The sequence below is a fragment of the Sus scrofa genome, chromosome 1 (genome assembly GCF_000003025.6).
Source record: "Sus scrofa isolate TJ Tabasco breed Duroc chromosome 1, Sscrofa11.1, whole genome shotgun sequence".
Taxonomy (NCBI): domain Eukaryota; kingdom Metazoa; phylum Chordata; class Mammalia; order Artiodactyla; family Suidae; genus Sus; species Sus scrofa.
Genome location: NC_010443.5, coordinates 109,919,360 through 110,207,717, shown reverse-complemented (window position 1 = coordinate 110,207,717; position 288,358 = coordinate 109,919,360). Strand labels below are relative to the sequence as shown.

At 38.8% G+C, this 288,358-nt stretch overlaps 2 protein-coding genes across 5 annotated transcripts; one reads left to right on the top strand and one right to left on the bottom strand.

Moving 5' to 3' along the window:
• On the bottom strand, nucleotides 102,199-276,449 carry VPS13C (vacuolar protein sorting 13 homolog C). Of its 4 annotated transcripts, XM_021094362.1 has the most exons (85): nucleotides 276,230-276,428; nucleotides 262,719-262,762; nucleotides 260,320-260,362; nucleotides 256,253-256,348; nucleotides 254,467-254,568; nucleotides 250,414-250,476; nucleotides 244,914-244,979; nucleotides 244,556-244,665; nucleotides 240,935-240,994; nucleotides 237,073-237,132; nucleotides 236,174-236,254; nucleotides 234,975-235,032; nucleotides 232,026-232,153; nucleotides 229,528-229,634; nucleotides 228,823-228,994; nucleotides 227,567-227,629; nucleotides 222,933-223,062; nucleotides 222,277-222,371; nucleotides 221,002-221,144; nucleotides 219,657-219,849; nucleotides 216,482-216,596; nucleotides 215,236-215,372; nucleotides 213,245-213,368; nucleotides 211,764-211,881; nucleotides 208,510-208,645; nucleotides 207,620-207,698; nucleotides 206,814-206,953; nucleotides 202,810-202,963; nucleotides 200,807-200,886; nucleotides 199,456-199,515; nucleotides 197,317-197,479; nucleotides 196,478-196,594; nucleotides 195,101-195,204; nucleotides 194,728-194,895; nucleotides 193,927-194,231; nucleotides 191,581-191,728; nucleotides 190,073-190,181; nucleotides 185,813-185,949; nucleotides 184,538-184,694; nucleotides 183,045-183,124; nucleotides 182,494-182,553; nucleotides 181,397-181,553; nucleotides 178,804-178,920; nucleotides 177,128-177,231; nucleotides 176,624-176,791; nucleotides 174,589-174,890; nucleotides 173,356-173,512; nucleotides 170,770-170,920; nucleotides 168,377-168,489; nucleotides 165,564-165,733; nucleotides 163,657-163,904; nucleotides 161,845-162,074; nucleotides 159,159-159,251; nucleotides 157,561-157,926; nucleotides 157,086-157,172; nucleotides 155,643-155,798; nucleotides 155,188-155,452; nucleotides 154,403-154,563; nucleotides 153,272-153,393; nucleotides 152,479-152,773; nucleotides 150,537-150,926; nucleotides 147,924-148,028; nucleotides 146,888-147,052; nucleotides 144,655-144,783; nucleotides 144,244-144,377; nucleotides 142,070-142,196; nucleotides 140,086-140,321; nucleotides 134,866-135,007; nucleotides 133,435-133,575; nucleotides 132,324-132,405; nucleotides 132,140-132,209; nucleotides 130,517-130,628; nucleotides 130,289-130,402; nucleotides 128,228-128,367; nucleotides 125,355-125,436; nucleotides 123,998-124,111; nucleotides 123,110-123,185; nucleotides 122,524-122,687; nucleotides 121,157-121,202; nucleotides 118,857-118,980; nucleotides 118,233-118,347; nucleotides 112,731-112,819; nucleotides 105,906-106,029; nucleotides 104,494-104,577; nucleotides 102,199-104,172 (listed from the first exon to the last, which is right to left on the bottom strand). In XM_021094362.1, the coding sequence occupies exons 1-85, from the start codon at nucleotides 276,327-276,329 to the stop codon at nucleotides 104,071-104,073; spliced, it is 11,274 nt and encodes a 3,757-aa protein (XP_020950021.1). In that variant the 5' UTR covers nucleotides 276,330-276,428; the 3' UTR covers nucleotides 102,199-104,070. The 4 variants fall into 4 exon arrangements, with proteins under 4 accessions (XP_020950021.1, XP_020950024.1, XP_020950029.1 ...); XM_021094365.1 differs by lacking the exons at nucleotides 244,914-244,979; nucleotides 250,414-250,476 and having other exon boundaries at nucleotides 276,230-276,449; XM_021094370.1 differs by lacking the exons at nucleotides 102,199-104,172; nucleotides 104,494-104,577; nucleotides 105,906-106,029; nucleotides 112,731-112,819 and adding an exon at nucleotides 113,352-117,241.
• On the top strand, nucleotides 279,958-287,576 carry LOC100152206 (C2 calcium-dependent domain-containing protein 4A). Its single transcript, XM_013992909.2, is given in 4 exon segments — nucleotides 279,958-281,117; nucleotides 284,360-284,647; nucleotides 285,106-286,031; nucleotides 286,034-287,576. Coding segments are annotated over 2 exon segments (1,134 nt in total). The 5' UTR covers nucleotides 279,958-281,117; nucleotides 284,360-284,647; nucleotides 285,106-285,155; the 3' UTR covers nucleotides 286,292-287,576.

Here is a 288,358-nt window from a genome sequence, read left to right as displayed (position 1 = left end):
CGGTTCCCACCTGAGTATTTCCTCCACGCATTGGCTGCTGGAGTGATCTTCCTACAGCAGGAACCCAGGCCTGTCCTTTCCTGTCTAACACCTTTAACTGAGTCCACCCCTTGTCCCCATACTTCTCTCTGGATCAGATTCAAACTCCCAAACCAAGCTTCCTAAAGGCCCTTTATCCTGCAGTCTCCAAACCACGGTCCCAGCCTCAGACCCTCACCCTTTTCCCCACGTCTTCTTCTCCTGGTCATTCTCTAACCACACCTGTTCCAGGACCACTACTGTGCACACGCAGTGCTCCTTCTGCCAAAGAAGATTCTTGTAGCTTCTCCAGCCGATGAGAACCACGTTCCTCCAAAGTCCAATTTATGTTACATAATTTATGAAACATTCTGCACACCTCATGCTGATTTCATCTTCCTCCCTCCTGGCTCCCACCGCACACCTCGTACCTGCACACCTTGTACCTGCCCTTTGCCACTGCATCACAGTCATACGTCTATTGTGACTTCTTTTCAAATAAGAGGTAGGTATCTTTATACCCCCAGAGTCTGGCCCAGAACAGCCCAGTGAATGAATGCATGAATTAATGAAAGGTGGCTTTTCTACCCAGCTTTCGGTTTATTATTTTTTGTTTGTTTTTTAGGGGCTCACCTGCAGCAAATGGAAATTCCCAGGCTAGGGGTTGAATCAGAGCTACAGCTGCCAGTCTTTACACCAGATCCATAGCAATGCTAGATCCAAGCTGTATCTGCGACCTACACCGCAGCTCATAGCAATGCTGGATCTTTAACTCACTGAGGAAGGCCAGGGATCAAACCCACTTCCTCACAGATACAAGTCGGGTTTGTTACCACTGAGCCACAATGGACACTCCCAGCTTTCTGTTTAATTCTAAGTTAGAGCCTGCTGACTCCACTTGAGGCACCACTAACCATTTCCTTGCAGTGGAAAATCCTCCCCTTATCCCAGGGCAATGCCAGGAACTGAAACCTTATGTGGAGACCTTGGTCCTGCTTGCCTGGGTCTCTCATGTTAGTCCAATGTGTGACACTACTCATTTCCAACAGTGGGGTTGGGATAGAGAGGACAGAGAATTTTCTGGGCAAGAATTCAACATAGAAAAATTGGATGTTTCCAACCCCCTCAAATCAAGTGTTTGTAATTTCAAAATGGGTGAGCAAAGAGATCCCACTATATAAGCACTGGGATCTGTATCTAGTCACTTGCGATGGAGCATGATGGAGGAAAATGTGAGAAAAAGAATGTGTGTGTGTGTGTGTGTGTGTGTGTGTGTGACTGGGTCACTTTACTGTACAGTAGAAAACTCACAGAACACTGTAAACCAGCTATAATGGAAAAAATAAAAATAATTTTTAAAAATGCTGTGAATGAATTCCCAGGACACAAAAGAATAAAAGAACTACAAGTCCAGGTAAATGTGATTAGCACTGTCTGCACGGTACATATTAGGTCGCTAATACTGATGTCAACACAATCCAGTGCTGTCATGATGTGTGTCATGACTTCCTAACCAAACTGTAAGCTCATGAGCAAATGCTATATTTTTACCTACATTGGGTAACTGTCTGGGCCAAATGCTGTCCTTTTAACACAGGAGAATTCCAATAAATACTTAATGATCAAGGGCTGGCTGTATACATGCGTGACTATATATACTAAATAATTTTTTCTCTTATACTTCGCCTACAGCTTTCACTGAAAAAATGGAAAAAGATGGAACCAATCAGGTTTTGCAAACAAAACAGGCATAGAGACCTGTGCTGATACCTAAATGGGTTTTGCTTTTGGTCCTGCCGGAGGCAGGGGGATACATTAGTTAACTCCTTCAGGGGCCTTCCAGCCCTGTGGTTTCACTCTGCATCTTTCTCCTGAGAAAGTCTATACAGTCAACTATAAAACTGAATGCCGAAGCGTCACTGTGGATTGGGTCTGGCATCTAGAAACCGCACTGGTGAATCTTAAGTATGTTAATACGGATAATTTAAACCTTATAAATAGCTCTCCATAATGTGTTTCTTGCCTGAGGGAGTCTTTTGGTTGGAATGCAGTACAATCAAGCTGGAGTTTGCAACTTAAAAAGAAAAACAGAATTTGAGAAGTATAAAATTTTATGTAGCTTTTCCTTTCCCAAGCTCATGTTTATTGAAAGGGCTGGTGGGAAGGCCAGGGAAAATGGAGCTGTGAAAGGGACATAGTGAGGCTGCTTCAGCTCTCTCTGGGTTCTTCCTTATTAAACTGGTGTGGTTGCAAAATCAAAAGCTAATTATTCCAGTATTCTCACCTGAGATGGGCAGCCTGCCTGTGCCGTGACGGTTCAGGCTGAATCTTTAACAATAAGCAGGTAAATTTTTGGTGATGACACCAAGAGAATGAATAAAACAGGAATATACATATGTTCATTATTAGGAATAAAACAGGAATAAGTACAGGTTTTTTTATTCCTGTTTTAGATATATATGTGTGTGTGTATATATATACATATATATTCCTGTTTTATATATATATAAAACTTTATTACCCTATTCCTAGCTTAGAAACAAATAAATGCAAACATAAATTGAGCTTTAAGACCTAGCATAATAATTATTTCCACACTGCTTATCTTGTTGAGTACATGCCTTCATAATTTTCTAAAACAAGTGTCCAGACTGTAGAAGAGATTCTTATACAGACTGCTCCTTATGTATATGTAGACATTTCTTTAGCAGGACAGAACTTGCTAGAGAAGTTTCATATCCAGGAGTCCTTCTAAAAGGTGCTCGTGGGTAGTCAGCATCCTCAGAGAGCCGTCTTGAACTAATTCAGGAGGGCGTCTGTCCTGGTATCACCTGGTTATTACCAAACCTAGAAGTCCTCAGCAAAAAATGTTGAGTGACTTCATATATGTTTAATTTGCAGTTCATTTTGTAGTTAGAGAAATCAAACAGCATGACAAGTTCATGAAATTCTTTCTGAAATACGACAAAGTTGGCTGAATAGCAATTTTGAAAATGTCATGTTTCAGAGTCAGGCCATGTTGACCTCAATCAAAGCTCCACCATTTAGAGAGGGTGGAGTCTCAGCCTCCTAATCTAAAAAAAAAATGAGAACATAAATATCAGCTTCACAGGCTACTTGACAGAAATTAAATGGTAAAATGTAATCAAACTGCTTGTATAGGGAATGTTCTCATTACATATTTGCTATCATTATCTTAAACATGTGATATCTGTGGATCCAGTATCCTAACCAATAAAGTAAATAGTGTATGATCTTAACTTCTAGTGGATTTACCAATTATTAAACATGCCTCAATATAGAGAAGTTGAACAAGAATATTTTGTTGCATCTATAATTAATATTTCAATAATAAATTGTTTCTCTACATCCCATGCTTTTTAAACAAACTATAATTAACTATACACTGATTTTATCTGTACACATGATCACCTCAAGAGGGATCAAGGTCTCTGTGGGAAGGCATCTGCTGCATTTGGTGAGATGGGGTGATCAGATCCATGTTTGCTGTTGTTAAACTGCATGAGACTGGATCAGCCCTCTTCACTTCCCTGAGCCTTGATTTTCTCATCCTTAAAATGAAAAGACACAGCTAGGGAGATTCCATCATGGCTCAGTGGTTAACGAATCCAACTAGGAACCATGAGGTCGAGGGTTTGATCCCTGGCCTTGATCAGTGGGTTAAGATCTGGCATTGCCCTGAACTATGGTGTAGGTCGCAGATGTGGCTTAGCTCTGGCATTGCTGTGGCTGTGGTGTAGGCCGGCGGCTGCAGCTCCAATTCAACCCCTAGCCTGGGAACATCCATATGCCATGGGTGTGGCCCTATAAAAGACGAAAAGACAATAAATAAATAAATAAATAAATAAATAAATAAATAAATAAAGATCAGACACAGCTAGATGGCTCTCCTGTCCCTGTCAACTCCCACTAACAACAAAACACTTGCTGTTCTGAATAACTGAATGTTCCCTTTAGTTGACACAAGCACTAAGTCCCATATATGACATGTGTGTAACTGAATTGACTTGTTGTACAGCAGAAATTATCACAACTTTTTAAGTCAACCATAACTCAATACAACTTTGTTTTTAAAAAAGTACCACACGAACTCTTTTTTAAAACTTTTTTTTTACTCGTATTGAAATATAGTTGATTTACAATGTATTAGTTTCAGGTATACAGAAAAGTGGTTCAGTTATACACGCATATTTTTTTCCTGCATTTTCCCCCATTATATAAGATACTGGGTATAGTTCCCTGTGCTACACAGTAGGTCTTTATGGATTAGAGAAATGCTTGATTTGATGACACGAGTGGCACTTGAGGATCTGGTGAAGCCAGAGGTTAGTCATTAGAGGTAAAAAAAATCATAAACTTGTACCACAACGTGTACCTAAGGATGTGAACTTTGCTATGTGGGGTAAGAGGTCTACACAAGCTTAAGTTGTCTGCCCCTGTGTGCTAGCTTTTTAGAAGTTCACAGCACACTTTTTAAGGAATATGTGCAGTGAAAATGTTTCACTGTCATAGGAGTCACGATGCTAAGCACATAATTCTGTATCTGATACTAACTAGTTATAGAACCTTAGCCCTTAGCCAAGAGAAGTAAACCACATCTCCGTTTTCTACATGTAAAATGATGGGAGGATCCAAAGCGCAATAGATGTAAGAACACACTGGAAAGTAAAAACCACCCTACAAATGCCATAAACAATTACTCTGCTCTGTCGAAGAAATGGAATGATCGGTTAATTTGAATGGGGTGAATTCAACAGGTCAGTTCTTTGAGGCAAAAGAGACCTGCCAAATGGATAGATTGTCAGAATTTTCCATCCAGATGCTTGTTGCTGTCAATTTAGCCTGAGTCAACCTGAAAACATCCCTTATGCTACATACACTCCATGCTACATACACTCCTTATCAATTAAGCTCTCATTTAGATACTTGGGTTTTAATTACATGCCAAATCTTGGCTTGTTGCAAAGTAAAAAATAGGAAAAGACAGAGAGTGATCCATCTTTAAAACCCAAAAGCTTGACATCCTGAAGAAATGGAAAGGTAGCTAGGCATTCCCACACAGTGGCCACCCATGAACAGTTACATGAATGAGCAGGTGTCGGGCACATGCTAGATCATCAGCATGGCAGAGAATCACATTCATTTTACTGCAAAACTTATTGTAACCACAACTGAGTCCATTCTTTCTGACCAGCCTATTGCTACAACTTTATGGCATGATTATTTCACATTCTTGGTTTTCAACTGGAGGTAAGAAATAATGTTTTTGGAGCTTTTTACACCTTCAATAAAAAGGGGGAAACACTGGAGTTCCCGTCGTGACTCAGTGGTAATGAACCTGACTAATCACCATGAGGATGTGGGTTCGATCCCTGCTCTCGCTCAGTGGGTTATGGATCCGGCATTGCTGTAAGCTGTGGTGTAGGTCGCAGACATGGCTCGGATCCTGCATTGCTGTGGCTGTGGCGTAGACTGGCAGCTACAGCTCCAATTCAACCCCTAGCCTGGGAACTTTCACATACTGTGGATGTGGCCCTAAAAATCACACACACACACGCACACACACCAGGACAACAAGTAAATGGACCAAGGGACTCTTCTCTAGTCCAGGAAACCTAAATAAAAGTCTCAATTCAAACATCAAACCTACATAAAAGCCTCAACCCAAACACCACTGAAAGAGTTGCAGCATTTAGAAAAGTCAATCACATGCACCTAGGGATAATCTAGACTCCACAAGAATGCCCTCTTAGAAACAAAGTTCCTTTCCTTTCTTCTTACATTCATATCTGATTTTTTGTGATCATTGTCAAACATTAAACTGGATTGATTCAACTGACTGGCTGTATTTTGACAGCTCAAAGTACCAAGTTATTTAATTAACTCATTTTCAATTAACTCTGTTGCTGCTAACCTGGTGTAAATGAAGTCTCCTCAGACTCTAGAAAAAGAGAGAAAGGAGGCCAATGGGACTGAGACTTCTATTGCATATCTCATTCTGTTGGAAGTTTCCAGTTCAGGTCAGACCCATAAAATAATGTCTTTTTTTGTGGTTAAGTGTTAACTCGCAGCCAGGTACTGAAAGAGTGTTGAATCAGCCCAGAGGATGGGGGTTGGGAGCGAGGATGGAAAGAAGAAGAAAGTTTGGTTTATAGGCTGAAGTGAGCAAAGGAAACAGAACCTGGCGAGAGTTATAGATTGCTCGAGGCGGGCACAGGTGGATGGAACTGCAGGCCAGGTCAGAAAAAGAGAAAGATTTATGTTCTGTGCAAACAAAAGGCCAGAAGAAAAATCACCAATCCGGTTGGGCAGCTCTGAAGTGAAGGAAACAGCTGTTCATACAGTGAGGAGATGGTCAGGTAAGACAGGCTGGAAATAGTCATCAGAAGGCCATCTGCTGACCTGGGATGGCATGCCCTCGGGGCATGGAACAAATCCTGGCCTCCAGGAGGCCACGCAGAGGGGCCAGTACCGGCTGGGGAAACAATGCCAGGACAAGGCATTAAAGTTACATGAGCTTCATGGAAGATGTTGCCCTGGTGAGTTTACTTCCGAATGTGAAGTCGAGTGGAAACACAGTGTTTTCTTATTTGAGAACTTGGCAGACCCACTCCTCCGGGCCTCTCTGCGGAGCAAGAATGCGGAGGGGCAGTTCATCAAATGTCAGTGCCCACTACCCAGCAGCTTGTCCCAAGGCTGCTCCTCCGCCTGTCCTGACGGTGGAGGGTGGGGTGGGGGAAGCCATCAGACTCGCACTTGGGACAGCTGCTGGCTTGGGGATAGTGCCACAGCACCCCAAGAACTTGCAGCCCAAGTGAGGAGAGTAGATGGAGATGGTCTTTGACCAAGGAAGGCAGCCCACAGGGCAAGGGGACGGGCCAACCAGAAGGGGCACAAAAAGGCAGGGGAAATGAAAGCAGGAACTGGCAATGACCTTGCATTAATGGGCAGCACACCCCACTGAAATAAAGGACACAGGAGAGGGGCTTTGCTCAGAGGAAGCTGGCAGCAGCTGGCCCCTACCAATACTAATGTGCGTCATTATATCCCCTGTACAAAGGAGCCAACTTTCAGACAAAAGGTGGGAGGGAGAAGAGATGTATGTCCTAAGACAACATACAAAATGTATGACCACATGTCATTACGGGACCAAGTGATCACTGGTGGGGCAGCAAAGGCAATCAGAAGAAGACATCGATTGTCAAAAGCACTAAGACTAATATGAAGGAGGGCGTGTTGTGGCATGATTAGTCAGTGACCAAATACAAAGCTCAGGTCAGATCCCTTGACCACTCTCTCTGCCCTCTCCCTTACCTCATAGTTCTATATCTATGTCCTCATGGTGTTATAATTATACACATACAATATATATTCATGTACATGAAAAGAGTGAAAGTAGTAACATCTGTTGAATTATGATACACACAACACCCTTGTATGTCCTTTAGAGATATTAACTCATTTAATATCCACAACATGCCTATGAGGGAGAAACTATTTCATACCCATTTCACAGGTAAGGAAAATCAAGGACAGATAGTGTGCCAGATAATAGCAGCTGAAGTACCTGAACTGAGATGTGAATTAGGCATTCTAAGTCCAGAGCTAGCATCTTCAACCACAGGGCCATTTCTTCATTGGAGTTCCTAAAACCTCAGACCAAGGACTTTGGTGGGAAGTGATTCATTTTCCACTCTGAGCTCCTCACTGCCAGCCCTCCCCACATACCAGTCCTCAAGCCTACTGCCATCTGGGGTGCCACCCCCTCATCGCCATCCATTCAGATCTTTCTTTTTCTGCCTGCTCTGGCTCATGACTCAAAAAGTTGGCCAGCTGCCCACTGAACGATTTCCTCTTCCTCCTTTGTCCACAGGGAGACTACACTTGCCCATCTCTTGCATTTAAGGGTGGCCTCACAGCACCTTCTAAACAATGAAATTGAGCAGGAGTGAGAAGTGCCACTTCCAGGCTGAGCTTGAGAAATTCTGCACGTGGACTCCTCCTTCTAGTTTGAGGCAGATAAGCCTGGAGAACTGGGAAGCCACCTGTTGAACCCAGTGGAGCCACTGGATAGATGGTCCAAATCCCTGCTTGGAGGGCTACGCACTAATCAGGAACTCCCACGGGGGTCTTTATGGAAGTGGGAAAACAAAGACCATCATATCGGAGTCCTTGTAACCGGGGGTCTGTTTACTACAACAGCCATCAACACCCTAACCAATATGAACTCTGACTGACCTACTTCTACACAAGGTTTTGTGTTTAGAGGCTGTTCCTGACTTTAAAGAATCCACAGGAAAGGCAGAGAAGAGACAGAGAGATAAATAACATAAATGGAATATAAAAAGTTTGCAATAACAGAATGTGTAATAGTTGATGGAAACACTGCTAAAAATCATGAAGTCAGGAAAAGCCACTAGAAACACAGTGACAGCAAAGGAAGAGTTAGGTGGAGTTAGCATCTCCCCCTGATAAACCCCACCCAGTGAGTCCATCCCAGTGAGGATCCTGGGCCTTGATTTATGTTATGTTGTGAAAACTGTCCTAGAAAAGTCAGTCGTGGTGCCTCCCATGCTCACGAGCTCTGTTCAAGGGACATGCCCCCTTTGTGTCTTACACAAAGGGGAGAAGATGCCTCAAGCTCTGCCTTGAGCACATCTGTGCCCCTAATTAGACCAAGGGTGGCCCAAACTCCAGGTTGACTTCAGTCCACTGGGGTGGTCTGGTGTCACACTGTGCCCAGCAGTAATTAACTAGGCCATTCAGATTGTAGCACTCTGGAAGATGAATGAGGCCAGAGGAATCAGCCTGTTGGAGCAGGATGAATGAGAAGAAGGCAGGCAGAGAGGATTGGAGACACAGACTGTGCCATAGCCTCAGAATGCAGATCCCAGCACCGAGGGACTCACTGGTCAGCTTCTTAGTAGCAAGCAGCAGATGGTCTCTTGCTGATTGAAGCAGAAAAGGGATTTGTTAAAAGGATGGCAGAGAGCGCACAGAAGCCCTCTGTCTTGGTCAGCCTGGCTGCTGTAACAAAATTCCATAGACTGAGTGGCTTAGACAAGAGGCATTCACTTCTCACAGTTCTAGAGAATCAAAGTCCACGACCCTGGTGCCAGCAGATCCGGCTTACATAGTTAGCCACCTTCTTGTTTTCCCTTTCACGGCGGGGATGGGGGAGCTCCTCATCTCTTCCTCTTCTCACAAAGGTACTGATGCCATCAGAGGGGCCTCACTCTCATGACTTTATCTAAACCTAATGACCTGCAATGAGCCCACCTCCAAATTACTGACAGATTGGAGATTGGGGCTTCAACATATGAATGTGGTGGGTCGGAATACAAATATTCATCCCATGACAGCCTCACAGAGCAAGCTAGACTTGGGGTTCTGCTGCTAGGAACTGCAGTCACAATCACCCTGTAGTCTGTCCCATAATCCTCTGCCACCAACCACTTGATGAAGCGACTTGTCCCACCAGCATCTGGGTACCAGACACTGCCCAGTTCATCTTCGGTGGCCGTTGCCACCACCCACATTCTGACCACATCTGATCCTCCTCCAAGTACAGTAGATGCATCTCTCTATGCCTCTCATGGCCCCACAGGGAGTCTTCAGCATAGTGCTTAAGTGAATGCATTAATATCTGATGAATAAAAAAGAATTTCCATTTCTTATGACAGCTGCCTAAAGTAATAAAGCCGCAATAACAGTAGCTACAATGTATTGGGTATTTACTAAGTGCCAGTAAATTCATAAGTGCTTTATGTGCAGTCTCTCATTTAATCTTTACAGTAATCTTATAAGGAAGGCATTGTTATTATCTCCATTTTGCAGAAGCAGAGCAGGGACTTAGGGAGGTAAGTGACTTGTCCAGTTTTACTCACCAAGTAAATCAGAGGAACAGGCTTTAAGCTGTTGATCATGTCTCCATAGCTCATGCTCATGACACTTTTAGATCATCTAAAATAGACCCCACCTCCCCCACCACCACCACATGCTCATGTTAAATGCCACCAAGAGAAGAAAAAAATTCCCACAGTCCATGTCTTTTCCTACTCACTCTTCCCTCCTCTCAAAAAACTTAATAATGGAAAGACACATGACATATCCACCACAGATTACTGTGTCAGTCCATTCAGCTAATTTCAAAAAAGATGATGCTAATTATTGGAGATAATGAAAACTTATTCTTCAACCGCAATCCAAGGGGAATAGTCCAATTGATTAACAGGGATTTCAACGCACACATTCAATTTCTCCTGTTTCTTAATGGATGGGAAAAAATTGGTTTGTAGACAGAGATTTTTGAAAGCTAAGTGTCTAAGACACTGAAGGGAGCCACCTCATTAAGTCCTAGGCCTGGTTAGGCAGGCTCTCAAAACCAGAGGCAAAGCCAACGGCAGGTAAAGCCACTACAGGCATTATTTAATGAAAGTCTGCACTTTATCAGAGCCTTCTTCCTGAGTCCTAGATTTTTGTGCATGTTTTTTCGTTCTCTTTTTTAACCATTCATGAGTCTTTTTAAAAATGCAGCATTGAAGCAGTTAAAAATAAATCTAGGCTTTGCAGAACAGTAAGAACTTAATCATGGTAGCACACTAAACCCCAGGGACAATTTTAGTCTCCAAGTTAAAATATGGTGTATCTGACTCCACGTAAATTGACTTTTCACAGAATACTCTAACATGATGCATAATAGGCACTCGAAGAGAAGCTCCTGGGTATTGGTCCAGCTCCCACAACCAGCAGGAAGATCATAGTCTATGTTGAATAAAATTACCCATTCTAAAGGTCATCAGCTATCTTGAATATTTTATTAGAAACCTTTTTGTGTGGAGACCAACTGGGACTTCTTTCTCCTAGGAGTGAGCTGTCAACAGTAGGAGAATTGAAAACCAGACCAAGTCAAGCTTAATTAGATCCCCCCACTCTCAACCTCGCATTTCTGGTATATTCTTTCCTGACCATGAAACTTGATAAAAATAATAATGCAGTAGAGGACTGAGTCCCCCAAACCTTTCAAAAAAGAAGAGCACAGTCGTGGACAGGTGGAAAGAGAAGATTAAAATGTGGCAAGAGATTTCAAGACTCTAGACAAAATATTAGCTGAATGCTACTAATAATGTAATCATAATAATGTGATCAGAAAACTCACAGTGGTGTCTCAAGGGGGTCACTGGGCAAGGAGTGAGGTGTGATTCAGATCCATGAGTAAACTGTTCCTGAGTCTCTGCTGTAAGGCCACTACTTGCTAGGCAACACAGGAAAAGTGACCTTATGTTCCCGATTTTATGAGAAAACCTTCAATGTCACATCTCCTCTTCCCTCATTGCTGCACATCCACATGGTCTCATTAAAGCCCAAGTCCCATCTCTGGGTTCAGAAAATAGGATTGCTGAAAGGAGAGCAGACATAACTCATTGCACATGAGGAGTTAGAGCTATGGTTGCAGTAGTAAAGGACTAAAATCAAAAGCACTGAGTGTGGACAGGTAATCATCATTCGTTACACCAAGCTCACTTTTAAGGATTGCTATCTTCCGTTTGGTAGCTTTACATTTTTCTAAACCCTCAAGTATGATAACTTCCCTTCTTTCTCACTTGGCAAAGTATAGGAATTCATATAACATTTCGCTTGCCTCATTTTTAAGATGACTTTCCATTGTTTGCGATATAGCCTCCTTTTAGGACATCCCTTCTCCTCTTTGCAAAGATTTTTACAGTGTTGCATTTCACAAACAATTTAATAGGAGCCTGGTTTCTTTTGAAAAACGTGTGCATATCCAATTTTCCCTTAGTTTCACAATACACAACACATCTGTTAGTTCAATGATAACAGATGTTACACTGAAATTGTAATAACTTGTGAGTTAACTATATTCAAAACTTTATAGTTACACATGTCCCAATAACTTAATCCTCTACCATTATCTCTTCAAATTGATTTAGCCCTGCAGAAGTTGGAGAAAATCAAATATTCATTGTGTTTGCTTTGTGCATATATACAAAAATCATATCATGATTTATCTCTCCTGGTATTAATCCTGTCTTTGGAAAGATGTGGTAAAAATCATAACAGGATCCACAATCCCTCTTCTCTCCACTCATGAAGATAAATTTCATAGCCAATTTGGGATTAATATGCATGCATCTGTGTGCAAGCTTTTTTTTGTATGGATTTGTAGGTACCCTATAAATCCGACCTGCCTTTATAGCCATTTACCATTTAAATAAATGAACTTTCCTCTTATTTCAAGGGCACAAGCCTACCCCCATTTGGCCATTTTATCTTTTTTATGGCCACTCCCAATACATATGGAAGTTCCAGGGATTAAACCTGAGCTGCAGCTGTGGCAGTGCCAGATCCTTTAACTCACTGCACTGGGCTGGGGATCAAACCCGAGCCTCTGCAGTGACCAGAGCCACAGCTTCTTAACCCACTATGCCAGAGCAAGAACTCCCCATTTTATCTTTTATTACGGAAGCACCTTTCTTCTCCCAAAGCAAACTACCTTTTATCCTCTCAAGCTTCCCTTTGTCCTTTTTCCCCTAAATCTAGAGATTACAAACCCTGAGCTGAAATGCAGGGGTTACAATAAAACAAGCACCAGCAGACAGTGGGCTAGCATGGTGGGGGATCTGAAGGAGCATGTTAAAGTCAGGATAGTTTCCTTCTAGTACTTTCCATACTGGTACAGAGCAGAGGACACGTGCAACAACCTTGAGTAAAACTACTACTCTCACACCAAAGGATATTGTGTGTGCTGAGGGTTCTTGGTGCTGCTCCCAGGGGGCAGCCAAGCCAAGGACCACAGCTCTGCTCCTCCTCTGCCCTGAGCCAAGCTCTGCCACCCCTTCTCTGCCTGCTCAGAACCCCAGGTCTCCACTCCTGCAACATGAAGTCTCTCAGAGGTACACATTCTTCAGGCAGTGTATTCACAGCTATGTTTATGGTTACAAAACCAGCTTTCTCCAATTTTACACAGGTTGGTTTTTTATTGCTTCACCTTACATCTATCTCCCTCAGGTCAGCTAAGCTCTCTCTGTATTAAAGAAAGCAAGCTGCCCCCTGGCTCTGTGCTCAGGGAGGGTCCTTGTTTTAGATCTTCACTCTCTCAAGTTGGGTGTTCATCCTCCCAGGGCTCCGGCCCAGAACCTATCCAGGTGGATGGCTTCCCAAGTGCAGATCATGCCTACTGAGCTTCTATCCCTGCTCTTGTTCTGATTTCTGGTTCATCATGATGATGTTTTCCTGCTTCAGACCCACAGCCTTGTGCAACTCAAGTTGTCCCTTACACCATCATCCCATCTCCTGCCACTGATACCTGGTTCATCACAACAGTATTCTCAAAACCCACATGCAGGGGTCTTTATTCTGTCTAGCAAAGAAGCGGATAATGATGGCACACACACATGGAGAAACTCACATGGGTCAGGCACTCTTCCAAAGATGGAAAAAGCAATCATCATCCCCTAGGGGCTACAATCCAGTGGGAGAGATAGAGGATTAATAGAAAATCATAACTCAGTGGTGAAAAATGCTAAGATGGCAGTAGAAACAGAGTGTGACGTTTGCTCAGAGAAGGGTAGCTAAGCCAGCACTGAGGAACCGAGGAAGTCTCACATGAGAAGGAAGGAAGAAAGGCCTTAAGGAGGACAGGGAGTTAGCTGGATGAGGGAAAGGGAGAAGAGAGAAAGGGACTGTTCTAAGAAAAGGATTAGCACTTATGGTGACCAAAGGGGAGATGGGAGGGATGGGGGAGCTGGGGGTTTGGGATGGAAATGATCTAAAAATTAGGTTGTGATGATGGTTGTATAACTATAAATATAATAAAAATTCCAAAAAAAAAGACAAAAAAAGATTAGCATGTGTAAGGGGCAGGGAAGAAGAGAGCAGGATTCTGTGACCTGTAAGTAATGCAGTAAAGAATGTAGGAAAACTGGAGTTCCCATCATGGCTCAGTGGTAACAAATCTGACTAGTATCCATGAGGTTGCAGGTTTGATCCCTGGCCTCGCTCAGCGGATTAAGGATTCAGCGTTGCCATGAGCTGTGGCATAGGTCAAAGATGCTGCCCAGATCTGGTGTTGCTGTGGCTGTGGTGTAGGCTGACAGCTGTTGTCCTGATTCAAACCCTAGCCCTAAAAAAAATCAAAAGAAGAAGAAGAAGAGAGCAAGATGGGAAGTGCGAGTGGTCAAAATTGAGACTCTAGGTATAGCCAGAGGTAGACCATGAAAAGTCAAGGATTTGAGACTTTATCCAAGGGACATTAGGAAGTCACTCAACTTGTTTTAACTTTATATCAAATTTGTATTAGAAGGGTCCCTTTGACTACAATATGGACCTAAGCTGGAGGAGAGACAGGTTTGAGCCAAGGAAGTTAGGTAAATAGCCGTTTGCAGAAGTGCTGACGACCTGAACTACTGCAGAGGCAAAGGAGATGGACAGGAATCCCGGATAGATTCAGGAAATATTAAGGACTTGATGAGGGACAGGCAGAAGTGAGGGTCATTGCCATTCCAATTTAGGCAACAGGGACGACTATGGCTCTTTTAGCTGGCACAGGGACCCCAAGAGGAGAAATTTGGAACGTGAGTTCGAGGAGCTTATGAAACATACAAGCAGAAGCATCAATCAGCAAGACATGCATGGACTTAGCAAGTGGGAGCACCACTTCAGCACAACCTGTGTTACCTCCCGGGATAATGAATTCTATAAGTTGCCACTCTCCCTTTCTGAAATAGACTCTCCCCCTTCAAGCATCACAGTCTCACATAAAACAATCCAAAGAAGGAAGAAAAATAACTCCTCTCCTTGTCCTTTCCCCTCTTTTTATAAGAATGGGAAATCTTTTTCAAAGGCTCTTCCATCCAAGACCACCAAAATCTCATCGACCAGAACCTGGCTACAGGGCCAGCCATGAGTGGGTTTGCTTTTATTTGTTTGTTTGTTTTGCTGAAAAAGAGAAATGAAATTGCCAGGACTGGCTGTGCCATCACCATCCAATTCTGAGGCTGGGGAAGAAATCGGCCTTCCTGAGCTTACTGCTGCCCAGGGAAAAATGGAACAAAATCTGTGTTCAGGATGAGCTAAGTTATGTCCCAGGGGCCTAAAACCACAACGTTTAGGAGTTCCTGCTGTGGCTCAGCGGAAATGAATCTGACCATTGTCCATGAAGATGAAGGGTCAATCCTTGGCCTCCATCAGTGAGTTAAGGATCCAGCATTGCCGAGAGCTATAGTGTAGGTCACAGGTGTGGCTCAGATCCCGCGTTGCTTCGGCTGTGGTGTTGGCCAGCAGCTGTAGCTCCGATTTGACCCCTAGGCTGGGAACTTCCATATGCCTCGGGTGTGGCTCTAAAAAGACAAAAACAAACAAACAAACAAACAAACAAAAAACATTAACTCCCCTTCTTGCTATATGTCCAGTGCAGGATAACAAGGGCAATGGTCTGTTATGGTCACCCCACCAGGAGTCAGGCTGATGGATGCTCAACCTAAGTCTGTGACTTCTAGATTACCCTGGCAGGAGAGGAGAACTCCTGAAGTCTCACACTAGCAGTTGCATTTTATGAGCTGGACCTACCACCAGAAGTAGTCATATGGCTGCCCTGGACCACACGTGAGCCAGGAATTTCAGTTTTCTACGTGACAGGAATGAGAGGCAAGTCAGATATTGCAAAGCAGCATTAATGTCCATTGGACCTGCAACCTCTGACAAATCCACAGACTACCCTGGTGTGGGAAACCTACTACCTCCCACGATAACCCATTTCCTTTTTGCTCATCCTTGACTGACCAACAATCCATCTTTCTAATGAATTAAAACTCTCTGTAGCATCTGTCCCTTATTCTGCACACTTTGGGAACAGTGCTTTCCATCTTTCCCATGACAGACCTTCAACTATTCGAAGATAATTATCATGCCCTCCCAGGTCCTCATTTTTACAAATTGAATCAAAATTTCAATTAGTAATTCAAAAGTTCAAGTATCTGAAAATATGGTGACATGGAATTGCAAGTTTGGAAAAAGACAGGAATTTGGACTAACTTCACAGAAAGAGAAACAAGCTGACATGCTGGATCAGATGAAAAGATAATGGATAGGAAAGCAAGCTCCTATCTGAAACTGTGGACAGAGAACCAAATAATATGAGACGTCTTTTCTTCCTTTGACTCAATTCAGCTGTGAAATTCTCATTCCTTGGTTGCCACTGTGCTTCCAGTCTGATAAAATAAGGATATTGTATTACCTTCCTTGACTGCTGGAGGTAGTACCAATGCAAACTTTCCAAAAAAAAACTTGATATCCCTCCAGCTCTACTAACTGACTCATTATGTGTTTAGACAAGTGTTTGGGGAAGCTAAATTACAAGGTCTTAATTCAGAGAGAGACTCTTAGAATCTGCGACTCATGAGTCTTTCTTTTTCAGAAGTGTTTAGCATCCAGACACTTCACTCAAAAGCCTTAAGAGATGGCAAATACAACTCCCCTACTTTCTTGGTGTACTTGTGAATTGTGGGTTAATTGCATAACGAATCGGCCCGTTAACACCTGCCTGTGAATTTACATACTTCCAGCCATATATCATTCCCCACCTGATACAGATTTTGTTGAAACCAGAATGTTTTACCAGGACTGGAAGGTCAGTCCCATTTGTCAAAGCAGGGACAGTCCCTTTGTCTTAGACAGCCTTATCTGGGTTGTGGAGTCGCTCAAGGACATCATCTGCCTTCTGATCAGCAGAGCCTTGAGAAAGAAGAGCTGTGGGAACAGCAGGTCTTTTACTCGTTTATTTCTAGCATCTACTTTTGTCCTTATTAGTAGGCCAGAATCTACAGGCTGATAAGACCCATCATTTGCAAGGACCCAACAGTATAGTTCTCTGAGACACTTGCTAACTATACCAAAACTAATTTCAATGGGTTTTCATAGTGCTCATTGCATGGAAGAGTCTTGTGAGGTCAGTGAATGGGGTGTCCTGTCATGAATAAAGGGGAATACTGACTAATGTCCAATAGGAGACAATAAATAGCAAATTTATTTGGGAAATAGTTATTGAGCACTTACTGTGTGGCAGGCACTGGTGGGCACTAAGAACTACAATGAGAGGGCAAACAAGCCTGTCCCTAGTTTTCCTAAAACTCATATCCTGGAGGGGTAGCCAGGCATTAACCACATAGACACATCAATCATAACACTTAGCTCTGTTCCACACACTTTACATCTAATCATTAGCAAAATCCTTACAACAATCCTATGAAACAGTTATGATCCTTATCCCCCATTTTACAGATGAGCAAACTGAATTATAAAGAGACAAACTTGCCTTAGGTCATGCAGCCAGTAAGTAGCAGAGCTGGGAATGAAACTCCATCAGACAGTCCAGGTTCTAATGCCACACTGTCCGTCAACTGACCTGGAAGCCTTTAGAAAGGCTTTCAACCACACCCTTCCCAGGGGTCCCTGTCCTGTACCTCCCCCTGCACCTGTTCTACTAATCACACACTGCACTTAATAGTTATACAGTCATCCTCAGGTACACATTTCATCTTTTTTTTTTTGAACGTTTCTGAATTCAGGATGCATCCCACAATTGATAGCTAGAGTTTAATAGAGTTGTCGGTCATGTGGCTTTTTTCTAATAAAAGGTAACATAACGGTGCAGAGTACAAAGGAATGTGAGTTAGACTCATTGGAAGATGGTGTTTGTTGCTGATTTGCCTACCCCACTGAGAAAACACAGGGCCAGACCAGAGCAGGGCTCCATTGTGGGAGAAAAGGAGTTACTCTCGTGTCTCATGACAAAAGGAGAAGCATGGAAAGTGACAAGTACATAGTCACACTCTTAGAGGGGGCCTTAGAGGGGGCATCACTTCATATGAGAAACGCCACTCATAGGAGCAGAAATTGAGGCTAGAAACAGTAACTTTGGCTAAAGGTCAAACTCAAGAGCCAGTTCTTAACAGAGACAAACCAGACCAGGTCTCCTGACCTCTACTCAGCTCAAGGCTCCTGCTACCCTTTGTTCTTCCAGCCAAAATTCTCCTGCAAGAAGCCAGACCACAAGAAACCCAAAGACAGCAGCAGCCAGCAAAGAATGTCCTGTTTATATTTCTGTTGTTTAAGTAAACTCCTTTGTTCTAACAACAGTAAAAAAAAAAAAAAAAAAAAAAAAACCTTTCCTTCAACAAAGGCATTCATAACAATAAATGCATTATTTCCTCCAAGAAAACTTTAAATTTTATTTATAGGGACTCAGGTTTACTCAGTATTTTCTTCAATTATATTTTGTGTAAGATTTGATGTCTGTCATAGGGAACCCTCCTACACTGGTACTGGGAATGTAAATTGGTGCAGCCACTATGGAGAACAGTATGAAGATTTCTTAAAAAAACAAAAATAGAGTTTACCATATGCTACAGCAATCCCACCCCTAGGCATTTATCCTGAGGAAACTCTAACTTGGAAAGACAAATGCACCCCAATGTTCATAGCAGCACTATTTACAAGAGCCAAAACACAGAAGTAACCTAAATGTCTATCAAAATGAATGGATAAAGAAGATGTAGTACATATATACAGTGGAATATTACTCAGCCATAAAAAAGAATGAAATGCCATTTGGAGCAACATGGATAACCTAGACCTTTTCACCCTAAGTGAAGTAAGACAAAAACAAATATCATGTGATATCACCTATATATGGAGTCCAAAAAAATGATACAAACTGACTTATCTACAAAACAGAAATAGAATTGCAGACATAGAAAACAAATTTATAATTACCAAAGAGGAAAAAGGAGAGTGAAGGATAAATAGGAGTTTGGGATTAACATACACACACCACTATATATATAAAACAGACAACAAACGAGGACCCACTATATAGCACAGGAAACTATATTCAATATCCAGTAATAACCTATAATGGAAAAGAATCTTAAAAAGAATAAATATATATATATATATATACACACAGACATACACATATATGCATATATATATGTGTATATATATATCTGAATCACTTTGCTATACACCTAAAACAGTATGTATCAACTACAATAAAAAATAATTTTTAATTAAAAAAAATTTTTTAAAGATTTTGTTTCACAATGCAACCCTCCTTGAGCCAAGAAGTGATCATTCTTCACAAATCCAGCAATCAATTAAGCCATGGTTTTGCAAATGGCATCTTTTTTCCCCTCCATGGAACTTAGCAGTGGTTGAACTACATGGAATATGTGCAAACACATAAAAATCTCTGAACTCAGGAAAAAGTGATTGTACAAGTGGCCTTCTCTCCAGTCAAGGTTGGACGGAGCGGGAAGGCATTTAGGCTACTTCTTTTGCACCCGTCATTAGAATGCTGCCTACCGGCAGTCTCCCTAAAAATAGTTGTCACGCCAGTGGGGTCCTCACTCTGGCAGACTGTTCTGCACTAAGATCCTTTTGAGCTGGTTCTTAAGTTACAAGAATTTTAACTAAATTAGAAAGTTTGCCACTTTGTTCCTTGTAGAATAACAGCTTTTCAAGCCAGAGCTCCTGAAACATAGGTTCAGCTCAGTTTTGAGAAAAAGGAAAATGTCCCCTCCACATCTGGGCATAAAAAATGTTGAAGCTGGAGGGGGTTTAGAACAAATGTAACCTCCTACTTATTAATGCTTAGGTAGTCAATTTCTTCACCCAGCTATTTCCTTTACCACGTGCCTTTTTGCTAATGTTTTATCAGCGCTGGGCCATAAAATGATAAATGCTACCCTATATAAAAAGGTGAAGATGCCTTAAAAACTCGTTCGGGTGTTTCAAAACACAGCTCCCCTTTCTAAAGTGTTTTTATTTTCCCATAGATAAGGCTTGAAGGATTCTAGAACAGAAAGTAGGAATGCCAAGTAAATAAACAATTCAAAATCTGCTCAGTCAGATCTGAAAAGGATTTCCACAGCATTGGTGCCAAGTTGCTCATCTTACTTTTTAAGCTTCTCCTCTGAGCCTTTAACACAGTCCCTGATTTCCAAGAATCTAGCATCAGCTGTTGGGCAGTTTTAAAGTCAAATTCTGTTTGCATCTTTTGGCATGCTCTTAATTTATTTTACATCTTGAGGGTACTTGCATTATCTTACTTTGGCTTTCCATATAAACCAGACTGGCTGGGGTGCTCAAGAGCTGGTGGGAATGTGGCTCATTTTGTGCTTCCAGCTATGGTCCCCACAATTACTCTTCCCAGCAACTGCGGTCATTGTGATACTGTCTTATTCAAAAAGGGTCATTTCACTCTTCCCAATAAAAGCAATTTTGAGATATAGATACATGCTTGTGTGTATTCCTGTCTTACTATGAAAATATACTACCATATTATAAAACATTAACAAAAAATTAATTTGAAAGAAGAGGTTTACAAATCCGAATGTAGCTTCTAGTATTATTTTACTGTGCCTAAACAGATTGCCTAGCATACGCCTCAAAGGATTTGGTTCTATCCTGGAAAAACCAGTTTCAGAAAAGCCCTAACTGTTGAGTGGCATTCAAGACTCTCCTCAAGGGAATCCCAAAGTCTCCAGCATACACTTATTACTGTTCCTCCACCCAGACTGAACCACTGATTGTCTGGATACTCCAAGCTACCCAATGGGCTTTGGAGCCAGGTAGTAAGTCTAGGCTTTTCCATGAATCGGATCACAGGTAGGTCACTCATTCTCCCTCATTTCCTCTTCTGAGAAATAGAGACATCCATGCCCACATTCCTGCTGTAAAATCAAATGAAGATGCACAATGAGATTACATTTGGTAATGGCTAAGTGTGACAGAAATCTTATGAATATATGAATCTTTATAAAACACAGGTTATGTTGAAAGTCATGGGTACAAATAAGAAAAGTTCTGAGTGAACTGTCTTACAAACATCATCTTCCATCAGATTTTTTATTTCAATACTAAGGAGTCCTTTTTAGCTATTTATCAGTCTCATTAACACATCAAAACTCTTAAGTTATGCACAACAATCATCTACTGAATACATAAAAATGAGAGGGGTAGCTTTAGGAGTAGAGAAAAGCCCTGACCAATTGGAAGAATGGAGATGAGTAAGACGGGAAAAGCCAGTTTGGGGTGGTAAAATCAGAAGTCTAATTATAGACATGTCAGGTATGAGATGCCTGTTTGATACTTGCCTGAGGATGTGGACAGAGGAGCTGCCCATAGGAGTCTGGACTCTGGGGAGACTTGTGGCACGAAGATGTGAATTGGGAGTTCCCTTCATGGCTCAGTGGTAATGAACCTGACTAGTATCCATGAGGACGTGGGTTCAATCCCTAGCCTCGCTCAGTGGGTTAAGGACCCCGTGAGCTGTGGTATAGGTCAAAGATGCAGCTTGGATCTGGCGTTGCTGTGGCTGTGGGGTAGGCTGGCAGCTGCAGCTCCAATTTGACCCCTAGCCTGGGAACCTCCATATGCCACAGGTGCCGCCCCGAAATTAAAAACAAAACAAACAAACAAAAAGATGTGAACTGGGGAAAGACATTCTTCTCAACCTTCAAGGACTTGTTTCAAATGCCGCCTCCTCTATGGACCTTTCTCTCACCATCCTAAGCTGCACAAAAGTTCCCCGTCCCTGGATTTTACAATGCTTTCAATACATTTCCTTGAGTACTTCTGCTTCCCTTTTCCCCACATTGTACTTATTTGTGTACTAGACTGTCGACTCCTGGAAGACAAGAACTATGTCACTTTCATCTTTGTGCTGTGTCTAGCAAGCACTATGCCTCTCTCTTTATTTGGAACACAAGAATGTGACACTGGCTTAATTAATTAATTAATCTCCTCTAACTATAATCAGCTCAGCAAAATTCCTTGGAAAAAAAAGTAAGCCCAGAATGCTTTGGCTTCTGAACAAATGACCGATCAATCCTTAAAGTCACACTGAAAGAGCTGGCAAGAATTGGCCCTGTGCAGGACTGAGTGAAGCCTGGTGCCCTCCCAGCCTGACAAAAGGAGTTGCCTGAGGCCCACTGAACTCTCTAGGACTGTCCATCGTGGTGCCCCACTGAGGCTCACCTCCAATTCTGTGCATCGTGGCCTTTCATTTCCTTTCTTACCAAATAAAAATGTGCCAGCCCAGCCAGTGTCAACTTAGAAGTCAGACTCAAGGTGACAGCAAGTCAATTGGACCAGCTAATTCATGCTAGTGGGATCATGGAGCCTAATGCCTAGATATCTTTCTCCTCCTACCCCACAGAGTTGCTTTTTAACCGGAGACTTGAGAGTCTCTACACTTTACAGAAAAGGTGACTTTGGGGCAGGATATACTTGCCTGTACAGCATCCTCAACAAGCTAGGCCTTCGTCCTATGTTTAGTCTGGACATAAGTGCTTAGAAATGATTGAGAGTGTTGGAGTTGGGAACTCCAGTCTGCTCTGGGGTGGCTGTTCTTTTAGCCAGGGTGCCTGTTCCAGCTCTGAGACCAGGGAGTCCTCTGACCCGTGGCAAGTCCCTAGCTCCCTGGGTCCAAGTTTCTACATATAAGAAAATAAGCCTACAGAGCTGGACTTCACAGATCCCTTCTGGTCCCTTAGTTCAATCAAAAACAAAGTTTAATGTTCAAAATGTCAAAACTCATTTATCAAGCTATTCCCCTTTTTGCATTCTGTGACATCCTTGGATAACATGGTTCTAAACCACCATCTCTTCCTCTATACAATGGGGATGATAAAAATGCTGCTTGCCTCCCCAGGTTGTTATGAGGATTTTATCGGAAAGTCCTTTGTAAATTCTGACTTACACCACATTTAGTTGTTATTATTTTGTTATTAAAGAGTCTCCTTCTCTCTTTCCTTTGCAGGTGAGAAGATAAAGATTGCTAACAGTTCCAGGTTAGATTTAAAAAACAAAACAAAACAAAACTAGATAACCTTTTGTCTGAAGCAAGAGTCCTAACTAAACTGTATAGTAGAAATGGAGGAAATGTATGAGGACATTAGGGTTTGAGGAAATCTCAACTCCCTTCAGAGGCCAGGTCATTCTGAGATCCCAGGACAGTAAATTAAGGGCACCACAAAATAAAGGCCTGAAATTCTCATGTTTATGGATTTCTCATGTTTATGGGTTACTCATACATGGGATTAGGAAACACTGGATTACTCATACATGGGATTAGGAAACACTGAATGCTAAAAACAAACACATTATATCAATGGATTCTGAACATTAAGAGCATTTTTAACATTAAATGAATAATACAGTTTCTTTGCACAACTACTGAACAAATCTAAAATTGCACTGAAAATTGAAAGGGAAAAAAATGCTGATTGTGAATCCTGATAGAAAATACACAAAAATGTCATCAATTTAAACAGATTAACTAGGGAAAAGATCTGAAATGGGAACTACTCTTTATTTTTTTTTAATTAATTTATTTATTTTTGTCTTTTTAAGGCCACAACTGTGGCATATGTAAGTTCCCAGGCTAGGGGTTGAATCCAAGCTGCAGCTGCCAGCGTGCACCACAGCCACAGCAATGCCAGATCCAAGCCACAACTCAACCTACACCAGAGCTCACAGCAACACCAGATCCTGAACCCACTGAGCAAGGCCAGGGACTAAACTCATGGATACTACTCAGGTTCATTACTGCTGCACCACCATAGCAACTCCAGGAACCACTCTTTAAAGAAATGTGGCTTGCTTTAGTAATCTCCAGAATTACCGAGAAAACAGGAAACCTGACCAAACATGGCAGGTCAATAATTTTAGGAACTATTTTAAAAGTATAGTAAATATTGTAATTTATACATTTCCACATGTCTCCCTAGTTCCTACTACAAGAGAATAAAAACTGAGATTCTATGAGATGCTCTGTATATTAGGCCTCAGAAATACCCAGTCTTAGATGAGTGGCTAATAAGAGGCCGAGGAAGTAATCCTCATCTCTGAACACAGGAAACTAATGTTTGGCAGAAACAAAGTAGAACTAGAGCATATGGGTGGGGACACCTACAAGTTTTCTGTCTCTGTCATCTTTGAGTTCAGGCTATCTTCAGCTTGCTCTTGTTCCACTTTGTTGGTATACTAATGAGAAGCAATGATCTGTGACGCAGTGAACCCTGAATGCCTCTGCATGCAAGTTTGACCTCGGGAAAAGGAAGGCGTTCTCTGCTTCCTAAAAACTTTTTACCTCTATAAGAACAAAGAGATACCTAAGAAAGATTAACTTCTGTTGGCATTTGCCTAAAGAACTCCAAATCACAAACTGCAGGGATCTGAATAAATTGTCACAAAGTCACCACTTTAAAGCAGGGTCTGAAAAAATAATAGACCCTCTCCTTCATTTCACTCTGAGGTTAAATTTTAAAACAAAACAACACATCACAATGTTGAGGACAACACTACAATCAATCAATGACTCTAAGGCCTGAATCAAGATGTTTGGAGAAGATAAAAAATGAAATGCAATGGACTTACCATCCTAAGGTAGCCATGTCAATCAGTGCATCATAAAAACAAACAAACAAACAAACAAACAAAAAACCATGCAGGGAAGAAATCAATGCTTCCAAATGGGAAAAAAAAAAAAAAAAAAACTTCCAATATTCACTGTATAGAAAGCTGTTGGCTTGCCTTTTAAAAATTCTTCCTTGAAAGAATTTTAAAATTATCATGCCAAACTCAGAATTTAAGCTTAAATGCCAGTATATGCTTTCACAGTAGAATCTATTAGTGTAGTAGCATTAATTACATATATTTCATGATATTAGCCCTTGAAAGCTTAGTTGCTCACATATGGTTTTGACTTGTTTTAGAGTGTGAGAAGAAACAGCAGTTGGATTTAGTTAACTCCCAGCTACTTTAAATAATAGGTTGAACTTAATCAAAAACAACTGAGACTTCTGTTTGTAATCACAAGGGAGTTCTTTGTACCAGACTAGTCCTGCTGTTGTAAACAACTCTCAAACTAGACAAAATATATGAATAAGTTATTTTCAGTCACTGGAAAACAGGAGGCACATGACTGTCATCCCTGAGAGAAAGAAGATACATGTGATGATCACCACATCCACCCCCACATTTCTGCTCAGTTAGTTTCTGGAATCCATATAGGGATCCCCTAAGTCTTTGGCAAAACAATAATTTGTATATACTCAGAACATGTACTAGGCTGTACATGCTCTGGCAAGATGAGCTAAATGGAGATTCCAGAAGTCACACAGTGCTGTAAAACATAGGGGTTTTGAACAGCCAGAGTTGAGAGAGCTTGCTGAATACTCCCAGTCACTCAGTTGGTACTCTAGCCAACTATAGTTAGATCTCATCTAGATTTGCTCTAACTAACCTTACAAATAAATCTCAAATGTATCAAACCAATCTGACCATAAATTCACTGTCTGTAAAAAGGAAATTCTTTAAAGAAAGACAAATCCAATCCCACAACAATATACAGCACATCATCTAAAAATATTACATGCATAAAGAAGGAAAATTTAACCCATAACTAGGAGGAAAATCAACAGAAATAGACCCAAGTATGGAAAAGATTTTAAAGTTAGCAGACAATTCAAAATAGCTGTTCTGTTTAATAATTTTTTGGGAAAATGGACATAATGAACAAACATATCTCAGTAAATAAAGGGAAACTAATTTTTTTTAATTTGGAAGTTTTCGACCTAAACAATCTAATAACCAAAAGAAAAATTCACTGGATGAGCTTACAAAAAATTTGCCAGTCCAGAATAAAGTGAACATGAAGATAAGGTATTAGAAATCATCATAACTGAAACAAAGAAAAAGAAGGTCAAAAAGAAATGAACACTCTTGTGAAATGTGGGAAAACATCAAAACAATATATACACATAATTTGAGCCCCACAAGTAAAGGAGAGGAAAAATAGGGCAAAAAAATATTTGGAGAAATACTGGCTTAAATTTCTCTAAATTTGATGAAAAGTATCAACCAATATATACAAAAAGCTCAACAAACCCTACAGTAAAAAGACCCCCAAAAAAATCATACCTATGTATATCAGGGTGAAACAGGTAAAAACCAGAGATGAGGAGACAATCCTAAAAACAGCCAAAGTAAAGCACGCATTTTCTAAAAAGAGCAATGATAAAAATAACTAATGACTTCCTAAAAGAAATGATGCAAGCCAGAAGACAATGGAATGATATATTTAACATGCTAACATAAAGTTCTTGCCAATGTAGAATACTATATCCAGTAAAAAGTATTCTTCAAAAATAGAAGTGAAGAAAATGATAGACCTATAATATAGTAAATGTTAAAGGAAATTCTTTAGATTAATAGAAAACTACGCCAGATGGAAACATGGATCTCCATAAAGAAATGAAAAGCAATGGAGTTCCTGTTGTGGCTCAATGGTTAACGAATCCAACTAGGAACCATGAGGTTGTGGGTTCAATCCCTAGCCTTGCTCAGTGGGTTAAGGATCCGGCATTGCCATGAGCTGTAGTATAGGTCACACATGCAACTCGGATCAAGAATTGCTGTGGCTATGGCATAGGCTGGTGGCTATAACTCCAATTAGACCCTAACCTGGGAACCACCATATGCCAGTGCAGCCCTAGAAAAGACAAAAAAAAAAAAAAAGCAATGGAAATGTAAATATGTGGGTTAAACATAAAAGATTTTGAAAGATAATTAAAGTGTATTATGAGTTGAAAATATGAGTAAAATGTGACAGTAATAGCATAAAGAATGAAATGGGGTAAATGGGAGTACACTATCATAAGTTAATCACATTATAGGTGAAATGGCATAATATTAATTTGTGGTAGTTGTAATATGTTAAGAACAAATATTGTAATCCCTCAAGCAACAATGAAAAAAAGTCAAAGTGGTATAAATAAAATCTAATCAAGGAAGTAAAATGTAATGTAGTCAAGTAATAAAAACAAACAGCAAAATGACAGACTTAATCATGTCAATAACTCATTAACTGAAAGTTGATTAAGACTTTACTCCAAAGTTAGAGGACATCAGGAGTTCCCACTGTGGTGCAACAGAAATGAATCCAACTAGGATCCATGTGGATGTGGGTTCAATCCCCCACCTTGCTCAGTGGATCAGGGATTCGGCACTGCTCTGAGCTGTGGTGTAGGTCACAGATGTGGCTCCGAGCCTGTGTTGCTGTGGCTGTGGTGTAGGCTGACAGCTGTAGCTCCGATTTGACCTCCAGCCTGGGAACTTCCTTATGCCACTGGTGTGACCCTAAAGCAAAAGTAAATAAATAAATAAATATAAAAGCAAAGCTAGAGAATATCAAACTAGATAAAAAAATAAAGATCAACTATATGCTGCTTATATCTTTAAATAATATCTCTGAGTATAAAGATACATAAAAGTTCCAAGTAAAAGATGAGAAGTATTACACATGCAGAAACTAATTGTATGGCTTTATAGACAACAAAGCAGTCTTCAAAACAAGGACTAGAGATAAAAGGGACACTTTATAATGATAAAGGGGTCAATTCAGGGAGAAGACATAACAGTCTTAAATACGTAAACATATAATAAGAGGTTCAAGGTATATGAAGCAAAAACTGACAGAATTGAATATACTAGTTCAAATTCATATTAACAGGTTTTAATACATCTCTCTCAGTAATTAATAGAAATAGACAAAAATTAGTGAGAAAAGAAATTTGAGCAACATTATCAAGTAACTTAATTGATATTTATAGAACATGATACCCACACAACAGTACAACACACGTTCTTTACATGTCAATGCATAAAGAATCCACTGAAGTAGACTAGACCTTGAGCTATAAAACATGGCTTTATAAATTTAGAAAAGTAAAATCATATGAGTATGGCCTCTGAACATAATGGACTTAAACTAGAAAATAGTAATGACATATAGAAAGCCCTCAAATATTTGGAAATTAAGCCAAACACTCCTAAATAACCCATAGGTCAGAGAAGAAATCATGAATAAAATTGTAAAATATTTAAAACTGAATGATAATGAAAATATACCACTTGAAAATTTGTGGGATATAAATAAAGCAGTGCTTAGAGGTAAACATATTGTTTTAAATGCTTCTCTAAGGAGGGGGGGGAGTATAAAACCACATATATGAACCTTCCTTAAGGAGCTAAGCAGAGATGGGCAATTTTATTTATTTATTTATTTGTTTATTTATTTTATTTTATTTATTTTGTCTTTTCTAGAGCCACTCCCACGGCATATGTAGGTTACCAGGCTAGGGGTCTAATCAGAGCTGTAGCCACCGGCCTAAGCCACAGCCACAACAATGCGGGATCCAAGCCGCATCTGCAACCTACACCACAGCTCATGGCAACGCCAGATCCTTAACCCACTGAGCGAGGCCAGGGATTGAACCCGCAACCTCATGATTCCTAGTTGGATTCGTTAACCACTGCGCCACAATGGGAACTCCAAGAGATGGGCAAGTTTAAACCCGCCTAAGTAAAATGATGAAAAAAAGAGTAGAGTAGAAGTCAATGAAATAGGAAATGGACAAATACTACAAATAAATATAAAGAAATACTAGTTCTTTGAAAATACAAAAAAAATGTTATAACCCCTTTAACTAGATTGATCAAGAATAAAACAATAAAGCATAAGGTACCAATATCTAGAATGTAAGAGATGACATCATAGAGATACCATTTTAAAAAAAACAGAATTTTAGGAGTTTCTGCTGTGGCACAGCGGGTTAAGGATCCAGCGTTGTCTCTGCTGTGGCTCAGGTTGCTGCTGAGGCACAGGTTCAATCCTCAGCCCAGTTTTAACATTTTTTACATTCTATAAGTTTTCTATTAGACAATCATGTCATCCACTAAGAGCAACAGTTTTGCTTGTTTTTTTCCAATTTCACCCATTTTATTTTTTTTTCCTTGCCTTTTGCACTGGAAATAAAAAATTAAAAAGCCATCTGCAAGGTTCCAAACTAACTCTTATAATTGGGCCTGAAATTTAACTCATACAACCGTGCCTGCATGAGCGCCAAGCAGTGGGACTACACAGAGGGGAAAAAAAAAAACAGTGCAAAGTCACTTCACACTCTTGGGACCAAGTTCTGGTCAGAAATAAGGATTTCCTCCCTTAGAATTTTAGGCACCTGGAGTCCTGGCTGTGGTGCAATGGGTCAGTGACTCAGCTTGTCTCTGTTATAGTGTGGGTTCAATCCCCAGCCTGGTGCATTGGGTTAAGGATCCAGCTTTGCTGCAGCTGTGGCATGGTTCATGGCTCTGGCTTGAATTTGACCCCTGCCCGGGAATTTCCATATGCTGCAGGGGTGGCCAAAGGAGAAAAAAAAAAAAAGAATTTTAGGCACCTGTCTGGTCCCCACTGTTTTCACTGTGATACCTAGAGACCGAGTGTGGAAGAAGAGGGGAAATCCCAGACTTCTCCCACTTTCTCCAACATGCAGTCACCCTTCCCCTGCTTCTCAGACTAAGTAGAGAGGAGTTCTCTACAGTGTTTGGTTCCACACCTAGTGTGCATTTCCAGGTTTGGGGCTGCCTTCGAGATCAGACCTGAAGATATCCGAGAAAAAGAAAAAGAGGAACTCCCTCACCAACAAACAGTTCGGTAGGACTTCCAATTTTGGTCTCCTTTCACAATCTGTCTACTACCATTTAGTTTTCAAAGTCTTCCAACAGCTGTTTCGTGCACTGTGCTGAGGATTTCTCATTGCTTTTAGTGGCAGAGACAGGCTAAGTGTGTTTACTCCATATGCCATAACTCCGGAACACTCCAATCTCATTTTTTAAAACATGTTTTTATTTATCAAACTGTCGAAAGCATGTTGACATGCAAACATGTCATATCCCAAATTTTAACATAAAGAAAAATACCAACATGTTCATTGGAGCTTCTAGGTAATTTCATTTTTATTGCGCCTTCAGAATAAAGCTTTTTGGGCCTTTTCTTTTAATAGAAGAGTATTCTGAGATTTCGAGGTAAATTGTTAGAAAGTGTAGAACTTGTAATTACTGACTTATGTAAATATGGATTTTCCTGATACCGTTCAATCTAAATATGAAAAACAAAAATAGGAGTTCCCGTCGTGGCACAGTACTTAACAAATCCTACTGGGAGCCATGGAGTTGGGGGTTCGATCCATGGCCTCGGTCAGTGGATTAAGTATCCGGCATTGCCCTGAGCTGTGGTGTAGGTCGCAGACGCAGCTCGGATCTGGTGTTGCTGTGACTGTGGTGTAGGTGGGAGGCTACAGCTCCAATGTGACTCCTAGCCTGGGAACCTCCATATGCCGCAAGTAAGGCCCTAGAAAAGACGAAAAGACAAAAAATAAATAAATAAAATGGATACTGAAAGTAATAAAAAAATTCCAACTGTCATCAATCACTAACAGATTCAAATTTCTGTGTTCCTCAAACGCTTCCCTCCTTCCATTGATTAACTATATATCAAGTACCGATCTTATAAAATACATTCTGCTGCTAAAATCCTACTAATCTGTCTGTTAAATATGCTAGTTTCTTATGAGATTTTTGTATGGCCACACCCATGGCACATGGAAGTTCCCAGGCCAGGGATTGAACATAGGTCACAACTGTAGCAATGCCAGATCCTTAACCCACTGTGCTGGGCTGGAGATCAGACCAGGGATAGAACCAGGGCCATCACAGAGACAAGCAGGATCATTAACCTGTGGGAACCTTCTCTTACGAGATTTTTGACAAAGGATTCTGCTACTTAAACAAGCAAAACCTTGGAAAGGCATGACCCTACAATGGGACATAATTTTGTTCAGGCTGAGAGTACCCATCCTCCATCTGACAAGAGCACATGGTCCCTCACACAGGTGCAGACAGACACAGAGAGGGTCAAGATTCTCAAGAACAAAACGCATTTTATCAGTCTCTATCTCAAAAAATCACCTCCTCTGAGTTGAAACCAAGTAGCTCTGTTTTCTTGAGCTGAACTGAACCCATCATTCCTTTCAGCAAGGACCCTGGCTTAACAAACTTGTACCCCAGGGGGACTCAGAGTTCACAGGAATGACAATGTTATAAACAAACTACTTGCAAACCTAGGTGACTAGGTCTATAAAAGATTAATTGTGTGCTTCCTATAGGAACTCCTAAGGTAGGAACTTGATAGAAACTACCAGGCAGTATGGTGGGAAGAAAAATGACAGTCAAGTCGCAGTACCAAAAAAAACCGACATGAGATGCAGGTATTATACTTGACACAGATGAAGGTCATGGAATTGGCTTTTCTTAATGTATCTCGGTTCAGGTTGTTTCCTTATCTCTGTTTAAATGCTGAGGCCATGTGCTCTGGAAACACTCTCCTGTGGATTTAGACTTGAAATATGCCCAGTAGCTCTCAGAAGGACAGGGTCAAATATCTGGGAGGTAAATGCAAGCTCTTTCTTCAAGTGTCACATGGCCATGTCCCCTTTGCTGGAAAATAAACAGGTTGACTATCACTCTATTCACAGGTGTAAAGTATGGACACAGAGGGAGCATTTATCTTCCCAAACGACCTTTATTCAGGACGAAGCCCTGTTCTTGCCTTGTTTCAAAGTCACCCACTTACACACACATTTGCTTGGGAGTCAGAGCCTTTTGCTTAATGGGGGAGAAATGAGTTGACTCTGGAAGGAAAAAACCAGGAAGCTGACTTGCAGGAGACTCTGTTAGCATTTCCCAGAGCTACCACACACACACACACACATTCTGGGCTTCACTTCTCTCCTTCACAAGGGCACAAAATCCCTAATAGTCTTAATGGAGGTTTTTCGCAGGCAGTAAGTGCTTAAAAGTAGACCCTTTATAGGCTACCCTTCAAGCTAAAATTTGGTGTCGGTCAGGCTGGCAGATAGTAAACACTCCTCTGTATTTATAAGAGAATCAAATTGTTCACCACCTTCCTACCAGCTATTTTAAAAAACCCTATTTATTGTGTTTTCTCTAATAATCGTCTTCAAAGAACTTTGCACAAATGCAAGTTTCACTCCATGATATATGGACCATTGGCCATGAAATAACCTGGGTCAGAGAAAAATCCATATTTGGGAATGGCTTGGGAGTTGCTTGGTAGAATACTGAGTGAGGTCCCGGGAGCCTGTGGTTGTGGAGAGTACCAACACCATGGAATCTACAACATCAAGTATTCTCACTCCATCCTCCTAACACCCCATTTCAGGAGGGTTCCTTCATGCTGTATGTCCAGGAATTTTGTTTAGTAGACATTTCTACTATAGATTTTTCCAACAAAAATTTAGTTCAACTATGAAATAGGAACTTATGCTGAGTTCTTGTTATAAGTGAGTGAAAAAGACATAGGATCTGCATTCAAAAGCTTCAACTTATAAGTTAATATTTAGCAAGTTCTGTGTTCACAGGCATGCATGGGGTGCCATGAGATCACAGAAGGAAGTGCCACCCAAACAGAGATTTCAGGAAAGCCTTTCCAGAGTGATGATTCGCTTGACTGTAATCTATAAGAATGACTGTGTTGACCAAGCAGAGAGTAGTGCAAGAGAACACCTGATACAGTGGAGACTTGCATTAACTCATGCTGACAACTGCACATTCTTCACGCAAACTGAAGAAGTATTGTGAGGTTACAGTGCACAGTGTGTTTATGGGAGAGTGATGGTAAATGAGAATAAAAAATTAAGCAAGGGCCAGATTATGAAGAGAGGGTGGTAACCCTATAGGCAAATGAGCAGAGAATAGTGAACAGTTCTAAGCAGGAGAATGCCATGAGGAAGTGTACATTTCTGACATATCCACTCAGCAGCAGTGGAAGGGGCAGTGCCAGCATCAGAGAAGCTCGTCAGAGCTATCACAATAATCCAGGCAAGTGAAGGCATTCCTATTGTGGCTCAGTGGGTTAAGGATCCAACTAGTCTCCATGAGGATGCAGGTTCGATCCCTGGCCTCACTCAGTGGGGTAAGGATCCTGCATTGCCACAAGCTCTGGCACAGGTGGCAGATGCAGCTTGGATGTGGTATTGCTGTGGCTGTGGCATTGCTGTGGCTGTGGCATAGGCTTGCAGCTGTAGCTCTGACTCAACCCCTGTCCCAGGAACTTGTTTGCTACAGGTGTGGCTCTAAAAAGAAAAAAAAAAAAAATCCAGGCAAGTGGAGATAATAGTGTGCATAAAAGAGAAACAGAGGGAATGAAGAGGTAAAGAGAAATTTAGGAATTTTAAAGAAGGAACAACATGTTTGACTTTGCAACTGCTTATAATTGGTGTTGTAGAAAAGGAAGCTATCAATTACAATCCAGATATCAGGGTCAGAGTCCTGGTTGGAGGGTGAAACCAGTTCCTGAAGTAGAGAACCCTGAAGGAGAAGCCATTTGGGGAGGGGGTGGAGACTTTAAGAAAAAAAAAAATTTAATGTGAGATTTATTGAGGTATAATTTACATGTAGTAGATTCACCCATTTTAGATGTTCAGTTCTAATATTTGACAAACATATGTAGTGACATAACTTCCTCCAATGTCAGTATATAGAACCCCTTCCCTCACCTTTGTTTGAAGTCACTCTCTTTCCTTTACCCCAAATCTCACAACCACTGATCTGATTTCTATCCTTACAGTTATTTGCCTTTCCAGAATTTCACACAGTGGAATTATACAATTTGTAGTCTTTTGCTTGACTTGTACACTTAACATCTTTGGAATTCATTTATGTTGTTGCTCAAATCCATAGTTTGTCCGTTTATATGGCTGCACAGCGAGCCATTGTATATATCACAACTTTGTTAATCTGTTCACCAGTTGATGGGCATTTGGGTTGTTTCCAGTTTGGGACTACTACAGATAAATTTGCTATGAATACTCAGGTACAAGTCTATATGTACATTTGTTTTCATTTCTTTTGAATAAAGACCTAGGGGTGGGATTTCTTGGTTGTATAGGAAGTGCGTATTTAACACTAGAAGATGTTGCCAAACTTTCCCACGGTGCCTGTGACACTGCATTCTCATCAGCAATGTAAGAGGGGTTCAGTTGCTCTGCACCTTTATCTGCACTTGGTACTGTCAGTTTTTTTGGGTTTTTATGTTAGCTATTCTAATAGATGTATAGTGGTGTCTCACTATGGTTTCAACTTGAATTTCTGTAATGAATAATGGTATTGAACAACTTTTTGTTTGCTTATAATATCATACCTCCAGCTCTCTGGTAAAGATTGATTCAAATTATTGGCCAATTATTTTGGGGGTTGTTTGTTTTAGCAATGAGTTGTAAGAGCTGTTTATATATTTTGAATACAAGTCCTGTATCATATGTTATTTGCAAATATTTTCTCTCATTTGGTGGCTTGTATTTTTATACTTCTAATGATGCTTTCAAAGAGTAGAAGTACTTTGTTTTGATAAAGTTCAATTTATCAAACTTTTATCATTAGTGCTTTTCGTGTCTTGTCAAGGAAATCACTGCCTTGTCCTTGGCTTTAAATTTTTAATCCTATGTTTTATTCTAGAAGTTTAAGATTTAGCTTTTATATTTTAGGTCTTTGATCCATGTTGATTTTATTTTTGTATCTAGTATGAGTTAAGGATCCATTTATTTACCTGTATATGCACAAATATTCCAGTACCGTTTCTTGAGAGGTTAAAAAGCCAGTTTCAAGAGGGAACAAGATGAATTCTCTTTGGTCCTGCTGTGTTTGAGATGCTCTTGTCCAGTTATTCACATGGTGACCTGCAGTAGGCAGTGAGTTTGAAACTAAGGAAGAGAGATATTAAAGATTTAGGAATCAAGTCTATATGGTATTTGAATCCAGAGGACTTGGTGAATCCTCCAAATGGATCTAGCCAGCAAAGAGAGAGACTAGAGATGTGGCAGGGAGGAACAAAATATAACTTCTTTGATCGAAAAAGCGTCAACTACACTCTAAGGACTTGGAATGGGATTTTAGCATCTAAATTCTATCCGTATTTTCCACGGGGTAGGAAGAAATGAGAGACAGGGCAATAACCTAGGGGGCTACCGAAAAAGACAAAGACAGTTGTGAGGTCCTAAATTAGGGCAGTGGTCATGTTTGAGGGGAAACAAAAGTAAATAATATATACTAGATGTTCATGTAACTTTGATAGGGCGATAGAGACAAGAAAACATTAAGCCTTACAAAGAAGAAAACCTGCTAAGCTTAGACTTATAAACTTTCCTATAGATAGGTCTTATATTATTTACAGACCTACAGTACTCATGATAAATGTTTAAACTTGAACTTCCATTTTTTGTGATAGCCTGTGGTCCAAAAATAAAGTTGTCACCCACATGGTGCATCTAACAACAGCGAACACATGTGTGTTCACATGTTCCAAGACTGCTTTTATTTCTCTCGCATTGTTGAGAATCTTTGTCTCCTTACCTGCATAATTTGATGACAAAGAAAGAAGGATAGTGTAGGCAAAAGTGCGGGACCAGATCATCCTGCATTGGGTCCCCTCTGTCATTGGCTAACTGTGTGACCAGGCTTGCTTTCCCTGTAAAATGGAGATACTCATGTACACTTTTCAAGTATTAAGCAAGATAAAATGTAGAGAAAGCCAGGATTCTAGTAAGTGCTAAAAAATGTTCGCTAGGTAGAACTAAACTGAAATAATTCAAGTACTGCTGCTGTGACAGAGGGATACAGAGCGTGGTGGCGTGATACAGCACACGGAGGAAGAAAAGAGAAAGCTTCTGGGTATCTCCCATTGCCCATTCCAGATTCACCTTTCACTCCCTCCACCCCATTTCCTGCCCATGTGGGGTAACCTCTATCAACATACCAAATGTCTCCCTTGACCATGGTTTCTAGGGGGTTCAGAAAATAAGGGACGTAAGAAAAAATCAAGAGAGGATGAGTTCAGTAGCTATTTATTCCCCAACTGGCTCCCACTCAGTGAGCACAACTTTGGTTGGTATTGCAGTTAGGACAAGGCTTCTTAATTTTTTCCTCTAGTCCACTTTGGTGAGCTGGTGAAGTACATAAACACCTTTGCAGATTAATAGTTTTTTGTTTGCTTGCTTTTTAGGGCCATACCTGCAGCATATGAAAGTTCCCAGGCTAGGGGTTGAATTGGAGCTATAGTTGGTGGCCTACACCACAGCCACAGCAATGTGGGATTCAAGCTGAATCTGCGACCTACACCACAGCTCACGGCAACGCCGGATCGCCCACCGAGTGAGGCAAGGGATCGAACCCACATCCTCATGGATACTAGTTGGATTCGTTTCCTCTGCACCACAACAGGATTGATATTTTAAATGCATAAAATAAAATCAAAGACTACATAGGATGCCAATCATATTGGAATATAGTTCAATATATATTTAGTTACATACTGTGTGAACTTATATATGTATGCACATACAACATATATACTTATTAATACATTGAATACCAAGACAATAATACAAGCAAGTTGAGGTTAAATTTATTTTTTAAGAGGAATGGCAATGCAAGTCCCTTTTTTGAGCATGCAAAATAACATTAAACCCTGGAGAGATCAATGACTGGCAACACATACAAAAAGTTGGATGTGCAATTAGTTTTCACTTTTCATTTTAATGATTATGTATGTTTAAGATTTTCATTCACAAAGACACATTACAAGTAGAATTAGTGCTTGCTCACTTCACAAGAGCAAGGTTAGCTTCTCCCAAGGAACACCAAAGTTTGTCAAGGCCTATTTTAAACTTCCACTGTGGTGCAAAGGGACTGGTGATGTCTTGGGAGTGCTGGGTCACAGGTTCGATCCCTGGCCCAGCACAGTGGGTTAAGGATCTGGCATTGCTGCAACTGCGGCTTTGGTCACAACTACATTTTGGGTCTGATTCCTGGCCTGGGAACTCCATATGCTGCCGGGCATCCAAAAATGAAAATAAATAAATAAGTAGAAATAAACTCCCACTGTAGTGAGTCTTTATCCTATGATCAGCATGTCTCTTTTGGTTCAATCTTCAATATAGTCTATATCAGAAAGAGGAGGACTGTGGATCCCTAATTCAACTTCAGTGCCATCGAGACAGAGATACATTTTGAAAAAATATGAAGAATTTCCATGTGTTTTATGATTTATCTTTTCAAAGAAATTGACAGAATTTTGTATCACAACTTCACCTTGGAAAAGCAACTCTTAAAAGCAGTTGAAAGTGTGTTAGCTCATTAACCTTCACTTGTTTCTTCTCTATCAGTAGCCAAGGCAAGAAAGTTTTTCCAATTTTTTAGTAGCATCCACAATGATAACTTCAAGACCCTGAATTTGAAGATTTATCTAATTTCTGTAGTTAAAAACATCTGCAGGGTAAACCACCTCGTAGATACAATTCTTTCAGGAAGGTTCAAGAATGGGCTTTTTTTTTTTTTTTTTTTGAGAAGTGGTTAAGTTCTGTCTTTAGTTTGTGAGCAGTAGCTAGCAGGCTCTCTCTTGCCAGAGGACCCCTGTGTGGGAGAAAAGTTCCTCATATTCTGCTATTTCTGAACATAGTCTTTTTTAAATACTATGATTCAGAGACCTGCTCCTGATAACATTAATGACTTTATGGCTATTTACCAAACTTCTTTCAGGGTTGCTGGCAGAATCCAGACATGATATAAACACACGTCTGTGTGAAAAGGAGTTAAGTGACACAAAAGTAAGGAGCTTCCAGCTTCGCTATATACCAGAAGCAGATGCTTCATCAGGTATTATAGAAGCGCCATCTGTGCAGAGTCTGAAGCTTTTATTTCCCGGCAAAGTTTTATTGGGGGGAAGGGGGGACTTTTGCCATTTCCAAAAATACTAGAGGGCTTCGTAATTTACAAAAGGGACTCACAGAATAAGAACTCTTCAACAGCATCAGCATGCACACAGGGAGCACAAGCAAGGAGCTGGCTACTGTGTGAGATGTCTGTTTGCATCTGGCCATATACTGAATGCAAACAGCAAAGTTGCCAGTTCTCAATGACAAGCTTCAGATTTTTTTTAAATCATTTTAACTCCAGGCAGTATCTCACCATTTAACAAGGGTGTTTCTATCAGTGTCTCCCTTATGCACCAGTCCACAAACCAGCCCATCTTTATCTAGTGTACCCAGCTTTACCACCATCCCTCTGATAGCTTGGGGCTTCTCTATTTAGTAAATCCAAATTTGGAAGTATCCTACACACAATTAAGAAATTTCATTTGAACCATCCAGTATTCCAAATACTTAGCAACTCTGAAAACTATTATTTTCACAAACTTGTCAAACTATTGTAGACAGGCAACACTGAGAAGCATCATAGGTATCTGCATTACCAAAATGAGAACAAGTCTGCCTTGACCACACCACCACATAAGCATACGTATATAGTAAAGATTATGATCTTATTTCCCCTACCAATATGTCTAAGAGCTGCTATATTTTCAAAGTAGTGATGCATAGATGAAATTTTAAGATATCCACAAACTGTACTGTGTTATTAAAAACTGTGATTTTTCATCCATTACAAAATCACAGGTACTACTAACACTAATATGGATTATTAACCACATTCATGATCAAAAGAAATTCTAAATTTCAGTTAGATGTTAGTGAAAATGGAGGTTTAAATTTTTTTTCAACCAAGTTCATGAACTCCCTGACGTTATATCTCTATGCTAAGATTAAGCAACCTGCAGAAGGATAAATGGCCTTATGTTCAACTCAGTCTCATGGGCAGTAGGTAGGATGGCTAGTCAGAACCAAATTAGGAAAGTGGGAATAGGAAGCCTGAAAGAGAAGTATGGTGACAAATCCTTCACAGAGGGTAAGTAATAGAAAGACATGCATACATTTACACACTCACCAGAGGCATCCACAGTGAAGGCAGCCCTCAATAATAAGGTAGACAAGATGACCAATCCTGTAGATGTCAGATAGCCCCTTTCCCTAGGCATTGTACTCAATGGGTACAATGCCTGCTCACATACAAAGTGGCTTTATTTGCAGGAATGAGCACTATGCATATTTTGAACACCATGGTCATACCCTTATCAAGGCTCTCCAGTTACTTATAATTGAGTATCCAACATGCCATCAGCAAAGACCAATACTCAATAACACTTATTCCCAGGGAGACCAGCTAGCTACCAGGTGGCAAGTTGACGACGTTAGAGCCTCCTGATCATAAAGTGACCAATGATTTCTCACCACAGGATTAGACAAACACATTAGGTATATATTTGCCATTCCTACCCAAACTGCTTCTGTAAAAGCTGGGCTTACAGAATATCTTATCCAAAATTGTGGCATTCCATTAAATGTTGACTCCAACCAGGAGGTGTATTTTATTTAAAAAAAAAAAAAAGAGGGTCAGACATGGGCTCACACTGAGAAATTAAGTGGATTTATACAATTGGATGCAATTAGCTAGATAGACGTGGAATAGCTTGCTAAGGGTTTAGTCAAGTACCAGCTGGAGAAACACCCTGTGAAATTAGGCTACACCCCTGCATGATGTGTAGCATACCTTGAACCAGCAGCCTCTCTATGGTCTTATCTTTCTTAAAGTCAGGAATCCTGGGTTCAAGAAACTAGGAGCAGAGTTGGAATTGGTTCTCCTGACTATTTCTAATAGCTCACTTAAAGAATTTCTGCTTCCCATCCACATAGCTTTGGGCTCAGTGGGTTTGGAAGTCATGGTTCCAATGAATTGGAAGTTGAGACTCCCCCAGTCATTTTGGGGTTCTCATACTATTGAACAAAAAGGAATTTAAAGGGGTTATTCTAAGGGCTGGTATGCATATGCATGATCTCAACTGCTGGGTGGAAAATAAATTGCTGACAATCAATAGGAACAAAAAAGAATTTGGTTTGAAATCCAAAATGCCCACTGGAGTGCCTTTTGGTCCTCCCTTGTCCAAGGCCCTTAATCAACAGAACATAACAAAATCAAGACTGCCAAGAAAAGATACTCACCATCACTAATTATTAGAGAAATGCAAATCAAAACCACAATAAGGTATCATCTCATACCAATCAGGATGGCCATCATCAAAAAGTCTACACAGAACAAATGCTGGAGAGGGTGTGGAGAAAAGGGAACCCTCCTATGCTGTTGGTGGGAATGTAAATTGGTACAGCCACTATGGAGAACAGTATGGAAGTTTCTTAAAAAACTAAAAAGAGAATTACCATATGATCCACCAATTCCATTCCTGGGCATCTACCTGGAAAAAATCATAATTCAAAAAGATACATGCACCCCAACATTCACTGCAGCACTATTAACATTTCTCAAGACATAGAAACAACCCAACAGAGGAATGGATGAAGACATAGAAGCAACCCAACAGAGGAATGGATAAAGACATAGAAGCAACCCAACAGAGGAATGGATAAAGAAGACGTGGTACCCTTACACAATGGAATACTACTCAGCCATAAAAAAGAACAAAATAATGTCATTTGCAACAACATGGATGGACCTAGAGATTATCATACTAAGTGAATTAAGTCAGACATAAAAAGATAAATATCATATGCTATCACTTATATATGGAATCTAACTTTAAAATGACACAAAATAACTTATTTATAAACAGAAAGAGATTCAAAGATTTCAAAATCAAACTTATGGTTCCCAAATTGGAAACCACTGTTGGAAGGAATAAATTAGGGGGATGGGATTAACATATACACACTACTATATATAAAATAGGCAAGTAACAAAGATCTACTATATAGTACAGGGAAATCTACTCAATATTCTATAATAACCTATATAGGAAAAAAGAATGTATATATGTATACATATGTGTGTGTGTGTATATATACATATAAAACTGATTCACTTCACTATACACCTGAAGCTAATTTTATTGTAAGTCAACTATACTCCAATAAAATTAGAAAAAAAAAAAAGATTGCCAAGCTTTCTGATCTTACAGGAATAAAGGTTTGGGTATCCTCAGCAATAAAGTAAGTTAGAATCCCATCCAATCCAAGGGTCTGGAGAAGCCTAAAAGGATGTGGAATGGCGATGAGAGAAAACAGTTGTGATTACTGATGTGGACCTCAAGACTAGCTTAGAAGTAAGGATGGAAACATCTGCGTTTCGGGTTGCTTAATATTTAGTGCCCCCCCCCACAACTACCTGTACAAAGAACATCAGTAGTAGTTAATGGGTCAGGATTTTCATGTGAGTGCAGAGTCTGAATTGATGGAATGTTTGCATTTGTTGCTTAGAGAGTACAAAATTTTCAAATGGGCAGAGAACAAGAATGGATTCTGCAGGACAAAAGGGGTGGACTGTGTTTAGTAATTTCTATTTCTGCTCCAGATCCGCTCTCTCTCCTCCTTTATCTGCCCTGTTCTCTGCCCCCAGACTGATCCACTTGGATCTCAACTATCAGACTCCTATGCCCTCTGGCATCTCGTTGGGTTTGGCTAGTGGGAGCTCCAGTAGCAAATCAAAGGAAGGCAAGGAAGGGAAGAGAGGGAACCCAGAATATTCATTTGCTTAGCTGGGGCTGATTCTCTCCAGGTGGCCTTTTATTCATAACACTCTGCCTCTGAGTTTGAAGTCTTGGAACTATCTCCCTTTTCCCATCCTTTTGGACTTAGAGATGCTGATGGCTCTACATGCTATCCAGTCTTTCCATAACACCTCTACTTTTTCTAATGTTAACTTTATTAAACCCTCTGGGAATTACCCTAATGTGACTATACCCTTGGTTCCCTTTGGAGTCTTGTCTGATATAGAGATTCCCTGGGGAGCTTAACAAGTTGGATCTCTCGGGACACATGGAAGATCATCAGGGCAAAGCACCTATGGCAGAGAAAAGCATCTAGTTCATCAACATTTCAGGACCTACATGATGGACAGAGCCGGAAATTCTAGAAACCACAAGGTTAGCTGGGGCAGGATCTTGGCAGAAACTTGATAGAAGATGAAGCTAGAAAATGCATAGATCATAGACAGCCTCAGTGCCCAAGTGTGGGGTGCCATCCTGGGAGGGGCAGCAAACAGAATCTAAAACTGTTCACTTAATTTTTGTCACTAGGATGTATTACCTTTCCCCTTGGAAAACCATTGCCTTTCTGGAAATAAATTCATATAATGAATATTGCCTCGAATGGGTTAAAAAAAATAGACATTTTAGAAAGGGCAATGACATCCCCTGTACATTTGGCTCAGAAATAACTCTTACCCAGTCAGATGCCAACATGGAACAGTCTGCACCAAAAGAACAATTTCCCCTCTTTCATCTTTCCTTCTCCATTGAGCAGCTGAGCAGGCCCCTGAGACAATCCCTACACTCTTGACTTGGCAGGGTCTGTGGACGTGTGCAGAATAGCATTTTTGCTTTGTTTAGAAACATCTGTGGGAAATCATGGGCATCAACGTGGCATATATGGCAAGAGCTGAGGCTTCCAATACAAAGCCCTTTCTTTGGGCTGAGTGGCAGCCCCTATAATCCTCAGGATTCCTCTGCTAGATGGGTGACTATCTCTGATACCAGCTTGCCTCAAAGCATTTAGCTGGCTTTTACAGAGTTCCTGAGCCAACGTGTCTTAAGTTCCCATTGTGCTTTCCACGACAAGCATTGCTGGACTTTTTGAATGTCACCAATACCCTTCAAAGTACGTGGTCTGCTTAGGAGGCAAGATGTCCACAAGATCCTATTAACTGAATAATCCCCTCTCTTAGTAAAGAAGTGTTTGTTTTTCCAAATACCTAAATGACCATCTGCATTCCATTACCTTAGGCAAATCTGCCCTCCATATCACTCACATTACTAATTAGCACAATCACTCTTTAAGATGCTGGACCACAGGAGCAGTGTGGCATCCACAGACACTGGAAGCCAAGGCTCTCATCTCTAATGCGTCTTCAGCCTCCTCTGCTGCTGAGTGGGCTTCAGCACATTAACGACCCTGTTTCTCAGCTGTCCAAGGACTTGATTTAATTACGCTGCAAGTCTCTGTCTTCATTGGAAGTCTCCACACATGCTGTTTGCTCCATTATTATGGATGGCATTTCCTCTCTGCTCCAATGTCTCATTCTTGTCCTTCCTTGGGCTTTAGTGGCTAATAGAGATTTACATTAATTTTCATTTCTCCTGGTGCTTAATAAATATCCTCTTCGGCACTCATGCTAGAAGTAGGAAATCATCTAGTTCGACCAAAAAATGCTGAGCTCCAGACCCTTCCTAGAACTCAAACTTGTCTCTCTATTGTGACTGCCTGCCTACCTCTCACAGCCTCCAAAGAATGACTCCAGGGACATAGCAGACTCTGACCTTGCCTAAAGTACTTACACCTATCTGAGGCTTTCTGGTTGCCCTTCCTAAGTGCACCTTGTAGAAGTCAGATTTACACACACACACACACACACGCATGCATGCAAACACACATACTCCATGAATAAAGTCCATGGGTGCATCCAGTATTCCAGGAATGGTTAAGTAAACTATGATATTCATTCAACAGAAGATTGTGTAGTTACCAATATGATATATACATAAAGATTACAGAAAATGCTGTATGAAAATATTCACGTTGTGCTGTTAGCAGGAAACAAAATGGTATACACAATATTATCACCACTATGTTTTAAAATATACAAGCATATTTACATTCCCATGTGTAAGAAAAAGATGGAAAGGAGATATACCAAAATATTTACAATGGTTAGGTTAGGATTAGAATTTCTTGGAAAGAATTTTCTTTTCCTTTCACATTTTGAAGAAAGAATATTTCTCTTTAGGACAGAAAATAATAACCTAAAAAATAAAAGACAGTAAGAAAATATATTTTCTCATCATTGAAGATCCCATATAATTAAGCTCAACTGATACAGAGGATAAAACACAGAAAGAGATATAAATTGGGATCACCAGGCAAATAACCAGAAAACTTAGGAGCGAGTCTTCGAGTCAGGATGATTCCAAGAACTTTATTTAACTACTGAGTCTGTCTCTTTTGCAGACACACCACTCTGTTAAAACTGTCAGTGGAAAAGTTCCCATTGCAGCTAAGCAGTAACAAACCCAGCTAGTACCCATGAGGGCGAGGGTTCCATCCCTGGCCTCAGTCAGTGGGTTAAGGATCTGGTATTGTCATGCACTGCGGTGTAGGTCACAGATGTGGCTCAGATCCCACGTTGCTGTGGCTCTGGCATAGGCCAGTGGCTACAGCTCTGATTAGACCCCTAGCCTGGGAACTTGCACATGCCATGGGTGCAGCCCTTTAAAAAAACAAAAACAAAAATAAATACATAAATACATAAATAAAACTATCAGTGGAGAGAGCTGGGAGGTGGGTGACCTCGCCATTATGTAGAGGAGAATGGGGTGAAGCTATGGAGAAAACAGTCACTTTCCTAGTCACCAGGCCAGGAGAGATGAAAAGAATAGGACAGGAAACCAATGTGGATAACAGACACCCCTCTGTGCCTGACTCTGACTGCAAGATTAAAAATATAAATTTAAGAACAAATGTGAATATTTATTCAAAATAAGAGAAGTCACCACAAATTACAAGTCTAAGTAGACGACAAATAGAACATACCACAAAATCCATAATAATAATGTTTTTCATACTTAACCGCTGTACACACCTATATAATGTTGTTTCCCTACAGTTTTGACTGCATGCTTTGTCGTTACCACTTCATGTGACAATTATTCTATAATATTTCCTAACTAAAAATTATAAAGGTAATTCAATCTTTCCTCTGGTGTGGTTAATTGAAAACTTCAAAAAAAATTATTTTAGACTTACAGAAGAGTAACAAAAATAGCAGAGTTCATCAAGCTTCCCCTAATATTAATGTATTAATGTAGCTCTAGGACAACCACTAAATTTAAGAAATTAATATTTGTACAACACTATGGACAAAACTATGGACTTTATCTGGATTTCATTAGTTTTTCTACTTATGCCCTTCCTCTGTCCCAGGATTCGAACCACATTGCATTTTGTTTCTGGTCTTTTAGTCTCCTGCCATCCATGGCAGTTCCTCAGCTTTTCCTTATCTTTCATGGCCTTAACCTTTTTGGAGGGCACTGATCAGGTACCTAGCAAAAGGTCCCTCAGTTGGAATTTTCTGGGGTTTTCTCATGATTAAATTGAACTTATACATCACTGGAAAGAATTCCACAGAGGCAACTCTCCTTGGACCAAGGAAGAAAGCATATGCATGTACATTAACTTTTGTCCATCTATATTTCTATATCTGTGTATTTGCATATTTGTGTGTGTGCATGTGTATACTATGTAAATACTAAGAGTTCCTACTAATTTTCTGAGTCACAATATTCATTTTATACTTTCCTTTATTCGTCCATGTAACTTCTTCCTCTTATGGTAAGAAAGCTGGCTCTTATTATCTACAATACATGGATTTATTTGTTCAACCCTAGTATATATCGAAAGCAGTTATAGGATTGCCAACCCAAATCCTCACAGGAAAAGTGTGTATGTGTAGTACTTTTTCCCTTCAGTTTTATGGTATCAAGTCAAAACACAGATTTCAGTGGGATGGACTGGGAGTCTGGGGTTAACAGATGAAAACTACTGCACTTGCAGTGGATAAGCAATGAGACCTTGATGTATAGCACAGGGAACTCTGTCTAGTCACTTGTGATCGAACATGATACAAGATAATGTAAGAATGTATAGGGAGTTCCCGTTGTGGCTCAGTGGTTAATGAATCTGACTAGGAACTGTGAGGTTGAGGGTTTGATCCCCGGCCTTGCTCAGTGGGTCAAGGATCCAGTGTTGCCGTGAGCCGTGGTGTAGGTTGCAGCCATCTGGTGCTGCTGTGGCTGTGGCATAGGCCAGCAGCTACAGCTCGGATTAGACCCCTAGCCTGGGAACCTCCATATGCCATGGGTGCAGCCCTAAAAAGACCAAAAAAATAATAATAATAATAAGGAAATGTATATATGTGTGTGACTGGGTCACTTTGCTGTATGGTAGAAGTTGACAGAACACTGTAAACTAACTATAATGGAGAAAATAAAAATTATTAAAAATAAAACAAACACAGATTTCCAAAGTAGTTAGCTCCTTTCTTCTCCCAGCTCCCTTCAGTGTAGTCATGTCAGTGGTTCTCAAAAGGAGCTATTGGGAGTTCCCCTCGTGGTGCAGTGGTTAACGAATCCGTCTAGGAACCATGAGGTTGCGGGTTCAATCCCTGCCCTTGTTCAGTGGGTTAACAATCCGGCGTTGCCATGAGCTGTGGTGTAGGTCGCAGACACGGCTCGGATCCCGCGTTGCTGTGGCTCTGGTGTAGGCTGGCAGCTACGGCTCCGATTGGACCCCTAGCCTGGGAACTTCCGTATGCCATGGGAGCGGCCAAAGAACTGGCAAGAAGACAAAAAAAAAAAAAAAAAAAAAAAAGGAGCTATTATGTCCCCAGGGCACATGCGGGAATGTCTGGAGATATTTTAGGTCATCACAAAGGGGGAAGTAACACTAACATCTAGTGAACACAGGCAATGAATGCCCAGGACAGCTACAGATAAAAATTAAATGGCCTTAAGTGTCATTAAATTTAAAAATGTATCTCTTTCTTAAAGATATCCTTTTAATAGAATCTAAATTTTTTGTTAATAATTGTAACATCGGGAAGCGAAAATTTTTATTGATTCAATCATGTATCTTATTGCTTTCATTTCACAGCCTATTAATCTTCATCTGAGTTTTCTCATAGTTCTTTAATAAATGAAAACAATGATAAAAGGTACTCTTCTTCTAGATCCAAATCAGGAATCTACAAAGTCTTACTGGTTTTAGTGAGATGTTCCAAATGATCTTTGCAAATTAGAGTCAAATTCACCTATTTCCAAAAAACCTTCTTTTAGCAAAGTCCCAAAAGTGTCGGAGGCCACCCCATACTACCTGGACACAAAGGGAAAGAGGAGGAGGAGATGTGACGGAGAAGAGGGTGGATGGAAAGAGACTGGTATTAACTGATTGTTGTTCAAATGTCTTACTTTTGTGAATTTACAGAATCATGAACATGTTGCTCGGGCTCCTCCTGGGACCTTGGATGAGCTCTGAGATGAAGGACCTTAAAAGCTTACACTCTATTAGCTTCAAATAATTCTTTTGTTCCCACACAATAGAGACTGCTGCACAAACTTCATGCACTCATGGAGCTTGTGGTCTAGGAAAGAAGGTGTCTCAGGAGACAGAAACAGCCAAATATTTAGACCAGAACCTCAGACAGCTCTTCTCACACACCCATGAAACTAAATACCCTCCCCCACCCCATGAAACCTTTGCTTCTGCGTGTCCACCCCTCCTCACCATCCACCAGATGATGGCCTCCTTACTCTGACCCCTAGGTGGCTCCGGGGGGCGAGGGGGGGGCGGACAAGGCACGGCTGACTTGTGAATTTTTCTTTGCCCTTTTCTTTGTGCATGGGAGTGGGGAGTAGAGCAAGAGCTTGAAAGAGGATAGAGTACATCAAAAATATCATCATCCTAAATACTGTGATTTGAAGTCATTTTTCACTGCCAAGAAAAAAAAAAATAGTAGTCAAGCCTCTGAAGGCAATGTTTATTCTTCTAGGGAGAGGGCATATGGGAGAGCTTCTGACAAGACTGTCAAAGTGTTTTCAGCAATTTAACTAGTAATAATAGTGAAAAACAACAAATAAAGCTTTGAATTAATCCAGCATCTTTCATCTCCAAATATCAAAGAGTGTTGCCAATGTTCCTGATAACGACATGTCTGTGAAACATGGAAGTGGCAGGCAATTGTTGTTCCTCAGTGACAGACAAAAGAACAGAGAAGCTCAGAAACTCTCCCCCTGTGCATCAGCCAGGGACCTGCAGGCACAGATCAGCCTCTCACCAAGCTATCAACACCCCCCTGGGCTGTTGAAGCCCTTGCTCTAAGGTCTTGGTTTCAAGGAGTACCTGGACCTGAGCTACACAGAGCACCTGTGGAAGGCATCGAACCTCCGTTCTCCAGAAATCTGTCCATAAAATGCATCCACCAAGAGAGTTCTGCATCTATGCAGGGGGATCAGCAAGACTCTTTAGAGGTCAATTGTTCATGAACCTTGCTGGATATGCTCTGAGAAAGCACTGGCTCCTGGGAACCTCCCTTTGCCAAGTTCATAATACACAGGGTCAAGCGCCTGCAGGTTCCCCAAGTGCAGAAGCATAGGCCTCTCTGCCTTTGTCCATGCTGTTCCTTCTCCTTTGCTTGTCCCCCTTCATTGACATTATGGAAGCATTGCCAACTCTATCAAGCCACACACACCTCTCCTTCCTTTATGTACCTTTCAGATTCTACATAGATTTCTGTCATTGGCCCAGTAAGTCTATTGCATATATTTGTTTACACATTTGTATTCCCTACCAAATTCTCAGCTCTTTGTCAAGGGATGGTATTTTAATTATCTTTCTATGTCTGTTGCCCAGCACAGTGTCAAGCTCATACAAGATGCTCAGTAATTATTTCTAAAAAGAAGGAAGGAAGGAGGGAAGGAAGAAAGGGGAGAGGAGAAGAGGAGCAGAGGAGAAGGGAAGGAAGGGGAGGGGAGGAGGGGAACAAAGGGAAATAATATCTACTGTATAGCTACTATTTGTTTGCCTGGCCCTGTGCTAGACATCAGCATTTAGTGTGTGCATCTCATCTGAGGACTCGTGTCTTTTTTCAACCTCAAAAATCTTCTCAGGTATTATTTTGTTGAAAACTGCTTTACTCCTATTCCTTCAATTCCCTATTTCTGGAAGCCCATCTGTTGGAGACTCTTGGTCTATCCTCCATGTCTCTTTTCTTTCCAGTTTCTCTCTCTCTATCTCTGGGCAACATCAGGTGACCCCTCCAGTATTACCTCCCAAATTACTGATGCTCACTTAGGCACATTCAGTCCAGAGTCAATCTGGTGTCCTGATCATAGTTTTATTTCAATTACTTGACTTTTTCATTTCCAGTGCCTAATTAGTTTTTCATACACACCTGTTCTTAATTTCTACCTGCCTGTTTTTGTTTCATGATTTCATGCTCTTTAGGTCTTATTTCTTCCTTTGCATCTTTAAAAATCTCAAATGTGCTAATTTAAAAATAATTTTCAGATTGCTCTATTATTCACTTTCAATGGGAGTGAATTCTACTGATTTTTGAGCTTGTTGGCTGTCTTTCTTGGTATCAGTTTTCTTCATGTGCTTTGGAACTTTCCTTGGCAAGTTCATTTGGAATGTTTCCCTCTCAGCACCCCTCTCTCTGCTCTCATCCCTTCCTGTCTGGGAGTTGATCAGTTTCCTGCCTCAGGATTCTGAGCCCAGAATCAGCTCTGACAACAGAAGCTTGGGTTCCTCTCCCAACATGATCTCAGGGATATCAGAGATCTTGCCGCTGAGCCAGCGTTGACTCCTTGAGGTCCTCGTGGCTGCTTCTGCTTCTTCCCTCCACTCAGGCATCCACCTGTACAACATGCTACATCTCCAAGCAGTGACTGTAATTTCTTCTAGCCTTTTTCTTTTTAGGGCTGCAGGTGTTGGCATATGGAAGTCTTCAGGCAAGGGGTCAAATCGGAGCCATAGCCGCTGGCCTACACCACAGCCACAGCAATGAAGGATCTGAGCTGTGTCTGCAACCTACATGACAACTCACGGCAATGCCAGATTCTTAACCCACTGAGTAAGGCCAGGGATCAAACCCGCATCTTCATGAATCCTAGTTGGGAATTCCTAGCCCTTTCTGAAGAGCTGGCAGTGTGCTCTTCAGGTTCACCCAGTGAGCTTGGGTTCAGTCCCCAATCATGAGTCCAAAACTTTTTGTTTCCTGTCATCTCATGGCATCTGTATTTCAAGGCGCCTCTGCATATTTCCAAGTCTAAGAGCCCAGAAAGTCTATTGTGTTTCTGGCCGCCAGACATTTATCTTACTGAACATGGCTATGTTTTAGTTCTTTTTGACGTATTTAATCTAATATTGCAATATATTTGAAATCAAGGGAAATTTAATGTGTGTATTCCTTAAAGTCCCAGCCTAAATCTTTTCACAGCATCACTGAGTCCATGAGCAAGGATGCCCAGATGCCCAGAAAGTACTGTATCACCTGCAGGCTCAACAATCCAGGTCTCAGTCCTGAGCCAATGTGGGCCAGATGTGAGAATATACAGAGCCCTGCCCATGAGCTAGCACAGCCTGCAGATAGTCGCCAGCTTTCATGCTTATGAAGCTCAGGGTGCAGCCAACCCTGAGTAAGCACAGGGAACTAAGCTGTGGCTCCCATAAAGCAAGCACCCACTGTTGGAGCCCACATTGCCAAAGACTGCCTAGAAGTCTCCCTAGCCTTGTCTGGATTTTGTCAGACTCTCACTGAAAAGAAAAAAAAAAAAAAAAACAGACTCCCACCTAATGCTATCACTTCTCAGACCTCTCAGATCAGGCTCCAAAAGCACTGAACTTTAATATTCCCAGACTTGGTCCAGACTCCAGGTCTTTCTCAAGCCCACACCACACTCCTCCAGGCCTGATCCCAGCTGACCCTTCTCCCTGGCAGTTCTCATCCCCACTAAGGGCTCTAATCCCAATTGCAATGTGTATGTGTAGAAGGAAGGGAGTTCCCACATATCCAAACAACACTCCATACCAGCTGGGTGTCCTACCATTCAACTCAGTTCTGACACTATCTCCCTGGACATGGGATCAGATTCCACAGGTCAGGGGCCAGTCCTACCAGACCACCCCCACCCCCACGTCAGATGCCAATCTCAAGTCCAGGTCATCACCTGTGTTTCTGGCTGACTTTCTGACAGACTCGGATAATTAAAAAAACAAAACTATATTTTAATTTTAAAAAACTTAAAGAGTTCCACAGACCCCTGTTAAAGGCTACAAGAGGGCTCATTGTTAAAATGGCTCATTGTACTGACCTTGTAGACAAAGTATGAGGTCACAGTGACCCATGAGACTGATCACCTTGCTCAAGTGACATCCTATTTTTGCTGCTACTTTCCCACAACTACGAAACCCCGCTAGTAGTGCGACACCTCCGGCTTTCTCAAGACTGCGTGAGCACCAGAGTCCAGCTGCAGGCTAAAGATAAACTAACCCCGCTTCGGGGGATCCAGTTTTCCTTCTGCAGGATATAGGAAGGACCCACCATAAGGGCAGCAGGCTAGCTCTTCTGAAGGGTCAGTCATCCCCTCATTTCCCTTTAATAAATTTCCTTCTCTTTGCTTGACCATCCAGCTAGTTCTCTTTTTCTCCACACTTGCCTTAACCCCCTTTTTGGGTTTGACTATTCCACAAGAGCAGCTCACAGAACTCAGAGAAATATTTTACTTAGATTACTGGTTTATTTTACAAGGAGGTAACTTAGGATCAACCAGTTAGAAGAGATGTATAGAGCAGAGTATCAAGAAGGGTCACAGAGCTTTTCATGCCCTCTCCAGGGGCATCACTCTGATCCCCATCTTTGGGGTTTTGGTGGAGACTTTATTACACAGGAATGATTAAGTCACTGGCCTTTAGCAACTGAACCCAATCTCCAGCCCCTCTTCCCTCCCCAAAGGGTGGGGGTGGGACTGAAAGTTCTTGCCCTCTAATCACCTTGGTTGGTTCCCCTGGCAACCAGCTCCCACCCTTAGGCACTTTCTAAAAGTCACCTCATTAACATAACAAAAAGAAACCTTTATGGGTCTCATCACAGGAAATTCCAAGGGTTTTGTGAGATGTGTGCCAGGAAAGGCAACACAGACCAAACATACATATTTCTTATTATAAATTACAATATCACACCCACCCATCTGGAACAGGACAAGAGACACGGCATTCATGCATGCTCTCATATAATTCTTACCATGGTTTTCTAAACAGATCTTGTTACCACTTTTATCTATCATAACTACAATAGTCATATTTATTGTCTACTCAAGGATCTCTGCCTTGTACTTTGCCTGCTATAATCCACCTAATCCTTGCAACAACTCTCGAAGTGTCTACTATTATCATCTCTTCCTTTTATAGATGCAGAAGCTCAAGTTAAGCAACATCTCTAAGACCCTAGAGATACTAGTGAGGCAGAAGAAAGATGGGTCCCAGTCTGAGCAACTAGAATCTGTCCCCTGTGAACAGATGCTTCAAGACAAAGGTTCTGACAGAAGCAAGGAGGAGCTGTGTCCTGCTTGGATGAAAGATAGAGGCCACACATTTCTCATGCTTGAGGTTAAGGAGACCTTTGGAACTACACAGAAAGCTTCCTCAGGGGTCAAAGAAGGGAGGGACACCAGACCATAGTCCATCCAGTCAACTTCCCAGAGACCCCTGCATTAGAATCTATCTTGGATAAAAGACGCAGGTGCCCCCACACAGGGGAGGGCCCTGAGTCAGGCCAGATGTAGGCCCAAGGCTAGACAAAAGCCAGAGGAAACCCAGAAGGACCACCCCCATGCAAGTGATTTAAATCACCTCCAAAGCACTGTGGCTCTCTTCCTCTCTTATTCTTTCTGTCCCTCTCTCTCTGCCCGCCCCCCCAACATGAGCCTGCCTGTGCTTTCTCCACACCTATCTTCTCTCAGTAAACACTTTATTTGCCTCACTACTCTCAGTCTCTTTCTCCAAGGGGACAAGTACCCGGGACCTACATCAAGTGGTTAGGCTTAGCGTGCTCACCCCACAGCCACCTGAGATCACTAGGTGCTGGAACCAGAATGTGAACCCAGGTTCACCTCAAGCCAAAGCCCGTGCATGCCCTTAGCCCAGCGCCTCACAGTCCAATCCACCTTAGCATTGATCTCTGCGGTATGTGGCACTATCCCCAGTGCCTCTTCCTTTATTGGGTTCCAGAAACTGACCTGGAGAGAGCTTCCTCTCACCCCAAACTCTCACACAGGGGCTCCTTGTTCTGCCCATGAATCTTGGGCTCCCCAAATGTCTATGTGCTTCGACACAGAGTGCTCAATTTCAACATTTCAGCATGTTCAATTCTGAACTTATTACTTAAATCCCCTCTCTTGGGGATGTTCCTATAAATACCACATACCCAGGCTTCCAAACCAGAGACCAGAGTCAGCCCTACATGGCCCTGTCAATCTCATAGGCTATCAATGGCCATGGCAGCAGACTCTCCCTCCTGAGTGCTGTGAGGCTGTCCCACCTGACGTTTCCCCCACCTATAGAGCCCCAAGCCTCCCTGGATGCCTAGGGACCACATTTTCATCCTCATCCTTCACTCCCACCATCCATACCCAGAGCCCTGGAGCCCGAGTCATCTCTGTCACCTGCCACTTCCCACATGTGCAGCTCTTGTGGCCCTCGGCCTTTGCCCTCCTGTCCCCACCACCCACTTTTAGTCCAAATACCCCCTGCTCTGTGAAGCCATTCACAAAAACTTTTTCTTGGATCGTGAGCAAGGACAGGATGCTAATACCTCTGCCTTCAGCTTCCCGGGGACTCACCAGCATGGCCTAGTTGGGCTTTCCTCTGACCATCCTGCCCCAACAGCCCACACCAGGCATCAGGAGTTCTCCAACTGGCCAGTGAACACAGGTATTCCCTCCTCCCTTCTGCCTCCAGCCCCATCTCACTTCTAGCCTTCATCCAACATTTAGGTAATTAACTGGCAACTGGTAACAGATACAGAAAAGCAATTTCTCACCCCAACAGGGGCTTGTAAAGTGGAATTCTATTTTTCTAAGGGAAGCAATCAGAAACCCATGCACACATAAGAAACACTTTGACAAAGTCACCAACATAACAGAAACACATCTCAGCTGCAGCTCTACGCAGAAGGCTATAATGCTAAAATTTGCATTTAACAGGGACCACATGTCAGAACCATCCTATCATGACTTAGAGTGCCACAGAATGACGCCAGTGTTGTCTCCAGTTCCCTCAGGCTGTGATCCCACCTACAAACACACACCCCACCATACAACCTGCCCACTTCACACAAAGCCCAACACGTACCCATATGGAGCCAACTCAAAACTTTTGACTCATTGGCCCCCAACAAGTTGTTGAACTACATCTCCTGCTAATCACCAGTCTACTCCTTACCAGGTTAAATCCATATCTTGAAATAGTTCAGGTGGAAAAGTTAACCAAAAAAGAAACATAAAAGGCTAATAAGCATATTAAAAAATTCAACTTTAAATGTACCTTAAGGAGTTCTCTCTGTGGCACCACAGGATCGGCGGCATCTTAGGAGCTCTGGGATGCAGGTTCAATCCCTGTCCCAGCACAGTGGGTTAAGGATCCAGCATTGCCACAGTTGCAACTTAGTTCGTGGCTGTGGCTTGGATCTGATCCCTGGCCTGGGAACTCAGGGCAGCAAAAAAAGGGGGGGGGGCTTAAGACAATACTCTTCTTCATCTATTAATCTGGCAAAACCGAAAGCAATGCTCAAACTCCTCCCTGCTGAAAAGGATGCTATTTGCCTCCCAGCTGTGCCAGGTGTGGATGATGAAGGGAGCAGCCACATCCTAGGACAGAAGAAACCTTGGTAGCCCTTTGCTGGTCTTTAAGAGTCAACTCATCTGTGTCCTTAAACATTTCACTATTAGCAGAACCTTGTTGAGCATGAGGTAGGTGAAGTGTGTGTCTGGGGAGGATGGAGAGGAATGCAGGGAATGACGACACACACACACACACACACAGTCTGACCATGAATGGGGCCATACTTCATCCAGCCCTACAAAACTGATCTGTTAAGGAGGGCATGACCAATTCTGCATTTATAGGCTTACAATTTAAAAGACTCATACCCAAATCTGTAGAAAATAGGTAAACAGAATTAGATGCTGTCAGAGAAGAAAAAGTGCTGGGTGTATTCAGAAAAGAGAAAATTACTTCCAACTAGGCCATCAGGGTGGAAGAGAATTTTGTCAAAGTTATAGACAGAAAAGTATTCCAGGGTCAAAGGAAAGATTAAAGTCACAAAGATATTTAAATATGGATTAATTTAATTACTGAGGTCCTTTCTAGCCTTGACATTTTTATAATCTGATACTTACCTTCCTGTTAGTTGTGTGAGTTGCAATGATGCTGGAAAATGGATGGACACTGCAATTATGTACCAGGCGCTGATCTTATACCCTGTACAGGTAAGCTTGTTTAAGTCTCAAAACACCTTTAGAGTAAGTATCCTTAGGCCTTTTTTACAAACGAGGAATCTCAGACTCAAAGAAGAAGACTTGAGTTGCCCATGATCACAAAGCTAGTCAGTGCTGGAAGGTCAAACGTGAACTGATGTCCACCTGCCTTTGAAGCCTCCATCCATTCTTTCTTCTACACTGTATGGCCTTACTTCAAGATCACTTTCTTTTTAAAAAGAAATGCTTCCAAATTTATCTATAAATTAGATGAAATCTTCATCAAATCCCAGTAAGATTTTTTGATCAAAATGACAAGTTGATCCTAAAATTTGTTTAATAATTCAAAGGATCCAGAAGAACCAAAATAATCCTTAAAAAGAACAAAGTTGAAAAACTTACACTTCAAAACTTCAAAAATTATTACAAAGCTACAGGAATCAAAACTGTGTGGCATAGGAGTTCCCAATGTGTCTCAGTGGGTTAAGAATTCAATGTTTTCTCCATGAGGATGTATGTTCGATCCCTGGCCTTCTCCATGGCTTGAAGATCTGGCATGGCCCCAAGCTTAGGTGTAGGTTGCAGATTCAGCTCGGAGCCAGTGTTGCTCTGGCTGTGGCATAATCCAGCAGCCGCAGCTCCAGTTCTACCCCTAGCCTGGGAACTTCCATGTGCCATAGGTACAGCCATAAAAAGAAAAAAGAAAAAAACAATGTGGCATAAAGTACTGACTCAAGGACAGACAGATGGACCAATGGAATAGAATTAAGAATCCATACATAAACTATTAAGGGCAATTGATTTTTGACAAGGGTGCCAAGACAATTCAATGGGATAAAGAATAGACTTTTGAACAAATGGCAATGGACCAACTAGATCTCCACATGTGAAAGAATGAAGTTGGAACCCTAGCTTATAGCAAATAAAAAAGTGACTCAAAACAAATAAAAGATCTAAACATAAGAGCTGAAACTATGAAACTCTTAGAAGAAAATATAGAGGTTACTCTCTGTGACTCTAGATTAGGCCAAGGCTTCTTAGTACTTGAAGAACAAGCAACAAAAGAAAAACAAAAATAAATAAATAAAAATCAAAAACTTCTGTGTTTCAAAAGAAATTGCCAAGAAAGAATTCTTCTTTATAAATTTTAGTTGCATAATATACACAATTTTAATATAATGGTAATTTTTAAAGAAAAATTGAAATGTAATAGATAATACTAAATAGTAAAGATGAAGGCCATACAAAATGGGATAAAGTATAGAATAAATTTCCTATTTGTCTCAGCATATTTTCCATTCCACTTCTCCAGAGGGAGTCACTTAATCTCTTTCTTAAGATCAATGATCTGTGTGAATGTAATTGTGTTTAAATATATGTATTTTATTCTGTAAAAAAAATAAAAATAAAATTTCAAAAAAAAAAAAGAAAGAAATTGCCAAGAAAGTGAAAAGGAGAATTTACAGCACCTGAGAAAATATTTGCAAATCATGTATATCTGATAAGGGTTTAGTCTCCAGACTACATAAAAAAACCTCTTATAGCACAATAATAGAAAGACAAATAACCAACCTAAAAATGGGCAAGACAACTGAAAACATATATTCACACAAAAACTTGTACATCAATTTTCACAGAAGTATATTCATCACAGTCAGAATGCAGAAACAACTGTCAACTAATGATGGACAGGTGAAAGTGGTATATCCATTCAATGGAACTTTATTCAGCTATAAAAAGGAATGGCATACCAGTAAATGCTACAACTTGATCCTTGAAAACATGATTCCAAAAAAAAAAAAAAAAGCCAGTCAAGAAGACTGCATATCAAAGGATTCTGTTTTTATGAAATGTCCAGGATAAACAAATTTAGGGATACAAAATAGGAGAGAAGGTAGATGGAAAAAATGGGGAAGGACTACTAATGGGTATAGGGCCTGTTTGGGGAGGTAACACAAATATTCTAAAACTGATTATGATGGTGACTACACAACTCTGTGAATATACTAAACAACACTGATTTGTACACTTTAAATGGGTGAATTACATGCATGTGAGTTATAGCTCATAAAGCTGTTCAAATATAAATAGATCAAAAATTAAAACGGTAAAGTACGCATGCTTACTGACAGCTGGAATTTATAGGAAAATCTAAGAAGTCACTCATGATCTCCAGAGCTAAGCATTGCTCACAATTTAGTTTCTTTCCTTCCCAATTTTATTTTCAATGGTTATTTTTATGGGTGAATCATATGTGAACACTATCTTATCTGAATTCGTGTCTTGCCTCAAAATAACCCCTGGTGCTCCAGTCCCTAGACACAACCTCTTTCTACCCCTCTGCCCACCCTCCCCCTTACCCTCCACCCAGCCAGCTCTCCAAGACCATGCTCTCACCCAGACATTGTCCTCCAACTGGAAGGTCCTTCCCCTGATCTCCTGGCTGGAAACCCTACCTCTCCGCCCCCACCCCCAGCCCCACACCATCTGTGCAGATGTCTCATCTGGGCAGCTTCCCCAGAGCCCTCAGCACTGGCTTCTATTGATACTCCTCTCACCCACCACCTATGTTCTGACTGGCTTCTGCTCCCACACTGGGCACCCTAGGCACAAATGCAGTTATTTATTTCTGTCAGGAAAAAGGGGTGAAGGGAAGGAGAGCATTTGTGGGAGGGCATGGAGTGGGGAAGTTAAACCTCCTCTCCCCAAGAGCCACTCCTTCCTCCTGGCTGATGTCCCTTTCAGCACACACAAGGGCCAGGGCCAGGCAGCCTTAGCCTAGGACCTCCCTTTCCACCTTCAAGCTCTTCTTGGATTTCCTGCCCCACGCCACCCCACCTGGGCCCTGTAGCCAGTGGCTTCCAGTCCCTCTGCCCAGGCTGGCCTCCCCCTCGCCTTCACCCTCTCTCTCAGGCAGATGCTCATCACTGATCCTAGAGGACTGGTGTGAGGAGTCCATGAAGAATCCAGGGTAACCCCAATGATGCCTCAGGTTCCAGACTGAGCCTGTCATGTGTCTGCTTGGTCACAAAAATCTGGGTCCAGGGTATTACAACGGACACAAAAAGATCAGTCTCCCCTTCTGTCTCAACAGAGATGGACTTGCTCTCAGATTGCAGAACTCAGGAAATGGAGCCCATCTCCTTGTTATCAATGTAAAAACTGAGCTGAGCTATTTGTGATCTAAATCAAAATAGAACTGTGTCTGGCAAACTCATTTTTCTCAGGCCCCGGCAGCTCCCCAAGATACATTGTCTACTGATGGGGGGGGGGGGACAGACAATGGCAACTGCCAGGAGCCATTGATCACTTGTTTTATGTGCAGAATGAATCCTTAATCACTGTCGCTTCAGAAAGAAAGGGGAAATTGAGATGGATTCGCAAGTGCCAAAGGCAGGGAGCTTGGTAATTGTAGCTCTTTCATTAAAACTTTGGGGCATAGTAAGTTAGCCAGGGGCTGTGCATCTTCGCTTTGGCATCCATAAACCCCATCCTGGCTCATTAATAAGGGGCAACAATGAGGAGTCCTGAGAGCCACAGGTCCTCTCCTGTGAGCTGAGGGTGGGGAGGGTGTCAGAATCCCTTATGTCACCTGGATATGGGACATCAGGTCAGGCTGGCATATGCAGACCTAACAATATGCCAACTTACCCCTCCAACCTGACTTGTCCCTTCAACTCTATCACTTACTACTACTCTCTGAGCCTCGGTTGCTTATTTGTAAACAGGAGCAAAGCCCTGCACTGCCTCAGTCACCTGGCTCTTCTATCCTTCTGCCTCACTTCCTGCAGTAGTTGTTTCTACCAGCAGTGAGACTCATTTTTATATTCATTCATTCTGCAAATCATGACCAACCGATTACTATGGGCTCAATGGTTAGCAAGAAGAGCCTCAACAAGGCATAATATTGTCCCCTTGGTTCTAGGGAACAGAAAAACTCTCTTTTTATGTATGAAGCCCAAATATCCATGCAGTACATAAACAGATATGCAGAATATTTTTAAATTTCATGAAGGGAAGTCAGAATGATTAGGGTAAAGATGTCTGAAAAGGCTCCTCCAGGGCACAATAATGAAAAGAAAGTTACTTGGCGACACTGGCCTGGAGTGACTTTGTCCCTTCTTCATCGATCCCATGTTGCAGAACTCACTAAACGTCTCTTTCTCCAAGAAACCTTCCTGGATTGATCCCACATTCCTCACTGGTCTGCCTCTTTGCTGTCCTCATGACCTCTATACAGCTAGTTCACAGCACTAACCTTGGAGCTCTGAGCCATGACTCTGACCCATGGCTCTGTCTCCCACACTGGTCTGGAGTATGCACTCAGGCAAGACTCTTGTCTTAGTCTATTTTAAACCTTTAGGGCCTTGGTGGGTAGTGTACATAGTAGGTTCTCAGTAAATGTTGAAAAAATAAATCAATGAGTGAGTGACAATACATATCTCACTTTGCTATTCTCAAGGTGCAGAAAAGAGGAGTTAAGGGAAGCAACGTTTATTAAGACCCTCCTGTGTGCTAGGCATCATGATAATCCATGAGACAGCCTACCTCATGCCCATATTTACCACAGCCCTAGAGATCTGGGGGCAGAAATCACTACCTATGCGGAAATGAAGATTAAACAGTGTTCCTTGCAGCAATAAACAAAAGCCAGTCACTGTGGCTCACCAGAGCCTATTAAATTTTCTGAAAATTTTCAAATCAGTTTTTAAACTGTTGACAGCTTGAAATCAGCCATGACAGGGGTATTTACACCATGGCAATAGGAAAACATTACAAATCAAGATTTTTTTCCTTCTCCTCTGAAAGCCAGGTTACCAGCCTCTCACTGGGTCCAGGCCTGGCAAGTGGCCACCAAGAAGAAGTACAGAGTTTTTCCACTGTACCATCCTGCCTGCCTCCTAGTTGAAGATGGAAGGGGCGGGCAGAGGCAGTCAAAGAGGAGACATCCCTCTTTGCATCCTAAGACTTCATCTGGGAGCTCACCTGATACCACTTACCTTTCATTGACATGCCTTTCCTTGCCCTTCAGGTAATTATTGTGAAGAAATGAACAAAGAGGACCCTTGAAAAGTGGCCTTTTGAAAACTTAGAGTCACCACTGCTTTCTAGGAGGCAGAGGTCAGAGGGGAAATTTCAAGAATCCTTCTTCATAAATGATGCCCCAGAGCCAAAGTCCATTTACCCTCACAGGGAGACTTGCAGAAGCCTCACTAGATATTGTGGTCATTTTTTTGCCCATCTCTCTTGAGAGTAGAGGTTCTTTAGGGCACAGACCAAGGGCTTTTGACCTCTGCATCCATCTCTAGATTGCAGCCCAGTGCCTGGCACAACATTGGCACTCAGTAGATGAGTGTCTTATGTAACATCCACCTGATTGAGATGCAGCTCATCAGGGGACCGTCCCATACTAAACCCAGGTATTCTAAGCAACACCTGGGGGAATTTAACCCACTGAGTCAACCTCAAATCTCAAATGTCTCTTTTAATTCCCTAACCCCTGTATTTCCCCTAAGACTAAAATGAAATTTTAAATGCCTTGAGTTGGCACGCCAGCTGTACGTTCTAAATGCTAAATGTCTTATTAGACAAAGAAGTTGGGGTCCAACTCCTCGCTAGAATACAGATCTGCTCAGAGTAGCACTGGCAATAGCTGGTGTTTCACCACATCACAGGATCATTAGCAACCAGACAGAGTTATTCAGCATGTACCTTTTAATGTCGAGTCTCCGTTTGCTGACTGCCTGACAAGCCAGGGAGGATAAATAAAGCGGGCGCCTGGCCCATCAGGTTTTCTCTCACATTAGGTTCTGTGATGGGATCCTTGATTTAAGACCAGGATCCAATTGAGAAGCTGTGCTGATAACACGATAAATAATAGGGAAACATCAGGCCAGAATTGGTGTTCTCCGGTAGTCCAGGACTATGCACTGTGTCATTATTTATATCAAGCAAACCCTTACTTTGGTCTCTAGAAAAGGGCATCATGGAGAGAATTAATATTGAAAATGGAAGGAAAAAGGCATTCATGGGAGGAAGAGTGTTTGTCTTTGTTGAGGAATAAGAGTCAACAGATAAAAAATATTTTCCATGGACATGTCCGAAATAGTTATAAGGGATAGAGAAGGTTCTGTTTGTCCTGGCTGCTTTTGTTGTGATCGCTGCCTATGTCTTCTTGCAACTGACACAAGTAACAAAAAGAATTAAGAGGATTCCTTATCAACTGTGATCAAACAGCCTCGTTTGTTTGATTTTTTTTTTGTTTTTTTGGGTTTTTTTTCTTTTTGCGGAATTCCAAAGTGCTATGAGTCTTTGAAACAAAGATTATTCATTAAATGATACCAAAGTACAGGTTAATTCTGTCCCTTTCCACCACAATAAATTCACAAGCCAGGAAAAAATTATGATAAACCAGTTTTTTTAAAAAAAACTACATGGCCTCAGTATTTTTATTCCCCCCTTGGCCTCCCCTCCTTTTTAAATCTGTGTAACAACCTGTGGGGTACACGGGTCATTGATGCAGGGACTAGGGTTCAGAGGGGTTGTGTTAACTGCACAAAGCTCACAGCCAGCAAGTGCTAGCGGGGGGCTTCCATCCAAGCATGTCCCCCCCACCCCCACCCCATCCTCACTTCCACCTGCATGCCCCAGCCCCTAAGGCCTTTCAAGGAACAGAAGTACCCCACTGAGGGAGGACCAAAGGATGCCCTGGAGATGCCCCTCGCCTCTTCCTCCTACAGTGGTCCTGTCACTTACAGGGAAGCCTGGGGGCACATGCTTGTTACCCTAGTTCCTCCTCACAGATTCCTACAGTAAGTGGAATCGCCCCCATTTTACAGATTAGGCAAATGAAGCTCACTTCCCAGTGTCACACTGCAAACAGCAGAGCCACGACTCCAACTCACATCTTGGATGGCAAGTGCACTAGATTTTTCCACAATAGTAAAAAGTCCCAGTGTGAGCGGCCTGCAGGTGGGAAGGGCTGATTCTCTATATCCGTCCGTTAGACTACAGGTTCTGGAGCCAAGAGCCTTGAGGTAAATACTAGCTGCGAGACCTAGGCAAGCTCCCCCACCTCCCTGCACCCGATTCCCTTTTCTCAAGGGAGGGGGAAAACACCCCCTGCTGGGACTGTTGTCAAGCCCCCAGACAACATCCCAGCAGGGTGAGCAGGAGGTGGGGCGCTCACATGGTCCCCCCTCAGGCGCCCACCTCCTGCTAGGACTTGGAGAGTGTTTAAAGCAGCAGCCAAGGAGCCTCAGCCTGTTAGAGGCGGGAGTGGACACACAATGGCCCCACTCACCTGCACAGGGATCCTTCTGAGAGACCTTGTACAGCTCTGATAAGGGCACAATCCGTGGCAGGAAGTTCACAGCCAGCAGCTGCCTCTCTCTAACCAAGAAGAGAAAACGAGGGCGCCAAAGCCAAGATGACATGGGACACAGGGGCCGGGGATATAGCCAGCCGTCACTTGGGGCCTAATTATCCAGCAGTCAAAGCCCTGGTGACATCGGAGATGCCTATCAACCCCGAAATACTCTCCGATGCCTTCCAAGTTTGAGTTCTCTCTCCAGGCGTCCAAATTAAGCATGGCTCACGGTGGCTACGGCGGCCTCCAGGGGCCATTTCTAGCAGGTGCCCTGTAAATCTCAGGCTCCTAAAAGACCTGCAGGTTTGGGTCTGCAACAGAGAGGGGCCATCAAGCAGGAAAGAACCAGAAACATAAAACAGGTGCTCAGAGCATATCAAATTAAACCTCCTAAATTAACAGGTGAAGAAACTAGGGATGGGAGAGGGAGGTACCTAATAAATAAAACACAGCTAAAAAGTGGCACAGCTGGTGCCTAAACCCCCAGCCCAGCCTCTCTAGCTGGCCTCCTCCCCTTCTCTATACTGCCTCTCGGTCTTTAGATCCTGCCCTTGGCAGAGGTCTATCCCCCTCCACTCTCCTGGAAGCCATCGCCCAGTTTGCCATCACAAAGACTCACTTTTACCCTGTCATCTTCTGCCCAACACTTCCAAAATCTCTTCCACAAACTACTCAATTAAGAACAAAATGCCTAAGCCAGGGTTCAGGGGTCTCTTTTGGCGCAGCTTGATACAATGTTTCTAGCCTTATATATTGTCCCAATTCATTCATTCATTAGTTCATTCATTCCACAAGTATTGAGTACCAAATTGAAGTAGACACCAAGGGTAAAGTAATCAAGAACAAAAATGCCTCTGTCCTTTAAAAGCTCCTAATTTAGTACAAGAAACGGTCATATAAACAAAAAATTATCATATATTGTATCAAGGGCAGGGAGATAGATATTTGCAGATACACAAACCCCAAGAAGGAATCCAATCTGAAGACAGAGGTTACATTTAGGAGAATCTTCCAGGAAGAAAGATGCCCGAGTAGACTTTTGAGTATGTGTCTTTTTAGGGCCAAACCTGCAGCATATGGAGGTTCCCAGACTAGGGGTCAGATTGGAACTGCAGCCTCCAGCCCATGTCATAGCCACAGCAAGGCCAGATCCAAGTCACGTCTGCAACCTACACCACAGCTCATGGCAACACCAAACCCTTAATCCACAGAGCAAGTGAGGCCAGTGATAGAACCTGCATCCTCACAGATACTAGCTGGACTCATTTCTGCTGCACCACAGCAGGAACTCCCCTAAGTGGGATTTTAAAATGGGCAATGGCCAGCTCCCAGAGAAGACTAGAGATGGACCACAAGAGGGTACAGCCGAAGCAAGAGAAAGGCACAGAATTAGAATGTCAAGCCCACGTCACATTCTTTTTCATCTCTCTACTTTTGGCGACTCAGAATAGGTTCTTCCCCCCCCCCCATTTTTTACATTAAAACAGTTCCAAACTTATAAGAAAGATTTAGGAACAGTGTATCCCTTTCACCCAAATTTTCCAGTTGTTAACCTTTTATCCTATTTGTCTCATTATCCTTGTTTGTCTTTTTTTTTTTAATTTTTTCATTGAACTATAGTTGATTCACAACATTGTATTAGTTTCTGGTGTATAGCAAAGTGATTCAGTTATACACACACACACACACACACACACACACACATATACACTTAGGAAACAGGTTCCTAATAAATGGTAGGGACTTCCCGTCGTGGCTCAGCAGTAACGAAACCGACTAGCACCCATGAGGACTCGGGTCTGATCGCTAGCCTCACTCAGCGGGTTAAGGATCCGGTGTTGCTGTGGGGTAGGTCGCAAACGCGGCACGGATCTAGTGTTTTTCTGGCTGTGATGTGGGCCGGCAGCTTCAGCTCTGATTTGATCCCCTAGCCTGGGATCTTTCCGTATGTTCTAGGTGTGGCCCTAAAAAAAATAAAATAAAAAAAAAAAAAAACGGTTCACCAGATGAGTGGATGATACATGTGAGGAGCTTCAGGAAGGTCCACGTTGTTTCGACACCAAAGAGTGAGACAGGCGGACGTGATTACAGGCAAGACTAGAAGAAGAGTCATAGATCAGGCCATTGAGGGCCTTGTGTATTTTTCGAAAAGACTTACACCTGGGAGTTCCCATTGTAACGCAGTGGAAACGGATCCGACTAGGAACCATGAGATCGCAGGTTTGATCCCTCAGTGGGTTAAGGATCTGGCGTTGCCGTGAGCTGTGGTGTAGGTCGCAGATGCAGCTTGGATCCCACATTGCTGTGGCTGTGTGTAGGCTGGCAGCTGAAGCTCCAATTGGATCTCTAGCCTGGGAACCTCCATACGCTGCAGGTGCAGCCCCAAAAAGCAGAAAAAAAAAAAAAAAAAAAAAAAAAAAGCTTATGCTTGGAGTGCCCGCTAAGGAATTCCGAGTTAAAACCTCAGCTAAAATGAAAATGTGTTATCTGAGACAAGCAGCAAATGCAATAGGCTATCATCCTTTGTTAACAGCTGAGTGTAAATTAGCCGGTGAGATTAGCTGTTCACAAATCAAAGATTCAAGGAGCACTAGGAAAGGAGGGGTGGGATGATTGGGGAAAGCCAGGACAATTCCAGATAGGAAGTTAGCACCCAGGGGTCAGAGAACCTGGGCAAAAATACCCTAAACATAATCACTCAGGCCACAGAGCTGTTTGCCATTTTCTATTTGATTTTCCCCTCACAATCAAGGATGGTGCGAGTTATAATTATTCTCCAAAAGGACCAGCGCACATGATAGACCCAGACTGGATCTCAAAGCCCAGCTCTGCCACTCGACCACACAGCTGTGTTATTTGGGCAAGTTATTTAACTTCTCTGTGTCTCCTACTCCTTATCCAAAATATGGAGATAATTCTAGTACCGATCTTGGAGGGCTGCTGTGAAAATTAGATGAGCTAAGTCATGAGACACTCAGGACATGCTTGACACATAGTAAGCACTCAATAAATGTTAGCTGTTACTTAGAAATGAGGATACAGAGCATCAGGAGGTGAAGCTCTTTTGCCAAGGTCACCAGCAACAAAATGGCAAAACCTAGATAATGAAGAGGCTTCGCCTTTCCTGGAAAAAGAATCATCTGGGTGGAGTTTCCCCGTGGCCTAGTGGGTTAAGGTGCTATCATTGCTGAGGCTCTGGTCACTGCTATGGTGAGCGTTCTATCCCTGGCCCGGAAATTTATAAGTGATGCTGGTGTAGCCATAATAAAACCAAAAAAATCATGTGGGAACCTAATTATAAGATAGATATAGATTCCCGGCCCCACCCTGAACAAAAATGTTCAGGTGGGGCAGGTGGAACAGGCAGGCTATGCCACAGGAGGGCAAGAATCTTCACTTCCTTGGAACAGGTACTGCCCACATAATTTCGAGAGAGGGGATCTGCCAAGGACAGACTGGGGAACACTGGTGGGGATTTGGAGACTCCTCCCATAGCCGGTGCCACCGTCCAAGAGAACAAACTGTGGGTCCAAGGCCACCACCTCCACCCAACCCCCAGCCTCACTCTTTCTGACTTACTGTGCATTTTTCTTCCTGTTTCTAAGGGGGAAAGTCCTCTATGACGACCGTCAGAAAGATCAAGAGTGTTTTCTCCAAGACCAAGAGCTTTAAAACCAAACTCCACTTCGGAGTGGGTTTTACCACCGGGTTCTGTAATGGAAATGCTGACATAATCTTAATTATGAGAGAGAATTTCTCTCGGATGGAAATGCAGTGACCTAGAAGACTCCATTTGCAAGTCCTCCTGACCTGTAAGAGAGGATGCCAGGTGGAATATTTGGGGTAATATATTATGCATCTACTTATCCTATGATCCCCATCTGTGGGCTCAGTAACGCGGTATTCTGAGGAAAGGGAGAAAAAAAATACATGAACACCAGGCTTGAGAACACTCGCCTGGATCACAGACCAGGGTGAGCTTTCTACTCTGCAGTGTTTTGCATTTCATATGAAGTGAAATCTATTTCAGGTGCTGCTGAAAATGCAGGAAAAGTACCAGTGACTAGAGCCCTAGGAATTAAACTGGCCTCAGTTCAGAGACAAGGACCGGTCTCACACCATCTTTTCTGCATATTCATAAGTCGCCAATGTTAAGAGGTCTTTGTTACCAAAAAGACAGGAAGGAAGGAAAAAAAGAAAAAGTTCCTTGGGAAGTCTCATCTCATATGAATGAGGCGGTCCCCTCACCCCAGCCCTGGAGGCTCACGCGTGTTACCAGCATCCTCCTCTAGCCTTTGACTTTGTGCTCTTCCTGCCAGTTACTTCCTTGCCGAGGCAAGAGGGATGGTGTGAGCTGCCAGGTGAATGTACTTCTCTGAGAGCAAGGCTGCCTCCCCAAAGATGGAGCAGTGTTTGAAATTTAGCTCAGGCTAGAATAAAAGGGCAGACCCTACTCCCCCGACCCCACTCCCAGTAGGCAGGAATGGATATGGCCATGGTGACTCTATTTCTTTTTTCTTTTTCTTTTTGGCTACACCCATAGCATGCAGAAGTTCCCAGGTCAGGGATCAAAACCTGTGTCACAGCAGTGACAATGCCAGATCCTTAACCTGCTGAGCCACCAGGGAATTCTGTCTTAACAGAACATGTAAACCTGTGAAGCCGTGCCCTCCTGAGAGAGTGGAATAATCAGTAGGCTTCTAGGGTGGGCTATCTGCCTGAAAGCCTCTATCTACATCATCTAAGTACTATTAAGTTGTGGCAAGACTTTTTTTTAAGCATTTCTTTTCAGTGAACTTGTGAAAATCTATACATTCATATAACAACACCCCAGTTGGGAGAGAGAACTTTCCCATCAGAATGTTCCCTTGTGCTCCTTTGCATTCAGTCTCCTCTCCAGAGGCAGCACCATTCTGATGGCTTCTCCCATGGATATGTTTTGCCTATTCTAGAATAATGCTATCAACGGAATCACGTAGGCTGTGTCCTTTGTGTTTGCTTCTCTCAGGCAACATGACATTCTGCAGATTCTTGCCATGTGCCACCAATTCACTATGGACCACCTTTTTTTTTTTTTTGGAGGGGGGCCCACATCCATAGACAATGGAAATTCCCAGGCCAGGGACAGACTGCAAGCCACAGCTGCAACCTATGCCACAGCTACAGGGACGCCGGATCCTTAACCAACCACACTGGGCGACCAAGCCACCACAGAGACAACTTGGAATCCTTAACCTGCTGCAGCACAGAAGGAACTCCTGGACCACTTTTTAAACACTGGGAGCTTATTCCACAGTCCCACTGCCCACGGAGGCAACCATGTTCCCTAGCAAAGAAAGCCTCGGCTTCCCAGGAGCTCCAGGATCTGTAGCAGCAATTCTGGTTGTGGAGCTCCTGAGAGGGATGCTGGCTTTCAAGGAGTCCTTAACTTCCTGCCTCTTCTCCATCCCTCCCCAGAGCTGTTCCCTGGTTCAGATGTGGAGCAGGGGTATCCTGGCAGCCCCTTGCAGTCCCCAGGTAATGCATGACCTTGACCCATGCACCATGAGGGAGGAGGGCAGGAGAAACTGGAGGTGCTGACAGTGAAAGGTTTTATTAGCTGTGCTAAGAAGCCAGCATGGGGACTAGGAAGGGCGTGCTTTCTGAGGCCTCCAGAGTCTGTGCTCATTTATCCTTCCTCTCAAATTGCCTCCAAACTTCGGTAATAAGCACGCTCATAGTTCACTGATGAAATATATTCTTCCAAAGCAATTTTAAAATAATCGTAGTGTGTGCTAAACCCCCAAAAAAAGAAAGGAAGAAAGAGAAAACCCTGCAGCCAAGTCATCCTAGACTGAGCGGCAACGACAGAATTTCATAATTAGGAAATGCAGTGTCATTTCTGAACGTTATTGCACCTTTGAAAAACGGTATCAAACTGAGGCCTGCATACTTGATACCCGATTGATTTCAGATTTCAAGTCAACTGCAGCAAAATAATGAGCTGCCTCTGTCACGAGGGGCTGAGCTCTAGCTCAGACGGCCTGGGGAGGAAGGCGCGAAGGGGTATGAAGCCCCAGGGCCCCACAGCCTCGAAACAAAGCTGAGGGGCCACTGGGCTGGTGGGCTTTCAGGACCGCCCACTGCCTCCTGCCTTAATGTTTTTGCCTGAGGGGCTGATTCTGAACTCTTCAATTGTGCTTCAATTTTGCTCCCCGGTGCAGAGGCTAGGGATGGGGGATCAAAGCCCTGGGCTAGAAATGGCTTGTGGTTCCCTTGCCTCTTATCCAGGGCTGGCCCCAGCCAGGGAGCATGGGAGACAGAGTGCTCAGCAGGATTCCACTGACCTGCAACCCTTCTGCATTACCACCAGCCTCGTCACCCCCAAGCGGGTGCTCCAGTGTCCTTTAGAATTTCATTCATAAAATGAGAGCATCTTGGACCCAGAAGAGGACAGAATGTCATTCTTTTCAACACTTGGCTCAGAGTCAGAAAGCCTCCACAGCATCTCCTAGATCTGACCCTTCAAGCCCTGCTTCTGGGAGCTGCCTGGCCTGTGACGTCACGGAGTCAGGGCACTCCGACTACTAGAAGAGTTCTCTCCTTTCACCACGAATTTGTTCCCAGTAATTCTCACCCATGTCACAGCCCTTCAAACATCTCAGGATGGTTCTGATGCCCGTGGCACATGTGCTGGTGCCTCCTCCATCAAGCCTTCCCACTGCTGGTGTCCTGTCTCTGAGTCAGGGGCTCTCTCTAAAGCCCGGGATAGACCCCTGGGCACAGCCCTCACCCTTTGGGTGGGAGCAGGAGATGCAGATGCATGCTCCATGCCATTTCCCGAGTTTCTCTGCAGCGTTAAGCCCTAGGGACCCACAGTGGGAGCTGGCTAGATCACACCCTTTACTGGGTGCCTTCCCTTCACTGTCTTCCTTCCCCACTGCCCACCCTGGCCAAGCTTCTCCCTGGCCATTTCTCTTGCAGATGTCTCTCCTAAGTGCACAGATGGAACAGGACACCATGCTCCCAGCGCATCCATCCAATGCCATGCAAGCCCCGGGGTGTCTCTCCCTCTTCCCTTCTTAGTCTTTTATGATATCTTCCTTGGTGATGCTCTGGGAGCATCATGTCCTGTTCCACCTCCGCACTGTAGGAGAGAAGTCTGCAAGAGACATGGCCAGGGAGAAGCCTGGCCAGAGTGGTTACAGGTCTGGGAACAACATCACAGGAGGGATAGAAGGCACAAAGGCTATTTGATTTGAGGAAGAGAACTTAAATAGAGCATCATCTTTTTTGATGTGAAACTCCCAGCTTTCCAACTTGAACTGCTAACACACCCAGGCTTATTTTACTTTGGACTGTATAACCGTGCTCTGTGTCTCTACTGCATGGGTTGATGTAAATGCTAGCTAAGACAGGCCCCAAGACATGAGCCCAGAGCATAGTACCAGGACCTCGGGACAGCAGCAATTCATTAACCAAATGCTGCGGGAACAGTTGATCAGCCCATGACACAAACATCTAATCTTTATCATCTAAACCACATTTGCAATATTAGATCCACAGAATATCACGAAAGACTTTGCAAAGGCCCTACTGAAAGCCAAGCCCATAGTCTAAAATATGAGACTAAATTCCAGACGATTCCACCATACTGCCTGTCCCATCTCCCCTTTTCTTCCCATGCTCCTTGGTATCACCTCCTTTGAGCTACGCCACTATCAAAAAACGCCTCTTATATTTGGTTCCCGGGTTCTGACATGCCTTCATCATGCTCTGGTAGGACAGTAACCATTAACGTAGGAGCCCTAGAAAAACTGACCAACAGGCTGGAGAACAGAGGTCAGCACACTTTTCCTGTAAAGGACCAGAGGATAAATATTTCAGGCTTTGCAGGTCAGACAATCTCTGTCACAGCGTCTCAACTCCATTTTTTCTCACCCCAAAGCAGCCACAGACGGTGTATAAACAAAGGGCATGGCTGTGTTCCAACAAAACTTTATTTATGGGCACCACCATTTGAATTTCATATCATTTTCACATGTCGCAAAATATAATTTTTTTGTTTTTTTTTTTCCCCAACCATTTAACAAATCCATTCTTAGCTCACAGAGCAGACAAAAATAGCCAGGGGGCTGGATTCAGCCCATGGCCATAATTTGCAGCCCTGCTGTAGAGTAAGGGAAAGAACACAAGCTCCATTAATGTCCTGGGTCCCATTATTTGCAGCTATGGGAACTTGGACTCTGACCGTGCATTTGCCCTCTGTGCTCAACTTTCAGAAGAGATGCTAAGGGGGATGAAGGCAGGCAACTCCATGCCCAGGGCTGGGAGGAGGGCATCCATATACACAGGTGCTGATACATCTCAAACCTATTGCCCCAGACTGGCTCCTCTCTTTGCACCTTTTATTTATGAATGCTCAGAATTTAGATTCTGAGCAATCTGGGTTGTAATTGATTTTAACAATCAGCCCACGATTTATACCCAGGATGTTTCCTGCATGAAAAGCCGAATGCCGGCCTGCATCTCTCGCACCACTTTGGCTATCTGTCATCTCTCTAAATTCTCAACAGGAGCTCAAAACACATCTCCAGGGAGCTCTAGCACCCCAAGTTGTATCTGGTCTCAGCCTCAAGGCTGCTAGATTTTGAGGCGCGTGGGTCTCTCTTACACACTGAAGCTTTCACTATCCAGGTTACAGAGATTCTTCCTCAGCAAAAAGAGAGACAAGTGGGAGTTCCATCATGGCTCGGGGGTTAAGAATCCGTCTAGTATCCATGAGGACTCAGGTTCAATCCCTGGCCTTGCTCAGTGGGTTAAGGATCCAGCATCTCTGTGAGCTGTGGTGTTGGTTGCAGGTGCGGCCTGGATCCCATGTTGCCATGGCTTTGGTGTAGCCCAGCAGCTGAAACTCTGATTTGAACCCTAGCTTGGGAACCTCCATATGCCACGACTGTGGGCCTAAAAAGCCAAAAAAAAAAAAAAAAAAAAAAGGGAGAGAGAGAGAGAGAAAGAAGACAAGTGACCTGCCCCCTGCTATCCTTGGTGTCCCCACCATTGTGTCTAAATGGCCCTTCAGCCACTTCCCATCTTGGCTTTCCAGGGATTCATGGTTACTTAGGTGTCAACAGCCGCAGGCTAGAGTGCCCAGGGGTTTGTTCAAACACCTGTCTTGATGTCCCTGTGGCTAAGAAAGTCTTTTTAGATGGTTAATATTTCCATGGGTAAACTGAGTACAGCAGATTCCCCTCCTTTATGTATGAGGGCCTCATCCAGGTATTTGAAGACTTTATGGACAAAGACTGAGCTTTCCCAAAGTAGGAGGACATCTCAAGACTGCAGCCTGGGAACCTTGCCTGCTGCTCTGCAGAATTTGGACTCAAGATGGCAAAATCCACTCGTACCTGAATTTCCAATCTGCTGGCTTGCCCTATGGATGTCAGACTTTCCAGCCCCACAATCACGTGTGCCAATTCCTTAAAAGAACTGTGTGTATGTGGGTAGATAGGTGTGTGTGTGTGTGTGTGAATGCCTGCGTGCACACACATCTGTCCCACGTGGATACCCTGACTAAGACACTCCTCTTTGGTGCAGCTTCATCAGTTTCTTTACACACCTCTCCACCTCTTCCTCTCTGGGTCACATACAACTGCATAAGCAGAATGGCCGTGTCAGGCTCCCCGCCCTTGTCACCAGGATGACCTTTTAAGGCTTTCGGGGGAAGAATCACCCCTCTTCTTTCTGACCCCTTTGCACTGGGTCCTGCTCACCTACGGCTGATATGCCCACTCCCTTCTCAGGTCCTCTTCCCTCCTCAAGGGACTCTCAGCCTGGGGCCAGTCTCCTGCGGGCTCATCTTCTCCTACCCCAACCAGACACCTTCTGGTCCCTATTACCAGTGTTCCTCTGGCTTCCCCTCCCTTTGGAGATGAAATTGTCAGCAAGGCAAGACGAGACATTATCTGTTTTTAGCTGCCTGAGTCTCCGGCTGACGCCCAGATGGCTGAAGTCTTCCTTCACTCCTGGGTCCTGCCTCCATGCCAGCTTCATGTTAGGCCCTCAGTGAGTATTATCCACAGGCTCCTAAAATAGGACCCCTCTGCGGCACCTCCCTCCAGGTTGGGATTTGCACTCCCAGGAAAATATGCTGGATCCCCACTCCTCTTCTATGATTTCCACTTCTATTGCGTTAAACACATTATATGGTGTTCCCTCCCATTCACACAGTCCATCGCTGAGTCCCAGAATCAGAGAACCTCAGGGTTAGAAAGGGCTTGCAGTCATCAGACCCCGGGATCCCATCTTGCTGATAAAAACCCCAAGATGTCTGAGTACCTTCAGTGACTAGAAACTCACTTTCTGCCACCCAGGTAGCCCATTTTTTAATAGCTTTTTTTCACCAGGGCTTGACCACGATGACACAGCCTGGAGAAGAGCAGACAGGGTGCTCGTAGTTGAAACGGTCAAACCAGGATTTCCAAAATTAGTCTTTTCAAACCCAAAGATCAATAGAGAAGGTAAGAAAAGACTGGAGGGCTTTTTTGCATTAACTTCCCCATATCAAAATCTGGCCAGGCTTCTACTTGGCAACACCTATGAAATTTATGCTCCTCTTTTGCTACATTTTTTTTTCATTTTGTCACTCAAGCCCTATTTACTGGTATCTCTGAGGTCTTACAGACTTTTTCTAGCTTTCCGCAGCATTAATTTAAATATAAGAATATGGGCAAAGAATTCAGCAGGGATGGTACCATCATATAAAATCACAGGAACAGAGAAAACTGAAATGAATTAACAGATTTTACCAAGTCAAAATGAAACCTTATTTGAAAAGTAAAAAGCATAGTGAAATAGGTTGTAATGCTCAAAGTGTTTATATGTCTTAGACGCAAAAATCTATAATAAATGTATAATAAAAGTACTTTACAGAAAAAAAAAAAAAAAACCTAGGTACATTTGGAGTTCCCATTGCGGTTCAGTGGTTAGCAAACTCGACTAGTATCCATGAGGATGCGGGTTTGATCCCTGGCCCTGCTCAGTGGGTTGGGGAATCTGGCATTGCTGTGAGCTGTGGTGTAGGTTGCAGATGCGGTTCAGGTCCATGGCTGTGGCATAGGCTGGCAGCGGAAGCTCCGAGTGGACCCCTAGCCTTGGAACCTCCCCATGCCATGGGTGCAGCCTTAAACACTCCCCCCCCCCAAAAAAAACCCCACTAGGTAGAGTAGATGAACAGAAGAAGAAATTAAAATGGCCAACAGAGTTCCCGCTGTGGCACAGCAGAAATGAATCCGACTAGGCATCATGAGGTTTCGGGTTCAATCCCTGGCCTCACTCAGTGGGATAAAGATCCAGAGTTGCCATGAGCTGTGGTATAGGTTGCAGATGCAGCTCAGATCCCCCACTGCTGTGGCGTAGGCCGGCAGCTGTAGCTCCGATTGGACCTCTAGCCTGGGAACCTCCATGTGCCGCGAGTGCGGCCCTGAAAAGATGAAAAAATTTTTAAAAATAAAAAATTTAAAAAAAAAAATGGCCAACAGACAAATGAGAAAATGCTCCAATTTACTTCAAAAAGTGATTAAAAGCAGTGTGAAGGAGTTTCCATGGTGGCTCAGTGTGTTAAGAACCCAAGGGAGTATGTGTGAGAATACAGGTTTGATCCTTGGCCTCATTCAGTGGGTTAAGGGTCCAGCATTGCCACAAGCTGCAGTGTAGGTCACAGATGCAGCTCAGATTCTGTGTTGCAGTGGCTGTGGTGTGGACCACAGCTGTGGCTCCAATTTGACCCCTTCCTGGTAACTTCCAGTTGGGGTTGTACAAATAAAAATACAAAAACAAAAAAATAGGCAGTTCCTTAAAAAATGAAAAATAGAGTTACCATATATCCAGCAATCCCAATAAAAATGAAATACTGCCATTTGTAACAACATGGATGAATTTAGAAATTATTATACTAAGTGAAGTAAGTCAGAGAAAGACAAGTACCATATGATATCACTTATAGATGAAATCTAAAAAAGGCAAATGAATCCATATACAAAAAAGAAATAGGTTCACAGACATAGAAAACAAAATTATTGTTACCAAGGAGGAAAGGAAGGGGGGAGGGATAAATTAGGAGTATAGGCATACCAGATACGAACTACTATACATAAAATAGAAAGATGTATAGCACAGAGAGCTATATACAGTATCTTATAACAACCTCCAGTGGAAAACAATCTGAAAGTATATATATATTTTTTTTTGTTTCTTTGCCATACATCTAAAATTAGCAGAATATTGTAAATCAAGTACATTTCAATTTTTAAAAAAACGATCAATGAAGTGCATATTCAACGAAATACCACTTTTCTCTCATAAGGCCAGAAAATTTTCTTTTTGAAAACTATAAGAACTAATAACAACAGGATCATGGAGAAATACAGTTGGAAATAGAAATTGGTACCATCTTTTTGAATGCTAATTTTGCAGTATTTATAAAGATCAAAATGTAGATGAATCCTGGTCCAAACACCCCACTTATAAGTATGTACTCAACAGAAAGATATGTAAAATTTTTTTACCTATAGAAAGATATGTAAGAAACATTTAATGAGCCATTGTAATAGCAAAATAATAATAATAATAATATCTGAAAAAAGTAAATTACCAACAAGGGAGAGGTAGAAAAACTATATTGCATTCACACACTGAAATGCTAAGCAGAAGTTAAAAGAAACAAGAAGACTGGCCTTACTGTTGTGGCTCAGCAGTTAATGCATCTGACTAGCATCCGTGAGGACTCAGGTTCAATCCCTGGCCTTGCTCAGTGGGTTAAGAATCCGGCATTGCCATGAGCTGTGGTGTAGTTTGCAGACACGGCTCGGATCCTGCGTGGTTGTTGCTGTGGCTGTGGCATAGGCCAGCAGCTACAGCTCTGATTGGACCCCTAGCCTGGGAACCTCCATATGCCATAGGTGTGACCCGTAAAAGGAAAAAAAAAAAAAAGGAAAGAAAAAAACAAGAAGATCAATATCCAACCATCTGGAAAGAAGGATGTCTATATGTTCTAAAAATAAAATAAGACGAAAATAGTTGCAGACCAAATATATGTTTGTAAAGATATGCCTGTTATTGACATAAATTCATCTGTATTATATGGGGGGAAAGTCAGGGAGGACTTAGCAGTGTCCCAAAGGCTACCTGAGATCCCTTTGGACCAAGAGACTGGATGGCCCAGGGGAGGCAGGGGAGCTTTCCTATCTAACTTCACTGATTCATGCTCACCATCCCAGAAGAGCACAGGATTATAGGACATTTAATAGGTGTGTGTTTTTCTGTAGTTTTCAAACAAAGGTTAAAAAATTTTACTCCAGTACCTGACACAAAACAAGTGTTCAAAAGAGAGTAGCCATTATTTTGACCATTATTGTGGTCTGTACCCTGTACAATTCCATCCCTCTACACCTTCGTGTGGCCTGTTGCTATTTTCCAAACATATCTGTCTTCTTAGTGAATTTCCCATCTCCCCCAAAAGACACTCAGTCTCTGACTTAAAGCTTTGCTTCCCCTTCTCCATTCCCCCCAGCTGTAGAGTTGATGCATTTCTTTTCCACATATCAGAAAAAATGAGAAAAAATTGGTAGGATCAATGACTCTGATAGGGTCTTCCTGCCATGTCCCCAACAACCATTAGGAAGACAGCCAAACTCCAGAATATGTCAGTATGCCCCCTCCACATAAGCTCTGACACTTGGAGCCTTGCAGCAGCCACCTACCCGCTATGGGCTCTTGCTTCTGAGGTTTCATGGGGTAGTAGGGTGACCAACACATTTAGGCTGCCCAAGACTTTCTCCATTTTAGCCGTGAAGGTTCCACAACCCAGGTACCCCTTCAGTCCCTTACAAACATGGACAAGTGGTCATCTTCCTGGACGCCCATCACACCTGGCTCTGTATGAAGCACGGGAAGTGACTACAAAAATGTGGTACACATATACAATGGAATACTACTCAGCCATAAAAAGGAATGAAATAATGCCATTTGCAACAATGTGGATGGACCTGCGGATTCTCATACTTAAGTGAAGTCAGAAAGAGAAAGACAAATACCATATGACATCATTTATATGTAGAATCTAAAATAGGGCACAAATGAACCTATCTATAGAACAGAAACAGACTCACAGACCTAGAGAACAGACATGTGGTTGCTGGGAGAAGGTAGGGGTGGGGAGTGGGATGGACTAGGAGTTTGGGGTTAGTAGATGCAAACTATAACATTCAGAATGGATAAACACTAAGGTCCTACTGTATAGCTCAAGGAATTATATCTAGTCTGCTGGGATAGACCATGATGGAAAATATTAGAAAAGAATGTGTGTATGTGCGTGTGTGTGTGTGACAGAGTCACTTTGCTATACAGCAGAAATTGGCACAACATTGTAAATCAACTATACTTTGATTTTAAAAGAAAAAAAGAACAATCTCAAACCACCAGGTCCCCTGGACAGCCAGTCCTTTCCAGATGGGCTTCACCCAGTGAAAGCACGCAGGACATGTGCTGGAGAGAAAAGCACAGGGGGCTAACTCCACCTTCTGAGACCTGGGCCTAACGCTCTCCACCCTCCGGGAAGACCCTTGTGCTGGGGGCACAATTCCAAAGTTCAAATTCTCTTTCCCTGGTCTCTCCCATTTCTAACCCCCCTCCCACAATTACCTCCTCCTCGTGCGGCTCAACTCCCCGGGCCTTCCTCCTGTGGCACCGCAGGATCTTGGAGAACAGCTTCTGTTCTGCCTGTTGGAAAAAAAGGGGGTCGGGCCCCAGGGTCACTGCAATAGTTCCAAATTTCTAGGAATCTTTTGAGGGCCACCCTCAAGATGATGTCTTGGTAAACCGGTCCCTGGGCTCCAGATTTTCAACTGGCCCAGCCATATCCTACCTTCAAGGAAGCACAATTAATTCATTGGCATCACCTCCCAGGACTCAAGAACAAATCTCTTTAGTAGGCACCCTCCCCTCCTGGCGACAAATTTCCCAAACGTGCCCCCCACTTCCCTGTGTTTGCTGCCCTCCCCCGACCTACTCAGCAGGCTTTCTTAGCCCCTAGGGGCCCAGAGAAGTCACAGGTGGAGTGTTTTAAATATACCAACGCTGCTCTTCCTCTGCAGCCAGACAAATTAAATCCCAGTCTCAGGAAAGGGGCCCAATTACTGGTTTGGTTGAAATCCCAGGTGATTTTAATGTCCATCCAGGGCTGAACTCACTGGCCTAAAGAGCTCTTCTGCTTTGTTAAAAGGTACACTGCCCAGGTGTGGTACCTATAAAGCTACAGGTCAGTGGTTATGCACCTGGGCTCCTCCTACCTGCTAACCACATGACTTTGAATGCTGTTCCTCCTCCTCTGTAAAATGTAGCCAATGCCAACATTTGCCACAAAGGGTGGCTGGGAGTATTAAACCAAAAAAATGGAGGTAAAAATACCCAGCATGGTGTCAAACATGCACTAAGCACTATGATGTTAGCTATCAGTCACTTACTCTTTAGTATGAATGAGTGTGTGATTGCTTCCTGGCAGGTGGTCTCGAAAGGGGAAGGAGAATGAAGAACCTGTGTGTCTTGGGGAGGGAGCATCCCAACCAGAGAAAAGGAGAGGGAAGGACTGAAGCGCAGCTTTGCTAATATTATAGGTTTGGCTCATGGATGCCATTTACCCCGATTTGCTTCATCACCTTTTCAGATTACCATTGCTCTCTGGTTCTCCCATTCTTGAGGGTAACAGTATTCTTGAGGCCAGGAAGCAATGAGGTGCAGTGCCTTTTCAAAGGAGCACCATCGGGGGCTTCTCCTTTCTGGTCTGTGAGGTCATTCTTAAGGACAAAGGAAGAAACCAGAACTTTGCCTGCCAGAGACCTGGAGGCACCAGGCCAGATCTGAGCTCAGTTGAATTTGACCAGCCACGAGTCTTTTTCAATGTCATCCAACACATTACAGGCACTTGATGAATATTAAACAATAACAATAACAAATCATTGTCTCCACCCGCAGAGCCCCCTCTGGGTACCAAAGCCAGAGCTCGGACGAGCATTTTTGGAAGGAGATCCAGCTCATCTCCTTGTCCTCCCAGCACCCCTCCTAGGGACAGAGCTTCCAGAGATTAGGGACACTGGGCAGGGTCCAGCTGCTGCCCAAGTGGACAGGCCCCAGGGAGGCAGGAAAGAGGGGCTCAGAAATGGCCCCAAGGGCCACTCCCCATGACCAGAGCCCCTGATTCCCGCCATCGTCCACCAGCCCCACCAGCACAATGGCCAGTTCATTTCACCTCACCTGCCAGTTCTGATCTGTCACTCATGGTTGCCTGGAGAACTGAATCCCAAAAGACTTGGGAAGAAGTTGGTGGTGGTGACTTCCTTGGGGAAGGGAGCGGGGCAGCTTAGGAAGCCCAGAGGGCTGATGACCCTCTTCCAGACATGGCTTTCAGCGTTTCCGTTGAGGTTTGGGTCATGCGCACCTATCATCTATCAAAAAAAGCTAAAATTCAAACATACTAAAGGAAGGATGGAGAAGTTGCCTTTAAGAGAGATGGGACACGGAGTTCCCATTGTGTCTCACCAGTAACAAACCCAATTAGTATCCCTGAGGATGCAGGTTTGATCCCTGGCTTCACTCAGTGGGTTAAAGATCCAGCATTACCACGAGCTGTAGTGTAGATCACAGATGTGGATCAGATTCTTCGTTGCTGTGGCTGTGGTGTAGGCCAGCAGCTGCAGCTCTGATTTGACCCCTAGCCTGGGAACATCCATATGCCACAGGTGCAACCCTGAAAAAAGAAAAAGAGAGAGACATACATATTGAGAGAGAGAGATGGAACAGAGAATTGTGTTCTGTTACAAGGTCAGAGGTTGTGGGGGAGGGGCATGACTGCAGAGATGCACTGAACTTAATTTTCTTCCTAATGGCTAACCTGAAAAAAAAAAAAACAAAACCTGGTTGAGTTACAGATGGCAATGTGTGTTTTATCTTAGATCCCACTCCCTCCGTGTGCAGACTTTTTTTTTTTTTTTGGTCTTTTTGCCATTTCTAGGGCCGCTCCCGTGGCACATGGAGGTTCCCAGGCTAGGGGTCGAATCAGAGCTGTAGCTGCCAGCCTACGCCAGAGCCACAGCAACACGGGATCCGAGCCGCATCTGCAACCTACGCCACAGCTCACGGCAACGCCAGATTCTTAACCCACTGAGCAAGGGCAGGGACTGAACCCTCAACCTCATGGTTCCTAGTTGGATTCGTTAACCACTGCGCCACGACGGGAACTCGTCTTTTGAATCAAGCAGAATCATCACCCATCACTAGTGAAAATACTCCACCTCTGCCCCATGTTTCTGCTTCTCCCTCCCTGCTCAGGAGGATAAAGGATGGAAAAAATAATCCAAGAAGAGAGATTTAAAACAAAAATAAAAGATTCAGAAGAGGTAGGAAGCAGGGGAAACCACTGTTCAGCGTTAGAAAGTGGAAGAACATGTCACAAAGGGGCAAAGGAAAAAAAAAGAAAATCCCAGTGCTCCAAGGCATTCACTGCATGGAGTGAATGTGCTTCTCTCCTCTGCACCCAGAATGGTTCTAGTTACGAACGATCCTGGGCAGAGTTGAGAAAACTGTCCCTCCAATCAGGTTCTATGTGCTGTGGTTCCCAGTGAAGAAGGGCTGCATGGGAACATCCAAGTCAGCAAAGGGGCTCGTGCACACAAGGCAGACGCAGACCTGCCTGGGAAGCAGCAGAGTCACGGGCAGAAGCAAGGATAAAAATTATGGAATTGTCACCATTTTAATGTATATACTGATTTATGTCATTTTTAGGTTTCCTCTGTTTTGCCACTAGACCAGATGCTCCATGGGGACATGGTATAGGTCACTGTGGGTGTGCCCAGGACCAGGACCACAGCAAGGGCTATGTGAATATTCGTTAAAGGGGATGCATGACGGTCCAGCATCAGCAGATCAGAGGAACACAAGAATGGTTGGTCCGCAGAGGGACCCAGAGAAACGCCTTTTATCAACTTGAGAATGAGGCCAGATGTGAACAAGTCTCTCCTCGCCAACCAGCCAATGAGCTCCTTACAGACAGTGGCTCATCTGGGTCATGGCTGCAACCTCTGAACCTAGCCAGTACCTGATATCTACCTGTGTTAACAAGACCTGCAGGACATGGGGTTGAGGGAGCAATCCAGGGAGAGGGCGGCCACCCGGAACCTCACCGTGAGCTCAGATGGAGGTGATGGGTGGAGCCACAGGCAGCACAGCCGAAGCCAGGGCAGAGCCTCCTGAAGAGGCAAGGGGTCAGAGGAATTTCAGGGCCCCTAAGCCCTGCCTTGAGACCACATATTTCCCTTTATGTGGATCTTAAATTTCAGGCAGAAAATGTGCTTTGGGCTGGGAGTAGGTGGAAGAGGCCCCAGGCTCAGGGGCTTCTCCCCAGGAGGCCAAGGTCACCCAATCAGTTAGCTGATCAGTGCAGGAAACCATTGGGCCTGCAGATTTGGTTGAAAGGAAAGGTGACAGGGAAGGCGAGACCCCTATTGGCCCCCCAGTCTGAGGGAGCAGGACACTGGGGGAGGGTTTGCAGAGATTCATGTCTGGGCTGTGATGAGGATGGACAACCTGGGGAATGGCCTGGTGCTCTCATCTGGGGAGACTGGGACCTAGAGGTAGGCAGAGGACATAGTGGGAAGGCCTGGCTGGACCCTGAAGATGGGCCAGCCCCATGGGAGAAGGGTCAGGGCAGCCCAGGCACCAGCGGGACTCACTGACACTGGCCAAGTGCAGTGACAGAGGCAGCGTGACAGTTTTTCTCCCTGTTTTACAGATTTGAAAACTGAGGCCCCGCAGGGCGAGATAATCTGTTTGAGGCTGCCTGGCCAGCAAAGAGTAACCAGGAACTCAGGATCCCTAGTCCCTGCTCCTCTGGGCCTCTCCTCTCCCCTCTCTCCAGCAGGCACAGGGCACCCTTTGATGCACGGCAACCTCTGGCCACAGGGTCACCCACTGCTCATCAGCCACCACAGGTCTGGGCTTAGGGCACAGGAAGCCTGGGTTGCAGCTCACAGCCCTTTGGAGCTATCCTGATAGGCCCTCCCTCAGCAGAGATGAGAGCCTGGGGTCCTTCATTTGTGACCATGGGGAGTCGGGCTCAGGGCACAAGGTCACGGCTCCTCCCTACACACCTTCAGCTTCTGGGGCAGGTGTGGCTCCAGGAAGCCCCAGCTCAAACCCCCAGGCAATGCCCTATCAGGTCACCTTTGCCCCATGGGTGCCAGCAGGGATCTGTGTCCTGATTCCCTGAAAAGTCACCTGGGGCTCCCTGACCTGACTCTCTGAGAAACAGGAGCCCAAGGACATCCCCTGAGGCCCTGCCATCCTGTTATCCTTCTGTTCCTGCAGGTCATGCTCTCCTCGAGGGATGACAGTTTCTGACACAAAAACAATGCCTCAGGAGGATGCAGGCTCCCAGCCAGGCCACCCAGTCACAGGCCAGGGCAGGAGCTGTGGTGTAGGTTGCAGCTTGGATCTGGTGTTGCTGTGGCTGGTGGCATAGGCTGGCAGCTGCAGCTCTGATTCAACCCCTAGGCCAGAGAACTTCCATATGCTGCAGGTGTGACCCTAAAAAGACTGACTAATTAATTAATTAATTAAAGAAGCACTGTGTCCAGCTGCCCTCTGGTCCCCACCCTAGCTGGCCCATGAGCACATGAGGATACCTGTCAGATAGGATGCTGAGAAGCTTCAGGTGACAAAGAGAAAGGAGGAATTGTAAAGGCTAGGTAGCCATTGCATTCTTCCTATGCACACCACGAAAAGCCCTTTATCCTCATCCATCTGTGCTGACAACAATTTCCTGATGTGGGGACTGCTATTGTCCATGGACTGGGTGAGAGGACCAAGTAACGACACCCAGTCAGGAAGAAACGGGCTCAGAACCCCACCCCCGACATCCCCGCCTTTCCTCCCACATAAAGGATGGATTCCCCCCAGGTCTGTCTTTTTCTAAAAATAAGCATGACTCAGATTCATTATAATTTGCCTGGCACACAGTAGGTGTCCTTCGAATATCTATAAAAGATTAATAAATGAACGCTATAAACACGGACACAGAAGCAGATACTGGAGGAGAGAAGAAGCTAAATACACAAGCCTGTGTTCTGAATCTTGAGCAGCAACACCTCCCCCGTTTCATGCTCTGTGTGTGTGTGTGTGTGTGTGTGTGTTTTATATGTGTGTGTCTCATAAACAAACACAAGTAAGCCTGTGCTCACACACACACACACACACACACACACAGAGAAGTCTACGATCTCAAAATTGGAGAAAATGACTGTTGATCACTTCTACAAAAAATGTTAGAGGCTCTTCCATCCATCAAGTTTTGCTTGAAAAACATTTCCACGTTGAAATTCCACGTTGTTCTGCTAACCTTGCTAAGAGGACTGGATTGAATGGCACCAAATCTCTGTCTTTATACACTGATGTCCAGGGCTTGGCAGAAGGGCAGGAGGTGAGAGCCCAGAGCCTCTGCACGGGCACCTGGGGGATCTATCGGGCTCTTGCTGTCCCCAGCTACCCTCAGGAGCTTGGTACCCGGCCCTCTGGGTCCGACCATGACTCACACCTGCGCTGTGAGGCTCACCAAAAGCCTGCAGGAAATGCCCTTTCAGGTCTTGCGGCCTCTGTGCTGCCATGGTGTGTGAGCAGTGCCTGCGTGTCCCCAGGAGTCTGAATTAGCCCCGTGCTGAAAGATGCCGCACCATCCCCCTACATGCAGCTAGGCCTGTCAGAAACACATATCCAAGTCTGGGGTTCAGAAACGGACTGTTTTGTTACCCCCCTCACTTTATACACACTTAAACAATCCCTTTAATAAGTAATGGGTTTTTTAATGGGGACCAGCAATCTCTAAAAGCAGAGCCACAGGAAAGACAGTTCAGACAGAGAGGGGAGGCAGCAGTTCTGGAATTCTGCAGGACGGAGCTCCCTCAACATCACCAGCTCAAGGGCCAGTGGGCGGATCTGACTTGGCTGCCTGGAGCTGCTTCCAAGGGCCTCTTCTACTGCTTCAGAATCAAGCACGCTCTTTCCTCACTTACCTCCCAACACCGATGTTCTGCAAACTGAGATCTTTATGCTCCCTTTTTAAAAACTTTATAAACATGAAGTCCATGTCACACTGAACTACCTCGTGGTTGCTCCATTTTGCTCCCTTTGACTAAAGCCCTGCTTCCTGTCCTGCGACTGAAAGACAAGAAGCTGAAGTCACTCCGCCACCCTGTGGCCACTTGGAGAACTACACTGTCCACTCGCGGGTAGGAAGAACAATGAAGTCTCAAAGCGGAAAACAATTTTTTAATCTATCACAGAGATGAGCACCTCATAAAAAGCTCCATGGTCGTTATTAATTGGACTTGAAATTGCCTGTTTTCATACAATTATCCATAAACGTTCTGTGTCAAAAGGGACCCATCTGTCTATTTCGGAGGGCTTTCTTCCTGAAGCCACCTCCAGGGTTTGTCCAGTTCATCCTCCTGCCTCAAGGAAGGTCGTCCTTCAACCTGTCCAGGAAAAGGCCATCAATGCCATTTTCTGAAGGGTATCTGGAGGGAATGTCACAATCTCCTGCTAACACACACACAGGCGAAGGTCAGGGAGTCAGAGGTTTTCTCTAAAGTCAAACCCAAGCATGGGTAATCCCTTTCAAATCGGATGTTGTGAGTCCAAGTCAGGGTGTCCACACTTATTTGCTCTGTGCCTTATTCTTCTCGTCTGTGAAATGGGAGGAGTAAGAGATGCATGATCTTTGTATCAAATGACACGTGTACAAAAGGATGTTGGAAGACAGAAATTGGAGACTAGGCTTCTGGTTATTCCCATCAAATGGGTTTTTTTTTTTTTTTTTTTTTTTTTTTGTCTTTTCTAGGTCCGCTCCAGTGGCATATGGAGGTTCCCAGGCTAGGGATTTAATCGGAGCTGTAGCCACCAGCCTACACCAGAGCCGCAGCGACACGGGATCTGAGCCATGTCTGTGACCTACACCACAGCTCACAGCCTCACCAGATCCTTAAGCCATTGAGCAAGGCCAGGAATCAAACCCGCAACCTCATGGTCCCTAGTCGGATTCATTAACCACTGCAACATGACGGGAACTCCTCCCATCAAATGTTTTCAAAGTGGCAGAAGTAATTCATAGAGGGGCAGGCTGCTCAAAATTAGATCCTCAAACACAGAGCCAGGAGAAACAAAGAATGAGACAGACATTTATCACATCCTCCTGCTTATAGAGCACGCTGAGAGGGAGCCCACCTGTGAACCAGCGACCCATTAATAAGAATCAAGAGTAATCACCCTCATCCACAAGATGCCAATGCAGAAGCAACTCTAGAGGGCAGAGAGACCTAGGGGCTCTGTGACAGAGAGCTTGCCCTGATCAGGGAAACATCTGTTCTGGATTTTCTGGAGTTCTGGTTTCAAATATTCCAGTCTATTGCTCCCATAAGGACATATGTGTTTGGAGCTGTCCGGCAACTGGGGTGCAGGAAAAATAGTTCCCAAAGCCCTGGGACCTATCATAATTGATCCCAGCAGTGCCCTTTTGAAACAAAGAGAGACCTGATAGAAAATGAAAAGCCCTCCTTAGGGCTTCTGAAATTCCAGTCCTGAAGTGTAGGGCTCTCATAGTCCTGGAAGTCAGAGGGTCACCTCTTGAAGGAGCTCTGATCCCCAAGCTGGACCCAGAATCCTTCTGAGTCTGCAGCCGGCCTCCACTGTCCCCTGAGACTAGAATGGGAAAAGACCCCTGCTGGGAGCCCAGGCACAGCTGGTAGGTGGGCGCCCTCTAGTGGATTAAAAGGGAAAGACAGTCTGGAGAGACGCGAAATCAAACCTAACTAACTCAGCAAGCCAAGGGAGTTTTTTTCGCCCAGATTTTCTTTCCTCTCCTACAGAACTGCCAGCTCACATCTGCTTCCACGTTGACTGGCAGGCAGATTCCAGTGCTTCCTACGATCCAGTCCAGGAAACGACCTTCAATTCATAACAAATCACAGAAACCTTGGAAATTTTTCTAAACAGCAGCTCTCTCCACCTCCAAGAAAAACAATGAAGTTGGGTTTGGGGGAAGCCTGATTCCCTTGATGTGTTTCACACATGGTTCTCCCAGTTTAGGGAACTTTCAAGTCTGGGCATCAAATCCAGGCACAGCCCTTTCAAATTGGAGTTCTGAAAACTGAGACAAATAGTGGCTGTTCTTTTAAAAACGCACCACTTCATTTGCAAAGCGTTTCAGTCTTTTTATTAGTTCCGTTAAAGCAGAAAATCTACTCTGCAGAGCCACCCATTCCTGTGAACTAGATTCCAGTAATGCCTCAAGCAGATGCACTCTTTGTATTTGGTGAGCAAGCACAGAGGTGGGCCCACGTTTTCATGTAAGTTTAAAACTCATCAAAATGGAATTATTTAAGCAGTATAGAAGGGTTATTAATCTTTATATTTTTGCAGTTGATTTTTGCGTGGTTTTTGATATTGATAGATCCTATTAAATGTAATAACAGTATTTTAATAAGGATATTTAACATGAATATTGGACCAAATAATAAAATCAAAGATCACTAGGATTTGGGGGGCGGGGGGATGGGTTGGGGGTTTGGGATGGAAATGCTATAAAGTTGGGTGGTGATGTTTGGTGTACAACTATAAATGTAATAAAATTCATTTTCTTAAAAGGTACTTAAAAAAAAAAAGACCACTAGGATTTAATTATTAGCCTTCTTTTACATGGCTGCTCCCAGCATTGACCGCCTTGCCAGGCATATTACATACACAGTCTCGTTTAATCTTCCCAACAACCCCGTGAAGCAGGTATTATTATCTCTATTTTATTGTTAAACAGAGCCACTGAAAAGACTGTGCAGGGATTCACTGCACACCTGTCTGGTAGAAAAGCCTAGGATCTCCCTGCTCTGCTTTACTGCCTCCTGTGTAAATGCCATCAATGCCAGCGAGTATAGCCTACTTCCAAAGTACCTTAAACCAGAGGATGCTGACTGAATGGAAAACGTTTTTTAAGATAAACAGAAATTCAGATCAGAAAAGTCAAATTAAAGTAAACACTTAAAAGAAAAATCGATGTCGTGGCAACAGCAAAAGATTTTCATACCAGGATGTCTTTAGAAACATCCTAAATAGTGTCTCTAATGCACATGACACAAATACACGTGGAACCTTGAAGACCAAAATCAAACTGTACACAAAACGGTGGAACATATTCCCAGGAGGATGCAATAGCCACATGTCCCAAAAGCACAGCTTTCAGAGAACAGACTGGAAAATACAACTAGATGCTCTTTGCAAAAAGAAGAACTTTGGCACACGTACTGAAACATCATTAAATCATGTAAAAAATAACTGAAAATGATTAATTAATCTTAAACTTCACCTTTCCTAAAATTAAATGCCTCCAGTCTAAGGGCCTGGCTGCTTGGTCTGGAAGGAATTTCGTTAGCATTTATAAACTGTCAGTGTAAATATCTTTTCAAGAGACACATATGATTATTTTAATCCAAGAAGCCAATTCAGCGTTTATAAAAGGTAACTAAATCCGTCAGCATGTACATCCATTTTCTTTTTAGCATTAATAAGTCTATGCTTCCTAATTTAATTCTGAGATATACAATTCAAGTGTGTTTAGATTAGTAATAATTATGCACATATTAATATACAGATTTACTTAATGGCAAGAGAATTAAAATAAGGAAACTTTATTCTCAAAATTTCAAGAGCAGTGAAAAGGATGACATTTCATTAGACCCGTTTCTTCCTTACCTTGACACCTCCCAGGCCACATGGCCCAGATAAGCCAGGACTGGTTCCTCCTGCATCTGCAGCCAGCCCTAGGTTTGACATAAGGTTAGTAGTCACTGGCTGCTCCCTTAATTGTAAGAAGTGCTAACAACTTCTGGGTCTTAGGATTGATCCCTAGAAATTTCTCTGAATGTCACCAAAGACTGCCATTCTGTACAACTCCGAGCTCATTGAAGCCAGGGATTTTCATTCTTGGGTCAAAGCACCAAACCCGCCCACGGGCTAGGAGGGCTTTCAGAACCAGTCCCCACCCAGTACACAGGCTCAAGAGGAGAGGGCACCCTGGGAGCCCCAGCCCTAGGCCTCCCCACTGCTAACTGGGGATCCTCTCTCTCCTGTGCAGTCGGAGCCTCAGGATGTGCCCATGTCGCAAAAAAGTAGCATCTTCAAGAGCAGTCCCAACCTCTCTGCCCTCGCACAGTGGAACCAGCTCTCACATTCTCTGAGTCCAGCAGTCCAGGCAAACCTGAGGAGCAGTGTGACCGGCCTTGCTTGATGCCAAGATAGCTGAGTGCAGTCTTCTCGGCAGCTGGGCCTGGGAAAGGGGGCAGATAAAAGGGGGATTTGAGGGGCCAGACAGGAAATCAAAATGTGGAATCAAATGACAGTGGGGGAGATAATCACACACCCCACTAGGGTCCTGTGTTGTGCTGGGTCTCCCACCTGGATGGTCAGCCCCAGGAACCTTTCTGGAAGTAGTCATACAGCATTTCTCTTTTTATTATTATTTTTATTATTATTTGTCTTTTCAGGGCTGTAACCTCAGCATATGGAAGTTCCCAGGCCAGGGGTGGAATCACAGATACAGCTGCCAGCCACAGCCACAGCCACAGCTACGCATGATCCCAGCCGCGTATTTCTGTCCCAGGAGGAATACACAGCACGTATTTCTGTCCCAGGAGGAATACACAGCAAGGAATCAGAGACCAAATGAGGGGAAGATTATTTTCCTACAGGAGGCCGTGTTATCCGCATTTATCTCTGTTTTGACAAAGAAGTTGAATCAAAAGCAAATGTTTCTAGAAGCAACCAGCTGACTTCCCAAAGCCATGGTTTCTTAATTAATTAATCGGATCAGCCCAAAGACATGTCTGTTTCAAATATGTGGGTTCTGCTTTGGAAGAGGGAGGTTTCCAATGGAAGTATATGATCAGTGGCTGAAGGAGGTTAGGCTTAGGGCTGGGCTGCCCCTGTCAATGCTGCATGAGGGCCCTAGATCAGAAGCTTTCTGAATTTGAACCAAATTTCTGTCAGGCCAGACAAGAACCAGAAACATTTTCTTACCCAGAAAACTTCCTTAGCCTGGATTGCTGAAGAAAGTCAAGCCAGGCCTCTGCTCTATCAATGAAATTAAAAAGTTAGGTAGAGCTAATGAAGAGAGTAAAATATCACTTAAATTACCTTTCAAGCATTCTCAATTACCTCAGAAGCAGCAATTGACAATTGTTCAGTATATGAGATATGAATCAACTTTAATTCATTAAAGCGGGTCCCCCGAGCCCTGGCCAGACCATACGTTGATAGCCTAGTTTAAGTGACTGAACCATCTGTACCTGCGAGAAAGAGAATTGCCTTCTGCTAGAAATTCCCTTCCTCAGAGTCAACCTGGTGTGTTTTCACTTCACTCTATGGCATTTCTATCTTCCAGGAAAACAAATACCTGTATTAGCTGTAGTAGTAGGTGTTCGACTTCTCTGTGTTCTCCTGGGCAGACCCCGCCTTCCCCGATGGGACTCCTTACTGTGAAATGAGGGGCTTCCTCTCCCAAGTTCATGGGTCCCCTATGTGGCGGCTGCGGTCCCATGTCAGAATAGGACCCAGCCACTGTGCCAGGAGACCCTCAGTGGTCGGAAATCTCTAACACCAACATTTCAACATGTCAGCAAGCTCTTGGGAAAATCAGTTTCTCCAGCAGAAAAGGATATCCACTTTCCTGTCGGGTTCTGAGCCTAAATGCCAGGGTTTGGGGAACACAAAGAAACAAGATAGGGTGGGCAGGGGTCTGCTTAACTGAGATGTTGGTCCTTCCTTAACTGCTCCCCCTTTTCAGCAGCTCGCCTCCAGGGGACACCCATTTCTGCAGGACCCTGACTCCCGCACCCAGTCTCTCCTCACTCTCTGCACACCTGCCTCCTTCAAAGCCCAAAGCTGCCTGCACAAAGCTAGACTGGATGGGTGGGGATCTAATTACTCATTTTAAGACTTCTAGTCCAGCCTCCTGTGCTCAGTTCCTCCTACAAAAACATGGCCTTCTTTACTAAGGCTCCCCAGTGTTCTCAGGCACTCATGACCCTTTGGCGTTCCCCCAATCTCACGGAATCATCCAAGTGTCTGTTCTATCCAGTTTGCTGAACCAGTTATGGTCAAATCTGTCTGTCACTCTTTGTCACTGTCCTCCCCTTGAAGGTCTGCTCCGTTTCTTTCTTTTGCTGTTTTCTGGGTGGGGTGAGGGGGGGTGGAGGGCTGCAGACACAGTTCCACCTCGCCTGGTTTAAGCAGACATCCCCAGCGGGGGTTCCATCCTGTATTTGATACTCGACCTCCCAGCTTTCCTTTCTTGACATTTGCCAAGACCCAGAATCACTCCCACATCTGCTGTCTCCCTCGCAGCCTCCACCCTCACCAGGAGCCCCCCACCCCACCCCTTGCAGGTCAGTCTTTTGTTTAGAGAGTGTGTGGGGTCCGGCCAGAGAGAGAGCCCTTCCGCACTCTGGGCTCCCTGCCTCCGGGGACAAGGGCGTCCAACTCCCCCAGCTGTGCTAACATCTTCAGTCCAGATATATCACCTCCACCAGGCCATGCTTTGCGTCTGTCTCTCTTTCCGGCCTTCCTCCCTTTCTTTTAAATAAGGAATGCTTTGTGTATATAAAGTGTGAGAAATAATTTTATCAACACTCCTGTCCTTACCACCTGGATTGAACAGATATCACATCTTGCCATCGCTGCTAACCACCTGTCTTTTACTTGTAATGAACAAAATCACCCAAAGCCCATCCCTCTCCTAGCCCCCTCCTCCTCTCACACCCTCTTTCCAGAAAGAATCACTGCCCTGAAGCTGACAGGTACAAATTGCATGTGCCTTAAATTTCTTGCAACTTATTTTCACTCACTGTTTTGTTTTAGATTGTGTGTGTATACAGAGAAAGAAAGCAAGAGTTCACTTCTTATAGCAGCTACTTTAGTATTTTTTGCATGATTTAAATCTACCACCGATAGTTGTTTCCCTATTTTTGTTTTCAAGGGTTGCAGTGAACATCCTTGTATTTGCTTATTTCCTTTTGGCTTGTTTGAGAGGGTTTCCAGGCTGGACATCTAGAGCAGAACCACTGTTTTCTTTTGTATCCATGTGTTCACCTGTGGCGGGTGCTGCCAAAGTGTGCTCTATAGTGATTTTACATCCATCAGCAATGTTTCACTCTGTGCATGTCTCTGTGTCCTGGGAAACATCAGCTGTTTGAGAAATTCCTTTTTTTTTGGCCAATCTGACAGATGTAGAAGAGACTCTCATTGTTTCAATTTGCATGTTCCTGATTACTTTTCAGGTTTCCTTTTCTGTGAATTATCTGTTCATGAACTTTGCCCATTTTTCTATTGGATTGTTTTCCTTTCTTACTGAGATAGAAAGGGGTCATCATATATTCTCGGTAACAACCCTGTCAGTTGTACTAGTTGCAGATATTCCCTCCTGGTTTGTGCCTTGTCATTTAACTTTTTGATGGTCTTTTCTCTCAGAGAATTCTAGCTTCTCAAAGACCATAAAGGTATTCTCCTAGGAGTTCATGCTGCACTGCAGCAGATTAAGGACCTGACATCTCTCTGTGGGAGCTCAGGTTGCTGCTGAGGCTCAGGTTTGATCCGTGGCCTGGGAACTCCCTTGTGCCATGGGTGTGGCCAAAAAAAAAAAAAGATATTCTCCCATATTTTCTTAAAGTTTCAAAGCACTGCATTGCATTTAGCTTTTTAATATACTTGCTATTTTGTATGTGGTATGAAGGAGAAACTCAATTTTACTGTTAGCCATATGAATAAATCAATTACCCAAGCAATGTTTTTTGGTTTATTTTTGCTGACTAAAATTTTTTTGAGGTGAAATTCACATTAACAACCAATTTCAAGTGTGAAATTCAGTGGCATTTAGTGAATTCAGAGTATTGTACAACTCTTAGGTAGACACCGGAAGCATACAGGGTGGGGGGTCCCTGGAGGAAAAGAACTACACATAGCTTTTTGCCATTTTTGCCTTAAGCCATTTGGGGATCTGGCCACAATGTTTGTCCTTGAACAGGTTTCAGGAATAATGATCTTAAGGAAACAAAAGAAGGACTGTTACCAAGCAAGAAAAGTAACAAAAGCAAAGATAATAAATCATTTGTAAAGACTCCCAGCTCTGTCTCAATGGTAAAGATTAGCCTGAAGCACCTTCTTGAGCTGTTTTGCAGAATTTAAACCCTCTTCAACCACCAGATCAACTGGAACCTAAGGGATGATGCTGCTGACCTTTTCTGACCCTCCTGACTTCAGTCAACTAAAGCTTGGACTCTATCGACCTTTGCCCACTTCTGTGCAGACTTCTCCTCTGCTCAAGCCCATTTATGGATATGCACGTACCTTTAGTTAAAGCTTCCCCAATTTTGCTGTTTGGGGAGACACTGCTTTGGGGAAGATCCTAGGTGATCTCCTTACTCCCTGCAAGTAGTAAGTCCTTCCTTCTGATCTTTGGCTTGATTGTGTCTTTTGGCTCAACCTCCACCAAGAGGAGACCCCAGTTTTAGGGTAACACAACTACAGCCTCTCTCTAGTTTGACAACTTTTTCATCACACCAGAACAACAACCCATAATCTTGTAATCACATCCTTTCTCCCCACCCACCCCCCCAGCCCCAGAAACCACTACTCTGCTTTCTGTCTCTGTGAGTTTGCCCTTTCTGGATATTCCAGGTAAAAGGAATCATACAGAATGTGACGACTTGTGTCTGAATTCTTTCACTCACTGTAATGCTTGTGAGGTTCATCCATCTCGTCGCCTGTATCTGTACTTCATTTCTCTTTGTGGTTGAATATATTCCACCGAATGTGTATACCACAATTTGTTTATCTATGGATCCCTCAAGAGACACTTGGTTTGTTTCCACCTTCGGCTGTTAATGAGTAATGCTGCCGTGTTTGATGGAAATTTAATGTTACTTTTGAGGATGAATGAATGGGAATGTGTAAGGCACCTAGAACAGAGCCTGGAATATAGTAAGAACCAATAGGTTTTATTTACTATTCTTATTATATTACATAGTTCCATATATACATGAGTCTGTTATTAGTCTATATTTTTTCATTTTCCTATGGGTCTATTTCTCAAATAAATATTACCTTCCTTTCATTACCAGGGTTTTTTACTAATCTTTAAAATCTGAAAGAACAAAACATACCTTCCATTTGATCTTATTCCTCAAACTGATTTGGTAATTCTTGGCCTTTCACTTTTCCACATGAATGTTTGGAACAGCCTTTCAAATTGAACAAAAAATGAGTGGAATGTTGATTACAATTGCATTGAATTTGATGAGTTTGAACAATACTCTTGAACAAGTCTTACTCCCCATAAACATTGCATAACTTCACATTTAAGAATATTTAGAATACTACTCAGCCATAAAAAAGGATGACATAATGCCATTTGCAGCAACATGGATGGAACTAGAGAATCTCATCCTGAGTGAAATGAGCCAGAAAGACAAAGACAAATACCATATGATATCACTTATAACTGGAATCTAATATCCAGCACAAATGAACATCTCCTCAGAAAAGAAAATCATGGACTTGGAGAAGAGACTTGTGGTTGCCTGATGGGAGGGGGAGGGAGTGGGAGGGATCAGGAGCTTGGGCTTATCAGATACAACCTAGAATAGATTTACAAGGAGATCCTGCTGAATAGCATTGAGAACTATGTCTAGATACTCATGTTGCAACAGAAGAAAGGGTGGGGGAAAAACTGTAATTGCAATGTATACATGTAAGGATAACCTGACCCCCTTGCTGTACAGTGGGAAAATTTAAAAAAAAAAAACATTTAAACTGTTTCAGTAGTTTTATAATTTTCTCCACTAAGGTCTTAAAAAGTTTTGATAACATTCTTATGCACCTTGGTTGTTATTTAAAATGGTAATTAAAGCTTGCCAATTTCTTTGTTCCCATTGCCTATGATATTTTATTCCTTCTTTCTGGGTTCAACTTCTTTTTTCCTGAAGATCATCCTTTAGTAATTTTTGAAGAAAGGATCTGAAAGTGGAAAAATTTTCCTGAAAATGGACTGACTTATTAACTTTCATTCTTGACTGATAATGTAGCTGATTAAAGATAAATTAGGCAGACAGGTGGTTTTCTCTCAATTTATAGATAAGCCATTGCCTCCAAGGCACTGTTGTTAACAGTTCAGCTATTGTTGATCCTTTGTCTGGTTGTTCTTCAGTTTTTCTCTTTGTGTTTTCGCTGCTGTAGCTTCAATCCATTATGTATTAGGTTTGGATTTATTTTCATTATCAGCTCAATTTGTTTCCTGCATATATAAAATCTTTCTTAAATTCTGGAACATATCAACCATTTTATTCTTTCCTTCTAAAATTTAGATTAGAAATATGTTCAATATCCTCTATGTTGCTTAATTTCTGTTTTATATTCCCATCTATTTTTCTCTGCTGCACTCCAGGAAATTTATTAAGTTCAATCTTCTAGTTCACTAATTTTTACTTTAGCTCTGTTTAATTTACTACTGTGGCTATCCACTGACTTTTCATTTCAATGATATTTTTCATTTCTAGAAAATTTATTTGTTCTCATTCTAGTTGGCCTCTTCTTTCTTTTTTTTTTTTTTTTTTTAGTAGTATCTTGGGATTGTTTATTTCGGCTGCACCCATGGCATGCAGAAATTCCCAGGCCAGGGATTAAACCCACACCACAGCAGTGACCCAAGCCACAGCAGTGAAAATGCTGGATCCTTAACCTGCTGAGCCACCAGGGAACTCCAACATATCTTGTTTTTAACCTTTCTTTTTAAGCATATCCATTTAATATTTTTATTGAGTATTTCATTTTCTAATTTCTCGGTAATTTAATCCTACCCTTTTGCTGATTTGATAAATTAACTCATGCAAATTAATCCACATGGGTAATATTTGCAATCCTTTATCCAAACCAAGGACTCCAACAAAATTTCAGATGACAGGGCTGGGCAACAGGAGAGTCTTCTGAGTGTGTGATTGTCTTAGTCCATTACATTGCTATAACAAAAATACCATAAACTGGGTGGCTTATAAGCAAAAAGCTTTTTCTCATAGTTTTAGAGTCTGGAAAGTCCAAGATCATAGTGTCAGCAGATTTGTTTCTGGTGAGAGCCCACTTCCTCACAGAGACGATAGTACCTTCTTGCGGGTCCTTGAGTGGAAGAAGCAGGCAAGGAATCTCTTGGGGTCTCTTTCATAAGGGTACAAATCTCATTTGTGAAAGCCTCACCCTCATAACCTAATTACTTTCCAAAGGTCCCAACTCCTAAGACCATCACCTTAGGGGTTACAATTTCAATATTTGAGTTTTGAAGATTGAACTTAAACATTCAGTCCATTGCAGTGTCATCTTACAGAGAGCCTCAGTTTGTTGGTGGGAGCAATGACTGCATTATACAGTGTGGTCCTCAGACAGCTCAATGGCACTGCTAAGGGTATACCTGTGAGAAATAAGGTCAGGATTCCCCTTTTGGAGCAACATCCTGGCTTGAGACTAGGCCATTCCTCTTCACAGACCATCCCAGGGGCTCTCTGTTACCACTCCATTACCTGCCCTCTCCACATCCAGACTGTTCTCACACACAAGGACTAGAGCAACATGATCTCTCACCTCCTCTTGTTCTGGTAAAAGCTTTGTAGTTTGGCAGTTCCCGTCATGGCTCAGTGATTAACAAATCCAACTAGGAACCATGAGGTCTCGGGTTCGATCCCTGGCCTTGCTCAGTGGGTTAAGGATCTGGTGTTTCCATGAGCTGTGGTGTAGGTCACAGACGCAGCTTGGATCCCGCATTGCTGTGGCTCTGGCGTAGGCTGGCGGCTGCAGCTCGGATTAGACCCCTAGCCTGGGAACCTGCATATGCCACAGGTGCAGCTCTAGAAAAGGCAAAAAGACAGAAAAACAAAAACAAAAAAACAAAAACAAACAAACAAAAAATAAATTTAAAAGCTTTGTGGTTAAAAAAAAATTCACTGATCATTAAAAATATGTATTTAGGAATTCGTGGCTCAGTGGTTAACAAACCTGACTAGTATCCATGAGGACATGGGTTTGATTCCTGGCCTTACTCAGTGTGTTAAGGGTCTGGCATTGCTGTTAACTGTGGTGTATGTCACCAATGCAGCTCGGATCCCAGGTTGCTGTGGTATAGGCTGGCAGCTACAGCTCCGATTTGACTCCTGGCTGGGAACCTCCATATGTTGCGGGTACAGCCCTAAAAAGACACACCTCACACTTCAAACTAACAACAATAAAACCCATCACTTTGTCAATATCTGTAAAATCCATACAGAGAACAAATAAAGGCATATCTGGCCCATAGGTCATATTTTCAAATGAAGAAACTGAGGCTGAGAGACATAAAGGGATTTTTTTTTCCACTGGGTCTTTTGATTTTTAGACTTACAGTACCACACAAATTCACTCTCATTTTTAGTAAAAGAAATAAAACAGATAACTCAGCACTGTTCTTGTGTGATAAAGGTTATTAACAAGATTAATCATTTATAATCATGAGGAAAAGTAATATAATACTGGAGACATTTTATTTTATATAAGTAATTAATAGTCTGGGATACTTATTACTATTAGAAAGGTAGTAGAGGTGTTTCCAATTGGCTCAGCAGGTTAAGAACCCGACTAGCATCCATGAGGACGCAGGTTCGATCCCTGGCCTTGCTCAGTGGGTTAAAGATCCAGCGTTACCATGTGCTGCATTGTAGGTGGAAGATACTGCTCGGATACAGCATTGCTCCAGCTGTGGCATAGGCTCAGCTCCAATTCTACCCCTAGCCTGGGAACTACCAGATGCAATAGATGTGGCTGTAAAAGGGGGAAAACAAAAAACAAAAGACAAGAAAGGTAATAGAAAGTATGGGATTACCTAAGTACCACTCTGCCTAAGTTGTCTCTGGAAACACTCACTCAGATGATGTACCATATCTGAGGGGGACATGGATGAATTATTGTGTTTCGTGGAGGGCCATCAAGATTACCTGAACTTATATGTCCAATCAAGGACGGTTTAGGTGGAAAGAGATGAGAACTTGAAGACTTACATCCTTTCCTGAATGAATGGTAGGAGATGAAGCCAGCCTTCAATTCTGTTACTCAGTGTTTCCACACATAGGCTTTCATTTACATTAAGTCATTTTTTAAAAAGAATCATGGTTTTATCCAAGGTCAAAAAGATGGTATATATAATTTCTTAAAGATTCTATGGTTCCATCATGAAAGGCTTAAAATATCTGTGACAGAAGAGACTTCTAAATACTTTTAACATATAAATGGAGTTACTGGGTAAGCTCAGTATCTAGTATTTAAATTAAAGCCACTGGATTTATAGCTAGAATTATGTCTTTAATTTTGAATGTACATAGTTGAAGGTTTTCATCTACTTATGTGTGACTGGACAGAGTAAAGGCTTTCCAAGTCTTCAACTGGAAAAACAGAAGTTCCCACTGTTTAATGAATATTCTCTCATGGGAAACAAAAATCTACATTTCTTCTGTCTGAACTATTATTAATAGTTTGACATTAATATTATAATGTGCTGCTGGGGGAAGTGCATCTCATGAGGACATCAGCCAGGAAATAAAAGAGTAGTAATAACTGGGCCTTATCTATATAAAAAGTCATCCTTATGTGGATGGCCCCAAGGATTGGGACTAAGTTCAATGGATGGAAGCTACAGGAAACAGATTTATGCTCAATATAAGGACCTTCCAACCATGGACTACTGTAATTCTATGAATTTACGGCTAAAACAAAGGCCCCCAAGGGAATTATTTTCTCCCAAAACTGAGTGATAATACTAATTAAAATTAATCCATTTTACATAAAAGTAAGCATTGTTGGTGTTTCCAAAAGAGCTGCATTATAACTCAACATTAATTGATTGAGTCAGTAATTTTAAATATAATAGGCAATATATTCTTATTCACCAGCCTGAGTCGTTATGGCCCTTACAAAACAATGTTTTCAATAGTATCTATTCACCATCTGGATTGCAATAATAGTCATGCAAGATTTCCACTCTGCTCATTTGCAGTCAGCTCCAAAGGGGAGTTTTCTAGGTCTCTAAACTTTAACCATACAAATCTTTTACATGGGCAAGCGATTATTTCCTGCAATGTATCTGTGGCCAATAATTCCAGATATATAATAATCCCAGGTATACTAAAATGTCACACAGACTTTACAGCTATTCCAGAATCTCTCAGGAGTATGACTTCCCTTATCTTGGTTTAAGGAAAAAAAAAAAAATCCACTACTTCTATTACACAGATACTGATATTCAAATGACTGCAGAATCCAGGATGTCTTCAATGAAAAAGTTAACTCTGTTAATCCTCTAACTGAGGCCCCCCCTTTTTTTTTTTCCATTACTTTTGAAATGTGAATCACCCAGAACTGAAAGTAGAAAGAAAGATTTGATCAGAAGCGTCAAAGTAGGTTAAGAATCTAAGTTTCATAGGGAAGGGAAATGTACCTGTTCGAGTATGGCTTCTTAATTTAAACCATCAATAAGTGCTTGCTTAACTGATGTGCAGCAGCATCCTCTGGTGAAGCTCAAATGTTACAGCTTTTCTGAAGTCTTTTTCAGCCCAAAGAGATTCTCGATGTTGAATATTTGAAATGATATAGTCTTGTAAGTGAAGCATAAATTCAAGAACAATAAGCCTAAATTCTACTATAGGAACAATTACTAAGAAAAATGTGCTCCCTCTTTTCTAGGGAGTCTTAATTTCTCCTCAGAGCCAACACACACATAGCCCAGAACTCACTCTCATCAGTATTAGTCGTCATTCTCACAGTGATTTGCAACCAAAAGGGCTTTCCCTCAAGGACAAATTGTAATTCTGATGAGTAACCTCTGATTCCTATTCTTTTTATCCCCAGTAAAAAGACAGTTCTTGGCATTCCCATTGTGGCTCAGTGGAAATGAATACAAGTAGTATCCATGAGAATGCAGTTTTGATCCCTGGCCTTGCTCAGTGGGTCAGGGATCCAGCATTGCCCTGAGGTGTGGTGTAGGCTGCAGATATCGGCTTGGATCCCACATTGCTGTGGCTGTGGTGGAGGCAGGCAGCTACAGCTCTGATTCGACTCCTAGCCTGGAAACTTTCATATGCCATGGGTGAGGCTATAAAAAGGAAAATGGAAAAAAAAAAAAAAAAAAGATGGTTCTTTTTTTCACAATTGTAACCACAATTTCATATTTTAACCTCCATTGATATTTGCAAAGCTCTTTAAGCTACTTTAAATCCAGAGCATTCACTGTTTAGTCCTAACTGTACCTTAGAAATATGTGAGACTTCCTATTGTGGCTCAGCGGAAACAAATCTGACTAGGATCCATGAGGACGCAGGTTTGATCCCTCGCTTCGCTCAGTGGGTTAAGGATCTGGCGTTGCCATGAGCTGCAGTATAGGTCACAGATGCAGCTCGGATCTAGCATGGCTATGGCTGTGGTGTAGGCCAGCAGCTCCAATTCGACCCTAGCCTGGAAACCTCCATATGCTGAGGGTGGGGCCCTAAAAAGACCAATAAATAAATAAGTAAATAAATATATTTATACACAGAGCACTGGTTTGGAAGAATTAATATTGTCAAAATGACTATACTACCCAAGACACACAGAGCACTGGTTTGGAAGAATTAATATTGTCAAAATGACTATATTACCCAAGACACACAGAGCACTGGTTTGGAAGAATTAATATTGTCAAAATGACTATACTACCCAAGACAATCTACAGATTCGGTGCAATCCCTATTAAATTACCAATGGCATTTTTCACAGAACTAGAAAAAATTTCTAAATTTGTATGGAAACACAAAAGATCCCAGATAGCCAAAGCAATCTTGAGAAAGAAAAGCAGAGCTGGAGGAATCACACTTCCAAACCTCAGACTATACTACAAAGCTACAGTCATTAAAACAGCACAGTAATGGCACAAAGACAGAAACGTAGATCAGTGGAACAGGATAGAAAGCCCAGCTATAAACTCACCCACATATGGCCAACTAAACTATGACAAAAGAAGCAAGAATATACAATGGAGATAAGATAATCTCTTCAATAATTGGTGCTGGGAAAACTGAACAGCTACATGAAGAAAGAAGAATGAAGTTAGAACATTTTCTTATACCATACACAAAAATAAACTCAAAATTGATCAAAGACCTAAACATAAGGCTGGATGCTGTAAAACTCTCAGAGGAAAACATGAGTAGCCAAAAATTTTTAAATGGGCTCTAATTAAACTTAGAAACTTTTCCACAGCAAAGGAAACCATAAAAAAAGAAACACAACCCACAGAAAGGGAGAAAATCTTTGCAAATTATGTGATTGACAAGGGATTAATCTCCAAAATATATGAATATCCCATGCAGCTTTATATCAGAAAACCAAACAACCCAATCAAAAATGGTCAGATGATGTAAACAGACATTTCTCCAAAGAAAACATGCAGACAGCCAAAAAGCACATGAAAAGATGCTCAACATCACTAATTAGAGAAATGCAAATCCAAACTACAATGAAGTATCACCTCATACCAGTCAGAATGGACATGACCAAAAAGTCTATAAACAATAAAAGCTGGAGAGAGTGTGGAGGAAAGGAAACCCTCCTACACTGTTGGTGGGAATGTAAATTGGTACAACCACTGTGGAGAACAGTATGGAAGCTCCTTAAAAAACTGCATATAGAACTATCATATGACCTAGCAATCCTAGTCCTGGGCATATATCTAGAGAAAACTATAATTTGAAAAGATAGGAGTTCCCATCATGGCACAGCAGAAATAAATCCGACTAGGAACCATGAGGTTGCAGGTTCGATCCCTGACCTCACTTAGTAGGTTAAGGATCCAGCATTACCATGAGCCATGGTGTAGGTCGCAGACTCTGCTTGGATCCCATGTTGCTGTGGTTGTGGCATAGGCCAGCAGCTACACCTCAGATTAGACTCCTAGCCTGGAAACCTCTATATGCCATGGGTGCGGCCCTAAAAAGACAAAAACAAAAACAAAAACAAAAAAGAGAAAGAAAGAAAGAAAAGAAAAGATATGTGCACCCCAATGTTCACTGTAGCACTATTTACAATAGCCAAGACATGGAAGCAACCTACATGTCCATTAACAAAGGAATGGATAAAGAAGATGTGGTGCATATATACAATGGAATATTACTCAGCCATTAAAAGAACAAAATAATGCCATTTGCAGGAACATGATGGACCTAGATATTGTCATATTAAGTGAAGTCAGACAGAGCAACACAAATATGAGATCACTAATATGTGCAATCTAACAAAAAAGGATATAAAAGAATTTATTCACAAAATAGAAAGAGACTCAAAGATTTTAAAGCCAAACTTATGGTTACAAAAGAGGAAGTGGCAGGGGGAGTGACATATTAAGAGGCTGGCATTAACATATGCACACTACTATACAAGAACCTACTTAGGAGTTCCTGTCGTGGCGCAGTGGTTAACGAATCCGACTAGGAACCATGAGGTTGCGGGTTCAATCCCTGCCCTGCTCAGTGGGTTAACGATCCGGCGTTGCCATGAGCTGTGGTGTAGGTTGCAGACGCGGCTCGGATCTCGCGTTGCTGTGGCTCTGGCGTAGGCCAGTGGCTACAGCTCCGATTCAACCCCTAGCCTGGGAACCTCCATATGCCGCGGGAGCGGCCCAAGAAATAGCAACAATAACAACAACAACAACAACAAAAAAGACAAAAGACAAAAAAAAAAAAAAAAAGAACCTACTTATAGCATAGGGAAAATGACTCAATACTCTGTAATAACCTAAATGGGAAAGAAATCTGAAAATGAATGGATATACATGTGTAACTGATTCACTTTGCTGTACACCTGAAACGAACACAACATTGTAAGTTAACAAATAAAACTTTAAAAAAATACAGATTTCCAGGTAGCACCAGATAAATATACTTAGAGGCCCAAAGCACCAAAATGGTGACAGTGTCCTTCCTCATACTATTTCAAAATGTAAACAATACCAAATCCTGAAACTAAGAAACTGCTCCCAGATCAAATTTTTATGAATCTTTGAATCTTTTGTTCTTTTTAAAATTTCGCTATATTATTCAGCAAGCACCTGTGCTTCCTATTGGATAACCCAGTACCAGGAGAGCCTTCAAACTTGTAGTCCGAGCACCCAGTGGGAGGCGAGGGAGGGTAGAGACAGAAAAATGGAGAAAGAGAGACAGATTGGGTGTGATGCAGTCTAAGAAAGGTTCTACAGGGCCTTTGAGGAGTCTTCAAGCCAAAGCTACCTCCCAGGAGTGGGCCTGCTCCAGTATCCTTGCCACACAGTCAGTGAGTCATAAAAAGTGTGGAAGCTATACCCTCAACACAAACACACCCATAAAATTAAAGCGCAGCTGTGGGCCCCCGTTCACATCTATTCTCTGTATCCTCTCAGTACTGAAGATCTGTACCCCTGATCTCCAGTGTGGTAAAGGGGCTCCACACCCCAGGAAAAACCTTTTCCTGCCTAGTATCTTTTAAAGCTCTCCATAACTATTAATCTAACTCCTCACTGTTATAGGAGTGGAAGAGGAAAAAAGAAAAACATAAAAGGTAAAGAGCAAATGCTACTGAATATTTAACACAAACCCACAAAGTTTTCACACCTATAAACAATGCACCAAATGTTTTATTTCTCTCAGTTCATATGTAAGCAATTGACTCTCAGAACATTTAAAAAAACACAAATGACATTATTACACTTTACTAATGAAGTACCTCTGTCCCAGGGGATTAAATCAAATGAAAATGGTACAAATATCTGGAAGGTTATTTCTAAGGCAAATGAGATAAATTTATGTTTCTACAAATTAGTTTTTCTAACGTCAATGTTTTGTACATGCCATCAGTACAATATAATTTCTTCAATATTTGGGATATTGTCAGTAGCTGTGATTCATATGAAAACTATAATAGCTCAAACTCCTGATTAAGTCAGTTTTAAGGACACAAAATACTAGTACACTTGAATAAACTGCAATAAAACACTGATAAAGAAATTCTCCTTAAAGCTAGAAGTTTTGAATATAATACTTTTCTTCACAGAAAAAAAAAAGTGATGTTGAAAAGGCAAACACTACCATACTGTATCAAATATTTAGGGCATTAGTTATTATACACCCCCATTTTTGACACTAAATAATAACTAGGAATTTTTTTAAGTTTTAAGGCCAGTCTTTAAAAACCTGAATAAAGAGAGTAGAAACATTACCACACATCAACATAAGCAGAGCAAACCAAGTTTGTCTACACCTTCATTTTATCATTCATTCCATGATCTGAAGAAAAATGCCGTGTTAAAAACGATGAGCAAATTTAAAGGTTAATCCAAGGAAATTAAGCACTTCTGAGCATTTAAAAAAAAAAAAAAAAAAAAAAAAAAAAAAAAAAAAAAACCTTTAATAGGCACTGTTTCTCTGTATCTCTGACCAGCATAAATAAGATGCAGAAAGGACAATAATATTGAGCTGATTCTCACAGGTCTACTCGCTCAAAGCACACAATCTACCAATTATTTGCCACAGTGTTGTTAGATGCCTTATTTTATTTATATGTAAAGCTACTAGACTTTTCATTCTTTCTACTATTTAAAAATACATATTTCTAAGTATGCATTAGAATTCTTAATTTACGATGCCCTTAAAAATCTTTCAATCTATAAAAAACAATTGCTGGAAACATAAAAATACTGAATTTTTGATATTTCTGAGTCCTGAAAAACTTTAAAGTGCAATATTTTCATGCATCATCGCATTATAATCATATTAGTTCATCTTGAAAGAACATGTAAATAATTTCTAAAATTTCTACAAAACAGAGTATAAATATTTCAAGGTTTGCTTTTCCATTTGTCTTTATATTACAGTGCAAGAAGGAAAAGTAAGCACCAAAGCAAAGCATGTTTTTATTAGGAGAAAATAATGTTTTCATGACAAAAAGTAGGAAACAGGTCATTTCCCCCTTTAGTGGTTTTTCTTAAGTCAATTATCTAGTCTACCAAAAATGTTACATCAGTTCAATTATTGAACAAATAATTCAAGTATTTGTTCAATTATTATACTTAAACAAAATATCCAGCATTTGTCCAAAGACTTGTCCAAAGCCTCTCAGAGAACACTAGTCATTCTCCTTTCTTGTTCTTCAGTAAAGACTTTAATTAAAAACAAGCCTATTGACCTCTGTGTCACAATTTTAACATTAATGGAACTTTCACTCTGAGTTTAGAGTGGTTTCTCTTTGATGGTCTGACCCAGCTAAGTGGCGGCGTAGAAGTGGACTACTAACACACACACACACAGCTACAAAATCAGAGTCAAAACTAAGGAGGGAGGGAGAATGAAAACCCAGTAATAACCACTCTAGAAAAAGATTCCAGCACTAAAGGATTCCTTGAGAAATGCTCTTTAGCAAGATAAAGAAGTGTGGTTTACAGACAAGACCCTGGTTGGTTTTTCTCCCAGGAGCAGCCCCCTGGGGTCTGTGATTAGGACAGTATCTGGGGCCTGAGAAGTTTCAGTGATGATTGCTTCATCAGTTTTTGCTGGTGTCTCACTGACTGTGCATCCACGATGGCATGACATGCTCTCTGGAAGACAAAATATTTGCCATGAATGGTAAAGACCAGTATACAGGCTCATGTGGTGGAGGATAAAAGTACAAAAGCCAGAGTTTGTGCACTCCACACAGGTCCAAAGACAAGAAAACACAGTCAATACATGTCATGCTGAGACCCTTCTGCCCTACTAAGCCCATAGCATAGTATTTTAAGCTCATATATCCACGCAAAGCTATGACTGGAAGATCTTTGGGGGAAAAGAATGAGTAATGATAATTATAACAGATTTTTTTTTTCATCTTTCAGCTAAAAAACTGGGGGGAGGGGTGTTCTTTAAAATAAAACATTTACCTCTGCTGTGGTGGCATCCTGCAGGTAAATTTTCTGAACATAGCCTTGATTGGCACTGTCCTTTTTTTGGAACAGACCTTGTTTCTGTTTCAAAAGAAACAATGACAGAAAAGAAATTGTTAAGGGAAAGAAAAAAAATCATAACACCTTTAATTGAATGCTTAAATGTCAACTCTATTTTATAACCAGTAGACTAACCAAATACACATATTCAGGTATGATAAGAAACAAATCATTTTGGTACAAGGAGAGTAGTTCCATATGTGAGCTGTTAGAATTTATAAAATTGGATGAGTATATATCTATCTGCATAAAATAATGGCTTTCTGCAGGCGATGGTAAATAGCCTACAGAAACACCACTTGATAACTCATCACATCTGACAAATCAGAAAACCCTTCCTTCATTTCCTTGGCTGATAGATAAAATTCTTACATAATGTAAAATACACTGAGTCAATTCTCACCACTGATGTGAAAGAAAAGCGATAACTGAGGAAACTGTAATATATATGCAGAGTGACACAGTCTGAAAAGTATCTTTCATACACCAAGGCACTCTTTAAATGCTGATACTCTACAATGAGGTAAGGCTGAAATGCAAATTGCTATGGTTTCATGGCAGTTTCTTTTTTATCCTGTAAACTTCTAGGAAAAGGAAGTAAATGTGAATTAAAAGATAACAGTACGCACATCTCTTAAATTTTATGATCAACGTTTTTCAGATAGTTTTAATAATAGAGATAACATCATTATTGTTTAGAAAATACATTACGGAAATTACCATCTTTGGAATAATCCTTTATAGTTTTTAGGGGGTGAAAAGATTTATATCATATATAATAAATTACACATTTCAAAGTAAAGTGAGTCTGAGAACTAAGCAAAAGATGGGGTATCAGTTTTGCTAATTACTTGTGACATAATTTAAAAGCTCTTTAGAAAATGATGGGGAGGAAAAGCATCAAAGTATTTGTTATATACTTAAATGCATTAGCATTCTATAAATGCTGAATGTTACTAAACATGAGTGTTTTAGACATGATAGTTATAATCTCCTAAAAGCCTAAAAAGGAGAATCTTTCCATAAGTATCTAAAATTATAGCAAAACAGTATCCATATAAAACAACAACAAAAGCTTCTATTCTCTATGCTTTATTCTACCAAAAAGGAAATATCAGCCTCCTAATTCTTTCAGTGGATAGATCTGATATTTCACTCAATGCAATCAAGGACTGTCAGAAAGTAAAGTACAGAACACGAAGAGATAACATTTTTTCCTTACATGCAATAATAATAATCCTTCAAACATTTTATGCACTCAACTGTAAATAGTTAGAAAGCATTGGTTTCTTTGGTTTCTATTCTTCTAACAAGTTCTTGGCTCTAAAGGTGTGATTCAGGTTTCTTACCTCAACTGAAATTTTGAGCAGATTGCCATCGACACCAGGAGACTGCACAAAATCTTCAAATGGATATTGCCAGTCAATGGACATATGGCCCAGGATTTCCACTTCCTTTATACACAACACGCGCCTTTTTTGCAAGAGGAAACAAAAACAAACAGGTAGAGACAAAGACAGTGAATTATTCCAATATTCCCCTCTGTTGCATGGCACAGGTATGACCTGCTCTGTAAGCAATATAACCTGGCACACTAAAAAATGAATGCTTCACATTAAAAAAAAAAGTGTAGATAACTGTCAAATAAAAGCAAACATGACACAACTAACAAAGCAGACTTTCAAAAACTTCCCTTCTGCCAATCTTGTAGAAGTTAGAATAGTATCATTTTTAAAAAAAGCTGACCAAAAAACTAAAATCATTCTCTTTAAAACACATAGGAACAGGATGTACTCTCCTCTGGGAAGCAATAAAGGCAGAAGCCCCTGAAAATGTTTTACTTGGAAAATTATTAATTGCTCTTTATTGTCAATCAAGTATGCCTTCTAATCTAATCAAGAAAGAACATTCAGGAAATGTCACAAGCCTCAAGTGTCAGCAAAGATTCATGTTAGGCCTACTAATAAATATCAGGTTGGAACACTTTAATACTGATATACCATATCACACAGTGAGTATCCCATTTTATTCAACAGCAGTAAAAAAAAAAAAAAAAATTCACAGAATCCTTAAAGGGCATCCACACTGATTTCCCAGAGTGTGATTCAGATTAGTTGCTGATATAACTATACTTGATTCTAAAGTTTCTACTACAGAAAGCAAAACTAGGAAAGTAGAACTGTTCATTCTACAAATATCTAGGGTGCTAGGAAACAAAGAAGACAGGCTTTCTACTTGAGAGGTACTCACAGGCTAGAGGGGGAAGTAAATAAATGCTACAGCACAGGTAGATATGTACAATAACAGAGGGTACAGAAAATTCTTTTGGTGCACAGGAGAAAGGGACTGACCTAGTCGGTAACATAAGTGGCGTAAGAGCTGATTCTTGAAAAGAAGAAGTTCTTTTAGTAGGAAAAGGAAATTATACCATAAACAAAGGGCAGTGCTTTAGCATACACAGGCGTACAAAAAAGGGAAGATATGAGGAATGTGGAGGTCTGCAGCTGGAATACTGGATACACAGAGGTAAGAAAATTAGCTTAGTGCTAGATCTTAAAGGGCTTTTTGTGGGAAGAGGAGATGACCGTTAAGAAATTTGACTTGGTGTTCCCACCTTAGCTCAGCGGAAATGAATCTGACTAGTATCCATGAGGTTGCCGGTTCGATCCCTGTTCTTGCTCAGTGGGTTAAGGATCCGGCGTTGCCGTGAGCTGTGGGTAGGATGGTAGCTGCAGCTCTCATTCCAGGGAACCTCCATATGCCCCGGGTATGGGCCTAAAAAGAAAAAAAAAAAAAAAGGAAGAGTCCGATGAAGGAGAGATGGAGCAGATGATCAAGGTAGGAAGGGACTATGATAGTCCAGTCAGGAAACAGTGAGAGCCTCGCTTAAGGCAATGGCTGTGGGAAGAGCTAGATTCTAGATGTTTAGAAGGTAGAGGTCAATGACTTGGTAGCCAATGGCATGGGGACCAATAAAGACCCCTGGCACTGTACTTTTCAGCACAAGTGCTACTGAAATTGTGGGCATGTTTGGGACTGTGCTGTGCCCTGTAGCATCCTACAAGTGCTTGTGGTGCCCTTCAATCACTGCAATGACCTCCAATACCCCTCACATCCCAAGCAGTCTCTAGGAAGTGGACTCCACCTGCTTCCTCCCACCTCCTGCCTTATAGAGAACCAAATGATAGAGCTAAGAGTTAAAGGTAACTATTACAAATCACGGCTCTAATATAATTCACCACTCTGATTGTCTTCATTTCTACTCCGGAGCGCTCCAACAACATTACTGTCCCACCACCTTCAGTCTTCTTCACTTTCTTCCTCCTGCATCAAGATTGCCAGAGCTCAAATCTTGGTCTTCTCCTAGTTAACACATTCTCTCAGGGTGGTCTCTAAGATCTCAACCCCAGATCTTTACCCAAACTCCAGTTGCCTAGACCTACACCTATATCTACATGTCTCCCTGACTACCAAGGCACCTCTACCATCTCGAAGCTGTGTCAAACTCATAAAGTTCAGAACAAAAATAAAGTCATCATCTTTTCCCTCAAATTACTGTAAATGGTACTCAAGCCAAAACCTAGAAAGTCACCTTGTATTCCCTTCTCTTCCATAGTCAGCCACCGAGCCCTGGTCTCTTAAGGCTGCCCCCTTATATCTATCCTCATTCTTTTAGTTTAGGCCCTCACTGCTTCCTGTCAGGATAACTGCCACCATCTCTGTGGTGGACAAATTCTAAGATAGTCCTTAAGACCTCCCATCCCCTGGTACATAGCTCTGCATAAGCCCCAAGACTATGAACATGATAGATTTCATGGCCAGGATGTGTTTATGTTTGGCCCCACTCATGGCAGGCAGAAGTTAGTTCCCGGGCCAGGAATTGAACCCGTGCCACAGCAATAACCCACTAGGCCAGTAGGAAACTCCACGATGAGGCTTTGTGATAAGCCACGAGTGACTTTAGGAAGAAAGTTTATCTGAGTGGACCCTTTAAATCTGCATCAGAGACCAATAAGCCAGAGATTCAGAGTGCAGTTGCTGGTTTGAAGATGGAGAGAGCCACGTGGCAACGAACGCAGGCAGGCTCTAGTTGCTGAGGACAGCTGCCAAGTGGACAGATCAAGGAAACAGGGATCTTGGTCCTACAACTGCAACAAACTGAATACTGCCAACAACACTAAATGGGCTTGGAAAGGGATTCTTCCCAAGAGCTTCCAGGAAGGAAGCTGACACCCTGATCTCAACCTTATGAGACCCTGAGGAGAGAACTCAGTCATGCTGTCCCTGAATCCAGATGCACAGAAACTGTGAGATAATGAATTTGCTGTTTTAAGCTGCTAATTGTATGGCAATTTGTTGTGCAGCAATAGAAAACTAACAGTCTCTAACTGGTTTCCCTGCCTCCATTCTGATCCTCCTCTAACCCAGTATCCAAACTGCTGCCAGAGACCTTTCTAAACTACAAAACTCATCATATTACTCCTTGTTTACAAGCCTTCAGTGGGAAAGAAAAGGAGACATATGTGTGTACAGTATGCATATATCTCTGTGTGAAAAGCTGCAATGCTGAACAGTAATGAAGTCTACATTTTTTTTAAATTAGTGATTTTCCATCACATTAATGATAAAACCTAAACCCTGCAGATGGCATGAGCAGACACCAAGGACTCTTGCTTCATCTCCCAATACTTCCTCACTAACATCCTAGTCCAGCCATTCCAAACTGCACTTACTGTTCAGAGCACCACACTGTTTTATGCTCTGCTTGCCTTCAGTTTGCCAATATGACAGCTCTATATGCTACAAAGCTCAGTTCAAGAACCTCCTTATCTAGAAAGCCACCCTAACACTTTCCTTGGTTTCCTCCTTACTAGACCAAGAGTTTTTCCTGTCTTCAGTCTCCAAACATTGTTTTATTATAACACCTATCAGGCTGTGATGTCACTTATAATTTGGAGGTCCCCACTTTAGATGGGGATGGGCTGGAAGATGTAGCTTTCATTCCTGTGTCCCTGAACCTGTCATGCATTGACAGTGCAACGGACAGAAAGTTTATGCCCCTCAGGATTCATATGCTGATGTGAGGGTAATGGAGGTGGGGCCTTTGGGAAGTGAACAGATCACCAGGGTGGAGTCTTCACGAGTGGCCTTGTAAAAGAAGCCATAGGAAGCTCCCTTGCCCCATCTGCCATGAGAGGACACAGCTCAAAGATGGCCATCTACGAAGCAGGAAGTGCACCCTTATCACACTCACCATCTGCCAGCACCTTGGACTCCAGAGCTTTGACAATTTAATGTGTGGCCACCCATCTGTGGTATTTTTGTTACAGCAGCCCAAACAAAGACAGATGCTTAAAAAAAAAGTCTGCTCAGAGAACAATTTCCTAATGAAGATTACTACAATAAAATGCTACATAAGATTTAGGACTAACTAGTGGAGTCACAGCTTCATAAATCTAGGTCATGAGAACTTGTATTTTTTAAAATGATAAAAAAAAAAAACTGGGACCACATATTTTCATCTTTTTAATTATTATCCATATCGGGGGTGGGCAAACTCTGACCCATGAGCCAAATCAAGCCCAGTAAATACAATTTTACTGGAATACAGCCATTCCTGTTCATTTACATATTGTTCATGGATATTTTCTTATTAAAAGAGTAAGGTTTAGTAGTTGGGAAAAAAAAGGATGGCCCCAGAAGTCTAAATGTTTACTATGTGTTCTTTAAAGAAGTTTGACTCCTGACCTGTGTTATATGCAATGAATAAGCATAATTTTAGCAATAAAATACAAGAATTATTTTTTTTAAATATTGATTTTGGAAGAAATGCTATTTTTATGTAATCATTAACAGTCAAGCAGATCAGCATAATGATAACTATCTCATAATCAAAAAGAATTTCATTTAGAGTTTGCTACAAGGAAACTAAGTCTTGCACTGGTCAGGAATATTATTTTTCTTTTTTCTTTTTGTCTTTTTTTTTTTTTTTTTTTGTCTTTTAGGGCCGCACTGGCGGCATATGGAAGTTCCCAGGCTAGGGGTTGAATTGGAGCTGTAACTGCCAGCCTACGCCAGAGCCACAGCAACACGGGATCCAAGCTGCATCTGTAACCTACACCACAGCTCATGGCAACGCCAGATCCTTAACCCACTGAGCGAGGCCAGGGATCGAACCCATGTTCTCACAGACGCTAGTCGGGTTTGTTAACCACTAACGGGAACTCCTAGGAATATTATTTTCCTAATTGCCTCCTGAAAAGCTCTATAAGTGATTCAATTTCAAATTACTATGATTTTTCAATTTACTTGAAGAAAGACAAATGTATCATGTTCACAATAATATTCCTACAAAATGTTTAAATCAAAAAAGAACTACATTATTACATATTAACAAACAAAAAAACCATTCTGATTTCCACTGCACCTAGTGAGGTGAGTTACATAAAACGACGTGTACAATTTTATTTTATTTTATTATTTATTTATTTTTACTTTTTAGGGCCACACCTGTGGCATATGGAGGTTCCCAGGCTAGTGGTCTAATTGAAGCTACAGCTGCCAGCCTACACCACAGCCACAGCAACACCAGATCCTACACCACAGATCACAGCAACGTCGAATCTTTAACCAACTGAGCGAGGCTAGGGATTGAACCTGCAACCTCGAGGTTCCTAGTCAGATTCGTTTCCACTGTGCCATGATGGGAACTCCAAGGCACACAATTTTAAAATGAATTAATACATTGCCATTGAAGCCAACTATAATACATAATACAAATAAACACTATTTTTGGTCTAATCTAATGGAGATGATATAAAATCATAAAAATATGTGATTACTTGTCAAATCTGTAAAAACTACTTCTTAGACTGTTTTGTGAATATTTTTACTTCTGAATTGAAGGACAAATCAAAAAACTAACTTTCTCTTAGAAACAGATTGTAGGCTTAATCATGAATCCTATCATTTTAGTTTTCTTTTCTCTCCTTCCCATATAAATATATTTCACTACACTGGTAAGGAATCAAATGCAGATTTTGCCTACCGTAAGTGCTTTGCCTTAGTCCCACCAAATACATAATTTCAAATGTTTTGAAAATTATTAATCTATAATTTTCATTTTAGAACAAGTGATATAGGGTAAATCTCAGGAAAGTAAACTTAGTCATTTAGTCCAAGCTTTTTATTGGGAAAAATTATCTACCACTACCAAAATACCTAAAAAAACTGAACACAAATAGGTAATAATACCATCCTTTCAAAAAGGTATGCTAGGAGCCCCCATTGTAGCTTAGCGGGTTAAGAATCCCACTAATATCCAACAGGATGCAGGTTCGATCCCTAGCCTCATTCAGTGGGTTAAGCATCCAGTGTTGTTGCAAGCTGCAGTATAGATTATAGAGGTGGCTTGAATATAGGAGGCTGTGGCTGTGGTGTAGGCCAGCGGCTGCAGCTCCAATTCAACTCCTAGCCTGGGAACTTCCATATGCCACCGGTGAGGCCCTTAAAAAAAAAAAAAAAGTATGCTAATCATCCAAAATAAAACCTAGTGAAAAAAATGATTCATAAGGAGTTCCCATCATGGCTCAGTGCTTAGCGAACTCAACTAGCATCCATGAGGACGCAGGTTCAATCCCTGGCCTCACTCAGTGGGTTAAGATTGGACGTTGCCGTGAGCTGTGGTGTAGGCTGCATACACTGCTCGGATCCCGCATTGCTGTGGTTGTGGCCTAGACCAGCAGCTACATCTCCAATTAGACCCCTGGCCTGGGAGCCTCCATATGCCATGTGTGCGGCCCTAAAAAGACGAAACGACCAAAAAAAAAAAAAAAAATTATTCATGAATTCATTCTCCATTACTGGATTTATATTTCATATATAAAAGCAGCACTACTGCACTTACAAAGTCTATTCTAGACTTTATCCCTCAGAAGTTGTGTCACTTGGTTAAGCCCCTAAACAATGCTGAGTCTCAGTTTCAGCATCTCCAAAATGAGAGGGTCAGAACAGATGATCTGAGGACCTATCTATATCTGTATTTTTGTGATTCTGTGACAATGAATATTTTGCAGTTGAAACACAATCCTCTAGATTTTCTGTCATTTTAATCTTCAAAACTCTTATAATCTGTATAGTTAACATTTGAAAAAAATGTCACTTGAAGTCAATACCTATTTGTAACCATGAGGGTTGTCTTCCTGCTGCTGGGAATAGCACAGTGGTATCGGTAAGTCTCTTCTTTTAACTTTTTGATATGATTCTGAAAAGAAAAGAAAACTCAAGATTTGTGTTGTATATGCATCCAAATAGTATTTACAATACTGTATAGTAGGTTATTATAATAACAGTGCCAGTCACGAAAAAATTATTAGAAACAAAAGCACAATTTTACAGACTGGCACTCGGAGCTAGAAAAATATTCATTGCCTATTCATAAATTAATTTCCACTATATTAAATGCTTACTAAATGATCTTCTAGTAAAATACATCTTGTTGCATGATAACTCAAATTTTTAAATATCTGCTAGAAATAATCACATATTTTCATTAATAAGAACATATACTAAATATAAAACTGGACATTAACATTAAAGGGATCCCCAACCTGGGGTACATGGAAGGACTTTGGAAGGTCTATGAATTATCATAGTAGACTATAAAATTATGAAAATATGTTTCTGAACTTTTTTGAGAGGACAGTTCATATATTTCATCAAATTTTTTAAGGGGTTTCTGGCCCTTCTCAAAGGTTAAAAACTACTGATGTACAGAGAGGTAGATATACACATAATAAAATTCCAAGATAACTGATATTTAATGTTTTTGAGTATTTGGCCTTATACATTAAATACACATAAGAAGTACAAGTATGTATTGAATTATATTGCTGGTAGAAAAGAAAACAACGATCTTAATATGAACATGAAGAATTTCTAAAGTTTCAAATAGCTAGCACAATTTATTACTAAAGACAATAACAAGCATAAAATAATTCAAGTATAAATAGTAGCACATTAAAATACATCTTTTTTTCAACTATCTCAAAACTATTGTGACTTTAGTCAATATACATTAAAAATAAAAATTTATAATTAATGCTAAATATTATTGACATTATATATAATGCATAATTAAAAGTCAGATAATATATATGAAAATACAAAACACAAACATACCTGCTAAATAGGATATTAACATTTTATAATAAAGAATACATTAATATTATCAAAAGGATAACATAATCAAAAATAATCACAAGCAGAGAAAGCACATTTGTTATCATTTCCATACTAAAATACACACTTTTTAAAGACTGTTGGTTCCCAGTCTTTCCTTGACAATTACAAAAAGCCATGAACAAGGAAGATGATTCCCAAAGAACGGGGTCTCATCTTCAGAATGAGTCTCAGAGAAAAGCAGAGTTTAACAGTCACTTGTTTCATATCTTGCCTGTGTGAATTAGCTAAAATCTCGTAACATTTATATCTTAATTCCTTTAAAGAGAATTTGGGAAATAAATATAATAATTTAGTACATTTGTCTTCAGGTTTGAAATTTAAATGTGTTAAAATACTTAGAGTGCAATGTACAAGATACACTACCTACTTTCCACTTGTATGCATTTTCATTAGTTATCAGGTTTTGTGCTTTAAATAACTGAAGCTTTTAAAGTATATTTTATCACCATAAAATATTATAGGAACCTTGCCTTCAACACTTCTAAAACCCACTACATTCTGAGATTCAGATTAAGATGTTTTGCCACTGTGGTGGATTAGCTGATAAAAAACTTACCCTCCCTTCCTAAAATGCAACTTGAAGAATTTACAATATTTAGCAAAAGCATTCAGTTTTTTTCAAGTAAATTCTAAGGAAATAATACAAGTTATGAAAATGCAACACATATAATGATGTTTATCACAGTATTATTACTGTTAGTAAAATAACAACTTTAATGTCAAAAAATGGGAATGGTCAAACATACAATGTAAGGCTACCTCAACAGATAGTAAGGCAAGAATTAAGAATGAAGCATTTCTAAGAACATGGAAAAATGTAATTAAAATGAAAGAGCAAGGGACACCATTTTAAATATTATATACTCATAACTATGTGAATCAAGATGAATACTAAATTAAAACTGGCAATATATATATTATACATATATATATCATAAATATACGTGTGTGTGTGTGTAAATGGTAATTATCCTAGGAGAACAGAGAATAAGTGGAAAACACACTATATGGTTCAGTAACTTTCAAAGCTAAGTATTAAATTAAAAAATACAGAGCAGTATTCAGGAGGGAAAAAAAAGATAAATCAAAAGATTCTCAAATAAATCATTTATAATGTACCCATATTACAACAAGCACTAGAAAGACATAATTTTATCCTCTAATGCTCTTTACTCTTTCCACATTTTTGTTATACTTGGTCCCTTAAAGACAGAAGTCTCATTTCTTTTGTATATCCAGCACAGCCTGGATAATCAAATACTTTGTACCCATCTGATTACAGCAAGATGGACAAGGGATGAAACAGCCTAAATTTCTCCATTATCCATGCCTACCCTGGCTACCATGGAAAAAAAATTCCAAGTTCCCTAGTTAATGTTCATTCTATTTCTTCCAGTTCTGATATCTTAACAAAAACAAATAAATCAGACAGGATGACTATATTTAAATAAAATAATAAAGTTTCTTGAAATGTTGTGCTTATTGACATATAACTGCAAAAAAGGGAAAACACAAGGAAAAGATTAATAACATAAACAGCTAAACAATCAAAAAGGAAATTAATAGGTAAAGAAAAAATTTAACAAGGTGGAAGATTCCACACAAGTCAAGTCTAATTAAAATTGCAATAGATCCAGGAAAATTAAAAACCATTACTTTTACCTAAGAAGGAAGAATAACTATTAGTGATGATTTAAGACAGAATCTTGAATTAGTTATTGTGCTTGATTCTCATAGAAACTGTACATGCGGTGACATGTTTGCCAACTCTCAATTATCTAGGCACAAGAAAAGTTTGTCAGCTGCAGTTTCAGACTGATCTTTGGATGTCATTCTTGCTTCTTTAAAGTGCTTGTCTTAAATATGAAGCATTCAGTGTGTTCTTTTGATAACTACAGTTTAAAATATGTAATCCAACTATCATACTGAGTAAAGTAAGTCAGAAATAGAAAGATTAATACCATACGATATCACTTATATCTGGAATCTAATATACGGCACAAATGAACCTTTCCACAGAAAAGAAAATCATGGACTTGGAGAATAGACTTGTGGTGGCCAAGGGGGAGGGAGTGGGATGGATTGGGAGCTTGGGGTTTACAGATGCAGATTATTGCCTTTGAAATGGATTGGCAATGAGATCCTGCTGTGTAGCACTGGGAACTATGTCTAGTCACTTATGTTGGAGCATGATAATGTGAGAAAAAAGAATATACACATGCATGTGTAACTGGGTCACCATGCTGTACAGTAGGAAAAAAAAAAATAAAAATAAAAGGTAAAAACTCAAAAATAAAATAAAATAAAATATGTAATCCAACTGAACAGTTTTATGTTAACAGTTTCATTCTTTTCAAATGTACAACACGTTAAATCTAAGTTTATACTTTGGTTTCAATTTTGGTAGGTATCATGAAAGTTGCTAGATAAGACCCTTCTAAATCAAACATTTCCATCATTTATAAAAAGAGAAATCAAAATATAACTTACACTGAAAATTAACTATGGGGCCACTAATTTCAGAATGATAATTTATAATGTTTTTGTTTTCATTAAGACAATGAATCCTCTCTCTCAGAACTTAAAAACAAAAAGGGTTTGTTTTTAAAAATAAAAATATCTATACACTGAAAACCCACATAATTGCTTAATTATATGTTCAACTTCTATTTACATTAATTAAACCAATAATTGTGAAATAAGCATAACCAACAAGGAGACTTAATCCTTAAAAAGTATAAATACTAATGGCTAAGAATGCATAAAACATAATTAGAAAATAATTTCCATTTATCTAGCAAGATTACCAAGGAGTTAAAAAAAGAAAAAGACATTAAGGGAACATATTCTTAAAATTCATGTGCCAACACTTATTTGAGGTCTAGGGAGAGACCCAGAGCAAATGATACATCATTTACTAAAACATACGCCCAGTCAATGTTCCATAACTTGAGTAAATTTAGGGTGATATGTGAAAATATCTATGTAATTCTGCTCTCAGGATTCAAATACATAAACAACACATGATGGAGTGAACATAAGAACAGTTCTTTTTTTTCCAACTTTACTCAAAATGCATATGAATATCATAAGATGAAATTTTCAAAATGATAGTAAAAGTATCTGTTTGTGAGCTCAATTAAGTGTTCCAACTACTAAATGTAAAAAAGAGTTGATTTCCTGCATCCTTTCATCTTTTATATTGATCTCTTATTACTGTAGAGTATTATCAGGAGTATTGCCATTTTTTGTCTGTAGTCAAGCCACTACAATAAAAAGTTCAGAGAGAAGTGAGAAATGTAAAGAAAATTTCATTAAAATGGACTCTCACTCTAAGTAAATCATGTCACAGTTTGTTAATACCACAGTTTGTTTTGATTTTTTTAAGGATGAAATCAAGTAGTAGTATAGGAAACATTTACTCCTGTACTTCCAGTTCTTGCTGTGTAGGCAGAAGAAAGAAAGAAAATAAAGTTAGAGGTATGCAGAAAGATAAAATGTAATCACATAATATAAAATCCAAAGCTAAAAACAATGAACATTTTATTTTAAAATCAAAGTATTAAATACTGATAATTTTGGAAGAAAGCTAGTTGTGGAAAATTAGCAATTTATATAGGTGTTTATTATTTAAATACAGTAAAATTAAAACTAAAATAAAAGCAAAAAATTCTTTAAAAATTTTTTAAGATTTAAAAAGATTATAATTGTATATAACCTTTTTTTCTTTCCTCCAACTTCTGTGTGTGTCTGTTGTTTTTTTCTTTTTTTAGGGCTGCACCCTTGGCATATGAAAGTTCCCAGGATAGGGGTCAAATCAGAGCTGCAGCTGCCAGCCTACACCACAGCCATAGCCCAGCAGGATCTGAGCCACATCTGCGACCTCATCACAGTTCAAGGCAACATCAGATACTTAACCCACTGAGTAAGGCCAGGGAATGAACCTGCATCTTCATGGATATTAGTCAGGTTCGTTACCACTGAGCCACAACGGTCCCTCTTTCCTCCAACTCCTATTTACCTGAATAAATCTAGATTTACAGTGTAGTCCAAATAAATTAATTTGGTTGGGAGAAAAGGAAGCAGTGAAATTCCAGTAATTGGCTAGCAAGCAGGAGATTGACATTAACAACGCAAACTAAAAGAGCTACCATACAAAGAGTGATAAAGTCTATGACTTCTTTTAACATTATCTTTTCTGCACTAAAAAGCTTCGATCCTGTGTAGCAAAAAAAAGACCAGTTATTCCTTTTTAACATATTATGCTAATATAATTAAACATAAATAATCAAATTCTACTCTACAAACCATGTTTCCTGTGTAATCTTTAAATAAGTTGATGTCAGGAATTTTAGGAACCTCCCATGAAATCCTGATCCTAGAAATATTTAAAATTAAATTTCACTTGTGACCACTAAGAATAGAGTTCATACCTCAAATAAATCATAGCCCTCAGATTCCTGTCTATCATAAGGGCGGATGATACCATCTTCATGAATCAGACGAGGGGAACGGAGCCTGGACACTTCCTCGGTTGACTCTGCAGCCCTGGGTAAGGCAGTGTATAAGAAAAACACATGAGAATTTTTCAGAGTAATACAAATATATGTGTTGATTAAACACTATACTACATAACATGGTATATCTATATTTGATAAGCACAGAGTGATTTTTAAAACTTGCCCAAAATAATGTGACAAGTGTTAAAAAACAAGTCAGTTTGACTCCAAGTTCCCCCATTTTTTCTTAAAGAAAATGTCAAAATTATGAAGGCAGGGAGTAGGTCATCCACTCTTGTATCCATGGTGTCTAACTAGTGCCAGGCATATGGGAGGGACCAATAAACATGTGTTGAGAGAAACTGAGCCATAAACAAAAAACATGTCTCTTCTTACTCCTTTTTGCAGGCACTCTACCTTGTGAATCTGTCATAGCTTTCAATTAATTAGACTATAAGGTCCTTAAGAGCAGGCAGAGTATTTAATCAACTTATGTATTCCTAACAACAGTTTGCACACAGACGCACACCCTGCACATAGTATGTGCTTTTTAATTACCTCTGAATTCCCTGGAAGGTGCTGCTGGCCATATCAATGATTCCACCAGTTGGACGAGCCACAGCACCCACAAGCCCTTTACCAATTCCTTTAAAGAATCCAGCAGCTCCTTCCTTTTTGGCACCTTTATAAAACCAAAGACAACGAAAGCATAAAGATTTTAAAATAAGCACCTCTGAACTCAACAAACACCTAAGCCAAATACTGAACTATTTTACCAAGGAGGCTTGTAGAATTTGGCTTTCTAAGGAAGTTAAATTTAATGCTAACAGGTAATAAATCAGTGGTTCTCAACACACTATCACTTATATCTGGAATCCAATAAACGGCACAAATGAATCCATCTACAGAAAAGAAACAAACACATGGACTTGGAAAACAGGCTTGTGGTTGCCAAGAGGGAGGGGGAGGGAGTGGAGTTTGGGGTCAGTAGAGCAAACTATTGCATGTGGAGTGGATAAGCAATGAGATCCTGCTGTATAGCACAGGGAACTATAACTAGTCACTTGTGATGGAACATGATGGGAGGATAATGTGAGAAAAAGAATAAATGTATATGTATGACTGGGTCACTTTGCTGTACAGCAGAAATTGACAGAATATTCTAAATCAATTATAATAAAAAAATTAAAATCTTAATAAAATAAAAAGCATATTATTAGGCCCTACTCCTAGCCAGCAATCTATGCTTTAATAAGCCCCCAAGGTAACCCGGAGGCACTTTCAAGTTTTACAACTATTGATCCAGGAGTTTAATCTGAGCCTATGACTGGAAAGTCGAAGAGCTGACCAGAAAATATTCTCTTTTTATTATGCCAGCCATCAGGAAAGTTCTCAAGCAGCATACTTTTCTTTTTTAATTATAAGAATTTTATTGAAATATAATTCACATATCATATAACTCACCCATTAAAATATACAAATTAAATGTTTTTAATATATTCAGAATTGTGCAACCATCACTATAATCCATTTAAGAAAATGTGTATTATCTCAAAAATAAACCCCATACCTATTAATCATCATTCCCAATTTCCCCCTAAACCCTCCTTCTAATCTTTTTTTTACATATATATATGATTTTTATTTTTTTCCATTATTATGCAATTTACCTCCTTCTTCCCTGCAGACCTAGACAACCACTAAACTACTTTCTATCTGTATGGATTTGCCATTTCTGGTCATTTCCTACCAATGGAATCATATAATATGTGGCCTTTTGTGATTGGCTTTTTTCACTTAGAATCACGTTTTCAAGGCTCATCCTTCTTGCACTTATACCAATACTTGATTTTTTTAAAATAGATAATATCCCATTATACAGATACAGTACATTTTGTTTATCCATGTATTAGTTGATGGACATTTGAGTTGCTGTTACATTCTGGCTATTATGAATAATGTTTCTATATATATGTGTGCACAAGTTTTTGAGCAAACATAGGTTTTCAGTCCCCTTGAGTACATAACTACAAGTAGAACTATTGGGTCATATAAATAAACTATGCTTACATCCAGTTGTCTGAGCACCATTTGTTTTTGTTTTTTAATTTATTTTCATGGCTATACCCAGGCATGTGGAAGTTCCCATGCCAGGGACGGAATCCATGCCACATCAGTGACAATGCCAAATCCTTAACCACTAGGCCACTAAGGAATTCCCCAGCACCATTTGTTGTAAAGACTATTCTTTCTTTATGGAATTATCTTGGCACCCTTGTCAGAGATCAAGTGACCGTAAATGTAAGGATGCATTTCTGGAATCTAAATTCTATTCCACTTCTCTAGGTGTACCTGTATGCCAGTACCACCTGTCTTAGCTATTTTAACTTTATACTAACTTTTAAAATTGGATAGTGTTAAGTCCTCCAACTTTGTTCTTTTTTTCCAAGATTTTTTTGGCTATTTGGGGTTCCCCTGAATTCCCACATAAATTTTAGAATCAGCTTGTCAATTTCTGTAAAAAAGCTAACTGGGATTGTGATAGGGATTGAACTGAATAAAGTAATGTGCTTTTCTAGATAGGCATTTTAAAAAAAAAAAAAAGAGCCAACTGCTATTGAGAACCTAAAGGAATATAGTCTAACTACGACCCTGCTGAAAATATCCTCTTAAGTCTGAAATAGTCTACAACTTAGCCTTTCCACATTTTGAGGAAAGAATGTTCATTAAACAATTTAAGACTATAAACACAGAATTACTCAGAAATTCTCTCAAATACCTAGTAGGATTAACACCTATCATGTTTACCATGTATCAACTCTTCTTGACTTTGTAAGAAGGAAACAGTCTCAACCTACCTTCTACAGGTTTTGTTATTATGCCGGTCACTCCACCAACAACTCCCTGAGAGAGAAATCAATCATCAGGTCAAGCCTGAATGGAAGGTGCTTAATTTTACACCAACCACTAGAGGTCTCTATAGACATACTAGAAATAACTTTTTTTAAAATGAGGACTTGACAGAGAGAACAATATGCACATTTAAGCAAGTACTATGACTTTAAAATATTATATCATAGCAAATTGTAAACGAAGCCCTTGTAGAAACAGAATTTTATAACAAAAAGAGCAGTAAAGCAGGTGAAAATTTTCTACATCTGAGTCTGACACCAATCAGCAGTTGGTCCAGTTTCTAAATCAGTAAAATGAGTTGAGAAAATTACAAATCTAATTATATTCTAGTGAGATGTCTCTGTCATTTAGTGAAAATGCAGAAAATTGAAAAATAAGGGACCTCTGAAGGATAGCAAATAACCTGACAAATAAAGCACCTTAGAAGAAATAACACACATTACAGATCACTGGCACAAACACAGGAAATTCTCTCTCACATTTAAAAAATAACATGTTTGTACATTCTTTAAATAACTGTCAAGTAATGGTAGTAACTAAAGACACCTGCGTACTATACAAATGTATAGAAAAAGAACTGAAGGATATATACTATATTGAAAAGATTAGATACTTCTCAGAAAATGAGGAGTAATCAGAATACTTTATAGCCTTACCTACATTTCCATTACTTGTTAAAAAAAAAAAAAAAGGAACTTACAAGTTCCTTTTTTTTTTTTTTTTTTTTTTTTTAATTTGGCCGCACCTGGGGCATGTGGAAGTTCCCGGGCCAGGAATTGAACCTGTGCCACAGCAGCAACCTGAGCCACTGCAGTGACAATGCTGGATCCTGTAAGTTCTTATAATCACTTATAAGGAGAATCATCATTTATTACCTGTATAATTAAACAGTATTCATATGTTACCTGTATAATTTTTAAAGTCCTAAAAAGTAGTGGAAGGCAGTTCCTGATTTATAACTCATAAGCTGTAACCTCCTTTCCTTGGGTACAGGTGACCTGAAGAACTGAAGAGCTCCTCCCCACAGCTACCACCATTTACCACATCTCTTTGCCTTACTCCTCCCTCCACCAGTGCTAACCTGCCATCACTGGAGTTTTCCTTCCAGCCCAAGGGCCAAACTAAGTCTAGGATTTGGGGGAGAAAGCTGGTGGCCATAAAGGGGAAAGAGAACAAAAAGAAAACAGAAAGGCCACAATTTATCACTACTGCTACTCTGATAGACCTTTACTGACAGGTTTTAGACAACCAGTACATAATCTGAAGAGCATATAAAACTTAGCGTTTCTTGAAGCTTCAGCAGGAAACTCACCCGCAGTAAGCCCTTTCCCCCTCTGGCCAAGCTGTCACCAAAATCTTTAGGCTGCCGACCCATCTCTTCTCTTCTTTTTTGTTGATATTCTTTGTCCATTGTAATTGCTGCCAAACCTTTTCCAACAGAACCAGTGATTCGAGATACAACCCCTGCTGCTCCACCTATCGAAAGGCCCAGAGAGGTCAATCACACTGTCTCTTGGGAGAACATCGCCACAGTACACAGCATGTGATTGCTTTAAACTAGCAGGGGCTTAAAAATTCAGTCTCATACACAAAAATGCATAGATTTATTTTTCCCATTTCCCACTTAGCAAGAAGAGGAATAAAACTATTTAAAGTGCATCAAATCAACACTACAAGGACATATAAAAAACCCCCAGCAGGTTGGTATTAAATTATTTTCCATTTAGGATCATGGGAGCATTTTTTACAGGAATTATTAGAAAACTGATCCCTCTTTTATTAACCACAACCATTTTTTCATGAACAATGCATTTTGTAATAACTATAATTAATCTATACATACATAAATACACACACACACACACACACACACACACACACAAATATGTGATACATACCTACTGTGTGTCCAAAGAGACTTCTTACTCCAATTACTAACCCCTCAGCAAATTCTTCAGGGCCTTGAACAGCACCCTGGCAAAAAAAAAAAAAGAAAAAAAAAGTACATATACATATAGATATGGCTACTTAAAATTTACATAAGTTTAAGACTTTTCATCAAGTATTTCAGGGTTTCTGTGAAGATACAGAATCTGTAAAGATCCATAAACATTCTCACTCTATAATCCAAATACTGATGAAACACCTACTGTGAAGATACTTTCAACCCACATGACCTCAGCAACCCATGATAAAAATTGGAGAAGAGTAATGACTGGCTTCAGTCACAACCTGAAGTGGGCCTCCCTATACCAAGTCCCATCACGCTGCTAAAACTACACCAATAACAAGACTAAGAACCCATGGAGTTTTAGCTCTCTTTTCCCCCCACTTATTCTCTTTGCTTTGTACTTCTAAAATCCCTAAAGTCTACACCACGCTGAGCCCCTAGATCCTTTCAATGGAGGTAAACAGGTTAGAGGAAAGCTTGACTATGAAACAAAGTCAGTTTTTAATGCCCCATTAGTCCTTCCTTTCCACCGTGGTAGAAACAGCCTTGAAATGGTCTCAATCTACCTAGCACTTTTCCTTACAACTACATTAAATCCTAGAAAACGTGGGCAAGTTTTATCACCCAGACATTAGAAGTGCTTAATGAATACTAAAACAATCTTTTAATGTCATCTCAAGTCATCTTTAATGTCATCTCAATGACATTTTTGTTATTGCAACATTATTCAGTTCCGAGATACAATTAAAATACAAATTATGTGCCATACATAAAAAGTGAAAGTGAACATCCATTTTTTTACACTACTCTTAAAAAAATAAGTAAAATATACTACCTGGAAGGGTTCATAGAATAAAGCTTCGAATCCTTCAGACAAGCCTCTAATCAATCCAAATGGGTTTCCAAGCACATCTAAGCCCAATACAAGGACATACATCTGCTTCAAGAACTGAAGGGGGAAAAAAAGAAATAAATGAAGACATTTGCAACTGTTGTAGGAAACAACATCATGATGCAATAAGAAAAAAGTGGAATATTGACTAAATTAGGTCATTAAAGCTAGGCAGAATAGCCACCATTATGACCATTAATTGATCTTTCACTATGTACCAGACATTATGCTAGTACTTTACATGAGTCTTTAAAATTGGAGGAAACTAAGTTTGAGGCAAGTCTACCATTTAGCAATTATGTAAACTTGGACAAGTCAGTCTCTACAGGCTTCACTCTTCATATCTATAAAACTGGAGGTCTATTATACTGACTTGTGTGGTTGAGTATACATATTAAATGAATATATACTTCAACAATTGTTCCTCATTTCTGTTATGCTATTATCACTACTGCTATGAAGACAGGTAATAATTAATAACCCAAACAAAAAACAATTGAAAATACATCCTTATTTGAACATGTGAAAAACATAATGTCTATACACACACACCAAAAGACAAAAGACCTCCCGCAAAGGAAGGAAAGGGGAATGTCATCATGGAGTTCCACAGTATAGGAGTGGTACCCTACTGCCCCCAAACAACTACTATGTCTTGTGCATAGAACTCGAATCATGGAGTAACTGCCACAGGGAGGAGCTTGGCTTCCTTACAATTCTACTAGCTACGCTTAGAAACTGTAGTCATGAAGGAATAAAATGTAATGACTCCTAAATCACTATTCTTTCCCAAAGTGGTGAATTTGTAACTTCAAGGGAAAAAACATTAAAGGAAACTTTAAAAATGTTTATAACAGAGGGGAACGAACTAAAATAAAAATTAATCATTCAAGAAAACCACTGAGTGGAATTCCCTTTGTGGAGCAGCAGAAACGAATCCGACTAGGAACCACAAAGTGGCAGGTTCCATCCCTGGCCTCACTCAAGGTTAAGATCCAGAGTTGCCATGAGCTGTGGTGTAGGTCGCAGACGCAGCTCGGATCCCACATTGCTGTGGCTGTGGCGAAGGCTGGCGGCTACAGCTCCAATTAGACCCCTAGCCTGGGAACCTCCATATGCTGTGGGTGCAGCCCTAAAAAGACACATACTCGCACACACACAAAGAGAAAACCACTGAGTAATAGGATTGCGAATTGTGATAATTTAGGTAAATGTCACACACTGTACAGTCACATATAAATGTTTTGCTTTGATATTTTGGGAAGTATATTCCTTATGAGCTACTATGATAGGAAGTTACCTGTTCACTGTAATGTCTAACAACACTCCACATGAGTTGATCTCTGTTGTAAAACTGATATCGAATTTCATAATAAGCCAATCTAGGAGGAGAAAGAATTAATGGTACTAAGATTATTTTTTGGAAAAAAAAAAGACAAAATTTCAATGATTAATTAATCATTGCTAATTCACAATTAGGTTTGTACATGTGCTGCATATAATTTATATTTGAGATAGACAATATTGGAACAAAACTATTATAAAAATATGTAAATCTTTCATAAACACATAAAGAGCAAAAAGGCTTAAAAAAGTTGACTGTAATTCCATTCATTACAGTCAATTTTTAAGTTTTTCTTCTTCTCATTTTCCACTTTGAATTTTTTCTCTTTTCTGTACAACTGAAAAATATTAAAGCATTCTGGGGAGTTCCCATCATGGCTCAGCAGAAACAAATCTGACTAGTATCCATGAGGATGCTGGTTCAATCCCTGGCCTCACTAAGTAGGTTAAGGATCTGGTGTTGCCATGCGCAGTGGTGTAGGTCGAAAACATGGATCAGATCTGGCATTGCTGTGGCTGTGGAACAGGCCAGCAGCTGCAGCTCTGATTTAACCCCTAGCCTGGGAACCTCCATATGCCACAGGTGTGGCCCTAAAAAGACAGAAAGAAAAAAAAATTGTAATTAAAAAAAAATTTTGTATGCATTTTTACACTCAACATTATGGATAAGTATTACTCTATGTTTTAAAATTTCTATGTAACCATTTTTAACAGACACAGCATTCCATCATGTGGAAGTATCATAAATAATTCTTACACAGACAGACATTTCTAAATTTTGACATAATTAGCATTGCCATGTGAATCTTGAATATAACTCTGGTTGCATTTCAAGATTATTTTTTGGACTGAATTCTCCCTCAAAATATTTACTGAGTAAAAGGTTACAGTAACATTTAAGGCTGTTTACGTTCCCATCTCTTGGCGCAGTGGTTAACGAACCCAACTAGGAATCATGAGGTTGCGGGTTCGATCCCTGGCATCACTCAGTGGGTTAAGGATCCTGTGTTACCAAGAACTGCCAGTCGCAGATGCGGCTTGGATCCCACATTTCTGTGGCTCTGGCGTAGGCTGGCGGCTACAGCTCCGACTAGAAGCTTAGCCTTGGAACTTTCATATGCCATGGGTGTGGTCCTAGAAAAGACCAAAAAAAAAAAAAAGGTCATTAGGAATTCCCGTGGTGGCTCAGTGACTAACAATCCAACTAGGAACCATGAGGTTGCGGGTTCATTCCCTGGCCTTGCTCAGTGGTAAAGGATCCAGCATTGCCCTGTGAGCTGCAGTGTAGGTTGCAGATGCGGCTCGGATCCGCATTGCTGTGTCTGTGCCGTAGGCCGGCAGCAACAGCTCCGATTGGACCCCTAGCCTGGGAACCTCCATATGGCGTGGGAGCGGCCCTAGAAAAGGCAAAAAGACAAAAAAAAAAAAAAAAAAAAGGCTGTTTTCACTCATACAAATAGTTTTTTTAAAAAAGTGCCCATTTTTTAGAGTCCTCCCCTCTAGTACTAGGATTTCTCCTATTTTGAAATCTTTGATAATTTGTTTTGCATATATTCTTTGATAATTAATAAAGCTAAACATTTCTGATATCTATTCGCCACTGCAGCTATTCTTTTGTGAATTATCTCATATTGTCCTCTGGTAACCATGGTACTGGAATTTTTAGATTAAAAATTAAGACTATTAACCTTTTGTTATATTTAACATATTTTTCCAGTTGGTTCTTAATTGTTTTCATTAATCTTGTTGTATTTAATTTTTATGTAATGAAATCAATTATTTTTTTATTTTTAATTTTTTTTTTCTGGCTGCACCTATGGCACATGGAAGTTCTGAGGCCAGGGATCAAACCGGTACCACAGCAGTAACCAGAGCCACAGCAGTGACAACACCGGATCCCTAACCCACTGAGCTACCGGGGATATCCTATTGCTTTTAAATGGAGAAAGACTTCCTTTTTTTTTTTGGAGATTTTTACAGCATTAACTTCTATTTTTCCTAAGTTTTTGCTTTCTATTTGAGTTTTGTGTTTAGGCCTTCGATTCCTATGAAATTCTATAGTATGTAAGTGAGGTGAAAATGATATAAATTGATTTTTTTTCCTCCAAGATAACTACTTGTCCCAATACCATTGTTGATTATTCAATAAACATTCATTGAATTTATATTATGTCCGGCATACATATTCTAATATTAAATGTAGCAAGGAATTATTATCTATACTTTGCCATATGATTATACCAAAACCTAACCCTATTGCTATATATTCCTGAATATATTTCCATTTAAAACATAGTAAATTTATAAAATACTACTAAAACAATTCAATGTTTATTCTATATTCATGTATTATCTAGATATTGATAATAAGGAAATATTAAGACTCTTTATTTTTATGAATAAACTAGGTATAAAGAACATAATTAGAAAGTAACCACACTCTTCAAGTTTAAATAGTAAGAAGAATCTTTTTTCCTGAGCTAACATTCTAGCAAAAAAATGGAGAGGATTAGAGTTCCCATTGTGGCTCAGTGGTTAACAAATCCGACTAGGGACCATGAGGTTGCGGGCTTGATCCCTGGCCTCGCTCAGTGGGTTAAGGATCCAGCGTTGCCATGAACTGTGGTATAGGTCGCAGACGTGGTTCGGATCCTGCACTGCTGTGGCTCTGGCGCAGGCCGGCAGCTACACTTCCCATTAGGCCCATAGCCTGGGAATCTCCATATGCTGCGGGTGTGGCCCTAGAAAAAAAAAAAATGGAGAGGATTAATATCCAGAAACATGATTCTGGTATGAAAGCCTCCCAGTACACTTTAACATAAATCTTACTTGAATATAAGGTCATCCACATCAGTCAGAGTAGCACCTATGCTTTTCAATAGCAGGTTGATGGAATGAATTGGAATCATTTCCTGTTCTTCTTTGTCTGATTCTTCACCACCAGAACCCAAAGATAAACTCAAATGCAACTGAAAGAAAAATAATTTCAATAAATGAAAAAAGCAAAAAGTTTATACACATAGAAATCAGACTGTCCAGATACAAACTAATATTGTATCTTTCAATAAGAGTCCTAAAGAATATTATTTGCTACTCTGTATATGACATAGAATAACTCACACTATCTGATTCTCATATTTACTTTTTGATAAAATATAAATCAGTTTGTTCCGAAAATCAAACTGTAATTTTATTCAAAGTATATAAATACCACTGTGTTTATAGGAGGAGCCTAAAACACTTTGCAAAAATTGCAGGGCCATTTGAAGGAAGAAAAAAAAAAAGTCAACTGACTCCACAAGTAGTCTAAAACTCAAAATAATGGATAATCATTTATTTTAATCCAATAAGATAAATAACTTCTGGTAACAATTAACAATAATTACTGTGGTATAGTGATACAATAATAAAAAGTAACAATAACACGACAATTACGGCAACAAACAGCAAGTTCTAAAGAATTTTTTTAAAGGGTAACAAAAATTTTCAGCTTCCACAGACCCCTTAACTCAGTATTTAAACAGAGATTTTCACTTTCTCAATTAGCTTCTTGTACGTTGTGCTGCATCATCATTAGTGCAACAGTGCCAGAAGACACAGGCAGAAGGTAATTCAACATGTCTAAGTAAAGCAGGTAACTCTCCCTTCTCATTCTGCCCTTCTTTTAGGCATTTTCCCTAATCAACAGAGGGCTCAATAGAGGGGGACCTGAGGCAAGGCCAGGAAGGCCCAGTTGCTGGTTATTTTCTTTGACATGGACTTTTGCCCATCTGCAGACTCAGAGATGCTGGGGTCCAGAAAATATAACTCAAGTGAAAAGAGATCCAACCTTTTCCTACAGCAAAGCCACCATGGAATAAGAAAATGACTATGGCTCATGATCTTAAATATTCAACTTCATGGCACAACCCCATGCCTAAAAATATGTATAAGTAAACCACCAAACTTTAATATCCCTGAGATTATACACTCCATGAAGTCATTTTATATCTTCCATAGCAGGCCTTCCTTCAGTACATATTTATTGAAGGTACTGGTCAATCTCAAAAATAACCAATTTTCATTTATAATGAAAAAGAAATTGTGTATAACCTACCACATAAAATCGTATCAATTTTATACCTAACACTATGGGTATATACTACCAAACTAATGTATTGATTTATAATAATAACTGCAGTTTATAAATCTATTCTCTTAGGTGAATGGACTGATGAATACAATTGAAAATAATGTGCTGTACACAGTTTTTGAGAATGTAAAGGATCATCAATATTTTCAGAGTTCCTTAATTGTAAATTTGGCCCATTACACAAGTTTAGAGCTTAACGGTTGAGAGCACTTGTGAATCCACTAAGCAATCACCTTCCCCTATAAAAGCTAAAAAGAACAACAAAAGGAGATAAGGAAATGGGTTCATAAAGAACAAAATCAGGCAAGTGAAAGGTATCCAATTTTCCACTCCTTTGGTTACAATCAAATTTTGAAAGGGTGAAAAACACCACATCAACAGTATAATACCTACTTCAGCGTTTTCACATTCTGGTTAGGGCACCCATTATAGCTTTCTATTCAGACAGTGACAGTAGTTACAAAGTGCAACCAAAACATTAAACATCGGTGAGCACTTTGCTTAATTAAGAAATGCTTCTGTCAGCTTCTTCCTGAATAAAGGGGTTGTTAATTCAAGACTAGAGATCATGCTCTGGTGGTTTCTCTGTGGGAATTATGGATGTACATATGTTACAGAGAATTGTCCTAATTATTTCAGTAAATCAAACAAAATTCCCACCAAATATTTGATACCACACATTAAAACCAACATTTGTACACAGATCCTTTAAAAGTTCTACAATAATTCTGTCAAATTCGCAAAGAATTATGACAAACCTTAATAGGAGAAATATGGAAGTGCTCAAAGAAACTAAGAATGGATGTATCAGTCACTGAAGTCTCCACTAATTCTGTGTTTAGAGCATCAGATTCTTTCTGGATTAACTCTGTCTGAAAAAAATTAATCAAGAATTTGTATTTTAAATTTTTTTCTACTACAATCAGTTCAAATAATGGTTGATTTAATTTTATTTTGTAACTTTCTCCCCAAGTAAAAATTATTACCCGTTTTCTTTCAGCTTCAGGATCAGCTGTTGGAGTAAACAGTGCAGTAATAGCTCCTAGAAACCCCTGATCAACTTTTAAGGCCATTTCCTGAATGAGAACCATAAAATACCTAAGGAAAAAGAAATTTTTTTAAGAGGAAGAATTTTTTTTTTAAAGATAGAAAAGGCTTTCTAACAAATCTTATAATTTTCCCTGTTAAAACTTTGATTTTGGCCAAAAACCACAGCAAGATCTTGATCTCTAAAAAAGTGTTAGTTAACAAGATCAAAGTCTACTTAGATTGAGATCTTTTTTTTTTTTTTTATTAAAGTGAAGGCTTCACTAGAGGTAATACTACTATATCAACATTTAGCACATAAAGTCCCAAATTTCACATTTATCATGTTATGGAGAGACAAAAACGACTAGACGAAGTGGCATAGTATTATCTAATCTTTTAATTTCACAGAAATTGTTTTAAACGACACACAAACATAGTTATCATTTATAGTTCACTATTTTATATTCTAGTGGGAATTACAAAGGGGAGAAAGCAGTTGAAAGAATTTTACGCCCTGGGAGTTTCAGTTGTGGCTCAGTGGTTAACGAGTCCAACTAGGAACCATAGGTTGCAGGTTCGATCCCTGGCCTCGCTCAGTGGGTTAAGGATCCGGCGTTGCCATGAACTGTGGTGTAGACTGCAGACGCGGCTCGGATCCCATGTTGCTGTGGCTCTGGTGTAGGCTGGTGGCTACAGCTCTGATTGGACCCCTAGCCTGGGAATCTCCATATGCCACAGGAGCAGCCCTAGAAAAGAGAGAAAAAAAAAAAGAATTTTACACTTCGAAATGTACAGAGGCTATTAATTTTTTTTCAATTTATTTTATTGAAGTACAGTTGATTTACAACGTTGTGTGTGTGTGTGGGGGGGTGTGTTTAGGGCCGCACCCACAGCATATAGAAATTCCCAGGCTGGGGGTCGAGTCAGAGCTGTAGCTGCTGCCCTACACCACAGCCATAGCAACTCAAGATCTGAGCTGTGTCTTCAACCTATACCACAGCTCATAGCAACGAGAGATTGTTAACCCAACGACGGGAACTCCTACAATGTTGCATTAATTTCTACTGTACAGCAAAGTGATTCAGTTATACATATATATTCTCTTTCATATTCTTTTCCGTTATGGTTTATCACAATATATTGAATATAGTTCCCTATGCTATACAGTAGGACCTTGTTTATCCATCTACAGATAGGAAATCACTTGACCAAAAGTGGATCGGTATGTTCAGGTGGAAAACAATTTTTATATAGAAGTCACTTTCGAAGGCTCAACAGAAATGAATCTGACTGCTATCCACAAGGACACAGGTTCAATCCCTGGCCTCACTCAGTGGGATCCGGGGTTGCTGTGAGCTGTGGTATAGGCTGCAGGTGCAGCTCAGATCTGGCATTGCTGTGGCTGTGGTGCAGGCCAACAGCTACAGCTCCAATTCGACCCCTAGCCTGGGAACCTCCATATGCTGCAAGTGCAGCCCTAAAAAGACCAAAAAAAGAAGTCATTTTCAAAAGAGTAAAATTTATTTTCAAAGTAGATTCTTATTTTAAATTCCTTTAGAAAAAGGGGAATATTTACTTACTTGAACTGTAAGACTTTACTGTACTCATTAAATCTCGTGATGATACTCACATCAATGAAAGGTTTGGGCTCTAAAAGGGAGAAAGGAAACAGGAAAAAGACAATTAAGCTTTATAGTCTATCAAAATAATGTCTACTCAACTTTCATATGTAGGGTGTATTTCATTTTTTTCTTTTTTTTTTACCTGAATCCAAGGCAATAGATTTTGGAGGGGCCACAGGATGAAATACAACAGGGAACACTGTACCTGGTAACTGACTATCGACCTGAATAAAAAGGAAACTAATTCAGTAGGACTTAAAATAATTTAAACTTTTAAACATGCCACCAATTATATCATAAGTATCTATACATATACATGCTGCTATTAGAAGTTTTCCTTTAAATCTACAATTCCTATATATCTCACCAAGGGCAAGCTTTTGCATAAAGGAATACGTAAACATCCTCATAATTGCATTAAATTGTGCAGGATCAACACTATTAATGGAAACATTTGTACCTACAGATCATGTGAGATTTCAACAGTGTGTAATTTAAACAAAACTTAAGTGGAGACTGGCTATTAAATTAGACGTTAGGTATTAAGAAAAAAAAGAATAAAAATGTCCTACACGGTATTAGTAGATAAAAGGGAGAGATGGAGGGAGGCAGGAAGGGAATAAGCAAACAAGCAGCCAAAACCAAGCTCCAACACAGCCCTGCTCATTCCCATAGAGAATGACAAAAGAAAATCTTATTTGGGGATTTCATGAAAATTCAAAGGAATATTTAAAAATAACAATTTCAGGAGTTCCCATCGTGGCTCAGCATAATCAAATCCGACCAGCATCCATGAGGTTGCAGGTTCAGTCCCTGGCCTCGCTCAGTGGGTTAAGGATCCAGTGTTGCCATAAACTGTGATGTAGGTTGCAGATGTGGCTCGGATCTGGCGTGGCCGTGGCTGTGGTGTAGGCTGGCACTGCAGCTCTGATTCAACCCCTAGCCTGGGAACCTCTATATGTCACAGGTGCGACCTTAAAGAGGAAAAAAAAAAAAAAAAAAAAAATTCAGTATAAGAAAATATTCTGGCAGGTTAACTAGTCAAATTAAAGTCTCAACAGTCACAAAGTCTTTAGTCTTGGCTAATAAGTGTGCTGAATCTGCAGGATCCAAGGGAGGAGGAGAATAAACATATAAGCAAAAAGAAAAATACCAATTACGATGTATGATAGAAACTTGTAAATAAAAAAAGATTCAGACCCAAGATCCCCAAACTGATTAGATATATCTATTGAATAGGAAGACAATGTTACCTGAAGCCAGTACAACCTGGCTCTTAAACTTCTTTGGTGAGGAGACTGCTTAAATTCAACCTGAATTCCTGATAAAAAATCTCGCTTTATAGGGCACCGAAATGGGAGGCGCATTTCCATTAGGTCTTTGCCAAAATTCACCTAGAATAAAAGCACATGTATTTGTGATGAACTGGCCATTAGCAGAGTTGCTCATTTTAAATATCCATTTAGAGAGTTCCTGTCGTGGCTCAGCAGTGTACAAACCTGACTACGATCGATGAGGATGCGGGTTTGATCCCTGGCCTCGCTCAGTGGGTCAAGGATCAGGCATTGCTATGGCTGTGGTGTAGACTGGCAGCTGTAGCTCCAATTTTACCCCTAGCCTGGGAACTTCCATATGCTGCAGATGCAGCCCTTAGAAGCAAAAAATAAATAACTAAATATCCATTTACTCACAAACTTAAAAGGGAAAATATCTTATCTCTAGGTAGCATCAAAAGATCTACCATAGGATGATCTACAGTTGAGATATTTGAAGCAAAATCATCACTTTTCTACCAACGTTACAAGGAAAACAAGAAAACAACTGAGAACTTTTCTATTACATAAACTGTACTGAAGGAAAATGAGCCATGCTGTTTATTTTTAAAAATCCGTAATAGTAATGAGTAATGCCAGATAATACTGAAACTTTACTTTGCTTTAACAAAGTTAAACAATGCATAGTTAATAGCTTGGGTTTGATACTAATTACGTAGATTTTTTTTTTTTCATTTGAGAATGATCAACATTTATAGGGATGGGGGGTAGGGAGCACATCTGGTGACAACAACAAACTCAACTGTCAGTCATCAAAGACAGGACAAGACGGAGAGTAATCTCAGCTGTATGAATGAACCTGCAGCCAAGCTTCTGGAGTCTTCTTGGAGCACAAGTGACTTTCACTTTCAACTGAGGAGGGGCTTGTGTAGAGAACACCTTTATTTGTGGACATCTACTCATGCCCAAAAATCATTCACACTAAATCAATTAAATTGAGCAGGTTTTCTATAGGATTATCATCACTGAAACATACAATTCCGTATAACCTTTATTTAGCAATATATATGCGTATCATTTAAAGTAAAGGAGGAAAAAGTTTCAATAAGCAATTTTAATTTCTCCAAGATTTTCCTAAAAAGTTATATGAAACTATCAACTTTGTAAATAGATGAAATTATAAAAATGCAGACAAGAAACATTTGAAATGTTACACAGTATATGATTTAATGATACTAATTAAAAATGTAGTAAAGAATTTTATTAGTCATACCAATTCCACTAATAAGTTAGTTTCTGCATACACATTTTTACTTGGATAGTAAAATTTCACTATCCAAATTTTTACTTGGATAGTAAAACCAGCAATAACAAAATACATACATAGGAAACAAAACAATTTTGGTATACCTCAAAATTATCATCTACTTTAATCCAGCCATGTTCTCTTGATTCTAGATATTTCTTGTAGGACTTTTCCAACAAAATTATTTGCTTCTGACTAAAGGGCTTCCATTTCTGCTTTGGTTTCATCTCCCAAACAACACCGGAACTAAAATAATTCACAAAGAAAATTAATTAAATTAAATACACATTTAGCCTGTGGAACTATCATTACTCCAAATTATCACAACTGTCAGAGTCCTATGAAAATCACATTTATACAAGAGATTTTTTGTGTGTGTCTTTTTAGGGCTGCGCCCGCGGCATATAAAGCTTCCAGTCCAATCGCAGCTGAAGCCACTGGCCTACGCCACAGCCACAGCCACATGGGATCTGAACCTCGTCTGTGACCTACACCACAGCTCACGGCAACGCCAGACCCTTAACCCACTGAGCAAGGCCAGAGATCAAACCCGTGTCCTCATGGATGCTAGTCCAGTTTGCTAACCTCTGAGCCTTGATGGGAACTCCAAGAGAATTTTTTTAAATGCAAAATACGTGAAATGTAAGTGCATAAAGAAAATAGGCAGGAGAACGTGTTTTTCCATCACACAGTGACATAAATGAAATAAGGGACTGGCAAACTTTTTTTCATAAAAAGCCACAAAGTAAATATTTTAGGCTTTGTGGGCTGAGACAAAAATCGAAGTTACTATGTAGGCACTTTAAAAAATGAAAGAAAAAAACAGTACCACATTTTTTTTTTTTTTTTTTAGGGCCTCACCCATTGCATATGGAAGTTCCCATATGGAAGGCTAGGGGTCGAATCTGAGCTGTAGTGACCGACCTACACCACAGCTACAGCAACACAGGATCTGAGGCATATCTGCGACCTACACCACAGCTCAGAGCAACTCAGGATCCTTAACCCACTGAGCAAGGCCAGGGATCGAACCCGCATCCTCATGGATACTAATTGGATTCGTTTCCGCTGAGCCGCGATGGGAATTCCGACACCACCACAAAATTTTTAATTGATGAATTTCAAAACATAAAAATAACAACTGGGTACAATTTTTAAAAACCCAAGTCTGTTAATGAGAAAAACACCCTTGCTCCCTCCCTTCCTCTGTCCATTTTTCCTTCTTTCTGTTCTTCCATCCTTCGTTTTTACTGAGGCAGAACTGACATATTATTTAGTTTCAGATATACAACATAATGATTCAGTATTTGTATATACTGTAAAATGATCACTACAATAATATTTAACATTTGTTACCATAAATGGTTACAAAAAAAAATTTATATTTCTTTTGTAGGGGCGACAACTTTTTCTTCATCAGGGTTCAAAGTTGGTGCTCCCTCAGAGTTCCTGTCGTGGTGCAGTGGTTAACGAATCCGACTAGGAACCATGAGGTTGCGGGTTCGGTCCCTGCCCTTGCTCAGTGGGTTAACGATCCAGCGTTGCCATGAGCTGTGGTGTAGGCTGCAGACGCGGCTCGGATCCCAAGTTGCTGTGGCTCTGGCATAGGCTGGCAGCTACAGCTCCGATTGGACCCCTAGCCTGGGAACCTCCATATGCCGCAGGAGCGGCCCAAGAAATAGCAAAAAGACAAAAAAAAAAAAATCCTGTCATGGCTCAGCAGAAACAAATCTGACTAGTATCCTTGAGGATGCAGGTTCCATCCCTGGCCTCTCTCAGTAGGTTAAGGATCCAGCATTGCCGTGAGCTGTGGTATATGTAGGTCACAGATGCGGCTTGGATCTCATGTCGCTGTGGCTGTGGCACAGGCCAGCAGCTACAGCTCCAATTTGACCCCTAGCCTGGGAACCTCTATATGTCGTGGGTGCGGCCCTAAAAAGACAAATATATACATATATTCTCACCTGTAGTTGTTCTCTGACAACTATTTATAGAGGCTTCATTCACTTTCAAACTCAGAACTGGCTTCTCAAATATGCAACTGAACAGTATTGGTAACATCAGTTAACTCATCAAGAGCCAAGGAAAACAACTCAACTATTTGTCTTGTTTTTTAATTAACTACTGATGTTGCTCTGAATGCCCTCAAATCCTCAAGCAACTGCTCTCACCAAAAGGCTAATGCTCCTAAGTTTATTTTCTCTAGACATATTTCTTTAGCTACTACACTCGGACATGATTCAATTAATTCACCATAGGTAAAAGGCTTTCTTTGTGCAGCTAACAAATAGATCACTCAGAAACTAACTTCAGTTGCAGCTTCATTTCAGTTTTTGTTTTATCTTAAGAAATTCTTCTTTGATGAGATATCTTGTCTTAAGTTTTCTTATTTTTCTGGCCATTGCTTTCCTGTGAATTGGATATATCCTAATATGCGCTTAGTTTGGAAATGTAAAATATATTCAGTATAACTAAAATAGTATTCTTTTACTACATACATAGTGTTGTTACATAATAATGCTATGCCATTTTCTTTGATAACTGTGTCTCATAAGAGACATTCAAAATCTATTTTTCTCTTGTTTTGACATGATGAATATGCATTAATAAAAAATAAATAAAAGTTGCAGTATTTCCAGTTACAACTACATTACTGTCATTTGTTGCATACTGAGCAGCAGTGCAAAAGCAGCCATAGGCATGTAAAAGAATAAGCAAGGCTGTTTTCTGATGAAACTTTACTTATGGGCAACAAACTCTAAATTTCATATACTTTTCATGTGTTAAAATGTTATTTTTCTTTTGGTTTTTCAACCATTTAAAAATGTAAAAAAAATCATTCTTAGATAAAGGCTATACAAAAACAGGCAGCAGATGAGGCAAAAACAGGCAAGGTCATACTCTTGTTTGCCTAATGATGAAATATAACTCCATAATGCTTTACATAGCTTATTGACATTAATCATGACAGTATTAGCAATTTCCTCACTACATAAAGTGTTTAAGGGACACCAGTCAATGAACATAAGGAATAAACTATCTGCTATAAATTATACAGGTTCAGCAGAAATTCACGATTAAAAACTTCAGCAAACTAGGAAGAAAAACTTCTTCAATTTAATAAAGAATGTCTACAAAAAGCTACAGTGAACATCATACCTAATGGTGAGAAACTAGGTATTTTCTAAGATCAGGAAGATGAGAAAATATAAGCAAGAAGGTCCACCCTCACCACTCCTAGTCAACACTGTACAGGAAATACTAGGTAAGGTAAATGAGGAGAAAATGAAATAAAAGGTACAGAGATTGAGAAGAAAGAAAGAAAGACCTGATAACTTTGTTCTTAGATGACTGAAGTCTATGTAAGAAAATCCTAAAGACCAACCAACAAACACCTGCAACTAATAAGTTTCAGGATACAGGTTAATAGAAAAAAGCCAAGTACTTTCTTATACACCACAAAACATGAACTCTAAAACACAATAATGTTTACAATAGTACCAAAGAAATTAAATACTTAGGTATAATAAACAAAATCTAACAAATCTGTACAAGATCTATATGAGTCTGATGAAAGAAATCAAAGGTTTAAATAAATCCACATAATATATGTACATGTATATGAAGACTCAATACTGTCAAGATATTGTTCTTCCTGGGTCAATTTATAGATTATATCTGATTCCAATCAAAATTACAGCTAATTATTTCATGGATGTTGGAAAACTGATTCTAAAGTTTATATAGAAAGGCAAAAAAACTCAAAATAGATAATGCAATATAGAAGGAGGGAAAAAAGTCCTAAAGGACTTGCCATAAAACCGGAGAAATCAAGACAGTGTGATATTGATGAAAGAATAGAGAACAAATCAAGAGAACAGAATTGAGAGCCCAGAAATAGATCCAAACAAACACAGTTAACTGGTTTTTGAAAAGGATCAAAAGCAATTCAATGGAGAAAGAATAGTCTTTTCAACATATGGTGATGGAACAACTGGACATCCACATGCCCAAAAAAATGAAACTAGACAAAGAGCTTACATATTTCACACACTAAAAAAAAAAACCCTCAGTTCCCTCTGGGACTCAGCAGTAACAAATCCAACTAGTGTTCCTGAGAATGTGGGTTCGATCCCTGGCCTCGCTTAGTGGGTTAAACATCTGGTGTTGCCATGAGCTCTGCTGTAGGTCACAGACTTGGCTCAGATCCTGCATTGCTATGGGAGCTGGGAGCTTCCACATGCTGCAGTTGCGGCCCTAAACAAAAGCAATAAATAATATGCTGTGGGTGTGGCCATAAAAAAAAAGATTTTCACTTTTAAAAATATTATACAATAATGAAATATATAGCCAAGAGACTATACTACTCATATATACATAAATATATTAATATTACATTAATGGTATACATGATACCATTTATTGAACCCTTAATCTGTTAGGTGTGCAAAGAGCATTACATACATGATCTCTATATTTACCTAATTTTCTACTTTGTTAAGCACATGATTATCAATAGACCCAATGCTAGTTATAGCTGATGACCATTCCCCCCAACAGCTTCCAAAAAAGAACGAATCTTTTACCAAAGTTAGTTTGATTAAAAAAACAAATAGACAAAAGCAAGTATTTTTCTTATGCAGAACCAGAGAAAACAACTGGTCCCATTACTATTAAAAAGTTCTAAATAACCACATAGTAAAGATTATGTACTCATATCAAATACCACCTCCTCTATGAACCTTTCTTCAAATTTATGTCACCCATTCTTATTGGCTTTTCCAACACTTCCCAGTTTCTCCAGCCTCTATAACATAAAAGTTGCTTCTACTTCTGCTTTCCACGGCAAGAGTATATACTTTATAGCTTTTCTTGATGTTTTTATAATTCCACTTTTTTTTTCCTTTTTTGGCCACCCCCACAGCATATGAATGTTCCCAGGCCAGGTCCAGGGATTAAATCTGAGCTGCACCTGTGACCTACACCGGAGCTGTGGCAATGCTGGATCCTTAACCCACTGTGCCACAGCAGGAACTCTCTATAATTCATTTTTTAAAATATACACAAACAACAAAGAAAGACGCAAACCTCTTTCTTTCCCACCAACAGATGAGTACTGTAAGGGCAAAGACATGATCTTAGTCATCTTTCTATCTTAAGGGCACTTCAACTAGCAGTGAAAACAACTGTTCAGTAAGTTTTGCTGAAAAAAATATACAGTATATCAAATTCAGAAGAGGCATTTGTTTATACTCATCAAACTTGATATTATGAACTTAATGCCTGTTAAATATTCCTGATACCTTATCTTCCTTCTTCCATACCTGGTTATTCCAATGTATGAAACTTCTTGCTTGTTTTCATTGTTAACCAGTGAAAGGCCAAGACTATGGAGAGAAAAATTTATTTCATGGTTGGCTTGCTCCATTTCTTCTGCCTGCAGTGCTTTGGAAACCAAGGCAACATCATCAGTGAAAAGCAAAACTCTCTGGCGCCCATCTAGAAATGATACCCAGTGTATCTGGATGTTTGCGTCATATGGAAACTGTCCACATTCATCCTAGGAGAAAGAGAGATTTTACATTAAAACCACAAAAGCTTTTATTTGTGTAAGTTGTTATTATTACCTAAAGTTGAACTACAGTAAAAGTATGACTACATCAGAAAACTATCAAAGTGACATACATTAACTAAAGTTATAATCTGTTTTAAAACACATTCATCAATTTTTTTCAAACAGTGACAATGGGTATACTTAATTTTTTTTATACCTTAGCTTGAGTTACCTAGTTAGTGCTCAAAGGGCACTGAGCAGGAACAAGAGTGTCCTTCAACAGCACCAATTCCATAAGATGCTTGTCTCTCAGATGGAGAACAGAATCATTTAGAAGTTTATTAGAAAAGTAACCTCAGGTAAAACCAACCTAGTTCATTTTTAGGTTTTAATAATTTATAATACTGCAAACACTTATATAAGTCACACTGATAATTACACTATGGTGATAAGTTTATATTAAGAAGAGCCTTCTTGGCTGACAGTCTCATTTAATACTTAAAAATATGAGGCCTGATTTGGTGATCTTTTTCAGAGATTTAAATAACGATTTCTCTTTACTCTGGACTTTATGTAAACGTCACTACAGTTTATTTCAACAGGCAGTGTAAATACCTACTATGTGCTTTGTGCTTTTCACCTCATGCTTTCTTGGAAAACAAAAACAAAAGCAAACAAATAAAGGATGTTACCAGGAGCATAGGAATAGCAGGCTTTTGCTGCTGTTTAAAATTTATCTAATGCTTTTAATATATGTCAAAACACACAATTTTTTTTTACTCTAACGTGATCAAATTGTATGTTTCAGAGGGACCTATTAAGAAGATAAATTGTTTCTTTGTAAACTACAAAATATGGTATGTATCTTGGTTCAACTTTAGCTGTGGTGTAAGTTGCAGACACGGCTTGGATCCCGAGTTGCTGCAGGCCGGCAGCTACAACTCCGATTGGACCCCTAGCCTCAGAACCTCCGTACGCCATGGGTGCAGCCCTAAAAACACACACAAAAAAATGCACAAATACTCTCTAATCCTATTTGTTTTTCATCTATTTAATCTGTTAAAAATTAGATGAGGTGTGTTAAAATATCCTCAGGCAACTGTGTTTCAGTTGACTTTCAGCACTGTAAGTTTTCCTTGACATTTTAAAAATGCTTTGTGAAGTTCCCATTGTGGCACAGCAGAAACGAATCCAACTAGGAACCACGAGGTTGTGCGCTCGATCCCTGGCCTCACTCAGTGGGTTAAGGATCCACTGCTGCTATGAACTGTGGTGTAGGTCGCAGACGAGGCTCAGATCTGGCATTGCTATGGCTCTAGCGTAGGCCAGCAGCTACAGCTCTGATTAGACCCCTAGGCCGGGAACCTCCATATGCCACAGGTGCGGCCCTAAAAAGACAAAAGACAAAAATGAATAAATAAAAATAAAAACACTTTGTTAGAAGATGCTCATGTTTTTTTTTGTTTTTTTTAGGGCTGCACCTACAGCATATGGAAAGTTTCCTAGACTAGGGGTCAAATCAGAGCTGCAGTTGCTGGCCTACATGAAAGCCACAGGAACTCGGGATCCAAGCCCGGTCTGCAACCTATAATGGCATGAATTATCTGCAATCTAAGACCCAAAAGCAACTTATTTTGAAAACACTTTCAATTCATTTTTAGTTAGTAAAGACAAAGATGACTGTGTGAAGCTAGCTTGTCTATTTCCTTTGCTATCAGGTAATTCCAATAGTGCCCGTTCACATCAAATGATACCTTTAACAGATCGTGTTCCCCAATGTTTGCTGCATAACTCCATGTAAGTTTTCTGGTACCAGTAGGGTCTGCCCAGGCAAAGAGTCGACCTTGCCTTGGCAGCAGTACCATTTCTTCCTGTGACCCCCTGAAACATAAACAACAGATGGAAAATTCAAATATCCTGGTCTTGAGAAACCTGGATCTGTGGTTTACTGAGGAGAAGACTGGCACAAACATTTTATAAAATTGTCTTTGTTAGCAAAACACACTTCTGCCTAAAAATAAGTACCCTAAAATGTTAAAAAAAAAAAAAAACACTAGTGATTTTGAAGCTTGCAGGACTAAACTATTGATTGCCCTTTCTGCTATATACTCTCAAACAGTCCAAACAAGATCATACTAATGGAATTCATTAAGGTAAAAAGATGCTATCTCAGAATTCGCCTACAGAAAAGGTTGTGAATAGTACATTTTTTAGTAGCAGAGGAACTTTACTTGGTGCTCAAATTTAAGAATTTTTTTTTTTTTTGTGTGTCTTTTTGCTATTTCTTGGGCCACTCCCGCAGCATATGGAGGTTCCCAGGCTAGGGGTCCAATCGGAGCTTTAGCCACCGGCCTACACCAGAGCCACAGCAATGCAGGATCCAAGCCGCATCTGCAACCTACACTACAGCTCACGGCAATGCTGGATCCTTAACCCACTGAGCAAGGCCTGAGATCGAACCGTAACCTCATGATTCCTACTCAGATTCGTTAACCACTGAGCCACGACGGGAACTTTTCAAATTTAAGATTTTTAATCAAATGCAATGCACAAAAAATATGGGTCTCAGAGGAAAAATAATTGGGTCCATAACTTTGCTACTCTAAGTATGGTCTATGCACCAGCAGCGTCAGCATTACCTGGAGGCTTGCTGGAAAGTGCAAAATTCTGGGCCCACCTAAAACCTACTAAATCAGAATTTGCATCTTAACAAGATTTCTAAGAGATTTTAATATTGATACTTAAGAAGCATTGCTCTAGGAAGTACAAAAAACTTTTCAGAGGACTAAAATAAAAAATAACCCAATCAGGTTTTCATTTCAATCTATGCTTTATATCTCTCAGCAGATTCAAGGCATGAGCGTTAAGAATAGGTAAATTTAAAAAAAAAGAATAGGTAAATAAAAAAAAAGTATAAGTAAATCTGCAAGGCACTATATTATATATGTAATTCCATATACATATATATATACCTTACAGATTTATAATAATAATTCTTTGCAAATAAGTATTACATATTTTAAGGATTTAAAGTTATCTGCTATATCATTATTTAATCGCATCATCCAAGCCAAATGATGGCACAGTCAAGAACAACAAAATTCCTATCAGCCTGTACATTCAACATCACTACCTAACCTTCTCCTTTAATCTTTCTTTTTTATTTATTTATTTTTTCCACTGTACATCATGGGGACCAAGTTACACATACATGTATACATTCTTTTTCCTCCCATTGTTCTGTTGCAATGTAAGTACCTAGACATAGTTCTCAATGCTACACAGCAGGATCTCATTGTAAACCCATTCCAAGAGCAATAGTTTGCATCTGATAATCCCAAGCTCCTGATCCCTCCCACTCCCTCCCTCTCCCCCCAGCAGCCACAAGTCTATTCTCCAAGTCTATTATTTTTAATCTTTCTTTAATTATCTGCCTTATTTAATCTACTATTCCAAAAAAAAGAAAAAAAAAAACAACTAGATACAGATTTATAGGGAGAGGTTCACTGAGCATCACCAGATTACAAAAGATGATAATATTTAAACAGGTTCATGATTCCTTACTTGCATTTCTGAAATTTAAAAAGCTCAAAAGTCCAAATATTTTCTCTAAGTTTAGTGTTAAAAGTTATTTGGCAACAAAACTTGATCTGAACTGAGGTGAAACTATTAATAGTTTCATTTATTCCATTTGTTATGAATATTCACAGGTTGTTTTGCTGAAGGAATATTAACGTGCTGGATTACAGAATACTGTCTCAAAATCCGCTGAGAGAATTAGTAATAAATAGCATGTATTCCCCATTAGTTTTCTAAAATTTGAAAACACGTGCAATGTAAAACACATGTAGCTCCAAGTATCTCCTAGAAAGGGACTGTGGACCAGTAAAAGCAAATCAGACTTCCCAAGAACATTTGTTTTTCATACCTCTGTTTATATGTGAGAACGTCCCATGGTGTATGGTTTATTATAAGGGCAGGTGCAGATCCCTCATGGTAATCAGAAAAGCTTATGACAGTTGAATGTGTAGCAGTCTCGACATCCACCAAGAGACCCCCATTCTATTGTAGGAAAAAAAAGTATGTTTGAGGTGTTGGTAAACTGAACATGTTACATTTAGAATCTCAATCAGTTACACAGATAGAGAAAGACTATTTTTTTAAGTTCTTCCTAAAAAGTACACTGCCTCTGATTTCTTACAAATATACAAACAGCATTATATATTTATATACTACACCTTCAGATGATTATCAGTATTTTTTATAGTACGGTTTAATAAAATATTTAAAGCAAACTGTAAAAATCAAAGTCACTTTATTTTAAAACAGGAAAACTTACCAGATCTTCTAGGCTCAATAAAGTGCCATTATCCCGCTGGTTATAAAAGAACGGCTTGGAGGATTCCTCATAGCCCACCACTCTCACACAAAGTTTGCCTGAAAATTTTTCAGGCCAAAATGGAAGGCACTAAAAATATAAAAGCTAACATCAGTCTTAAAAACAATACTAGAGTATGAATAAGAGAGCAGCTAATAAAGTTTTCAATTCTCAATTGGTCATGATTCAATTATTACTAAGTTTCTTTTTTAGGTTTTTATTTTTTCTATTATAGTTGATTTTCACTTTTCTTAAAACAGTGCTTCTACATCTCATATTAAGATCATTTACAGTACAACTATTTATGAAGCCAAAGAAACTCCATCAGAAGAAAAGATACATAGGTGTTTACATACTTCTGGACTAATTACAAAATGAGAAACTGAAGCACTATTAAGATTGGCTCAAATAGGAGTTCCCACTGTGGTGCAGCGGAAATGAATCTGACTAGGAACCATGGGGTTGCAGGTTTGATCCCTGGCCTCGCTCAGTGGGTTAGGGATCTGGCGTTGCCATGAGCTGTGGTGTAGGCTGGCAGCTAAAGTTCCGATTGGATCCTAGCCTGGGAACCTCCATATGCCACAGGTTCGGTCCTAAAAAGACAAAAGACAAAAAAAAAAAAAAAAAAAAAAAAAAAAGACTCAAATATCTTGAATATTTAAAAATTATAATCTGAATAACATTTGCTTTTATTCATTCCATCTTAAGATGCACTATGAGTGGAGTTCCCGTCATGGCGCAGTGGTTAATGAATCCGACTAGGAACCATGAGGTTTCGGGTTCGGTCCCTGGCCTTGCTCAGTGGGTTAAGGATCCGGCGTTGCCATGAGCTATGGTACAGGTTGCAGACTTTGCAGCTTGGATGCCACATTGCTGTGGCTCTGGTGTAGGTCGGCGGCTACAGCTCTGTTTGGACCCCTAGCCTGGGAACCTCCATATGCCATGGGAGCAGCCCTAGAAAAGGCAAAAAGACCAAAAAAAAAAAAAAAAAAAAAAAAGATGCACTATGAGTGCACTACAAGTTCTTTCACAGAGTAGCTTATCCTAGATAAGCCAGAAGACAAGTGAAGGCAGAGGACCTTCCTGGAAGTCCTGACACTATCTTCCTAGCTGTTTGCTCTTAATCAAATCATGCTCCTGTTTGAGCCTCAGGTTTCTTATTTGTAAAATTGAGATTTTAGCTCCTAAAACAAAAGTTCCCCTGTTACAGAATACTGGAAAAATTCTATTTCTGAATAAAAAGGCTACTGCTGTCCAACTCACATCAAAGATAAAAACCTAAGAAGCATTTATTTGTTACCAAGTCTACAGAGATCATTCCAAGTGCCTTGGAAAGTCTGTGTCTCTTAAGAGGTTTAACCTCTTAGAAGTTGTTTATATTGTAATTGGAATCCCTCTTAAGTTTTTTTACTAAGTGTTTTAAAAATTTTTAGTTTTCTTTCTTTTTTTTTTTTTTTTTTTTTGGAGATGTACAGAAGAATGGTCCTATCCTTAATTCAGCGGATTTGGTGAAAAATTTGGGCATATCAAGCACTAATGCTTATTTTTTATGCCTGTTCTCTCCTCCACACTTAATCTTTTCATCTTAAATCTTATCAAGTCTTCTTTTTAATTTAAAGGGCAGCTCTTCTAGGAAACTTTCCGTTTTGATCTAGACCACAATGACGTCAACCTCCAATAACTTTACTGACCTAAAAAAGTATGAGATTCAATTTCCTTCCATGTAAAGTACGGGGGTTGAATTTTTGGAAATTGTCAAGGAGACTTCCAGCTCATCTATTCCAAGATTCTACAATCACCTCTCCCTTACTATATATTATTTTCTTCTCCATGTATTAATTTACATGGGTCTTAAGCCCTTCAACAAGTTTAGAAGCTTCTTGAATATAAGGACATTATCTTGACTATTGAGACAATACACAGTACACTATCTTTGTGTACTTTCTACAGTACATACCCATGCTTATACACATAGGAAGAACTAGAGGATAATTTTAACAGTCTAGATTGGGCTAGCAAATGGTATCAATAATTTTTTTCTTTTAACATACTCTTACAGTATGAAAGAAAAGTCTTCCAAAGCTGGCTGTCATATTTTAACACACAAATATGGTAGCAAAGTGAGTATGACAAAGATATATATAATTCTTATTTACATGTCTATACCTATTTGTATATTATAGAAAAACATTACCTCTGAAGAAGCAATATAGTTCCATTTATTAGTTGGCATTGAGCCATCAGATGCAATTTCACCAACTTCTATTTCTAAGGATGACTTGTTCTCAATGGTATAAAAAGGAGTCAAAGTAACTATTCGTGTAAGATTAAAGCTGCTCATTTTGATGCTAACACCAACCTATGGAAAGGAAACAAAAAGCTTAGCATTTCCCAGTACTTTACATAGCTTGAAATATGTACATACACACACACACACACACACACACACACACACACACACAGACCATTCACATACAGATTTCTCAAAATACTGTAAAATAAGATTTCTTAAAATGGTAACTATAAGCCATATTACACGACTGATTATCCTCTCCCTAAGCAGAAAAATTTTGTTTCCTTAGTTTAGCTCCTTCAGAAATCAATTCAAAAAATATCAATCAGTAATTTAAGGAGGACTTGTAATTACAAACAATTTTTTAAAATCCTGTACTTTTTTACATTGCAAAACAAGTTATTTTAAAATTAGTATATGATCACATTTTGCTGCTTTATTATCTGGTGTCAATAAAATAAAATAAAAATTTCAAAGTGGTAATAAAACAAGTCAATTAACATCAGATTATTCAAATTCTCACAGTTAAATTTAAGAAAAGCCTGGCAGAGTGTGGTATGGAGTGATTCTGGTCTATTTTCAAAATTTACCAAGATGCCTGAACAGTGCAACTCACTATCCTTTCTCTCCCTCCTCAGCCATGGCGTGCAGCAACATGATGTGGGATCTCAGTTCCCAGACCAGGGACTGAACCCTGGCTGCAGTGGTGAAAGCACCAGGCCCTAACCACTAGAGCACCAGGAAACTCCTTCAACTCACCATCTTACACTTTGACAACTTTAGGTTTTGCCTTGATACCAGCAGACACAGACAGATGTAACAGTCCTCCACATACTACTTTGAGTTCACATTTCTATACCCCTTGGGATCTTGCTCTTTTACTGAACTGAAGAAAATGTGAATGAAATCAAAGGTAAATAAGCAAACAAAATCTTACCAGGTATTCCATATTGTTGGCAGGACACTTCACACACCCATAATTTCCCACTGTATCCAATGAAAAACTATTAGACCAGGAACTAGTTGAAATTTTTAATTGTACCTACATCAGGGAACACAAATCATCATAAAAAAATCTAAAATACTACATTAATTTTATTTGATAGACACCTGCTAAACCACTAAAAGTTTATTTAGTAACATGAGACACAAGAAAAATATAATCCAAGCCATACTGCAAATGGATAACAGAACCACAGAAACTGTAGGGTCTAGTATAATAAAAGCAGAACTCTGACCTTCCCATTCACCTACGCAATGAGCATAGTGAATTTAAAGATGTATACCAATGATACAGCCACTATGGAGAACAGTTTGGAGATACCTTAGAAATCTATACATAGAACTTCCATATGACCCCGCAATCCCACTCTTGGGCATCTATCCAGACAAAACTCTCCTTAAAAGAGACACGTGCACCCGCATGTTCATTGCAGCACTATTCACAATAGCCAAGACATGGAAACAACCCAAATGTCCATCGATAGATGATTGGATTTGGAAGAGGTGGTATATATACACAATGGCATACTACTCAGCCATAAAAAAGAATGACATAATGCCATTTGAGCAACATGGATGGAACTCGAGAATCTCATCCTGAGTGAAATGAGCCAGAAAGACAAAGACACATACCATATGATATCACTTATAACTGGAATCTAATATCCAGCACAAATGAACATCTCCTCAGAAAAGAAAATCATAGACTTGGAGAAGAGACTTGTGGCTGCCTGATGGGAGGGGGAGGGGTGGGAGGGATTGGGAGCTTGGGCTTATCAGACACAACTTAGATTAGATTTACAAGGAGATCCTGCTGAATAGCATTGAGAACTTTGTCTAGATACTCATGTTGCAACAGAACAAATGGTGGGGGAAAAAATGTAATTGTAATGTATATATGTAAGGATAACCTGACCCCCTTGCTGTACAGTGGGAAAATAAAAAAATTATTAAAAAAAAAGATGTATACCAATGAGACCCTCTGTTATTTAAAAAGGAACTGTAATGTAAAACAATATTTTCCAGTGTTAAGACTTTTAATATAGAGCTATCAAGTTTTTAAAGTCTGAGAATATACAAATCCATGCCTTTAACATTATCCTGCAAACAACAAATGAAAATTTCTTGTGGTGAGCAGACTGCAAGACACAGTTCCTATCTTCAATGAGCGTCCAACTAAACAGAGAGACAGGAAATACATACTACATAACTACGTACATACTAATGATCCAAGATGTACTCAATGTGGTAAGAGCCAGATAAGAGAAATAAAATGATATCAAGGTAAGAGGCTAAAAGGTTTACTTCTGGCTACGGGATTTAGATAGACCAGATCTAATTGTGCCTCTCTATTAACCTCCATCTATTCAACTAGATGATAAATAAAACCTGAGGACAACTAGAGGTCAGACACATAAACAGGTAATTACAGTATCAAGTACTAATCAACACTCTAAGACAGAGGTTCTCAAAGTGTGGTCCCTGGGCCAGCAGCATCAGCATCACCTGGCAATCTGTGAGAAATGCAAACTCTCAGATCCTACTGGATGCACTGAATCAAACTATGGGGCATGACCCAGAAATGTGTTCTCAAAGTCCTCTAGGTGATTCTAATGTACACTGACACTTGAGAAGCACTGCTCTAGGGGAACACAGATGGGCTATCTACCCCAACGTTAGAGGGTCAGAAAATCCTCACACATGTCAGGCCAGAGCAGAATGCCAAGGTATGAACAGCAGATAATGAGGAAACATGAGACAGACGGGGAAACCTTAAGGGAGGAGGCATTCTAGGCAGAGGGTACAGCTATACAAAGGCCCAGACATAAACAGTACCAAGATATGAGTCTGATAAGGAAAGAAGGGACCAGAGCATAAAGGATCAGACCTTAGGCACGAGGCTTCTCTCTTGAAGGCCGACCTTGGTGCTTCACACATAAGAGGGCTCAGTTAAAACAAACCACATTCAACTGCTTTATCTTTTGAAATGCCATTTCATCACTGGTAACCTACATAAAATCAAGCTTTCTACTAGACACTACTTCAAGAACAGAAGTAATTCTAGGGTCACTGGAGAAAAGGGTACATCACTCTTAGGAAACCACTGTTGTTAGTTCCTAATATCTCACTTGATCATGTATTTCTTTTTTCTTTCTTTCTCCCTCTTTTTTTTTTTTTTTGCTTTTTAGGGCTGTACCCGCAGCATATAGAGGTTTCCAGGCTAGGGGTCCAATCAGAGCTACAACTGTTGGCCTAGCAACACAGGATCCGAGTTGCGTCTTAGACCTATACCACAGCCCACGGCAACACTGGATCCTTAACCCACTGTGTGAAGCCAGGGATCAAACCCACATCCTCATCAATCCTAGTCGGGTTTGTTAACTGCTGAGCCATGACGTAAACTCCTTCATCATGTGTTTCTTAAGAGTCCTCTTGGACCTAATTCATACTAGTGGCACTTAGCAAACAAGGAATTATGGCTTTAGATTAATAATAAATAGATAATAAACATAATTTATCTTAATTTGTTATATCAACAAAAACACACCTTGTTTTTACTAAAAATGTTCTTCTTCTTGAAAGAGAATAAAATAATATCCCTAAAATCAGCTGGATGCTTCACATGAATATCTTCCGAACGATATTGGAGAACCCGAGAAGTCTTGTTGATTAGCCAGTAGGGACTAAAGATGGACAGCTCCATCTGGCTGCCAATTCGCTTGACATGTATTGACAAGTCAACTGTTAACGTTTCTGCGGAGTCAGAAGAAAAACACACAAGGAAGAATTCGGGAAGTGTATCACAGATACGGAAATGTCCATTCCAGTTTTTGCCCTGATATTTCATCAGAACTAATTCCATTATTTCTCCACTGATTCTTGAGTGTAGAACATCAGAAGCACAGCCTTCTGCTAGTTCATGAGTTTCTGCTGTTCCCTATAAACAAACAAATAAGAACTAAATTTGCTTACCAATTTTTTAAAGGTCTCTACAATAGCTTCCATATTTTATACAAATCCTAAATAACATACCAGATTCAGATAAACTGACAAGTCTTTAAGGCACCATGTTTACATATTATGAATGTCCAATAATTAGAAAGGACTAAAAAGAAAACACTGTATCACAGCCAAAGGCAGAAACTGTCTTTTGCCAACTAGCAGGCCAATGGCTATAATTTCTGAGAAAAAGTCAGACCATCCAAGAATCAAAGGCTGGATTCAGGAACACTGGCTATTTTCCATTAAGAGCTATGTCATTAGATAAGTCACTTTGCTGTCTTCACTTCAGCTTCATCCTCTATTCACACACTACACCTAATGGTTCTCATATAAACAGAATAAGGAAAGTGTTATCAAACTATTCTGACAAGTGATCTAAAGTGGAAGTACTTTATTTTAGTTTATTTTTTGTCTTTTCTAGGGCCACACCCACAGCACATGGAGGTTCCCAGGCTAGGGGTCTAATCGGAGCTGTAGCCGTTGGCCTATGCCAGAGCCACAGCAATTTGGGATCTGAGCCACATCTGCGACCTACACCACAGTTCATGGCAACACTGGATCCTACCCACTGAGCGAAGCCAGGGATTGAACCTGCAATCTCATGGTTCCTAGTCGGATTCCTTAACCACTGAGCCATAAAGGGAACTCCCTAAGGTGGAAGTACTTTAAAATGAATTACAGCAACATAATAAATCAGGCTTCCTTACTGAAAGCTTTTCTTGTATAAATACTGCTTAGTTCACCTAATTAATTTTATTCTTCATGACTCAGGAGTGGCTCGCTGTCAGATAAAGAAAATTAATTTAGGATCCAGACACTTTCTGGATTTTTATATTTCGAAATGTTGTGGCATGTAGAAATTTAAAAGTATTTATCATACTTCATTACTAGAAAATGTTCCTTAATGTTTCTTTAGACTCATTATTTTTTAGCTCAACAGAAACATGAACCAAATAATTATTTTCAAATAAGAAACTTTAAAATTAACTTTATAATAAATTAAGATGAAGTCTTTTCTCACTAGTGTTTTACTATACTTCAGCTGAGAGAATTTCACTATCTTAAAAAACAGATTATTATAATTATTAATTAATAGCAGATGCAGCGGGGTTCAGTGGTGGAGAACAAGGAGCCAAACTGCTTAAGTTCAAATCCCAGCTCTATGATTTATGAGCCGTGGGATCCCAAGCCTGTCACTTAGCCCCTCTGTGGCTCAGCTTCCTCATCTGTAAAGTGGGTCTAATACCGTTCTTCAGGAAGTTACTATAAGGATTAAATGTGTTAATACATGTAAAACATATGATACAGTGGCTGTCACAAAGCAGATGCTATACCAATTTTTACTATTATTAATATTATTAAAACATTATAAGTATGCGATGTAAAACAATGACTTCAACTGAAAATACCATTAAAAAACAAACAAAAAAAACCTAGAGTTCATGGCCTGCAATAATAAAAGTCAAACAAAAATGCAAGACGTATACCTCGAGTAAATATCTTAGAGAATATGGGAGAAAATTCCTCAAAGTGACAGTAGGATAAAGATGAATGATGTAAGCTGGATCCCAGTCTTCCCCATGTGCACATATATAGCTTAGTTCATCAGGCACAGCAACTGTATTGACTATGAGAGGTAAGAAGTTGATTTCTGTTGATGGACACTGAAGTATACATTTGACTTCCCTGCTTCTATGAAGCTCTTCCTTCCAGGAAATATAGGTGGTGGATACTTTGTATTGACTCTCTAATATACCAGCTGGCTGAATAAACAACTGACATCTACAGAAGAAGAAAAGAATGCGGGGAAAAATTTTCTTAATGAGAACTTAAGGAACAGAATCACATTAGCTCTTCTTGGTAACTCTACAAGATAAGTACTATTATTTCTATTTTCACAGATGAGAAAAACAAGGTTAAGAAAGGTTAGGAAACCTGCTCAACAGCACATAGCTAACTAGTGGAGGTAAGTTGTGGGAGAAAATAGTCTGTAAAAAGTAACTTTTTCAAAAAAATCATTTCAAATACAAAGATAATCAAATAAAACTTGTCTCAGAAAATTCTAAAACATCAAATTTACAACAAGAAATTTTCATCTGGTAAATTCAATAACATAAACGTATTTTTTTTCTAACACTGTGTCTTAAAACTGGTTTACATAAATCTTAAGATAATAAGGATATGAAGTTATTTTTTCTAGATTATAGATCTTAATCCACAGAATTAAAAAGATATCTTCTATAACTTTTCACAGCTTAATGCACTCAAGGACATATCTACCTATATGAATCTAAAGGAACATGGAACTCCTCTTCAGGTCTGGCTACTCCAATGCGTTCCAACAGCTTAACATTCTTAACATACTTATAGATGATGAATGCAATCGAGAAATGGTTTTTAATCTGTTGGACAAAAAGACATACACGTTGTTTAAAAAGATGCAGACATTCAAAAGAAAAATGTCAACTGCACCTGATTACTGTTAGATCTAAAAAGTCTCAAGCCCAATATTGGAAGATATTTTTATGGTAACTGAAAATTTTTAAGATACTGAAGTGCTACATATACAAAACTTGATGTTCACATGGCAGTTATAAATTATTAGGATATTCACATATTCTATTTATTACATATATATTTATTGTTAGTGTATGTTATTATCTTTCAAGTTTGTATTAATCTTTGAATACTTCAGCCATAATATTTTCTTCACTACAACCTTTTCTCATTGCACCATGTGACTACACAGAAAACGATAGTAAAATAAATATGAGGTAAATAAATATGGTATTTTTTTTCTTGACTCCAGTGTAACATAGGCTGGAATTAATAGCAAATGGAGAGACAATAATGGCCAAAATTTGAAATCCTTTTATTTTCATCTGATGCTATAGGTAGGAAGAAATGTTCTTTTGTGGACCATACACTGAAATTTGTAATAATGCACAGAAAAAGAAAAATCGATAAAGCCTTAAAGGTAGAAAAAAATTTACACAGATTAACATGCTAAAAATTTTTTTCTGAGGAGGTCTTTTTTCTGGGATGGTCTGTGTATTCTTTCACACATACTTGAAAAATGCAATATAAGCAGAATGGAATGTTATCCTATTTGACAATCAGTTATTACTATAATATTCCTATAATTTTTAAAGGAATAGACAAAAAGTTTCATTAATTTTAAACCCAGGAGACAACAAAAAACAGTCTTTAACAAGAATGTTTTATGAGATATTTTAAATGAAAAATATTACAAATGTCAGTTGAACAGAAAATAGCAGCCAGTTCAATCTATTATTTATTTCTGAACAATCAATATTGACTAATGAAGTTTTACTATATTCCTATATTTGGCCAAACAATTTAATATTTCTTGATATACTTAAAGAAACACAATTTGCTTTAATGCATTACCTGCAGGGGAGAACGAAGGGTAATTACTTTATTCCCTTCAGTTGCATCAATTTGTACCACGAGTGAGTTGGAATGACTGGCATTAGGATTCGACACATTATATAGCCGCCGTCCAGGTCTGGCCACAGGGACTTTTGCAACTTCTGTATATCCATGAGGTGCTAAGGCAGAGCATAAGTGAGAAGCAGTCCAAATATTAATTTACATATATGTTTATCAGAGAGAATCAGCAGCAGCATCTCAAAATTATGACAAGAGTGTTCTTCCTCATGAGTACAAATGATGACTACACAAAATCCTTTCCTAAGACACAGGAACTAACAAAGAAAGGAAACTAGATACTATTAGAAATTGACCTAAAATAATTTCTCTTGGGATTTTAAATGTATTAAAAAAATCCAACTTGTTCCTCATTGTCTCAACTATATAGCAATAAAAATCACCCTTTTTTGAAATGGTGATACTCTGTCAACATTTTAGGACTTTCAAACATAGTTATTTCCTCTCCTTACTGGACCCCCATCTTTTTTGACACATGCTACATATTGCACTATTTAAGTGCCTAAAAATAATCGAGTTTTCTGTGGTAATCTTTAAATTAATCAAGTTTAATTTTCTCAAGTTTGGAGGAAGAAAATAGAAGACAAAAATTTATCACCTATGTGGTTCAAGCCTTTAGAAATGTTGTCCCTCAAAGTATTTGCAGCAAAATATTTTCCCATACTTTATCAAAAATAAGCTGACAATAATTCCAAAGATGCCCTTAAAAATAAAATACTGCATACCAAATGTCAGAGTGAAGAGGGAGCTTTCCTGACGGCTCAGGATAGAGAGTTTCCCTTGATGTGAAGGCTCCACGTTGGCATATTCCAATTCCAGACTCTGACCAGCACCAACATCACATACATCACTTTTCTCAAGGGAGCCCATCACTTTGAGATTATGACTAGGCTGCACTTTAATGGGAACACCTACAGAATTTGTTACTGTAAAAGGAGCCCGGTCTTTTAAAGAATAGTCAAAAGTAGAAGCAGTGCCCTCCGAAAAGCCCTGTAAAGGAACACAACATCACAGTGAAATTTCTACAAAATTCAAAATTTTCCAAAAACTAAGTTAAGGCTACACCTTTTTTTTTTTTTTTTTTTGGAAACTAACTTTGATGACAACAAACAAACAAACAAAAATTCACAAATCAATTTAAAACTCTATTTGAACTATTCCAAGCAAGAACCAAACATACTTTTGCTAAATTGTTGAAAACGTTGAGACAACTTTTGGATACTGTTATGTTCATTGTATCTCCTGAAGAAATGTTAACTTCTGTTTGAGGCTCAGGAAGTACCATAAAATCATCTCCTGGCATCAAACTTTTATCCTGGACTGGATTCTTCTTTACCTATGAGTAAAAATATGTAACAAATTTATTAGCCAATTAATAATAAAATCAAAATACTGTCAAAAGAGTTAAATTCTCCTAGATTTGTCCCTTTATATTAAGGCTCCATAGTAGAAGTCTCATTTTCAAAGATATTCAATGCTTCACCCTAACTTAGCACAGACCAGCATTCCTTCTTTCAGGGTGTGGCCCCCACACAGGAAAACATTTTGAATTGTGCCAGGAAAGCACTCCAAGTGAGTTACCGTATTTGTCTCCTGCGCATTCCCCAGAGAAAGCTGTTTCGCCAGTGTCACCTGACTAATTGGTCATTTATATGTTGATAGACACTCTAAGATGACCCTGAAGTCTAAATTGAGCCTTACGGGAATAACATCTGGAATTCCTTCTACTTTTTACCAGTAACACCTATAAATAAATAATATGGTAAGCTTTGAACCAGCCATCATATTCCATCACAGCTTCTGTTCTAAAAGCATTTCAAAAGCCTTGGAAAGCATTCTTTGTTAGCCTGCCTATTCCACAGAGAGGTAGGTCAGAGATAGTGCTTCTACTGAAAAGAAACTGGGACACAGGATAAGCGACTGCTCATCTTTAAAATAAGAATTTGCTGAGTCAATTTCAGTGCCTCACACTGGAGTCAGGCCGCCTCAAAGAGGTGTGCTGTGATAATCTGTGAACATGAATGTATGTTCCTGTTAATCTAGAAAGATGTGCTTCAGTACCTAGAATTCTGAAGTTTTCTCAAGAAGTCCATAAAGAGATAACAAAAGAATTCATGAACCAGAAGAGCAACTCTTAGGTTTTCTGGTCTCTTAAAATGAGTGACGATCCCAAAGAGCTTCATTTATGTGGTTATACTTATCAATGTGTACTCTATGAGAAACTAAAACTGAAAAAAATTTAAATATTCATTTAAAATCAATTACAAAGATAACATAAATAATATTTTAATGAAAACTACCTATTAAAAATGCACAGTGAGAAGAGGAGCATTTACAAATCTCTTTGGTGCAAGCCTTAAGAGAAGATAGGTGGTCTCTGCTTCTGTATTCATTCTGTTACAAAATTACATAGTCTGGAAATACCACCATATGCTCATGAGAGAATGAAAATAATATATAATGTCTGGATATTATTTTGAAAAGAATTCTGATCGCATGATCCTCTGAAAGGGCTTCAAGGATCCTGAATGACATCTTGAGAATCTCTGAACTAAAAAATACATACATAGAAATGAAGGTGCCTAGTGTCAGTCTATACAATGATATTTTACGATTTCCTTACAGCAAGCCTTAAATTCCATGGTCTCTTCCCCTCCACTCTCTCAATCAGTGGCTCCCAAACAGCATGGGTCTCATTGTAATAATGAACCTGAAAAGGCACATAATTATAATAAGAATCTTTCAAGTTTAACTACATATTTCCATAATTAATAGGAAAAAATATTAATTGATTGTTGTGCGTCAATAACCATTATAACAATACACCTAAAGACATGAAGAATATATACAACAAAGAAGGTGCATTTTCTTTTACTCTCTTACTTTGCTGCCATTAACAATTTATTTTACAAAAGAACCTTTAAAAGATGATGACCAAATAAATAATACTATACATCCACAAATTAAATATTATAGTGTATTATCTATTCATATATACACTTGCTACGGTCACACACACACACACACACAGCTCATTCCTGAATTCAATTGTACGTTTGAGAAGTTGCCTCTGGAGGTACGAAATGATGTGGTCATACCTCTAATGTCATGTCAGCAGCAGCAGTCATTAGGGAAGTCCAATTTTTAATATTTCCTGAGAATTTAGACTCTGCCAATAATAAAGGCACAGTTCGATGCCCAAGGCCACATTCTAAGGTAACTTGAACTGACTCTATAACAACAGTACAATTTTCCTCTATCAATGGATTTTCAATGTCTTTGAAATTTTCTGTTATTTCTGTTGCCATATCAACTCCAAGAAACCAAGAGTTATAATCACTAATAGATTTGACCCCCCAGAGATTTTCCATTTCCTTAGATGTATCTTTGGATTCATCATCTTTTGTCTTCGGAGACAGAGCAGCCATTATTGTCATCACAGTATTAAGAATTATGGGTGAAATCTTAAAAAAAAAGAAGAAAAAATTTAGAATAAATTATTTCCCATACGAGAAGAATTAATACATAATACAAAAAATTTTAAGTAACTAATTAAAATTTTAAGTATTTCAAATTCATGGCTAAAGAAAACACAAGAGAACACACAAAATCATGTGCCGACTAACCTCCTAACAGTGATTTCTTCCCAGGTTATTTTATTTTTTAATTTTTTTTTGTCTTTTTATCTTTTTACGGCTGCATCAGTGGCATATGAAGGTTCCCAGGCTAGGGGTCTAATTGGAGCTGTTGCTTCTGGCCTATGCTGCAGCCACAGCAATGCCAGATCCAAGCCACATCTGCGACCTATACCACAGCTCACGGCAATGTCAGATTCTTAACCCACTGAGTGAGGCCAGGGATCGAACCTGCAACCTCATGGTTCCCAGTCAGATTCGTTTCTGCTGCGCCATGCCTGGGTATTTTAGAATTAAGTAATTAATGTGTTTGTCATCTGTTGAAACCTAAAGTTAAATTACTTTAGAGTAAAATAATGTTAATGTGAACAAAAAAAATGTAGAAGTGCTACTGAATTTCTCATTTTTGCATTAAATATAACCAAAGTTTGTGATCCTGATTAAGACATAAACACATGGTTTTCCTTTGTCTCACTGAAACAGGAACCCACAGAATCACCAGGGACCCTTTTCACCCTAAGATCTGAAAAGTCTACCTCCTGTTATCTTTGGAGTACCTTTGTTCATCTCTTCACTCCAATCACTGTAACTCAGCTTTACAGAAAGTTGATGTCTTCTAAGTCCACTCAGCACCGTCTCAGTTCACCCATCACATGAATTTTCTAAAACCCAAATCTGAGCACATCATTCCTAGGCCCAACATCCTCAACAACTTCCCATAACTTTTAGCATAAGATTCAAACTCTCTTTAGTTCAGGACACAAACCTCTCTCTATGTGACCTGATGCCTAATCAAATAGCTACCCATGGTTTCCCAAAGTTTAAGCAATATAATGTTTGAGCTGATGATAAAGTTAAATACACTCCTTATCTCAAAATGTCCAAGGGTCAACTGCACTTTTTCAAAGAAAAGAGCAAATATTGGTATTAAAGAAAAATGTATTTTAATGTCAGAGGTATTTATTATTAAATATATGACTAGCATAATGCTGTAGATATGAGAGACATCAAAAGAAAAAGTAAAAATTAATTTTCACCCAAATAATATGACAGGCACTAACCTTAATCGTAAATTCTTCAACTTTAACATTTATATTTTCTTTTCCTGAAGCCCATGTACATTTTTCCATAAATAAAGTACAGGGTTGTAAGACCTAGAAATAAATAAAATTGACTTATGAATATGTCTTATTAATTTGATATCTTTAACAATGGCCTACTACTCAAAATGAAAAGGCAAATTTAATTCTCTGAGAATCTCTGGTGAGAGCTCCTCCAAATTATGACATCATATTATGTGATGATAGTTAAAGGACTTTAAGCAGTTCTGATCACTTCTTTTATGCCAAATTCTTAAGTAATGATGCACATTTACTAGCAGAAGTTTAAAATGTTTCCTTTTGCACCTGAATAGACATTTCTCCAGAGAAGATATACAGATGGTCAACAGGCACATGAAAAAATGCTCAAAATCACTAATTACTAGAGAAATGAAAATCAAAACTACTATGAAGTACCACCACACACCTGTCAGAAAGGCCATCATTAACAAGTCAACAAATAACAAATGCTGGAGAGGATATGGAGAAAACGGAACCCTCCCCTGCACTGTCGGTGGGAATGTAAACTGGTACAAGCACTATGGAAGACAGTATGGAGGTACCTCAGAAAACTAAATATAGAACTACCATATGACCCAGCAATCTCACTCTTGGGCATATATCCGGACAAAACTTTCCTTGAAAAACATACATGCACCCATATGTTCATTGCAGCACTCTTCACAATAGCCAAGACATGGAAACAACCCAAATGTCCACTGACAGATGAATGGATTAAGAAGACATGGTATATATACACAATGGAATACTACTCAGCCATAAAAAGAACAAAATAATGCCATTAGCAGCAACATGGATGGAACGAGAGACTCGTACTAAGTCAAATAAGTCAGAAGAAATACCATATGGTATCACTTATATCTGGAATGTAATATATGGCACAAACGAACCTTTCCACAGAAAAGAAACTCATAGACTTGGAGAACAGATTTGTGGTTGCCAAGGGGAAGGGCGAGGGAGTGGGATGTAACTGGGAGTCTGGGATTAATAGATGCAAACTATCGCATTTGGAGTAGATAAGCAATGAGATCCTGCTGTATAGCTCAGGGAACTATATCTAGTCACTTGTGATAGAGCATGAAGGAGGATAATGTGAGAAAAAGAATGTGTATATATATTTATGTGTGGCTGCGTCACTTTGCTGTACGTAGAAAATTGACAGAACACTGTAAACCAACTAAAATGGAAAAAATAAAAATCATTAAAAAAATGTTTCCTTTTGCTAAAATATCTTTTAAATGATTCCTTGTGTAAAACACATTTTAAAGCTATCTATAAAACTGAGCTAAAGACTATGGTAACGTCTTATATTTGCAAAGAGGTAAATGAGGAAATGAATTCATATTTCATTATAATTTTTAACGATCACTAAATCACTTGAAATTATTATTCTAAATAAATAGTTCTGTTAACACTTTAAAAAAAATGACTATACTAAGGGAGATAAATGAATAGTTTCCAGATGATTAACAACCAGACAGTCCTGAATTTCCCTGTAAGGTTCTTATTTGAGAAAATTTCAAATCTTCAAACTTGATTTACTGAAACCATGAAGACTATATTTCCAAATATCATTAAATAAGTAAATAAAATAATCTTAGACCTGAAACTGAATGGAGGGATTAGCATTGCATAATTTTCATTTAAAAAAATTAGGATGAGTCAGCAGAAATTGACATTATAAATCAACTATAATTTTTAAAAAATTAGGATGAGCTTTAAATGCAATGATTAATATAAGCTTTCTGTGGCAAAAGAAGATGATCCCACTAAAGAATGTTTCATGATAAAGATTAAACTTAGCACTGCATTTCTTTATGCAAGTCACTCTTCCACAATGTTTTTTTTTTTTTTTAACAGCTGTACCTGCAGCATAGGAAAGTTCCCACAATAGGGGTCCATATGGAGCTGCAGCTGAGGGCTTTACCACAGCCACTGCAACAGAATATGAGCCACATTTGTGACCTACACTATGGCTGCAGCAATGCCAGATACTCAACCTACTGAGAGAGGTCAGGGATTGAAATGGCCTCCTCACCGAGACCATGTAGGGTCCTTAACCCACTGAACCATAACAGAAACTCGCTGTCCACAAATTTTTGTAATTTAAAATAACACTGCAAATGAGTCACATTATGTAATGATGCTCTTCAACATAAAATTATCAATTTAACATTAAAAAACAATTGGCATGGTAATTAATGTTACTAAAATCATATTTTTCAACAGTAATGTCAAAGCGTAACTGAAGTTAACTTATAATACAGCAAAACATAATATCTTTTGGTCACATGACTCCAATTAACATTTTGGTTCGTGCACTCATTCACTAGATATACAGTGGTAAACAAAAGCAACAGCTGAAAAGGAATGGTAATTTGTACTAAGATTCAAATACTGTTCTGCACAATATGGTATAAAGAAAAGAAAACAAGTGTAGTCCACAGTTCTGTCACTACGGACAGGGCTAAATCATTTAATATCTTTGGAATTCAATAACCCTCATCTGTAAAATCTCAAGCTGGAGTAAATACTCTCTCAAGTTCTACAGAGCTCTCACAATCTAGGATTCTATGAAGCAACAATTTCTGCCATACTTCAATCCAACTTTTAAGGCAATTCTTACTGTAGTAATGTTTTTTCCTCTCCTTTCTCTGAGAAAAGGGCAGGCAAGCACTTTAAGATCTCTCACAGAAGCTTCCATCATCTGCTCAAGTTTCGATGTTGACAGAGAGAGATTACACTGGAATGAGGCTGTCAGAGCAGGAGCATCAGCCTTGGTCAGGTTGGCAACAAATACCACCTCTGGATCTGTGATCTTGGCCTTTAAGGTCATATTTGGTCTTACAGAATCATCTGAAGAAACAAAAATAGGAACCATGAAAGCTCTAGTAAAGTAAATCTTGTCACTTGGATACATGTTATCTCTATGTTACTAAGTTGCCTCTAGTATCCTGCTATTATGGATACAGTGAAATTAACAGTATTAATACCTGATTGGTTAATACTAATGATAAATGATTATTAACAAATGCTGATTATGTGGGATAATGCGACCTTGATCCCTGCTGTAAGAAGACCATTTGCACTCTGACCTAGCAGAAAAAATCTTGTTTTGAAGTTCTTTTTGTCAGAATTAACGTATATATACAATGCATGTATATACATTCAAGTGTGCATTATGTTATGCTGCAGAAGCAATGAAGGGAAAACAGGAGAGGGGATACCAGGAAGAGGATAGGAGACCCTGCAAAGTACACAGACCATTACTACTTGTTTACTTTGATTTCACTCTTAACTATATAGTCAGTGTCCCACAGTCTATGGTATAAATATATTACATTATATATTAATACAGAGACATGATTACTATTTAAGAAAGGTAAATGGAAAAATGAAATTCTGACCTTGCCAGTAAATGGCAGTTTTCCAATCTTGCTGAGTTACACATTATAGAGAAAAAATGTCTGATCTTAGACAATGATAATTTAACAGAGAAAAATCACTGATCTGCCTGGCAATGCTGGAATAAATCTTTGTAGGTGGAGTAGGATCCGCATACATGGATATCAGACATTTGCAAGCCCTTTGCTAACTGTAAGGAGTCTGAGGTGGTGACCAGAGGCATCAGAGTGGGTCTTCCCAATACCCCGCCCCCCTGCTTGTACGTTTAATTGCTCTTCAGTATGCAATAATTCTTTCAAATATTTTCTTTGTATAAAAAGATTCTCTTTCAGAGTTTCCTGGTGGTCTAGTGGTTAGGACTTGGCGCTTTCATTGCTGTGGGCCAGGTACATTCTCTGGTTTGGGAACTGAGATTCCACATCAAGCTGCTGCACATTGGCAAAAACAAAAATCAAAAAAAAAGGAATTCAAAAAAAAATTTAAAAAGAAGAGTTCCTATCATGGCTCAGCAGTAAAGAATCTGACTAGTATCGACTAGCATCCATGAGGCTATGGGTTAAGGATCCGGTATTGCCATGAGCTATGGTATAGGTCACAGACATGGCTCGCATCCGGCATTGCTATGGCTGCGGCAAAGGCCGGCAGCTGCAGCTCTGATTCAACCCCTAGCCTGGGAACTTCCATATGCCGCAAGTGTGCCCCACACCCCCGAAAAAAAAGCAAAAAAAAAAAAAATTCTCTTTCTATAAAAAAGGCTGCCAACTACAGACCTAGATTAAATCCCTCTATAAAGGAAGAGTAAAGAAATGTTAACGGCAGAGTTGGAACTAGAGTGGGGGTTTCTCGACCCTTCATCAAATACATATTTCTACTTCACCTCTCTCTTAAAAATCTATGCTTAGTGAAGTTTTCCAGTAAAACTTTTGAAAAGTAATGTTACATTCTTAAATTCTCCATTTCTCTTTTTTCCTGTTTTGCAATTTTGGTAAAATAAATGACAAATTGTCATCTATGACAGATAAATCCTGCTAACCTTTCTCCATCTTGATTTTTGCTAAGGCAGTCTGTCGCAGTGGAATCTGTGACTCTTTTGTTGTATTTTCTGGACTCTGAGGTACAGCTTTGATGAAGAAATCTGCCACAGTCATCAGAAATTCCACACTGGCACATACATACAGCTTGTCAAGAACGGCATCAACATGACTTCCATTTTTGCCTTGTTTGTAACTTATGTCAATCATAGAACTATTGTCATTTTGGCCATTTTTTTTATCAATCATTCTGAAAAAAATATATACATATATATACACATTATTTTATTCCTGCTAAAACAATTAAAAAAATGAAGAATTTCCTATACATCTTAATTTTTCCTCCACCTTTTAGTTTCCAATCTGAATAGAAAACAGATCACTGTTAAGTGGAGTCTAATTCGCTAACTGGCAACGAAGACATGGTCTCCTGGTTTCCACAGCAAAGTTTCATGTTAATATGCAATTACAGAGTATTTTATGATTGTAATTCAATACTAGAAAAGCAAATCATTGACTGCTGAAAGCAAGTTTGGCAATTAACAAAACACATTAATGTGGTCCCACAAAATTTCAAAGACAACCTCTTTAAGTTGTTTTATGAAATAAAACCACCCAAAGGAATTTCTCTCCAAAGATCATCCTATACAACTGAGTCCCAAAATATTCAACGTAATTCAAATCAGCCTGTGTTCATCAAGCGCCAGCCATGATAGTTCCCACACTATCATGTGGGAAAGACCAGGCTACAAAATAGAAGAATGGCCTTTATCACCCTTGCATAGACATCTATGAAGGCTACCCCAAGACATGAAATTTGCAAATTAGAAAAGCTGTTGCATGACAGCACTCTATCCTCAGTTATTCTTCTTGTAGAAAAATAAAGGGCTCTGAAGTATCTGACAAGTATTCAATGGAGTCCAACTTTAGGTAGCAGCACAATTTTTCTCCAAAAAACATCAAGGACAAAAATATTATACATCTCATTATTTGAGAAAGGAATAAAAATATTATTAGGCTACTGAAGTTACATATTTCTCACTATACAGTAAGATGATAGAAATTAATCTTTCGAAAATGGGTTGGTAACACAAAAATTAGGGATTCCATTTTACTAAAACTTCTTTTAAAATCCTGTGGGGTCCTTTTTAATTAAATTTAAGTATGGTTGACCTATTAAAACTTTTAAAGAAACCTCACAGAACTGTTTTAAAATATGTAAACAAAATAAATAAGACAAAAGAAAGATCTGTAACTTTAAGGCTTTTATGAAAAAAGATTCTGCCAACTGGGAACAATTTAGAAAAACCTATTACCAACAAACCACTCTATGCGTATTTAACTATTAAAATTCTTATATTTTCAAAGGTCCTAATTTTAAGGCAGTACTCTATTTTATTAAACTTCCCTTTAATTCAAACTTCAAAGCAAATGAACCTAAAATTAGTACTACTTCTTGATGCACTTCAAACTAAAAATTATGACCAAAGGCCTCTTTTGATAATACCAAGGAACAGAATCCCAGAAAGGATGATCAAAAGACCCCTTTTGGGAGTTCCCATCGTGGCTCAGTGGTTAACAAACCCAACTAGCATCCATGAGGACATGAGTTCAATCCCTGGCCTCTTTCACTGGGTTAAGGATCCAGCATTGCCATGAGCTATAGTGTAGGTTGCAGACGAGGCTCAGATCCTGCATTGCTGTGGCTCTGGCGTAGGCTGGAGGCCATAGCTCCAACTGGACCCCTAGCCTGGGAACCTCCATATGCCATGAGTGTAGCCCTAAAAAGACAAAGAAAAAAAAAAAAGACCCCTTTTGACAATCTCAAGCCAAGTAATCAATGCCTGGTAGCGATATCAAGTACAATATCAATCTTGTATAATGTCCAGCAAATTCAGAGATGACAAACCTTGATGTTGCTCTCTCAATTCCTTCTCTGAGATCATCAAGGGTGCATGTCTTAAGTTTAACACTGATATCCATTGAGCCATCCTTAAACATCTTCCCCGCAGAGGCCATAAGATGTAGTCTGAGTTCACCAAGCCGGAAATTGTCATTATGAAATGAAAGTTTGGATTCCTGTGGTATATTTTTCAAGCAAAAGAATCAGTTATCTTTAATTGTTATATAATTACTTTAAAACATATTTTTTAACTCAGAGATTATAAGAAAATTCATACCACAAATTTTTAAAGTATGGGTAAAGTATACAAAACTGGAACAAAGATGAACATGCATGTTTATGATTGCATAAGTACATAAAAATAAATACATAAGTGTGTGTGCTGATATTCAGCCATGGTTAATACATTAAAATTTCTTATTTACAGGTCAATACAAATAAAAATAATCAGGAAACTCTCAACCAGTCATTATAACTTATAAATACATAATAAGCTCTTCTATAAAAATTCCAAAAGGAACTATGGGTTTTATGAGAAAGGACAAGGCAGGCAGGTGATCTCAATGAGCTATACTCTAATCAAAAACACAAAATAGAAATACATTACAAGGAACATCACAAGGGGATGCCAGAAGTTGTAAATAATTTAAAAATAAAAATAACATGCAGTCACTTATTTATTCACACTTATATCCTCCCATGTTCCTCAAAGGATTTTAAGCAATTAGGCAAAGAATATAAATGACAAAAACTCACAGGGTCAAAGAGATCACTGGGGGCTGGGAAAAATTCACAAAGAAGGTGAGAACTAATTAAGGTTCAGAGACTAAGTTGAATCAGATAGGCTAAGAGAGACATTCTAGATGGGGATAAAACATAAGCAAACAACTCAAGATGCTCTGAGGGTACAAGGTACAGGCTGGCATCTTAGACTTAAATATTCCAATTTTTAAAAAAACACAGAGAAGGAGTCTGGAAAGAAATACAGAAGCCTAATCAAGGTCCTAAACTAAGATTTAAGCTTTCAGTTGTAGGAAAAAGAAGCTCTATCTTTATTCCACCATAACACATAGTTCCAAATTCTGTTAGTATTCCTAGACATTAAGAGAACAAAACCCAGTCAACCAATCAACCAAAAAAAAAAAAAAAAAAAAAAAAAAAGAATCTTCAGGGAAACAAAGGTTATCAGTTAAGACATAATTGCTCACTACAGACCACAGCATTGATATAAGGGGTACTGATGATGGACAATTCTTGGCACACTGGTTATAATCCCTCTCATTCATAGCTTCTCTCACTCAAAAGAATACATTGCATGTAAGTGGGTCAGAATGAAACTATTAGTGGAAAACTTGGAATGCCCTTAAATTACAAAAAATGTAATTCATAAACTTGTGATTTGTAACTGTAAAGAGGAATGCCTGTGATCTGTAACCATTAATAGAAATGACTGGGGACATCTACTGATTACAAAATGGTATGTGTTTGTGGTATGGTTACTGATGTAGACACTTTGGAGCCACTGAATATCTGTCTTTAATAAGCTAAAATTCACATAATATAACATGAAGTTATGAGCTTAGAAATTTCAAATAAAACAGCAGGGAAAACTGCCAGGAAAGAACAATGTTCACTCAAAGAAAAACTGACAGTACTCCATATCTAAATGAATACAGAAGGTCAACAAAGAAGGAAGTAAAAGAAGACACTGAGACCTAAGACTGGGGATCCAGTAGAAGGATGGTACCATAAGTAAAATTAAGAATACATTTAACTGTTAATTTTTTCATTTTTGGTCTTCTCATTAACATTAGAAATTAAAGCAGTAAATTGCTCAAGTGACAGATACTAGACCAAGGCTCAATAGTAACAATGTATGAAAACTGTATAACTTTTAGAAAACTATATGAAACATAAGATAACATACAAATGGACATTAACAACAGATATAATACCTATAATCATGCATGTTATGGGTATTATCATATGACAGTGTATTATGAGTATTATGATATAACTAATCAATTGATGTAATCAAGAATACTTATACTATCTGTATAATAAAAGTAGTTTTATAAAATATTAATAATACATTATGGCACTAAACCTTGGTTTCCCAATTCACTATTACTCTTAATATCTATCTACTACATATAAAATTTATTCAAGAGAAAAATAAATAATGGTTATAAATCATGGATAATCATGAATTTAAAAATAATCCTTTAGAGAGTTCCCATTGTGGCTCAGTAGAAATGAATCTGACTAGACTCCATGAGGATGCAGATTCAATCCCTAGCCTTGTTCAATGGGTCAGGGATCTGGCATTGCTGTGAGCTGTGGTGTAGGTTACAGACACAGCTCAGATATGGTATTGCTGTGGCTGTGGCGTAGGCCAGCAGCTGTAGCTCCAATTCGACCCCTAGCCTGGGAACTTTTGCCCTAAAAAGCAAAAAAAAAAAAAAAATCTTCTAAGGTTCCAAAGCCACTACTAAATTATTTCCTTTAAATAGTTAAATATACATATATATCTAGCTATGTTAAAATTGTACATAGAATTAATTACTTATATATAAAATTCTTTGCCTAGAGTTAGGTCTAAGTGTTTTAACCCTAATGTTACTTGGAAAGAAGTAAAAATTTTCCTTGGCCTAGTAAGATCAGAAACACTAATAAAATAAAGAGAGAGAGCATGACCAATGCATATTCTATAGGGCAATATAAATTAATAAACATATAAATTTTAAATGAAGAACAGCATCAATATTGAATATCAAAAGTTAAGGACTTAATGCTAGATATAGATGTTAACTACATACCTGGCTGGTATCACTGTTATAAAGTACAACAGAAAGAGATTCAAAGTGAAAGTCAAACTGGAGAGTAACATTCTGGTCCAAAGAAAGCTTTGAGTCTGTCAAATCTTCTTGTTCTGATAGTGCAAACATAAATATGAAAATTAAAATGCTTTTAGTAGGTATATGATTTTATAGATATTGACAAATATGTACATATCTATATCTATACACAGTATATATACATGTTCAGTATGGGACAAAGTGACAGAGGTAGACCATCTACATTAAAAAGAGGGCATATCAAAGAGTAACAAGACAACTTTTTTTAAAAAGCCCTTCCAGATTATTACAATTATCAAAATATTCATTTAACTGGTTACAAGCCATTGTAATTGAAGGCATATTGAAACTGGAGGCACAAAGAAGTAAAATACTTTGTCCTAGAACACACAGCCTGTCAGTAAAAGACACTCAGTTAATGCAGTGCACTTCTTACCACCTTTACCTTTATCACCCAACCTATTGCCTTTACAAGAACAGAATATAATTCAAAAGCAGAGTCAAAGAGAACTCTGATACAATGTGGGAAAGGAAGCCTTTGGAATTCTGAGCTGAAAGAGACTTCAAGAAATAATTCACTCTTTTCCCTCATCTTTAGGCACAAACTTTTTAGACAAAGAAGAATAGATATTGCTTTCAATCAACATTACAGAGTAATTCTATAATCTCTTCTGGAGATGGAGCCTATTCTTTCGGTCATTTATAGGAAAGGCTATTCTTACAAGTTATTGGAAGAGCAAACACTGCATAACTTTAACCACATAAAGGCTTTTCCAAATTGGAAAACTCTAGGATTTTTTCCTTTACTTTTCCTGAAAACTGTTAACATTCCAATATTTATCATTTTCGTAGTTTTTTCATCTGAAGTCACAGATTTTTCCAGGGACCACATTAAGCATACAGCCTGAACCAGAAACACGAATTGACCATGGCTGAACATAATGAGATCATTAATCACATAAACCTTGCCTGCTATTCTTCTATACATACTTCCCATCTAAACAGGGCAACAGCCTACACATCTAGCATTTGTCCATACAGTGGCATAAACTGAAACTGGGAAGAAGATACTGGCTTCACTAAACTCATGCAGCTGTCCTAACTATCCTGGACCAAGAACCTTATTTTGCACACTGCTCTCATCATTCGTTTTGTGATTTCAAAACACACCAGATCTAACTACAGAAGAAGAAGTGCTGGTACAGTATTATTAACAGGTAGTCTTACCAACTGCTGTCATAAGTAATAGCTGGTGAACTGAGCATCATAAAAGCACAGCAGTCTGGGGTCACTTATTATAAGGACAATGAACATATCTCTTTTTAGTCATGGAAATAGGAATCTATTCTCAGTCCAACAAAACATATGATATTCACATAATTACTTTAAATGATGAAAAATAAGTGAGATTATATTCCATATAATTGTTCAAGAAAGCAAAAAGGAACTCTATATTTTAGAAAAGCTATCTTTTTCAAAAGGGCTGAATTTAAAAGGTTCAGTGCTTTTGAAAGATTCAACGTTAATAATCCAGAAAACTCCCTTATGTATCTGCCAATATCATTCCCCAGTGAAGCCAGGTAAGTAAAGCTGTTACTAAACAAGAATATCTTCCCTTTGCATGGACCAGTCATCTGAGTGTGACACCAAGGTCCTTTTCTCTCTTAACTGTTTTGAGACCTTTTACCATGCTGCATGTCTACTTCGCTTTTTCTCTCAAAATATATCACCTCGGAGTTCCCGTCGTGGCACAGTGGTTAACGAATCCGACTAGGAACCATGAGGTTGCGGGTTCGGTCCCTGCCCTTGCTCAGTGGGTTAACGATCCGGCGTTGCCGTGAGCTGTGGTGTAGGTTGCAGACGCGGCTCAGATCCCGCGTTGCTGTGGCTCTGGCGTAGGCCAGTGGCTACAGCTCCAATTGGACCCCTAGCCTGGGAACCTCCATATGCCGCGGGAGCGGCCCAAGAAATACCAACAACAACAAAAAGACAAAAGACAAAAAAAATATATATATATATATATATATATATATATCACCTCGATGCCCCTTGATTTGGGAAAATTCAGCTTTCACAAATAAAGAGCAAATACACATCATACAGGTAACAAGAGGTGGCCTATGAGCCAAGAGAAGGTAGCGATGAGCCTACCTCCTCCCGGGCTTTTCAAGGCAGCTCCAGCCCCAGCTTTCCACAGTAAATAATACTATTTTTATTTCCACAGTAAATACTACTTCTTTGAATCAGATCATAGCATATTACGCTGAACAACTAAAAAACCAGTAAATATAAATACGGCATTAACATTAATTTTTCTTTATAATCAAAGCAAAAAAATCTCCATCAGTTTGTACCTTTGAGGTGGTCAAGTTTACTTGAAACATCTTTTATTACTCTTACAGCCTCCTGGGTCGGCTGTGTAGGGCTTGGCTGTGAGGAAGCTTCTCCAAGATTCTCTAGCAAAATTCTCATTAAAACTGTTAAGTCATCTTTACTGAGAGCAACCTAGAAACCAACAATAGGTTGTTGTTCACATAAAGTAATAAAAAATGCAAAATGTGTTATATATGCCATAATTTATGGCTCCTCAAATTAACTAATTGTTCATCTAATTAAAAAGAAAGAAATAAAAAAGCAAATTAAGAACAAAAATACCAGGACAGAAGTGTTTATTTTGTATAGTATTAGACACTACTCCTGGTGTGAACACACTTCTGCCTCCACCCATATCCAAGTCTCTGCTTCTGGAACTCTACCCCTCTTGCTGCCTTAACTGTTACTGTCTATCTGCTCCTGTTCCTGGACCTGTGCCTCTTCCCTCCTCTCTCTAGCTCATCTCCATTCTGCCTCTCTTTCTTCTCATTCAGTACCAGCTTCCTCCTCCACATTATTTACTCTCCACATTATTTGAGTTTATTTCTGGACTCAATCCAGGAAGAGTACTGTTGAGGTTCTGGTCTCCACCAAGAAGGAAAAAGATGTTCTCTTGCAATGTAGCTCTTACTCTCAGCACATATGCATCTGGACATACATAAATCATTTGTTTAACTTACCAAGATAATGCCTCTTAGAACGGTAACAAATGCATCTACAAAGAATTTTTAAAAACCAAGACAAAGACCAGCAAATGAGTATCTTGGTAATCTCTAACCTTTACAAAAGGGGATATATGACAAAAAGAAAAGAAAAAAAAACGCAAGAGCTTTTGAGTCAGATCTGTATCGAGAATACCATTTTCAGGCTGTGCTGCTGGCTAATTTTCTTAGCCTCCTAAACTCAAGCTTCTTAATCTTTAAAATAGGAATAATATCATCTTCTTCACAGGTGGCTGCAGAACAACATAAAGATGCTAGAACAAATGAAGATGGTATAGGCTGCTAAGATCCATTAAATCTCTGAATTCTTCCATCTTCTGTACATTTCCCCTACATATACAGTAGTTCAAAAGGCCTTTTTCAAGTACTTAAACACAAATTCATACAAAGTGCATTCATAACACCTTCCCCCCTTAATACCATGCTGCCCACTGTTCCCCGAGTTGGACCCGTAGCCCCAAGGAAATTGCCTGTATCCCAGCCTAAATGAAAATGGGGAGATATTTTAGCATGAGATAATGACCAGGGATTTCTTGCTTTCTCCAAGCCCCAGTACTCAGATAATAAATGTCACTTTAACTCCCTAGTACTTCGAGTATTCATTCCCATTTGCGATATAACCAAGATTATCACAGCTGTCTGAAGAACAGCTAACTTCATCACCTACTAAGAGCTGAAAAGGGTCAAATAGTAAGTCTGGGATCTAATCTTAGCAAGGGCAAATTTAAAAGAGCAGACTCATATTCTGGAACAGAAAAGGCCTCTATCAATACCCTGAAGAGATTCTCTTCTCACATAATGTATCTACTCAGACTTTTAACAGGGACCTTCCATTCCCACAACAAATTCAATTTTAATGTCTTCCTCGTAGAACTCTGCTCCTTTGACCCTTCCTGGGTTTTTTCACAGAACTAACTCTAAAATAATCACAAATATCAAAAACCTCCAAACTGGAGTTCCCATCACAGCTCAGTGGTTAACGAATCCAACTAGGAAACATGAAGATGCGGATTCGATACCTGGCCTTGCTCAGTGGGTTAAGGATCCGGCATTGCCATGAGCTGTGGATACGGCTCAGATCCCGCATTGCTGTGGCTCTGGCTAGGCCGGTGGCGACAGCTCTGATCAGAACCCTAGCCTGGGAACCTCCATATGCCGCAGGAGCAGCCCTAGAAAAGACAAAAAGACAAAAAGACAAAAAAAAAAAAAAAAAAAAAAAAAACCTCCAAACTACTCAATCTTCGTCTTTTACACATTCTGTTCAGTCACTCCCTCCCCTTTCCCTATCCCCTATTATTTGGCTTCAACAGTTTCACACAGGCACATAAGAATTGTAAGACTCCTACACTTTTATGACCATCTTCAACTAGTAACATCTCTTCCTGTGAGCCTACATGTGACCTGCTGACTACAGTACTAAAATATTGCTGTCTATATGCTTAGCAAATAAACACATTCGCCCATTTTAAATGTCCACTTTTTTAATTAAAAGAGTGCTTCTATATATTAAAAATACTACTAAGTTCCTCTGAATTTATATCTAAATATCACTTAATGGTGTCTTATAGTTTAACTGCCTTAAAACTTTAATAGAATTTTCTAAAATTATGAATAATATCTTCAGTAGATTCCAGCGGGTTTTAACCTGAGACTTCTTGCTGGCTTTACCAAATATCTGACCAATATGAAATGACGAAAAGTGCAGGAAGCTAAGATAATGTTCACTTTCAGTTAACAACCACTCCCTTTCAATCTATCATTACTTCTGGTGCACATGAGAACTGCACTGTGATCAATCATAAAAGTCTATCTAGCAATTTTCACATATTTTATACATATACTTACCTGCATAGGTTTTAGTTTTCCTTTTATCTCCATCCCTGGAATTTGCCCATACCATGTTGCTGCTAAATTTCTCCGTATGGATAAAAGCATGTTGACTGGTTTTAAAATTTCAATATCATGTTGTGGATGTTGTGGCAAGCCCGCCTGCAAAATTGTTCTAAAATATAAACAAGAATTATTTTTATAGTTTTAAAAGTTACTCTTTTTTTTAGCCATGCCCACAGCATGTGGAAGTTCCCAGGCCAGGGATCAAACCAGCCACTGCAGTGACAATGCCAGATCCTTAACCTGCTGTGCTATAAGAGAACTCCTAAAATCTACATTTTAAAATGAAGACTATCATGTTGTGTAACAGTTCCACACAGCATTTTCCGATAAAGGCTACTATCAGCATTCTTTTAGAACATGTTTCTTTTCATAAATCAATCCAAATAAGAATAAGTCAAGTTTATATGTAGAGCTATATAAAATGAAGCCTACATAATGCTGATTTCAAAGACACAAATTTCACGAAGTATGACTCTCACACTATTTACTATCTCTCACAAGGACTATTTAGTAAGAGGAACTAGTCCAATACATACAAACAAATGTTTCATCCTCCTAAAACTGGAGGGAAAAAGAAAGTGATAGTCTATTCAGCCCTTAGTTTTATGTTATTAGCACTTGTCCAAACTCAAAGGGAAAAGCTCACCAAACCTAGATGTTAAACAAGCATGCTCTAATAGTCATTTCTAGCCTGCCTGCCAACAAATATCTGAACAACCAAATAAGTCACTCTTGTCATTCAAGAGAGCCAACATTTTCCCACTTGGATTCGATAATCTGTTAAATACCTTATTGAGAATTACTAAATGTGACACAGTTTGGAAATGAGCAATGAATCTTAAAATTTATTACATTTTAAGGAGTCTTTTTTCATGTAGAGAGAAGAAAATAGCTATATGCAGAGTAAATTTTTAAAAATCTAAATTGAGTATCATTGAGTAAATTATAATTTTATAATAGGAGAATTTTATAGAATGAAAAAATGGTAAATTTAGTAAGACAAAATGCAGATTGTATGAGGTACACCATTATCAACCACTGACCAAAGACCGATGGTCAAGTTTACAAAATTAGAAGAAACAAGAAATAAGAATGATAAATCATGACAGTATTTTATCCCTGGCAAAGACTCTATGAAAATTCTATTTCAAGTAAGTAATACACAATCAGATTATATATTTATACCTGGACAGCTTCAGCTGAGTGAGTTGGATGTCCATTTTGTCAATGACAGGGGGAAGAGAAGTGTCCATAGAAACTATGCTAAATTTGTTTTCAACTTTGATTAAACCCAAATCTGCTATAACAGCATTAGGTGATACTGAAGACTGAGGAATGATAATGACTGGTGCTTTCAAATTTATATCCATCAAAAGGCGGAAACTCTTTTCAGCCAAGTCTTTCATGCTGGAAGCAGCTCTTTCTGCAGCCTGGACTGTAGCTGTGCTCAAAGCTTCTTTGGCAGTTTGAAAATTGTTGAGGAAGTTCTGTTGAAAGAGACTGATATTTAGAGTTCCCCTCAAAACAGGATTTATTTTTAAAAGGAAAAACTTTTGGAATTCCCATCTTGGCTCAGTGGAAACAAATCTGACTAGCATCCATGAGGATGCAGGTTCGATCCCTGGCCTTTCTCAGTGGGTTAAGGATCCCGCGTTGCCATAAGCTGTAGTGTAGGTCACAGACACGGCTCAGATCTGGCATTGCTGTAGCTGTGATGTAGGCCAGCAGCTACAGCTCCAATTAGACCCCTAGCCTGGGAACCTCCATATGCCACAGGGGCAGCCCTAAAAAGACAATCAATCAATCTTCAGAAAAACCTTTAAAATGAAAAACTAAATAAAAGAAGTGATATAAGAGAGACATTATTTATGATTATATACATGAAGAGAGTCAAGTCTAGAAAGATACACTCTGAAATAATTAACAAGTGGGAGAAAAAGTCCTTTAACTTTCACTTTATATATTTCAGAATTATTGGTTTTCCGACAAGTTTTGGTAACAACTCTTTTTTAAATCTCCCTAATAAGTGCTGGTCATTTTAATTCAAATTTAAATGAGAAATTGGAGGAGAATGCTTTATTTCTCCCAAAGTAGATTCAATTCTTCTTCTAAGTCACAGGAATAAAGTCTATACTTGGACACTAAAGTTTTACCCACTTACTTCTTTAGATTCTTTTCTTACCGGTGGGTATTCCACATGAGCAAAGGTGCTTAAGTGTTTACAATGTTGCAACCATGAATAAGTGTCAACAATTCTTTATTTAGAGTAAAATGACTTTCATCTCAATTTCAAAAAAAGATTTTTCCCAATGAAGAAAAGAACGGCAAGCAATATTCTTGATACACATTCATTAATAACACAAAGTAACTTAAACTAACCTCCCTCCAAAACAATTACTTTCCAGAAAAATGAAACCCGATGTCTTAGGCAGAAATCCATGACTTATAAGATTTGATTAACAGCCCTGCTCACAGGCATAGACAAATTAAACTCTTCAGTCCACATGGAAATAAATAATTAAAAGAAAAGAATTTTATGGCTTTGCTGATCATAATTATAATCAAAAATTGTAAGTTTCAACATTGATTCTTCAAATGCCTGACGAGCTCCTTAAAAGATTCTTTTAGCTAAACACCTTTTAGCTCATAAAACAAATTAATACTGAAAGCCTTAAAATTACTTCCAAAATACGTAACTATGGAAATGTCAAAGAATGGTCATTCATAGGTTCAAAACAATGATAACAAAAATTCATTTAGTTATCCATCATGTGGAAGATTTCCTTAACTATAATATTCCATTCAGGATTTGGGAGTTTATCACACAGTCCTTTTAGTAAAGATTTTTACTATCTAGGAGTTCCCATCGTGGCGCAGTGGTTAACAAATCCGACTAGGAACCATGAGGTTGCAGGTTCGGTCCCTGGCCTTGCTCAGTGGGTTAAGGATCTGGCGTTGCCGTGAGCTGTGGTGTAGGTTGCAGATGCGGCTTGGATCCTGCATTGCTGTGGCTCTGGCGTAGGCTGGTGGCTACAGCTCCGATTCGACCCCTAGCCCGGGAACCTCCATGTGCCGCGGGAACGGCCCAAAGAAATAGCAAAAAAGACAAAAAAAAAAAAAAAAAAAAAAAAAAAGATTTTTACTATCTAGATTCAGTAATGTATAGACAAAGATATTTAGGCCTCAATGAGAAATAAACATATTTTAAAAATAAACTTACCAAAAGAGACATGAAGAATTTATGAACATACACAATCTGAATACAACCCACTTTGAGACTAAGTCTGCCATCTACTTTAGACATATCAGCATAGGCCTTTCCTTCTGTGGCGTCTGGATAAAGAGTCATTTGGAACCTAAAGACTTCATCTCCCAAAATAGAGACAGCCTAAAAGTATTAAATTAAATACTTAAATTAAAATTCAATATTCAACAAATTATTAGTCAAAAAGATTTAACTTGACAATAACTTTTTCCTAAATCTATTCAAAAAAAAAAATTCTGCCAGTGCTATATCAATCACTTAACTGCTGAGAATAACTTTTACAAATCACTTAGTCTTATATACAATGTGAAAATAGACTATGACCATATTTATGACCAATCCCTAATAAAATCCTGACACATAAGAGACAATAAATATATACTGAACAAATGAGTAAAAGGCATCTCAAGCCCAAATAACAAAAATGAATTTCAATATAGAAATATATTTGTAAATTACCTTTTTGTGAATGGACAGCAAATCAACATTTGTAACTATAATATCCTTAAGTCTGGCAAACACGTCAGTCTGCTTTGGCCTCACAGAAACAGAGGCATCCATTCCTATGGGAAACATGACACTGTTCACCTAATCCAAGTGAAGTAATTCAGTGGTATTTAAATTCAACAATAAACTACCAAGATATATGGTGGACAAAAATTACTCACCACTAGATACACTAAAGGTTTCAACATCTACGTAAGAGATACCTAAGAAAGACTATAATATATTTAAAGTGCCAGAGGCACCTTATACATAAGACTTGTGGAAACTTTATTTTTTGTCTTTTTAGAGCCATACCTGCGGCATATGGAAGTTCCCAGGCTAGGGGTCAAACGGGAGCTACAGCTGCCGGCCTACACCACAGCCACAGCAATGGGGATCCAGGCCGCGTCTGTGACCTACACCACAGCTCACGGTAACACTGGATCCTTAACCCACTGAATGAGGTCAGGGATTGAACCCGCATCCCCATTGATACTAGTCGGGTCCAGTTACTGCTGAGCCATGACAGAAACTCCAGATTTATGAAAATCTTAAAACAAAATTTCAAAAAAAATTAATTGCAGGTGTTCAAACACAAATATCCTGTGCAATGGCAAGATCAGAACTGGTCACTGAGGAAGACACCTGACATTTGTAAAACAGCCATCTGACAAACATTATATAATGAAAGCTGCTTCTCCAAAAACTAAGCATAAATGAATACAATTTGATGAATAACTACTATTTTTCCTATAATAAACTGTATCTAAAACACAGTCTTTTAAGATTTCTCTCCCAAAAATGTTTGTCATTCTCATAATTTCTAAAGGCAAAGAAATTGCCTCAGTACAAAGAGAATGCCTACAGCTAAGCCTCCCAAATGAGCCCAAATCATACCATGCTACCCATAAAATAGTTACTTAGGAATATTTTTTGAATAGAACCAATTTTCTAACCTCTTTGTAACTGCTTACTATGTACATTCCAGGCACTTTTCTAAATTAATGTAAATTTGTAAACTCTTAACAAGCCTATGTATAATTATTATAACTATCTTCATTTTACGGAAGAAGGAACTCAGGCAGAGAAACATTTATTAATTTGCTCAAGGTCAGCCAGTAACTCTTATAACCAAAATCTGAACCGTGGCAGGCTGGCTTCAGAACCCACTGTATACTTGAACTCATCCTTACATCAGGCTAACGAGGAAAGCTTACAAAATTTCTTTTAGAAACTTCTTTTCCAAGTGCTATATATGCATGAAAGACAAGGGAAGTAAGTTTAATGAAATTTTCTTTACTCAGTGCGATGTTATAAAATTCATTTCTCAGGGAGTTCCCGTCATGGCGCAGTGGTTAATGAATCCGACTAAGAACCATGAGGTTGCGGGTTCGGTCCCTGCCCTTGCTCAGTGGGTTAACGATCCAGCGTTGCCGTGAGCTGTGGTGTAGGTCACAGAAGCGGCTCGGATCCCACGTTGCTGTGGCTCTGGCGTAGGCCAGTGGCTACCGCTCCAATTCAACCCCTAGCCTGGGAACCTCCATATGCCGTGGGAGCGGCCCAAGAAATAGCAAAAAAAAAAAAAAAAAAAAGACAAAAAAATTCATTTCTCAGTTTAAAGTTATCCACACCAAGGAATAATTACTTACCATGTATTCTAATATCTGCAATGTTACACTTCTGATCACAGACAAAGATATTAAAGGCATTCAATTCAGCTATGACCTTTAAATCAAACACACTGTCTTGAGAAGTGTGGCTGGATACTGAAAAGTAACAGAATCCCTGTGATTAGCAAAGTGCAACAATGATATAACACATGAAATAATCTCAAATTTACTAAAATAAAAATACATTATAAACTATGAAGAAGCAAAAGGTCTTCATTAAGATTATAATTAATGCGTTTTTAAAATCAATTTTCAAATGCCTATCAAACAAGAACTTGCATGTTTCCATGAAAATTAGAAATAAAGGCAACATTTAAGAGCACCTTATAAGTACAATTTTACTAGATGAAAACTTTACTATAATTTTTCTTTTGGGAAAACAGAAAGCCCTCTACATTAGAATTCCAGAATCCCAGTAGAGCCGAATTTTAATTCTGAACCCTTTTCACATCACATATTAGATCAAAGAAAAATATCTTGTGAAAAACTTAGTGATGAATTAATAAAATACGTATTATTAACTATGACACTTACAATACATATTATTAACTGCACAGCCAATTTCTTTAGATTGTATTCTGTTTCTCCATGGTGAATCCTAAAATAAATTCTGTAAGAAATGAACTTTCTAGGAGTTCCCATCGTGGCGCAGCAGAAACAAATCCAACTAGGAACCACGAGGTTATGGGTTCAATCCCTGGCCTCTCTTTGTAGGTTAAGGATCTGGCGTTGCCATGAGCTATGGTGTAGGTCACAGACGCGGCTTGGATCTGGTGTTTCTATGGCTGTGGTATAGGCCGGCAACTGTAGCTCCAAATCGACCCCTAGCCTGGGAATCTCCATATGCTGTGGGTGCAGCCCTAAAAAGACAGAAAAAAAAAAAAAAAAAAAAAAAAAAAGAAGAAAAAAGAAAAAGAAAGAAAGAAAGAAATGAACTTTCTAAAGTTAAGGAAAAAAACAAAAAAAAATTATAATGTGTGTTTGTGTCTGTGGACATGTATATAAGAATCACAATCAAATGCATTCCCTTAAATTATTTTAGTCCAGGGCTCTGGTTGATAAATTTAAGCTGTAATTTCCCAGACATCTGTCTTGGCTGAGGGAAACAGACTTTTTCCTATAAAACTCTGAAAGCTTGGGGACATCAGTCCTTAATCACCCAGATTATAGAAGAATTTTTTGCCCTTAATATTTATTTATTTATTTAGCTTTTTTTTTTTTTTTTTTTTTAAAGGGCTGCACCTGAGGCATATGGAAGGCATATTCGACTCCAGGCTAGGAGTCGAATCAGAGCTATAGCTGTCAACCTACATCACAGTCACAGCAATGCGGGACCAGAGCTGCATCTGCGACCCACACAACAGCTCACAGCAATGCTGGATCCTTAACCCACTGAGCTTGGCCAGGGATCAAACCCACGTCTTCAGCGTCTTCATGAATAGCAGTCGGACTCGTTACCACTGGGCCACAAAGGGAACTTCCCGCCTTTAATATTTAAAGTAGCATAATCAAACCTTAAAAAGTGCTATATAGCATAAAGTCAAAAATTGTTTCTTTGGATTAATATTTTTTTGTAGTTTATTGTGAGCTTAAACATTGTTTTTTTATTTATTCACTCTGTGCGTGTATGCATGTACATGTTATGTAAATATTTCCATGAATATTCATGTAACAAGTACATTAAAGACAAAGAGAGTAAAACGCTCTTAGTCTAGTTTATAGCAAAAACATTGCTCTGCTCCCTGGTTAAAAAAATCTTACCCTTGGGAGTTGCCTGGTAGCATAGTGGACTTGGTGCTGTCACTGTTGTGGCTTGAGTTCAACCCCTGGCCTGTTAACTTCTGCATGCTGTGGTCATAGCCAAAAAAAAACCTCACCCTTGTATCAGATCTAATATTACTAAGTTTTATACTTTAAAAATGCTAGTAATAGAGACATAATGCAAACAAGTAATGGCCTGGATATTAGAATACGAGATGTTAGATATTCACATCATGTGATGTGAAAGAAAAATAATTAAAATGATCTTTGGCTTAAAAATAGGTACATGTTCACTCAGGCTACATCACATCTAATATTTCATGACACAAATCATTACATGTGGCCTTATCTCTATGTGATTTAAATAGTTTTGGATAGAAACCAAAGTGAATCTCTCTCTTCCATGAGACTGTTCCTTCTGTATCTTGCAAAGCTTAAAACTGCTGAGTGCCAAGTAGATTTAACTGAGTGACTGAAATTCATGATTGTGTTCATATTTTAATTTCTTCCTTCCTCATTTTCTCTGGAGTAAAGGCTACAGAGATATCAATGAAAAGTAATATACAACTTTATTTTATGTAAAAGCTAGGAAGTGAGTCAAATATATATGATTAATATTAAACATTTACTTAAAATCCCTCACTAAATAACCCTACTATACCATAGGGATAAGATCTGCTTTCTTTTGAAATCGACCTCATCTGACAGAGCAGCTATAACATTAAGCTGCTACATAGTTAAATTAGTTTGAAAATACAAACTATTACATGATTACTGAAGTTCAACAGAAGTATTACTCAAAAGTTAATACCAGTTTTGGCAATGATACTTCTGGACTCCCCAACAAGTGGTTTCAGCGCCGATTCCTTCTTAGAAGGTTCAGAAGATGGAATAGCAGATGATAAAAAATCCATTAAGGACAGTAAAGCTTCCAAATGAAGAACTAAGTCTAAGGATGAAAATGAAACCTAAGATAATGAACAATTAGAGAGGCAGATTTCAGATATAGTAACATTTTTATGTTAAACTTCAACACATACAAATAGCCCAAAAACAGTTCAGTTAAAGGCCTTTTCTTTTTTTTTTTTTTTAAGAAAGAGCTCACTATTATGCTCTTAATCCTTACCATACAATAAACCAACACTGCCCACTCCCACACTCAACCGAACCGTAATCCTAAACTCCACAGAACTTCATGAGCTTTAAGTAGGGATCCAGGAGATATTACCAGCCTTGGGTGAATCCCCTTACAGATGTTTCCAAGACAGACTATATTTGCTCCAAAGGACCGTGAGAGGGAGTTCCCATCATGGCTCAGTGGAAATGAATCTGACTAGTATCCATGAGGATGCAGATTCGATCCCTGGCCTTTTTCAGTGGGTTAACGGAACCGGCGTTGCCATGAGTTGTGGTGTAGGTTGCAGACACGGATCTGGCTACAGCTCCAATTTAAACCCTGGCCTGGGAACCTCCACATGCTATGGGTGCAGCTCTAAAGAAAAAAGAAAAAAAAGGACTGTGAGCAATGTTTGCAAACAAGGCATACTTTTTAGTCTCATGCTTAATTTTATTCTAATCCTAAAGCCAATTAACAATTTGAATGTTTAATGCTTCTATCAACAGTATGCCAAATAACCACAGTGAACAAAGTTCTCTTAAAAAAGTATGTTATTTGTGTACTCAACAAAGAAACATTATTTTGTATCTGGAACACACATAGTCTTTTAGGAAATCAAATCAACTTTTGTAATAATTTTATTTCAACTCTACTTCTTTTATCTACAAGATTAGATCTCTTATTACTGCCACACTTATTCTAATTTTAGAACTCACAATCTCACAACCGAAGACGGCTTTGAATTTAATGTATAACCTACCTAGTCTTAGAGTAAATTAGAAAAGACTTACCTTGAGTCTTTGTTTGGTATTGTCATGAGTGGTTTTAAATTCTGGTCCATCACTGTCCGCCTACAAATAATGGAGGAATAAACCACTGGGTTGCAAACACTAAAAATTCACACAATGAAAAAACATACATATTCTTTACTTTTCAAAGTACGCTATGAAAATACTATATATGTGTCTTTTAAAGGCAAAGAAGAACATGCCATAAAAGGACAATATAAGCATTTCTCACATTCTACAGAGGCAAAAACTCAAACACCTCATCCTACTTGAGAGGAAATACTAAATCAGAGTAGGGGAAAACGTTAGTGTATCTAGATTATAATAGATTTTGCCTTGAATTACCATGGAACTTTGTATACCTCCACATATTCAAAAACACAGGGTTAATTCAGAAGATTATTTCAATTATCCAGATGCCTGCATAATTCACTATAATCAACCAGTTTTAGAATTAATGATTTTAAAGGAGAAAACTGAGATATTACATATGGAGGAATTATATAATTTCATATATTCAAATATTAACAAACCCTAGAAATGAAACCAAGTACCTTTGTCAATAACATTTTTAGAAGGTGTTCATTTGTTGCATTAGAAGAGTTAATAATGTGAAGAGGTTCTCCCTTAGAGTCTAGAAAAAAAAAAGAAAAGTTAGATTTATTAAGTCTTAAATATTTCAAATGTATTTAAAAATAGACCAGCCAGTTACATAAATATATGGATGTCAAAACTCAGAGTTGTACACTAAAAAGGGTGAATTTTACTGTATATAAATTATATCTCAATAAAATTGCTATAAAAAATTAAACAGGCTCCACAAAAAAAAAAAAAAAAAAAACACAGCAGTGGCCAATTATAACTGCTATAACACTTCATACTACTTATTTGAACAAACGAGAATACATTAAAGAACAAAGTGGAGTTCCTGCTGTAGCTTAGTGGATTAAGAATCTGACTGCAGTGGCTCGGGTCACTTCAGATGCGTAGGTTCGATTCCCGTCCCCTGGCTCTGCACCATGAGCTAAAGGATCCGACATCGCTGTCGCAGCTGCAGTTTGGATCCAATTCCTGGGCCCAGGAACCTCCATATGCCACAGGTACGGCCATTAAAAAAAGAAGGGAAGGGAAGAGAAGAGAAGAGGAAAGAAAAAGCTATAAAATACTTAAACTAGGGACTATTCTCAATGCAAGGTGGCTTTACTTAAAATTACCCTATACAGTTTCTATAAACTTTAAACATCCACAGCAACTTTAAAAGCTGAGTTGGTGCAATTTAGAAAGTGAATTAAAAAGGTCGAAGAGACCACAAGGTGATGTTAAATTTTTCCTATGTGTATTTGTTTAATTTTTATTTTTTACAACTATATATTAATGTCATTAAAAACAAATTAAAAACACTAATGTAACTTATAAATAAATTTAAAATTTAAAAAACAAACAGAAAAAGTTACTTCCTAGTAAATTAACTCACCTTTCAAAAAGGGTCCCTGGGGAGTTCCAGTCATGGCTCAGCAGTAATAAACCCAATTAGTATCCATGAGTTCATGGGTTCGATCCCTGGCCTTTTTCAGTGGTGTAGGCTGGCTGCTGTAGCTCTGATTCAACCCCTAGCCTGGGAACTTCCATATGCCACACGTGCAGCCCTAAAAAGACAAAAGACAAAAAAATAAAATAAAATAAAATAAAAGGCTCTTTTGGCTATACTTGGTTATTGCATTTAGGTTCTGATTTCCTAATGTATCAGTTCTCATAGCACAGTTATAATGAAATGCTGCCTTATACATGTACTTTACAGAACTGAAGACATATGCCCCATTTTCTTTTAGATACATCCTACTTTGTGCTAAGTATTTGGATACAGACTTACTTTATGATAAATAACTCCACAGATAATGAATTTTTAAATATAAAATTACTTGGTATAAATGTAATGAATTTAACTAAATAATTATGGTAACACCAGTAAATGTGTTTAATACTGATAAAAAGGTAGGAACCATCTGCCTATTACATGCACTATCCTCAGACTATACTTCACACTTACCAGCAAACTCAAAGCATCGCATACTAATTTTTTTTAAGTAAGCTTCAGCAGTCAGGTCATAGGCTTTAATTCTAGCTTCCAGTCCAAGCTGTAGGACATTTAGTTCATGTAAAGGCTTTCCTTTCTTTTCTGCTTTTTCCATCAAAGTAATCACAACCTAGAAAAAGGTACCAGTATTACCACAAACTATTTCACTGATACACATTATAAATAATGAAGGCTAGTCAACAATTTAATAACCATACAGAGTTAACATAATCAAAAAATCCACACGCTGTAAAGATGTTCCCTTCTATATGTGCCCGGAAATCACCTACGGTTATTTACTTTGGAAAGCACACTTACTTGTTCAGACTTTTAAAGCACTGCCACTATATTCTAGACAGTTGTGAAGAGAGAAAAAAAGCTGTCCTACCTAATTTCCAGAAGTCTTAATCTGATGGATGGCATCAGACTAGATCTGAAAATTTGTGAGATAAACAGTCGATTTTTAAACTGCTCCCAAGGCAAGGTTTCTCAGCCTTGGCACCACTGACATCTGGATGATTCTTTCCAGTCGTGAGCAGTCCCATGTGCTATAGGCTGGTTAGTGGCAACATTGGCCTCTATCCACAGGTCCCTAGTAGCTTCCTCTCTCTGGATAGTGACTGCTTAGATGTCCTCTTCCTACCATCACTGCCAAAAGCCCCCAGGCACATTTTGAATGGGAGTACTTACAAAATTTTTAATTGATTTCTTGTTTGAGTTCAGAGTCTATGCCTTTTAACTCTGTATCCTTAGCACTTACAACACGAAATGAAGATTTGTTATGTACGTTAATAGAGAAGAGGAAAAATCCATTTAATCTTTCCTTAAGAATCAATGGATGGGAAACAGATAATGGTAACACAACATTTTTTAAATGTAGATATACTGTGTTTTGTTCTAGCAATGGTTTCTAAAAAATTTGCAAAGAATTTCTCTGTCACTATTCCCCTTTCTTGCCCTTCCTATATAAAATCAAAAGCAAGCAACATTCCAAATGTCCTAAAATCATTTGGAAAGAATGTTATACAGCATATGGTCATTTTCTCTATGAAATATTATATCCCCCAAATATAACTCATCTTTAACAAACTCTCAAATGTTTAAACATTATTTCTACAAATTACAAATAGCCTATGTAAGATTTTTTTATCCATTTCAATAATCTACAAGTTTACTTAAGTAGAATTAATTCTAAGTACCCATTATTTAATTCACCTCATTTTATAAAAGCAGATGAAAATGACATACCTCTTTGATTTCAAATTTCAGCAGCATATTAACAATGTCTACAGATCTAATTTCTTCCTCTCCAGCTGTTAAAGTGTCTTGTGAAACACGCACATCTTGTTTTAATGTAGAGATTTCAAGTGGCTCTTTAATTTTACCTAAAGATGTTTAAAAGAAAGAAAAACTATGTAAAGATGTTTGGAAAATGCACAAATACAACCCTACTCATTGTAGACATAATAAATGCCCCCAAAGATGTTCATGTCCTTATCCCCAGAACCTGCGAATACATTAGAGTACAAGGCAAGGGTGAGTTAAGGTTGAGAATGGAATTAAGATTAGTAACCCACTGCCCTTAAAATGAGAAGACTGTCCTAGATTATCTGGGTGGGTCCAGTGTAATCATAAGCATCCTTTAAATGTGTAAAGAGGAGGCAGAAATGTCAATGTTAGGGTAATGCAGTGTAAGAAAGATTCTACTGGCTATTGCTGGGTTTGAAGATGCCAGGGACCAAGAACCAAGGGAGGCAGGCACCCTCTACAAGCTGGAGAAGACAAAGAAATGGATTCTCCTTCAGAGCCTCTAGAAGGAACCTTGATTTTAGCTTAGTGAGACTCATTTTGGACTTCTGACTTCCAGAACTGCAAGATAATTTAAGTATAACCTGTTGTTTTAAGCCATCAAGTTTGTGGTCACTTGTTCACACAATTAGGAAAGTAATTGAGCAAATGGAAAAAAACAAAAAACAACAAAAAAAACACTTCCCCCCCTCAAAAAAAAAAGATGTTTAAAAGAAATACATTCACTTCCATTCACACATCTCTTACATGGGTACTCAACAAGGACTTACACGAGTACTCTGGACTTAATGCAGACATTGAAAATTCACAATCAATAGTACACAGCTCCAACCTTTGGAAAGCTCAAAGTTTATGAAAAGAGACATATACATTTAAAATACAAACAAAATAAGCAGGCTAAGCAGGCTGCACATATCACATTAAATGAATAAATGTTATTAGATACTATGTAAAGTGTACAGAAAGCACAGAACTAGGCATGACATTGTTATGAGGAGGTCAATAATAGGCGTTACCATTCAAGTAGAAATGAAGGATCGCCTCATACAGAGGAGACATTCTAAGAATAAAATAAGAGGCAGTGGACAACCACAGAGAGATAACACATCAAAACAGGTTTGCAAACAAAATGGAGTTTGATAGGGTTAAATTATAAGAAGCATAACAAGAGTTAAGGCTTGATTAATGAAAGTGAGGGGTGTTAAAGCCACTTATGTCATACCAAGAACCAAAAGTAAAACCACATGAATATGACCTTGTCCTGATATTCATACACCCTGAAATGCAATAACATTACTTTCTAAACTGTAATACACAACACTAACAACAGCTATCACTTGCTAAGCGCTACCTCTGTGTTAGATGCTGCACTAACAAATATACATGGACTATCTCATTTATCTTAAAACACTGAGGTAAAAACTTTTTTGTCCTCATTTCATTAGATGAGCAAATTGAGGTCCAGAGAGATTCAGTACCTTGTCTAGTGTTTTCCACATGCGAACCACTGCTGTGAATTATTACCTTGGCAAAAGCAATGAGCAGAGCAAGGTTTTTTAACTATCATCTTATTTCAGCACTGTTCCAAACATAATGTGATCCAGGGAAAATAATTCTAGTAAATATTTTGCTTTTACAAAACAATTCCTGGGATAGGCCAAGATTTCTTAAAAAGGAAATAAAAAGCATTGATTACTTTCATAAATGATGTACTAGAATTCATTAAAATTAACGAATTCTAATAACAGAAGAGTCATTAAGAGAATGAAAAGGTAAACCACAGAGAGCGAGAAGATATTTCTATACAGGTGTATAGCTATAACGCATATAACTGGCACAGGACTCCTACCCAGAATGAATAAAGAACGCCTAGACATCAACTGGGAAAAAAGACTACATCTCAAAGATAATAATGGTCAATAGACTTGAATGACCATGTCACAAAAGAGGATATCCAAATGGCCAATAAGCATATGAAAAGGTTCTCAATTTTTTTATTTATCAGGAACAAATAAAAACTATAGAGATACTACTACATAAGCTCCCAGATGGCTAAATTTTACAAGACTCACAATACCAAGGAATTATGAGAATGTGAAGCAACTGGAACTCTTACACATTGCTGATAAGAAAGTAAACTGGTTCAGCCACTTGGAAAACAATATGTTCAGTATAACCTGGCATAAGCCACTAGAGTATAAGAAACTGAATGTTAGCTAACATCTGGCCCAGTAATTCCACTCCTAGCTATAAATCCAAAAGAAAACAATACATAAATGTGCCAGAAGACTGTACAGTAACATTCACAACAATTTTATTCATGACAGTCGAAAACTGGAAACAGTAATAAAAAGAATTGGTGCTATATATAATAACATGGATGACTCTCACAAAATGTTGAATGAAAGGAGCAAAAAGTGAAAGAAATAAACTTGATAAGATTTCATTTATATGAAATTCAAAAATAGGCCAAACTGATCTATCTACGGTATTACAAATTGGAATGATAGAATTAATTCTGGGTGGATTTGGAGGCAGGGTGGGTGTTTGGTACTGACTGGGAAAGGGCACAGGGAAACCCTCTAGGGTGCAGGACTAGAAATGTTCTATATCTTAATCACAGGGTTTACACTGGGGTAGCCATATATAAAAATTCACTGAATTGTACACTTAAGATTTCCACACTCTACTATCTGCATTAACATACTGTAAAGAAGATTTTTCTCCTTAGTTTTTGGTGGGTTTTTTTTTTTTTTTTGAGATATAATTGACTTACAGTATTAAATTAATTTCAGATTAAAAAGTTTTTTTAAAAAATGAAAAAATACAGTGAGATACTATTTATCTCTTAGTAAACTGGCAAAAATTTTAAAATCTGATAATATGCTATGTTAGACAAGGCATAAATGGTTATGTGTATATGCATGATTGAGTCACACTCTGCTGTACTCCCAAAACTAATACAACATTCTAAGCAAGTATATTCCAATAAACTTAACAATAACAAAAAAAGGCATAGAGAACCTGATGGAACAGAAAATGAGTACAAGTTCTATAGAAGTCAACTGGCAAGATCTGTCAAAGTGTTAAATGAAATTAATTTTATTAAATGCATTGATTAAATTAATATGTTAATTTTAATAAAAACTAAACACCCTTTAATCTAGCAGTCCTAGTTTTTCCCCTACAAATAAACATGAACGTGTAAAAGTGTATGTACAAGCACTTTAATATGAAATGGTAAGACTTAAAGATTGAAAACAACCTGAAATGTCCATCAATAAGGACTTGCTAAATAAATTATGATACTTCAACAGAATTTAGTATCATGCAGCCATTACAAAGAATGAGTCAGATCTATACACAGCATTTATACAGATATTGAATGAACACCAAGATATACTATGTATATGTATACACAAAAAACAGCTTAAAAAATGTTTGATAGTTACTCTTCAAAGGATCAATGTATCTAATAATTCAAATTCTCTTTACATTTCTAATGTAGTACATACACCTTTTTCAGTATCTTTGCTGAGTGGTAATTTACCAATCACTTCAGTTCTTATAGATATACTACTAAGCCTTATTTAAAAATCAGATCGGAGTTCCTGTCATGGCTCAGTGGTTGGCGAATCCGACTGGGAACCATGAGGTTGCAGGTTCGGTCCCTGGCCTTGCTCAGTGGGTTAAGGATCCAGCATTGCCATGAGCTGTGGTGTAGGTTGCATACACGACACGGCTCGGATCTGGCATTGCTGTGGCTCTGGTATAGGCCGGCGGCTATATCTCCGATTCGACCCCTAGCCTGGGAACCTCCATAGGCCGCAGGAGCGGCCCTAGAAAAGGCAAAAGGACAAAAAAATTTAAAAATAAAATAAAAATCAGATTAAGTATGCTACACAGCCTCCCACCAACTTGAATTTTTTTCCTACACATGCAAAGTCCGTAATTGTTTCAAGAATTCACCATTAATCTGAAACCCTTCTTTATGGCCTCTCCTAATTCATGCAACTTAAAAATAACCATTTGCTTGCTTAAGAGAAAACTATGGTTTTATTCAACAGGATCTTTATTTGTTTTCTTGGTAATACAAATCTCAGTTTGTAAATATATATTTGTTTACTTCATTTTTACTGAGTGTCTCCCCTACTAACTTGTAAATAGCATGCATTATGCCACCTACTGTCAGCCTCTCACCTGTCTCTTGTACTCTTGGTTCCACTTTATTCAATTCTTCAGTAACCTCACCAAGATTTTCTGCTAGTATTCTACATAAAAGATTAAGATCTTCTTGATTTAGATTAACCTGTGAAACAATTTTGTTCCAAGAAAAAATAAAGATGTTTCATTTTTAAATAAAACAATTTTAATATAGGAAATAAATCCTTAGCAACAAAACACTAAGGACAGAATAATCTTAACACTGACTACAAAAATTATATAACCACAATACACTCGCGTATCTCACCACTTATTTCATGTTAAAAATTTCATTTTTTGGAGTTCCCATTGTGGCTAGCAGTAACAAATCCAACTAGCAACTATGAGGATGAGGGTTCGATCCCTGGCCTCGCTCAGTGGGTTAAGGATCCAGCATTCCCATGAGCTGTGGGGTAGGTTGCAGTTGTGGCTTGGATCTGGTGTTGCTATGGCTGTGGCATAGGCCAGCAGCTGCAGCTCTGATTCAACCCCTAGCCTGGAAACTTTTGTATACCGCAGGCGCGGCCCTAAAAGGACCTCCCCCTGCCCTCCCCCAAGAAAAGATAAAGAAAAAAAGAAAAAAGAAAGAAAAAAATTCATTTTCACAGTTAAGACAATGTTTGGAGAAAAACAATGTGATTTACATGTCAATATAAGTTCCATCTACTTAACCAAAATGATCCTTAGTGAAAGTTAATAACGATTACAGAAATCAGATAACTTTTTTAAAGAAGTGACAATTTCAGAACACACATAAATTCCATTTTTTTTTTCTTTTTCAAGGCTGTACCCATGGCATATTGGATGTTCCCAGGCTAGGGGTTGAACCACAGCCACAGCAATGAGGGATCCAACCCTGTGGCAATGCCAGATCTTTAACCCACTAGTGAGTCCAGGGATTGAACCTGCATCTTCACAGAGACTATGTCACATTCTTAACTGGCTGAGCCACTTTTAAACAATAATACACTTCAAAGTAATAAAAACACCATCTTCAATATAAATTAAAAAAAAAAAAAAAAACAGGCATTTCAGGAGTTCTCTTGTGGCATAGAGGGTTAAGGATCTGGCATTGTCACTGCAGCAGCCTAGGTCACTGCTATGGTATGGGCTTGATCCCTGGCCCAGGAACTTCCACATACCATGGGTGTGGAAAAAAAAAAAAAAAAAAAACACAACCAAACCAAAAAAACAGGCATTTCGCCCAATGATTATCTAAAGAGTACTCAGATATCAGTGTGTATATAATATATAGAATGAGATATAATTACAATATACTAATAATTTACAAACAGATCACTACTAATGTGTACATACAGCAAACTTAAAAGGTAACAGCTAAAGTTTAAATTCTACTGAAAATAATAAGCATGCTTCTAGACATTACACTGAAATTTTTCTTAGAACAGTCAGGAAAAAATTCCATATTTCATTTGAATTTATAATGAGAAGGTCCTGAGAGTCTAAATTTTCAATAACAAAGTTATTTTCACTTATATACTCACATTCATTGACTCAAGATGCCCATTAATTTCCATAACAGGCATTTTGTGGTACCAAGATGCAGCTAGATTCCGATTTACAGACAACTCCAAGTTAATTGGATGCAACAGCTGAATATCAGGATGACAGGAGCCTGGCTGGATCACTGTCCTAATGAAAAATATAATTGATACATATGCATAAATGTCGGGTATAAATGCAACATATCATTAAAAAACACAAAGTCCAGATTTGCTAAACACTGGTTTGAAACAGTGCTATTTCAGTGTTTTCTAAACTTCATCTAAAACTAATTTAATCTGTAATACACCAGCATTGGCAAATTAAAGTACAGGTTTTCCTTGAAGAACACGGAGGACTAGGGGCAATGACCCCCTGTAACTTAAGAGCCTGCCCTTCACACCTGTCTGTGGTTCCTCTGTATGTGAGCTTCCTTTATATATTCAGTTCCTCCACATCAGCAGTTCCAAACAATCATGGATTGTCTAACACTGTACTATTTACCACTGAGGAGTTTCACTGTGGCACAACGGGATTGGCAGTGTCTCTGGAGCACTGAAACATAGGTTCAATCCCAAGCCTGATCCCTAGACCAGGCACAATGGATTAAGGATCCATAGTTGCCACAGCTGTGGCATTGCTCACAATAGCAGCTGAGATCTGATCCCTGACCCAGGAACTCTGTATGCTGCAGGGTGGCCAAAAAAGAAAAATACCTGCATTTAAGGAAAACCATGCAGCTCAAAGCCGTGTGGTTCAAGGGTCAACTGTATATGATACACAATTAGCTTTTAAGAACATTTTTTTCCTTTAAACAGAAGATAGGTGGGAAACTGAGTAAATTTTAAAAAGAAATTCCCACTATTGAAGATATGGGAGAAATTATCAATACAGTTGTTCAAGGACTGATATGTGTACTGGTACAGAGATTAAAGAAAAAAATGGCAAGACGAAGCAATTTTTCAGTTTATGAAGCTCTTCACCAGGATTATTTTCTGGACTTGCCTTATAATCATTCCTTTTTTATTCATGATAATTGAATCTCCCTGAATGTAGTAGAAAATGATTTTAAAATGAATTATGTACACATTTTCAAGGGTCCTCTGGTGTGAATCCTAGGGACACACTATTACTTACACAATATTACTGCCAAAAACATATAGGCTCAATTAAAGCAGGTGGGATCACTCAGACAAAACTCAGTTGAGAATCATTCCATGAAATGACTAGACTATACTCTTCAAAACTGTCCTTGTGAAAGACAAAGAGAGGCTGAAGAATGATTCTGGAATAAATGTCTCAGTACAGCAATCCCCTTCACTAGGATGGGATACAATTAAAAGACAATTTTCCTGGATTGAAGGGAAAATTCTTAGAACTGGTAAAATCTGGATACTGAATGCCTATTAAATAATAGATTTTATATCACTGTTAAATTTCCAGAATTTGTTAACTGTGGTATTGTAAGAGGATTAATGTTCTTCTTCTTAGGAGACACATGTTAAGTATTTACAGCAAAGAGTTAAGATCTCTAGTCTCAAACAGTTTAGCAAAAAATGTTTTAACTTCTACTTACAAAATAAATCTTGGTGATGTAATGTACAGGACAGAGACTATAATACTGTATTGTATATCTGAAAGTTACTAAGAGAATAGATCTTAAAAGTTCTCATAACAAGAAAAACAACTTCTGCAAGTGTGTGTGGTGACAGATATTAAGTACACTTATTATGGTGACCATTTCACAGTACTTACAAATATCAACTCTTTATATCGTATACCTGGAACTAATTTGTCAATTATATCTCAATAAAAATTAAATCTTTAAATTTTAAATATTTTATGTGATAAGTATGTACAAAGAGTCAAAGCAAATGTAAATAATTGGTAAATCTAGGTGAAAAATTTTAGGTGCACTCATGGTACTATTTTTGCAATTTGTCTATAGGACTGAGGATTCTTTTTTTTTTTGGTTTTTTTTGTTTTTTAGAGCCACAGGTGTGGCATATGGAGGTTCCCAGGCTAGGGGTTGAATCAGAGCTGCAGCTGCCAGCCTACACCCCAGCCACAGCTACGGCAGAACCAAGCCATGTCTACGAACTACACCACAGCTAACAACAACGCTGGATCCTTAACCCACTGAGCAAAGCCAGGGATCAAACCAACATCCTCAGGGATTCCAGTCAGACTCATTTCCACTGTGCCACAGTGGGAACTCCCAAGATTTTTTTTAATTGATTTTAAAAAGCTGTGCAATAGCAGTATTCAGAGTATGAATTTCAATGGTCACAAAATTTCATAGACCATATTAAATAATACTTAAATCCATAATTGTTGAAAGAGTATACCTAGAAAGCTTAAGCTTTGTTAGCTGCACATCCATTCTATCAATTACTGGAGGGTCTGAGTAGTCTTCACCAGATACCAGACTGAACTGATTCTGAACTCTGATTAATCCAAGATCTACCACTACTGCATTGGTGGAAACAGAAGATTGTGGAATGATTATAACTGGTGCTTTCAAATCAACATTGATAGAAACACGAAAACTCCTCTGGGCAAGATCTTTCACACTTGTGGCAGCCTTTTCTGCAGCCTGGGCAGTGGCAGCACTCAGAGCCTCTTTGGCTGTCTGGAAATTGTTCAGGAAGCTCTGTGGACACAAAGTATAAAGGGAAAAATTCAAACAGGAGTACAAGCACATCATTACTAACACCATCTGCCTTTTTATTTATGCATTAATTTTTTCCCAATAAATAACTTTAAGTTGAGTCCAATTTTTGTAGAGTTAGGAAGGAATTACTGATTAGCCATCCATCTTTCTGAGCTACTTGACAAGAGATAATTATAATTAGATTGAGGAAAAGCGGGGGGAAAAAAACACTTTTAATAGTTTTTGTACTTGAAAATTTGGATTCATTATGTTCTGGCAAAAATAATTCCAGTTCTAGATACTGCTAGGAAAAAATCATTAAATGATTCACACATCAACTGTAAAAGTTTTGACCTCTACCCTAATCCATAAATACTATCAATAATTAAATCAATGAACACCCTAAAATCAAAAGTTTTAAGATGTGCCATCATAATCATCAGTCTGCTTTAAATATTTCTAAGTCAAAAAATTTGGATATAAATAGTGATTTTACCAGAAGTGACATGAGGAATTTATGGAGATAGACAATCTGAATACAGCCAACGTTCAGTGATACCACACCATCCACTTTGGACATGTCAGTATAGGAATCCCCCTCAGTAGCATCTGGATACAAATCCAAGTTAAAATGAAAAACTTCATTTCCCATTATTGACACAGCCTGAAAAGAAGAGATTTGAATGTACTCCATCCAAAGGAAGGACAATGACAAAATAAAATCCCAATTTAAAAGGGTTTATACTTATAATCATTATAGAAACATTTGTCTATCAAAATATATTTCACTGATAGTTTTTAAAATAAAGTATATTTTAAAATAAAATCTCACAGTCATCACAAAATATTAATGATTTTCTATCACTTACTTTTTTATGAACTGTCTTAGGATCAACATCTGTGACAATAATATTTTCCAGTCTGGCAAACAGTGACTGTTTTCTTGACTGAAGAGAAAGGAAAGAATCGAGCCCTGAAAAAAAAATTATATTACCATAGTTTCTATGGATCTACCACATTAAGATCATAAGATTTTTCTTTCATTGCATAATTTTATTTTGTAGGTGATATTTTTATAAATATAGCTATGCTTTAACTTCCAATTGATAAGTAAGTGCAATAGTAGATATTTGCGGGTTTGGTCCTTGGCCTCACTCAGTGGGTTAAGGATCTGGTGTAGTCGTGAGCTGTGGTGGAGGTCACAGATGTAGCTCAGATCTGGTATTGCTGTGGCTGTGGTATATAGGCTGGCAGCTGTAGATCTGATTTGACCCCTAGCCTGGGAACCTCTATATGCTGTAGGTGCAGCCCTAAAAAGAAAAGAAGGAAAAAAAAAAAAAAAAAAAGCATTAAAAAAAATTTATCCAGGAGTTCCCATTGTGGATCAGCAGTAACAAACCCAACTAGTATCCATGAGCACATGGGTTCGATACCTGGCCTTGCTCAGTGAGTGGGTCAAGGATCTAGTGATACTGTGGCTGTGGCATAGGCCAGCTTCTACAGCTCTGATTCAACTCCGAGTCTGGGAACTTCCATATGCCATGGGTGTGGTCCTAAAAAGACATTAATCATCATCATCATCATCATCATCATCATCATCCAAATTTTCAAGCTTCTGACAAATCTGTTACTGCAAACAGATTATCTTGGGATTTTAGTAATCTCTTTATACCTTATATCGTCATTTACATGGAAACTGAAAACTTTCATACATCAAATTCATGATAGTAAATGTACTGCCAGTTTAGAAAAAAAAAAACAAAAAACCCTAGTTTTCTTGTTTTTAAGTTCTTCAAGAATTTTACTAAACATGTTCTTCACCTTTACCAGATCACAAAAAGCTGGTGAAAATGGAGTCAGAGAAAAAGTGGGATTCATTTTAACAGCTTTGGCCTATAAGAACCAAATGGGCTTATAGGTTTTGTTCTTCATTACAAGGCTGTTTGCATTTGTACTAAGATGAAGCATATTCACAGACCTTAACCTGATTTCTGAATTGACACTTACTTCAGCTCATCAACAGCATCCCTACATTGACATTAGTGTCCCTTTCACCTCTGAGACAACTTTCAAAAGGGTCCAAAACACCAGTATGTGTGGTTCAATCTGACCATCATCTACATCTAGAGTTAGAGGGCATGCGGTCCAATTAGTTTTCGCAGCTCAGAGGCTTCCATTTATATTCTTTAACATTGCAAAAAGAAGCTTATCTTTTAAACAACTTTTAACATCATGAGAACTTTTACCTTGAATCTTGATTTCAGCAATATTGGTCTTCTCATCACAAACAAAGACACAGAAAGCATTCAACTTAGCAAACAGCTTGAAGTAAATAATGTCACTGTCTTTAGAGGACACAATCACTGCAAATGAACAAAGAAATTCTATCACAGTGAAATTCTAGTGATACATATCATACTAAAGTTTCTCCTCTATATTAAGTGAATCATAGTTCTGATTAAAATAATTATAAAATTCTCAAGTTCTGAAAGATTTCAAAATCTTTTTTTTTTTTTTGCTTTATATATTCAGTAGTTTGCATTTTTAACAGTGAGATAGTAACTTTTATAAAATAGTCAGAAAAACTTAAATAAAAATAAGGACATTTAAACTCTGGAAAGTTAAATAATGTGCTTCTGGTCCCATAGTTTAAGCAACAGAGCTAGGATTTGAACTGAGTTCTTTCTCATCCAAAATCTGGGCTCTTAATCAATTTGATGCTATCCATGCTTCCTAACTTCCTTATTTGTAAAATGTTAGGCAAGATTAACCCTCTATGGAGCCCCTTCAGGAGCCACTGAAAGAGGAGAAAGAGCTCAGAATAAATACAGGTGTTCTTCCTTGTAATACCCTCCTAAAGGCATCCCCCACCAATACCAAAATAAGAACAAAAAATGACTTTTTAAAAACAACAGAATTACATTTATCTTACAGAACAAGCACCCACGTGTGATTTAGTTTGAAGAAAAGAACAAAAGTGGAGAAAATGGTGCATAAATGACTAAGCAGATGGTCTCTCAGGGTCTTCACTTAGCTCTACAATTTGAAAATCCTTACTAACAAGAAACAAAAGTGTTTTTCGTACCTTTCTGCAGAGCTGAATTTTTTTGCTGCTTTTCAGTAGACACTTGCACTTCCTTGGTATCATCCATCTTTTGGCCATCTGATGGAATAATGGTTGTCAGGTAATTAATAGACGAGAGAAGAGCTTGTGTATGCAGCAACAGATTTAAAGATGAAAAAGCCACCTAGAAACATTTAAAAAGAAAATTAGCTTCCCAGGCCAATTATACCAGGAGTCTCCATGAGGGACACAAACGACTCCTAACCAGGCTTGCACCACTGCCTGACAGCACCTGAAAGGTAAAGAGAGGAGAAACAGCCTTACATCCCAGTCTGTAAAGAGGGAATATATGGAGGGCATTGTACTTAAAACTTTTAGGGTTTATATGAGTATCAAAGTAAACTAATTACTCCATTTCCCAACTCTAATTATCATGGAGCCTATAATTTGCTTGTCAATATTCAGGATATGCATGGTTTTTTGAATCTTCAACAAACTGTTCATTATGATTATACAAAACATTTAAGTTAGGACATGAAACTCCAGAATCACCGTATACTACCACTGTGTCGAGAAATGATTTCAAATATGACATTTTTTTTTTTTTTTGGGTCTTTTTGCCTTTTCTAGGGCCGCTCCTGCAGCATACGGAGGTTCTCAGGCTAGGGGTCCAACCAGAGCTGCAGCTGCCAGCCTATGCCAGAGCCACAGCAACGCGGGATCCAAGCCGCATCTGCAACCTACACCACAGCTCACGGCAACACCAGATCCTTATCCCACTGAGCAAGGCCAGGGATCGAACCTGCAACCTCATGGTTCCTAGTCAGATTCGTTAACCACTGCGCCACGACGGGAACTCCCCAAATATGACATTTATGAGATTTAAATACTAAAAATGTACTTGAGAGTGAGTTCTCAGTCACTAAATAATCTTTAGCAGTTCTGTGGCACAGCAGAAACAAATCCAACCAGTATCCATAAGGATGCAGGTTCAATCTCTTGCCTTGCTCAGTGGGTCAGGGATCCGGCGTTGCCCTGAGCTGTGGTGTAGTTCGCAGATGCAGCTTGGATTCTCCGTTGCTGTGGCTATGATATTAGCCAGCAGCTGTAGCTTTGATTAAACCCCTAGTCTGGGAACTTCCATATGCTGCAGGTGCAGCCCTAAAAAGCAAAAAAAAAAAATCTTCTAGAATCACAATACCTGTCCTAACACTTAAATTAAAACAAAGAATATATAACTTACAGAAAAAAATATTATATTTTTATAATAATAACTCTAGGCAGCAAAACAGAAACACAAATTGCTTTCAAGAATATATGATGTTCTGGAGTTGCCGTCGTGGCACAGTGGTTAACGAATCCAACCAGGAACCATGAGGTTGCGGGTTCGATCTCTGCCCTTGCTCAGTGTGTTAACGATCTGGCGTTGCCATGAACTGTGGTGTAGGTTGCAGATGCGGCTCGGGTCCCACGTTGCTGTGGTTCTGGCAGAGGCCGGAGGCTACAGCTCCGATTGGACCCCTAGCCTGGGAACCTCCACATGCCGTGGGATTTGCCCAAGAAACAGCAAAAAGACAGAAAAAAAAAAAAAAAGAATATATGATGTTCTAATAGCAAAATAAAAATTTTCTAAAAAATCATTTTTTTATACAAAAGAACTTCTTTCCATTGCTTCAAAACACTAAGTGGATATAAAATTATAAAAAGGAAGATTTGATATTCAACAGATTCTCCCACTTCTCAAAAGTACAGTCTGAAACTCATTTCTCTCATTTTCTTTTTACTGTCTCCCCAAATAACTTGCCTCTTCTTCTACCTGACTACCTTAGTATAGCTCCACAAGTGCTCGACATCTCTCCTTACTTCACATACTTTTTAAGCCCTGCATTAAATGACAGTACCTAGTTTGGTTTGTTCAGAACACTGCTGGTTCTCCGTAAATCAAAAGTTCTCTCATTTACAGCATTACCTCCTTCAGAAGTAATTAGGATGTGATACAATAAGTCAAAATAACTGTCTTATTACCCTGAATTATAAACCCAGAGCATAACAGGCATAAAAGGTTAATTTATAACTTTTAATGGTTCCTTAAAAGATCCCAAAGACTTACAGAGTAGGTCATTTTCAAATAGGATCTATTCTTTTAATAGAATTTCTTACCTTAAGTGTTTGTTCAGTTTTTTCAAAAGTAGTTTGAAAACTGGGTCCATTCTTATCAGCCTTAAAAAAAAAAAAAATGAAAGTTCTAAAGAAGGAGTTAAGACCAAAGTAAATAAATCACTTACTTATAATCTTAATTTACTTATGTTTAGTTATAACTATACTTTAAGACACATTATATATTTAATTTTATTATTACTGTTTTAAAGGTACATCCAGTGAAGATGGATGTAACTCTTATTTATTACAAGAGTACAAATTTGTCCTCCTCTTCAAACAGAGGAGACCACAGCATCACTCATTTTTGAGAAACTGCAGCTAGAAATGAGAAAGGTAATCTAGCCCATTTATCACCTAATGCTTGAATCCCTTTAGAAAGGCTTTAGCAAGTATCTTCTAGAAATTGTCCAGTGAAAGAGACCTCATTTTCTTAGAAATCCAAACTTCAAAGAACTTGGATTTAGTGAGGTTTTCACGCTGAATCAAAAATCTGTCTCCCACTATAATTACCAATTGGTTCAAGTTCTGTCCTTTGGAATCACACACAGTAAACTGAAAGTTTTACCTCTTGTGAGAAGCTGGACCAATATCCCTGCCTCCCTGCTCCCACAATGTTTTGTGTTCTTCTTTATTAGAGAATCAAAAATATTTGTCCTGTTATTTACCTACTTCCCACTGGTCTATAAATTCCCTGAGAATAAAAAATGTTTTTCATCTCTGTATCTCAGGTGTCTAAAAGAACCTGACTCATAAGGACATTCAATAAAGAGCTGCTGACTATATGGGATAAGAATCTGAAAAGGAATGGATATGTGTATATATGGAAACGATTTACTTTGCTGTACACCTTAAGCTAACACAACTTTGTAAAGTCAACTATACTCCAGTAAAATAAATAAATAAATAGTTGTTGAATGAGTGAACTAACTGTGAATAAAGCTGAATACCATCAATTCCTTCAGCGTTCCTCATATAACATACTTCTGAATCCTGGCAGTTCTGTACTGAACCAAATCCAACTAGACTTTATCCCTTTTGATATAGGATAGTCACCTACACACACAATGTATGTAGGCAGCTGAATATGCCCCATAAGATAGGATTAGGACCTACTTTACCGCAGGCTTCCATCTTTGGGATCAATAAGTTAGTTTGGTAGCATTTATAAATCCTAGTCCTCTACTTAAGTGAAAGAGAAAGAAGGTGTACAAATGGAAAAAAAAAATCATAGATATTTCTACAATTAAAACCTATGATACACAAGAGCCTTTAATAATCTATTGTCATCTTTTTCCTTCCAGAGGACAGTGTAGAGCACACAACAAATATATCAACATTCTATGGTCCTTACCTTAATGTACTCCACCTTTAAAAGATCTAATCCAGGTTTGTCAGAAGAACTAATCAAGTGAAGGGGCTTCTTTTTGGATCCTAGAGTAAAGAAAAAGAAAAAAAAAAAAATGTTTCAAACAAATTGCTCTTTTTTAAGTTTGGAATTTCCACCACGTCTTTTTCTTTTTTAAAAACTCTGTTAATCAGGCCTTAAAAGACTATCTTCACATATTTTCACAGTTCTTACATATTAAAGTCATCATCAGTAAAGAAATAAGCCAATTCAAATCCTGACCTTATCTCTGAGATCCAACTTACTTACAAACATGCAATTGCACATGTGTTCTTTGATCTTATATCTGTGTTCAAAGGAATCAAAATTTCTCTAGATATTTTTAAGACCATATGTGCATTTATAAGGCACCAGGAAGACTACAGGTGTAAGAATATGAAAATATGGATTCCAGTTCATCCCTACCTTTACCAAAAGCTATTTAACTTCTGTTTTCTCAGCTATATATAACAATGAGGTTGAACTAAAAAAAAAAAAACACATGTAATATTCTTTGAGTTCTAAAATTTCATTCTTATTAAAGAAATTTAAAGAATTTTATTTTGTTTAGACTAAGAAAAGTCAAGAAAGATTTTAAGGGAAGGGAATTGCTAGATTTCTTTTCATTTAAAAACCACAGGTACTACTAGACATCCTTTCTATCCTTACACAGATGTACCAGGGAACTGCCTCCAGAAGCCATGGAGGGACAAGTGATTGATTCTACCTTTAATCCAACTTTTATTATTTGCAGTCTTATAATTCCTGTTTCTGAGAAATCTCAGAATTTTCCATTGAAATAACCTTCTCTAAAGGAAAAAAAACAATAGCCTGGTAAATTTATTCTTTGTACCTTTTTTCCCTTATGACAGTAATGTAAACGCCATGTCTCCATAGTGCTTACAGAAGCTTACTAATACACAAAACATTTTTCTTCTAAACTGAGGTTTATTACAGCTATTTTTTTAAAAAAATAACAAAAAATAGGACTGCACATTTGACTAAAATATTTGGCAAGTACTAGCTAATTTTAATTACGGTAGATTCACCCATTCTTTCATTCATCAAACACCCAATGAGTACACAAGATGTATACTGAAATAAACTATACAGCTCTAAAAGAATTTAATGTCCCACCATTTTTTTATAATCCAATGTTGCTTCTGACATATCAACACTATTCAATTGAAAGAACAAAGACTTCAACAGTATAAGACCAGAGATAAATTCTAGGTTCTGTCATTCATAAGATGCATGATCCTGAATAAGATACTTAATCTCTATTTATGCTACCTTCCTTGGTTTGTAAAATGGGAATAATACTCTCTATATAAGGGGGATTTTTATGGACTCTCTGAGGCAGGAGATCATAGTTGTTATGAATACAGACCATAGGGCCAGATTTCTATGATTTTAGTCACGGTTCAGGAACTAACTAGCAGTGTGACTTTGGGTAAATTTTGTAACCAATCTACAACTTAGTTTCTTCCTTCTTTGGTTTTTGTTTTGTTTTTGTTTTTGTTGTTATTGTTTGTCTTTTCAGGGCTACAACTGCAGCATATGGAGGTTCCCAGGCTAGGGGTCCAATCAGAGCTGCAGCTGCCAGCCTATGCCACAGCAACACAGGATCCAAGCAGCATCTGCGACCTACACCACAATTCATGGAAATGCTGAATCCTTAACTCACTGAGCGAGGCCAGGGATCGAACCCACATCCTCACGAATGCTAGTCCACGGATGCTAGTTAACCATTGAGCCATGATGGGAACTCCAGTTATTTCCTTTTTAAACTAGAGATAATATCATTGCCTATGTTACAGCATTATTACAAGGATTAAAGGAGTAATTATTTATAAAATACTTAGAACATGGCTAGCTATTAATTATTATAATTATTACTGTAAAAATGAATGTGTTTCAGATACTGAAAATCTATTACTATCTATTATTTCTATTTTTATGGCTATTACCTTGAATTTCATGGTAATCCAAGCTGATTTTCCTTAAATAAGATACTGCAGTTAAATCAAATGTTCTCACTGCAGCCTCTGTTCCTAACTGAGTAACATTAAACACCAGAATCGTATCTTCTTCTTTCTGTTGTTTGGTAAACTCCAAAATTACCTATAAGAATCAGGACAGCCAATGAAAGGTTAAGTACTTTGAATCATACTTAAACCAAAATCCCTCTTCATATATATCATCGTGACACAGCAGAAATTTTACTCACACTCCTCTGTTACCATAAAGTTATCTACCATGATTGGAAGTTATCATCTTTACATCTATTATTGAGAATATAACTCCATCCATCTAAAAATTATGATGAAAGTTTATATCCACTATTCATTTACTTTTTTAATTTAGTAAAAATAGGAATATGTGGATTCCTCCTTAATACGATTTTTTTAAAACCTTTAACTCAAAACTAAAAGTCATGTCTGGTGATATAAGAAGAATGTGCATTAAAGTAAAAAAGCAAGACAAGGATGTTTACCGTTATACTACTATTCAAATTTATTGTGGAAATGATAGCCGGTGTGTTTAACCAATGAAAAATAAAACATATTATGTGGCAATTTGTAAAACATGAAAGGTCTTTGATCTCCATTAAGGGATGAAGGTCTTTGTCTCTGCTAATCCCCTTAGAGTTTGGGCAAGGTTATGACTGCTTCAATCAATGGAGTTCCTGTCGTGGCGCAGTGGTTAACAAATCTGACTAGGAACCATGAGGTTACAGGTTCGATCCCTGGCCTTGCTCATTGGGTTAAGGATCTGGCTTTGCCATGAGGTGTAGTATAGGTCGCAGACACAGCTTGGATCCCGCGTTGCTGTGGCTCTGGCGTAGGTCGGTGGCTACAGCTCCAATTAGACCCCTAGCCTGGGAACCTCTGTATGCCATGGGAGCAGCCCTAGAAATGGCAAAAAGACAAAAAAAAAAAAAAAAAAAAAAAAAAAAATCAGTGGAGTACAGAGGAAGTAACACTATAAGGATTTCCAAAGTCATATAAGGCCAAAATGGAGCTCCTTTGAGGTGCAGCGGTTAAGGATACAGTATTGCCACTGCAGAGGCTCAGTCACTGCTATGGCTCAGGTTCAATCCCTGACGCAGGAACTTCCACATGCAGCAAAAATAAAAAATAAAAAAGGCCAGGAGGGGTTCCCTCCTTGTGGCTCAGCAGTAACGAACCTGACTAGTATCCATGAGGATGCAGGTTCGATCCCTGGCCTCCCTCAGTGGGTTAGGGGATCTGGCTTTGCCACAAGCTATAGTGCAGGTTGCAGACATGGCTTGGATCTGGCGTTGCTGTGGCTGGGGTATAGGCCAGCAGGTGCAGCTTCAATTCGATCCCCAGCCTGGGAATTTCCATAGGCCACAAGTGCGGCTCTAAAAAAAGGGTCATGAAACTCCCACCTGGGAATTCTCATTATGGCAGAAGCTAGTTGCTACATAAGAAGTTCAACTACCCAGAAGCTGCTGTGCTCAGGAGGCCATGAGTAGGTAATTTGGTGTCCATAGTCCCAGCCAAGCTCCCAGCCAAGAGCCAGTATCCACTGCCAGTCTCATGCTCAAGTCACTTCTAAAACCCTCTGGAAGTTCAGGTCACAGCTACCCTACTCAAATTTGACTGGAAGCACATGAAAGACTATGCAAAAATTACTAAGCTGGGCCCTTTCAGAATTCCTAACCCACAAAACTGTAGGCAAAATAAAATAACTCTTTTGAGCTACTACATTTTTGGAAAATCTACTAAGCAGCAGGGTAACTGGAGTAACATTAAGTCCTTACCAAAAAAAAAAAAAAAAAAGCAAAATTAGTAGTATTAGCAGTGATATAATTATATGCCAATAAAAACCAGATTGTCAACCGAAAAACAGAAATGGTAACACAGTATAATAAAATATTCAGTATAGAATGAGATACAAAAATAAGTTTCAAATAAATCAATGATTTAAATGAAAGAATTAAAATCACAAAATCATGGGTAAATATTTTTGTAATGAAGAATTTTCTAAACACACACCAAAACTAGAACATAAAGAAAAAATTAGGTAAGTTTTACTACAGAAATATTTAAAACCTCAGAATGGTTAAAAAACAAAAACAAAAAAGAAAGAAAAGCTCAAATTGGGAAAAATATTTCAAATGGGACTACTGTTTTTCCTTAGCTGATTTTGATTATCACTTTATTCATTCACTCAATAAAATATTTATTGAGCATCATCTTCCATGTACGAGGGTGTGCCAACCACTAAGGACACCAAAATGACCAGGGCAGACAAAGTCCTTGTCTTCATAAAGCTCATATTCTAGGGAATATGGGGGAAAGCAAAGGTTGCTATTTTGTAATTAGGTAGTTAGGCCTTTCCATTAAGATAGCATTTCGGAAGGAAGTAAAGAATTAAGTCATGGAGTTCCCGTCGTGGCGCAGTGGTTAATGAATCTGACTAGGAACCATGAGGTTTCGGGTTCGATCCCTGCCCTTGCTCAGTGGGTTAACGATCCAGTGTTGCCGTGAGCTGTGGTGTAGGTTGCAGACGTGGCTCAGATCCGTGGCTCTGGCGTAGGCTGGTGGCTACAGCTCCGATTAGACCCCTAGCCTGGGAACCTCCATATGCCGCGGGAGCGGCCCAAGAAATGGCAAAAAGACAAAAAAAAAAAAAAAAAAAAAAAGAGTCAAGTCATGCAGGCAAAGGAAACGGCAAGCACAAAGAATGTGCTTTGGTAAATACACGGAAGAAAAAAAAGGCAAGTTCCAATTCCCCAAGCCAAGAACTCTGTTCACTGCTGTAGTTCTAGTATTGAAACAACAACTGATACATAATGACACTTGAGAAATATTTACTAAAGGAATGAATGCAATATGGCTGGAGAAGAATGAGCAAAGCAGCAGCAAAGTTCAGATAAAGCCAAAGAATTCACATGATATGACTTGGAGACCATGTAAGGCCTTGTAGGTCATGGGAAGGACTTAGCTCTTTACTGTGAGTGGAGATGGGAAGCCCGTGTAGTGCAATGAGCAAAGCAAAGACAGGATCTGACTTTTTCTTTAAAAGGATCACACTAGCTACTGCATGCAGAACAGAGTACACCATGGAAGCAAAAAGAGAGTTAAGAGGCTACTGCGATAGTCCAAGTGAAAGATGATGGAGACCTGGACAGTGCAGTAGCAATGAAAGGGAGGAATAATCATTTCAATGTATTCTGAAGGAAAAGTCCAGGGTTTTTTTGTATGTTATATGGAAGTATGAGAAAAACAGATAAGCCAAAGAAGCTTAAGGGAGCAAAACAATCTTTCTTTAAATAAGTACAAAATAATACTTAAGATTTGTATACACAATTAAAATCTGATATTTCTGACATTGTATTTTAGGACATGACACACATTGGGATATAAAGCAGCCAATTAAGAAACACCTCCTTTTTTTATCTTTTGTGTTTTATTTCAACGCAATGTATAATCATTAAAATTTTCTTGAATATATAGAAAGCAAACAGGCAAAAGTGAAAAACTGTAATTCTACCACACAGAGATGAAAACTGCTATTTACAAAGGGGAAAAAAAAGTGTGTGTGTGTGTGTGTGTGTGTGTGTGTGTGTGTGGCAGTAGGGAAGACAGAGTACACACTTTTTTTGTCTGTTTCTTAAGGCCACACCTGCAGCTTATGGGAGGAGTCAAATGAGAGCTGCAGCTAAGGCCTATGCCACAGTCACAGCCACGCCAGATTCGAACTGCATCTGTGGCGACCTACACCATAGCTTGTGGCAACGCTAGATCATTAACCCACTGATCATCGACAGAGAGCAAACTTGCATCCTCATGGAGACTGCACTGGGTCTTTAACCTGTTAAGCCACAACAAGAACTCCCAACATTTTAAATATACTTAATGTTTGGGTCTAGCATGAGATAATTTATAAGAACAGTGGTAACAAAAATATATTCGTTTATGGAAAAAAAAAATACACGTACCTCTTTAACTTCAAATTTCAGTAGAAGATTAATCAACTCCTCATTTGGGACCTCAGCACCTTTTTTTAGTCCTGACCCTTTTATGCTTTTATCCATCTGTGTGTCTCCATCCTCAGCATCAAAATATTCATCATCAGACTCTAAAGGAAGAAGGCAATCTACTTGAGAGAATGTCCATTGAAAACTGCATAAAACACTCAAACTGAAACCCCTCAAAAGTAAAATTCATTTATTAGACATAATCTTCATTTGCAGAATCAGAACATAGCTTCTTTTGAAGTCCCACAAAGTGACTCAACCTGGCATGTGATAATCACATAGAAAATCAAAATGCCTTTCTATTTCTTTCTTTAACACTTCTGATTGTTTTTTGCTTTAGTTTTTTTATTCAATTTTTCATAAAACATTTATTAGGTATCATCCACCACACACCAGAGTGACCAGGATAGATATTATTCTTGTCCTCATCAGGTTTACATTCTAGTTCAAAATTTAAAGAGAACAGGTAGACCAGAGACAGAGAAAAGAATCAAGATGGGCCAAAAAAACGTAGCTGATTTAGAATCTTGAACACTGTCAATCACAAAAATCCTTTCATGCAAGTGAAGAAACTTGGCCTTAAATAAAAATAAATGACTCAAAGTCACACTGTTAATACAGCACAAGAAATAAAACCAGTAAATTACTACCATGAAAGGAATGCAAAAGGAACCATGAAAGGAAGGCTCCTTTATTTTCTGAAAATTTCACTCTCTCTATATTAATTTATAGGTTTGGTTTAGTAAAGAATATTTTACTTTCCTTACCTGATTCCACTCCATCCAGCAACAGTGGTGTACCAAGCAGGTCTTTTGTCCTATCTGATATAATAGGAATGGTGGATATCTAGCAAATAATACAAAAAGTTTTCTGAATATACAGTTTAGCAGGATTAAATATACATAAATGAGAGAAATACTAAAAAAAGTGACAGCAGACAGAGAGAGATGGAAAGACACATTCACAGCACACAAATCTTCCAACAAAGAACATTATGCGATCAGCTAAGTAATGGTAAGTTGGAATTTACTAATTAAGACTACCATCTTCAATTACAAGGGCAGAACTATGTACAGCTCTAGTAGCTAAGTCTACCTATCACTGTACATCATTTAGTTGCTATTAAAATATTAACTGTGCATCACTTTGCAGGTTCCTGGAAAATGATATCAGCATTAGCTGGCTCTCTCAAACTTCATTTCAAACTAAGTGGAAATCAAACACTTATTTTATGTTATAAAGATCAATTCCAAGCAAAGTGATCTAGGATTTTAAGTCTAATACATAAGAAAATTTTATAATGATAATTTTATTTTGCAACATTTTAAAGAAGATTTCTATGTCTAGTTTTATTTAAAACACATCTTGTAAATTTGAAAAACATTTTTCATTTATGAAAGTATTTTTGTGTCCATTATTCCCTAAAACAGACTTCCTCCCAAAATTCCAAAACAGTAGCAAAAACAGACTACCTTTATTTATCCAAGTGCCATATGCAGTTCTACACAGACTCAACCACATTAAATCTCAAAAATGTATCAGATAAATGAAACTGGCCCTAAACAACATTGAGAAACAACTTAGCTCATAAAAAGATGAAACACTCACCATATATATAAATGTGAAGACATCTAGAATTTTTATTACATCCATTTACCTGTCTCTCTGGAGTTGGAGTCTGTGCAGATGGTTTCTGTGGCAAGGGTATACTATTAATCAAAGACAGCACATCTTTCATCTTCTGGTCTGAAATTCTCACATGCATCAGAGGAAGCCCTCCGGAGACTTTAAATCTAAAAAACATAATTCAGCTATAAGGTTTCAAGGCCCAGTTTCTCTGTATTACAGAGGAGGGAAGGGAATGGAGCAGAGACTACACTGTGGGGTCAAAGTTACTTTGGGCATGTTTTTTTTGTTTTTTGTTTTTTTTTTTTTGTCATTTTTGTCTTTCTAGGACCGCATCTGCGGCATATGGAGGTTCCCAGGCTAGGGGGTCCAATCAGAGCTACAGCTGCCAGAGTACACCACAGGCAGAGCAACATCAGATCCAAGCTCCATCTGCAACCTACATCACAGCTCAGAGCAACGCGGGATCCTTAACCCACTGAGCGAGGCCGGGGATCGAACCCACAACTTCATGGTTCCTAGTCAGATTCATTAACCACTGAGCCACGATGGGAACTCCAGGCATGTTTTAATCTAAAACATTTATTAATGCCTCAACATTGTCAAGGAATGGGAAGTTGTATGTAAGCCAAGGTTTGTAATCTTCTTAAGCAGCCAAACCTTAAGTTAACTAACTTTCAGGAAAATATTTTCTAATACAAATTGTCTCTGCTTTAAAACTAAAAATCAACATAATTTATTATGTATCAAAGATTTTTCATTATAAACATCAAAAGAGTATCTACCTCACCATTCTCTATCCCTTCAACCTTCCTTTATTTCCTTTACAGCATTTGCTAAAACCTGACATAGCATATGCATACTTATTTTTGTCTCCTCTGGTCATGAGAAGGACATCTGTTTTGTTCACTGCTGAATCACTGTTGTGCTTTCACTGGGCTTCTCTTCTGCTTCCCTATTCCACCTAACTGCCTGGGTTTGCTTGTCTCACAACTTTGTGGGAGCTATTTCTGCTCATAAAGCTCTTTGAGGTTGTTTATCTTTGACTTCCCAACTAAGCTGTAAAGAACTCAAGTTGACAAATAACCTAATAACTAAATGATTTTTCTGTGTAATGCACAGGCCACTATGGTCTAAAACAGGCCAGATGGCTGTTCCTACCTCAAAAGACTAAGCTTTCTGTGAAAGTTGTCTATAAATTAAAAAGCATTGTAAAAATTTAAGACGCTTCTTTATTTCTGAAACATTACATAAAAATAAAATCATCCCCAATAGAGGGAGTGAATAAACCCTAGCACCTAAAATAATTTAAAAATGGGAGAAAATACATAAAGCAATTGTTAAAGACAATGGACATCAGTCAAAAAAGGAAAGTTAAAAGGTAAGAAACAAATGATTAACATCCTACATACATAGTTTACTGACCAAATAGTTTCAAAACATGCAGAATATCGCAAAGCAGCATTTAAAAGGAAATTTAAATGCGTCTATTGGAAAAAAAAAAAGAAAAATCACAAATCAATAGTCTCAGCTTTCACCTTAAGAAATAAGAAAAGTAAAGCAAATAAAACCCCAAGCAAAACAAAAAATCAATAGGTGAGAGTGGAAATTAAAACATAAAAAACAAATACAAGAGTTCCTGTTGCGGCACAGCAGAAACAGATCTGACTAGGAACCATGAGGTTGCAGGTTTGATCCCTGGCCTCACTCAGTGGGTTAAAGATCCAGCATTTCCATGAGCTGTGGTGTACGTCACAGATGCAGCTTGGATCTGATGTTGCTGTGGCTGTGATGTAGGCCGGCAGCTGAAGCTCTGATTGGACCCCCTAGCCTGGGAACCTCCATAAGCCGCAGATGCAACTCAAAAAAGCAAAAAAAAAAAAAAAAAAAAGAGAGAGAGAGAGAGAAAATAATTGATTCTAATTCTTTCAAAGGACTAACAAAAGCTGATTCTGATTCTTTTACAAGATCAACAACATTGGGCTGATCTAGTCAGACTGATCAGAAAAGGCACAAATTATAACATCAGGAATGAGAGAAATACCATCAACACAAATTCCATGTATTTTCTGACAACATACTCAACAACTAAGATATGACAGACAAACTTCCTTCTTTGCAAGGCAAATTACCAAAGATCATCAAAAAAATAGATAATGTGAACAGCAATCTATCTATTAAAGAAACTGAACTTGAGTTAAGGAAATTCAATTTGTAGTTAAAAACTCTCCCCCCTCAAAAAAAACTTCAGGCCCAGAAGAATTCTACCAAACATAACAGGGGAAAAAAAAGAAAACAATTCTACACATCTTCCTTCCATGAAGCCTGATATGATGATGAACAAGCAACTAAAAACTAAAACAAAAATAAAAGCAGAGATCAATATCCCTCAAAAACAGAGATGCAAGGATTTAAAACATCATAACAAAATTTCAGCAAGCCAAATCCAACATTTTAAAAGAGTAATACATCACTGTAAAATGAGGTTTATCTAGTAATGCCTGGCTGGTTTAATATCCAGTTGCTAGAGTATGAATGACCCATACAACGTGAATGAATCTCAAATTAACTATGCTGAAAGAAGCCAAATAGCAAAGAACTGAAATTGTATGATTTTATTTATACTAAATTCTTGAAAATTCTAACAAACCTACAGTGTGAGAAAGCAGATGAATGCTGTATGGAGACTGCGGGGAGAGGAATCAGCAGGTAGGGATCAAAGGGATGGAGTACGAAAGGGACACAAGGACCTCTAAGTGTGATGGGCATGATCATTATCTTGACTGCGATGATAGTTTCATATAAATACTTAAGTCAAAACATCAAAATTACACTTAAAATAGATGTAGCTTACTGACTGTCAATAAGACTTCAATTTAAAGGCTGTTTTTAAGAAGGTAGAAAAAATATTTCAGAATTATCTACTGAAATTCAAAATTCAGTTTCTACTTTCCATTTCCTTAGATTATTCTAAAAATTATATACAGTTCCTAATCAAAATAGCCTCTAATTTTTGAAGATTTTATTTTTCAGTACTGAACCTTGGATTTGATCTATTCAAAAACAGAGATAATCAACGTTTACAGAATGTAAAAGCCCAAATACTTCTAAAATAAGAGAGCTGATAAGTCAAATAAACATTTTCTTAAAAAATGTCTGCCAGAGTAAGTTAATCATTATTTTTTGTGTCCTTCAGAAATCTAGCTTTGCTTTTAAAATTCAGTAACTGATGCACATATAGTTCACCTTGTTGATTTTATAATATAAATGAAACTCATACATTACCTGGCCATTCGAGTATCTTTTTCTACCATTGCCTTTGCGACCTCAACATGAATGTCCATGGGTTGCAATATATGCATAGTTGATGGATGCTGAAATCGACACTTTTTCCAGTTTTCCTCTTTAAAAAAATTTCAAAAATTAAACAAGTTTATTAAATAATTATTTTCAGATCATCAAATGTTCTATGGAAAACTACTCTAACCTATTAGAAAATAATTAACAACTATATTCAATGATACCGACATTTACTTCTTTGAACATACAAGCTAAATGACCTATATTTTTTAATATAGATTAACTAAAGCCAAAGACTATGATATAAAAATAAGTCTAAATATTTGTTTGGAGAATATTTTCACAACATCTTGCATTTTAAAGGAAACAGGGGAAAAAACTCTACAAATTCATTGCCTTGGTTCCAGAATTAGAGATCAAGGTGGTTGGCTGCAGTGAAAAAAGGAAAAGAATAAAAAAAAAAAAAAGGTTCCTGGAGTTTCTAGGTGCAATAATTTTAAAGCAAAGCAGAAATTAGTTCTATCAAGCAAGACTTTATGACATAAAAATATAATAGTCATTTTTCTTCAAATAAGAAGTTTCCAAAGAAAGACTTTAAATGACAGAATCCTACAGAAATCTTAACTAAGGGCGATGACTGAACATCTTCTATCACTTATAATTCAAACAATTATTATTAAGTACATAAAACAAAAGGCAGCTTTAATGGTCTGCATAGGTACTTCTCGTCACAAAATCAATAGGTTCCTAGTCTATAAAACTAAGTAGATTTTACATATTTACATTTTAAAAAAGCTCATCACTCTCCTATAGTATACACACTCTACACAAGGAAATTATGTCTTTTCCTGCTATGAACTACAACAGTGATTACGCAAGAATATTTTGCAAATACTTAACAGCTTCTAGAAACTAATAGGGAACCAGCAATCTTCATTTAAGAAGGAGAAAATACCAAAGCTTTTGGAAACTAATTATATTCACTACCTTTAAGATTATATCCATACGTCTCGGATATCTAAAAAAGTAGAAAATGTAATACTACTCAAATCAACACTAGGTCAGTAGGAAAATATTTAAAAGTAAAAGATGCAAGTGAAAACAACACTGAGACATCCCAAACAGAGTGGGACAGAAGAACATGAGCCAAATGCAATTTTTATCCTGTGTTCTGGTTCTGGACAGTTTTATGTCACATTAAAAAAAAAAAAAAAGAAAAAAAAAAGGCAATGACTGGATTCAAATGGTACTAAGTACCTATCCTAAGATGAATAGTCAAATTTTTATGTCTATTCATAACTATAACAAAGATTTTCACTGATGGGCTCCTATGTGGTTCTCTTAAGTGACCCAGAGTATATAGGTTCAAAATGTCCTCAGAGTTGATATACATGCAAACATACAAATCTATTTACCAAAGCTACTTAACATAATTGAAAAATCCTAAAAAACCAACAATAGTTTACCTGCTCTTGCAAAGAGTAGTTGTACATTTTTTATTTCGACATCAAACTTGTCATATGCTTTATCCATTATTTCTTCCAGAGATGAATTATTAGTCTTCTGCAAACCTTGATCTTTACTATTAAGCTAAAATGAAGAAAAGACTTCAATTTTTTAACAGAAAGGTCTATATATCAACATACTTCAGATGTGTTTTCTTTCTCTCTCTCTTTTTTTTTTTTTTTTTTTGCTTTCTAGGGCCATTCCTGTGGCATATGGATGGTCCCAGGATAGGGGTCTAGGGGTCAAATAGGAGCTGCAGCTGCCGGCCTAAGCCACAGCCACAGCAACTTGGGATCCAAGCCACATCTGAGACCTACACCGCAGATCACAGCAATGCTGGATCCTTAACCACTGAGTAAGGCCAGGGACTGAACCCGAATCCTAATGGATACTAGTCAGGTTCATTACTGCTAAGCCACAACAGGAATTCCTAGTTGTGTTTTCTTAGAACCTAAATAAAATTAAAACATCCCCCTTAATGAATTCACATTTTGCTTAATTTTCTGATAATCATTAGCAAATATTTTATTAGGAATGTATCTCAGCATATCTCTATTATGCTTGGTAATAGGCACACAGCATTTTTTCACTAATTAGGAGATGAGTTATAAAGCCATCTGTCTCAAATAATCTGTCCAGATATGCAACTCTTACTTGGCTCTCAGGAGTTATTGCCGCTTATGGCTCAAGCTCCCCTACTAGATATCCTACACTCTTCACCATGAAACAGCAGGTTTTATTCCTTCTTCTCCCTACTATATCATTAAAATAATAAGGCCATTAGAACTCAGCTCCAATCTCAACTTCCTTTTCCGTCTTCTTAAAGGAAGCAAGAATCAATTCAGGGCTATGTTTCCTTTCATTTTTTTTTTTTTTTGTCTTTTTGTCCTTTTAGGGCCACACCCATGGCATATGGAGGTACTCAGGTTAGGGGTCCAATCTGAGCTGTAGCCACTGACCTACACCACACCCACAGCAATGCCAGATCCTTAAACCACTGAGCGAGGCCAGGGATGGAATCTGCAACCTCATGGATACTGATCAGATTCATTTTTGCTGAGCCACAGGAATTCCCAGGGCTATGTTTCTTGAAATCTTCACTTTTTCTCAAAGAATTGGATTTCTAAGAGGTTCAACACCCAAACTTTTAGAATTCATATGCTATTCAGTTGCTGACAGTGATTTAACAAACACATTCATATGTATATAATTTTCTATTGTCAAGCTATATAAATTAAAAAAGAAGAAAACTACATATAGAATCTGGAAACCTAGGAGTGCTTGAAAACTAGAAGTACTTCCCTCCAATTGCAAAATGACAGCAGTGTGTGGCTGTGGCAGCTCCAATTAGACCCCTAGCCTGGGAACTTCCATATGCCATGGCTGCGGCCCTAAAAAGACAAAAAAAAAACAAAAAAAGAAAGAAAGAAAGGAATGACAGCAGTGGAGTTCCCCATCCTGGCTCAGTGGTTAATGAACCTGACTAGTATCTATGAGGACTCGGGTTCCATCCCTGGCCTTACTCAGTGGGTTAAGGATCTGGTATTGCCGTGAGCTGTGGTGTAGGTCGCAGGCTTGGCTAGGATCCCATGTTGCTGTGGCAGTGGCGTGGGCCTGCAGCTACAGCTGATTCAACCCCTAGGCCTGGGAACCTCCATGTGCCACGGGTACAGCCCTAAATAGACAAAAAGACAAAAAAAGACAGGAGTAATCCAGTCCTCAATGTCAAATTATCCACCAATGTCAAATCACCTATTTCAGAAAATGTTACCTTTTCTTAATAGACATAAAATACATATAAACTGCACAATCTAAGCTAGGCTTGACAAAATGCTAAGAAGAAATAAATCTAGGTTTAGTTTAAGTGAACTCAGAGAAAAACAGCAAACTGTCAGACCAGTAGCTACTAAGCTGAGCAAAAATGGGCAGAGAGAAATGCATATACACCTACCTGAAATGTACCAAAATCTAAAATAAGAAGATCTGACTTTTCGTGGTGGAAACCTGTCTGTGGAACTATTAGGTAAGAAGGCTTCAGATTTATCCTTAAATCAAGGACTTTTCGAGTTTCAATAATATGTGTAAGTCCTAAAAGAAGAAAAAGAAATAATGAAAGATTAGATGGTCAAGCTAAAATATGTAACCATATTATTATTATTATTATTATTATTATTATTTTTGCTTTTTAGGGCCATACCCATGGCATGTGGAGGTTCCCAGGCTAGAGGCCTAATCCAAGCTACAGCTGCTGGCCTACACCATAGCCACAGCAATGCAGGATCCAAGCTGCATCTGTGACCTACAGCATAGCTCATGGCAACCCCAGATCGTTAACCCACTGAGTGAGGCCAGGGATCAAACCCACAACCTCATGGTTCCTAGTTGGATTCATTTCCACTGCACCATGATGGGAACTCCTGTAACCATATTATTAACAACAAGAATAAGAATAAGAGTATCGGGAGTTCCTGTCATGGCACAGCAGAAACAAATCTGACCAGGAACCAAGAGGTTACGGGTTCAATCCCTGGCTTCACTTGGTGGGTTGAGGATCCGACATTGCTGTGAGCTGTGGTGTAGATTGCAGCTGCAGCTCGGATCTCAGGTTGCTATGGCTGTGGTGTAGGCTGGTAGCTATAGTTCTGATTGGACCCCTAGCCTAGGAACCTCCATATGCCATGGGTGCGGCCCTAAAAAGCAACAAAAAAAAAAAAAAAAAAAAATAAGAATATCACTTGAAAAGTATTTGGGAGGAGCATCAGTTCTTTTCAGATTAGAGTCTTCATTCAACACATATGGTCCATGGAAAACAATCCTTTCACAGAGTACAGTAAACCCAACACAGCTAGTATTTTATCCTGAGATAGAAAAATTCATTATTTCTTTAGTTAAGTGACCAGATAAAGTAGTTGGCTTGAGTTTAGAGGCCATATTGTACAAATGTACTTATCTTTAAAATTTGATTCACACACAGTATAGTGAACAGCTGCTTAAGAACTGAGAGAGAGCAATGTTCTCCATCACAAGCACACTCTGCAACACAGGTCGTTGAAGGTTAACAGCAGAGAGACTCATCTGTGCCCCCTATTACTATCTTTCTCATCTACTCTAGGAGGCATATTTGATAAAAAGTAACATATGCTATTTTAAATATAACATTTACATTAGAAAAGAAAAAAATGTTGAGCTTAGTTTACCTGTAGCTGTTCTCTCTTTAATTTCTTCCAGCTTCATCAAGGTAGCTGATGTTATTTGCTCAAGATCTAATCCCTTATTTGATTGAAAGAATTCAACCACTGCATTGATGGTTTTCTGTAAAATAATTTAAAATATAAGCAAGTTAATCACAGTACTTTGATATTATAAATTTTAAAGTTTCAGTTTAATTCTTTTTTTTTTTTTTTTTTTTTTTTTGTCTTTTTGCTATTTCTTTGGGCCACTCCCGTGGCATATGGAGATTACCAGGCTAGGGGTCTAATCGGAGCTGTGGCCGCTGGCCTATGCCAGAGCCACAGCAACGCGGGATCTGAGCCGCGTCTGCAACCTACACCATAGCTCACGGCAACACCGGATCCTTAACCCACTGAGCAAGGCCAGGGATCGAACCCACAACCTCATGGTTCCTAGTCGGATTCGTTAACTGCTGCGCCACGATGGGAACTCCTAAGTTTAATTCTAATCAACTCTGGCTTTGAACTGAGGAGGTAGCAACAAAGATAATCTACCCTACTGAATCTCCCTCTGGAGTGAAAGAGAACCTGGAAAAAAAAGCCCAATTAAGCTTACTGGAAAGGCAACCAGTGTGTGCATACTGTTAAGGTGATCTCAAGTATGTGCTATGGTATCTTGCTGATATAGCAATGGGGCAGTACTTCTAGTCTTAGCCTCCAGATTAGAAGGGGAAACTCTACCTCTCTACACTACAACTGGACTCCCCCGCACTTTGAAGTTTAGAAAGGAAATAAGAAAGCCATAGAGTCCTTAACCCATATCCAAAACTTGAACTTAAAAATCAGATATTCTGCAGAAAGAATGAGTTCTGGGGACTGGATATACAACAGTATGAAATATCAGCAATATATATAACAATACTCAACAATACCGAAGTATGCACTTAAAAATGGCTAAGATGGTACAAAAAACACATGAAAAAATGCTCATCTCTAATTATTAGAGGAATGAAAATCAAAACTACTATAAGGGAAGTTCCCATCATGGCTCAGCGGTAACAAACTCAACTAGTATCCATGAGGATGCAGGTTTGATTCCTGGCCTCGCTCAGTGGGTGAAGGATCCAACGTTGCCATGAGCTCTGGTGTAGGTCACAGAGACACAGCTTGGATCTGGCATTGTTGTGGCTGTGACAGAGGCTCGCAGCTACAGCTCTGATTTGACCCCTAGCCTGGGAACTTCCATATGCTGCAGGTGCAGCCCTAAAAAGAAAAAAAAAAAAAAAAAACTACTACGTCAGTACCACCTCACACTAGCCAAAATGGCCACCATCAAAAATCATTGTCTACAAACAATAAATGCTGGAGAGGGTGCAGAGAAACAAGAACCCTCTTACACTGTTGGTGGGAAGGTACACTGGTGTAACCACTATGGAAAATAGTTTGGAGGTTCCTCAAAAAACTAAATATAGAACTATCATATGATCCAGCAATCACACTCCTGGGCATATATCCAGAGAAAACTGTAATTCAAAAAGATACATGCACCCCAAAGTTCATTGCAGCACTATTCACAATAGCCAAGACATGGAAGCAACCTAAATATCCATCAACAAAGGAAGAGATAGAGATGTGGTACATATATTCAGTGGAATATTACTCAGCCATAAAAAGAATGACATAATGCCATTTGCAGCAATGGGTTGGATGGACCTGGAAACTATCATACTCAGTGAAGTTAGACAGTGAAAGACAAATACCACATGGTATCACTTACATGTGGAATCTAAAAAAAAAAAAGGATATAAATGAACTTATTTGCAGAACAGAAACAGACTTTGAGAAACTTATGGCTACCAAAGGGGACAGGAATGGGGGCAGAAGGGATGGACTGGGTGTTTGGGACTGGCATATGCACACTGAGGCCAGCGGGGACCTGCTATATAGCACAGAGAAGTCTACCCAATATTCTATGATAATCTACGTGGGAGAAGAATCTGAAAGAGAATGGTATGTGCATATGTATAACTGAATCACTTTGTTGCACAACAGAAATTATCATAACCATTTAAATCAAGTGTACTTCAATAAAACTTTGGGAAAAATAAGTTGAACACAGAGCTGTAACACTATGTAGCCAATCTTGATGTGATGGTAGGGGGGGCATGTTTTATCTATGAGCCTCAAAAGAAATGTCACATATCTTTCAGAAATGGATTAAGAGGAGTTACTGTCATGTCTCAGTGGTAATGAACCCAACCAGGATCCATGAGGACACAGGTTCAATTCCTGGCCTTGTTCAGTGGATCAAGGATCCTGTGTAGCTGTAAACTGTGGTGTAGGTTGCAGATGTGGCTCAGATGCCAAGTTACTGTGGCTGTAGTATAGGCTGGTAGCTGCAGTTATGATTCAACCCTTAGCCTGGGAACCTCCATATGCCCTGGATGCAGCCATGAAAGAAAGAAAAAGAAAGAAAAGAAAGAAAAGGAAGGAAGGAAAGAAGGAGTTAAGAGGTTTATGATTCTGATTTAGGTCAAAAACACGGTGAATTTTTTAAAAATTGGTTAAAATGGTAAATTTTGTTATATGTACTTTACCACAACTTAAAATTAAAAAAAAAAAAAAATCAGAGAATACAGTAAGTTCTACTTTCCACCCACACTATAAATCTACTTCTAAACTGTAAAGTAAAAATAAGTCAGGGATCTCAATAACAGCGTGGGGCCAACCTACAAGTGTTGTAATGATTTATGAGCCCCACCTATCCTGCTGGCTATCTCAAGATGAGGTAAGAGAATCTGAATAAAGATGGAGATACAGATACAGAACTTGAGTCAGTATTTCAATAACACAGAAATGGTAACATGAGGTTGCAGGTTTGATTCCTGGCCTCACTCAGTGGGTTAAGGATCCAGCGTTGCTGTGAGCCGTGTCTGTGTGTGTGTAGGATGCAGAGGCAGCTCAGATCTCTCGTTGCTGTGGCTGTGGCATAGGCCAGCAGCTAAAGCTCCAATTCGACCCCTAGCCTGGAAACCTCCGTATGCTGCAGATGCGGCCCTAAAAAACAAAACAAAACAGAAAGCATTGGTAAACTCAGCTAAGTAAATAAAGGTGAAAATATATGAAAAAAGAAAAACAAAAAAACCACATGTCAGAAGCATATGACAAGTTTAATAAAAATTCACTTTCTTCTTATACTCACAGCATCATAGACGACCTCTACAGGCTGAGACTGAACAACCAGAGTCTGGTCAGCAGTACTATTCTCTGGATTGGTTTCAAATTCGATTTTAAGCAAGGATGATGCAGTATCACCAATTGAAGCCACAAGAGATGGTATAATATCTTGCTGTCTCAGACCTGTTATATACCAGTGTTCTAATTTTGCTGCCACCCTACAATCCAATGAGGAAAAAAGTATTATAAATAAGATCTTTTGTAATATAATTAGGTTAAAATAAAAATTTCCCTTAAAAAAAAAAAATTCCTTTAAGAGCCAAGATGAAACCTACTACCCAAAGCTGAAGTCCAAACTCTTTAGCCTGGCATTCAATTACCCACACAATCTGGGAGTTTTATTCTGTCTTGGTTTATTTTTTTGTTCTCCTCATCCTCATGAAAAATCCACTCTGGCCAACCTCAGAACACTGCAGAACTGTGGCATGAATACAAGCTATGGAACCCATCTTCCTATTTCATGCCACTCTCCTCCCTCATCCCTGCTCCTTTCCATGCAGCTAGCCTAAGCCCCAATTCTCCAAGCCCAAGCAATTCTATTCCACAACTGAACTTCTGTAGCATTAACCACAAGGTATTTACAACACCTTATTTAAGAGCTCTTTAATATGCTATACAGTTTTTTTTCTTTATTTTATTTTATTTTCCCACTGTACAGCAAGGGGATCAAGTCATCCTTACATGTATACATTTACATTTTTTTTCCGCTATATAGATTTTAAATTAACATTTCGTATTTCCTCTCTTCTCAACAACAGCATAAACAACTTGAAAATAGAAACATTTTCCTATGCATACATAGCCTTCAGAGTACCAGATCTCTGAATCAGACAATACCCAAAAAATATTGGTGAAAGAAAGGAGGAAAGGGAAAACAAATAATGAGATCCTCACATAGCTCCACAAGAAAGCAAACTCAGGAATTCCCATCGTGGCTCAGTGGTTAACGAATCTGACTAGGAACCATGAGGTTGCAGGTTCGATCCCTGGCCTTGCTCAGTGGGTTAAGGATCCAGCGTTGCCGTGAGCTGTGGTATAGGCTGCAGACGCAGCTTGGATCCTTCGTTGCTATGGCTGTGGTGTAGACTGGCGGCTACAGTTCCGATTGGACCCCTCCTAGCCTGGGAACCTCCATATGCCGAGGAAAGGCAAAAAGACAAAAAAAAAAGAAATAACCACCTTCACAACAAAAGGAAAAGAAATTAGGGAGGAACAACCATTAATCTGTTTTTTATGCTAAATAATACTATATTTTTTGGCCTTAAGTCATACCTAGAAATAAGAACTAAAATAATAACTTTTTTACTTACTTAAGTGCTTGTGCTCCTGGTCGCTGAGATACGTGGGTACCCAGGCCAATTATTTGAATTTTTAGTATTTCTGGAACATTTTTGTTTTCTCTTATTGTAACAGAGGTGCTTACTAGCTTCAGAGCCACTATATAAGCGACATACTAAATGAAAAAACGAATGAAAACTGTGAGCTTTTACGTATTATTTTCTCTAATAATTTCTTATGTAAATTTGTTAAATTATAAAGTGATCCAAAAAACAATATGGTAGGTTTTTGCGTAAATATGTTCATTGAAAAAAAAAAAAAAGAAGAAGAAGAACATTAGAAAACTCAATGCGGGAATTCCAGTTGTGGCTTAGGTAACGAATCCAACTAGCATCCATGAGGATGTGGATTCAATCCCTGGCCCTGCTCAGTGGGTTAAGGATCCTGCATTGCTGTGGCTGTGGTGTAGACTGGCAGCTACAGCTCTGATCTGACCTACAGTGGGGGAACTTCCAGATGCTACAGGTGTGCCCCCCCAAACCCCCGGAAAAAGCCTAAATAAATAAATAAAATTTAAAACTTCTTAAAAAAAAAAGAAAACTCAATGTAAAATACAACTTTTTTGGGGGGGTGAGGGGCTGCATCTGCAGCATAGGGAGGTTCCCAGGCTAGGGGTTGAATCAGAGCCGCAGCTGCAGGTCTACACCACAGCCACAGCAACACAGATCCAAGTCATGTCTGCAACCTACACCACAGCTCACAGCAATGCCAGATCCTTAACCAACAGAGCGAGGCCAGGGATCAAACCCACATCCTCACTGATACCAGTCAGGTTTTCACCACTGAGCCACCATGGGAACTCCAAATATGACGTTTATGAAAGATTCAAAATTAATTTCCCTTCCTATCTATTGTAAGGTCCATGTTTTATCCTTGACAGTAATTACATAGCTGTTATTTGTAATAAATCAAATGAGCAATACATTTTGGTTTTGCTCATTCTTCTACATGAGTTACATTCCACACAACAAAAAAAAATTTAGGGTAAAATTTTTGAAAGATTCAATTTGCTTCTATAGAAAGTACTTCTTATCAGTTATTCTTACACTCATTAAAGCAACTAAATCTAAATTTAGAGAGTTTTAATTGATAAAGTCTGACTGAAGCATTTAGCAAAATAGTAAAGCATTTATGTTATAAATTGTAACATATTTTTAATAGTTACTTTAAAAATCAACTTATTTAACCCAATTCAGGATAATACAGAAAAATGAAACCATCTAAACAATTACCACCTGAATAATTACCTGCTTTGGTAAAGTCAGGTTGTGGGCACTCTCACTATAGCCAATAGCCGTGAAGAGCTTATCCTTTTCCTCCGGAGTCATAAGGTCATCAATAGCTACAAAAAGACAGTATTTCAAGAAATCAATTGCTTCAGTTTTACATATTCAATCAAAAAGATCAAACCAAACTAACAAGCAGCCCCAAATCAATAGACACAAATGCCGAAGCAAAAGCAGTCAAGTAACTTCCTCCTATATACTCCTTTGACATGTTAAAACAAACATCATGTATTTGGTTGTTTAGGTCAAGGAGAAGCAAAGAGATACCTCGAAGGGCATTTGGACGTCATATAAAAACTTGAGAATTCCCCAAGTAGTTAAAAACTTGAGTGAAACTTTTAATTAAATATCCACGTAAAAAGTAACAATAAGGAACGCTGCATGTGAGATTTCGGAATTTCAACTTTTAAAATTTCACACAAATCATTTTTCTCAAAAATTCAAAAGTTTTATTTAAGCACAGAAATGTCCTAGGCTGATATATTTACTGATAGCATTATTCTGAGCTACTTTTATTTCAAAAATATTATGAAATGAAATGAACTATCTGGCTAAAATAAAATTTACGTATATTTTTCCTTACCACTGTGATATAAATTATCTGACTTGAAACTTACTTTCAGGAATCAGAGATTCTTCATCTTTTTTCTTAGATTCCTTCTTACCCCAAAACCCACTAAACCAGCCTCCACGTTTTTCTCCTGTCTCAGCAGACTTTTTCCTTAATTTCTGCCCAGATCGAATCACCTAAAAATCAAAATCAAAAACTTTAAAAAAAAAAAGCCCCCATCCCTTTCAAGTGTAACCAGGTAAGAACAAAGGCTAATGTTTTTTAACAGTACATTAAGTTAAAAGCAGTCAATAAAGCTAGTTCCTTCCTAAATGATGCTCAACATTATCTGGTTAATATTAGTTAATATTATTTTTGGCCATGCCTGCAGCATGCAGAAGTTCCCAGGCCAGGGACTGAACCCACGTCAGGGACTGAACCCACGTCATAGCAGCAACCTGAGCCACAACAGTGACAACACCAGATCCTTAACTTGCTGAGCCACCAGGGAACTCCAATCGTTCCACTATTAACTCAATTTACTTTCCACACGTACTGATAGCATTTTGATGAAGCTGCATTTTGTGAGTGATCTAATTAAGCTTTCAAGTACAATTTTCCTAAAGAATGTGTCTTGCAAATTTCTAAAATAAGGAGCCACAAGGATAGCAGATCTTGAAAATGAAAAGTACCCTGAGGGAGTTCCCTATGAGGCTCAGAAGTTAATGAACCCAACTAGGATCCATGAGGATGCAGGTTCGATCCCTGGCCTTGCTCAGTGGGTTAAGGATTCAGCATTGCCGTGAGCTGTGGTGTAGGTCACAGACGTGGCTCAGATCCCATGTTGCTGTGGCTATGGTGTAGGCCGGCAACTGTAGCTCTGACTCAACCCCTAGCCTGGGAACTTCCATAGGCCTTGGGTGTGGCCCTAAAAAGACAAAAAAAAAAAAAAAAAAAAAGTACCCTGAAAGGAAGATGCTTCCACATTCAGAAGTAGAATGTAACAATCCTATTTCATAATTCATTCAATTAGTTTGCTAACTATGGATATGTTTGGGAGGTAGACTATAAATAAAAGCAGAAAGTCCTTGAATCTCGTTTCATCCTCTTTTTTCAACAAATCCTGGCTTGATTTTCTGTTATTCCTTGTCTTTACTAACTTTTCAGTAAGATACAGAGATGTATAACCCAAAAGCAGAAAACTGAAGGATAAAAAGAAAAAAGGGGATAAGTAATGTAGACTCTACCTTCTTATCCTTTGAGTAAACTTCTTTGAATAAGTAAATAATTTTACAACTTTAAATATAAAATATTTTAAATTGGTAGTGAATTAATAACATAAATGCAAGCTTTTGTGTGTACCGAAAAGTGAAATAAACCAAAAGAGAAGAGAAGAATTCCATAGTTAAGAGAGTAAGTTTGATTAACAACAACCTAACTTAAACAAAATAAGTTGTCTTTAACAAGTAGACATTAAGGGAGTTCCCATTGTGGCACAGCAGAAACGAATCCGACTAGGAACCATAAGGTTGAAGGTTCGATCCCTGGCCTCACTCAGCAAGTTAAGGATCTGGACTTGCTGTGAGCTGTGGTGTAGGCCGAAGACATGGCTTGGATCCTGCGTTGCTGTGGCTGTGGTGTAGGCCGGCAGCTGTAGCTCCATTTCGACCCCTAGCTTAGGAACCTCCATATGCCACAGGTGTGGCCCTAAAAAGCAAAAAAAGAAAACAAATAAACAAACAAAAAAAAAACAAGTAGACATTAAACAAATAATAAGGGAATAGGTCTACAACTGCCCACAAAATCATTGATGATGCCAGTTTTATCTCAACTATAACTATCTTTTGTCAAGCTTAATCCATTTTTTAGCAGTCAGAAATGTAATGGGTAAAAAGATATATACAGTTGACTAGTTGATATTCTATATGAAAAACTAACTCTTCTGGCATAGAATATTAGTGTGCTTTTTTATTTTTCACAGTAAAATACATCTATATGAGATCAAAAATAAACTTAAACATGCATATAAAACCTAACATGAAGAAAGACAGATGCAGAACCTTTTCATTTTTTCCTAAATATCACCTATGTTGCCATCACTTCCTCCCTGTCCAGCTAAGAGTCCGTGGTAAATAACTTCTGCCAATCCTCTGCCTACATTTTAAACTCTCTGGCCCTACGGAGTTCCACTACAATGAAAGAACATCAATCCTGGGTGAACCTCATTGCCTTCTCTTCATCTACATCCCATTCTTCCTTAGCCACTGCATCTAATAATTAAACTTCTTTCTTCAATTTTTAAACAACTTGTTAAGTGGTATTAAGAACACCCAATTTGGAGGTCCCTTGTGGCTCAGCAAGTTAAGGATCCAGTGTTATCACTGCTGCAGCTCAGGTCACTGCCATGGTGTGTGTTCAGTCCATGGCCTAGGAACTTCTGCATACCATAGGCATGGCCAAAAAAGAAAAAAAATTATGTTGGATAAATGTTTCCGTGGAATAATATATAAAACAGAACACTTTCTTCTTTTTCTTTTTTTTGCTTTTTAGGGCCGCACCTGTGACATGTGGAAGTTCCCATGCTAGAGGTCGAATTGGAGCTACAACTACTGGCCTACACCACAGCCACAGCTACACAGAATCCAAGCCGTATCTTCGAGCTACACCAAAGCTCTCAGCAATGCCATATGCTTAACCCTCTGTGCGAGGCCAGGGACTGAACCTGAATCCTCACGGATACTAATCAGATTCATTTCCACTGAGCCACAACAGGAACCTCCTGTCATTTTTTTTAAAAAAGAAAGAAAATAGGAGTTCCCGTCGTGGTTCAGTGGTTAACGAATCCAACTAGGACCCATAAGGTTGCGGGTTTGATCCCTGGCCTTGCTCGGTGGGTTAAGGACCTGGCATTGCCATGAGCTGTGGTGTAGGTTGCAGGCGCGGCTCAGATCCCACGTTTCTGTGGCTGTGGTGTAGGCCAGCAGCTACAGCTCCAATTAGACCCCTAAGTCTGAGAACCTCCATATGCCGTGGGAGCAGCCCTAGAAAAGGCAAAAAGACAAAAAATAAAAAATTTTTAATTAAAAAATAAATAAATAAAAAAAAGAAAATAAAGTTACAAAACCTCTTCTTGACTCCACATCCCCCACCAGTTGCCACTCCATTTAGCCTGTTTTCCACCTGCAGAGATATATCATACTGTTTGTATCTACTTTCTCCAATTCTTCATCTTCCATCCTCTCTCACTTCTATCAAATTTCTACTCGTAACAGTCTATAAAACTTGCTCTTTAAGTGACTTTTTTATGGCTAAATCTAATGATGGAACTTTCAGTTCCACGATGGTTTAAGCCTTCTACAGCCCATCCTTCACTGCTGATTACAATGAGAAATTGTAGATAAAACACAGAAGACACCTATCACAGACTGTAAAAAAATAAGTAAAGTAGGCAGATGGTGGAGAGGAGTCAACACTTCGAGAAGCGACCTTCACAAGGGTGAGTTCCTCACATTTTTTTCCCACAGGTTGTATCCGCCCTTCACCTGCCCCTGAACTTCTCGCTCCAGGGGTCTTACCCTCGGGTAGTCCCCTTCCCTTGAGTGCAGGCATGACCTGTGACTTGTTTCTAACAAATAAAATAGGGCAAAGGTGCCAAGATTTACATGATTATGTGCACAAAATTGCAGCGGCTGTCTTGCCAGAATATCTCTCTCCCTTAGAAGAAGCAAGCTGCCATGTTGTGGGCTAAGCGGAGAGGCCCAACTGGCAAGAAAGTCAAGTGCTATTGATGAGCTGAGGGCAGCCTCTAGCCAACAGCCAGCAAGAAACTCAAGTCTTCCATCCCACAAACACAAGGAGGTAAATTCTGCCAACAGAAGCAGATTCCTCATCAGCTATTCCCTAAATGAGAACACAGTTTATTCACCACCTTGATGCAATATTTTGTGACCTTAAGCAGAGAACTTGGTGAGCAGAGGGCTGGACTTCTGACCCTCAAAAAACCTGAGATAATAATAGTGTGTTGTTTTAGATCACTAAGTTTTTCAAGCAACCAGAGAAAACTACTTCACACGGCTCTGCCCTGAGAGAGACTGAATCACAGAGCCATGCAGAGGCACAGGCATTGAAACCTGAGAAACTCCAAGGAGCCAGAAAATGGAGTCCATTAGAGCCAGTGCATAGGGGAAATTCCAGTGGGGAAGAGCCAGAGAATGGGAGAGCTCTTTAATTCTGTGTATGAACCTGCCCAAATTTCAGGGAGGGAAAGAAGGAGGGAGAGAGAGACAAAAGAATATGGGTGAAGGAAAGGAAGAAGGAAGGAAGGGAAGAGGGAATAAAGAGAAAGAAACAGGTGATACAGAGAATAAATAAGTCTTTCATGGGAGAAGAATTGAAAGCCTATACATCAAAATGTTAACAGTATTATTCTAGGTGGCTAGGATTATAGATGATTTTTTCTTTCTTTCAGGGAGTTATCAAATTTTTTGTTACCAATTTTAAAACTTTTTCCCTTCATATTAGTGGATTTTTTCCAATATTCAATTTTATTTTCTCCTGAGACTAAATAAAGCCATGAAAACTCAACCTTTATTCTTGAGTAAATATCAACAACTTCCCATGGAATTCAGATTTCTTTATCGCAGGTTTAAAGGGGTTAATATTAACATGTTTAAAACAAAATCAGCCAATAAAAATGATTACCTCAACTTGTGCTTGCTGCCTTGCTAAAATTATGTTAAAAACATCTAGAGTCTTCTCCAAATCCTATAAAACAAAGAGACACTTATAAACAAAGAAAACAATCATTAGATTAAAAAAAATTTTTTTCTTCTATAATTCTAAGTTTATTCTAGTCCATGAACAAACAGCGTCTGTGATCTAATGAAAGTAAGTATAAATTTGGACACAAACTTAGCTTTTACACTTTCTTCTTGTTGCAATGTGAGAAACAGCTTTCCAAGAAAGCAAATCCTCATTACATACAATATGGAGATAAGAATGTTAATGAGACTACTATAATACACAGATAGCCATATATGCAAATGGAAACAAGAATACTTAGGTGGGGGACCTGTTTATCCTTATGGTTGTTACTTCTGACTCCCTCTATTCGACATTATTTATAATCACTGTACTAAAAAGCACCTTAATAAAACACAAAATTTAGGAACGTAAAATTCTGCAAATCAAATAGGCTAAAGCAGAAACTGATCTAGGGAATTTACTTAAGAGGAATCTAACACGTTCTGGGTGACCTGTGTGTCAGGAGCTCTTCTGTGTTATTTCATGCAATTCTCACAACTCTCTAAGATGTATACTGTTTCCGTTTTATGCATGAGAACACCAGACCTGAGAAACTAAGAAATGTGATGCTTTTTCTAATATACAATATAAGTGATTATCATATATTTCAGAATAATAGGAATTCAATTAATTTTTTACACAGTGAATTTGTGGCAAAATAGTTATATAGTTAAGATCAAATGATATTAAGCAAGTTATGCATTCAGTGTATCTTTTTCCCACATTTCAGAAGGGGATAAATAAGACTCGTATCTTGAGGAATAAGGCCAATTTTTCACAAGTAATGTTTGAATTCTTTAAAAAAAAAAAAAGCCACTAACAAAACCAGCAATACACATCTAGCTAATAATAAGCACATATCTGAACATCTCTGATAATGATTTTCTAAATATTATTATAAAAACCAAACACATTTCTCCAAATAGTTTATAGTAACCTTATTTTATCAGATATTAGGATATGAGAGAAAGGTTTTTAAAAGAAGAAAAAAACTAGGAAAAAATATTCTGCATTTTTTTCATAAAATTCTCTCAAAAAGAGATCAGTTCTGTTTTTCCTAAAAATTACATTTTAATTCAAATTAAATTTAGAAGAATTAACATTAAAGGATGATTTAACAGATAACAGCTCTCACCAATACATGAAAGATATACCTGAATTTGCTTCTGTATTTCTTCTGGGACTTTAGTCTGGGTTAGCTTATTTTTGTAGGCACTTTTATAACTCTTGAGCAACTGCCTGTGTTTTTTTATGTTACTCCATGACCACATCTGTGTATGCCTCCTTATATGAACTTCAAGAACAGAATCAATTGCATATTTCCACCTGCAAATGAAGTTTTGTTAATGCACACAAAATATAAAGGAAAATAACTTTAACATTTTAGAGCTATACTGTTAACTTATTTTGTTCTTGTTCACTGTGTTCCTCTAAGAGCTCAGCAATAATATTTCAATTCCGTAGTACAATTCTCGGACTTAAACAGACTATGAAATGAGCAAATCACTCCAGGAAGAGGGTATGCCAAACCATGCCAAAATCATAAAAGCACAAAATGACATATTGCGTGAAAGAGTATCCCAACATGGTTATAACACTGAGTCCACATGTAGGACCAAAGGGCACTAAGACCAGAAAAGTGCTGACAATCTAGAATGCCAAGTTAGGAATTAAGAGGAGGAGTACAAGAGAATGTGTTTATGAAACAAGTAATAAGGACATAATAAAAAAGATATCCCTCTAATGTCTACTTTTTAAAGTAGCTTCATTATATCACTTTAAGAGTCTTTAGCTCTGAGAGTCCCTAACTTATGATTATATGTTTCTTATTTTAAAAAATTTTTTTAAATTTAACTTACCATTGTCGACCATGGTTATGAAGCGGTAAATAAGGTTTGTATTTCCTGTAAGGAGCATTTCTAACCATATAATCCACTGACTCCAAAAAGTCAATCATACTTAAGTACTATTAAAACAAAAATCAAATTATATTTATTACATTGTGCACATGCATAAAGACCAAATTTTATTATATTTCCAGTATAGTGAGACTTCAAATTTCCTGAATGAATACGACAGTTGCCTAAATTCAATAAAATATTTCATCCAATTTAAGACATCAATTATAAGTTGCAAGGTAATCTTTAAGTTTCGCTCCAAAAGAAAACCCAGTGCTGCCAATTAAGCTGCCATTATCACCAATGACAATATATATCCTATTTTCGAGTATGTTGAAATGTGAAATAAATATACATTTTAGAACCAATGAAATATGGTATCTTTAACTACTGACATGGAGCATGATTATTCCTAAAACTACATATTTTTCCTCTGGACCATCATTTCAAGCCTTGGCTATTTATGAACTGAGTTTCAAACTGCTCCAGAATATTACTATATAATGAAGCAAGACAAAGCTATTTAATCACCTATCTTACCACCAAGACAACTGTGTGTGTATCTGGTCAACAGCTCAAATGATTAGAAATATATACACACATACATACACACACCAACACACAACTGTAGATAAGATGAAGAAAGGGGAAGTCCAGCTGGTGCTTCTCTATGGTTCTAAACTCAACTCCACCTAAGAGTTACCGTGTGGCTATTCAGTACTCAGCATACGGATAGTCTGAACTTAAATGTACTAATAAGTGTAAAACATAACCCAGATTTTGAAGACTTAAGGAAAAATAAAAGGATATACAATATCTTAACAACTTCTAATTTTGATTACATGTTGAAATGACAGTACTTAGGGTATGTTAAATAAAATGTTATTAATGTTAATAATTTTCTCTTTTCTTTTTACTTTGCTAAGGTAGCTACTAGAAAATTTTAAATTACATATATGATTTGCATTTTATTTGTAATGAACTGCAATGAGCTAAAAGCTCAATTTGCTAAGTACTCCATCTTCCTTTCACTTCCAGTTTTCTGGATCTGTTATGCAAACTCCCTAAGCACATAACGAAACCTGAGAAACAAATGAAGGAAAAAAACTGCCAACATAGCTGTTTTAAAAATTAAGTGAACAGGAGTTCCCATTGTGGTGCAGTGGAAACGAATGTGACTAGGAACCATGAGGTTGCAGGTCTGTAGGAGAAAATGTCCCAATAAAAACGTAGAAAGGAAAGACCCTGGCCATGATGACTAAGCAAAGTCTAGCCAACTGCCCCAACCACCCCTCCCCCAAGCATCTGCTTCTGTAAATTTGTTTCCGCATCTACTACCTTGCCTGACGTCACTCTGGTCCAACTAGCCAAGCATGGACCCGGAAGAAGCAGCCCATAAAAGCCTTGTGAAACCCTTCTTCCGGGCTCAGACTCTGGAGAGCGATCTCCTCTGAGCCCGCCAGTGTAATAAACCTGAGTTCTCCAACTCTCTGAGTGCTCGCTTGGTTTCTCACCGGGTAAAAGAGCTGATCCCACAGAGCTGCTGGAGCTAGTATGCTACAGCCGCAGGGCTGTCGCCAGAGCTGATATGCTGCAGCACAGGGCTGCTGGGTAGCTGCAATAACAGGTTTGATCCCTGCCTCGCTCAGTGGGTTGAGGATCTGGCGTTGCCGTGAGCTGTGGTGTAGGTTGCAGACATGGCTCAGATCTGGCATTGCCGTGGCTCTGTCATAGGCCGGTGGCTGCAGCTCTGATTAGACCTCTAGCCTGGGAACCTCCATATGCTGCAGGTGTGGCCCTAAAAGGACAAAAGACAAAAAAAAAAAAAATTTAAGTGAACGATATTAACATAAGAGTGTCTGCTATTAAAACCTGAGGAGTTCCTATCTTGGCACATCGGAAACGAATCTGACTAGGAATCGTGAGGTTCCGAGTTCAATCCCTGGCCTCTCTTAGTAGGTTAAGGATCCAGCATTGCCATGAGCTGTGGTGTAGGTCACAGACTCAGCTCAGATTTGGCGTGGCTGTAGCTGTGGCGTAGGCCAGCAGCTGTAGCTCTAATTCAACCCTACCATGGGAAACTCCATATGCTGAGGGTGAGGCCCTAAAAAGCAAAAAAAATAAAATAAGATAAAATAAAATCTGAGGAAGAAAAAATCCACTAAAATCCTCTACCAGCAATTAGGAATTAAATGGGAATCATGTCATTCACTATAATTTGGTAAGATTCTCCACTAACGGGGAAAATCAGATAAAATAAAGGAAAATTATTTCTTAAATTTGATATTTCTTTTAAATATATATATTAAAATTATATATATATATACATTAAAAATAGATAAATATTTAGGAGACCAATATCAACATAACAAACTAAAAGAACCACCAGAGCAATGGAGAAGGAAAAATCACAGAGATTCAAGGCTAATCAAGGCTAGAAATGTCCAAATGAATCTTACCTGAGGTTTGGTCAGTTCAATGGCAATATTTTGTACTTCTATGTTCCAATCAAGTTTAGGTGTTTTGAGTTCTGCTTCTGCATAAGGATTCATGTAGAGTTTTGCAGAGGCTGATATTGGCTGGAAAACTTATACCACATGGGAAAACATAAGATATGTTTATATGCCCTTACATATGAACAACTGTAAATAATTTTGAGAATACTGTTACTCTGAAAGTAAAAATAAAATGATCAAAACTATACAAAAAAAAGTTAAAAAAATAGCTACAAAAACTATTAAAGCATCTACTTAACTGAACACAAACTATCAAACACAATGGTAAAAATGGAATCTCCAAGGAAGAAATTGGTGTTCTATGCTTCTAAATTAGACATGTACAAAATATGGAGTTCCCATCATGGCTCAGTGGTTAACGAATCCGACTAGGAACCATGAGGTTACGGGTTCGATACCTGGCCTCAGTCAGTAGGTTAAGGATCTAACATTGCTGTGAGCTGTGGTATAGCAGACGCGGCTCAGATCCTGCATTTCTGTGGCTCTGGTATAGGCCGAAGGCTACAGCTCCAATTAGACCCAAGCCTGGGAATCTCCATATGCTGTGGGTGCGGCCCTATAAAGACAAAAGACACACATACAAAAAAAGAAAAGAAATGTACAAAATATAGACAATCTAATCTTGGTTATTCACAGTCTATGGAAAACTATGCTTCTCTTCCTTGCTATAAGACATTTAATGATTTTATTATTCATTAAAAATAGGTAGAAAACAAAATTTGACTCATTTCTGTCATACTTAATCACTGTCAGAATTTAGGAATGGAATCATGAATCAAATTCATACTACCCAGAAAAAACCTGCCTATCACTTTATAATTTTCAAAATAATCATTACATATAAATCTTAGACTCAACTAAAAACAGTATTCTTAAAGTTGAGAAGGAGTATGAAGTGTTTTAGGGAGGATGACAGCAAACTAATGTAATAAATTTTAATTATGAATAGTATTAAAATTATACAAATTGTGATACCTTATGGTATGTATAATTTGCAAAAGGTTATTTATAAGTGGAGCATGCCTAAGAATAAAGTTGTAGATTTCCCTGAAGTTCTTTCATGAATGAAACTAAATGCTCTCACAAACTAGCAGCATCTGAAAACTTCATCGTCATTATATAGAGAGGACTATGGACATAAGGTGAAATTGCCAACTCTCATATATGAGTTAGTTATAAAAGAATATTTAGAAAACAATAGTGAATCAGAGTAGTATAAAATATGGATGAATATAGAAATGAAAGCTAAGACAAACATGAAGAGGTAAATTAATTCAAAAAAAAGAATAGCATCTTTAGAACAGAACTGAAATAGAGAAAATGAATGGGATAAATAAATATGCAAGCAGCTCTGTCAGAGATCTGTTTAAAAATAAAGGTGAGGCTGACAAGAAATAGAAAAGTATACTTTAAAAGGATCTCTGGAGAAATTTAAATCAGAACAACAGTGAGATAGCCCCCTCACACCTGTCAGAATGGCTATCATCAAAAAGTCTACAAATTACAAACGTTGCAGAGAATATGGGAAAAAATGTAAATTGGTGCAGCTACCGTGGAAACGGTATGGGAGTTCCTAAAAAAGAACTAAAAATAGAACTACCATATTATCCAGCAATTCCACTCCTGGATATATACCCTAAAAAAACGAAAACACTAATTTGAAAATACATATGCAACCCAATGATCATAGCAGTATTCTTTACTATAGCCAAGACATTGAAGGAACCCAAATACCCATCAACAGATGAATGGATTAAGAAGATGTGGGGAATATATATACAACGAAATACTACTCAGCCACAAAAAGGAATGGAATATTGCCATCTATAGCAATGTGAATGAACTTAGAATATTATGCTTAGTGAAATAAGACAGAGAAGGACAAATAATATACAATTTATATATGGAATCTAAAAATAATACAAATGAACATACATGCAAAACAGAAGCAGACTCACAGAGCAAACAAAGTTGTGGTAACCAAAGAGGAGAGGTAAGGAGATGGGACAAAATAACAGACAGAAACAGTTATACATAAAATAGTTAAGCAACAAGGAGTTACAATATAGCACAAGGAATCATATTCAGGATCTTATAATAATCTATAACTGAGTATAATCTGTAAAAACACAGAATCACTACGCTGTACACCTGAAACTAACGTAATATTGTAAATCAACTATACTTCATTAAAAGAACAACAACAACAACAAAAAACCTCTGGAATGGTTTGTTTTGTCTTAATATCACATTAGTAACACCCTCAGGGGCAACCTGAATATCAACATCTCAGAGATTTTATTAAACAAAGAAAAGAAAATCTAATTCCTAAAACAAAGTAGATTACAACAAGGTAAGAAGAAAAGATGGGAGTCAAGGGGTTTAACTATTGAGAGCAAACTACAGTTATACTGCCCTGCTCTCTCTTACTCTCCAAAGGTGTAAGCACTATAACCCATTGCTTTTTTTTTTCTATTATAGTTAATTTACAATCTATCAATTTCTACTGTACAGCAAAGTGACCCAGTCATACATATATATACATATATATATATATTCTTTTTCTCACATTATCCTCCATCATGTTCCTTTACAAGTGACTAGATATAGTTCCCTGTGCTATACAGCAGGATCTCATTGCTTACCCACTCCAAATGCAATAGTTTGCATCTACTGACCCCAAATTCCTAGTCCATCCTACTCTCTCCCACTCCCCCACAATCCATTTCTAAATACTTTATTACAATTCAAATAGATTGTACCATAAAACTCAGGTATAAAATTAACAGTGTCTCTCTGTCAAAGTTAACTTTATCACAAAAAAGTATATTAGAATAAAATATTTAATTCCATACTTCCTATAATAGGAAATAAATTTTTACTGTTACTTACTGTATTGATGGTTTGGGGGTACACTGCTACTTGTAAGAATTTCACTTTTCAGTTGATCCTAAACAAACCAAAAAAAATGTGAATTATATGAGAATGAAAAAGAAAATGCATATATATTGAGCTACACATTCAAAAAAAATTGGTTCCTTATTTAGTACTTTATTTCTATCTTTGTAAATTAGTAGCCCATAAGAAAAACACACTAAGCATTAAGATATATTTCTTTAGAATAAAACATAGCAGATAATTTTTATAAATTCTAAATATTAAGAAACAATGTTATAACACTGTGTTCCTCTCTGATTTAAAATGTGTATGTATATATAAATATATCCATGAATTAGTATCTCAAACACTTTCTAGACAAAGATAAGTTATTTGTTGCAGTATCTTTGGGAGAAATGAAAGATAGAACCTTGAAATAAATTCAGTTCAGAAAATTCAACTCTTCTTTTTTCTCCTCTAAGTAAATGAACATGACTAAGACTAGCTTAGCATGTTTAGTTTTGAATTAATCGTTTACTATTCAAAAAATGCATCATCACAAATATTTAAAACATTTGCTGAGAATATATTTTTTAGATCTGAAAGGTATTATCTTTCTCTACAATATTCTTCAAGTAATCATTCTCATATGAAACTTCACAATGCAACCAGAATGCCATAAAAATTAGAGTGTAAAAAAACCATAAATGGGAGTTCCCATTGTGGCTCAGTTGGTTAAGGAACTGATGTTGTGCCTATGAGGAGGCAGGTTCGATCAATAGCCTCACTGAATGGGTTAAGGATCCGGCATTGCCGCAAGCTGTGGTGTAGGTCGCAGCTGCGGCTTGGATCTGGTGTTCCTGTGGCTGTAGTGTAGGTAACAGCTGCAGTTCTGATTCAATCTCTGGACCAGGAACTTCCATATGCTTCAGGTGCAGCTATAAAAAGAAAAAACAAAAAAACCAAAAAAAAACCCATAAACACAGTTTTTGATTTAAAGGTTCTCAACTCACTGTATAGTGAATGATTTCACAAAGATCTTCAAAAACACCCTGTGGATTTGAAGGGTGGATTCCAAAAACTGTGTTGCATACCTCTGATTTTGTTACATACAATTTAAACAAAAGACTAACACCCTGTCTCATTAAGGACCTCTTAACATAAAACAAAATTAGGGAGTATAGTTAGCCCTTCCAAGTATAAACTGAAATTACCAAGATCTGCTCCCTTGTTCCCTGGTAAGACATGCTGCAGTTAACATTCCAATAGGCACTGAGACTATCAAGTCGTATAAGCTACAAAAGAAAAATGGAAAAGGTCAAGCAACTAACACAGTGAAATTATGAATCAATATTAAAAGATTATTCTCATGTTCACTGCCCCCAAACAATCCAACTGCCATTTTGAACTTTTAAAGGAAAGAAGATAATGCAAAAATGGAAAAAATATACCTGTGTTATTCAGAGACTTTATTATTCATCTAGCATTTTCTCAATTGTGCTTCTAGGAACTCTACCCCCAAGGGGATTCAGTCATTTGATAATCAAATATTTACTGAGAATTTAGTATTTAAAAGACTCTGTAAATGTTTCACTGAATAAGAAAGACATGATTCCTCCAGCAGATACAAATGGCTGTTTCTACTGAGGGGTGAGAGGAGAAGACACTATTATCAACAAGATGGGAAAAGCTACATACTAAATATTCCCCCTGAAGATTCACAATGTTTATTAGCATACTTAAAGTGTTCTGAAATTTAAAACAAAATAAAACATACCTAACTAGGTACAGCCTTGTACTGTAGTCAGTAATCTTGATCAGAGAATATTTTTTGACAAATCTAATAATATCTCAATTATCTAATGCTCCATGAAGTACGACTGGGGAAATATTTATTTTATCCAGTTTCTTTACATTCTAGGTGAAGGAATCTAAACCCCAGAACAGGCAAGTGATAACAGAAGGTCAGAGAGTAAGTAGCAGAATGAAAACTAGACCCTAAACTTAACTCATGTTCCAGTGGCATATTCTGCTCCATCAAAGTTTCTTCAAGAAAATATATTCATTGTTTGTACCTAGAAAAATAACTAGATTAAAAACTCTAGACTAATACCTTGTATATAATTTTTTCTGCTTCATTTAATATGCATGGAGTCCAATGTTCATTTGCAGTCTAAAAGAAAAAAAAAAGAGAGTAACTGTGAAATGAAGTATCTATATCACAAAACAGTGCTCTAATATTTGTAAACTATGTTAAAGTAACTTAGAAATAAAAAGACATTTGGAGTTCCCGTCGTGGCGCAGTGGTTAACGAATCTGACTAGGAACCATGAGGTTGCGGGTCGGTCCCTGCCCTTGCTCAGTGGGTTAACGATCCGGCGTTGCCGTGAGCTGTGGTGTAGGTTGCAGACGCGGCTCAGATCCCGCATTGCTGTGGCTCTGGCGTAGGCCGGAGACTACAGCTCCGATTGGACCCCTAGCCTGGGAACCTCCATATGCCGCGGGAGCGGCCCAAGAAATAGCAAAAAAAGGACAAAAAAATTAAAAATAAAAAGACATTTAGCTGATGTTGGCTCATGTTAGCTGTTTCTTTACATATTTATGACAAAATCAAAGGAACTGTGAAAACAGAATTGAGGATGTTCTAGTTTTGAGTTCACTGAGAAAACAATTATCGAGCTACTTTGAGCCTCAGTGTGGAAGGTATAGAGTATGAAGAAAAACAGAACTAGCCTTTAAGCTACTGAAGAAAGTCCACATTAAAAAAAAGAAAACTCAAGGAGTTCCCATCGTGGAGTAGCGGAAATGAATCTGACTAGGAACCATGAGGCTGCAGGTTCAACCCCTGGCCTTGCTCAGTGGGTTAAGGATCCAGCGTCACCATGAGCTATGGTGTAGGTCACAGACATGGCTCGGATCCTGCATTGTTGTGGCTGTGGCGTGGACCAGCAGCTGTAGCTCCAATTGGACCCCTAGCCTGGGAACTTCTATATGCCATGGGTGCAGCCCTAAAAAACAAAAACAAAAAATTAAAATTAAAAATAAATAAATAAGTCAAATCAACAATTATCACGAAGTAAGAAGAAAACCAGAAGAGTATGGAAATCACAGCATAACCATGTTTCTAGAACGTCAGTATAGTCAGCAATGCCAGAAGCTTCCATGAAATAAACTAAAATAGACTTATTTAAGTGGGCAGGGCATTATTAATGAACTTAAGAACAGTGTCAGGGAGCAGTAAAGTAAGAGTACAGTGGGTAGGGAGTCATCAGGAGGTGGGGAAATAAAAAGAGCAAAGGAGAAAATTCTCTCAAAAATTTAGTAGAAGAAAAGGAAAAGGCAGTTGTTAGATGGGGCCTGGGTGGAGTGGAACAAGATTAAGAAAAAGCTTTTTAATTTTAATGTAAATGAGAAACTTGAATGTGTTTAAATGCTTACAAGAAGGTGGGGGTGGGGGAAAGAAGATAAGTTGAAAACTTAGGAAAGAGGGAGCTCCCACTGGTGCTGCAGGTTACGAAACTGACTAGTATCCATGAGGATGTGGGTTCAATCCCTGGACTTACTCAGTGGGTTAAGGATCCAGCACTGGCGTGAGCTGTAATGTAAATCACAGATGCAGCTAGGATACAGCCTTGCTGTGGCTGTGGTGCAGGCCAGCAGCTGCAGCTCAGATTTGAGCATTAGCCTGAGAACTTCCATACGCCACAGGTATAGCCCTAAAAAGAGAAGAAAAAAAAAAAGAAAAAGAAAACTTAGGAAAGAAGAAAACTGACAGAAATAAGGAATAAAGGGCAAAAGGTAACAGGGAATGAAAGAGGGAATGAGAGAAAGAGAGGGAAAAGGGCTCCTGAGGACATGGGAGAGAATAGATCCAGATCAGAGATGGGAAGATTACCTTAAATATAAGAGTGAGTGTGTAACTTGAAAGATGGAAAAAAAGAAACGGTATAGATACAGAAAAAGGTAAGTTTGCTACTACTGTTGTTATAATAGACAATGTAGTAGCTGAAGCAGGAATTAAGCCAGACACAAGGTGCCAAATGCTTTACACAAACTAATATCACAAAAACGCTAAAATATAGGTACTATTGTATCAATGAATAAAAGATAGAAGGAGACCAACACCATAACCAGTACATTAATATGTCATGGGTGCTTTTATAAGTATAATGGGGAGCATAATAGAAGGAATGTAAAAACTAAGAAGGAAGTAAAACATGAATGAGAAAGATAAGGTATTACCTCAAGGAAATATTAAAACATGAATAGAAGCACCAGGCAGACTAAGGCAAGAGAATAACACAGGCAGAGGAAAGAGTATGAACAGTCTGTGCACAGATAGAGAGGATCAAACAAGGGTACACACTAAGGAAACCATACATTACCCTTATGCACTAGTATGTCCATTATCTATTTTGACAAAATATGACTATCTTGTATTTTGCATTTGGTCTGTCAGAAACTCAACATTAAATACTGAACTCACATATGTCTATTTGTCTAATTTTTCTAGAACAATTATCTCTCTACCTTTCAGAACACAGATTCTAGTCTCTTTAAAATTGTTATAATATTGCTTCTTTTTTACTGAAAGCTACTTCAAAATTACTTTGGAAACAGGCAGAGGATAAACAATATATTAAAGACTAGACTCCTTGACTCCTTTTCCTTTGCTTCTCTAGTACTTTTTCCTTAATCTTTCTGCTTCAATCTTCAACTTGATGTATAGTTCCACTTCTCTGTATGCATGTATCATTCTTTTTTTTTTTTTTTTTGTCTTTTTGCCATTTCTTGGGCCGCTCCTATGGCATGTGGAGGTTCCCAGGCTAGGGGTCCAATCGGAGCTGTAGTCTCCGGCCTACGCCAGAGCCACAGCAACACAGGATCCGAGCCGCATCTGCAACCTACACCACAGCTCACGGCAACACCAGATCGTTAACCCACTGAGCAAGGGCAGGGACCGAACCCGCAACCTCATGGTTCTTAGTCGGATTCATTAACCACTGAGCCACAACGGGAACTTGCATGTATCATTCTTAAGACCTCCAAGGAACGGTGTCCTTTTTCTGCTTCTCTAATAATCTACTTTTCTCTCCTCTTTTCTTAATCTGCTTTCCCTACTGAGGCAATTTCTATATAACTAATCATAAAGCAAACATGTACCCAGTATAATTTACTGTGTACTCACTGTCCTCAACTTTAAAACATGTTTATTACCACTTAGTTGTCTGTAGTAGAAAAACAACATCCAACCCAGATAAACTCTCTATCCTAAAGACCTTTAAGAAAAAAACCAAACTGCACTATAAAATACTTAATCACAATAAATTAACTTTTTTTTTTTGGACTACACCTGTGGCATATGGAAGTTCCCAGGCTAGGGGTCAGGTCAGAGCTGCAGCTACTGGCTGGTGTCACAGCCACAGACACCCAGACCTGAGATGCATCTGTGACCCACATCACAGCTCACAGTAATGCCAGATCCTTAACCCACTAAGCGAGGCCAGGGATCAAACCCGCATCCTCATGGATACTAGTTGGTTTGTTGCCAGTGAGCAACAACAGGAATTCTAAAATAAATCATCTTATGTACTCTAAATATAATTAACACACACATACATGTACATGTAAACAGATACACATATATAAGCTATTTGGAAATTTTACCAAGGATAAGAACATGACTATAGAAATTTATCCTCCTTTATTACACATTTAAGATATAGCTTTTAATATTTTCAAAACCTTTGCTCTTGATATTTTGGCATTTGTTAAATTCAAAGACAAATTAAAATAATTAGAGAATACAATAAAAATATCACAAAATAACTAAACTTCTAGAAAAGCTATAGGAAGATTACACACAAAAATAAAACAGCTATATGTACCAACAGTTGAATTTAGGAAATTCACCCTGTAACTTGAGAATAATATCTTATAGGATCCATATACATTCTAAATAAAGCCAACTTTACCAACAGACTAAGTTCTCCCAGTGTGACACCAAATGAAAGGGGCCGCTTTGGATCTGTCACCTATCAAAGAAAAAAAAAGTGACATTAAAATACAATGATGGCAAGGGTGAAGCCATTTGCCATGCTGAATAATCAACATAGGACAATGAATTTCCAAGAAAGTCACACAACCCAAATGGATCTGTGGAAAAGAAAGGGGAGGAAGACAATAACACGGGATTTTCCATATTTTGTAGACACTAATAATATTACATTAATATTATTAGTAACACTAAAAATATGGCTTTCGAGTGGAACTGTTTTATTACTATAAGTGAAAAGACTCACTAACTGGGACTAAACAGATTCTTGTCTAGATATTCTAGACAAGAACCATTAAAGATGTTATCCATTGATAAATAAAACAAGGAGTTGCCAATAACACTTTCACTAAATTATTTTAAAAACATTTAAGATTTTCACACTTAGAAATGTGAACTGTCGCTTTAAGACTTTAATTTCCTTGACACTTTAAAAATGCTTTGATAGAAGATGCTCATGATTCTTCATATTTAATTTCCTCAGTCCCGTAACCCCAAATCTGCCAATGTTAAACTTTTGATCTATTTCCGATCTTTAATACCTAAGTTATATTTATAGACAATGCTTAAACTGTGTCACAGCATGTATGATGTCATTGCTTCACACATCTCAAAGATGTCCAAAAGTCATAGTGTTTTTTGGTCATGACAGAAACTAGGAAAACTAGAGGGAGGAGAAAAAACACAATGTTCTGAACCACCTGCCAGGGACTTGAGTTTAGTCACATACATCCTTCTCAAAGGGGAAAAGTGCATGCCCTGCTATAGCTGAAAAGCACAAAGTGCTTTGTGAGCTTTGTTTTTAATACCAGATATATTATGATTTGCAGAAAAATACTTTTTCCTTCATTCCCATTTTCATCTTTTGATACCTACGGTTAATTGGCTCAAAAAAACTTGCAGCTATTTCTGAGGAAATTTAATAAAACATAACTCCCCAGCTGCTAACGCACTACCCATTAATTATTGCCATCATACAATGAGCAACTTTATGGTAAATTATTATACATTCCTAACCTCATTTCTATATTTTTCACTATCTTTCAAGATGCAATAACTAAGGTAATCACAGTGAAAGAGGCATAATACAAGGAAGACACCTTTGCACTTTTGATTTTTTCCTTTCAATTATTTTAGTATATTTTGTTACTGACATCAATTGAAACATAAATTCATGTTTATCAATTCTGTGCATCTCTGTGTTTTTTAATTAATGAAAGAGAAACAATGTACCTTTCTAAATGTACTTGCTCAGTAAAAAGCTTAGTATAAGTTTAAACTGAGCATCTCATGCATCAATGTGCCATTATCTGTTTTTTTGTTTGTTTCAGAACCTCCCACACAGCATATGGAGACTCCCAGGCTAGGGATCAAATCAGAGCTGTAGCCACCGGCCTACACCACAGCCACAGCAACTCCAAGAAGCGTCTATAACCTATACCACAGCTTGCAGAAACACCAGATCCTTAACCCACTGAGCGAGGCTAGGGATCAAACCCACATCCTCGTGGATACTAGTTGGGTTCGTTACTGCTGAGCCACAATGGGAATTCCCCATTAGTTTTAAGAATAACTTGTTCACTTTGCAAATGGGTTAAGGAGATTTTACTCTCCTCCATTTGTTTCAAACAAGGCCAGTTATGAATTAGGTTCTTTAGACATTTATTTATTAACAAGATTCAGTTTAATGACTACATAAAACTAAAAGATAAGTCAGTATAAGCTAGAGATGGTACATCGTGAAAAACTACAAGTGTGTCTTACTGAATATTAAGTTACAAAGGGAAACTTATGAGAAAAAATAAATTCTAAATATGTCAGTATGATATTACTCCAATCTGAATTAATCCAAACTGAAAGCAAACTAAAAACAGAAAAGAAAGTACTTCCAATTTGTTGGTTAAATGAAAAAATGCAAGGCATCTCATGTATGTTTCAAACTTTAAAACAAAGCAATTAATATTAAGTTCAAGATATTTATTACATTTTAACTAAAATTAATCACCAAAAGTTCTTAATCAATGAATATTAAGACAACCCACAGAATGGGAGAAAATCTTTGCAAATGAATCAACTGATAAGGGATTAATCTCCAAAATTTATAAACGCCTTCTGCAGCTCCATACCAAAAAAACAAACAACCCCATCAAAAAAATGGGCAGAAGTTCTAAACAGATTGTTCTCCAAAGAAGACATACAGATGGCCAAAATACACATGAAAAGATATTCAACATCACTCACTATTAGAGAAAAGCAAATCAAAACCACGATGAGGTACCACCTTACACCCTGGAGAGGGTGTGGAGAAAAAGGAACCTATCACACTGTTGGTGGGATTGTACATTGGTGCAACCACTGTGGAAAGCAGTATGGAGACTCCTCAGAAAACTGAACATAGAACTACCATTTGATCCAGCAATCCCACTCCTGGACATCTATCCAGAGAAAACCATGACTCACAAAGACACATGTACTCTGATGTTCATTGCAGCACTATTTACAACAGCCAAGACATGGAAACAACCTAAATGTCCATCGACAGAGGAATGGATCAAGAAGATGTGGTACATACACACAATGGAATATTACTCAGCCATTAAAAAGAACGAAATACCAGCATTTTTAGCAACATGGATGGACCTAGAAATTATCATGCTAAGTGAAGTCAGCCATACAATGAGACACCAACATCAAATGCTTTCACTGACATGTGGAATATGAAAAAAGGACAGGCTGAACTTCTTTGCAGAACAGATGCTGACTCCAAAGACACTGAAAAACTTATGGTCTCCTGAGGAGACAGTTTGGGGAGTGGGAGGATGTGCTCAGGTTGTGGGATGGAAATCCTGTGAAATTGGATTGTGATGATCATTATACAACTACAGTTGTGATAAAATCATTGAGTTAAAAAAAAAAAAAAAAAAGCATCTCCACTCCCTAAAAAAAAAAAATATATATTTATTACATTTTAACTAAAATTAATCACCAAAACAGTTCTTAATCAATGAATATTAAATTTCTGATTATAAGAGAAGTTGGTTTCTAAATATCACTGTATATGTGTATGAGTAGTTATGGGTATTAAACACCCAACCTAGAATGTAAAGTGAATGAGACTAGCAGCCAAATGACCTGGATTTTGGTCCCCTCCCTACCAATCACTATTATAACTACTTCATCACATCTAGGAAGTAATTTTCTTTTGTCAGTATATAAAAAAAATTAGTTCCTTAAAGTTATATTAGTCTAAGTCTTATGGCAATAAACAAAACTCAAATAAATAATAGAGGACAATCTGAAAATCTCTTAAATTGCTTTAGAAGGGAACATACGGTAGTTTCACCACATATTTACATATATTAATGCTGGGTGAAAAAATCCTAGCACAAGAAAAGAGATACGACAGCACACTTACCAGAAAAAAACCAATCTCATACTTAAAACCTGGATAGAGATAACCCATGTATGGGCAAATCAAGAATTAACATCATAAAATATATACCTAATCATTAATTTAAATCAGGTAAACTGAATTACTTACATCATCTTCATATTTAATGTGAATGTCTGTGATTTTTACTTGCACATTTTTAATTACTTGAGTTGCCAATTTTTCCAAAAATGTATCCTTTTTGGCTTCTTTTGGTTTGTCTATAAAAGCAGAAAAATACAAGTTTAAGACACAACCTGTAATCAATAACCAAAGAACAGCTAAGGTACTACTCAAAGGAAATTAAAACCTATTTTAGTGCCCTTGTTTTATTTTAGATTTTAATATGCAATTGCAAGAGTTATTTTTGAAGTTACATTGTAATCTAACATTCATTTTACCTTTGAAGACAGAAATCAAGTGGCAATGTGTATAAATAACACATGGCATAAAAACTACTTTTACCTACCTTTTGAGCGATCAAGACCTTTAAAAGGTTTCTTAAAATGTTTTTTGTGCTTTTTACGTTTACGTCCTTCTCAGTGGAAGCATTTTAGTGAGAAAAGGATAAAATTCAAGTTAGCAGACTAGAGGACAGAAAAGAAAACAAGAGACTTCTTCCTGACAGCAAAGCTTGGTATAATTCACCTTACTTTATTCTAAACTGACCTCTTATTTCAATACAAGCAAAAATTCACAAACTTTCTTTAGTCTAGAATAACCTTCCTCAGTCAAGATAATAACTTCGCAGATGCCACTATACAAAAATGGGACGAAATATCCACACACAATGCTTTCTGTAATATTTATGCCTTTGCACAATACAAAATTTAACTTTCAACATTACCAAAATATTGGAAATGTAATCATGACAGAATATAAAACTTTCAGAGAAAAGTTTTGATAAATGTGTGGTAAGAACAGAGGAACGCAAATGAAATGAATGGGTAGGTTGCTGACAGATGACTTCCTCACGAGCAGAATCCTTTAATAACTTGAGGATATAAAGAGAACAAAAAAGGGTAAACAATGAACATGAAATTAATAATTCTTTTAAAACCTTACCCAATTTTATTTGGCACCTCACTTCATGGCATTAACCCATGCATGCCTTATCCAACTTACAAATCTTTACATTCAATTGCCTACTGTGCATCAACTCCAGTCCATGCTCTTGGGACAGCCTCTGTATGGTCCCCATCTCCAACCTCCACTCTTAGCTCTGATCTAACATCATTCTACACTGCTACCAGACCTGCATCTTCTAAAATACTATTCGCAGCCTGTTCATTAATTCCCCGCTCAAAATTCCTTTCAAGGCCCTTTGGAGCCTGCCAGACAAAATGAAAAAATGTTTTGCAAGACACAAAGGTCCTTTCATGATGTAACCCCCTATCTCTCTGTCCTGTTCCATCTCTCCCCACTCATCCTTGCAGTGGATACTTCAGAAATACTACATATACTTTCCAAAACAAGCCATAACTTTCTAATGTCTACTGGCTCTACCTGAAGCATTCTCCAAACTTGGTTTGCTCTCCCTGAAGTTCTTCACCAGGTAAACTCCTAGGAGGCTTCCAAATCTCAGATCCAGCACTACCTCCTGCAGAAAGCCTTCTCTGACTCTTCCAAGCATCTCCAAGGCCATCTACCCCTGCACCTTACATAGACTTCCATTAAGCAGTGATTACACTGTATCTGAAGTATTTGCACAACTGACTTGTCACCAGGCAGGAGCATTAGCAGAGGAATTACCCCAATATCTGGACACAAAACACATGATACATATCTGTTCAAATGAATCCCAAAAATTCACATCTGGAACATTAAAATAAAACATATAAGTTCAGTTGATATTATACATATTTGAGGAAACATACATAGTATTTAGCTTGAAATTTAAATTTGTTCTTCCTTGGTATTTTAAAGCCAATTGTCCTGGTACTACAAAAACTAAGACTTAAATCCTGGACTATAAGCATAAAACCTCAAGTTTCAAGAAGAAAATACTTAATAAACATGCAACAAAATCTGGACTTTGCTATTACCAGTAGTTCTTGCCAAAGTGATGTTACCTAGATCTTTTTCATTTGTAAATTAAATATTCAGAAAAAGTTCTCAAAGAAATACCATTTGAAAAGAAACAATTCAGAAAGCTGGAATAGGCCTGAAAACCACTGTTCTTAGGTAGAAAACTTTTGGAGACAAAAGTCCAGCTGCCTGGGTTTAACATCTTCTTACCTGACCTCCTATCATCTATCTGGCTTCACCTATGTTCTAGCCCTTGTTCTGTCTTTGATCTCAATGTTAGATTCACCACGTTTAAACTTTTCCCAATAGTTTCAATATCTAATGTGAATACTACATATCTCTTTAGGGAGAATTTCTATTTAATCTCATGGATAATAAATTTATGATCCCTGGTCACTCATTAACACGGTTCTCAAATGTTTTGATCTCAGGGTCCCTCTCACACATTTGAGAACCTTAGAGAGCTTTTCATTAGTATAGGTTACAGCTATTGATATTTATCATATTGCAAATCAACACTGAAAATCTTTTTAATATTTATTAGTTCATTTAAAAAAAGTATGTGGTAGTACAGGCAATAGATATTAACAAAAAAAAAACTTTATTTCAACTTTTTTGTTGTAGTAAGAAGAGTGACATGGTTTTAGGATCTAACAAATCTCCTTAACGTCTGGCTTTTGTAGAAGACTACTGGATTCAAATCTCTGCTTCTGTGTTTGCTCTTTTGGGGTATGATGTTCAAATTGAAGTATGTGAAGAGTATCCGACCTGACTATAGACATGTAACAGGAAAAGAAAGGAACATCTTCATGGCCTTTTCATGCGATCATGAATACTACACCCAAACTCAACAAGCGGTAGTTTCTTTCTTAATTTATTTGGCTTTTTAGGGCCTCAGCTGCAGCATATGGAAGTTCTTGGACTAAGGGTTGAATCAGAGCCAGAGCTGCCAGCCTCCACTACAGCCAGAGCAACACGGGATCCAGGATGTCTGTGACCTACACTGCAACTCACAGCAATGCCAGATCCTTAACCCACTGAGCAAGGCCAGGGATTGAACCCGCATCCTCATGGATACTAGTTGGGTTCATTTCCACTGAGCCACACAGGAACTCCAACGAGTAGTAGTTTCTTAAAGTTGCACCTCAGAACCTAAAACTCCATCCATGAAATTTTTTGTCCGAATTAAAATCAGTCTACCATGCACTTTTATACATTCATAATTGGAACTTTTGTAGATTTATAATTTTTACCATATACTGCAAACACCAAACATATGAAAATACTGCTTCACTGAATCATGCAGATACTACAATTGTTGAATCACTACATCATGTAACATCAAAAATCGTAGTTAATACAACTGCAAATTTCATCAGAAAAGTCTCTACACATGGGAAGCCATCGAGCTCAAGGTGGCAAATACAAGTTCCCCAAACTTCCAATTTTTTTCAAAAGCTCAAATCTTACTGCTGGCAACAAACACCGTCAGTTATTTCTTTCTTGAAGTTGTTTTGTTGAAGTGTCTGCCAAACACCCAAATCTGAATAATTATAGTCTGTCAGCCATTCTTCCAAGAAAAACACCTTTCCACGAAAAAAGCAACTAGTTCCACTGACAACTTAAACAACTACACACATATTTTTTCCTTGAGATAATCATCCTACTTCAGGCTGCAGACGTGCCTTACATGTGATTCCTCTTCTGTCACAAAACAAAGACACATCTACTCAAGAGCTTTAGTTTATTAAAATTAAAGTAGGGAATTCTCTGATGGCCTAGCAGTTGAGGCTCCTCCATTCTCACCGCTATGGCTCTGGTTGCTGCTGTGCAGCGTGGGTTAAATCCCTGGCCCAGGAATTCCCACATACTGCCTGTGTGGCAAAAAAAGAAAAGAAAAAAAAATACCAAAAAGGAAAAGAAAAAAAAAAAAAAAAAAAACCCAAGGGAAAACCTGAAATAAATGTTGCAACTCTCATTTTTAAAAAATTAAATTAAAATTTTTCTATTTCATCAAGGACATTCTTAAGTAAAATGGTGCTTTTTTCCATTTTATTTTGCTTTTCACTGTGAGTGACTCGTAAATGATGACTACTGACAGTACATTTTGGTGCCACTGCCTTGAGAGCCAGCAATTTTATGCAACATTGCTTTTGCATCATGAGCACTAACATCAACAGAGTGAAAAATCAAATAATGTTTCAGGAATAACATGAAAACAGTTTTGACTTTTCGGGAAACACTGCTCTAAAAAAAATTTTTTTTAATGAAGAAAGACTATACACTCAGAAACTGAACAAAGGAAAGGATAATAAAGTATACATTAAATCCTAGCCAACTAAATAAAACTATCATCAACAAATTTACTATTCTCATTTAAGAATCGTCAAATTGGAGTTCCTACTGTGGCACAGTGGAAACGAATCTGACTAGGAACCATGAGGTTGTGGGTTCAATCCTTGGCCTCATTCACTGGGTTAAAGATCTAGTGTTGCCTTGAGCTGTGGTGTAGGTCACAGACCCAGCTCGGATCCTGTGTTGTGGTGGCTGTGGCATAGGGTAGCAGCTGTAGCTCCGATTAGACCCCTAGCCTGGGAACTTCCATATGCCTCAGGTGCAGTCCTAAAAAAAGCAAAAAAAAAAAATCATCAAATTTTAGGCCTAGTTTGTTTTTTGTTGTTTTTGTTTGTCTGTTGCTTTGTTTTGTTAATCCAGGCTACCATACTTTTGGAATAAAAGGAAACTAGATCAAAGAGGTTTTCCTTATAGTGACCTCTGTTTGGGTTTTTTGTTTTGTTTGCTTGTTTGTTTTTAAGCAATGCTGCCCACCCAAAGATTTTGTTACATATTTGAATGGGCCAATGGAATTCATTTGTATCCTGAAGGCACACTGCCACGAGTAGGATCAGAAAACACTGCCCAGCAAAGTACAGAAAGCTGGTTCAAATACCACCTACAAAACTGGACAGTGATTCTTGAGTATCTCCACATTATCTTTTATATTAAAGTACTCTTAAGACAAATTAACACAGTCCACCACACTTACTAAAGGGGCAGAATCATTCAAAGAAACTCCCTTCGGGTTAATTTCATTCAATACTGTGAAATTTGCCAGGCAAATTCTTCTTCCATTTGCCATAATGAATCTAAATATTAAAGAAGTTTCTAGCAGCAGAAGTAATTCTACCATAATGCTTATTACTGTTTACATTTTGAGATAGAGACCCCATTTTCCATTTACTCAATGACTGAGTACAAGCTCCTGAAGTTATAGAAACTATAAATAAATCAAATTACTGTTTAAAATATTAGAAATTATTTCAATGTGCCTATTAAACTTCCTAGAATCCTATTGTAAATCTTAAGGCAGACAGCCTTCAAATTTGCCTTTTATGAAGACTCAAATTTCAATATGCTGTACAGCACAGTAGTCTACAGGTGCCTCCAAAGCTACTAGAGAGGTGAAGCAAATCAGAGAGGATATGAGAAGAAAGGCAGAGAAAGATCTCTTACCAAGGTTCTAAATAAAGTCTCACTCCAAAAAAGCTTCCATGTTTTGCCTTTTAGAAGTTTGAAAACCACTGCTCTAGGGGAGGAAGCGCTTAATTGAGAAACTGCTATACTATAAAACTAAAGTCAAAAGGGCAGTCTGGATAGATCAAATTGTAAGTTTGACAAGGACAGGAGATCATGTCTGTTTCAGCCCATGAACATTCAACATCCATCATAGTGCTTGCCACAGAAAGACAGTATTTGGTGAATGAATAAATGGCTGCAGAAGGGAGGGAAAAAGAAATGATGGTAAAGGGGAAAAACAAGAATTACATTTCCATATTTTCTAAAAGGATGATACGTCACCATATGAATGCCATTAAAAGCACAAGCATGGATAAAAATTTAATTTTATATATAGCTGAATATAATTAACCATGCATACCCACCAGGCTTGATGTCCTTGTAAACAAAGCTTTCCAAGCCATATATGAACTCCCCTGAATGTGCGCCTGCATCCGCATGGCAGCAATAACCAAAACGCAGAGCATTTTAAAAGACACCTTTAATTTCACATGTAAAATATGTCTAAACTAAATACAAAGAATTAGAAATCATGCAGCTGAACAAGTAAAACCCAGTGACACCAAAACCACTTAGTTCTAAGGAAATAGTTTCAATGACACCATTTGCATTCTTTCAACATACAAACTTTGTTTTCATAACCTTAAAACAAAAAAGCCTTAATAATTAAAATTATAACAATTAATAATTTCAAGTCAAGCAAAACAGACGAATATCAATTACGGATAATGTCTCACTGATTTGACAAACCTTCAAACAGAGAAAAAGTCTATTTTGGTTCCTTTTGCCCTCCACTTTGCCATTTTCAGAATGAAATACTGTTGTGATATTTAAGCTAATTTTAGAGACAGGAAGAGCTTCAAGAGGAAAAGGTGGACAGATGGAGTTCCCTCTGTGGCTCAGCAGTTAACGAATCTGACTAGCAACCATGAGGACACAGGTTCGATCCCTGGCCTCACTCAGTGGGTTAAGGATCCAGTGTTGCCATGAGCTGTGGTGTAGGTCACAGACACAGCTCAGATCCCACTTTGCTGTGGCTGTGGTGGAGGCCAGCGGCTACAGCTCTGATTTGACCCCTAGCCTCCATATGTCCAGGGTATGGCCCAAAAAATACAACAAAAAAAAAAAGAAAGAAAGAAAGAAAGAAAGAAAAGGGGGACAGAGAAAGGACCAGCAGTTTGGGCAATTAAAAAATACTGACAGTCATATGATAAATTTTGACTTGTAATTGGCCCAAAATTATGATATCACCATATTATGAGAGAATAGAAGGGGAATTTAGGGTGAAAAAAGATGGTAAGAGTGGTAAACTCCTGTCTACCATAACAAGTAATCCAAAATAATGCCTTACATTAATAAATTAGATAACCACAGAATGTAAATACTTCTGAAACGACAGTTCCCTCTAAGGAGTGCATCCAGCGGGTAGAGAAGTGTGGAACAGGACACTCACACTTTCATCATAAGTCTTTCCAAAAAAACTATTTGACTTTAACGTTAACTCTAAAATTTTAGAGTTTTTGTTAAAATTAACATTTTGAAATACAGAATCCACATAGTATTTGAAAACTCTTCTGGCCTTGCCAGGGATTTAATATCTCCCTTTACCTTACAACAGTCTTTCCAGGAAAATAAACTCACTGCAATGAAACAAAAGAAGAAAGGAGTTTACTTTTATAGCTAAGCAAACTCTCTAGAAATGAGCTTATAGTTATATTTCAATTTTCTTTTTTCCCCCCACACAATAGTGGGCAGCACTCTATTTTAACAAATGAAACAAATAAGTAAAAATACTTTTTTAAAGCAGATCGACCTGATCTATTTTCATTTTTATCATCTGCTGATTAGAGCTGAATCACTTCCTGTCCTTACTCTGGGTCTCCATATGTATGTGATAGTGCTTTCATGCTTTTAAAATCATGAAATGAGTGGAAAAATCATAAGTATGAAGAAAGTAAGGTAATCAAGTAAAAATTATTATTTAATAATTGTGAAATGGAAAGCACCTAAAGGTGAGGGTTGTTTCTTTTCATATGAATAACATTATATGAAAATAGGATTCCATATTCATAGAGACTAGAAAAAATACTTTTATGCAGTCAAGATAATTAAATGTATTTGACAATTAATAAGAAAAAATCTCTATCAACATATTTCCCAGTTCTTGAATTCGTCTCTTTTATACTCAGAAAGTTTTTCTGACAAATCGAATACTACAATGTTAAAACTAAGTTTCACTTTCTGAATTTTACTTCTATCCCCAAAAAACCTAAACTTTACCATCTAAGAAGCTACAGTGCAATCATTATACATACATAAGCCTAAGAGGCCCATTTATACAAGCTTAATACTGCAGATGTTCATTTCCTACAGATAGATCAAATCATCCTTAACAGCCTCTCTGCCAAACTTAAACACAGAAGCTTCATAAGTATTGAAGATTTCAGGGGTCAAAATTTCATAGGCACGTAATACAAAATATATAGCAAGTTATCTCTTTGCTGATTAAGCTGTCAATTCCGAAACCAGGAGAAAGTATATACTATGTTTTTTCTTATACTTCCCTGGAAACACTAAAATATTTTTTAAGCAATCACAGCTATTTCCATTCAAAAAAAAAAAAAATGAGGGAAATATATCTTTATATATATTATAAGTTATAAGTGTACAACTACATGTTATAGCAATATGTCTAGGCATTTATAAATATGCCTACTGCTGATTATGTATGCATTACCAAAATATATTTAATCTGAACTATATCAAGAAAGAAATGAAATTCTAGTACTCTCCAAGCCTTCCTCATTTTTATAATACTATTTCCATACATACTAATTAACCAAAGGTGAATGAAAAGAAATACACTGAATTGTCATAAAACAAAACTACAACCACCTTACTTTATTTGGTACATGAAAGTAACAGAAATGAAGAAAACTGTTTTTGTAGAAATTTAGATCCTTAAGCTTCAGAAGAAACACAAGACATGGTTAAGCATGAAAAGAGAAATGGAAGAAAACGTTTAGGCTTTAAAAATTTCTACCATTCTGAAATCTAATATCCAGCACAAATGAACATCTCCACAGAAAAGAAAATCATGGACTTGGAAAATAGACTTGTGGCTGCCGGATGGGAGACAGAAGGAGTGGGAGGGATCGGGAGCTTGGGCTTATCAGACACAACTTAGAATAGATTTACAAGGAGATCCTGCTGAGTAGCATTGAGAACTATGTTTAAATAGTCATATTGCAACAGAACAAAGGGTGGGGGGAAAAAACATGTATACATGTAAGAATAACTTGATCCCCTTGCTGTACAGTGGGAAAAAAAATAAATTAATAAAAAAAAATTTCTACCATTAAGATAGCCTCTGTATTTTAAGTATTTAAGTATTTTTTTCATGAAAGAATCAATAATTCTGAATAAAAGAAATCATCTGGTCAAAAAAGAATTAGAATCACCGACAAGGAATTTTAATGAGCAAGCTATTTTTAAGATATTTCTTATTAATTTAATTAAATATTAGCAGCCTAAGCTAGGAAAAGAAATATTATTAAATCTAAATATAATTGCTGTCATTTCTAACTCCACAGTTGCCATATCTTTTAAGAGAGACCAAAGAGAAATGACTTAGCATTTCTGGTACCATCTGCTCTCATCACAGAAATATATAAACATGGCACCAAATGATATAAAAATGATATAAAATGCTGGTAACTCTCATACCCCAACTGGCAGTCGGGGTATAATCTGACTTGAAAGAGAAAAACAAACTGGAGGTTTGGAAAAGTCCTTCAGCAAATCACCCACAGACTATTCTTTTTCATCTTATCCTTATTCTTGCCCCATAAACCTTATCAAAACAGTCACCAGAGTTATTTTTAGATAAAAACGAAGCACTAAAACTTAGGCAAGATGTTAAAATGTTGAAATCTGAAGAATAAAATGTATTAAAATATCCTATATAATAGAGATATTTTAATCAATATTAAAGATATATAGCTAGGAATAAAATTACAGCACTATTTCCTCTAAACATTATTTCATATACTGAACTCAATTATCTTCCAAGAACACAGGTGAAAACGTAGACAAAGAAACCATTAACCATGGCAAAAACAAATGGCTTGCAAGCACTCAAAAGAATTTGGGAAGTCTCCATAAAGCAGCATAGTAAAAATGACTAGTTAAGAAAAGCTGGAAAATTAAACTGGCAGTAAGATAAAACAATCACATCAAAGGCAATGTGAGTCACTAAAGTCTTTATAATAAATATTTTGAGATATGATTTTAAAAGAAGGTTCTTTCTTTGGAACTACAGCTTATGAAGGCCTGTGAAAGAATCCTTTTTACAGTGCATTAAATATATCAAAAATATAAGTATATGTACATTTATCTAAAATATAAACTTATTGTACCTTTTTCTGCTGCTTTTTGAAGGGCTTCTTCAATTCGGGATAGCTCTTTCTGTTTACTGTCTTGCAAGGATTTTTCTTCTTTTTCAGCATCATATTTAATACCTAAAAATATATATTTAAATACATAAATAAAAGCAATTAATCAATAAACAAATAAGAAAAGTTCAACCTCATTATGATACTGTGTGCGTAGTATGTCATTTTTTTTTTTTTTTTTGGCTAAGTCAAAAACATTTATATTCTTTGGTTTCGTGAAAAAATTTAAACATAAAGTGATTCCCACTTATATACAAAGCTTATATCAAAAGGAAAAGGAGGAAGGAAAGGAATTAAAAGGAGAAAGAAGATAGTAAAAAGGATAACAGGAGGAAAGGGTGAATAGAAGGGTGAAAGGTAGAACAGAGGGAGGCAGAAAATACATCAAAAAATTCCCAGTTATTATATCTGAGCGGTAAAATTGTAACTGCAAAAAAGAATGTAATATTCAATGCCAGTGGGTATCAGCATAAGACTGATAAAAAGACTTTCAGAAAGTAATTCAAGAATATGTATCAATAATCATTAAAATATATAAATGCTTTTTTATCTAGTAATCTCATTTCTGATTATGCATCCTAAGGAAATAATACTGAAGAATAAATATTATCTAAAGAAGGAGTTTATGATGTTCACGGTAACAGCAAAAAACAGTGGGCAGCCCACAAAAGAGTATCATATAGCTTTTCAAAATTGTTACTACCACCATGAAAACTGTGAGGCATATCAAATATACATATACTAGAGTTCCCTGGTTTTATATATATATAAAACACACTCACACACACACACACACGCACACACGTAGTGAAAAAGACAGATCCATGTTGTATACATAACGGGGTAAATACTAGATCAAATCAAGTATGTATACAAGTAAAGACTGGAAAACAAAACATAAAAATAAAAATTGTGTTTCTTTCATGGTTCAGAATATACAAGTAATTTTTCCCTAAAATATCCAAACTTTTCTTAACATTATATTAAAAAACATTAATAATGAATTTGTTACTTTAAAAATAACATTTTAAAACATTCATTAAAAATTAAAATATTATAATTTATAATGAAAATATTACCTATTTTGCAAACATTTTTGAAAGAACATTCATTCAATCCAAAGCAACAAAATGGGAAAAAAATTTTCATCTGCAGATTAATAAAACAGTACATTTTTTAAAACTTACTTTCATTCCCAAAAGTAAATCTATCTAATGCATCTCAAGCTAATAGGAAGTCTCAGTTTACAAAATAATTATTCAGGAGTTCCCATCGTGATGCAGCAGAAACGAATCCAACTAAGAATCATGAGATTGCAGGTTTGATTCCTGGCCTCACTCAGTGGGTTAAGGATCCGGCATTGCCATGAGCTGTGGTGTAGGTTGCAGACGGGGCTCTGATCCTGCATTGCTGTGACTGTGGCATAGGCCAGCAGCTGTAGCTCTGATTGGACCCCTAACCTGGGAACCTCCATATGCCACAGATGTGGCCCTAAAAAGCAAAAATAAAATAATTATCCATAGAGAATAGAATAATTTCACAAATGGTTGAAATTATTCTTTCCAACAATACTATAAAAATATTTTATATACAAATGTGTGTATATATGTAAAATGTAGGTTTATGTGTAGATATACAGATGATTATTTAAATTAGCTACTATTTTAGTAAACATATTAAAATAATTAGGCTAAGTAAAAATTTAACTTAATTTGATGTTACTGAATGGTTATAATCTAATGTAACATACTTGCTCCTGGGACAATAAGCAGGTATAATCCCTCTAGGGTCGCAACAACAGCTTCTCCATAAAGGTTCTTCCAAGGAATCTTCAAAGTTAATTTATCTAAAGAAACATAATTTCAGCCTTATTTGGTTGCTCATGAAGATACACATTTCTCACTTTCCATCAAGAAAAAACGCATACAAAACCCTTCACACATATAGTATGTATATTACTCAGAAAAAAAGATAAAACCTAACAGTTTAAAAGATCTTTTCCATATTAATTACTATTAAAAGTCACTATTCACATGGTACTTTATATTTTTCAAATTTTTTAAACTATTATTTCATTTAATATTCTCAAACTGTTAGAAGACTGAACCAACTATTACTTCAGTTTTGAAATTAAAAGGAAAAGGCAGGACTTCTCTGCGGGCTCAGCAAAATAAGAATTCGGGGTTGTCACTGCTATAGCTCTAGTTACAGCTGTGGCGAGGGTATGATCTCTGGTCTGAGAACTTCCACATGTTGTGGGTGTGGCCAAAAAGCAAAAAAAAAAAGAAAGAAAAGAAAAGGAAAGGCAGTCACATACAGGTTAAATTAATTGCTTAAATCCACCCAAGTCATCAGTGAAACCAGAAGTGTTACTCTTCTTCACTAAGATTTGATGGTCTGAATACTGTACATGCTGTTCTAGCCACACTTGCAATTACATCTCTACAGCACTAATGCAAAATAATATCTGTACAAGATCCCAGAAACTGAAGAGAAGAGTACCAAAGGAACAGAACTTTGACACTATGCCAAACTGCTACAACTGGGAGAGGCCAACCCTAAGGCATGGTATGCTGTCTTTTGATTAGTAAGTATCATGAGTTACAGTCAGCTGAGATCAATTATATTCCAAATAACTCTGGAATATGTTCTGCCTTTCATGATTAAAGATCACATGAAAGGCAGAACATATCTTCCCTCTTAGATATAACATTATTCATATCAGGTCCTTCAGAGACTTCCCTGCAGGAACTTTTTCACCTGTAATATTGATGAACTGTGCCCCAACTGTCACTAAGCCAAGTTTGGAGTTTCATGGGAAAAGGCTACACAAAGCAGGAGAGAAAAGACAAGATGAACATATTCTCAGCTAAATCTTGAAATGGACAAAATCGGTCTTCGCTATCTTTCCACACTTATTTCTTTACTCTTTTCCCAATCTCTAGTATGCCCTCTTTCCAGGTCTCCAGGCAGTCAAGGTCCCAATCCACCCTCAGCTATATTAGAGCAATTCTATCCAAACCTTTTCCATCCCCAAGGTTTTCCATGTTCCAAAATAAAATAGCCTCTTTCATCACAATTTAAAAAATAACGGCCCTATAAAAGCTTCTCCATGCTAATGATTAAGACTCAAGAGAAAAGAACTAATTCAACTAAATCATGCTAATATGTGAATGGCTAAGTTACTTATACCACCAGAATCACTAGCACTTTCAAATAAAGATGTTGAAAGCTCAAACCACTGTTAAACAGGTAAGAAGCTGTAGAAGAAATAAAATAATGCAGTGTAAGGGAGAGTATCTAGATGGCTATGGAGGTAAACCAGTTTTAGCTGGGAATCTCTTCCCAGGGTTAATAATCTCAAATTACTTCTCCATCTAACTTTTTATTTTTCTTCAGCTTGTAAACCTGCTAAATTTCTTATATGGTTCCCACTTTAGAGGAGCGCAGAGGAAATGCCAGTATACTTCTGGGTCATTTCTAAGTCTTCTGATTTTACAGTGGGTACCACCTATATTCATAATAGATAGTGTTATATTTGTAATTATCTCATCAACTCCTAAAAAACTGATTTGATTGCCTTCTTGGTGAGCCTAAGACTGAAAAAGTGAGATATCCCCCTTAACATTCCAAAAAGAGATTATCTGTTCTCTAAACATTCTCTTCTCTCCATTTACCCGAGCCCATTCATTCAGTTAGTTTTATCACTGCCTACCTTTTCAGAGATCAGGAAATTTTTAAAGTTTTTAAGTAAAAAGAGTACTGATAAATATGCCTAATTCTTAGAAAACCAAAACATCCTTGAGCATACTTAGCCCACTAAGTCTACAAGTTAGGTATAATATTATAACCTAACAGTAAGTTAGTAGCTAACATAAACCCCCTAAAAGCCCCCAAACAGGGATAAGTATAAAGAAAATATGCACTGCATCCTTACATGTAAAGGGTCTCTCATAACTCAATGAGTTACCCTGAGGGAAGACATTAAATTCTTATAATACTTTAAAAGCAAAGAGAATAAATTGTGAACTATTAGAAAAGTTCATCCAAAATATAAATCTAGTTGTAAAATACAATGAATAATGTAAAAATTCTTTAGCCAAATATAACCATCCAACACCCTGGAAATAAGATATCAATATTATGTCCTAATTTTATATCTCTGTAACTTCTTTGAAGACAAAAATATCATATTCACCCTTGCCTCCCCACATCTACATATCTCAAAGGTAAAAGAAGGGGAGTTCCCATAGTGGCGCAGCAGAAACAAATCCAACTAGGAACCATGAGGTTGCGGGTTCGACCCCTGGCCTCACTTAGTGGGTTGAGGATCTGGCGTTGCCAGGAACTGTGGTGTAGGTCACAGATGTAGCTCAGATCTGGCATTGCTGCAGCTCTGGCGTAGGCCTGCAAGCAACAGCTCCAATTAGACCCCTAGCCTGCTAACCTCCATATGGCGCGGGTATGGCCCTAAAAAGACAAAAAGACCAAAAAAAAAAAAAAAAAAAAAAAAAAGGTAAAAGAAGGAATGAATGGCTATAACTTCAATGGAGGATTTCAATTAAGCATGCAAGGTTACAACAGTACTTCCAAAACACTGCTATAACATCACCGCCTCACAAAGCACAAGGCTCTGAATGACAGGCAGAAAAAAAAATTAAATGCATGGGATTTCCCATTGTGGCTCAGCAATAATGAACCCGACTAACATCCGTGAGGACACGGGTTCGATCCCTGGTCTCTCTCCATGGGTTAAGGATCCTGCATGGCCATGAGCTGCAGTATAGGTCACAGCAGCAGCTCAGATCTGATATTGCTGTGGCTGTGGTATAGGCCCGAAGCTACAGCTCCGATTTGACTCCTAGCCTGGGAACTTCCATGTGCTGCAGGTGGGACCCTTAAAAATAAAAAAGACCAAAAAATAATAATAATAATAATGCATGCCTAGGGAGACTTTCAATCTAAGGGAGTGTCTCCTGTTTCAAGACAGAACACATGAAAATTTACATTAAAATTTTTAAATTTACAGAAAAGGAGCACATATACATGATATGATATAGACTCACGGAAGTATTCAAGTACTTACTAAAAGATGGTACAACAGTAAAACACAAGGCCTCCCTTGGTCGTGAACGAAGAAGGAAAGTGAGGTGAAGGTGTAGTGTGATAGGGATGGAAGGACAGTGGCCTAAGTCAAAATTCTAAAGTAAGAATAATTCCTCTGGGGTTGTAATTAAAACCTTTTTTAAAAAGTGAAAATCAGGTAGTATGGACTAGGTGAAAGGACTTGATATACTAAACTTCCTTTAAAAATTCTTCCAACAAAGATGTATGCTTAAATAGGGACGATCTTGGCCTAAAAGATTAGTCACAAAGAAAGACTTCCCACACTGCTACCCAGTATGTTGAGTGAAATGAACAAAACATGAGGGAAATAAGCTGCACTTACATTTTATTTACTAGAATTTGCAAATGACACTACCTTGACATTATAAACAAAAATACCACAAAATTTGCATATCAATTTTGGAAATGAAGATATTTTTGTGTGGTGAAACCAAAACCTCAAAAGTATCACTGCAGTCCAAATGTTCTTCTAATTAAGAGGGTAATTTTTTACACTTCTGTCACAAACTTTGATATATATATTAGGTAGGGTATACGTTAGGCTCATAACTCCAAAAGCTCTAATCAACATAAACCAAAGACCTCTCACTTTTTTGTTCAAGCTAAAAAAGATGTTTTAGATTAAACAGCAGGAAAAAAATAAAAACTACAAGAACCAAAAATAAGTCAAACAAAGAGTGAAGTACTTACCAATCTGGCCAGCCTTGACTTTAAAAGGAACATCCAATTCACTCTTTAGAAAGAAGAAAAAAATGAAAAAACACCAAAATTATTAAGCTCCCCCCGTCACTCTTATATCACCATTTAAATATATAATCATCTCTCAGGAAAAACATAAAACCAACTTTCTCTATTAGAGTAACTAATAAAGGATATGCTTTATGGCTGAAAAAAGTTTTTATTAACTTACACTTGACTTTGAAGAAAGAAATAACAAAAGAAGCAAAATTTTAAATAAGAACAATAGAAAAATCATTTGTAGTTAAAGAAAGTAATTGGGTAAACTGGTTACTTGTTTTAATAAACCAAACCAAGCCAGATGGAAATTCCATGAACTTTTAAAATAACAGATGGATTCTGCTTTTCTGAAATACTACAATAGGAAAAGGAAGAACTTTTCACTTAAGTTGAAGACAATAGCTGAACAATTCTTTCTCAAATAAAGTATTTAGTAAATGAATAAACAAAGCTTAAAAGAAAAGGCAGATTCCCAACATACTATTTACCATATTCAAATTTACTTTAGATAGGTTACTAACAGGTACCAATCAATAATGAACTTTCACTTTAGATTCCAAACCACCAGAAAGTTCAAATAACTTTTTTATTCACAGAGTACTAAATAAATGATATTCACAATGTTCACTTGAATCTTTAGAAATATTAAAAATTAAACCAGTCAGAAGAGCCTTTTTGTTAGGTGTAACTTCCATAGTAATAGTCACTAATACTATGGAAATCTAGCAACTGAAATACCTATTTTAGGTAATAATTAACTAAATTAATCAATCAATGATTAACTTAAATAATCAATTTACCCATTCACGTGACTATCCAAGTATTCTAGCTGAACAGATACTGAACAAAATATTAATAGATTTTGACAAGAAATGTTTTTTTGGACCCAAACAAAAAACCCTCACTGGTGAAGAGAGCGCAGCTCTACCCTCCTTGGGTTGGGCACGGGAAGGGGATATTTAAATTCAAGGGTCTTCACGTCCTACAGGACACAAAGTGAAAATGATACACTTCTACAAGTGTGGTCTCTCTCATTTTAATCCTCCTGAAATAATTTTTCACACAAAATAAATGTAAAGAACTCATATCAAAGTAAAATCTCACAAATCCAATTTAACTGGAGAAAGGATGGCTTGAATTAATAGAGAATATAAGTTACAAAATAATTTATTACATTTAATTATAACTCAAACTCAAATTAGATTAACAGAGTTCAATCTGTCTAAGTATGTTAGATATATATATTCTGTAACCACAATAGTTTAAACCTATTACCTTCCAGAATATTTTCATAAAGAGAGAAAAAACAGAGGATAAAATGTTTAAAGTTATATCAACCTCTAAAAAGAGATAGAAAGGAAATTTAAATATTTTGAGTGTCCACTACTTGCGAGGCTCTACTTTTTATCTAATTCGAGTCACAAAGGCACAGAACTATTATACTATTTTGTATTATTAATTCCATTGTAAAGATGATTAAACTAATGTTCAAAGAAACTGGGAAACTTGCCAAAAGTCACAGGGCCGGTGGGCCAAAGTACAAGGTCCCTGACCTTTCCACTATGTCAGTAACAAAATAAACTATTACTTCTTGAGTTCCACTCCTAGCTCTTCAATATCCAAAACTGCCTTCCACGAGACCAACCATGGGAGCATTTTGTGTATAAGGCTCTCCATAATTACACAGTTCATCACATACAAATTCAACCAGAAATCAAAGCTACAGTTATAAAACATAATTAGGGTAATTATAAATCTGACCTATTGATTAAAGAATAAACTCATTTTTAAGACACTTCATGGACTCAAAACGAGTCCAAGAGGCTAAAGCCAAAACAGGGGTGAGAGTGGGGGTGGGAGTCTTGGAGGATGACAGGAGTTTTGTTTTGCCTTTAACTCAATAGCGAATGACACAATTACTTTCTAGAGCTGGATTCCAAAAATAATCTATTTTACCTCTTAATATGACAAGGCTAGATTGCCAACCTATTTCTAAAAATACAGTCATTCACAGATAAATTGCTAAAATCAAGCCTATTGAAAAATAATATAGACAATCTTAAAGAAACACTATTTCATTAAGACAAATGTCTACTACAAAGCTATACAGTCAAAGTAGATCAAAGAAAAACATTTCACTTTCCAAGAGATATTATTTCAATCATCAGGAAAAAAAATTTTTTTTCTAAATGTTTAATCTCATATTTTCCTAGAGCAAATAGTTAAACAAAATTCTTCTCTGAGTGACTCAATCACTTTATCTGGTACCTAGTACCAGATACCTAGTAAGCAGGGTTTCTAAGAGCTTACCAAATTAAGTTGAGTAGGCAACACAGCTCACAAAAACTTACCAGAGCATTTTCTTTTATTTGTAGATTATCTAAAGCCACATTACCTTAAAAAAAAGATGAAAAATAAAGATTAATATATGAAATAGTATAAACTGTCCTAATGCAGTACCAAACACTCTGACACTATGCTAAATACTAAGAAAGTGAACAAAGCAGACATCAAGAACTTGAGAAGCTAACGGGCACAAGAGAGCTGCTGTATATAAACGAGAAGTATTAGCTGTAGCATATTATAGATTAGCCCAGTGCAAAAGAAATTATGAAATAGTTAAACCAGCTAACATTTTCATAGACAATGAGAAAGAAACATAAGACTTTCAGAGGACCAAAGTATCCATCACTTTGGATGATTAAGCCAAAATCTCAAAAGAAGGAAATAAAGAGGTGACTACCAGAACAGATCAATTATCCTGTAACTCTAAATTCTTTCCTTAATCATGGTACCAATGAATATGTTCTATGGTAAGAATATGGTATTAGTTTCTACCACTTCAAACATCCTATTTTCCCAATTTTTACTGTTTATGGTTCTAATATCCTTTCATTGGTCCAACTTTTCAAAAGTCTATTCGGGTATTAACTTATAAAAACTGAAGTTCCCATTATGGCTCAGCAGTAACAAACCCGACTAATAACGGTGAGGATGTGGGTTTGATCCCTGGCCTTACTCAATGGGTTAAGGCTCCATTGTTGCCCTGAGTTCCAGCCTAGGTCACAGATACGGCTCAGATCTAGTATTGCTGTGGCTGTGGTGCAGGCCTGCAGCTGCAGCTGTGATTCCACCCCTAGACTGGGAACTTCTATATGCTGCAGGTACAGCCCGAAAAAGAAAAAGAAAAAAGAAAAAAAAAAACTAAAGCTGCAATGATATAACTACATTACTCAAATTTTAAATGCTGTACCTATATTTTTTTTATTATTAGGGCCACACCTGCAGCATATGGAAGTTCCCAGGCTAAGAGTCAAATTGTAGCTGCAGTTGCCAAACTGCCACAGACACAGCAATGCTGGATCTTTTCGTGGTCTGCGACCTACACCACAGCTCATGGCAACACCAGATCCTTAACCCACTGAGCAAGGCCAGGGATGGAACCCACATCCTCACGGACACTACATAGGGTTCGTAACCTGCTGAGCCACAACCAGAACTCCTGTACCTATATTTGTAGATACACAATACATAAATATTCTTGTTTACATCAAAACTTCAGCAAAAAGTTTTCATTTCACTTAAATTCTCTAAAGGTTACTAAAATTAGAGATTCAAATTTAAAAATACAAGCGTATTCTATTCAGTTATGCATTTTCTTAAACATTCATGACTTTTTTTTTTTTTTTATAAAACACTATGCTTCTTATGCTCTTCAGAAACATTTCTTAAGTAGTTTTTTCCTCAGAGTATTTTGGAGTCAGTTTAAAAGTATATTTAACTATTACGCCACTGTTAAGAGATGTGCATTTTCCCCAGATCTCAGATTTATCCAAACAAACATTTACCAAACACCTACTATGAGTTAGGTGCTGGAAACACAGAGCTGTCTATAACAACATGCCTGCTGGTGAAGAGCTCACAGCCTGGCAGAGGAGACTAAATTTCTAAAATCTGGGAAATACTCTCCTGGCATTCCAACAAAGACCACGTAAAAAGGAACCATTTAACTCTACCTAAGGATATTAAGAACTTCATACACACAAAAGTTTAGTTTAGAAGACTGAAGAAATATTTACTGGATGGATAAGAAAAGAAGGCAAATAGAAATGCCTGTGTAAGATACCTTAGAGAAAGCACATATGGTTTGTCGCAGCTGGAGGGGTGTGAATAAGGGGAGAAGATAAAGCCAGAAAAGTTGGCAGGGGGTAGGCTAAGAAAGAGTTTTTAGGATGAGAAGTTCAGATTGGTTACAGAGATGAAGTACAACAGGGATGACAAATCTGAGCTAGAACTATTACTATCCCAAGAAATAGATCTGTCCAAAAAATTTAGCTACAGGATATTGCAATATTGGTTATGAGAGCAGAAAGGATTGATGGGAGGGAGGGAAGGAAAGAAGGAGGACCTAAAGATCTAAATGTCCAGGAAGATGGTGTAAATCACAATAACCAACAACACAGAACCACAAAATGTAGACAGATATGGGAAACTGTTCATAACATATTGTTTTAAAATAAGGTTAAAGGATGCCCTGATTGATCCAATTTTAAAATTATATATATGCACATATACATAGATAACAAACAAGTGAAATAGTAGATAACATAGTAATCACAGTGGTTATTTCCATATAATAAATTTCATTTTCTTTGTATATACATATTGTAAACTCTCTAAAATAAACTTAAAAACTGAAATGAAAGGTAAGAAGCCTCACAAATGGGAAGAAAGTTTCTACAATACACTGAAAAGAAATTAAAATCTGAAGTAGGCAGTAACTTTGGGGTTGAAGAGAGACTAAAAATTATTTTGGGGAAGTTCCCATCGTGGTGCAGTGGAAACGAATCCGACTAGGAACCATGAGATTGCGAGTTTGATCCCCGGCCTTGCTCAGTGGGTTAAGGATCCAGCATTGCCGTGAGCTGTGGTGTAGGTCGCAGACAGGGCTCGGATCCTGTGTTGCTGTGGCTGTGGTGTAGGCTGACAGCTGTAGCTCTGATTAGACCCCTAGCCTGGGAACCTCCACATGCCACAGGTGCGGCCCTAAAAAGCAAAAAAAAAAAAAAAAATTATTTTGGGCATTCCCAATGTGGCACAACCTGCCCAAACAATGGATTAAGGTTCTGGTGTTGCAGCAACTGCAACACAGGTTGCAAGTGTGGCCTGTATCTGACCCCTTGCCCTGGGGTGGCCAAAAAGGGGGGAAAAAAGTTACTTTGGAGGTAGAATTGACAAGATATCATCCCTAACCAAATTGCAGGGATAACACAGTAGTTACGGAATAATGACACATATTTGAGAACTGGGGAAAAAAAATCCTTAAAAAGCACTGTATGGAAAATATTTCTGGATTTAATTCTGTCAGAACTACAAAAAATTACAACTGGGAACTCTATTCAAGTCAAAAGAAGTGATTTGCACAGATGCTAGTGCATATCTGAAGCAGTCCAAACCAGCTGAACAAGATCCCAGACCCATATGGGGACTTGTAAACCTGCTCATGAATTTTGATGTTCTACCCAGTAATGCTCAACCAGCAGGTCAAGGGTCACCAGGAGTGCTCAGAAGTAACCTGCAGTAGATATGAAGCATTTTAAAACAATTGTTAAAGCACTAAAATAATGTATTTAAAAATATAAATGTTCTCCTAAAAAGCACACTGTTTCTACTGCAGTGGCACTCTGGTTCTTTAATGAATAGATGGTATTTAAGGTATGAAATACTGAAAACTACCAACACAGCTAACAGAGCTAAACAAGTACATTGAGAAAGGCATACCAAAAAAAAGGTAACAGTAATTATTGCTGGAAGGTAGAATTAAGGATTTTTAAATATATGTTCATCAGTATCTTCAGGTTTTTACAATAAACAGGTATTACTTTAATGTTAAAATTATTATACAAATTGTAATAAGACATGGGGAAACAAAACAAATTCTAATGTCAATATGACCTCAATGTTATATATAAATTTCTCCTATATTTGACTATTTACTTTATGTACAAACACATAAAAAAGATCTATTTCTTTTAGACCATTTAGAGTCTAGTGAAAAACGCATACTTCCTTTCTGAAAAATATGAATGCCATCTAACAAGCGTAAATACAACAATGAAATAAGAATGATAATATTCTATAAATTATTTGCACTGAAGGAGGAGCCACTAATCCTACCATAAAGAAAAAGGAAGGAACAGTAGCATATTACTGATTAACAGGGTAAAAGCATATTCATTCATTCATTCAACCAGTAGATGAATGCCTTATCTAAGTAAGGCACGGTGCTAAGTACTCTTCCACTAAAATGCTTGCTTTTCTAGATATGTAAGGCAGACTTCCTCCCATATAATCAATCATTTTATATTTAACTGACTACTGAGAAAAAAGTAGCCATTTTTTTCCATTTCTACTTTAAGATAACATAATTCTATACATATGCAAATATCTTTACTACTAGAATCAGATCACCTGGGGCTAAGAACATAAAAGGCCACAGGAAGTTCATGAAAACCTAGAGGAAAAGTAAATATTTGTGTCTAATCTTTAGCAACAATGTGAGGGAGGGGGAGATGGATAAATTTAAATCTACCAGCAAGGAAGGCACTAAAGCCAATCCACAATCCAATACCACTAATCCAATAAAGTGGTGTGGTTTTTTTGTTTGGTTTTTCTTTTTTTTTTTTTTGGTCTTTTTAGGGCTGCACCCACGGCATATGGAAGTTCCCAGGCTAGGGATTAAATTGGAGCTGTAGCTACCGGCTGCGGCCACAGCCACAGCAACACTGGATCCAAACCACATCTGCGACCTACACCACAGCTCAGGGGAATGCCTGATCTTTAACCCACTAAGCAAGGCCAGGTATTGAACCTGCATCCTCATGAATACTAGTACAGGAACTCCCATAAAGTTCTAAAGAGAACAAGGAGACAGACAAGTAGGGAAGTTGTATGAAGAGATTTCCTTCTGTGATGGCCTGGCAAGCAAGGATAAAAGTAAGCAATGAGTATAATCTGCTTCAGAAGACAAGGTTCCTGATTTTGGCCCTATATAATACTCATTAATAAACAGAAACATTTTTTTTGAACATACATGACTATAGAGAGTCACATAAAAGTTTCAAAGCTAATTTTGAAGGATATTTTAAGAAGCATCATAAAAGAGTAGATCTTGGATCAAAACTTATAATCATTACGAATGAACATGGAAATGAATCTGAAGAGGGAAATGCAAGTATATCCATTAAATTAGAAAATGAAACCAAAGCAGGCAGAGTTGGCGTCATCTATAAAAAATTTAATAGAAAAAAAAGAAAAACAGCTAAATTAAAGAACAGAAAATAACAACAGTATATTTATGAGTAAAAATCAAATGGCACTTGCATAATTCGGAACAAGCCTGCCTAAGTCCAAGAACAGTTTTAAAAACACATAATGGCCTACAAAATGAATGTAAGAAATATAGTACGGATGTTAAATACCTCCAGTCAAAAATAACCTATCTCAACTTTCATAGAGTTTAGCTGCACCTTTTTTACAGCACCTAACCATATAAATCCTTCAACCTGATTATAAATTCCTTATTGATTCTCCCCAAAGTGGGCACTCAATAAATACTGACCCAATTACTTAGAATACATATTACATGGAAATAAAGATGAGTAAGAACATAAACTTTCTATTTTAGAGAACATTCTCAAATCTATTTCATTACTACTACTACTATTATTATTACTCCTGGTGAAGGAGGCAGAACATAGAAAGAAACTGGTGAGGCTGTTTAGAGAGGTTAAACAACTGGCCTAAGAACACTATGTCAAGGTTAGTAAGAATCAGGGCTCAAATGTCCTGAAGTGCAGTGCTGCATCCAGAACATTATACTATCTCCCTAGGAGCAGAGCAGAAAGGGTAATGAATTTTAATTCTGAAGACAGTTCTATCTTCCCTGAAAAAAAACCTAATGCCATTCAAGAATCTGACTCAAGGAGTTCCCATTGTGATGCAGAGGAAACAACTCCAACTAGGAACCATGAGGTTGTGGGTTCAATCCCTGGCCTCGCTCAGTGGGTTAAAGATCCAGCATTGCCATGAGCTCTGGTGTAGGTGGCAGACACGGCTCAGATCTGGTGTTGCTGTGGCTGTACTGTAGGCTGGCAGCTGGAGCTGCAATTCAACCCCTAACATCCTGGGAACCTCCATATGCCATGGGTGCAGCCCTACAAAGCAAAAAAAAAAAAAGGATTTTGACCCAGCATTGAGAGGCCTGAGTAGTTGGTAGGCCAACTTCTGATCTTTGCATTTTATATTTTTTTTCAGGGCTACACCTGCAGCACATGTAAGTTCCCAGGCTAGGAGTCGAATCACAGCTGCAGCCGCTGGCCTACACCACAGCCACAGCAACTTGGGATCCAAGTCTCCTCTGCAACCTACCTCAGAGCTCAGGGCAACACCAGATCCTTAACCTACAAATGAGGCCAGGGATCAAACCCATGTCCTAAAGGATACTAGTCGGGTTCATACTGTGAGCCACAATGAGAACTCCTGATCTTTGCATTTCAAATGAGTGTAAAGGAATCTGAAAACAAAAAGGGTAACTAAAATCAGTGCAACTAGCAAAGACAAAACCAGAAAGGAAGGTAGAGTCAAGATTTAATTAGGGAATTCGAATAGTGTCACAGTAGAAAATAGAGAAGCAGGAGAGAATGCATCCTAGGAGATGACACTACAAAAGGGTCATTTCAGTACTTTTTAAAATTCCACATTTTTCCAAAAACAAAAGACAGAAATTCACAAGTTATGATTTAGAACTTTTCAGGACCAAAAAGATCTTAAAACCTAATCCTCTCTCACTTTATATATGAAGAAACTGAAACCTAAACAGATTAGATGGTTTATCCAAGGTTATACCATTAATTTGTAGCATTGCTCAGAATAGAACCTATGTCTCCAAACCCATGGGTCAATGTTCTTAATGTAAAACTTAGACATTAATCCAAAACTATGATTCAAAACAAAACAAAAATGCCATGCCCTAATCCATGAAACTAACTTTGCATATTGTAATACAGTGGGGGAAAAAAAAATATGTGGTGCTATGGACATTGTTATTTAAGATTTCTGTTATATATGTGTAACATAAACCACTCATCATTTATTTGAAAATGCATCAAAATATTCAGATACATTGATTTTCCAAGGACATGAGTTAAAGCCAATAAACATTTTTGAAGCATAAATCAAATTATTTTAATAATTAATGTTTTAGCAAAGTATATTGAAGAAAATACTGTATTAATTCATTTCAATTCAATCTAGCTAGCCAAACCAAATTAACCCAGCTAGACTCCTTTTAATAGGAGTTCACAGTGACTGTCTTGGGAGGGGAAAGTTGGAAAGGGAAAAGAAACAAATGACTCTTACTTTTTCCATCTCCCTACTGAAACAGGAAGCCCTGGCAAAGAAAAGTGGAAAGCTGCTGTGTCATCACAGAACTTCCTCTCTTTCAAGTACATTCAGGGATCTCCAAAGAGAAGTGTGGCAGAGACTCCTAGCAGAACACTTAACCGAGTACCAACTTCCAGCTCTACTTGCACAAGTGGGGTGACTTTTAATTTATGATGCTACTTAAATATGTGGAAAGGTGTTTTCAAGAAAATTTTTAAGCACTGCTTAAATGAGCCTAAGGACAGTACAATACTAAACTTTTTGTTGTTTACTTTACATGCTATAGGACAAGAAAATGAGAAATGTGGCCTTCACCATGCCAAGCGGTAGCAGAAAAAAATAAAAAAAACTTCCTCTACAGGCTTAGAAATACTTAACACTGATATGTTTTATGTATCAAGGTAAAAAGAAGCAAAGAAGGCCATTTTTTCTTGCATTCTCAAGCTGCCCATCAGCCATCTGTTAAGACAATATTATATTTGAATTCACAAGTATCAGCATGAGGCTAGAACTTCACTTTTTTTGTCCTATTTCCTGACTGTGGCTCTCTGCTCACCAGGCCTGAGTGAAGAACAAAAAGAAAAGAAACACTATTTGACTACCACTTCTCACCATGAATACAGAGCACGCTGCGGGATAACTTAATGAAGGAGTTCACACTGCTCTGGCCTTGTTCAAGTCACAGAAGCTTAAAATCAGAAGAAATGATCTTGCCTAACCTTCTCATTTACAGATAAGGCGCTACTGGTCACTGGCCAGTGACTTGCCAAAGGCCAATGAACCGGGCAGTAGTGGACATGTAATTAGATCCCAGGCTTCCTCCTTCCTTATGCTGCTCTGCTCCAACAACATCTGGCAGCTGATAGGAAATGTGTCAGGGGTGGAGTGAAGGACAATACAATAATCAGCACAGGCTCAGCCTGGTTGGCCAAGCTACAAATTCTGAGGGCACTCCACCTGGCTCCTGTTCCTACTGCTCCCGCAGGTCACCAAAGCCACTCCTTGCATCCAACACCTCACAGCTTCTTTGTATATTCTACCTGTCAAATGGAAGTGAGAGCAGCAGAATTCTGAACAGAGATTTTCCTGATGATTTTTCAAATCACTCTGAAAAATCATATTGACAAAGGTTCTACATTGTAGCAATCCTACTTCAGCCAAACGGCAAAAGATCTGGTGTTTCAACATACCTTTTCAAATCTTAGCTTAAAAACAATTAAACCTGGACACACCTTAAATAGCTAAGGGCTGTGCAATTTAACTCCTGGTACCGGTTTTCAGGGAACCTTCCTACCTGCAGAGGCAGCAATATGCCCACCAGGCACTTTTCTGAACTTTGAAAATCTGATTTACAAACAGGCAGGTAATGTAAGTATTGTAAGCATAAATTCAAGTCCATTTTTTTTTCTTTTAAGAACTTTGCTTGGTAAATAAGATATGTTTAGACATGTGGTTACCTCCACATAAAATTATCCTGCTACAGAATGTAAAAACGCTAACATCTAAAGTCTAGAAGAAATATACTTACTGAAAATACAGGCGTTCCCATCGTGACACAGAGGAAACGAATCTGACTAGGGATCATGAGGTTGAGTTCGATCCCCGGCCTCATTCAGTGGGTTAAGGGTCCAGCATGGCTGTGATCTGTGGTGTAGGTCGAAGATGTGGCTCAGATTCCGAGTTGCTGTGGCTCTGGCATAGGCCAGCAGCTACAGCTCCGATTCGAACCCTAGCCTGGGAACCTCCATATGCCACAGGAGTGGCCCTAGAAATGGCAAAAAGAAAAAAAAAAAAAAAAAGAAAAAGAAAGAAGAAAATACATTTTCACTTTACTAAGCTTCACAGTTACTGCATTTTTTACATATTGAAGGTTTGCGGCAATTCTGTCAAGCAAATCTATTGTCACCATTTTTCCAAAAGCATTGCTCACTTCATGTCTCTGTCACATTTTGGTAATTCTTGCAATATTTTAAACTTTTTCATTATTATATTTGTTATGGTGACCTGTGCTCAGTGATCTTTGATGTTCCTATTGCAAAAAGATCAGGACTCGTGGAAGGCTTGGATGATGGTTAGCATTTTTTATCAATAAAGTATTTTTTAATTAGGTATGTATCTTTTGTAGACATTATGCTATTGTACACATAAGAGACTACAGTATAATCTAAACATTCGCTTTTACTGCACTAGAAAACCAGAAAATTCATGTGACTTGCTTTATTTTGATACTAACTTTATTGCAGTGGTCTGGAACCAAACCTGCAATATCTCCAAGATATGCCTGTAAAATAAAACAAGCAGGCTGCTTTCCATCACTTAGCTAGGTTTGTGTATTATCACTATTACTATCAATGTTAAAAATTTAACAATTATAATTACAAAGATCTTTACATGATTTAACTCAAACACAGAGTGTTATTTCCCCATTTTAAGGAAATTGAGGCTTAAAGAATTAAAATGTTTTGCCCATTGGTCCCACAGGTAATAATCAGGGCCTCATTTCTCCACAACAGAATTTTTTTTTTTTTTTGGTCTTTTTGCCATTTCTAGGGCCATTCCCACAGCATATGGAGGTTTCCAGGCTAGGGGTTTAATCAGAGCTATAGCCGCCGGCCTACACCAGAGGCACAGCAACGCAGGATCTGAGCTTACACCGCAGCTCACGGCAATGGCGGATCCTTAACCCACTGAGCAAGGCCAGGGATCGAACCTGCAAACTCATGGTTCCTAGTCGGATTCGTTAACCACTGAGCCACAATGGGAACTCCTCTACAACAGAATTCTTAAAAGATCATTCTGCTTAAATCATTTTTAAAAATACATAGGAACTGCTTGGCATTAATCTTTAAAATAAAAAGAGAAGGCAAATGACAAAGTTCTCTTTTTTTTTTCTTCTCCAATTTAAGGCAATATCCACTGTATACCTCCTGATTCTAGCCACTCCAATAATTTTCTCCATCCTTCTCAGTCGACAACTTTTTATTTATTGTGGAGTTCATTGTGAATGCCTATGTATGCATGAAGGTATGCATAGCACAACACTTCTCAAATTATATCAACACAACATTTTGATTCCCGATAATCATCCAAGCCAAGACTATGCATTTTTACCAACATGTTACCAACACACATCTTAAGGTGTCTGTTTATCTCAAGTTATAAAATTTCATGAAGCATATAAATCCTCTAAGTCTTTTTTACTTCTTACTCCAACCTGGTCAGCAGCAGGTCTCCTATAAAGGCAGAATACAATCTCAATATTCTCCTTAGACTAGGGTTTCTCAACAAACATTTTGGACTGAGTAATTCATTGCTGTGGGGAGTTGTCACGTGTACTGTAGAAGAGAGCAGTATTCGGGGGTTCACCACCAGATACCAAGAGCACACCTCTGTCCCTCAGTGTGACAACCAAAAATGTCTCACACATGCCAAACAGGCTTTTGGGGGCGAAGTCATCCCTGGTGGAAAACCACTGCCATAGACTAGTCAAAGAAGTAAGAACTTAGTTTACCCTTCACTTGGAAAGAATAACAAGATCAGCTATGTGAGATTTTTACAGGCTAAATTCTTCACTTTCTTAAGATTCAAAAATTTAACAAGAAAAAACAAAACTGACAGAGCCAAATTCTATGACTCATAAACCTACGTGCTAAAGCAAACAATTTTCACCTAAGACTATATAAATTATTTTACTCTTTATAAAACTTATCACTACCACAAATATCATAAAAATCAGCTGTTTCATTAGGTTAACTTAATAATCCCACTTGTTCACCATAAAAAGTTTGAGATAAACTTCTTCAAAAAACAGCAATAGTCAACTCACACTTTGCGTCTCTATTTTAATAAGGGAATTGGTGTTACAAAGAAAACATATTGAGCAATAACTGTAAAAAGCTCATGACTTACTGCTTCCAATACACAAAGATAACGCAATACACAAAGATAACACAAAAATAAAAGGCAGCAAAATTTTATAGAAGCACAGCTATGAGCTTATAAACCTGAATGGACTCCCCACTGAAGACATTTCCTAAAAGAAATGTGTGTATTTGTTCAGGCCTATTATAAAGTTGATATTGGCCATGGGTAGACTACTTTATTTAAAAAAAAAAGAAAAGAAAATGAAAGAAAAGAAAGTCTCCCTTCCTATATTTCACCAAAAAATAGGGGAGAAATGTGTCAAATTATGCTTATGGCATTTTAACTTCAGTTGTTAGGAAGTTCAAATTCTCAAGCAGTATACATAACAATTTCACATTATCTTTACAATATCATATCTTTACAACTATCATAGAGTACTGGAAGGACCCTCAGATGTTACCTAGGCCATCCCCTAAGTCTAAAGAAAAAGAAAAAGGAAAATCAGATTTGGTAGGAAAGGAATTTTTGAATGTATCCAGAAACTTTATTTTTAAAAAACCTCTGAGGTCAGTGTGCAGTGGGAGGGATAACAGGGGGTTGGGAGTGACATATACACACTACTATATACAACAGGTAACAAGGACCTACTGTATAGCACAGGGTAATCTACTCAATACTGTATAATAACCTATACAGGGAAAGAATCTGAAAAAGAATGGATATATGTATAACTGATTCACTTTACCGTATACCTGCAATTAACACAACTTTCTAAGTCAGCTATACTCCAAAACAATTTTTTTTTAATCTGAGGTAAATTGGGCAAAACATTGTAACTTGGGTAAGTGATTCTGAGTCGAGATTACATGGAAATATTCTATTTTCTGGTATGATTTTTTTCTGTAAAGATGAAATTAAGAAGGAATTAAGGCCCAGTAAGGTAAATGCACTGTCAAACACAACCTAAAACCCAGGCTTCCTAAGTACTAGCTCAGAACCTTTTCAGATTTCATATAATGTTTACAAACTGCAAAGAGTAATTCATATTAGTAAACAGTAGTCTGAAGAAACAATCCCGGCAGGAGGCACTGAACATTTAATTCCTTAAATGTTACTTCTCTTTCTCTTGGACCACTTTGTGTGAGGGGAGGGCATGTAAACAGAGTATGTGTTGCTGGGCAAACCATGCTGAACCAATAAAATGATCATTAACCTACTAAACGCAGCCTCCATCACTTAGGGCAGCACACTTGCCTAATATAAATATATGGTCCACATATGTAATTATAAATTTTAGGAGTCAGAGTTTTTTTTAAGTAAAAAGAAATGGGGGAATGAATAATTTAATTTATCCATTATATTCAAATATTATCACTGTAGCACATAATCAACATAAAAAATTGTTGATACTACATTCTTTCTCCTACTGAGTATTCTCAAAACTCAGTGTATATTTTATACTTAGGACACACCTCAGTCTGCACTAACTACACAGCAAGTGCTCAATAGGCACAGTGGCTAGTGGCCAAACTATAGGACAGATCGAGCTACCTGTTGAATGAATTAAAAGCAGTTCCAGACATCTGAGTAGTTCTTTCGACTTCCCTCCAAAGCTGACAAAATTCCCAAACGTCTTCTACAGAGTAGAAAGTATCCCCAGAGGTCCCAAAGTTTAACATGTAAATGGTGCACATAATTAAGCTTTTTGAAGAGTGTAAAAGCATACTACTTCTATACACAATCTTTATGATAGAAGAGTTGCTGTAAATAAAAATTCTTGGGCACGCAACCCAGCAGCACCTAATTAATGATGCTTCTGGCTGTGGCTTGAATTTCTCTCTATCGCTCCAAAACAAAATTGAAAGTCCTCTTCTTATTGAGGGAAAAATCAATGTTAAAGGAAGGAGTCACTTTCTCTGAAGCTCCAAGTATTTAAGATAAGAATCCCCACCAACAAGCTTTTCGTAGTGATCTTCCCCTGCCTGCTGATGATCCTTTCCCAAATCCTTCAGTCTTCAAGAGAAGCCAGTTCCTACTAGCTAACAACTGCCAGAAAAAAATAACTGCGGAACACAATTTCCTTTCTCCTCTTCCTTGGTGCCACTTTGAGCTGTGTGACCACACAACCATCCTCCCTGCACACGGTGCGGGAGCAGGGAGAGGTTTTTTTCTGCTGGGGAGTCAAAGGGTTCAGGCTGAGAGCAGTTAGAGGTTCTCCAAGGTGGGCAGGTGGGGCGGGGCAGGGGCTTCGGCCTCAGGGAAGCCAAAGCTGGGAATCCCCGCAGCGTGGGCGCGATCCGGCCGCGCCTCCCCAACATGAGCCCGCTCCCCGAGACCTGCTAATGGCAGAGGCGGGAACAGGCCTCCAGACTTCGCCCACCTGCGGCCCGGGAGGGTGCCCCGCCAAGCACCCTCCTCGGAGGAGGAGCCTCGGGCGGCGAAGGGAGCAGGGCCCCGGCTGGAGCAGGGACGGGGGACGGGAGCAGCCCGCCGCGTGGGCCCCTCGGCCAGCGCTGGCAACCCCCGCAGCCCGCGGCCGCGCCCTCTCGCTTACCGCCCCAAATGCCCAGCTTCAGCTGGGACTTGTTCAGGTTCTCCACATAGTCCCCCAGGAAGCGGTTCAGCAGGTCCGCGACCACCGACTCCAGTACCATGGTGGGGCCGAGGCGCGGGAGAAGGAGGAGCCGGAACCGCCTGGTGCAGCTGAGGGCGGCGACCCGCGCGGAGAATGACAGCCCCCTGGCGCCGGCCCGCCCCCGCGCCGCGCCGCACCGCGCGTGACCCGGCCAGTGCGCAGGCGCGCCGCCGCCGGGACCGGGGGGTGCGTGAACGCGCCGCAAACTCGCGGCCTGCTGGCGGATGTACACCCAGCCAGCCCAGGGCGGGAGGGAAAGGGACCCGGGAGCCGGCTTTGGGGCTGGCCCAATGGCCTGCACCTGAGGAAGGGGGTGTTGGAGAGGGAAAAGGGAGGGTAGGAGTTACTGAGCACGGGGACATCTTTGTGGCCCCTCTTCTACCATGCGGTAGCCTTCTGTCGGCCTCGGGGCCGCAGAGCGCAGCCGTTCCGGCGGCAGCTCGGTGGAGCCTACGCGACCGGAGCCTGGCGCTTCATAGGCCTTTGGTCAGTACTGAGCGCCTAAATAACCACCCCTTCAGGAGGAATAAAGGAGACCTTTGCACGCTGGTCCTGCTACCTATCAACTGTGCCTGAGATAGCCCTCCGTCTTTTTTTGCTTCCTGAAAACATACTTTAATAATTTACAACTGTAAGGAGAAGGAACAGAACCCCATCAAGATGACAGATAAACTGGGGACTGAGTATGCATTTCGTTAACTTGTTATTTTTCCTCCCTTCTGGGTCTGATTGGCTCTTACTTAACTCATGAGCCACTTCTTAGTTACCTCATTAAGGAAACAAAGAATGAAACATAGTACTTCCTTTTTTATCTTTAGGTGAGGGTTAGCTGTTACTTATTTATCACTTTCATGCAATCACTGAACTGTTACTGGTGTGGCAAGACCTTCAAAGTGAGGCTTTATATAACGTAAGGGCTTTTTTCAGTTAGTAAAATTAAACCACCCACTGACAAGCCAATTCTCTTTGGACTTTTTTCTAATATTTATTTCAAAAAATTGAGGTACTATAAACAGACATAAAACAAATAATTAGATTATTGTAGTCACAAGTTAATTAAATGCTTTGCTACACACAGTGTCTGAAAATATGTGTGAATTGCTTTTAAACATCTTCTATGGACAATGTGTGCCCCCAAAATTCATATGTTGAAATCCTAACCTTCATTGTCCTGGTATGGGAGCAGAGCACGGGCTTTGGGAGGTAATTGGGTCATTGGGTAATTAAGCAGGGCCGTCATGAATGTGAGTAGAATCTTTATAAAAGAGGACTCTTGTAGAAGAGACTCAGAGAGCTCCCTCACCCCTTCTGCCCTGTGAGCATGGAGCAAAAAACAGCTATCTATGAACCAGAAAGTGGGCCCTCACAAGACAGGGAGTCAGCTGGCACCTCCATCTTGGACCTCCTGGCCTCCAGAACTGTGAAAAGTAAATTTGTGTTGTTTTTAAACCACCCAGTCTATAGTATCTTGTGACAGCATCCTAAACAAACTAAGAAGATCAAAAAGGAAAATCATTCCTTTTTGTCTATTGGAGGACAAAAAAGTCAAAATGTCCACAATTGGTGCTACAGAAAATGGATGTAAAAGAGAATCAGCACTAGCCAGTACTGGTGCTGTCAATATCCACCTCCATCCTTCGCTCCTGCACACAGAATATAAATCCTCAACCATTTCTTTTTCCTAGCTTAGTCAACCTGACAAAATACTTGGGATATATTTAGAAATATTTCATACTTCTTTCCTTCAACATCCACAACCAATCAACAGTCCGACCTGGCTATTCTGCTTTCACCATATTTCTTTCTTTATTTCTTTTTTTTTAGGGCCAAACCCCTCGGCATATGGAGGTTCCCAGGCTAGGGGTCAAATCAGAGCTGAAGCTGCTGGCCTACACCACAGCTGCAGCAACACCAGATCCTTAACCCACTGAGAAAGACCAGGGATTGAACCTGAGTCCTCATGGATGCTAGTCAGATTAGTTTCCTGTGAGCCATGATGGGAACTCCTCATCATATTTCCTAAATTATCTCTATGTCTCATCTGAACCATGCAGTCACCCTCTAACTGGCCTCCTGGACTCCAGCTTTTTCCTTTTCCATCCATCTGCTCACTGTCAATGTAGCTAATTTCCCAAAGCACAGGTTACTGTTCTGCTCACAAAGACCTAATACCTTTCTGGTGTAAAGAAAGCCCTCTTCAACTCATCCCAACAACCCCTCTCCTCTTGTTCATGCACAGCAACTACGCACTGAGGAGAAGGCAAAAAATTAATATGTTCTGGTTGGGATAGGCATGTTCCCCAAAAATTTTACAAGGACGTATGAATAATAGTGCAAGATGATACAAAAGATGCCCCAGGCAGAATAATCTGCTGGGAGAAGTGGACAATACTACTCCCTGTGTAATACTAACTTCTCGTACTTTCATAGTACTTTATACTTTTGAAAGGATAATGCATATGCCTGACTTTATAAACATTATTCCATTTTATTAATACTTCTTCAGTTATACCTCATGAGCTAGTATGCCAAGGTATGCATTTTCAAGTAATCTTCACAAAAGATCTGTGAGACAAGTAATGCAGGTGGTAGTATTGTCCTCATAGAAAAATTAAAGTCAGTGGTTTACATAAAATTACACAGCAGGTATTTATTTCCTTCAGCTCCCTGAGGACTGCCACCCTCTTCTCATTCAACAAGTACAGTTAAATCACCACTAGGCTACTTGTAATTTTCAGAGAACTTAGTTTGAAAGGATAATGGAATAGAAAATCTTAGGGTGGAAAAATTCAGCTCAAAATTGTCAGTACAGGGAGTTGCCTTTGTGGTGCAGCAGAGACAAATCTGACTAGTATCCATGAGGATGCAGGTTCAATCCCTGGCCGTGCTCAGTGGGTTGGGGATCTGGTGTTGCCGTGAGCTGTGGTGAAGTTTGCAGATATGGCTCAGATCTGGCATTGCTGTTGCTGTGGTGTAGGCCAGCATCTGTAGCTCCAATTCCACCCCTAGCCTGGGAACCTCCATATGCCATGGGTGCAGCCCTAAAAAGCAAAAAAAAAAAAAAAAAAAAAAAAAAAAAAAAAGGTCGGTATAAGTAATGCTATTACCAGATAGGACTAAAAGCTTTTAAGTTTCCAGAGTTCCCATTGTGCCACAGTGGTTAACAAATCTGACTAGGAACCATGAGGTTGCGGGTTCGATCCCTAGCCTTGCTCAGTGGGTTAAGGATCTGGCATTGCAATGAGCTGTGGTGTGGGTCGAAGATGCAGCTTGGATCCCACGTTGCTGTGGTTCTGGTGTAGGCCAGTGCTACAGCTCCGATTAGACCAGTAGCCTGGGAACCTCCATATACCACGGGAGCGGCTCAAGAAAAGGCAAAAAAGACAATAAATAAATAAATAATAAAATAAAAGCTTTTAACTTTTAATATTTTACTTTCAATTGATTAATTAATTTATTTATTTTTGCTTTTTTTTTTTTTAGGGCCATACTCGTGGCATATGGAGGTTCCCAGGCTAGGGGTTGAATCAGACTACACCACAGCCACAACAAGGCAGAATCCAGGCCACGTATGTGACCTACATTAACAGTTCATGGCAACACTGGATCCTTAACTCACTGAGCAAGGCCAGGGATTGAACCCAAAACCTCATGGTTCCTAATCGGATTTGTTTCTGCTCGCCACAACGGGAACTCCAATATTTTACTTTTTAAGTATGTTTTGAGAGACTGGTTTTTAGGTGCAAATGTCCCAAGTCTGCCATACTTCTTGCAAAAGTCAGAAATTTATAGTCCTAATCCAAAACAAACCATAACTAATGTGAAGAAACACCGCTGGCACTCTAATGCACAGCACTGAACCAAAAGGAATTTGGATACAGAGGGTAACTAAAGAAAATGAGCATTCTAGTAATTATAGCTCTTACATCCATTCTGGCTTCAGAAAAATGAGCAGGATAACAAAGGCAATGGCAAAGCTAAACTGCAATGAGGAAATGAGCAGTAAAAACAAAGTGCAAAATATTGTTTCTATTAAAAATGAAAGTCAGAATTAGGGACACTTGTTAAAAATTAACAACTCTTGCTTAAAAATTGAAAAAGAAGAAGCTCTAACATCACATTGTCTTACACCCACACTCCCTTTCCCAACCCTCGAGTTTGTTGGGAAAAGCAAAAGGGGGTTGGGGAAAAAAGGAACTAGAGGAGAAAGCTGGAGAATAAGCATGACACCATGGATTTTCAGAAAGTTTAGGTAGGATGTTTAACTGGGAGAAAGTATGTAAGTGGACTGCAGAATGTCAGAGACAGAGGAAATCAAATCTCGTCTGGTTTATCCAACCCCCTCCTTTGACAGATGGAGACACTTGGAAAATTAAGGGACTTGCCAAAGTCCCACAACAAGTTAGTGACTATCAGAGCTAAAACCCAAGTGTCTCAACTCCAAGTTCTTTCCACTACTCCACACTCTAGTTCTGTTGAATGAGATGGACAAGGCAGAACACCAATATTTTATGTGGTTATAAATTCTCTTCTTCTTGCTTTTCTTGACACCCAATTCTTCTATATTATTTTTCAGGTCTGCTTTGAATTATTTCCTTCTACTCCAAAGGCACCTGTGACCTGGATGATGTGCGATCTATTTATGCTTACTTCGCAGAATTGTTTTCCAGCTCCATCACTGGATGTTCCCAGAGCCATGAGCTCGGAATGATCACGGTCTTCCTCTGGGTAGATTTGGGTGTTCCAGGCACAGGGCCTCATCCTGTTACACCATCCTCCCAGTTATCACATGGCTCATGCTTCCGAGGTAAGTAAAACATAAGGCTTAATGTGGTCACAGAGGACCAGCCATGCGAGGACACATCCCTGCTGTTTTCAAGAATAAAGGAAATGCTTCCAGAGTGTTATTGAAGAAAGTAAATTATTAATAAAAACAAAGCAAATCTGCTTGGCTTGGCCAGAAGGAGAAATGTTTTTCTAAAGGAATCCATGTATGAATCACCTAATCCCTAGTCAAGCAGACGTGTATAATAGTAACAGCCAAATAACAGCCAGCATTTACTGTGTGCCAAGCATTTCGTGCATTTTTAATGCTCACAATAATCTTGCGTGGTAGGAATTATAATCCCCATTGTACAGCTTGGGCTCAAAGAGGTTAATTAACTTGCCCACAGCTCCATTGTTAAAAAGTTGCATAACAGATATGAACCTAGGACAGACTGACTCCAAAATCTCTATTTCCTTACCTTTAAATCATCTCTCCCTTCACAACACAGCTTTGTTTAACAATTTCTCAGACCACTTCTCAGATTGTGAGCTTCACCATTTTAACCAGGAGCTCTCTAGGCTCTTATTTGCAGAGCTAACGTCTTATCTCCTAAGAGATAAGAGATAAGCTGAGTCAAAACACATTTTAAGTATGTAATTTGGTAAACATTCTCCCATAGATTTAGCCCATGCCCAAGAATTTTGGCCAGGAGCAGAGCTGCTATAAAAACATAGAAGTCGCTAGTCAAAGGTATGCCAACCCCAGGACCCAGCAACCCTGCCCCCAGACTAAATATATAGTGTTCAATAGTCTTTGCTCATTCCTGCCTCAGTCAGATGGAGTTCAAATAGTTTATCCTCATTATTTCATTCCTCTTCTAACAAATGTACATAGCTGATATGATCTTGTACAGCCTGGATCTACCTGCCTAGTGTAGTGCCTGGAACCCAGGAGGCATTCAGTAAATATTGCTCTGAATGAATAAGTGAACTAATGAACATTTTCTCTCTACTGTAATAACAGTAAATACCTGACAGTGTATATAAAAGACTCTATGCTAACCTTTTTGTATACATTATCACATTATATCCTCACACAAGCTTATTGGTAAGTACTATTATTGTCAGAAGGGGCAAGGGAGCTCTCCTGGTTCTCTTTTATAAGATCACTAATCTTATTACCTCCCAAAAAGCCCACCTCCTAATTTTACATTTTGATACTGTGGCTTAGAAAGTGTAAGTAACTTGCTTAAGGTCACAGAGGGAGCAGCCATTCTAAAATGGGAACCACTTATTTCAGACCCAATTTTCTTAACCACTACATTCTACTACCTTCCTCTATTATTATTACTAATATTAATATTGTTGTTAGGGGACCATTGACTGAAACCACCCACCTTGGCCAGGCATGCATGATATAATAGCTGCTTGCATGAGTTGTCTCACAATAGGTGGCCCCGATAAGGAACCCCCCAGAACTAATGGGGAGGATTTGAGAGGAACCAGTGGGGGGCGGCAATAGAAAGGAGGAGATGACTCATCTCCCAGAATCCTTGGCGCTGGCATCCATCTTGGCTCAGAGGTGTACTCACCACAAGGAAGGACACTCAGTCAGATCAAGTATGGGCTGAGCAAGACAAATGGCCAGAGACAACCCAGGAACTAACGCCATTCCCATAACACCTGAGTCTGGAAGCCATGTGACAGAGCAGTTCTGGATTCCCTTACCCTGCTGCTCTCCACCCAGATGCCCCTTCGCAGTAAAGTCTTTTGCTTTGTCAGTACATGTGTCTCCTAGGGTAATTTATTTCTGAGTGTTAGACAAGAGCCCTGGAAGGGGTCCCTCTTCTTGCAACATTAATATTAATAATAATCACTGCTTCTACATATTTAGCACTTACCATATCCCAAGCACTGTCCTAAATATTTTACATTATTAGAGTTTTTAAATCCCCAAAATAACTCATTTATGACCATTAGTATATATTTTTCTTTCATTTCCCATCATTATGTGAACTTGGAATAATCATAATTTGTAGGCTTTATGCGACAGTTCTAGAGACCATACATAAATCATCCAGTACAGTGCCTGGGTATGTATATATTTTGGCAACAAAATGCACATGCCCTATCCTGAAATCATCTTTGCACAAATTCAATTTGATTTACTGAACACTGGACAATAAAAAAAAATCAGTGCTCATAATTTAAGAAGTGGGTTGTTATTTTTTTAAATTGAGGTATAAGATACATACAATCTTTTTTTTTTTTTTTTTTCGTTTCGGCCACTTCCACAGCATATAGAAGTTTTCAGGCCAGGGACTGAATCCCAGCCACAGCTGTGCTGCTGGACAGGGATCAAACCCAACCAGCTACAAACACTGGATCATTAACTCACTGGCCACAGTGGGAACTCCTAATATCTAATCTTAATTGTATGCTAGATAATATTTTTACATATGGATACACCCCTGTAACCCCACCCAGAACAAGACATTTCCAGCAGCCCCCTAAGGTTCCCTGTGCCCAGAGTAGTTTGTAATCAACAAACAAAAACCATTTGAAATCAGAACAGAAAACCAGGAGGCAGATAAGGAACTTCGAAAGCTGAGCAACCAAAAGGCTGGATTTGGGGGAAGGATACTAGGTAAGAATAAGATAAACTGGAGTTTCCCGTCGTGGCGCAGTGATTAACGAATCCAACTAGCATGAGGCTGCGGGTTCCATCCTTGGCCTTGCTCAGTGGGTTAAGGATTCCACTTGTCGAGAGCTGTGGTGTAGGTCGCAGACGCGGCTGGGATCCCGCGTTGCTGTGGCGTAGGCGGGCGTCTACAGCTCCGATTGGACCCCTAGCCTGGGAACCTCCATACACCCCAGAAAAGTCAAAAAGACAAAAAAAAAAAAAAGAAAAAAAAAAAAGAATAAGATAAACTTGACTTCTGTTCCCCCGCCCCTTTTTTTTTCCTTTTTTTTTTTTCAATGTCTGCAGCAGTGGCACATGGGTGGAGGTTCCCGAGCTAGGGATTGAATCAGAACTGCAGCTGAGTCCTATGCCTCAGCCACAGGAATCCCCAACCCTCTGAGGAAGGTGGGGGATCTAACCTGCATCCTCACAAAGACGACGTTGAGTTCTTAACCCTTTGAGCCACAATGGGCACTCCAAGCCGCTTATTTCCTCTTAATGGCGGGTGTAGAGTGCTTGTATGATTCCCATTCACTGTGTCCATAGATCCTCACAATGAGTGCGACTTAGTAAAGACTTAACCCTCTTTTGCCTGTCAGGAAACGGAAACATCCCCACCACTAGCTGGAGAGCAAAAGAGCTTGAATTTGCACAGCGGATCCAGCCACGTGGCATTTGGAAAATTGGAAGGCCTGGCCTCAGGTTACCAAGCAGTGCGGCTCAGTCCCGCCTGTTGGCTGGCTTCCCAGGCCCTAAGTATAAAGGCTCAGGCCGGCTGTCATTAAACCGTACTGAGCAGCGCTTTGAATTTCTCCAAGGCTGTGCGCCTCTATGAGTTGGTGCTCCGGGCGGAACGATGCAGAGACCTGAATGACGCCGCACCCCAGGTACATTAGCAGAGACCGATTTCCTTGCTTAACTCCCCCGGGGACCTGTGTGAGGCTCTTTGAGCTTAAAAGGAGGGAGCAAGCCGAATATCCTGGAGAGGATAATAATTATTTTAATTCTGTCCGAGGATTAGAGTGCATTAATCCAAGGCACCGCAAAAGCATAATGCCTCTTGGATTGGAGGACAGCGTGAGCCAACATATTGAGAATCTCCGCCTTGGGGCAGCGAGGGCGGGTCTAGATTTAAGCAGCAAACCCCAAGCGGAATAGAGACAGGACAAAAGAAAAACGATTGTTTTACAATGAAATACTTCAATACATTTGCAATAGCAGTGTGAGAGGCCGTCTGCCTTGTTCAGGGGGGAGGCTGGTGGAATCACCTCTAAGTAGAAGAGACTGGAATTGTTGCGCCCTGCAGGGCTCAGTCTGATGATCCGTGTGCCCTTCTGCGTTTCAGGCTGACCAGCTCCAGTAGTGGGTCGTCTAGCGTCTGGTACCTCCTGCCTGATGTGGTGCCTGGAGCGGCTCCTCTGGGGACCTGAGCGCCTCCTGCGGGGCGGAAACCGGTTTTTCCAGGGTCAGACCGGTGGAGCCACGGCCGTCGCACCCGCCACTTGCGCAAACGTGCTCACCCCGGACCACATCCCCGAATTCTGCATTCCCCCACGACTCGCGCCTTGTCCGACCCTGGCTGTAACCCGCCACACGTGGTGTGACCAAGCAGGAAGAGACGACGGCTTGGGGCGCACGGATTGGGACCCGCGCTCGCAGGCCGCGCTCTCTCTGCCGCACCTGCCCCGCACGCGCACGGCCTATGGTTTCTGCGCGCTGCTCGAAAGCCCGCACACTCGCCGCAGGGAGTCGCTTTTCCTGGGCGGATCTGGCACCGCTGAGCTCCTGCCTGAGCCCCGTCCCCGGGCGCGCACCTACGGCGGCGGGGGCGGAGCCGGAGGAGACACCTTCCTCCCTACCAGACCCGGAGCTCCTGCGGCGCCTCCAGCGGCCCCTGGTGGTCTCCGCTCGCTTCCCGACGCGCTGGTCCCGCAGCCCCGCGGCCGCCGCCTCCTACGCGTGCCCGAGGGGCTGCTGCGCCGTGCCCAGCGGGCCCGAAGGAGCGGTGGCTTGGCTCGCGCCCGCTCTGTCTCCAGCGGGGACAAGGAGGAAGACGACGAGCTTCGCGCCAGCTCTCGGTCCCGGGCCTCGGCCCCCGCCGCGTCCCCTCCGCCGCCCGCCAGCCCGCGGCCAGAGCGCCTAGAGGCCGAGGGCACCGTGGCTCTGGACGACGCTGGTGGCGCCCTGCGCTTGGCCGCCGAATACAGTAGGATCAGCGGGCGTCTCCGCGTCCGTCTGCTCCGCGCCGAGGGCGGGGCGGGAGGGGTCGCCGAGCACCGCACCCCGTCGGCTGCCGCGTCAGCTTCGTCCTCCTGCAGCCGCCGGGCCAGACGCGCACATTGCGCGGCAGCGTAGTTCGGCGAAGTCACCGGGCCGTCTTGGAGCAGGACTTGTGTTTGGACGGGCTCTCGGAGGACGAGGTTCGCCGCCTGGCCGTGCGCATCAAGGCCGAAAACCCGGGCCGCGGCCTGGAGCGGGGCGGCTTGCTGGGCCAGGGCGAGCTGCTGCTGGGCCCCCTCCTGTTCCTCTGAGCGCGTGGCCTGGCCCTGGCCCCTCTCGGACACTAACAACTGCAATGTCCAAAATAAACCTGCGTTTATTCTGCTCAAGCCTTTATTTCAGTCCGGTATTGGCAGAATTGATACTAGATTAATTACCACAGTAAAGGATCTTGTGTAGTTGCTGCCAAAATTCTTTTCAGCAAATGATAAGGTGTTCTGCAGTGTTTCCCAGTGTAGATAGCCTATGGTATTTCTTGTGTTCTCCACAGTCCTAATGGGAAATAATGAATCACATAGAATATTAACATTAGAAGGTGTCTTGGCCATCTTTTTGCTCCAATAACCTTATTTTGAAGTTTGCTCATTTCACAACATCCATTGAGACCATCTAGAACATTTATTACTTTTGAAGCTTTGCTTTAGACCCTGGATAAGAAGACCAGGAAAGAGGAAGTGACTTGTTCAAAGTAAACAGTGAATTATTCCTAAGCTCTCCAATCTGATACTCCTGGCTACATCTTGTTAGAAAACCAAAGGTGTTGAAACCACTTTAATATTTTAAGCTTAAATAATAATTAGAATAGTTTTATAACTAATAGTATCAACATTTAATTTTTAAAACAACCCTAAAAATAAGTATTGCAAACATTTTACAGATGAGGATATAGAGGCACAGAATAAAGAGATGAAATCAGGATTTGCACCTAGGTAATCTGTATTTTACTCATTACTCTATGTAAGTAATACTACAGTGTCCAAAGTCTCAACTCACTAATGTTGTGAAACTGCATCTTATATCTGAAATTGTTGACTCTGAGGATGAGGTCTCCTCAGTTCCTCATACTCTAGTAGAAAAGCAAATAGGTCAAAATGACTGATTGATCATTTCATGCTAATGATCAGGCATTGAAATGACTGGGTCTAAGAAGGAGGAAGAAGTTAAAGATCTCAGAGTCAAAGAAAATGGGGTACCAGCCTTATCCATACCAGAAGAGCTAATGTTCCAGGGCAGTGTGCCTGTAATGTGCCTGTAACATTGTTCTACTTCCTCTGGCTTCTGATGGTAATAATAGTTTTATTATGTTTTAAAGGGTGATTTTCTTTCATTTGTCACATTGATTGCCAGCCAGGCATATTTCTTCCTCATGCATATAAGAGGAAAATCTGTCCTAAATGAGTGTTGGAAATATTTAAATACGTGGTGCATTGTTAAATATGACTGCATTATCAGTCTGGATTCAGAACTGGTTTCTGCTTTCACTAAAATGCTGACAGTTTTATCCATCGATGCTCAAGAGAAATGCTATTTAGAAAAGAGTTTGTTTTGTTTTTTTCTTCCTTCCTTTCTCTCTCTTTCTTGCCGCCCTGCAGCATATGGAGTCACAGGTGAAATCTGAGCCACAGTTTCCATCAGCTGCAGCAACAACTGATCCTTTAACCCACTATGCCAGGCTAGGGATTGAACTTGTGACCTGGTGCTGCAGAGAGCCCATCAATCCCTTTGTGCCAAGGCAAGAATCCAAGAGTTTCAGTTTTAATCACAGCTCAAGCATAAACTGAAAATTGTAGATGCTGTGGTAGATATTTATAAATGACATTCACTGAACAAACATGAAGAGTAACTGAATTAATTAGCTATGAAAATCAGTCACATCCAGAAGCTCAAAGTGGTTGACCAAATGAATGATGACATCACAGTAGTTCAGATATTTAACGTGGTTTTTTTTTTTTCCCACTGTACAGCAAGGGATCAAGTTATCCTTACATGTATACATATTTTTTCCCCCAACATGCTCTTTTATATATTCTCAATTGCCATTTCCTTGGTCTTGAAGCCAAGAATTTTATATATATATACAAAAATTATAAATACATAAATATATACAATATAAAAAACATACATATAAAACCTCCTTAATAATCTTAGAATCATGGTACAGTAAAATAAGGAGTTCCCATCGTGGCACAGTGGTTAACGAATCTGACTAGGAACCATGAGGTTGCGGGTTCTATCCCTGGCCTTGCTCAGTGCGTTAAGGATCCAGCATTGCCGTGAGCTGTGGTGTAGGTCACAGACGTGGCTCGGATCCTACGTGG

Coding starts and splice junctions, on each gene's coding strand:
- VPS13C (XM_021094362.1), bottom strand. CDS start 276,329: ATGGTACTGGAGTCGGTGGTCGCGGACCTGCTGAACCGCTTCCTGGGG. Junction 207,699..208,509: donor CTCCAACTCCAGAGAGACAG/GTAAATGGATGT, acceptor ATTATTTGCTAG/ATATCCACCATTCCTATTAT. Junction 140,322..142,069: donor GGGAACACGATCTGTTAAAG/GTATCATTTGAT, acceptor TCTTTCTCCTAG/GATGAATGTGGACAGTTTCC.